Consider the following 257,331-nt stretch of genomic DNA (forward strand, 5'->3'; position numbering starts at 1 on the left):
CCTCAGGTAGAGCACATACAATGCATACGATGATTTCCGTGTGTTTTTTTGCAGGGAGGAGAGAGAACCCCTTCTGCTCTCCGCCCCTTTCCCTTACACGTTCTGCATGCGCTCTGCATTGCATCGCCGCGGTAGAAATCGAGACAGCAGGCCTGCGAATCTTCCATACAGGGAAGGCCAACTATTGTCCCCCATGAAAGCAAAGTGGTGCACAGTATTCGAAACCTACTCAGCTGCTTAAGCAGAGGATTTGCAGTCCTGTTTAGTTAAGATGGAATCGAGCTGAAGGCCAGCATGTACTCGGAGTAAAGAAAAGTAGTACTAGAACTCTGTAAAAAACAAAGGAGACGATCTCTTTGGTTCTTTACTTACTTGACACCACTTTCTTCACAGCAAGTCTCACATTATCCTCTCCCGATGTGCAGTGCAGTCTTCTTCCGACTTGTCACCAGTCCCTCATGCTTTATTCTGAAACATATAGTGTCAAAAATCTGTGCTTCTGAGTGCAACAACTGATTTCGAATATCTCAGGATGACTGACTCAAAACCTTTTGACTAACTATTGCCAGTTAGGTTAGAGTGGTCCCCAGCAGGGCCAGACTCGATCTAATGCAGCTTTCGATTGTGTTCCTGTATGTCCGAATATCGTTTGAAAGATATTGACATAAGCTGACCTATTACATGTGCTTATTCTTTTCTGGTGGTGATATGGACTAGGGAAGACAATGTACTATTAACTCTAACATAAGGATTGTTAGGATTTGGTGATTCTTTTCTGGCAGCCAAACCTGCTTGTAGCTTTCAGAATTCATGGCATTAAACACTTAGGGCCTCTCATCACAAAATGACATACACACAATTACCTTTCCAATGGCTGGATCAGCCCATGTCAATGTTATGTTTAATATTTAAACAAAATCCACTGTTATTTATATCTGTTCACTCAGTGGCCATCTGCAGAACCAATATGAATACAAATGGAACTTGTGGGGCAAGAAAAATACACTGAGAATTATTGAGTTGGACAGACCTAGTGGGGAGAGTGTGTCTATTCAAACACCTGTCTTCCACTCTCCCACCATCTGCGCAGTCACTTCGCCCTTCAGCCTCACTACTCACCCCTACAATTACCCTGTCAAGAGGAGAATGCCGCTCGGGTGGATTTGATGAGGGTTTAATACATATGGCCCATTGTGCTTAATGCTGATTTCCTCTAAGTAACTATTTCTCTTCTTGCTATAAATCTAAGTATATGTATCTATACTTAATATTGATAATAAGTCCATCTAAGGAAAGAGCCAGTTTATGTTTTGTAAAGAGACAAGATTAAATACACGGATGATAGGCCGTCCAAAGTTGTAAGTGAAAACAGTAGAATAATGCATAATTCACAGGTTATAGTGAAATTAAAAGAGAAAGTTAATATTTTAATGCATTAAGAATTATTTCCTTCAAATTCTTGATATGAATATAAAAATTGTCTGTGTATAGCTAGCGATAAAGGAAAGGGAAGAAACTAAAATGTAATCCAAAGTTACCATGTGTTGTTGGCCGTGATGCTGAAGACAATATTCGTTGTCTCATCTAATAAAATGAGGCGAGTATTTTAAGACAAGGAACCTGGGTTTAGAGAGTTTAAGTATCTTGGGATACAAAGTCTAAAACTATCTGTTTCAAAGTATGTATTTTTCCCTCTAAGTGGTTTTATCATTTACCTGGTGATAGTACATCAGTCTGGACAAGTCAAACACCTAAGACTCTCATCTCATCAAGTGTGATATATTTTGCTATATTCCCTGTAGGAGACAAAAACACATGATCAGAAAAAATTGGAAATCATAAGAAATTGTACACTCAATTATCCAGATATGACATCATTAGAGCACAAAGGAATTGGATAACCGTACTTCCTCGGTTTCTATCCATCCATTCTTTCATCCCAAACACATTCTTTTGATTGCCGACTATGTGCCAGGCACTGGGATAGACGTTTGAATACGATGATAAGCTACATGAAAATGCTCTCTGTGGTCACGGAGCACACAATTATAGGGAGCAAGGGAGAAGGAGAGTGCCAAGATGGCACCTCCAGCCTAGGCTCTGTGAGAGCTGCTTTGGAGGCCCCTAGATATGTGCTAAATAGGAATCTGGCCCCTCAGACCAAGCTCCAGGACCAGCCAAGCGGCCTCCTTCGCAGAGAGGCTGGGGGGAGGGGCAGCCTCAGTCTGCTCTCTGTGCAGTACCCCGAGGTGGCAGCTGGCCAAGCACCATCTCTCCGATTGTTACAGTTCCATGGGACCAAGGAACGCAGCTCCCGTAGGTCACCATAGCCAGGTGATCAAGGGGCTTCCCCTGGGAGGCAGCCGCAGAACTGGGCCACTAGATGTGAAAACCAGGGCACCAGCCATGTGTAAAGCTCCCCTGCAGGAGGCGCTGGAATTCTGAGGCATGGCAGACGGAGTGCGTGAGGAGAGCGCCCACCCGCCAAGGTCTCCGGAAAGGATTACATTCAGCCCCTAGAGGCATGTTTAATAAGAAACCTGCCCACTCAGGCCACAGCCGTGATGATTACTTAGCAGGCCTCCTTCACAAAATGACCAAGCTCCTGGGTCTGTTGCCTCTTGCTGTGCCCTGGGGGTGGCAGCTGTTTAAGATGTCTTTCTTTGTTGTTTACCGTCCTGTGAGACCTACTAGTGTAAGCTCCATTGGCCGCCAGAGCCATGCAATGTAGACATGTCCCCTGGCAGCAGCTGCAAAAGTCATGTTGCCAGACATAGGTGTGAGCTCTTTTCTGGGTGACACCAATTATCACAGGCCCATGAGACCAGGAGTGCACGCTCCCCTGGAAGTCAAAGGCATCCGCTGGGTGGCAGTCACAAAGATTAGGGCACAAGAGAAGGCATTTGACAAAGTTCGACATCCACTTATGATAAAAATTCTCAACAAAGTAGGTATAGAGGGGCTGCAGCTTATCATAATAAAGGCCATATACAACAAGCCCCCAGCTAACTCATTGATGAAAAGCTGAAAGCCTTTCTTATAAGATCAAGAACAAGGCTAAGACATCCACTCTTCCCACTTCTATTCAACACAGCACTGGAAGTCAAGACAAAGAAATAAAAGACATACACATTAGAAAGGAAGAAGTAAAACTGTCACTATACAGATAACATAATATTATACATAGAAAACCCTAAAGATGACATCAAAATGGAATATTATTCAGCCATGAAAAAAAAATGAAATCTTGCCATTTGTGACAGCATAGATGGACTTTGAGAGCATGATAGTAAGTAAAATAAGAGAAAGGGAAATCCCTTATGATCGCTCTTATACACGAAATCTGAAAAGAGAAAAAATAAACAAGCTCATAGATGCCAAGAGCAGATTGGTGATTGCCAGCAGTGGGGGTGGAAGAAATGGGCAAAGGGGGTCAATGGGTAAAAATGAAAAAGATATATTTCGACTATGAGATTTCATAAATAATGAGACAAGTTGTTAAGGGAAAAGTTTGTAGTTGATTTTCTGAATTTGTCAACACATTTACATCATTACTCAGTATTTTATTTTTTGCAGGTATATTGAGGAAAGGTACATTTGGCCTTCAATTAAAAAGGACAGCACCTCAGCCCCGAACCATGAAATTCCCATTTAAAGAACAAAGCACTCAGAATCATTCAGCAGCATGCACAAGTCATAAGTCCTTCCCAGTGGAAAATTTCGCCCCCTTCCTTGGTTCCTGAGCCAAGAGTAGAGAGTGGCCTTCACTCACTCCTCATCTTTAGACTTAGTAAAGTCAACAAAAAAATTCACACAAGATACATTACATGTGTCACATCAGTTTCTTTGCTGTTTAGATGAAATGAGCTTTCTATTGCTCTCAAATTAGACATTCATCATGCATAATTAGCCCCTTACATAGAACAGCTGCTGGCTTTTACAATGATTTCAACCCAGTGCTAAGTGTACCCACTATGGGTGTTTACGGTGAGCATTACTGAATCAAATCTATGAAGTATACATCATTCGATTTGATGATAAATACAAAAAAGAATTACCTAGATAAAAACACGGTATACTCATCTTCAGCTAGAAAAGTTACTTGGAAGTAGTTCAATTAAAAGGCATTATATTGAAAAACTATTTTAATTTTTTTTAATATTAAAAATTATTTTAATTTAATACTAAGTATTATTTTGTAGCTTTATGAAAAAGAAGAAACAGCACATTTTTTCATCAGTATATTCAAAAGACTTAAGAGGCAATTGAATTATTGGGACGGGTTCTATGGATAAAACAAGAGTTAGGAAATCTAAAGTTTAACTCTAACTTTACAACTGTGCTGAATCCCTACTTTCGCCATCTCTAAAAATGCAAAATAATTATCAACAAGCATTTATGTGAATTGCAAAATAAGTATCAACAAACACTTTAAGATGGAAATTGTTACCTCAGATATACAAAATATAATTCTCAGAGTATAGTTGTAAATTTGAATAATAATTTGTATCTGTCTCAAATCAGAGATCTTATAATTGATTCTGTTAGTGATGATTTAAGTATTTGAGAAGTAGAGAAAGCTTGGGGGAAATCTAATATAATCATTACAAGCAGTAGTCTACCACCTTTTATTTTTTAAGTGTGTGTATTTATCATCTCTAATTGGACTCTGTTTTACAAATAAGATAACTGGGAAAAAAGGAAACCTACAAAAGTCACAGTGAGCTAGATAGAGAGATATTGCTATAGTCCCCCAGTTTATAAATTTTACTCTTAATCTCACCCAGCTAAAAAAAGCAGAAATTTAATATGTCATATTTTAGATGATAAAGGGCAATAAAAGCTCTGTCATGATCATGATTATCCCTTTTCAAATTAAAAAGGTAAAAGCTGGCTAAAGGGTATATTCAAATTTTGACCACCAATGTATAATATTTCTGTGAAACCAGTTTTTGTGGGCTTTTCCAAATGCCATTTGTAATATTGGAGCAAATTTGTTTAGGAGTAATGTACTTTGAAGAATCTTTTTGAAAGTGAGATTACCTACCTGTTCATATATAAATATTTGTATGTATGCGTGGGTGTATGTACTCACACATACACACAAATACATTAACAGAGTTTATTAAACAGAGTTCAACAAATGTTTATTGTTGACATACATTATGCTTTTCTTAATGGGTCTACTTTTTGAAATCTGTGTATACAGGACTGGTATTCGACTGGTATTCGACACAACCAGACTGGCTATAGCAATTGTTTATGGCTGGCAGCCCTCCCGTTTTATCTAACAGGCATTCACTTCTATTGATTAATGCTTGTATCATCCTGGTTATTAAATATTTTTATATTTATAAATACTTTTTATATTTTAATGTATTCTATAGGATACTTTATAATGCCTATATTTTAATGTATTCTATAGGATACTTTATAAACCATTGACACTATTACTAACAATCAGTTAATAATAGCAAAAAGAGATGATATTCGTTTACTGCATGCACAGTGCTGAGAGATAAAGCTAGCTAACAGGAGGAGATAACTGGAAATGTCTCTATGTTCAAGTTACATAAGGAGCCATGTAGTGATCACAACAACGGTCAGGAAACACACAAACCGAACGATTCCACCCTATATCAAAAGAATTCTTCACTTAAATTGTTTTGAGAAATCCTCATATGATGAGAATACTTTTTAACATCTTTGGACTGAATAGATAAAATTTCTCTTTCTCTTGTTTTATCTCACCCTCCCCTGCCCCCTCCTTCTCTCCACATAGATCATGAAGGAAAAAGAAGTGACCGGCTCCTCAACACAATTAATCAAAAACAGACAGTATTCACAAATGCTTTAAAAAAATTTATGTGTGTGTGTGTATACGAATATATATATACACACACTATATATATACACATATATGTATACGTACACACATTCATATATATATATGTATTTAAAAATATATATATTTATTTTAAAAGGTAAGTATTTTAAATTTTCATCTTTCATGACTTTGGTGGGCAAGTTTTTCTATATCACTTTTATGTACACTGTCTTCTATTCTATTTCAGTGAAGTTCACACAGGCTGAGCTGGGAATATAAGGAGTAATTTGGCCACCATTTATTTAGGGAGAAAATAATTAGAAAATAATTCTTCTATAAATTGTATTTGATTGAAACCAACTTCTTGTTCCCATCATAACTCAACCAGTTCTTTTCAAGTTAATTTGATTAAGTAGATTTGCTTTATATTCAAATATTTTTATTTATTCTGTTTCATAAGGCCAAACCCTATAAAATTAAATAAGAAAAATAATCACAAAGAATTCCCTATATCTATTCCATACCATTCATCACGAAAAAGAAAAAAACTAAATAATTTTTTAAAGGACAGTTAGTGAAACCATCCTACATCTACAACCACGGGTCTGAGTCTTCTTATCTGCAGCAACTTTACAGATAACCGCCTGTGACTTATTCCATTTGTAGAACTGTAGGAGCCTCTAATATAAAACTATATAAAGAAAATTTCCCATCAAGAATACTTGGATACCGAATCTAAGTGACATAGGCAATTTTAGCTTATATGGCTTTTCTTAATACACTTTAATTATGGGTAAAACAAAGTCTCCATTAAAGTATATGGACTTTTAAAAAAAAGACTTTGAGCAAATATTTAAAAAAATATATTTACAAAATCTACTTAAAAGATCTCAAACGTCATTTTCCATACTTTCAAATTACATATTAAGACTCAAAAAGAAGAAATGAAAGAAGGAAGGAAGGAGAGAGAGAGGGAGGGAAAAAGATAAAGAAATTATCTATGCTTCTACCATGAAAATAATAGAAAGAGGTCATGCTGACTACTTAGGGCAAAGGCTGATCCGGAGTGACACTTCATACCAACATAATGGTATCAAATGTGTTTCTATCATTTCTTAGAACTATTTTGACATTTAAGATTGTCATCTTTTGATGATTTTCCTAAAATTGCAATTTTCATAGGATAGGTGCCTAGCTTTTACTATTTAGGCTAAGTTTTCTTTTTTTAAAAAACTAAACACCATATAGTTCTTTAGAACAGTGGTCCCCAACCTTTTTGGCACCAGAGACTGGTTCTCCATGAGAATCTAATGCTTGATGCATGACCTGAGGTGGAGCTGAGGCGGTGATGCTAACACTGGGGAGCGGCTGAAAATGCAGATGAAGCTTCACTGCTCACCTCCTGCTGTGCGGCCTGGTTCCTAACAGGCCACGGATTGGTACTGGTCCACGACCCGGGGGTTGGGGACCATTGCTTTAGGAAATGTTTTGTTCTCTAGTCTAAAAAAAGGAAAGTCAATTTTGAGATGAGTCAATTGCAGTGTGCAGAGACTGGGAAGATGTAGTATTTCTATGGCTTTCTGTTGACAACAATGTATGTGTATATATGTATATATGTGCTGCCACAGCGAGGTCTGTTAAAAAGGCTAAGAGTTGGATGACTGCAAAAGAATGGGAAGCACTATTTGAAGTCACTAAAGAATCTGAAGAATTCATTGAAGAGCTGCCCTTGAAGAAATTAAGAAAAAAAGGAAATCAGACATAATATAAATGAAGCATATATAATCTGTGTCTACATGACGGTGCATTTTTCCACTCTCTCTTCCATTTTGTCATGACATACTTCAAGGATGTGTCACAGAGAACCATGCAAATGCATATATTCCAAGAATTTTCAGCATCTGCACTAATTAATCAAACTTAGGAGCTTTTATCTGTAATTACAGAGGGCCAATCAGGAAGTTAAAAGGAGAGACTGGAAGCAGTTAGCCTATGGGTCTTCTTCACGAGTTCTAATAAAAATTCATACGGAGAGTTATTTTTTTACATCGGGAGAGCCACTCGTCTGATTTTCAAATAAGAACTGAAAGTTGGTTCATTCATTTATTAAAAAAACATTCTTGAACACCTACTGTATGCCAGACATCATTTTATCTATGTGCCAGATACCACTGTAGATGCTAGAAGGGAAAAAACAATAACCGACTTATGTTTTATCAAACTGATATCCGGTGAAGGTAAATGAAGTAGAGAACTGCAAATAATGCGAGCGTTATGGCCTGAATGTTAGTGTCCTCCCCCAAATTCAGGTTAAAGCCGTCATCCTCAGTGTGACGATAATGGAGGGGGAGCCCTGGGGGTATTAGGCTTAGATGAGTCCTCGTGATCGGATCAGTGCCCTTATAAGCAGAGACCAGAGAGTTTGCTCACTGTCCACCAGGTGAGGACACAGCAAGAAGGCAACAGGCTCCTGAGAATCTGACCATGGTGGCACTCTGGTCTTGAGACTTTCCAGCTTCCGGAACTGTGAGAAATAAGTGTCTATTGCTTAAGCCATCCAGTCTACGGTAATTTAATATAGCAGCCCTGAGCAGACTAAGATAGCAAGAGAGTATACTTTCAGGAGACAAAGGAAGGAGAAGGGATTTGGGCAGTAAGATATAGTACCTAGAGTTGATCATCAAGCCTTTTATGGTTGGACAGTTTATCTTTACCTAGACTCACACCAGTAATTGATTTACACAAAAACAGTTCAATAAGTTAGGCAGGTTTAAACCAGTAGGAGCCATGTGCCTCTTAATAGGGAAAGGTATGCTGGAGAGAGTCAGGCCTTGGCTCTACTTCTGGGGTGGCCACTGAGCAGCTTCGTCATATGGATTGAGTTTTCCAACCTTTCTGGGACCTAGAAACCTCAACCGCATAAGAGACCAAAACCCTTCCAGATTCTCCCTGCTGTTATTCTGAATCCTGGGCAGGCACCACAAAGGTGTGCTCGCATTCTGGGATGAGGGTGTTCGGCTGAGCCCTACAAATGGCTCAGCAACATCCTATTCCCATCCTAGAGATGGTAACTCACATCATGTTCTAATGAGGGTGAATTAGTAGCATCATCTTTCAGTATGAAACAGAAAATCCTTAATTTTTCCTGTACATGTGAACGAAGGAGAACCAAAACCAAAATATTTGCTAGGTTGTGCTTTATAATACTTTCTAAGTTATTTGCTTAAAAAAAAAATCTTGTTTTAGATTATGTAATTTATCTATAAGTATGAGCGGATATACTAAAAAATAGTGTTCTTATATACATTTATTTTCTTCCAGAATAGATGTTTAATCTCAAGCCCAAATGAAAAAAGAAAATTATTCCTCTACCCCTAGTTGAATATGGAGCAGGTTTTCCATGATCCAAGTCTTCAAATATTTGCCTGATTCAGGAAGACCTTTCTTAATTAACTTCATTCCTGCTCAGAATCAGATAGTCATACAAGGTTGGACTTTTTCTGAGTCAAGGCAAGCTTTTAAACTTGTCAACCATTTTTTTTTTTTTTTTTTTTTGGAATTAGGATAGTGGTGTGGGAAGAATTAAATGACACTCTTAAGATAAATAGTAAATATCATAATATTTACCACAATTTAATTATACAATGATAAATTTTGAGGTATATGACTAGAGGCACTGGAGTCTGAGCAAGAAGACTGAGATGCGTTTCCCCTAAACTTAAGCATGTTTATCAGCCCTTCCTTTTAGACAATCCCTCAGGTTCGTCCTTCTGAAGCATTCACCTTTTCTGGCTGCCTGTTCTCTCCCTGAGATAACACCCCTTGAGTCTGCAGTCACTGTTCATGTTTCCAAATGCTATGTCACGAAGGGTTTGAATTTTAGTTATCTCAGGGAGGAATAAACATAGAACCGGAAGAACTTGTCTGAAACGTTATTTAGGGATGATAAAAACCACTTAATGTACGTTACTAGCATTGGGTTTCAAAGCAGAATGCTTCTTAAGTGCTTGCTTTCAAGTTTCTCCCTCATCGTGGTTGTAGCACTAAGTTAGGGCTTGGCTTATTTCCTAAATATAATTGTTTGTGTGTCCAGAAATATATAATAGAATCTTGTGAACACTTAGAGAAATTTTAAGATCTCTCAGTTAACAGAAGTATCCTTTCTTACCTCTCATGAACTTAGCAACCTTGAGACTTTAGACTAGGGCTCATTAGCACCTAAACTTAATATTAACCTATTGGAACTTCATCTCTCAGTGAATTAGAGGGTTGTTTTTTTTTTTTTAAGATCATTATTTTTGTGTTTTCTTTCCTTTCTAGTTTTAAAATGTGGCTCTCTGCTCCATACCCCACCATACAAATTATGTTTTCTATTACCTTTTTCCTTGATTCCTACTGTTCTTTTGTCCTTGCATGCAACAAGTTTCTTGCCAGTACCATTCCCTTTATTTCCAACCATTTTTCATTGATCATTGGGCTCGTTAAATCCTGGCCTTCACAGGCTCCTTCCAACTAGCACTTCCCCTCAGCTTTCCTTCTCTGTTCACCTGCTGGAGTCACCTGGCTCTGTCTCCACCTTGCGCCGGGCTGCCCCACGTTCCGCCCATGGCTGCAGAAAGGGACTTGCCCCTCTCACGGCACTTTCAAAAGCTCCTGGGTGTCAGCTCTCTGTCTCTCCTCCGTGAGTGGTGGTCAAAGCCGGTTCACACCTTTTGGAGCTGACCCTTCCGTTTTGCCTGCTGAAAGATTACCACTTGCTTGCTTGTGGTGGAGACATTGTACTCTGGAGAGCCTAAAGTGGGGCTGTCACTCTCTGCCAGGTTTAGAGGTGTTGTTGTTTTTTTTTTTTATTGTCCCTGTCAGTTAGCAGCCCAAGGTTAGCGCCAGCTCTCTGTCAGGGCTTTGATTTTTGTCAGCTATGGCCAGGTCCTTTTAGTTATCTGCTATCTTTTCAGCTTTGTTCAGGCTGAGCTCTACTTGTCTACTAATTAGCTCTTTGGAGATTTCCCTTTTAAAACTCACTATCACAGAGGACAGAAACCGTTCAAAAGTTTTGTGCTTCACAGAAATTCCATATTCATCCATATCTCATACAGCCGTATTTTTAAAATTAAAAGTGGCAGGTCAGGCCAATTTAAGGTATGGAAGTCGCATCGTCTTGTAAAGGGAGACCTTCAGGTTCTTGATCAGGAATGTAGATGAGTGACAGGGAAAGAAAAGGGTTTACATCAAAAAAACACAGAGGGGTACAAATTAAAAAGAAACTATCACTCTGTATAACATATTCACATGTTCTTTATCTTCTGGTGTGCAAATATTGTGCTAGCTGAATATAAAAGTAGCACAACTTTAGGGTACAAAAAAAAACACACTGTAATAACATCAAGAGTGGGCTCACATCAAGGAGGGCCCTGAGGATGTCTTTGTTGTCAACTTCAGAAGAAAAGAGAGGAACAGAGGAGGAAGCTGGCAGAAGGAATAGATGCCAAAGAGAACTCAAAGGATTAGGTCCGGGTGAGGCGATCGGTATTCGGAAACAGTCTGCCTCCTGGCTCTGATCTAAGGGAACAGGCTGGCAGCCAAGCCAGAGGGCATAGCAGCACAAACACACCTCTAGCGCACTGCTCGAGGCTTGCCTCGGCGCCGCAGAAACTGTGTTAGCAATTAGAAGTAAAGCTGTGGAAGAGGAATAGGCAAAAATACGCTACAGATAAAACTCTGCTTTTTACATAATTCCCAACCTGACTGGCCCCTCCACACAAACAGACCTTTTCTTCCATTTTCTGCAGCCCCCCACCCCTTCCCACTGCCATTTCTTTGCCAAGGCTCCTAAGTACATTTTTCTTCTGCTAACTTAGTGCTGTGGTAAGTTGCGCTTACATTGCATTTACACACTGTTTAATGCCTGCAAGATGAAAGTAAAAACCTTTGAATATATTAATGCTATAACACAGATGTCTTACTTTTTACTCTCTCTCTCTTTTTTTAGCAAGTTGATGTGGCTAATAATGATGCAGATTGTGCTGGATGGATGTGCAGATGAAACAGGGGAATACAGATTAAATAAAAATTTCTTCAAAGCTTACGTTTGCTTCATAATTTAACTTCTGGGCTTGTCTCGGTGGCAGTAGGTGTGACCAGGCAGCACAACATTGTTCTAAAACATCTTGGCATCAGAGAGGAACAACTGCCAAACGGCACTGCTGTACTTCGAAGCCCGAGATAAATAATAACAGAAAAAATAAAGCCTGCCGGAGGCTCTGCACAGAGAGGTCTGACCCAACTGCTAGTAACGGGGGAATTGTGAGAAATCAGAGGCAAAGTTTCCGTGCCTAAGAGCTAATCTGCTCGTATACTGATTATATAATATACCGAACTTTGCTTTTTGCAGCTACTTTCAAAGCACGGGTAGCTTCTTCTTCCAAACTCCGAATGCGGTGTGTGCCAGAGGTGGTCACATACTCGCTCTGGAAACATCCACGGGGTGACTCTGTCACTGAGCTCTTTTAAACCATGAATACGAGGGGCAGTGACGACGTGAGGCCTTGGAGCAGGCCCAGTTGATTTCTCTGCCATGTAGCCATTCGGGAAAATTTATTAGCATGCCACTCCTGGCCAGGTATTTTGCTAGGTCCCTAGGATATGAGAATGGATAAGACACAGCCCCTTCCCTCAAGAAACTCATAGAAGACATGGATAAGCAGAAAACCTGTGATATCATCTTTCAAAGCCTTTAAACAATGCTGCGGGATTTCCTAGGAGGGAACAGTACTGTTGTCAGGCCCAACGTGTCAAGACTGCATCTGGAGTCTGCGTATTCAGTGTGTGAAGAGAAGTCCACCAGCAGGGCAGAGAGGCGCATGTCGCCACGTGGAGTCACGGATGAGCAGCAGCACAGGAGAGTGGCGAGAACTCAGGCGGCCAGAGTTTGTTCTGCGCATGTGTGTGTGGGGCGGAGGCAGGTATGGGGGAGGGTGTTACTCAGAATGACAGGTGAGACTATGGAAGTAGGGTTAAGCAGACTCTACAAGTCCTCATATGCTAACCTAAAACATTTAGAATTTACCTGACAGACAGAAAGCCAACCAGAATCTTCCGACAAAGAGAACAGGTAACATGACCTGAAATATCCTTTGTGTTACCGGTAACTCTCATAGCTGTGAGGACGGGCCATGTTCTTCATCCAAGAACATTCGGACACATACAGTTCTCCAGACTGGGATGACAACAGTCGGATGAAGAAAAGAGGCTGGAGTCAAGACACACTTTTGAGGGACTTAGATTGAGCAGGACTGAGCTTCGGCTAAAAATTTCAGCCAGTGGCCATCTCAGACTCTACCCCTCCACTATCTTAACTGACGTGGGAAGTTCTGAGGTTACTTGCTGAGAATCCCAGGCTTCATTCTGGGTAAAAGGATCTCATTTCACGAGGATATAATAGGACGTGAAAGATCATTCTTCTCGCTTACACAGTGAGCTCTGTGGACACGTAGAGCAGCCATGCTCTTTGTTGCTGCGCTACCTCTTGCCACAACTAAATAGAGTATTGAAGACAACGCGTGCTTTGTAATGTTGTCTTGAGTGAATCAGCCGAAATGAATGGCAAAGCTGGAGTACAAAAAACCCCGACGGATTATAAAAAAGCTTTGTATTAGTTTAAAAATAGTTGCTAAATTATAAAGATCGCTTTTATTTATTTATTTTTTTGAGAGAGAGGAAGTGACCAGTTTATTGTAAATAATAAAAAAGCTACTCTCTTATGCTATTTGGAAGTGAGTGCCTAGCTCTCTGTAGAAATAAGTCCAAGTATGTTTTTAAGGTTATGGCCTATAATGCTGATATCTTGGCTTCCCAAGTGACACATGCAGCATGTCTATGTGATTATATGGCAGATTTGCTCCATGGAGTGACTGTCCAGGTCTTATGCTTTTTGGAGGTGATGAATTCCTGATGCTACAAGAGAAGAGATCCATTGCCTTCTGCCAACGTTACTAAAGAAGCAATAGGTAAACATGGCTAACAGGGACAGGTGAGCAGGCCGTGTCTGCACAAGGACTCCCTGCTGAGGGACAGGTAGGGACTGAAATCTAGAACTCATGTCTGACTTTAGGGGGGCTGTTCCTTAATCACACCTGAGTGCTGGATGGGAGAACGGGAGGCCGGATTTAAGGTAAAGGAACTTGAATGAATGGAAATAGATATTGCTGAGACCAGTTTCAAGGACAAGCTCCCAACATACCCAGCCCCGAGTCTGCATCGTGCCCTTTTAAACTATACCTTCTTATTACTTCTCTCAGTAGTTTTTGAGCTTCACATCAGTCCTGCTATCTGGCTTTTCTCTTTCACAGTAAACTCGGCTGGTGCAGCTTTAAAGGGGCCTAAAAGGGAAGAGGCACACACACAGTGTCTTTCAACATGACTGACATAGCCATCTGCCAGAGCGTCTGGGAGAGATAGCTCTCCGTGCTCATCTGGCCAACTGGTGGACTGCGGGACCCTAATAATCATATTATCTGAGTGGGAGCATCGCCCGCTAGATGAAACTTCAAACATTACTTATGGATGAAATGAGGTCAGAAGAGGTCAGAAAAGACAGGAGACGAACCGGCCATGACAGCTGTCCAAGCCGCCCCGGAGATGCGGCTCCACGGTTCGGGACGCGGGGCTGCACGTTCTCGTGGAGAAGGGGTGCTGTGCACCAGAATCACTGCCGCTGCCACATTCGACCCCAAGGGAAATCTCCCCAGCAGAGCGACCTTCCTGGAGGAGGACGCAGGAGGAGTAAGCAAACACTACTTTTGAAATAATGAAACCATTAACTTCATGTTTATGCTCTTCTTGTGAGCTGTATTGCCAGGCCGGGAGCTCCACGAGAGCCGCGGTGAGCACCGTGGTCGGTTCTTAAGCACCTCTGCACGGAAGCGCGGGGGATCGGCCAGCGTGATGACCGCGAAGCACATCCAGCCTGCGGCAGCGAGCTGGACGCAGAGCTTTTTGAGAGCAGGTCTCAAGGAAGGAAAGACACTTAGGTGTATTTCTTGGGCTGTATAGTCAAATAAAAAGGTCTGCTCTTGTAAGAGATAGTTCACCATCGTCCGCCTAATTTTCTCATGTGGAAATGTGAAGTTAGAGGTTCACCTGGAGCATTATAACAAGATTTACTCTATTTTAACAAATATAAAACCACAAATAAAACCTTAAGACAAAGTCATTTCAGCCTTCTATAAATTGTCCCATCACCTAAGGCCAGAAATGTTAATAAAGGGAATAGATTTAGATCCCTCAATTTATCATTCATAAAATTTCTATTTTGTTGCACAAGAAAATAGCATATTGAATTGAGAACTGGTCACTCCATTAAGCGTTGCAAAGCCCCATTTTAATTTCACCTTGAACACTGTCGCAAATATAGTTACCACTTAGAATAAAATAAAAATACAATACACACCTACTTTGTGAAAAAAATAATAGTAACCTCAAGAAGCTAAAGGTTAAAAAGGGCAGAGCTCCCATTTCTAAGTATAATAAATCAGTCCAGTTTGGAGTCAAAACTATACAAGCATGTCCAGAGACTTTTACTGTAAACACAATAAGACCAGGAATTTTTCCTTCTGGAAAAGCAAAAATTGCATTTCTAAACTGCAAGCACTTCTAGCATATTGCTCAATGCTGAACATGGCTTCCTTCTGTTGCGCTTTATTTTGATGCTATTCCTTTCACAGATGAAAGTTTCATTAGAAACAATTTAAAAAGATAGAGGGATAGGAGGGGTGGCAATAGTTTATGCAGCCTGGGAATTCTCTTCTATGTCACCATCCTCCGCCTTCTGTGAGTATAGCAAAATAATTGGCCAACATAATTAAATATGAATACACATAACTTCAGACTCTGAACGTGTAATCAGTCCTTTGATAGGCTAAAAGGGGTGCTTCACCCAGCCCTGTATTCTGAAAGCAAAGTGGAAAAACCTAGACTTTCTTTGATTTGTAAAAAGATGCCTCTCCTGTAAACAAAAAGCAATATACCTGACATTTCCTTAGAAAGACATCTGAAACCTTAAAATGTATTTATTCCAAATGTGCTGGGAACATTATAATACATTACAGTCCTTTGGTTCTAGTTTTCTGACCAGCATTTATATGTTCTTAAAAGGAAGATGTTTTCAGCTTATATGAGAGATAACAGTTCTATAAAAGTAAAACAAAACAAACAAGCATAAAATCGTAATGTCATAGTGTTTGGCAGTTAGACATTTATGGAAGGCCTGTGGTGGGCAGAGCCCTTTAGCAGGTACTATGGGAAAGTGTAAATGAAATGGCGAATAGATTTCCTTCCCTCAAAGGGCTGACAGTCAAATGGAAGAAACACGTATAAACAAATGCATGTGAATATGTAAACAGCATGTAAATCATAAAACAGCTGAGCATGCAAAACCCTTGATAGTCAAGGCAAGTTATAAGAGGTAATTTAACAGGTTCCCCTCCTTTAGTTTAGGAATCACTAACAGAGACTATCAAATTAATTTTACTATCATCTTAATATGTAGTACTTTAGAATGATAGAAAAACAAGAAACTGTCCGATTCTAAGATAATTTCTCATAGAAAATTCTAATATTTGTAAGCAAACCCCATGAACATTCAAAAGGAATAAGCAGAAAGACTACCTGAGTACAGAAACACTAGCCGCTATTTTTGATAAAGATTTAATCCATATGACAGTGATTCTACAATCATAAACAAAGCAGGATTACAGGCAAGAACATAGTACAGTGAGAAGGTGCTGATCACAAAATTTGATTTAAGAAATTAGGGAGAAAAGTTAATTTTTAACCAGATTCACTCTGTCTAAACAGCTACACTTACGCTGTAGGAGGGAATGATCAAACAAGCGAATCACAATGCTGACACCTATGAGTTACCACCTATTTTGAGAAGAGATATGGTTTAAGTGATAAAAGTGTTATTTCAAATCCATTTATGCCATAAATGACCTGGTTCTTTTAAGTCTTCTTTAGCATTTTGATATGCCAACTATGGGGATATTTTAAGAAACAGCACACACCCAGAAGAGTCAAAAAATGCAAAGAATAACAGGATCTATAGAGCCCAGGTAAAACTGTCACATATAAATTGTCTATTTATTTAAATTCTATTAACCAGAAATTCCAAATCATTGTGATATTTCTCTAATGGCTTAATAAAAATAATTGGATTTTAAAATTATAAACCTGGAACTCTTGAAGTACTTTCTTGTTTACATGTACAAAATTCACATCAAACTGCTATTTTTTAAAAAAGGGTGGGGAGTTTGAGAAGGTATATCATAAAAGAAACACACGTATTTAAAAAAATCTTTAAAGATAAGCTACTTAGTGCAGTAGAGATATAATCTAATTTAAAAAATTCTTTTTTGGAACTGTGAGAATTGTAGAGGAACACGACAAATGCCATCAGAACAAGTTGGAGCAAAAAGGTTCCAGGCCATGGATGGAGTCAGGGACTCCAGTGCAGGCCCAGAAATGGCATTCCGTGTGTCTCAGTTTCCCTGTCCGTATAAGGCGGGAGCTCTCTGCAACTACCAGTGCTGACCTTTCAGTATTCTACTTATGAGGGGCAGAAAGAATTCTTTCTCTGGCACACCCCACACATCTTGCATTAGAGCAAAGGCTGAAAATCATAAAACCAAGCTCAACAAACATACACGATTAATTCACAGAGTCACTGCTCAGTGAGGGGTCTTAAATAAGCCAAACAGAAGAAACTCGGTGGTTGGAGTACTAATAGTCAGTCCCCAAAACCATGTCATCATCATTTCATCTGCATGAAAAATAGCATTCACTGTAAAACAATGCATAAAATATGCATTTGTTTAAATTAACTTTAAATATGTTAATGTGCTAATTTCTACAAGACAAAATTTACTTGCACACACATTTACAAATTCTGACATATGACACATTTTTGATGTTTGACTAAGGCATATCTGTTATAAAACAAATAACTTTTTAATTTTTTTAGAAGCCGCTTTATCTTCCAAAGATGTTACAAGGAGGTGGGGACAGAAGAAAAAGGGAATCTTACTTATTTTTCTAAAACCGGTGAATCAGAACGGTTTGCACACTCCCTCCTGTTTGACAGATGTTTGTGTCAGGCCCAGTAAGAACTATGCCAAGCCGAGTAAACACCAGGGAACCGTGGTACGGCAGCTGAAATGCTGGGGAAAGCTGGGTCCCAATTGAGAAAGTTGTACCTTTAATTTCTCATGGTTGAATTGGAATGGGGTGAAAAACTGTAATTAGAAATTATACAGGATACCAAAAAAAAGCAACTACTGTGTCATAAAAGCAACGTGGGTTCTACCTGGTCCCTTTTGGGCTAAGTAAGTTGTTTGATCAGCTTCTCTCAGTCTCTGTGGATGTCCTTATATGAGTCTAATTGAAGGACTCCTGTTCTCTTTTTATTTTTACTCTATGAAAAATGTATCGGAGATGTCTTATAATGAACTTTGATATGGTGAAATGATAATAATGTCCTAATTATATATAAAAATGTAATTACACTTGCTTCTATTATAGAAAAACTCCCTTTATAATGAAGTGTTATGTTGGAAAAAGATTTTCATTATAGGTGGACTCCTTTACTTGTTAATTTGAGCTCTGATTCATCACTTTAATATTAAAAAAGTTCTTTGTAAGTTACTTTTGATGTGTCTCATTTATGGTTCATTTCACTTTCTGGGCACCACCAGGAGCCCAAATCCAAACTTCTCTGAAAGACACTTAAAAATAGATCTTTCAAAAGAAATTCTTCTTTCTATGTGGTAGAACAGCAATATTCAAGAAAAATATTTCAGACCTCATTTACTTGCATTGTAAAACTCCTTTTGTTTTGAAATTTGGACACAAAAAATATATATATCGCTTCTCAGATATTTAAAAAGTCTACCACTGGATAAGGTAGTAATATATAGACTACTTAAAAACTATAAGTTTTAGTAATAATCAATTATATAGGTGAATTCATGGACTCAAACCATATAGCTTTTTTCTACTCCTTTTGGGATTTCTCAGGTCATCATTTCACCAAATCAAGGCAAACAGAGAAATGCAACAAATTTGTCTTTGCTCTTTATAACAAATCTCGTCAAAGTCTTGGTAGGAAAAATAATTAGAAGGTTAAAATTAGTTTTGAGGTATTCAGTTATTCAGCTGAATCTGTCCACCACCAACACAGGGGATGAATATTTCATTGTTAACACACAAAAAGAAAAAAAAAAAGGAGAGAGAGATTAAGTTATAAATGGTCAGAATCGACAAGAAAATTTAACTGAAATAAAAAAAAAACATTCCAAAGTGTTGCAAAAAAAAAAAAAATCCAAAAATTAACCTACAACTACCATAGGATATTATATTTATTTTAGGGCATCCACTTTCATATTTTAAGTAAGGTTAGTTTATTTAAAAAGGAATTAATCTTTAGAGTGGTGAGTCCTTAGAAGTGAGACTATGATTTAAATAGGTCTGACTTTTATAACATCAGAATCACTATCTATGCTGATTGTTCTAGATTTTGTAAGTAGAATAGAAATCTTGAAAATGCTGTTGAATTCTTACTTCTTTTATAACCTCTTCCTGAATTTGGTGACTAGGAATTTCACTATGACTTCAGTTATGGGACTTCAAGAGAGTCGTGCTGTAGTCCTCTCTCTCTACTGCCCCAACCCAACATCCAGTCTTTTAGTTATTCCTTTTGACTCTACCTTCTAAATATTTCACAAATCCACTGCCTCCCTTCCCCCACCTGTCTGAATCACCACCATATCTCACTCAGATTCTTGCAATGACCTCCTAGTCTCTTTGCTTCCTCGGCAATCTATTCTCCATAACTCAGTTAATGATCTTGTAAATTGTAAACCAAACCATGCCACTTTCCTGCATAAATCCTTCCTGTGGTTTCCCTGTGCACTAAATAAAATCGAAGTTCCTTACATGGCACAAATGACTGGAGACATCCGAGGCTCACATATCTCTCCAACTCTACCTCCTGCCACTCCTCCGTCACATTCTCAGCTCCTCCCGGACACGCTTTCAGTCCCTTAAACTGACCAAGCTCTGCTCCCTCTGCCTGAAATGCTCTTTCCCAAAAGAGACATGGCTGGCTCCTTTCGTGTCTCAGTTTCACTGTGGCCTGAAATGCCTGGCAGCCTGTCAGAGCAGGGCCCAGTTGTGGCCGTCTCCTCCAATAGCACCTACTTCCTCTTTCATTCTGCCCTCCCTAAATGCCACTCAGTTAGGCATTTATTTGTTTCATTTCTGTGCCCTTCATAAGAGAGGCTTTGAAGAATATGAGCGATGCTAAGTCCCACACCACACGCACTCCCACACTTCCTGCCTCCGAGAATCTAACCTTCCTTGTTCTCCCAAATTTACTAGGCACATCGACACCATCCGATGTCTGCCCGTGCTCTCCCCTCTTCCTGGAATGGCTTCCTCACAATCTGCAGACTTTCAAACTGTTTCTTGTTTTTCAGGACCCCGCTCAAATGACAACCCATCTCAGAGGGCTTCTTTGATACCCATATTCAGAAATGATTTATCCTCAAGTTTCGGCTCACTATATTTATAGTATTTAACCCTCCTTGGTTTGTACCAAGGTTAGCTGTATACAGGTTTGTCACCTTCACAACCATATTTGTTTGGGGTATTATTTTTTTAGCATCAGTTTTTCAATTCTTAAACAACACTTAATTGATACTCCCCCTTTACCTCCTTTCAGGAAATAAATTGTATAAATAGACAAAAGATATGCCTACTTATTAAACAAAATGGGTAAATAAGTCAATCATTGTCATTCTATATCAGAATTTTCATAAAAATCTCTCAGATCATTGCTATTTTTTGGACTAACAATAAGTGACTTTTTTGTATATACGAATATTGCTAAGAGTAAATATTAAGTTTTCATTGCATACAATTTTTTTTTTTAACTACGTATGGTAATGGATGCTAAGCAAACAGCACACCGTAACACAAACCATGCCACTTCTCTGCACAGACTGTGGTGATCGTGTCATAGCACATACAAATATTGAATCATTATGTTATAAACCTGAAACTCATGCAACGTTACATGTCAACTATACCTCAATTAAAAAACAAGAAGCAAGTTAATTGTAAAATAATTTAAATGCCTATTTTGCAAATAATGGCAACATAAGGACAACAATTATATTTTCTCCTTTATACTTTTACTTTTAACCAAGTGAAAACTGAGAACCAACCTTTACTAACAATCATTACTAATGCAAATGATATCATAATAATGTAAATATGAAGATGTCTCAGCTACAACATGGATTCACGAGTCCCACAAGGTAACATGGTGCTTAATATTAACAGAAGGAAGACAGAGCCAGGAAAACCCATTGATTTTCCAAAATAATTTTATATAACTAATTTATAGAATGATTTTGGTAAAAGGTAAGAAATCCAAAACACTAATTTAAAAAGATATATGCATCTCTATATTCATTGCAGCATTATTTACAATAGCCAAGATATGGAAACAACCTAAATAACCATCAATAGGCAACTGGATAAAGAAGATATGGTACATATATACAATGGACTATTACTTGGCCATAAAAAGAATGAAATCTTACCCTTTGTGACAACATATATGAACCTAGAGGGTATTATGTTAAGTGAAGTAAGTCAGACAGAGACAGCCGAATGTGACATGATTTCACTTATGTGTGGAATCTAAAGAATAAAATAAATGAACAAACAAAACAGAAACAAATTCATAGATACAGATAACAAACTGATGGTTGCCCGATGGGACCGGGGGTGAGGGGCTATGTGAAGAGGGTGGAGAAATTAAAGGGTACAACTGATTTACAGTTACAAAATAGTCACAAGGATGTACAGTACAGCATAGGAAATATAGTCGATAATATTATAATAACTATGCATGGTGCCAGGTGGGTACTAAACGTATTGAGGGGATCGCTTCATAAATGATATAAATATCTAACCACTATGCTGCGCAACTGAAAGTAATATAAACTAATGCTGAATGTCAACTGTAATTTAAAAACATTTTTAGAAAAGGTAAATATGATTAGATGACCTACTTTAATTCCTGCTCAAAGGGATAGGTATAACACATTAAATTCAAAAGAGTGGGAGTTTAGAATTGAAAAAGTCCCTGACAGCTTTTTGGACAGTCTGAGGTTTTCATTTCTCTATGTATAAGATCTTTTAAGCTGTCTCATTTTAAATGTTGAAAAGCATGAAAAAATGTGTGTGTGTGTGTGTGTGTGTGTGTGTGTGTGTGTGTGTATATCATCTCTGAAAATATTTTTCCAAGGAAATTATTAGTACTGGGAAAATCCTTCTCAAAATACCTCATCTTTTTAGTCTTAGCAATGTCTCCTTTCCTAGTAAACTATATCATTCTTATTCACTTTCAATAACTAATATTTGCATTCGAGGCTTGAATCTAAAATAACACCAGGTGTGGCATTTCTGAAAGAATTATGTTCATTTGCATATGACAGAAAACTCAAAGTGAACTGGCTGGAATAAGACAGAAATTCGTTTTCCTCTCATATGAAGAAAGTTGGGGTTAAGCACTCAGAGGCTAACATGGAGGCGGCTCTAGGAAACAAGGACTCTGCTTCTTCCAGCTTTGTGCTCCACATTCTTAGCCGTGGTTTTATTCTCAAGAATGACACATGGCTCAACACGCCTCCTGGAGCTCCAGCCCAACAACTACACTCCAGGCAAGAAAAAAGAGAAGAGGAGAAAAGACAAAAAAGGTCATGTCTCCTAGTTGAGTCAACATCTCAGAAATCCTTCCCAGTGTCTTAATGTCTTCTGCTTGTATCTAATTATCTGTAAGACAGGAAATGTAGTCTTTTATCTAGGCACATCACTGTTCAGACTAAAATGACTTCGTTAGTAAGGAACAAAGGAAGAATGGATATTGAGAAAGCCACACACTGTAATGCTGAAATGACTTACGTACCTGAAGAAAAACATTTCCGACCTTATCACATACCCTCTCCTGCTCATTCACTACACGTCAATCATAACAGCTTCCTGGTAGGGCCTAGGACTTTGGAGAACCCCTACAATTGCTTTCTTCCTCCATGGAAGGCTTGTGATCTGGCTTTGTCCATGATTGGCTCTTTCTCACATATTAGGTCTCAGCTAAAATGCTACCTCCTCAGCAAGACCCTCTTTGGAATTCGAGTCTACAAGAGCCTCCTCCCCCAACTTGTCTGTTATTCTCTCCATGACACCTTGTTATACCCTTCAAAGCACTTATATTTGTTTGTTGGTGTATTATTTGTATATCCCCCCAAAGACTGTGAATCCCATGAGAATAGTGGTCAGCCTTGATCACTGTTGTATTCCTAGACCGCAATCTCATGCCCGACACATTGTGGGGTTCTATAAATCCTTGCAAAAAAAATGGAAAAAACTTCAAGGAAACTGTTTTTCAACTAGAAAATAAAAATATCATTTTGCCAGCAAACGAAAATGAGTCAAGAGAATCACACTTTATATGTGACAATCCAAGGGCAGTGCAGTTGGCTGGAACTATTCCACTTCTGAACCTAAGAATTTATTTCCTCCTGCATGACATGACAGGAAACTTGGAATATCTGCAAGCTTGGCTACGAAGTCTCCAAGGGAAACGCCCCACTGGGCACATAGTTTTCCTTAAATGTTTCCCATAGGAACATAATCGGACCACCCATTTATCTTTGTTGTTGTTGTTCTTTTAGTATATCAGAAGTTTACAGAGAAAGGTGATTCTAATGCTTTTTTCTTACAGCATTTAACCTGGTATTCTTATAAATGAAAGGGTGGAAAAAATAAAAATGATGGAAGAAAGGAAGAAAGAGAGGGCAAGATACGAAAATGGCTCGCTCGGCCGCAGAGGAGTACACTCTTCACTGCGGCAGTTTGAGTCCTAGTCTTTTGAGACTTGCTTGAAGACATGTGAGCATCTAATTCTTCAAGTAACTCATTAGGGTGATGAAAAGCCCATGATGAAGGGGCAGTGCCATGTTTGAAGAGCCAGGGGTTCCTGTTGTCCTGAATTATTAAGTAGTCAATAGTGGGCCACTGCCTGCCCGCCTGTCTTCAGCAGGTGGTGGCCCTCTGCCTTTCTCTGGAAAGCAGATGCTTACTCCCAGCTCCCCAGAGCCCACAACAGCCATTTGTTTCGATTTAAGACAGACGCTGTCATTATTTTGAGCAGAACTTCACAGAAATACTTCCTCCTAAATGCTTGAACCGTCTGAGCAGCACCAGGCAGGCTGCGGGCTTCATTAATAATGCATCCGTGCTTACCAATAGGTTTAGACAACTGGTATTTAGAAGCTTCTGCAGAAGTGGGGTGGATCTTTTTTCACACCAGTTAGCTTTATTCTGTCAGTTCCTTGATGTTGACATTACATCCAACTGTGTTCTGAAAACCAGAGGTGCTAAAACTGTGTCTGAGCTGTTCCCTCACTTTGGAGTGCTTCTTGATGGAGCTCAGTCGTGGTGGTTGGCCTCCCTTCCGTTTCAAGTGTACTCGAAGGGAAAAAATATTTCCAATCACTTCACTTGAAACCTTTTTACAGGGTGGCGTCTCACACTCAATTAATTCGGGCCAGTTCTTGTTGGCACTCTGCTCTGTTCTCGGTATGTTTCAGGAGAACACAGTAGGACTAAACCCTGACACGTATCCTGTGTATGGGAAGTCACACAACTATTTTTAGATAATTTACAGTCACGAAAGAAGCGATGTGTTTTCTAGATCTTTGGGTTTGAATAAATATCCATTAGAAAGGCAATTACAAAATTCAATCTACTGGTTTGTCTGCAACCTGTTTGTACCTTGCCGAAGAGCAATGCTAAAAGTAATGAGGGTACTCTGAAATCTTGTAGGGCATCAGTGACAGGAAGAAAAGCCATGAAAGTACAACCAGAACATTATTTTTTTTTTAATGCTGGAGAGTGGAATATATCAATTTCTTTTCAAAATAATGATTTCTCGAGATTCCTTTCTAAAGCTCATGGATCATTGCTGCTTATCAAAACACATAGCTATCCAAGTGAAACTGACAGAGCTGGCGTCAGAGCTCCACTTTTAAGGGAGCGATTATACAGAAGGAAGCGTAATGATTTTTTTCTAGAGCATACATATAGCAGTCCAATGTACACAAGATCAGACACACACACACACATGCACACATACACACTTATCTGCACTTAGATAACGTAAATGTAGAATTCTAATTGTATGTACCAATTCATTAAAAAACTCTTTGCTATGTTGTAGTTTTCCTTATACAAAATGAAATATGTGGAAGGCACAATAACATCAATCAAAGATGTCCATTTCCTATCTCTAGAACCTGTGAATAAGTAATGTTACGTGGTCAGGGGAGATTAAGGTTGCAGATGGAACTAAGGTTGTCGATCAGCTGACTTTGAAAAGAAGACACTGTTCTGAGTTTTCCAGGTGGGCCAACGTGATCACAAGGATCTGTAAATGGGGAACTGGGAGGCAAAAGAATCAGATCCAGAGAAATGGTGATATGAAAAAGACTTGGCGAACCTTTGCTGGCTTTGAAGATGCAATGGGCCATTAACCAAGAGAGCAGGCAGCCTCCGGAAGGTAGAACAGGGAAGAAAACTGATTCTACTGAAAACGCTGCTGAAACCTGACTGTAGCCCAGTGAGACCTATTTCAGACTTCTGGCCTCCAGAAATATAAGATGATAAATTTGTGTGTGTGTGTTTTTTAAAGCTACTAAGTTTATGGTAATTTGTTACAGCAGCACAAAACTAATCTAAAGCACTTTCTAGAAAAAAGCCTGAACATTACAAATAATGAAATAAATGAGTTTAAGGTGAACAATGACAATCAAAATGACCACATAAGAAATGGTCACTCTCCTACATCATTGGCAGCACAGCATTTCTTGAGAACAATTTAGAACTATTTATTGAAAACAATAACAAATGTTTCCATATTTCTCGATGAAGAAATTATACTTGGAGTTTTCTTACAATAAAATAGGTGCAATTTCATATGCACATACAACCACATGTACATTTTGAAGCATGATTTAAGATACTAAACAATTACAAACCACCAAAATATGCAACAGTTTGGGATTGGTTTAAATAAATTATGGTAATTGTGCATATTATGCAGCCACTGAAAATAATACTCCAGGAGAATATCTAATGACATAGAAATATCTCACGATGAAGGTTCACAAATAATATGATTCCATTTGTATAAAATATACACATTTTTACACATTTAAATGTATTTGTTAGAATAAAGTGAAAAATTAGAAAACATTAAGAAGTATGATTTCTGGGTATCATGATTACTTTTTCCTTTTCAAAATTTTCCAAAATGAAATGTATTATTTTAATATTCAGAAAAAATCTGCAACAAACTCTATTTTAAAAACTGCCTTGGAGAAATGCCTTTTCTCGGTTCAAGATAGGGGAGATTGAGATGATTTCCCTTCCTAGGCATTCATGTCCTTTGCTTGAAAATAAACAACTATTAAATTATCCAAAGTAGTGAGAATTCTGAGCTGAAAGTATTGCATATGTGCAGAGAAGTGAATTGAGATGGGTCACATGCCATCAACAACTGACAGCTGGAATGTAAACCCAAAAAGGAAAGATGCCTCAGGGTTGTTTGTTCATGAGGCAAAGCAGGATATTTGGAAGCCAATGAGTAGGTCAGAGAGGAATTGCTCATTTGGCACAATCTGATGTTCTCTTTTCAGGTTTTATGGAGCATCAGTGTGAACCAGCCACAGAAGACTCATCACACAGAGGAAAGGGCTTTTCTAGCTTAATTGAATGCTTTCTCTTACTTCGGAAACCTCTGACTTCTTTGTTAATTGATTTGTGATTTCATAGTAGCCAATATATCTCTGGCTCACAGATGGGCAAGGGAATAAGGGTTTTGTTTAATTACCTAATATATCAAAATATTGTTTTGGGTAAGACATACTCTAAATACACACACACACACACACACACACACACATACTCTAAATATATTTTAAATATATATCTCTATATATACATATGTCTCTCTATATATAATTTTTCAAAAGTTTTGATTGATTCATATTTAGAATTTAAATTCTCAAAGGAATTGAAATACATTTACATTTTACTGAGCACAACTCTTTAAAAAGTGTTATTTCAATGTTGCCATGGTGGAATTGACTAGTAAATTAGGCTCACTCCTTAGAGTTTTAGACAAGTTTAAAAATTTTTTTAATAATATATTATTCCTTTTTTCAATGGATAAGTAAATTTAAGAATTTATCAGTTAAAAAACTGAAATTTTAATTCTGTCTATAAGATTTTTTATAAACCGACATTAATAGATTCTGCCAATTTTACTTCTTTTATCCTGACAGGAATACAAGTCCTCTTCTTACAGAGGAATCTCCCTGGAAAACATACTCTTTGTTACTATATGTGTAGTAGAATGAAGACAAATTATCAGATAACATAGGAGTTCCCTTGTTTGCTTAGGAAAATTCCATGATTGATAATGGCTTTGAGTTAGGAAATTAGGTTTTAACTTAATGCAAGAGGATGGCCTGGAGGAAAGAGCTGTAAACCAAGGAATGACTGGACGGTTCCATTTGCAAAATTAATGAGGATTGGGGGTGGAGGTAAAATGGAGAGAAAGGAGAACAAACCAGAATAGGAGGGTGGAGGGAGGAAGAGAGGGAAGGAGAGGAAGAGAGGGAAAGAGAGAGCATAGGCTAAGCAGGATGCTGAGAAGCAGGATCTGTCAGAAAAAAATGAGCGAAGAGAGATTAAGAGGGGCTAGGTGCTCAAAAAGACTATTCAGAGCAGGATTCCCAAATACTCAATTGAAAGGAATTTGCTTGCTTTAATATAAATCCTCTCTATTGTTCTTACTCATCAGTAAAAGTCTGCTCTACACCAAGGCTGGTTTCAGTACTTTGGTCAGTAAAGGAGTCTGGGTGTTGCTCACCACGGGACACAAGGGCACAACTGGGATAATGAGACGATCCAGGAACTTGGGACCACAGTAGACCTGGATAATCCAAACCTTCCTCGCTCACCCCAAACTCATCCCATGATGACAACACTCAAAAGTTCTCAAGGAGGCCGAGTCTTCCATTGCAGGTGAGATGGAGGTTCGAGCTAATTTTTCTTGAATCACAAAAGTCAGGATGACCTGTGCTAATATGTGACTTGCATATGGTTTCATAGGGTCATAGAGTTCTCTGACAATTTCTGCAATCGGGATTTCTATTCGGTGCATATTATATGCCTAAGATATTAGAGTTATTTACTCATTGGGAACTTGCGATCGAATGGGAGGTGATATGCCGTGCATACACAAAACCATAAGTAAATCACAACTCACCGCATATGTGTAAATACATACAACAGAAATTGTAAACTAATATAGCAAAGTCAAAAATTGTGCCATGCAATTAAAATAGGCAAGAAGTCGACAGAAAAAGTATAGTAAACTCTATTCCTGTTGCCACTGCTCATTATCTCTCATTAGACTAAGGTAAAAGCCTCTTGGCTCCCTGTCGTCAGTGTTCTCATCACTAAAAGTTATTCTTTACTTTGCTACTAAATTAATCATAATGAGGTAGAGTCCTGTCTGGCACAATGCCTGGCACAGGGTAGAGTCTCAAGGAACACTTGTTAAATGAACAAATCAATCAGGGATTCTTTCCCGCCCTACACCAAAATTTCAGTGTCTCATTATTTCCTATTTATCTTTCTAACACTATATCTCATTATATCTCATTATTGCTTATTATGCTTCTGTGTTCCAGCCTTGCTCCCATTCTTATCTCTTACTCTATGCTCTTCCGTCACTTGGTGGCCCCTTCCCCACTCCAGGAGTTTGCTCTATCCACCTTTCAAAGCCTTTCTCAAATATTAGCAGCTCTTTCTCTCTGAACACCCAAATAAGAAATAATAACTTCCTCCGATCTTTCAGACAAATTTTTCATCACCCTTCTATAACACTAATTTTATTCACCTGATATTAAAGTAAGTTGTGCCAACAATATCGGTCGATTGTATACTGTAAAGGTCAGGGTACTTTGATACAGACAACAAAATCCACTCCAGCTAACTTGACAGAATGGGATATATTACAGGTTATTATAGAGTTTATAGAATTCCTAGGATGATGTTTCACATCCAGAAACAATGCAGCCAAAAACTCTGTTTGGCTACCTAAGGGAATGGTTTGCACAGAAATTCCCTTTCTACTGCCTCTTCTCAGTTCATGGCACGCACATCACCAGGGGCAGAACATAGAGCGCAAAATCTCAGATGCCTTGGGAAAGTCAAATGCTTCCACTGCAGCATTCAGTCTCCCCAGACATGACTCCAAACTCGTGTTTGCGCAATTCCATTTTCAAAGTCATATGTGGGTGCATCTGTTTAGTGAAACCTAGTTTCCATGTAGAATTCAAGCTACGAGGGATTCTGAGAAATGTTTTTTCTAGGTGTCCTCCTTCTATGACATGGAAAGTCATGACAGAAGTGGGTCAGAGAGGATTGATCCAATTTTCAATACCTACCATATTTAGTAGCATACTTAGAGTATAATCCGTGCCTGTTCATCTTTGTATTTCCCTTTTGCCTGTAGGCAGTGCTCAATGACTATGTGTCAAATGAATGAATGAATGAATGTGCGAGTATATGTATCTTACATGTACAGTATGCAAAATAAGGGCAATGGAAAGTTAGAGAAGGAGAACTGGAGTTAGTAAAAGTCTTGATGTTTCTTTTTAAGAATTCTTTCATTTAAAGCACCAAACTACCACCCTTTAAAATAAGTTGCTTAGTTTACCAAAAACCATGACAGGAAAGAGGGTCCTCACCACCTACTGCCTCCTCTTCCTTTCACCACTCACGAAAACTTGCTTGGATGTCCTTACACTACAAGGAAAATAGCAATTTGTTCATTTTGCTTCCAAAAAAAAAAAAAAAAGTAAGCATTTTTTCAGAAAGTTTATAGAGCAAGAATTAAACCTTAAACAACTGATGGCATGTATATCTCATAGATTCATAAATCACTGAAATAACTTTTCTTATTTCTTCTGTTCAAAATCTACCTAACAGAACCTTGTCAAGTGCCAATTTAACTTCATTTACAGATTAGGAACTTAGATTTTATAACATTCTTAACATGTTACCATTCCAAGAAATATCCAAGGAAGTAAAATAATGGGTATTTTGTATTAATGATCACTTAGACATAAACTATTGATAATTAAAAAGTGAATTAAAAACAACAGTGTCAAACAATATTTAGATAACCTCTTTCACCAATAAAACCATGAAGGCCATCAGTGACCAAGGCAAAGTATTTTACATATTCATAATATTGGGTATTGAATACTGCCATCCCTAACTACATGGCTACTAACAAACTTTAGTCCCTTCTGCCTTCCCTAATGAGTTAGTGACAGGACATCACTTAAATACCAGGATTATTAAGAGATTCAAAGTAGAGCTAATGAAAATAATGGTGGATAAAAAGTTCTCAATCTAATGAACACAAAATGTGTCAAGAAACCATAAAAATAAATGTTTGCTTAGTGAAATATTTCTTTGTTAGAGGAAGGTAGCTGTTTTCCCAAGCTCTATGGTAATTTACTGTACTAAGAAAGAGGTTCTGGAAGAAAAGAAGCTGGCTTTGTATCTACTTGCACAAATATGCCATTACCCAAAACCACATAAAACTCTATATCGTTTTCGTAATTTTCCTTTTAATTTTCCCATAAGTCTGATTGAATAGACTAACAATAGAAACCAATAATCAAGGAGGCCATGAGATGCAGCTATGATTCTAAATAAAACAGAAAGCAGTAATATAACATTACATAATACATTTCATCTGAGGTGCTCTGTGTCACTTGAAATTAACAACATACCCATTATAAAGGACCTGCTTTCCACTTAGGTGCCACGGGTTTCTGTATGGCCTCTTTTTGTTGTTCATTTGGTTTATTTTGGTTTTGTGGGGGGGGGGGGGAACGTGAATGTCTGAGATACTGTACACAAGTACGCACACGCTGTGAACATTTAAGATTGTTTTAAAATGCCCATTTGGAGTTATGGAGTTGGACAATCATTGACTTCTGTTAACTAGCACAGGACCAGAGTCAGTAGGGCAAGCTGCTTCCCAATTTTCCGATGTGGATAAAAGAGCCAATGTGGCTGCCTTGTAGAGGAAGAGAGTAAAGGCCCAAGATGGAGAGCTTCTCTGGAGTGGACCAAAGTGGGAAGTAATAAAATGCAGGAATTCAGAGCTTATCTGCCTCCTTCCTGCCCAGCCAAGGGAAAGATCTCCCCACCACCTCTAAACTCCTCAATTAAATGCTTGCACTTTTGCAGTAGAGAATGTAATTCTCCACTAAATGTAATGTCCAACAACTTTACACTTTTCCTTTTCATGCATCATTTTCAGTGGTGGCCGTGTACAGTTAAGAAAAAAGAATCCAATAACATAAAACTATTTTAATAATTTTTAAAGGAAGCTTGAATGATACACACTTGATCAGGGTCGATGAAAATAGCACTAGTGTCGAAGGGCAACAGGTTGCTAATAAATACAATAGTTTAGGAAAGTGCTGTTTCTGTCATGAGAAAACTATATTCCGGGGAAAATAATACTACTGTAATTCATTTTTGAAAGCTATTGAGACTTCTTGGATGAAGAATGTAGTTATTAAAGGCAAAAGTACACAATATGTTGTAATGAAATGTTTGTGCTTCACACTTCATTAAATGTTTTGTGGGCCCCTGGGGAAATTCTATCTCTCACACACAGAAATAATGTTTATACATGGTGGTATCACTAGAGGGAGTGCATGGAGCAACATTCAGAGGAAGAACTTGCTACAACTTCACTATGTTCAATTTAAAACACCAAAACGAGACGTGTGAAAAAATGTGGAATGCTGATGAAAGCGCACACACTTTTGCTCTGACTTTGATTATCCTTATATTTAATCAAAAGGTCGCTTTTTCCTCACTTAATTTTAAAATAAATTGTGGATTTGCTTGAAGTGTAGGGTGAGGAAGAAAACTGAATGTTTTGCATTAGTAGGATTAACTGAAAAAGCACCTCATTCCAAATTCTGCTGCCAAATACAGCCGATAAAATATTTAGGACTCTGAGACACAGAAGGCTGGCAGTTTGGGCTCTGTTAACTATGTTAAATTATGGTATTTTGAAAGTGGAAATTTTAAATAGTGGTGAAATTATAAAGAAATTCACAAAAAATAAAATTCGTGGCAAGTAGAAAAGTTCACTTGTAGGAAATAGTAAAAAATACGAGTGACTTTATAAAGTCTCATTAGCAAAAGATCTTTAAACAAGAAAACTAAAATCATGTGGAGAAAAGGATGGAAGTTCTTGCCTGTAAACACCTTGTTTTGTACATTATATGGGCTTCTTCCTCTCAGCAGAGCTTCCTTATGAGGGGCATATCTGTCTGGTCTAAATGAGGATACTGATGCCACATTTCTAAAGAAAATAAGGCAAGAACGTGCATTCGAAACAAAATTAGGAGAGAAATATTGGTGACAATGGGCTTCTGTTCTATAGACCACTAGGTAAAAAGTACTAACACCAAGATTTATTTTAAAATGCTATACGAGATTTTCAAGGAAATATTTCTTTGCCTCAAGAACATTTTTCCCCACGAGAAGTGTGTTAACCTTGATATCTTTCCCTAGAGCTAGAATTTCAATTAGCTGCTTTACTACAAGACTCCAGTTACATAAAAAAGTGGTGAGAACGAGATACTTATTCTAAGCCATACTCTGAGAGCACATCTAAGTTGAATTTAAGTTGGAATTTCTTTAATGTCCAGGCTCCTGTATAATAGTATGATGCTACTTATAAGAAATGTACAACTCGAACTTGGAAGAACTTAGCACTTGGGTTTCCTTCTTGTTAATAAAAATAATGTTATGTAAATTGATTCATTTATTGAATAATGTTATTAAAAATAAAAGCCCTATGGCAGGATGAAGAGAGGACAGTGCCAAACTGTAACAAAACTCTCAGTCTCTATAATCATTTTTATCTGCTATATTTAACAATTTAATGCATTACACTATATTAAACATTATGATAATATAATATTTTTATTATATTATACTACATTAGGCATTGTGATGTTTTGAAAAAATATATATAAGCCCTTTGAAGAGTTTATATACTGAGGATTACCAACTGTGCAATATTAAATAGTGTGTTCCTGAGATGTCCAAAATAATTGACTAATAGTAATATTTATATGAGCCTTTTCACGGTTCTCTTGAAATGCATATAAGCATCATCATCTCTGGGGATATTCAGAGTAAATAAAACAGAAATGACATATAAATATCTCATTAAAACTTCAGAGATCTATAAAAAAAGTAAAGAAAATGACAAAAGTTTAAAAAGAGTGTATTCTCTTGGCTGCAACTTATATTTCAATTATTTAGGTAATTTCAAAATTTTTATTATTTCAAAGGTATATAAGGTCTGATTTCAGATTGCCTAAAATATCCAAATAAAGGTCAAAAGTTATTTAAGAGGATTCTTTAAAAAAATAATCCTCATCACAAGAAAATAATTTGTAACTAAAGATGGATGGCAACTAAACTTGTGATAATCATTCCATAACTCCATAGCATCTCATAATATATACAAATAATTATGTTGTATACCTAAAACTAATGTTATAATACAATGTTATATGTCAATTATATCTCATTAAAACTAGAAAAAATAATTCTATTATAAACATGTCCCTCAACTTATGAGCTGTTCAAGCTGTACTACGGTGGCCATGTTGGCCCACTTTACAACATCCCATATGATGTCTACAAAACGCCCATCTGTGTCTCCTGCTTTTGGTGAGAAGAGGAAGAAGGCAATTACTCGTGAAGTGAAACTCAAGATAATTCCCCAACTGTAGACTAATGTAAGGGTTCTGAGCAGTGAAGGGTCAGCTAGGCTAAGCTGTGATGTTTGGCAGGTTAAGTACACTAAATACATTTTCGACATAATATTTTCAACTAATGAAGGGTTTATCGAGACATCAACCATTGTAAGTCGAGGAGCATCTGTACATACAGTAGAATGTTGTGTCTTCTCCTGACTGTCTGCAAAAATGTTTTCCTTCCCAAATGTTTGCATCCGGCTTGAATTTCCTCTTCTTCTGCCAGTGGTTCATACTTTCTGTTAGCATTGCTAGGATTCCTGTGTCTGCTTTTAGGCCTGTGTGTGTCCTGGTGAATTCTTCATTCTTTTCATCTCTTTCCTTTTAAAGCTCTTTTAAGGTTCATTGCTTCTCGACCTATTTGGCCTTGCTGTTCCTGTAGCCCCGTCTAATTCCCCACTTGGGGTTTCAAGACTCTATTACTGCTGTGCTGTCAACAACCTTGTTTTTTTCTTTCACCAACTTTTTGCTGCTCCCTGATCACATTCAGGGTGCAAAAATGCTAAAAGTGAACAGGGAACCAATCTGCAACCCCCATCGGCAGCACATATGACAGAACCTATTTGGAATCCTTTTCCATGATGTACTATCTGATGTGGCTAAACTCCATAGCACCAATTCGCCTCCGGAAGAAACCCAAACAGCAACACATAAAGAGGGTCAGGGATTCACTGATGCTCACAGAATGTTCACGGTAATAGCCCAGACAAAACAGTGCATCCTAAATGATGAAGGTGTGCATGCATTACAACCTTATGGGAAGGTATGTTTTCCTGGGAAGGAAACCCCACTTTCCATTTGTAATGAAGCTTAATAGTTCACATTTTGTCTGCTGGATACATTGACTGTGGTAAGAACTGCATACCACAGAAGAGTTTTTAATGGCAGCTTGAACCACAGAGATGATGTTTATTCTATATCTAAGTCAATAAGCTCAGCACAGTGTTTCGTGGCTCTTCATCTTCTTCCATATTATATTAGGCTGATCCTTCCAACAGGAGTTCTAATGCATTGTAAAGCTCTTTGGTGGCAAGCTTTAAAAGCATTTAATAAAAGGAATGTGAAGGAAACGTCATCGGTGCACAAGATTTGCCTTAATGATTCCTTAACCTGTTTATTATTATCTCCTGCTTCCTAGAGATGATGATGGTTCAGCAGTTCTACAAATCAAGTTGAAAAAAACTGGAGACATTGTGGAGCCAAAGGTCCTCCATCCTTCAGGATGATGCAGCCTGCTCACCTTCTGTAATGGGCAGGATGGATTTATTCTGTTTCCTCCAAGGGACCCGCTGGAAAGAATTTTATGGCCATAGGCTTTGTGTGAGCATCAAAAAAACTGTGGCATGTGTGGGAAGAGAAAGCACTTGTCCCAAAAGCTATGACATCGATTTTCCTTCCCACTTGCTGACCAGAACTCGGCAGCCTCCATTAGATCCAATACCTCTTTAGAGAACGCATTTTTAAAAGTTGTCTCTAGACTATACCGCACACATTCATTGAACGGGCAACTCAGGCATTCTTGGGGGGAAAAGCCTGAACTCTCCTTTTCACTGAGTTGCTGAGGTGGCGAGATCTAACTTGAATGGCAGCATTTAGGATAATACTGTCCACTCCCTAGATAGCGGCTGGCCCTCCTGGGAGGATATCTAGGGAGCTAATACTGGTCATTTTCCTTGTTTTCACTTGGCTTCATCTTTCTCTTTGTCAAATACACATTTCTACAGACAGAGACATTCTGTTGACTTCTACTGGAAAGATCTACAAGCAAAGGTGAAGCAGAAATACATGGAGCAAATGAAAATAGAACCCATGGGATAAACTGCCACTTTATGGAAGTAAATATGACAAACTTAGACCCACAGGAAACCATTTTATGGCATAGATTTTGTTCTTTTAAAGAAAGGACTAGGCATTTTATTTTTCAAAATGAAACCTTAGATTAGTGAAACTATTGCTAGATGCCTGGTGGAAATGACTTTGTCTATAGGGACTTCATGGTGCTCTCACCTAAAAAGAAAAATTAACCTTCAATAAATAAAAAAACTTTAAATTCCATGTTGGTAAAATTATTCTTACATTGTAGTTCTCATCAAGGACTAATATATATATAACACTTGAAGTTTTTCCATTAAACTTTTTCTGAGTTATGAGTGACAAAAAAAAAATAAGTTTGAACAAATTGAGGGGGAAAAAATGAAAAGACAGAGCTTTCATGTCCCTTAGCTAGAAAAAATGTTATTTACATCTCTGGCACTTCTCCACACACACACTACCCACCTCCAGGAAGCTATGGACAATGCCATTATTTATAAGTTTTTGGTAGAAAATCTTTTCAATCTAGCCTTTTTTTTTTTTTTTTTAAATCCAAGAAATATGTGTACCTACTAAGGGCAAAATTGTGTTCTAAGTGCACAAAACATGTGATTGTGATAGAGCATTTGGATTTTTCCTTTAATAAGAGCAAGCTTCCTGTAATGAGGAATACTGACCATTCAAATTTTGGAAATGTCAAATCTGAAATATCTGCAAGAAAAATGAGGAGGAGTGTTCATCAGACAGTTGGAAATTTGGTCAATAGAAAAGTGAAATTGGGCATATTGGGGTGGTGGTCTGGTCTTGTGTGTCATGTGTTAATATACAAAATATGTTTTCAATGAAAAATTAAATGATCACTGAGGAACTATTATCTTAATCTCATTTAAAATCTCTTCAAAGTGGTGAATATACTTTCCCTTGAAATATTTCAAATGAATATTTCAATTTTCTTCCCTGCCAGCCAACTAAGTGAAGAGGTCAAGGAACATATTAACTCTTTGAGGCCCTCCAAGACCACGAGGAGTGACGTAGGGCCAGGAACACGGGAGTGCTTGAGAAAGATCAGAATGGGGAGTGGGCAGTAGAGCTGTAGAATTGGTGAGAAAGAATTTTCTAAAGATTTCTTAAGTTTCACATCTGACAAGGGGTTAAATACCCAAAATATATAAAGAACTCGTATAACTCAGCAGCAGCAACAACAACAACAAATCCAATTAAAAAATGGGCAGAACACCTGAATAGAGACTTCTCCAAAGAGGAAATACAGATGGTTGCTAGAGATATGAAAAGATGCTCTTGGTCACTTATCATCAGAGAAATGCAAAACCACAATGAGATATCATCTCACACCCGTCAGACTGGCCATCATCAGTAAATCAAAGAACAAGTATTGGTGAGGACTTGGAAAAAAGAGAACCCTCATACTGCCGGTGGGATTGTAAATTGGTACAGCTACCGTGGAGAACAGTGTGGAGGATACTCAGAAAATTTAAAATGGATATACCTTTTGAGTCAGCAATTGCACTTCTGGAGTCAATCTATCTTACACTTGGTCTTCCTCTTTTCCTACCGCCTTCTATTTTTTCCAAAATTATTGTCTTTTCCAAAGAACCCTCCCTTCTCACAATGTGACCAAAATAGGAGAGCTTCAATTTTGCCATTTTCGCCTCCAGTGATGTTTCAAGCTTAATTTACTGTATTACCCATTTGTTCGTCTTTCTGGTGGTTCAGGAGAGTCGTAGAGCTCTCTCCTCCACCGCATTTCAAATGAATCACCTTTCTGTAATATCAGCCCTCTTCACTGTCCAACTTCCGCATCTGTACCTAAGAACTGGGAATACAAAGGTGCGGATGCCCTTAGCCTTGGTCTTTAATGATACATCTTTGCTCTTGATCTTTCCTAATTCTTCCACTGCCACCCTTCTGAGTCTCAGCCTTCTCTTGAGTACTATTTAGAGCGACCTACCACAGTATTATTTTGAATGAGAAGGAAGGAAAGAAGAAGGAGATGCGTGTGACAACACCTGATTTCCTGGGTGTGAGTTCACACCCTGCCCCTCTTGGATGCCGCAAGACACCTGGGCACCGACTACCTCCCAAGCTCACACACATCCACACTCCCTGTTCTGTCTGGAGGCAGGTGAATTCTCTCCGTGCCATCCTCTTTACCTCGCTCTCACCCTGAGACAGTTAAGACTCATTTTTCTCACTTTAAAGGTAGTGACAACCGAAGCACACGGGGTGAAGTGATTTGTTCTAGTGTTCCACTAATCAGTGATGGTGTCGGTAACAAACTTTAGATCTCCAGATTCCTGGGTCTGTAGCTATTTCGGGGATCATGCCAATCGGATCTCTTACCTTGGTCTGATTTAATGAACTGCCTAATTACTAACCATTTGGAAAAGAGTTTTTAAAAAGTTAAGAGCATATCATTAGGGTGGGGGAGGAGGAGAAATTGGCCATCTCTTAAAACGTTTATTTGTTAAGAATTTAATGTCAAAAACAAGGAAAATAAAATGCATATTTTCCCCATAAAATGAGATTGGACCAAAAGAATCACGGTAGAAGACAACATTCTTCAGGGTGAAGACTGATGTCAGTGACCAGCAAGGTTAGCCAAGGTGCTCTCTTCTGCTTCAGCTAGTGCTGCCGCCGCCGCCAGTACCACTTTCTCTGACTGGGCCTCTGATCTGACCAAGGACATGGCTAAGCTGTGAAAATTCGATTGAATCCTCGTGAAGCTGAAGCACTGGTGTGGAAGCTGACCCAACACAAGCAATTGCTCAATGATGCCAGTCTTTAAAATGATTTCTGCATGCCTGCACACACATGCGAGAAAGTTTGATCAGAAATTATAAGAATAACATATCCGAATGAAATTTCAGGCTAAGGGTAAATAATAAACTAATTCTAAAATACAGAGATGTTTTAGGGTGATGGGGCCATGAGATGATTTTATTTTTAAAAGTTCTTTATAATTTCCAAACATTATATAATAATGTATCAGATTGCTTTTGCTGCACAGCAAACTCCCCTAAAACTTACTGGCACCAACAAAAATATTTCGTTCACAGTTCTGTGGATAGCATGTTGGGTTGCTTCAATCAATTGGACCAGGGCTCCCTCTTGTGTCTACAGTCAGAGGTCAGATCCGCAGAGGCATGCTGACCTTGACTCGGTGGTAGCTGTGAAGGCCACTAGACTTTTGGGTCCAGAGCCCTGCTCTGCTCCTTCCTTCTGCTTTCCCTCTGGTGTTAATGTGGGGAGAGGGAGGAGGGAGGCCCATCTCCTGACATGCCAATGCATGACAAACATCCCTCTTCTTCGTTGGCTCAACTATTTTCCTTTATACGAGCAATCACACATTAGTAGTGCAAAACTTGCTATTACTTTTCTGTGGACAGCTCCACTAATTGAGCTGTGATCTATGAAGGAGAAGTGGGGGAGAAGAGGTCCCAAAACCCTGCAGGCATTGGATTCAACTCCAAGTTATTTTCTTGAGAAATCTGAATGCATCTTCAAAAGTTGAGCTTCACCTGGCCACCATATCACATTCCAGCCTGCAGTAACCCCCGGTCAGCTTACAGCCACCCCTCCCCATCTCATCTATACTCTGCATCCTTTCCCAGCCCTTTCTTGGAAATCATGAAACTCTCAAGAGTCTCATGACTCAGCCTCCTCCATCTAGCTTTATTATCCCACCATCTTTCCTCAGGACTCCTGCCTGTTCAAGACCAGAGCAAGGCTGCAAGCCCTGCTACTCTGGACACATCAAGTGGGGAAGAATGTCCATGTCTTGCTGACCCTGTGAACTTTATGAGGAAATCTTTTTTTATCTCCTACTCCTTTTGGTTTCAGAGAAGAAACTAATAAGTGCCTGTTTCTCTTTCCTTTAGGGAAATAAGGGCCATTTGGTTAGGATCTTTAAAAGCCATCTCCTGCCCCTTTTCCAGTCTTCTTTGTACAAAGAGAGGATGAGTGGACAGTGAAACTAGAGCTATTTATCTCTTATTTTGCCCAAATAACACTTTTCAGTAAGCCCCGTGGTGAGGTGACAGGCACCCCAGAGTGAAGTTCTCTCCGAATTTAGAATGCGGAATACATAGTGGCCTTTGCTCTCAGCTGTGAGTTCTAGGAGCCAATTCTGAGATTTAAAATAAATTGCACAAGGCATTTTACAGCGTCATGCTATAGAGGTAAACCTTTAATATAGGTCAACATTAAAAAAGAGTCCCCACTGTAACTTCACTATCCCTGTGAATGGAAATCTTTTACTTGGACCTCCATTTCTCTTTATCCTTTTTGTAGATAACTCTTCTTTTTTTTTTTTTTTTTTAAATCAAAACAAATATTGTAAGAGTTTAAGAGTATCTTTATAAGCATCGATTAGTTTAAATATCACAGTTCATTCTCTTTCCTTCAGCACCAAGAAAATTGATGTGATGGCCTGTCTTAAGTTGGTTTTGTCTATTGGTCTTTTACCTGAAAAGACACCTTTGGCAAAGTAATGACAAAGGCTCATCAATATGCTACTTCTTATCTGCTTGACACTGAAATCAATGGACTGCAGAAGAAGTCCCTCTATCAGCATTGCCAGAAGTGATCACTGTGCTGGACAGCACATGCTACCTGACTTCTCTGTGCACTCATTCATTCCTGAAAGCTTTCTTTCGGCTGTTATAACAATGACCCTACTTGGAGGTCATAGATAAAGATGCTGCATGATCAAAGGGTGCTCAGTAAGTCTGGAAAGGGGAGACTTTCTCAGAGCATGAGATGATATAATGGGGTGCATGTCTTCCCTGGAGAGAAATCATAATTCTCCATCTCTGGGATATGCGACCTGCAGGATCTGCATTTGTGGGTCTGGAAGTCCTAGTCTGTCATAAGTGACAGCTGGGATTAGAGGGTTATGCTCAACATCAAGGAAAGGACTTACCAAGCAAAAGGCATTGGATTGGCATAATCTGTTTTATGAAAAAAAGTTTAATGTATTCATCAAAAATTTTTAAATAATAAAATAATAAAATTAATTATACAAATATTTATATTTGTATAATTAATCAATAATAATTGTTCAATAGAAGAAAACAATTTTCTCAATATCTTTTAACATATTTAGATAGTTTTCACTCATCAGTAATAATAAGAATTATCACATAGAACACTGATTTCACTAGCAATGGTAAACTCCATAGAATTGTGTTTTCCTGACTTGGAAGCTGCTGGGTTTATGCTCACTGTAAAAATAACACATCTTGGGAACCTACAGCCTTCACCTGTGAACTCCAACCCAAGGTAGAAGAAAAACTGGACTGTTAATCTCAGAAAGTGACATTCAAATTATTCTGACTAGTGACTATCTAAATCACCAGAACAGTTCAATGTTCTCTGCTTGAAAATACAAAAACATCATGCCCTAAAAGGCATGAGATTCTTTCCCCAAAATTCTAAATTTTCTCTACTCTAAGTGCACTTTCTCCCCGCCCCCCATTTTGGTCAGTAGTTATACACTCTTTCCCCCAAAAAACAATTGCTTATTCTAAAGTAGCAATACCGACTATTCTGAGATTTTGTTCCCCTCCTCTCCTTGTTCCCATCAATGGTGACATCCCATAAACAGTGACAGTATAGTTAAAATCCTGGGAAGCTGTAATAAATTCAATGATGACCGTCAAGGATTTCTCCAAGGAGGTGAGTAACATGTACTTCAATGGCATCTCACTCGTGAGGTGGCCATTGAAAAAAGAAAGTGTGGGTGCTATAAGATGAACCCCACAGGGACACTGATAATAGTCAGGGCTCACTGTACACTCTTAGAGGCAAATATCCTGTAAGACCCCGAAAAGCATAGTCGAATTATGACTAAAAGATCCCAGAGGTGGAGGGAAAGAGAAACTGCACATTATCAGGTCGAAGGAGAGAGGCGGGACGGATGAGTCCAGTGTTAAGGAGTCAAAGGGATTAGAATGAAGGCAGGAAATGGAGAAGAAGAATGCACTATGAGATTATGAATGAGGGATTCACCTCGGTGCAACAAGCAAAAGAGAGGAAAAATCATAAGGAATTGCTTCCTATAATAAGTAGGCATTAATTTCCTCTTCCAGCTAGTAGGACATTAACCAAGAACTCAATGACCTGAAAACCTTGACGATACCTCCAAAATTGTATAAATTACTCCCAGAAAATAAAATATGTGGGGGATTCTGGGAAACTGGTTGTTCTCCTGATATAGAACTGGATCTGCTCTATGTCAGGATCCTTAAATTCCAATGTTCCACTCTCTAGCCATAATCTCCCATCCTTCATTGTTCTCATGGTCTCTTTCCTGCTAAACTTGTCTCTCTTCTTATGGCTGCATGGGGATCTTTAAGCTCTCAATACCGCCACATTCTCCCAAGTGATGAGACCCTTCCAGGCTGGGCTTTCCCACCCAGACCAGACTTCTTCATTGATCATCAATCTTCTGTTCATAAAGGAAGAGTACAAGAGTACAGATGATCCTGGGGCTATATCATCAAAGATTGTGTGTGTGCATGCATGCACGTGTGAGCAAGTGACCAAGAGAGAGAGAATTGGTAGAATGCTAATGGCTAGGTTAACTGGGCCACTTTTGATTTTCAATTTACTTCAGAATGTAATAGCTACTTATTACCTGAAATTTTGGTTATATCATTCATTTGCTTGTAGTTCTCCAATCGTTCCCCATCAGTTACAGAACTGAGTTCAAGCTTCGTTACAGGCTTCCAGAGCTGGTGAAAATTTGATATTGTCTACCCCTCTGAATCATTTCCCAGCACTTCCTTCCTCTTACATCTTGCAATCTGAAGTCTTTCTGGTTTGAGATATGCTTCTACCTATCTATCTTCTCTTCCTTACGTAGCCAAACCCTTAAGGAGGTTCCGCTCACCCCTGTCTTTTGGTGAACTCACAAGTCTTCAGAACTCACCGAAGACCTGACATCACTTTTGTACACTTCCTGTAGGTAGAATTTACAAGTCCTGTCTTTAAGATACTTCTTTACGTATACACACTTCTACAATTGTACATTTTTTGTTTGTTTGTTTGTTTTCCCATGTACCTTCCAAATGGTGCAGTTTCTCAAGCTCAGCACGACTGGTATTTTGGGTCAGCTAATTCTTTGTTGTGGATGGTTATCCTACATGTCATAGGAGCTTGGCCTCTACACACCAGATTGTAGTAGTATCTCTTCAAATTGTGACAACCAAAAATATCTCCAGACATTGCCAAATGTCCTCTGGAGGAGAAAATCACCCCCAGTTATAGTGGTAAGCCCCTCTGGGGTTTTACCTTGTCTTTTTTATCTTATTAAACTCAGAAACTGGTAGGGCTTATAACATACACTCAGCCAATGTTTAATGAATTGATCTGAACCACAGAATATATTACGCTGCTCCAGAAAATGCCACAGACAGCCCAGGTAGTGTCAATAGTATTCTTCCAGTTATTTCTAAATAAAGATATTTTCTAGTTTAAAATGATGTTTCACTACTAAGAAGGACAAAGGAATTCTGGATTTTCTTTCTAAAACCAAAGGGCATATTTGAAAAATTTCTCTGAGCGCTGTGGCCCTAGGCTGTTTTTGGCTGGGTAGCTCTTGAAGCCTCAAGGGCTTGCTTCTAGACCGTCGGCTTCTTCACCCTGGTGAAGTCCTCTGTGCCTGTCCCTACTCCCTCAGCGGTTTCATTCAGCAGCTCTCGGGCACACACAGCGTTGGGGCAGAGCCTTTCAGCAGGTGCTTGCAGCTGCTCAGAAGCAAACCCTAAGCAAAGGCGAGTGGCCCCAGGGGCTGACCGCCAAGTCCACTGTCTGTCTGTTTCCTGTGCCAGAGCATTTGGCTCCTGTTTACTGGGATTTATCTGCATTATCTTTTTGACCAAATGAATTTGAATTACATCTTTATCTTTTACTACTGAGGCAGCCTAAATCTCCTTTCTATCTTAATATGACTTCCTCGTACAGCCCATTTTCTTCCCTAAGAGAAGGTTATAAATAATACGAGATGGGAAATGGACCACTTCTAGGAAAGCCAAGTGAGCCCAGCCTGGTGCATGTGGGAAGGGTTCCTTTCGACTTCCCAGATCATAGGGAGGACTCGAACAAAGAGGATATTTCATACTTAAAATAAAATTTATTTTAGGGCTTTTCTCACACCTGCCAAATAGCAGGCTTTGCCTTCTTCTGTTTATATAGTAAATTATGGAAAATCAAAGAGACACTTGGAGAACTCACATGGTAAAACTAAATGGATTGTTTTTTTCTCCTTCAAACAGCTGTACAAATTAGAAAAGAGAAATCGTTTGCTAGCACCTGACAGGCCACTGCGACAGAGCAGTGCTACTTCCACCCGACCGTGTTCGCTGTTGCTTTCTCTGCCTTGGGGTTCGTGAAAATGAAAAGCATTAATTTAGGGTGCTTATGTTTAAAACTAGTATCTCCCTGGTTCTGCCTCTGACTTTGGAGCTGGCAAAAGCAAAAGACTCACTTTCCCAACTCTTTCTGAAGCTTGCTTGGGTGTGCTGCCTGTTAGTCCTACTAGGACATACACAGAATTTTGTTGGGGGATTCTGGGAAACTGGTTGTTCTCCTGATATAAAAAATGAATGTTTCTTTGCTGTTCCTTCCCCTTCCTCCTGCTGTGAATATGGACATGTTCCTGGAGCTGTGAAGCATCTCAGAAATCAGTGGGCAGCTCCACCGTTCTGCCGTGTGAGAAAAAGAAATCTATTTCTCTAAATATAGTAGACGGCTGTTTTGTTGTTTGCTGCCAGTATTTAGAATGAAAATAGCTGTGTTTATACTTTTATCAAGTTGCTATGAAAATAAATTCATTTGTTATAACCATTCTCTTTTCTCTGTGCTCTCAGTAGGATATAGTGCGGTTAGTCCAAAATCTACCTGGCATTAAGTATTAATCTAAGCCAACAATGATGTTATTGCTCAAGTTGCTTCCAGAAGCGGGTTAAAAATCTAGGTCAGAGTTCTTGGATGTCTGGCTTTCATATGGCTAACATTTATTGAGTGCTTATAATGTACTAAGCACTCTTTAAGAGCTACTTTAAATAAATTAACTCAATGTTCATAAGAAGCTCATGAAGTAGAAACCAAGATCATACTTATTTAAAGATGAGGCAATGAAGATACAGAATGACTAACTTGTCCAAGGTTACCCAGGTAATAAGTAGCAGATGACTATCATCCACATGGCTCAGACTTTCTGAACCTATAGAGTACATACATGAAGAATATGTGCCTTGAAGAAATAAAAGCATTGCCATTCTAGGTATGTTGGGAAACAGATGAATTTGTATTTGCATCTTTGAGAGAATATCAGAGTTACGATCCTGTTAAGTCAAAACCAGCTATAAAGGGAAGGGTGATTCTCCCCACGTCATTCAGAAAAAAAGTTCATTAACAAAGATATTAAATACTAATATGAATAAAAATTACAACAACCACTAAGTTGTATTGCGGGTTTATCATGTGTCGGGCACTTTGCTAAGTATTTTTATGAATCTTTTCACATAATCCTCAGAATAATACAAAGGAAGAGAGGCTGCTATTCTGTTGGCAGAAGCCGATTCCTTCCCCAACCCCAGTAAGCAATCATGATTGGTCTCTGTCAGTAATGGCTTTTGCCTGCCATCGATTCAAGTAGGTGTATTCTACCTTGAGAAACTGTAAACCAGGAGAAATGGGAGGTAGGCTGGGGATTTCCGGGGAAGATTTCCCTCACTAGTCAAAATAAGCGCCAGGAGGAAAGGGTCACGGCACCACAGTAACTGCCGCAGTCAATCATCTTGGGACCATTAGTTGAGAAGCCTACGTACCAAACCAATTTGCTAAGCATGACAGAGACAAAAGATAGAAACTGGGTCCCCAGTGACGGTATTAACTGCTGAGTTAGACTTACAACTGCCCTCCCCCCGGATTTCTCGAGCTATGAAATAACAGATCCTTCGGTTTTTTAAAGTATGCTTAATAGGTTCTATTATTATTCCCATTTTAGAGCTGAGGAAACTGAGGCATGCCGTGTGGAAACCAGGATTCAAACTTAGGTAGTCTGTTTGCTGAGCATGAGGTATTTGCTTTAAAAACAAAACAAAACAAACATCGTCACCAGCAGTACCCCCCCCCAAACCTCCCAGCTCCCTCTTGATAACCACGAAGCCCACTTTTTTTTTTTTTTAATACCCCAGAAAGGAATTTTCAGAAGTGTTTTGAGCAATCGTCTTGCTATCTACCAAGTTATATTAAAATTGGCAGATCACAATATGGCTTCAGAAAAAACTCTGTTTTCTCCAAATTAGAATGAGACCCTCAAGTACTGACACCATGCTTATTAGGTAAGACAACGACGTTCCTGAGAAGTGACAAGGAGGAAGGTCCAAAGAAAAATTGGGCAGCTTAGCTACACTAATTTCCACTACATCCTCCTCTCAAGATCCTCAGATCCTTCTAAACAAAGCTCATTGCCTTTCCCCAACTTTGCATCTCGGTCCCTTGCTCAATTGGTTTTTTCTGGTACCAGACTCTGCCCACAGCTTACCAGTCTAGTCCTATCGCTTTGTGGGGCTCAGTTTTAAACTCCCCTCGCCTCCCGAATCCTCCTATCCAAAGGCGTTTCCCTTTCTATCGCATTCCCACAGCATTTTATCTGCATCACATAAACATTTATCTTGCTACTCTGCTTGATATTATATTTATTTATACATATAAGTATATGCCTGGCATCCTTGCTCGGACTCTAAATGGAATGAAGGCAAAATCTGCATTTCATTCATTATTATAAGCCCCAGTGTCCACCAAGGGCCATCTATTAGGCACCTCGGAGGGGGATTTGCACTTTTTAAAAAATCAACTTCATGAATCCTATAGCATTAACATATCTTTATGAATACCCAGCATGTTTCTTCTCAATTGAAGGCATTCATTCTTTTGTAATAAGATTTTTTAATTGTTGTTTTATTTTAGAGATACCTAAAAAAGTTAATTTTAAAAAAGATTACCCCAAGTAAAATTAGAAATTTCAAAGGATGTTTCCGGGATTTGTACTATCTTTTCTTCCTCTTTCCTGCCCCCTTGTTTCTTCATTCAGTGATACAGAGAAAGGATACAGGTACTGAGTAGTGAATAGGAAAAAAAAAAGAAGTCCTTAAAGGGCTATCCTAGGGCAGGTGGTAGAAATCAACCTATTCATGACAGCAACTCCCCAACAGCACGAAGAGGCTGGGAGAAGTACTCAACCGTCAAGGAAAATAATTTAAGAATCTTGGGCCCCGATTTCAAACCTGGGCAGATAGAGCTTTACAGCCTAATAAAGTAGACTGTCTAAGAGGAAGACCCTGACTGTTGCTGTTAATACGAGTCACACAGCAAAGGAAGAAGAGCATAGCAACTGATGATGACCAGCGCCAATCTGACCAAATAAAAAAAAAAGCAACTTTTCTGAAAACAGTGACCATCAGTCTGGTCACTTTCTGAGACATACTAAATTTGCTTATGTTTTCACAGACCACAGCATTTCTCTATTTGTGACCTGATGCTTTCTTATTCTTCTGTACTGTGGTTCATTCCCGTTTGCATCGTTGGAGAACTAGCTTAATTAGAAAACTAGAAAGCAATAGGGAGGAAACTAACACTCATAAACCTAACTACCCTCTGTGTGTCAGGGGTGCGCTATGCACTCCTTGTGTAGCCCCCAGCACAATCCCGTGACGTGTCATAGGCTCCGTTTTACAGATGAGATCGTTGGCCCTGTGAGTTCATGTGCTTCCACCATGAATCGTGGCCTCTGGGTAGAAGAGCCGAAGACCTGGTTACAAATGGATGTGTGATGAGTATTCATTTGCTGAGCAGAGTGATGCTATATTTAAATGACCGAGAACTTTACAAAACTTCATTTGCTATTTGAAAAAAAAAAAGGACAAAGAAAGTACTTCTTTCCAAATATTTACTCCTTATGTCAAAATCAATAAGTAGCCAATGTTAAAAAAAAAAAATTAACCAAAGTCAACAAATAAATGTAATTGGGATGGATATCGATGGCCTTAGGATTTTTAGCCGACTCAAAGATGCAAATGGAGAGCCTTTAGGCAATATTCACCCTTATTAATAATGATACCGAAAGGATGATACTGATCAGTTATAAGGGTGACCACCTAGAACAGAAGACATTTGAAGGACACCTTCAAGACCTACCTCCAAACTGGACAAGCTTGGGAAACCCAAAATAAACCCATCACTTAAGAATACCAGTGAGAAAGGTTATCATTTCTGTAAGGGGGTGAGGTGGGGATATTATAATTTTTTTTATTTACTAGAGATCTCTGAGGTGGGAAATAGGAAATACGGATAAAAGTAAACAGTATATGTGATCCACCTAAAATCCTTCAACAATATTGAGAGCAAATGAATCATGATGGAATTGGAGGAGGGCTGTTGGGGATTAGGGAGGCTAAAACTGAGTTTGTTCAGTTAAATCACCAAGTGAATGGATGAGGAAACCAGAAACTCAGAATTTTAAAGTATGAAGGGACCTTAAAAATTATTAATTCAACCCTAATTTTATAAACTTGGAAACTACAGTACAGGGATGGCTTTAGAACATTATATTCTTGACAGTGAGGCCAGCCTTCTTCTACTACTTTATGATGTTTTATAATATATGTTATAATAAATAATAAATATATATAATCTAACATAATTAATATAATATGCTGTATGACTACTCTCTAACAGTGGTTATAGATTAGAACAAAAGTTACCTCAAGCTTCTCTAGGGCCAGATCGAAGCAAATCTGGTATTACATGCAATATATACTACAAATACCATCACAAAATGTGCATAAAATATGCCAGAAGATAGAATCCTAATCTTTAAATTAAATATTGGTCCCTCTGTAATAGAAATATAATGTACAATTTTATTTACTCTTGTTTACAAAAAAAAATAAAATAAACCTAGAGAATTTTTCAGATCATGTATAAAGTAAACACAAGCCGTTATTATCATAATTCTCAGTTCCTCACTAGATGAGGATGCCTTCAAATCGAGAGAGTTAAGGACAAATAAAAGGGAGTATTACTTTACTCAGAAAATAATAAATGTATGGAGCTCATTACCACAAAAGAGGTACAGGCAAGGAATATAAATGGATTCATGAAGGTTTTGACCAAATTTATGAATGTCAGAGCTATAAATGGCTACTGAGAGTACACCTAACCTTTAAGGTTAATGTCAGGGAGGAAAACTATGTCCTTTCCTGGCAAATCCCTCGAGGCCTCTGATGTCAACACAATATTGGGTTGGATGGAACACGAAGCTTGCCTGGGAGAGTACTTCTCAAGTTCCTTTTAGCTAATGGATACCTGGGCACAATAAACATTCGTCTCTTCAATAGCAGTACCGATGAAAAATGTTTCATTTTAAACAGGAAGCTTAATGAAATGCTGCTGTCGGATTTACTATTTAGGTAATCAAAATTAAAGAAGAGGAAAGATTTCATTTTGGGGAATCAGAAGGAAGCGAAGGTTCTAATCCAGGCTGCATCACTGAGCAGGCCCTGGTACAAGTTACCTACCTCTTGGTGCCCAGCTTTCTCACACGTAGAATGGGGAGAATCGCATTTGTGCTACAGATATTCTGCTACAGACTTCCATAAGAAAACTGTGTACACTGAAAAACAAACAAAAATTATATTATTACTGAAGCTCTAGCCAGTTGTAAGCAAATCTCAGTTATTTGGGGAGATGGTTTGGGAGCTACTTGAAGACAGAGTAAGCCTTGCTTTATTTTTTCTGGAGAGAATTGTTAAGATTATTCAAAGGGTACTCAAGACACAAGTCAAATGTCAATTCCCTAAGGCAGTTTTCTTTCTCCCCTATTTCCAGGAAACTATAGTTGCGTTTCAATTAGCATTCATGTTATTGTTTATCTGCTTACTCTTGACTTCATTTAACAATGAGCTCCTATAAGAGACAGGCCCTGTCTTATTCATCTCTGCATGTTTATCATAGTTCTTGATATATAGTTGGCAATCAACAGATGTTGAATAAATTACTTAATGTGTGACTGATCTTGCATCTCCACTTTATAGCAGAGGGAAAAAGAATTCATCCAACTATAAAATGCAATAAACTGATATTGGTTAATGTACAAAATAAAGACCAATCTTTTTCCTAATTTCCAGACTCCAGTCCCGAACTCCTTTAATCTAGAAATTACAGCATATTGGTTCTATTTGTAAGACTAATAAAAAGACGTTAATTATATAGCAGTGAAATCTTTACTAAGTGTGTATACTCGAAATCCTAAAATCGCATTCCTAAAAATACAGTTTGTTCTTTTAAAACAAGATGAATATAATATAGTTTTTGGTCATGACATCAAATTTTAGGTAAGTACAAGACTGCAGACTCTGATCGCCACCATAATTTTCTTCAAAGAGAAATCCTCCACTCATTCCCTGCAGAAAGACTCAATATTGTCAAGATGTCAGTTCTTCCCAACTTGATCTATAGATTCAATACAAACATAATCAAAATCCCAGCAAGTTATTTATTTTATGGATATCAACGAACTAATTCTAAAGTTTACATGTAGAGGTAAGGGACCCAGAATGGCCAACACAGTATTGAAGAAGATGAGGGACTAACACTACTCAACTTCAAGGCTTGCTATCGAGCCATAGTAACCAAGACAGCATGGCACTAGTGGAAGAACGAATGGATCAATGGAACGGAACAGAGAGTCCAGAAATAGATCCCCGTACATATAGTAAACCGACAGAGGAGCAAAGGTAAAACAATGGGGAAAACTAGTCTTTTCAATTAACTGTGCTGGAACGACTGGACATCCACATGCAAAAAGATGAAGCAGACCTTACTCCCTTCATAAACATTAATTCAAAATGCATAATAACCCTAAATGTGAAATGCAAACTATAAAACTCCTAGAAGATAACACAGGAAAAAAACCTAGATGGCCTTGGATATGGCAATGATTTTTTAGATATAACACCAAAGGTACATTCTATTAAAAAAAAAAAAAGCTGGACTTCATTTAAATTAAAAATTTCTGCTCTGTGAATGAAAATGTCATGAGAATGAGAAGCTAAACCACAGACTAGGAGAAAATATTTGCAAACGACATATCTAATAGACTGTTATTCAAACTATATAAAGAACTCTTAAAACAATAAGAAAACAGCAACCTGATTTTAAAAATGGGATGAAGATCTTAACAGACCCCCTACCAAAGGAACAGAAAACTTTCTTTAATGGACCATAGCACATGAAAAGATGCTCCACATCACATGTCATCAGGAAAACACAAACTAAAACGACCATGAGATGCCACTACATACCTATTAGAAGAGCCCAAACCCCGAACACCGACAACACCTAACACTGGTGAGGATGCCTGGCAACGGGAACTCCCATTCGTCGCTGGTGAAAATGAAAAACGGTACAACTATTTTTGAAGACAGTTGGATTGTGTCTTATAAAACTAAGTATACTTTTACCATGTCATCCAGCCATTGAATTCCTTGGTATTTACCCAAAAGAGCTGAAAACTTACATCCACACAGAAACCTGCACTCGGACGTCTATAGCAGGTTTATTCATAATGGCCAAAATTGGATGCAATGAAGAAGTCCTTAAGTGGATGAATGGATAAACAAGCCGGTTCATCCAGACAATGGGGTCATCACTCAGTGCTCAAAAGGAATTAACTGCCAAGCCATGAAAAGTCATGGAGGAGCCTCAAATGCATATTTCTAAGTGAAAGAAGCCAATATAAAAACGCTGCACACTGCAGGGTTTCAACGTTCCGGAACAGGCAAAACTAGGGAGAGAGTAACAGGATCGGTGGTTGCCAGGTCACAAGGGCGGGGACTGGGGAGGGAGGAACGGGCAGAGCACTGAGGATTTTAGGGCACTGAAAACGCTCCGTATGATACTGCAATGGCGAATGTCACTGCATATGTCTAAACCTATAGAACGTATAATACCAAGAGGAACTGTAATATGAACTCTGGGCTTTAGGTGACTGTGATGTGTTACAAAGGTTCGTGGATTGTAATGTACCAGCCTGGTGGGGAAAGCTGATAATGAGGGTGACTACGCACGAGTGGGAGTAGGGGCTAAATGGGAAATCTCTATGCTTTCTTCTGTTTTGCTGTGAATCTAAAAAAGTGCTCTAAAAAATCAAAATCCTAAATAAACGTTTTAGATTGTGTGTGTGTGTGTGTGTGCGCGCGCGTGTGTGTGTAATCCTTTTCTCACTTCACAGCAGTTGAGAGAATGAGAGTGAAATGGGTCAACAGGCCACTGGACACCAGCATTTTCCTCAGTGTCCAGGGTTAGTCCGGCCGTCCACCCGCGGCCTTTGTGAGGGCGCGCTCAGGCCGGTTTCACTCAGCACATTCCACTCAGCAGATGCCACTCCAGTTGCAAAGCTGACATTTTGCTTCTCTGAAATCAGAAATGCTGGCCACTAGTATGTTATGTGTGTGTGGGGTTTTTTTTTTCCCCCAAAGGGCCTGTAATAAATGTTTACTTCAGATCTCCCTTTCCTTAGCTTACATGCAGCCAGACTGACTTTACTGCCCTCAGACTTCACCCTTTTCATTCCCCGAGCCCAAAGGTACATTGGTAGTTAATAATATCATGGTTTATTCTGACCAGGTATGCATATATATCTCTTCCTTCTCTTTGCATCGTAAATGCATCCTACACTAACATATTGTCATTATTTCCTGCTGTCAGTCTCAAATTGGAATAGGCGACATTGCTATACTTTGTCATGGTGAAAAGTTTATCCTGCAAATTTTCAGCTTCTTAGGTCTCCCATGAGTGGCTATACTTTTCTCATGCGTGCTTCTAGGCATCTCCAGGGCTCTGCATTTAACTTCGTACTTCTAAAAGCACCTGTACAGAGATAATATTAATGTTATTGCAACAGACAGGCAGAGCCTCGTTTCTTTCTGCTTTGACTGAAAAACGGCTGTTCATAGTGGAAATGTGCAGACATCGGCATTTCTGTGTGAGGTCTGAATGTGTGTGGGTCCAGCCATTGGCAGCAGTAAGAAATAAGACACAACTGCCAGATGGTTTGGTTTTAAAAAAAAAAGAAAAATCAAAACTGACTGGTGATCCACAACCTTTAAAGTTATTTTCCCAAATGATCTTCTATTCCAAACCTGGAAAAAACTCCTGAATTCACTCTCAGTTGAGATGAGGTTGCTTGGAAGAGTGGGCGATTTAAAGAGCACTTATCTCCCCAGATAGCTACCTATCTAGACATAGTTTAAATGGGCATTTTAAACTTGGAATAAAGTGCTGATCATATTTACATTTTCTGAAGACTTCATTTAGAATTTAAAGGAGAAAGGTGAAAAGTAGTAGAAATATAATTATTTAGAGTTAAGTTCCAGTCTCTACAATGAATTGGTTATTCTTAATGCATTCCTAAGCCTCGGTTTAGTCCTCTGTTTAATGGGGATAATAAAATCTGTTCAGACTGCATTGTAGACACAGGTTTGTACAAAGATGTAAAGATAAAAATGCACGGGACTGAGCTTTGTCAACCCTCCAGTGCTTTGGAATCTAAGTTGTCACTATAATACTAAAAGAGAAGTTCCTGAAAAAAAATAACAACTTAAAGGGAAATTATTATTGACCCGGGGGGAATTGGCAGCCAGAGTTTCCTCAGACCAGCCACGTTAAAACTTTCATTTTGTTGGTTTGTTAGCTTACTTCTGCTTATGTGTTCTCATTTTGACTCCGAACAACTGATGAAAAACAATGGCAACTACTATCAATTTTCACCAAGCAAGCACACTGACAGCAAGGATTTCAGTAGAAAATAGTCAGCTTGTGGTTATCACATTCGTTTAAGTAACAGTGACGGCTGTGCTGAGACGACGCTGATTCTTCACTTTCCACTTCCGCTCAGTGTGTCCATGGGAGTCTAAGCGATCCTGGGCCTGCCTGACGCAGACGTCACCTTCCCACCTGCCTCCTACTTCCTGCTGGATCTGCGGACTAGACTGCAAGCTCTCTGAGGTCTCTCTAGCTCACGTCTGTGTGCTCGGGGCCGGCCGGCTCCGTTTCCCAAGCACAGCAGGGAGGGGCAGAAGCTTGCTGTGCGAGTGAGTGAAGCTGGCGCTAAAGGCCCACACATGAAGGCACTGCCGATACGGGGAGGCGACAAAGGGGGTCAAATCAACAACTGATCGTGAGTAAACTCAACATCTTCAGGTTCTCATGTATGAGTTTTTCCTAAGATAGAATCGAAGAGCGAAGAGAGCACCATCTGCCCTGAACGACGCTGTTGCTCTAACGTCAGACTCCATCACAGACGGCGGCTCGGAGGCGTTCCGAAGCATGGCAAAAGCAGAGATCTGAGGATCGGCACGCACAGCACTGAAATATTTTTAAATCTTTATTTCTAGGCTCCTATTCTATCTCAAACAGAAGGTTGTCACATTTCAACAGAAGGTTGCCATAGCTAAGTGTAAGCTGTAGCTGTGTTGTAATGACTATGCACATATAACTATTGATTGCAACTTTTAAAGTAACCATGATATTGAGTAGCTATCAACACAAAACTATCAGGTTATAATATAAAAGAAATTAGGCTCTGAGGATGTAAGAATTTCAGTTAAAAACATATGGTGAGAGACACTGTTTCAGAAATATACTTTTTTAGTTGATCTTTCACCCTTCATAGTAAGCAGCCTACTTCAGTGCTACAACACCTGGAATAATTTAAGAAAAATGTGTAATATTGAAATCACAAGAATCAAAGTCAAAATACATTGTTTCCATTCCAATTTCCACAATTTGCTTGTCACATATGATATGGCACGGGTCACTTTACTCTCTTAGATTCAGCCTTTTGGTCTACACGTTGAACCTCTTGAATCGTCATGGGGTTGAAAATGTTTATGACAGAGCATGTGAATTTTTTTAAACTCTGAGATCCCATTCTGTTTTTAAAACATTGCTTTCTAGAAATGGAATTGGTTTGTTATTTTGTCTTTTTGACAGCCAAGCTCTTCATCAGTACTTTTATTTTAATGACTATTATTGCAACAGGCATTCATGAACCCAAACCTAGAGATCTCTGTAATAAAATTCCCCACAGTAGGCATTCTCTTCAGGTGTATGTTATTTTATCACACTAAACATTCTTAGGCACTTTTAACTTCAGGCGTGCTTTAGTTTTGATTACAGGCTGTGACACTAGCAATAAAAAAGAAAAATTTTTAAATATTGACACGGAGTAATGGGTTGGCGCTTGCTCATGTATCCAGACATTGAAAGCCCAGAGAAGTTGAGCAATGGTGAGGAGCTTTCCAATTGCTAAGCCACACGGTAGCTGGAGGAGTAACCAGCAACCTGATGTGAAATTCTTTTCATCTTCTCTTCACACTCCTGTGAAAACCAGAATTTCTGAGAGGCACACAGATTCTCAATCACTGCAGTGAGGCAGATTCCTTGGAGTCTGAGCTCATGAGAGGAAGGGCAATTTCATGTCAAACATACACATAAGATGACAGTGAAGGAGATGAGCTGATAGCCTGAAATACATATGCACAACCTCCTTTGGAAGTCCGCTTTTCACTGCCTTGTACAAAGTTAATGGAAACCAAGGAACTCCCATTCCAGAATCATCGCCCCCTTTAATCCTTAATAACCAAATAAAAATGGGCAGCCTGTATTCGGGAGCGGCTCTAGCAAGCAGATCTCCAGGAAACAAGGCTCCCTACAGACCTTCCCTTGATCTTAAAGCTTAACTTGAAACATTTATATGCACAGAGCACCTGGCCAGGAGATGTGAGAAGGCCTTTTTTCACCTTGGCTCTATTTCTTTCTTTAATAATAAATTCTCATTTTTCTTTTTTCCATTCCTGGAAACTGATTCCATTCTGAGTAATGTTTTTGTTCTTTCTTCATAGTTTAAGGAAAGCAAGACAAACTTGAAAACCCCCCATTAGTAGCCATCAGGTTTTCCCGCCTGCAGACTGGCATTACCTTCGCTTTAGGAAAGATGAAACAGAAGTCGAGGCAGGTGAATCCCAATCAGGTCAAGGACTTTTTTTTGTTTGAATTCAAAGGGCTCACGTTAACCTGTTATGCAACTTAGCGGCTACACAAGTCTTCCTTTTTCAACACCTTGCTGGGCGAAGAAGCGATGAGTTGGATAACCTGTTCTGACGGCAGCAGCTTAAATACCCAGGTGCCTGAATAATGGTCAGATGTTTAAAAGAGGAGGAAATCTGAAGTTTGTCCTAAAGTGGGAAGGCCACCTGGGTCACACCCTTAACAAGGATACAGTGCACTTAATGGTAAACACACGCACAGAGTCTGCTGCGTAGCCACTCTCTCAAATCACGTCGAACCCGGGACAGGAACCTCACAGCTATGTATTTCAAAATAAATGTATTGAAAGGAAGGAATACTAGATCGTAAGAATCCTCTCTCCTCTTTTCCTACTTCATTGCACAAAATATATTTAAGGAGACATACCAAAAGACACAATACCAAAGGATTCAATACATAGTTGAAATTGGAGACGGGGGAAAATAGGTGAAATCACGAATGCCAAAGAAAATATTTCAAAATATGTACATGGAAGCCCTTCGCCCTGCATGGCGGCTGGAAGGCGGAAGGCGGAAGGCGGCTGTGTGGATGCTGCGGCCCTCGCCCGGCGCCCGTCAGCACTCACCCAGTTGATCCCCACGCCTCCTGCCCGCCCTCCGCTCATCTCATTTTCCACGCCTGAGTGACACCTCTAGAAAGCAAATCAGATCCGGTGTTATTCCTGCTCACAGCACCTTGATGGCTCCCTGCTGTATTTGGGACAAAGCCAGAATTCCCCCCCGTGGCTTAGGTGGCCTTCGGGACCTGGCCCCTCACTGCTCTCTGGCCACCCTGTCACCACCAGCACCCCGCAGCCCTCCCCTCCAGCCACCCAGAACTTCACGCCCCTCCCCACGTCTCTGCCGGAGAAGCGTTTCTGCCTCGCCACTGGGTGAACGGACACTCCGTCCAGCCCGGGATGCATCCCCAGGTCCGAGGCTCCTTGGAGCAGGCTCCCGCCCTGGGCTCCCTCGTCATGGCGTCGGCCACGCTTGTCCAATAACGCACTTGGGGGTGGGAACTGGGCCTCGGCTGCTCTGCGTTTTATTCTCAGCATCTAGCAGAGTGCCTGAACGCATTATTGCTGCACCACACGTGAAGGTTTGTTACATGCATTTAAATAATAATAATAATAATAACAGCTGACATTCGTTAAGCATTTACCCTGGGCCAAAGATAATGTCCAACACTTTACCTTATTTTTGTGGGGAAAAAAACAAAACAAAACTATTTTTCACACTAAACCCATGAGGTAGGTTATTATCATCTCCATTTTACAAATGAGGAAACTGAGGTTTTCCGTGGCGAAGTGTGGGTGCTGATCTACCAACCTGGGTCTTTCTGATCCTCAGGGTTGAGCTCTAACCACTACCCTATACTGCCTTTCTAATGACAAACGGTGCTTCCTGAAGTCTGAGTGAAAAAGAAAAACGTTCAGTTACAAGATTCAGTCTGAAAAAGACACGCACCAACGGTTGGAGAAGTGTGGCTTTTCCTGGATTCTGAAACTTAAAAAAATGTCTTCTGCCGGGCGATGTCAAAGCATTCATTCCCCAGTGGCCTGACTTTGTGGACGGCGGCCTGGGAATCCCTGCAGGGAACAGAACAGCAGAATATTTTAGAGCCCCTGCCTGGAATGTCCCTCAGCAGAAGCCAGTGACACCACACACAAGCATAATTCACCAAAGTCCTTTCTCCACTGGGGAAAGCACACAGTTCTCTGGTGATCTAGGTTAAACCAAGGGCTATTTAATTTACCAAAATCAAATCCAGCAGCTGTTCATGTTATCACTTCAAGATCATTTTCTTCTTGAGAAGAGTGAGGAAGAGGAGAGTTGGTGGGTAAGAAAGACAAGGTCCCGTCTGGCCTAGAGGGGCAATGGCCGGTGAGCCAGGAACTGCCTTCGCTGCATGGCCTCGCCCTGGGACCTCTGAAAAGACACTGTTGTCCGGGCTTGGCTTCCTCCTCTGAAACCCACAGGTTCCTGTGTCTCAAGGACGATCCCTTCTGCTCTAATATCCCTGAGGTTGTCAGCGGCTGCTCTCCTCAGGAGGGCGCCACTACCTGTGGTTTTGTTTGGAAGTTAAAATCCTGCTCCCATCTAAATATTTGGATCTGAGAAAGAGTTAGCTAAGGAGTTCTAGCTAGACCCTCCTTATTCTGTGCTGCTGCAGAGGTGAAAAGCCCTTGACTGCAGAAAATCACACACACACACACACACACACACGCACACACACACGTCTTCTTTTGTGTTTTGTGCTGGATGCAGCTGCTCACTTTGGGACCCAGTGCTGTCTGCACGTCTGCTTTCTGAGTCCACTTGCAGAGTTCTCTGTGACACAACTACGCCTTTGCCAACCCATCACAGCTCTCAGCCTGTGCTTCCCTGTCCTGGAAACATTTCTCCTTGAAACCCAACTATGGTTGTTTTACTGCATCTTGTCTATAGTGGAGTGAATAGAAACCTTAGCCCTTGTGAATACAGAAGTCTGTCTAAAGGAGAGAAAAATTTGTCTTTAATCACAATATTGTAACATCTCCACAAAATCAGTTACATATATTGGTCTTTTTTTTAAAGTCACGTGCTTATGTTTGAAAATACACACTTCTCGTCTTGCAGAAGTTTGCAGTTACTTCCCAACCTACAAATTACCTGTGTGAAATGACTCTGAGTTAGGTAAACAATATAAAGTCTTTGAAGGAAAGCATTTTCCCTTGAAGACTTGAAGAAAAAATATATACGCATAAAAATCTGAGAATTTTAGCATAAAAGAAGAAAGGCCGGAATCTTTAACCTATTTACAACTCACTTGTTTGCTTTGAAGGGATTTTGTAAGTTAAATGAGTCTGATTCCATCAAAGCTGCCTACTTACAGAATATGTAATTTTATTCTTTCTACTAGTGAGTTATGAAATTTAGAATTCAACAATAATAGTTTTATACTACATTTCTATGTATAGCTTTAGATATTGTATCCTGGGTTTCTTTTAATCCAACATTTACTAGTTATTTAATACCACCTTATTTTTAGTTAATTGCTCCATAAATAAGGAAAATGGGGAAAACCTCAAAATGATTCAGAAGAGGAAAATGAACAAGTTGAGAAAAAAGTCCAAATTTCAGAAGCAAAATGACAAACATAAAACAAAAGGAAGTTGGTAAATTTGTCTTAACAAAGAAAAGGGATATTCTATGGTTTTCCAGTAAGAAAAAAAAGTAATCGCCTTAAATTTGCAAAGGAAATTTTTGGTTAGGTTTCTAAAGGAAGCGGTTGTCCCTTTTGTGAGCGGCAGAACATGTACAGTCTATGGAGGAGTTCAAGACCAGCGGAGATCATCGTCTGGGAGGTGGGAGCAGGCGGCCCACGGAAACGGAGCTGCACCTGGAACCACCATGGAGTGCAGTTAAGGATTTCTGGGCCTCAGTCTCTTCCAGCCCTAAGGATTGGCAATCTGCCTCCCATTCACTAAATAGCCTTTACTTAACGGAGGGTGGCCTCGTGCTTGAAAAGAATAAGCATATCTCTCATGGTTTCCACTCATCAGAATAGACAGGCTTGGAGAAGCTTTGGTGCAGGGTTAGTGCTCAGCGCCCTCGCTTCAGTGGCACAGCCATCTTCCGTTAGAGGCAGGAAAGGAGAGGTTCCGTTTCTTTTCAGCAACCACGTTAAGAAAAAAAAAAAAAATTGCCCATGCTCATCCCAAACTTTTCGATAGCTTGTCAAAATAAGGGACAGTGGAGGCATACAACATAACAAAATGCAAACACCGATCACAGTCCTTTCAAGAAAAGTCTTCAGCATTGCCTACGTGGTTCAATCAAGATGCTCATTAAACAAGTCATTTTAATACTCACTGTCAGCCCAATCTTCCAGGTGCCAGGATTCCCTTTTGAAGACTGAAGGTACTCTGTGGGCCGGCTTTCCAGAAAGGTAAATATTTGGAGGCCAAGACAGGTTTTCTGGTGTTTACAATCTGGCATCTTCTAAATTTAGAGGCCCTCCCCCATTCTCTTCTTTCTTTGGGTTAAGATATTTTAAAATTTATATTTTAATTTTTTAGTTGGCACAGGCATAAGGTTCTCTGAAACATACCTCGAGTGTCTTTTAAAAATTAAAGCAGGGTTGATTTGTCGTGTCAGTGATTCCTGCTAATCAAAATCACTGACAATTTTTCAGGAGGGAAGAGATACGGCTTCGCTTTCTCACTAGAGAGCATCGCTTCATTTTTCTGTTTTGATCTAAATCTGAATGTTTTCCTGCAGGTAATTCGTGTGCATTTTTTAAAGGAGAGAAACATGGAATAAAATTCTCAGAAAATAAATATTTATTTGGACACACAGATCCATTCCCGAGCCCGGCCCTGGACGGATGAGTGGTGCTCCGGGTCCCTCTGGTGGCCCCGCTCTGCGGGAGCTCTCTCCCGCCTCCGCGGGTGCAGAGACTTCTGCCTGCAAATTAAAACTTCCAAAACAGAACGTTCTGTTTCCTCCATTGCTCCTGCCAAGGCTCAACATTGGAATGCAGGGAGTGGTATGTATGGACACCAATTATGACAAGAAAAACAAGCCGCCACCCAAAATGCGGATTCTTCTAAGTGGTGTATCTGACTATGAAGCAAATGCACATTTCAATTCATGTTCATTTTCTGAAATTGTCTTTAAAAAATTAGAAGTGACTTTTATGAGCTAGAAAACTTACAGAAATCTTGCGTTTAAATTTAAGGAATTCTTAAAGAACCAGAGAAACAAAGGAAGACATGGGAATTTAAGAAAGCAGTAAGTTTCCCAGAACCTTACCTTCTAACAACAAAAGTATATAAGTATAGTTTTATGAGCAGCAGATTTGATTCTTTCAAACTGGGGAATTGTGTTATGGCATCCTGGTGCTATTTTTCTATGAAAACCAAATTGTTCTATAATGTTTAAGAAATATTTATAGCTTAATTTTTAAACACACTCAAGAAAGCACTCTTTTCTTTACATTATCATTATCAGCACCTTAATATAAATCCATGAACTAACACCAGAAAAGGATGGTGTTTTTTTTTTTAATGCTTATTGCCATGATATTTTTAACTACAAAAAAAAGAAAAGATAGTATTAGATAAGGAAAAAAGCTCAGTTGATTCAAAGATGTCAAGGCAAATTATATATGAACAGTGATTAGTTGGTCTAAACCTATCACCAGAGAGCACTGCTTCATTTTTCTGTTTTAATCTAAATCTGAATGTTTTACTTTAAACCAAAAAGTAAATAAGGACATAAAGCAAATAATGATAGAGATAGAAACAGAGAGAGAGAGAGAGAAAGAGAAGAGATGATGAGAAATAACAAAGAAAACTAGTACTTCACATAGCTGATGGGGACCTCAAAGTTCTCAAAAGTGATAACTAATGATTTCTAAAGATATAAATCCTAATATTTAATAGAATAACAGTAGAGGGACATCATTCCAGCATATCCGGAATAATTTCTGTAGAAATCCAGCACTCCCCAGTTTGAGGATCTTCCGTTGTGAAAAACACACAGGAGTGAGGACACTATTGGCAAGCTCTCTTTCTCATCATGTGCAAGTATAATAACCTTTGTTTAAGATATATAAGGCAAATAAATATTTCAATTATTAGAACTCTAGTATTTTTACAGTGATTTCAGCTTCTTTATAATTGACATACCTGAGTGTTTTAGACTTTTTATATAAAAAAAAAACACATGTGTTTGGCAATTTTATATTAAGTTGAGTTAAAATTAATTTTGTTTTGTGAATTCTGTTGCTGGAGAAATTAAGGACACTAGGTCTGCTTCTAAAATTGTTGATAATCAGAAGCATGTGGAAATGCTTTTAAAAATCCAAAACCCATACCCCACCTCAGATCTACTGAATCAGAATCCTCTAGGAGAGATCCCTGGAATCTTTTGTTTGTGCGTTTAATATTATGCCTCTAGGTTTACAAACCACTGCTCCAGGATGTTGCAAAATCAAGAGAAATGTTAAGTGATTTGATTAAAATATCATTCAACACCCACACAGTTCTCTGCAGCCACAAAGATGAGAGGAACTGAGGCCACACTGTAGTCTACAAGCTCCAGGTGCAAAGCCTGTTCTCTGATGACCCACACAGACAGAAGGTTGTTTAGTACGCTTTCTACATAAGTCGATCTCAAACCTGTAATTTAATATGCTCTACCTTATCCTATTACACAGAGTGACACATTTAAATTACTAGTCTTTGCTTTTTTATTTTTTAAATTTGGTTGTTGGAAAAATAATTCCATCATTATGGTTATTGTAATCTGGCCTGTAACATAAAAGAACAATATTGCCATCTAGTGGTCAATTGGAGACATTAACGAATAAGAATGTCTTGTGAAATGCCAGGTTAAAGGAAATGGACCTTTAAGAGAGAAGGTAAAAAAAACCTTTCGGTGAATAAGACTTCTATAATTGAAAGAATTTCTTTAAACTACAGATTACTACAACCAGACCCTCTGAACCTTCATGCCAGCTTTTAATTCTAGAATCACAAGTAGTGGTTAATTGATAGCAGAGATGTGTTTTGTTTAGCTTTTAAAAAATTAACATTGTAAATTCACCTGTGTTTCATATTTTTGTAGGTTCAAAGGTAAATTTTACTACTGGAGTCTCAGATCTCAGGTCACATTGCTTCTCAAGGTACTTCCTTGAAAACCCTTTTCAGACTGAGCCCTCCCATGTCCAAAGCATCCATTCACTTGAAGGAACTAGGCCCCCCAACCATTTGGAGGAGGAAGACTTTCATGTCTGCACATGGGTATGCACACACGTCCATTGAAGTCAGCACACACACAATCAGAAAGGATGGCCTCAATCAAAGAAAAGGTATATAATTAGGCATTTTTGGTTATTTCAATATTGAATATCTAGTGATCTCAATTAGGTCATGGTATTTCTTAAGTTTAATGTTACTGTAACTTAATTTTGTTTTATTTCTGATAGTTAGGAGACTGGCTATGGGGCAGCCATTGTATAGGTCTTTAAAAGGTGAAGGGTATAACACTGTGTTTCAAAGAGCTGTGAGACAGCGTGTTTCACCCCCATCCCTAGGGAAGGAGAGATGAGTTAGTGGACTACCGCCTGCTAATGAGCTCCTTAGACGGAGATCAGGGTCACTACTGAGAGCTCTCTGTTCTTTCCATTTAATGGGACAGATGCCTATCTCTACCTGAATAAAAGGCATTCTCCCTCAAGGTGTTTTCCTTTTTGATTGTTATAGGTGTCGGTACTCATTATGCAGAACCTTGAAAATGAAAAGGTGCCTGACCAGTAGTAAGACAGTCTCCCCCTTTTCCAGGAAGTGCTCACAGAGGGAGACCAGCCCGGAGAGAACAGATGAAGACGCCCAGGAAAAAGTGCTGGAGGACAGCAGGTTAATCACAGTCTTCTGGATTATACCACAAACTGCTGGCTGGTGAAGCCTTAGCTGTTGAGTTTATTGAGTAATTGCATGGAAGAGAAAGAGAGGGGCTTACTGTGTGTCAAACACTAGCTTTTGCTCTTTAGATAAATATTTAAATCTCAAAACAACCTAGGAGGTAGGTACTTTTATTATCTCCATTTTACAGATGAGGAAATTAAGGCACAGCAGGCTGAAATGCCTTGTCCAAGGCTCCAGGGCTCCCCGTTGCAGCTTTGTAATTTGACACCAGGCAGCCTGTCTCCAGAATTCATGTTTCTAACTGCTGTACAAAACTACTTTACTCTATGGAACTTTGGCCCTTTCTATGGAGTTAGAACTCAATACAACACAAGTAAAATCCTAGGGAACACCGTAAATTTTCTTGCATTAATTGGAGGCTTTGAGAGACCTGGGGTCTCCGTGCTCCTCACTCAGCAGCTCACGGACAGATCGGAGAAGGGAGCAGGCTGTGTCTGCACCAGGACGCGCCGCCCGCAGACTCAGCAGATAATCAAAAATCATCCTACTCCAAATAGTGGAAGCTGCATTTTAAAAGTCCTTTCTTCTACCGATTCACTGTATTTCCTTTTTGTCACTCTCAAAATTATGAGATTAAACCAGAAAAAAAAACAACATAGGCTTCTTTGGGGTTTTGGTAGTTTGGCCATCCAATATATACACATATATTTATTCTATAACTGCTTATTGAACACCCGCTATGTGCAAGACATTAGCTGGATGCTGTTTGGAATGAAAAGATGAATGACAAGTCACTGCTCACAGAGGACAGAGGAAGTTTAAAAGGATGCAGAAACCACCGCGGCAGGACAACGATGCAAGTGGCTCTTTCTGAACGAGATCTCAGCGCCATGGGGCTTGGGGATCCTGTAGCTCCCTGTGAACCAGAACTGGTCCAACAGCATTTCTGGGACACATAATTCGCTGACTCTCAAAGCACACTAGACCACAGTTTAAAATTCACCAAGCGAGCACAGAATGGAAGGGAGGCGCGGAGGATGCGACCAGAGAATGGAACCGTGTGGAGCGGGCGGGACAGGGGTGAAGTGCCAAGAAGGAAGCTAGAAGGCGCCCGTCAGCTCTACTATTAAGCCACGGCTCCGACGTAATTTCACTGAAAGGAGGAGTCCATTCCACATTCAGGAGATAGCTGAAATTTCTCCAACTTCATTCTGATCTACGGTATCTTATAAACATTGTCACTCGCGAAGACATCACGCCACATCTCCCCTCTCTAGAGCTGTTATTGAAGACTGCCGGCTACCCCAGCCCCTCTCCCCACCCTCAACGGTGCCTCCGCCTGATCCCTGTCCCAGGCCCTTCCCACCATTGAGGGTCTCCTGTCACTTTGTAACTGCTACTTGCTTCTGTGCCAGTTAGGATCCCATAAAGATGACTCAGCTTCAGTTAGGTCAAGAGACTTAGGGGACATTACCGAGCACATTCTCAAAAGGCTTAAAATACAGGCGAAAGCTATGATGCTCCGAAGAAAGAGCACCCGCCAGCACCGGGAGTCCAAGAGGATTCCAGGCGAAAGGCTCCAGGCTCCTTCTGATTTGCCTAGGAGCTGCTCGGGCTCCAGATTAAACCACAGAAATGCGTGCCATCAATCTAGATTTCCCAAGACCTCCGGGCAGAAGTTCCCAGCGCTCTGCAATGCCCCTGTCACGTTAACTGAGCCAGGCTAACTGGTGACATCTGGTAAAAGCTATCTACAAGCAATCTGGCCCAGAGTTTCACCAGGGGAGTCCGACTATAAACAGTGCATCATAAATCATAAGTTAGTTGGTTATTTGGCCCAATGAACTTGAACTGGCCAAGACTCAAAACCGGACGTCCAGGGGTCTATGGGAATAAGCACAGACCTGCCCCAGCTCAGCTGTGAAATGACCCTACGACACAGGTGCTTTGATTGCACACAAAAGAAAAGTGATTCTGATTGACTTAAGCAGAGGAGGATTTAGCAGGAGGGGTGTCACAAGGACGGCGAGAGAACCCGCAGTCGACAAGGCAGTTCCCAGACCAAAAGGCAGGCAGCTCGTGGAGGAGTTCCGGCCAAGTTCTCGGTCCTTCTGTCCCTCTAGTCAGAATTCGGTTTCTGGGGAAGGGGCTAAACTCGAATCGTACACTTTCCCCAAGTTCAGGAAAGTGTGCGACTCTGACCCAGACCGGCTAAGAGATAATTTCTGAAAAGAAAGCTATTAGAAAGGCAAGATGCACTCTGTGTTGTCAAAATCCAGCTATGTTCATTACAGCTTATAACCCACCTGCGTAAATGAGAAGTTCGGGGTAATTCAGGTAAAATACTGTATGACTAAGACAATGGCGTAAATCCATTCCTTATGAACAAACTGCTCTTTTCTACTTCCCGCTCCCCGTATCACCCCCTGCCTCTGCCAGCAGCGGCACACGACTACTGTCACTTTAGGAAAATGTACACACTAGCTGATACGAAAAAGGAAACAAAAATAGCTACTGGTTTAAAATAGTTTTTTTCTTATAATCAAACTTACATATGAACACTATAGAAAATCTTGAAAGTGAAGAAAATTATAAGGAAAACAATTAAAATCACTTGTGATCTCCCCACACAGAGGTAGATTCCCATAAACATTCCGTTATATTTACTACCATGTTTTATGTTGTTAATATATTTTTATCTATGCATTTGTATAGTAATAAAAACATTAATTTATGCCTATATTGGTACATAATTAGGATGATGTAGTCTATTCAGTATTTGGAAGATTTTTGCCTTCTATTTTTTAACCTTGTTCTACAATAAACATTTTCTTCAAATTATTTATTATGCAAATTTTATTCAAATTTGTTTATTATTTTTCCCCATGCATGCATATAATTTAAGAAATGTATATTTTGGATGGTTTTTAAAGAAAACCACGTAGAATAACAGTAGCTAAACAACTATGAAGAGAAAAATCAGCTCCGTGACCTCACGCACCCAGGGAGAGGGTGCCCGGAGGGGAAGTGACCGGAAATCAGCCCTGGAACTTGCTGGGAAGAGAGAAGCGGGCATGAAATCAAATGATTTAGCAAGATGAGGGGAAAACCCCCTAGAGTCAGAGTCAAAGAGCCACCCAGCCCTTCCCTTCTGAGAAGGGAAACACTATTAGTAACAGAACTCTAGATTCCGGCATCCGTGTACCTCGCCTCTGGCCTCGGTCTCCCCCGCCTCATACAGAACTGCTCTATTTTCTGGTGTCTCCATACCCTTCCCAGACCCATCAAGAATCTGTTTATAACTGTGGGAGCTTAGCTGGAGCCGCTGTGACTGCAGACTCTGAGAGGTGTCACACTCCTGAGGAGTGTGGTTTTTAGAAATTTCTCAGTCTTGCTTCCCACAGCCTGGCTTTCAAACCCCGTGGGTTACCAAAGAAGTTAAGAAAATCAGCTTTAAGGTTCAAGCCTCTCTAGGCAAACAGTTTTAGTAAAGGGAGCACCACCCCCAGGGCGAATTTTGGAAAGTTGTGGGGTTATTTTTGGCTGCCATGAAAACTGGGGAGCTGGAGGTTACTGACAGTGAGTAGGTGGGGGCCAAACATGACCAATATCCTCCAATGAACGAGGCAGCCCCACACTGAAAACCAAAATCTGCGTAGGTGAAAAATTTGTTTTTGTAATTTTCTGAGCTTAAAAACCTAACTCTAAGAGTGTTTCTACATGGCTTAAATATAAATCATATATTTAGGTTATATAGAACAACATACAATTTCAGGTAATGTAACTAACACATAAGAGAGGAAGATAACTCTTTGCCTTGTTGGAAACATTACTAAGACGTTTTAATTATTTCAAAAGGTCACCAAGAGCAGTGTTACTTGTTGCACCTAAGCCATGCTGCTGAGGCTACGGGGTTACCTGCCTTACCTACAGCGGTGACAGAGGCACAAGCATCCATGGTGTAGTTTTACCCCAGTATTATATTGAAATGCACATTATTTCACCGTAAGTCAACTTCCTCCATCTCCCCTTTATATCTCAACTACGGCACGACTGTACACTGCTATTTAAAGAATGCAGTAGGTACCTTATATTCGCTCTAAAGTTTTATTTGACGATAGTAAAGGGAGGATAAAAAACACCTGTGACATAAAGAGGGTTGGCGTCAGCTAAGGTTAAGAACCTCTGCTCTGAGCAGTCCCCATTCCTTCCCTTTCCAGATGGTGTTCTTACAATGTGCCAGGTGCCAAATGCTTTCCCGACTTACTCTTCTTTAGTCTTCTCAATCTGTCTGTGAGGTGGGCATTATCATCTCTATTCTATAGATGATGGAAGTGAAGCTTAGAAAATCTAAGCCAACTGGTCAGGGAAAAAGCCAATATTCAAATCAAGTCCACCTGGCACAAGGCCTGCCATCTTAACCACTCCACGTATTTAAAGAACGCAAAAAGAAAAAGAAAAAAAGAAAGAATAAAGGTCCCCTTTTGTAAATTTTACGTACTACCATATTTCTATTTATGTAGTTTAATAATCTATTCACTGAAAATATTTATTAGGCAATTAAAAGGAGCAGCAACCAAGAACTAGCGTCTTCCGTCTTAACAAACCTGCTGCTGACTCCTCCATGAATTGAGTTACCCAATTGCCTTACTTACCATCTCTCTCTGCTGTTAACTTCCTCAATGTTTTATGGGAAAACCATCAATCCTTCCAATATATGTTATTAGCTAACAATTTTATAATGCAATATTTTTCTAGAGTCTTTCATCCAAGAAACCCAAAGTACTTTAGCAACATTAGTCCTACATGAAAAACAGTCCTACCCCCTAATTATAAAAAGTGACAGTGAGTACATTTCCATCCATACCGTCACCTGAGAGAGGACTCAAATCATAGAGCTCTTAAAAAGTACTTATCCAGTTTCAGAAAAGGGTTTTTCTCAGAAGTTGTCTTGCACCTAGGGTGACAGAGAACTTCAGCTGATAAAAACAAGGACGAGGGTGACTGCTTTTTACAGCATGCCTAAGACAGGCTACCAACCCACCACTGCGGGTCCATGATTTCATTAGAACCTCATGGAAACCTACGAGTTGGGTATCGTTAGCGCATCATACAGATGAAGGCATAAGCGCTTCCAGGGGCCGTAAGTGTCCAGGAGTGTCCAGCAACAGAGGGTGCGAGCTGGGATTTGAACGCAGCCATGTTCCATCACACTGGCTTCTACTCAGCTTCACGAGTGTATGGATCTAGGGCCCCTGCAGGAATTCGGGCTTTAACCCCGCCATTACTATTATGTCATAAAGGAGCGTTGGAGGACTTCGGATTGAACCTCCCGTTAATTTTGACTTAACACCAGGAAGTTTAATTTCTAGGGAACCTTCCCATCGGCCTCTAAATAGATCAGAATTCAGCAAAATTTGGGCAGCTGAAGTGCCACTTCAGTGACGGGAACGTTTCTTGGGAAATCCAGCAGTGACAGGAAAGGTTGTGCATACTCTTTAACGAAAAGCAACATGACAGCACAGGAAGTTCCCGGAGTCATTTTCCCCACCGTCCGGCACCCTCCCTGTGTTTGCTATTGGTATTAGATTGGTCCCCTTTTCCTAGCAGAGTCATGTTGCTGCTGAGAAAAACTTCCGAAGCATCCACGACGTCTATACGCTCACCACCTCCGTAATCTGTTCTGGAGTGGCACCTCGCAAAGTTACACTGAGAACTAAGAAGGTAACTGTGAAAGCAGCAGCCACTGGGGGTCACTGATTTACCACGTGAACAGCCCTCATCCCCTGTTTCTACAGCAGGAGAAACCCTCGCCTTTTTAGTGGACTGTTTCAAAACCCCTCCTGCTCTTGAGTACTAGAGATAAATACAGAAGAGTTTCAAATGTTGAAAATGTGAATCTTGTGACACGAAGAAGCACGGTGATAATTATTCTCCTGTACTGTTATAAATTATTCATAACTGTCATCACGGCCCCATTTTACAGACGGACACACTAAATCAAGCAAACTAAGACCAAGGAGAGCAGAGAACACACTGCTGAACTTTTTACAGTCAGGACTTTAATTTTTTTATTTTTATTTTAAGATAATTATCTAAAGCCAGGGACACAGTACTCACTACTTTTTCTTTGCCTTTACCTCCTAAATCTATATCAAGAAGAGAAAAAAATCATTTCAGAACATTCGAGAACTTCAGGATTCAGATTATGTCCCAAGCCCCTATTAAAACATGATATTAGGAGCTATCACCTATCAGCTGTCTATTCTGAGCCCAAGACATCCAAAGCTGTATCTCATTTAATTTTCACCACAAAACAGTATGTAGGTTATCATTATCCCCAGGCGAAATAAACTGAAGATCAGGGAGGGTAAGTAACTTGTATAAGATCACAAAGGAAATAAAGTGAAGATGAAGATTTAAACACATATTTTTGGCCCCCAAAGATATGCCCCATTCTGTTATCCCAGACTGTATCGCTATAGAAATGCTATCTTTTGGATACATCCCTTTCGAAACCATTTCATGTTGCATAAAACCTTTGGTTAACTAAAGGGTAGGCGATGAAACTATTAAATCCATGACAATTGTGTCTTTTGTGTTTTAGGATCATTCCCCAGGTAATTCCACTTACCAAGGGAATCGATTACAGTCTCTCATCACACAAAGATTAGGAATTTCCTCCTAACTCCTCAAGATGACATTCTAGTTTGGGATTTGGTTTCTCCAGATCTTCCACTGTCTAAGCAGACCGACTCTTATTCTTTCCATAGTGGATTTGTTTCTGCTCTCATCTTTTGGCTTAAAAAAACACTCATCCTTCTGGAGAAATATAATCCTTATTTAAGATGAAGAGTGATAGAGAGCTTTGGGATTATTTATCTTCCAAATAGGTGAGCAATAGCTCAGAAAAGCTATAAACTATAGATAACTTCCTTGCCAACCCAGTTAAGCTCAGAGATGGAGGCTTTCTCTAGGGGAGACAAAACGGTGCCCACATTAGCTCCTGCCAAGTTCCTGCCTCACAAAGAGGTCAGCGTTCTAGTTGGAGACCTTCTGGCTTCTCACCTCCCTGAACCACATCTCGGCTGTGTATTTTTCCTTCCTTTAATCCAAAGTCAAAACACTGTGATTCCTTTGCTTTCCATTTTTTCATTCCAGACTCTTGGGTTTCTGGCAAATAAACTCATTATTTCATGTTTTCAAGAAGAATTCAATTCTAAAGTACAACTCTGTTTCTCTTTCTATTTTTCATTTTAAGAAAAATATTTTTCTTGTCATGCTCAGCAAATCTCAGAGATCTGAGATGAAAGGAATCTCTTCTTTGTCTCTTCTCCCCCTAATTATTGGTTCTCTCCTGCTCCTTCAACATAATTTTCTGGAAAATAACATCAAAATATGCTTGGAAAACTCACAGAAAACTCAAGCTTCCTCTCTTGATGTCCATTTCCAAAAGAGAGATGAAATTTTTAAAATGTACAATACATGCAATCTAGTCGAACATTGATTCCCTTTATTAAAAATAATATTCCAAAATTGTATCTTAACAACTAGATTTCCTACAGTAAAAAAAAAAAAAAAAGTCCCACAAATAACATGAATTTTTGAATTCGGCCTTCTCCGCGGCCCACCGAACACTGCAGCTGGCGGGAACACAGGGGCGGACGGCCAGGAAGTGTGGGAAAGGGCTGTGACACCGTTGTGCAATCTCACACACCGCGTCATCCGTATAAATGCAGAGACGCCGTTGGTCTATTTTTGCCCAAACGCTTTAATAGGAGCATCTCCCACCCTGGTGTGTCTTCAAGTTACCTGGCCTGGCCTAAGCGCCTGCCGCTCCCACCCCGTCGACCATCTCTGCTTCATTAACCTTTGCCAAGCACTGTCCTTACTCCAGACTGAGATGCTCTACACTCTTTGTCATTTTGTTCATCTGGCACACATGTACTAAGTGACCACGCTACTGCAGGTGCTGATTTCGTATTTTTACTACTGGGGAATGCAACACCTACTTCAGTTGATGCTTTTGATGGCGCAACTAGTTAAGGAACTGGTCCAAAGTGGCATAACCAAGAATGGACCAAGAAAGAATTCAGAGGAAAATTGAAGTTTTGAACCAACACAGGATAACAGCTCTGAGGTTAAGAGGGTTTTCCCTCTCCCATTGCTGTTCTTTCATTTCTTCATCCACCAAGTTTCCTAAAGGACAGCTACATAGAAAATAAACTAGAAAAAAGTACCCTAAGCTAGTTGATATTCTAAAAGATAAGGCATTAATACAGATGAAATGGCTGTTGTGTATTCTTAAAATTAATGAACACTGCATAAAATCTGACATGGTACCACTGCATTTATAGCTACCTGGTTTTTCCTTCCTTTGACAATATATTTTAGCTGTGGGTCATTACAAAGATCAGAGCAATTATTTTATCCAGGGAAACTCATTTTAGAAAAAATGTGTTAATTTGGAGAACACGCCTCCTGAAAATAGGCAGCAGGCCTCTTCAGCCTTCCAGGGTGAGGCCAGGATTAGGACAGTAAGAGAAATAACTAAATACTAGTTTTGGTGACTGCTACCATCAAAATTCTCTCACTTTCACAATCCACATTAACAATTTAGAAGGTGAAAGTTTCCCAAAGCTTCAGACACCATAGACAATGTCTGTAGAGGAGAAATTCTAAACTCTGTCTACGTAAAGAGAATTAATGAAAAGCAGAACATATAATTTAAAGAACATATTAGAAAAACTTGGTAGAGGTGAAAAGCATCCTCTGTCCCTATTACAACGTTATTGCCATCATCTCACGTTCCGATAATCTGTAGGAAAACATTTCCTGCTGACAGTACACGCTGCTCGCAGAGAGCAGCTTGTGTCCTCATGACACTGTAAACATGATGATGGAATCCAGGTCTTCAGTCCATGGGTGGTTCACATCGGAACATAACCCTGCTCAGCTCCTCCAGCACAGTGCGTCACTGTCTCATACAGGTGTAGAACATGAGGCCAGAACGAGACTACCGCCAGCTAACTCCCACCATCCGGGTAACTTCTCCTTGCATCCTTACCACTGCTCAAGGGTTTAAGCAGTTCAAGCAATCCATCCCCATCCCACCAGACCTCCCTCTCCCAGCACCGCTTTTGCTCAGGGAGGAGAGAAATTACAGACGTTACTGGTTCTTGCTGAGCACTGCTGTTCCTTAAAATACCATGATCTCGTAAGAGCAGAGCCACGGTAGCGTCTGCAGCTGGTGTGCATCCCTTCTTCCTGCCTTAGCTTGCACAGCCCGCCGGAGAAGCCCCGACCCCTGCTGATGGAACAAGGCCTTTTTCTCTCAGTAAAGCACGAACTCAAAGAAATCGATTATAACTTCATTAATTAGAGGAATAATATAGAGGTACCGTCAACTAGTAAATCTCAGACTTATTGAATTGATCACTTTGTAAGTAATGTAAATGTCTAATCACTATGCTATACATCTGAAACTAATATGATATTGTATGTCAACTATAACTGAACATTTTTAAAATTAAATAAAATAACTACTCCGCAGCTGTAGTCAATCCCAGATGCACGTAATAAACTCAGTATTTGACTGCGCTTTAGAAATTACAATCTCACAAAGGTGACTTAGCCACTCATGAGACTGATTTCATAAAATGGCCAAACTACTGTTGTCCAGATGTATTTTGTCTTCTTCCATTCTCTACTGTGAATTATTTAAAACAGCATACTCCACGGAATATGGTCCACATTTAAATTAAGTTCACCAGAATAACATGCTCAATGTACCAATTTCCATTGAATAGCAACATTTTTATAACTATGAAGCTATGCACAAGAATATTTCTAAAAACTCATTTTATCCCAGGAGAAATTAATCTGTGCACAAAAATGCCATGCAAATATTTATTTGCAAAGAATTCTAAGCATGTCTCTAGAAAACCACATTCAGAAACAAACTAGTTGGGCTGTTTAAAAAGACTATACCAGATTGGTGGTTCTTTCATGTTGTTTTTATTACTTTTGTAGAACTGTATTGTATATGAAAGATCAACATGATTTTTGACTGAATAGGAAAGTTTCATTTTTAAAGAGTAAAGATGTGTTACAATATTATTATAATTTATTGAGATCAATTCTTCCAATAGCTAAACTACCTCCTACAGGGACGAATTTTCTAGAAAAATAAATGGAGCAAATAGAGAAAGCAGGAAATTCAGATAATAGTATCTAAAACCTAAATGTTCACCTCTGCCCTCTGTGAATTACTGGTCAAAACAGTCATTTATGTGCCCTCCTAGAGGTCTTTGATTTCACGATACTGGCTTATAAGTTTCCGAGTCTTCTCTGGGGAAATTCTAAGCAAGATTTAGAAGTATGCCCTAGGTATTTGAGACTACCCATGTTACTTTGCTTGGCTCCACCCTAATCTCTATTTGTTCAATGACCTTGTAAATATTATAAAAGCCACCTATCCAAACAACACATCCACCCATACCCAACCCATTTACATATAAATTTGTACTTTTGTACATGTTAGACTTTGCTCTGTTTTGATAGTGCTGTATTGTGATATCATATAGATTGATGTCTCCACCAAAGAGAGTGAATATTTCTGTGATAATTATCTAGGGAAGAGGAAAGTTCTTAGACAGAAAACTGGACCTTGGAAGACAAACTTTAAGTTCATTCATTCTTTCCTCCAATGAATATTTATTGAGTGCTTCCTATACGCCTGGCAGCGCTCTCTGGCTTGAACCACTGCCCAAAACAGAGGCTGTAGGGAAGGCAAACTTTCACCTTTACCCTCATAGGGTTCTTCTGGCTGGGTCTGAGTAGTCAATTAACAAGATAGATCAATAGCAGAAAGCATACGAATTTCTTTAATACAAGTTTTATGTGACACGGGAGCCTTGGTAAGGAATGAAGACCCAAAGAAATGGCAAAACCGATTACTTTTTAATTGTAGGTTGAACAAAGACGCAGTTGTGGAAGAGAGACTAAATTACGTGGGGAGGCTAAAGGAAGATAAGAATTATTTTAACAAGGTCTGTTTTTATTGAATTCTCTCGGCCTCGACTTTCTGTCCTGATGACAACAATAATACCTTCCTTCTGGCATAGACAAGGCATCTTTCATACAGGAATTTCATGTTCCAGTTTTAAAAAAAAGAATGAAGGTCGGAGTGGTTTTTGTGTATTTGTTGCTTTTCAAATGTCTTTAACTCAAAATATTCAATACGCCAGAGTGGCGTATTTGGGAGTGGCACGTTCCAAAGTCCTTCGAGATTATGTATCCAGCACCCACTCAGTGTTTCCATTTGGCCACGTAAAAGGCATCTCCAGTTCAACGTGTTCATAACTAAACGCCTCACCTTCTGATGCCCCAACACACCCCACTAACTGCTCCCCCATGTCAGCTGATGCACCTCTGTTTCTAGTTGCTCAAACCAAAAGACCTGATTCATCTCTTTTTCTCACACTCTGTATTTTATCCACCAGGAGAGCCTGTTGGCTCTGCCTTCACTCTATATCCAGAGTCTGGCCCTTTCCCACCACTTCCCCTGCTCATCGCCCTGGCAGAATCCACGAGTGTTACAACTGCAAATTTGCAACACCCTCCACACTAGTTCCTCAGATTTCATCTTGCCTCCCTATAGTCAGTTCTCAGAACAGCAATCCAAAAGGTTCTGATAAAATTTAAGTTCAAGTCATGCCACATCTCTGCTCAAAAGCCTCCGGGGACTTGCATTTTACTCAGGAAAAGCCAACGTTCTTACTATGGCTCCTGACGCTCCCATGACCATGACCACTTGCTTCTCATTGCCGTTCCGAAACCATCCTCTCCTCCTAGCTCACTCTTCTCCAGTCACACCGGCTTCCGCACCCGTCCTCTGATCAGCTGGGCATGTACCAACTTAAGCTCTAGGTGCTGGTTCTTCCCTCTGCCTGGAAAACTGCCCCCCACCCCATATATTCATAAGGTTAATTCCTACCTTGTTCAAATCTTGTCTCAGATTTCACCTTATCTCCAAGGCCTCCCCACGATACTTTGTACTGCAAGGACAGCTCACCCCAAACACAAACTCCCTGCTGGCATTTCCAATCTCGCTTAACCTGTTCTATTTTTTTTTTTTCATGGCACTTACTTCAACCTAACCAAACTTATTTATTATGTTCTATCACTGTCTGTTTGTTGCTTGATGGCAGTGTTTCGTTTTATTTTTGTCCCTTTGGTTTCTGATGTGTTCCAAGCATCTGGCATAGGGTGGGTGCTCAGTGAATAATTGTTCAAGGAAGGAATGTGAGCAAAACAGATGTGATCTCTGCTGTCAAGGTTACAGTCAACAGGAGCAACAACTCGTATCTCTCTAGTCCAGGAACTGGGCAGCACAGCAGGAGGCGCTCCGGTGGTCCAGAGAGTGAAGTTTCATCTGTATTCGCAGCCGCTCCCAGCGCTAGCATCACCGCCTCAGCTCCACCTCAGGTCATCGGACATTACATTCTTATAGGAGCACTGGTCCCTAGTACCAAAAAGGTTGGGGACCACTGCTCTAGGCTTCCTTTTGTGGTCAGGACCCTGATGAGTCTATATGGGTCTGAAGGTGCCATAAATATTTTACTTGAAGGATGTGTCCTAATTCCAAATTTCATGAAAAGATAGCACATATATCTCATATTTAGGCATTTGTGCACACTATGAAGTACCCACTCTTTATCAGACATCCGATAAACTATTATTGAACTGTTAAGTTTGTCTTCTTGGCCTAGGAACCCTGGAAACTCCTTGAATTTAAACTGTTAAAATTACATTGACTTCAACCCAACTTATAAAATTATGTTTTAAAATTATGTCTCGTACCCCAACTTAGCTTCTGACACCTTCCAGCTCCAATTCTATTCAAGCGCAAAATTTCTCGTTATGAACAGTGGCTATTTTCAATTGGCTTTCAACACGGGGCAATGACACTTTCAGAGCTCAATCGCCGAAATCTCACCCTTAGAAAATTGTAAAAAGTATGACAAATATCAGCCCAAAGGCAAAATCATTCGGCAATTTAAAAGTGAAAGCAGAAATCTGCTAGAGAAAGTAATCTATCTTAAGCCCCTGTTTTCCTTCTGAAGAGAGGAGTATATGTGGCTAGTTTTTCTGAAAGGACTTTTCTATTTTGTTTTACAAATAAAATATGAGCTAATTAAGCCTAGAAGTCAAGGATTTCACCGAAAGGGATATGATGAGGCCATTCCCCATTAGGAATTTATTTCATTGCTATCACCGCTTTAAGATGTGAGAAACAGAAAAGCCCCAGGTGAATACAAACCTTCCGAGGCCATTCACAGTATCGCTGGGCACAGGGATAAAGCCAAACACCCCTTTACCCCAGATACGTGCATTCACAAGAGGGACCTCCGCAGAGCAAAAATGAGAGGTTTCTAATTAAACCAAAGCCAGATTCTCACTTTCTGGGAAGTCAGCTGAACCAAGTTTTTGTTGGTTGAAATTACTTTAAATTATTTTAGAAAACATCAAAAATAAACTACATTTTCCTCCTTGCATGTATTTTTCTAGTTCCTTTTAAAAACAAAATGTTCATTTGGGTCCATGACAGCTAAAATAGAAATGTCTTTGGCATAAACTCAGCTTTCTAGCCTGCAGGCAAAATATAAAATTATTAAATTGGAGTGGACCAAAAAATGGATGATAAAACTTGTCCATGGAACTTCGACTAATAACAAACATTTGTCCCATGACACGTACTGTAAATAATAACACATGACAGGCGATGGATGTGTCGCTGTCCTGAACAGCAGGTTTTGGTGCCTCCAAGGCAGTCGGCCAAGTTCACCTAGCCCTTCGGTTGTGGCCTCGAATGGACCTGATAAGGTTGGAAACAACCTTTTTAAACTAGGCATTGCTTGGGAAGTCAGTCATCTGGTGTTTTAGTCTCAGTTGGTCTTCCTTTAAAATTTTAAGTTGTGATATTTAACATAACCAAACACAAATTTCAGATATTTTCTTCTTCGTTACCACTTATTATTTCCTAAAAGTTACGCCATTTATGTATTTTTGCCTCTCTTTCTCTTTCACTCAATAGTCATAGAGAGAAGCAATTGTCAAAGAGGCAAATAGCTAGAAGCTGAAGGGACCTTTTCTATGGCTAGAACAGGTCACAGCTCCTTCCTTTTTTTCTGGCTTCATTTTACAATAATCTATTGAAGCTAAGACACCATTGATTGTGAGATGCACCATTTTACATACCAATATGGAAAAAAAACCCCAAACTTCCAATAAATCTGTAATACGACCCCTTAATGATAGTCCTTCTGGAAGCCTGGGTGGGCCACATAGACTTCATTGCCCAAAAATTTCTTTTATCTATTCCAAATTATCTGGCATTTTCTCTTGCATTCTATTGCATGGCTTGGCCTATAATAGGAATTCTTTTGCACTTATCTCAGTAACAAAATGTAACAAAGCCTCACAGACCTGTAGGATTTTCCGTTTTAGGTCCTCTAAAGCACTCGGTTACTCCTTCCAAGAAAAAGAGGAATTACAGTCATTTTCCCAACAAAGAACATTTGCTTCACTAGCATTAAATTCATGACCAGCTGCTGTCTTTCTGCATTACGGTCACCTCTCCTGTCAAGGCTGCCTGAGACAGCGATTACACTCAACGTCCACCTTTCCCACATGGCACGTAAACTCAACCAACAGGACCACAACATGAATAGTTCTAACCAAGTTTGTATGACACTGGGCACCTCACCACGACTACTGCCTGGCTGATGGCAACTCTGTATTGTCTCTCAATCTCAGAAATGCTAAAATATGAGGGAAAAATGTGCATCTTAGAATCAGCAGAATGTAACATTATCTTTTCACAAACTGTTCAGGATGGCAAACTCAAATGCCTGCGGGGCCTATTAAATCATGCACATTAAGTCCAGCTGTATTTAAGAAACGTGTGCCCTCTATGTCAAATTTTTCCTGTCTCACTTTTAATAGAGATGTTGATACGGAAAAATATTGTACACCATGGAAAAAGAACCAGGCTACATGACTGGGAATGGGAGCAAACTAAGGAACACCTGTCTTATCTAAAAGGGGCAGGTCCCACCCAGCTCAGGTCAAATGTTACCTTGTCAGAAATCCATATGATTTTGGAAACAGTATTGCCCAATCGTCTGGGGTTTTTTTTTTGTTTTTTTTTGTTTTTTGTTTTTTTTTTTAAGAGAAGCTGGGAATCTGTATTTTTATGTGTAATTTCTTAAATTTTAAGTTTTGGCAATAATTTAAATTTTGACAAAAATTTCGAAACATCAGGCATGCCATACAAAGTGTGGCACATTTGGTTTATAGCTCACCAATTTGTGGACTATGTAAGATACACTCAATGTAAGTCAGCCATGTTATTAACATGGCCATCTGTCTTACAGGCATATTTCACTCAAAAAGAAAAGAAAATGGTCAGCATGACCAGAAAGGTAATCCTATCATTTTAACGTCTTTGCCCATGAAACATCAGGGCATATTAGGCACCAGAAGAAAAACTGAACCAGAAAGTTTTTTCAGTCAGTTCATTTTGAATATTTTTCTTATAATTGTATGTGTAATAGAAATAACTCACTAGAAGGATATGAAGGCTTGGAACTGGGAACAAGGAGTTTTTCAGAAAGTAAAAATGATGTTCTTTTGGCCTCAAGGATTTCTTTAAGGACAAGAATTACTGTTCTGGGTCCCAGCCTTGCTTGGTGCTCCTTGACCCACAGTGTTTCACTGAACTAGCAGACGTGCTGTTCTGAGCCTCCCAGTTCCCCGCCCCCCGCCCCCCCGAGAAGGGTGATGGGAGAATAAAGAGTAGAAACTCTAAGCATGGCTCAGCCCATTTCATTCATCTCTGGTTTAAGGTTTGGAGTCAGCCAAGATGCTGAATCCTAAGTGTACCTACTCTCATAAAGGAATTCAAGGCAATTCAAGGTCCTTCATGGGTACCTGATTTTCTGAGCCTCAATTCTCTCTCTCATCTGTAAAATGAGCAGGCAGATTAAACAAGTATTTTCAAACTGTGTCCTAAGAAACTTTAGGAACTAAGATATTGTGCTTAAGGAGAGGGGTCTGGATTTATACAATTTGTATTTGATCTTAGAGGTAAGGCTTCCATTTAGGTGATATAAATGATCTTCAATGAGACCTTTTTGGCTTCACACTTTGATTATAAAACTTCCACAACATGCATGTATTTTTCAATAATGTTCTTATGAAATAAAATGCAAAGATACATTCAGATTAAATAATAACACCAACTTTTACCCAAAATATGAGTTGATATGAAAATTCTGATAAGATCGAGTATGCAAAGGTGCAACTATCTATGATTTTTCTCTTTTAAATAAAGCTTTCTTTTTTTTCCTCCACATTTTATGAGAAATGCCAGAAAAGAGCACGAGTTTGGGACAAGCATCTCACATCTCACACTAGGACAAAGGAGGCCTTGCGTCTGTTCGCTGTCAAACATGAGCTCCCTGATCAGGTTTGTGCCCAAGGTAGCCCCCCTTATCTCTGGGAGTCAAACATGGGCTCCCTGATTGGGTTTGCATACACGGTATCCCCCCTTTTTCTTGGGGGATATATTCCAAGACTCCCAATGGACACCCGAAACCTCAAAGAGTACTGAACCCTACATATATCGGTTTTACCTCTCCATGCACAGCTATGATAAAGTTTAATTTATAAATTAGGCACAGTAGGAGATTAACAATAATAATAAAATGGAACAATTTTAACAACATACTGTGCTGAAAGTTATAGGAGTGTGATCTCTCTTTCAAAATATCTTATTGTACAGTACTCACCTTTTCATTAAAGGAAGTACTTTATGGCTTCTCTTCGACTTATCTGATTTGCCAGCATCACTATTCTTGCACTTTGGGGTCATTATTCAGTAAAATAAGGGTTACTTGAACACAAGCGCTGTGATGCTGCAATAGCGAATCTGATAACCAAGATAGCTACTGGTGACCACCTATCGGGGAGCATCTACACCGGGAGGATTCACGTCGGTGGCGGGATACAGCACACGCCCCAAGATTTCATCACAGTACTCAGAATTATGCATAACTTAAAATGCATGATTGTTGAGTTCTGGAATTTTCCATTCAATATTTTCAAACCACGGTTGACTATGGGTAACTAAAACCTCAGATAAGTGAGGATTACGGGACACATGAAGAGAGCTAAGGACATTTTTAGCACATAAAGGCTCTGGACCACTTTCTTTAGGAAATGCAGGAAATAGGTTAAAGTAAACACTACGCAGACCAGGCGTAAATCTAACTATTCCTTAAACACACTCAGTGATTGCCCACCTCCTCCGGCCTGTGTCTGGAATGCCCTCTGGCCGTTCGTCTGCACCTCTAAGTCCAGGTCATACACAGGCTGGACAGTGATTCCATTTCCAGTCTCTGTTCTCGCAGCTCTTCCCCGCTCCTCCCCTCCCCGCCTCCCCCCCCACCTGTTATCTTTTATAATTACCACAAATGGCTAGTTTGTGAACTCCATTAAGACATATACATGTATAACTTATCCCACAGTCCTGAAGTTAAGGACCCATTGCTCTTTCGTATCCCCTGGTTTCTTGCACAATATGTACGTAGATAATCAATATATCCATTGAAAGATTAGGCATATTAACTGAATAACTTTTGTTATTCAGTTACAGGCAAGAATACTACTACTATATGAGGAATGTAATATGGAGTCAAAAGCACTTTTGAGAAAAAAATAGGAACAGCCTAATTGATCATACAGTAGTATGAGAGTAGGTTGGATCAAGAAAACAGTACAGCAGTGAGGGAAGAAAAGAAGGTGCTGTATGATACTCGAGTTCAATGTTATAGAAAAATATAAAAAGAGAAGGAAAGATTTCGCAATAATATTTAGGATTATTCGATTCATAGTAATATTTTTCTCTACTTCAAAATGTTCATAATGAGGCTTATGTTACTTTAATAATGAAAAACAATGAGACACATGCTCTGAGTTTCTATGCTCAAAGGAATTTTGTTATAACATGAATTTGAGGTCTACATAATTACCATTTTTTAGAAGAAACCATTTTTGAGCAAACATTCCTTTTCAGTGGGAACAGACTACAAGTGGAGAGCCTCTCCTGGGGGCTCCATCGCGGGCCTTCCTTTTAACAGATTCCGTTCCCCGGGGACCGCTGTGGCAGCGACACGCCTGTGTCTTGCTACCAAAGAAAATTTCATAAGTGAATTGAACCAATTTGTTTCCTAGCATATACTTATCCTATTAAGAGCCCAGAAAGTGAAAAAACATGGTAATTATCCTGGAGGTCTCTGAATATTTTCATGTTTTAAGCCATGGGCTGAATTAGGTCCTGAAAGATCCAATCTTGTAAAAGCAACAAAGTCAACTACTAACCTGATGAAAATCCAGAACATTTTGTCCTCCAGCAAGTGACCTGGAGCTGGATGATAAGACGCTAGACAGTATTTCCAGGGATGGAGGAGCAGGTCTACTCCCAGTTCAGCTTTAAAACTCTGTATGCGTGCGTGCGTGCGTGCGTGCGTGCATGTGTGCGTGCGTGCGTGCGTGTGTGTGTGTGTTAAGAGCGAATACTATTCCAAAGACAGAAAAAAAAAAAAAAGAGGTGGAATATTTTATGTTTTTGTTTCCATAAGGACCTGGATACTTCAAAAGATTTGCCTAGAGGAATGTGTATAAAATAACATATTCCACCTCCATATGTTTGAAATATTCCCAAATCATTCCAAACTCCTTTCTTACCTCAATTCCATTACTCCCTAAGTAACCAAAAAAATAGAAAATAAGAAAAAAAAGCCTAATTAATCAATATGAAATTCCAACTGAATGTCTCCCACCGCTCTTTGATGTGTGAGATAGTCTCATACAATTAGATATCCTTACAACAGTGCTCTGGTATTCCTGCCAACAATTTCATCCTCCTGATTAAAAGAACAGTCTTTTCCAAATCCTTCCCCTTTTTCCTACTTTTTCCTGGCTATGATGCTGATGTGAGAGGCAGAGCCACAGCAGCCATATTGTAAATATGAGGGAATAGCCAAGAGAGATGCAGAAACCTTTGAACTAACATTGTTAAGGTGCTGAAATATAACCCCAAACCACCCACCTTCAGATTCTTATTATTTAAGTCAATGTGGTTGGATCTTTCTGTAGGTAACAACAATTTTATCTCTTATAACCTGTTTATAGCCAACCTCTGCATGGTTTATTCCTTCATTTGTTTTTCTCTTTGTCCAATTCTCTCTCCATTATTATTATATCCGTACGTAAAAATATGTTTATTTTGCAGATATATCTATGGTACATATTCTATCAAACCATTGTTTGCTAGTACATGTGTCTCAGAGCACACGTATGATGATATACTCCGCCAAAAAGGAAAAAAAAAAAAAAAAGAGGATGGGGCAAAGAATAGGGAGATTCTGTGACCAAATATATTTGGAAAATATTGAATACTCTGTTCCTTTCTAGAACTTCACAATACACATGAACCTATTACAGATTTTGAAAGGAGCAAATTATGATAGATAAATTGGCGTAACATTCAGACGCTTGCCAATCTTACTGACCACTGAACTGATTTCTCAAACAGTCTTTTTGTTTACTGTCCACCTCTCAGAATTAGGCTTCTGAGGGCCATATGTGAGAAACACTATACTATATTTATCCGCAATTATTTTAAGAATTTTTTTTTATATTTTCTTATTTGTAAGTGACCATATGTTCTGATATATTTTAGAGAAACTCTAGGGATTTCAAATCAAGAGATATATTGACACATACCAAACAAATATGGGGAGTAAGAAAAGTTATGATTACTTCTGGCTAGTTATAAACCCCCCATCTTCTTTGGCTAGTAGACACAGCCCCTGATACCAGCAGCAATGGTAACTTGTATGTGTATTTCTGGATAGAAAAATCCTTTCCAGATAAAATGCTTGCAATATGATACCTTGATTCTTTTTTCTGCTACTGTCTGTAAGAACAATTGCTGTGATTCTATGAAACAAACAATTCTTGCTAATCTATGATATATCTGGATTGTCACATCTTCTTAAGATCCTTCTTTACCTTTAATGTAAAACTTGCTTTCCCTCTGGGGTTTGTTCTCTCAGCAGAGGCATTTGATGTACCTCCAAGAAATTGTAGGTTGTAATCACCAGCCCCGGCATCCTTTTCCAAATTACTTATTCTGTGCCATGAACTCAGCTGTAGCTATCAGGGTGTGTGCATTTTTTCCCTTTGCTCTCTTCATATTGTCTCAACTTTCGAGCCAGAGTAATTTAAGCTCTGGGGTCTTGTCGGGTTTTGCAACCACGAGCAGCCTCACAAAGTCTAGGCGTTTTGCCAGAAATCTAAACTTTGCTGAACTATGTTAAAAGGTTAAGCGTTTCACAGAGTTTGGGTTCCCCCGCCCCCATGGCACTCCCAGATTCTGCCTTGTTCTTAAATGTCGGTTTTATCAAGAAATGGAATAACTAATAATGTGCTGGATAGAACATTTTCAACCATCACCCTGTAACCATAGTAGAGCTGAAAAACCCCAAACAAATGTTAATCACACTTCTCTCAATCAAAAGAGCTGAGGACATAGAGTCAATTTAAACTGTTTTAAGATGAAATGCTAGAAGCCTTCCATAAAATACAACTTTTAAAATAAAGCTCTTATCCATTGCTTGTAATAATAAAATATCTATTTTAACAACAACAACAACAAAAAAAAAAATGCTCTCCTAAACTGAACATCAGTGAATAAAAACAAATCACAACCTCCCCAGTCTGGAGGGGAATATAAAATACTAACTTCTAGGTCCTTAGTTTTGAAAGCTTCTTCGTGGTTACTTCCTGAGACACAGGATGCCTGTTTACTCTTGGCCAGGATGCTTTCGGCCAAGCCCATCGTCAACAGGAACATTCAAGGGAAAGGAATTAAAAATTTAGGAATCACCCTTGTTTCGCCCCCAGTTCCCCATCTGAGAGTAAGTGCTGTCAGCATCCCTGTTAAAAATGTCTCCCAAGTTTGCTATTTTCTCCATCTCCACTCCCACCACCCAGTCCCAGTGACCGCCCCCTTTCCTGGTCTCTCACGGTGGTCTCCTACTTGGCCCCCTTTCTTCTTCTCTGCCTCCATTCTCCCCAGCAGTCAGGCCTTAGAAAAAAAAAAAACGCAGCTTCTTATCCTGCTTTAGCAGGCCCTTCTTTAACCTCTTCTCGTCTTAAACTACCTCTTCCTTTCCCACCACATTCCTGCCGCTTGGGGCCTTCTTTCTTTCCTGCAAACACACCAAGTTTATACCTGGGCCCATGTGGGCCTGCCCTCCCCCATCTGTGTAATGCTGGATACGACTTGTCATCAGTTTTAAGCTTAAGTGTCTTCTGCCTAGGACAGACTTCCACAGCCACATAGACAAAATACCCTCCTCCCCAAACTGTTAGGTATTCTCTATCAGGTACACAACATGGTGATTTCCCTACCTGGTATTTATTTTCTCTATGAATTATCTATCTGTGTTCTGATTTCCTCTACTGGAAATCTACCACTTTACTGCTGTATATCCAGCACCTATAATAGTGCTTGGAACATAGGAAGAACCAACTAAGCATATACTGAATGAGAACTGAAAACCGGTGTTTACCTCAGCTCCTGTGCCCCAGCCATGGAAAGGTGTAACAAGATGAGTTAGCAGGTACTTTTGGGTAAGAGTGTGTCAGGGGTTGAACATCCTGATAGACAAATTGGGTTGTGCCATGAGCCTTTAAGAACTAACCCAGAGAAAATATAGTTACTGACATAAATAGAAAATGCTGTTTGACTTCACTTGTGGGGACATGAACTTCTCCAGGTGGCTGTTAGTGTCTTTGACATGTTCAGTATAGTTGAAGCTACTACTTGTCAAGGCACTCTTCTGATAAGAAATTTCCCTAAGCAAAGAATGAATAATTTTTACTTGATATATTAAGGTAAATCACTGAGGATTTTCTGCTAGATAGTTACAACTTTATAAGGAGTTTACGAAAACTGTTAAGGAACAATGTCTTCACTTCTCAGCAAACAGCTTACTTAGATGATTCATCCACAGGTTGAAAGTTATATCTGTGACCAAAGATCAGAGCCAAAGTTGGTCGCTGGAGAAGTGCTTAACCCATCTGGTTTCTGAGCTGGCTTGTATGTGGAGCCAGGATTAACGAGGGAAAGCGAGACCAGAATGGAGTGTGAGGTTGGAGCACTGTGGAGAGGCTGTCCCTGGGGCTCTGACCTGCAGTTGGTCAGCAGCCCTGGGGGCTGGGCTTGTTTCGGTCTTCAGCAGCTTCGATGCCATGACCATTCAATGGGATAGAAAGAAAATGGTAGAGGAAGCTGGGTGAGTACGCACACCAAAACGCGCCATGAAGATGAAATATAAGGATCGCGATGAGGTCGCTTCTGCAAGACCGCAGACAATGGCAAATTTATTGATAGGGGAAAAAAGCAAGGAAGTCAACTGGCCTTAATTTCATAAATAATAGAGCTTACAGAATGCCAAATCTGGGTATTTATCCAAAGGAAATGGAAACAGGATATTGAAGAGATGTCTGCACACCCATGTTCACTGCAGCGTTATTCGCAATAGCCAAGATACAGAAATAACCTAAGTGCTCATCAAAAGATGAACGAATAAAAAAAAATGTGGTACATACATATACAATGAAATATCATTTAGCCATGAGGAAGAAGGAAACCCTGTCGTTAGTGACAGCATGGATGGACCTTGAAGGCCTTATGCTCAGTGAGATAGATAAGTCAGACAGAGAAAGACAAACACTAGGTACTATATGATCTTACTGGTATGTGGAGTGTAAAAAAAAGTCAAACTCGTAAAAACAAAGAGTAAAATGGTCACCAGGAGCTGGGGAGTGGGGGAGTAGGAGAAATGCTGTTTAAAGGCACGAATTTGCAGTAGATAAATAAGCCCTGGAGATCTAATGCACAGAATGGTGACTATAAACAATATTGTGTTATAATCATCAAACTTGCTAAGAGATTACATCTTAATTATACAAGCAGACAGTGATCGAAGCAGTGGTATCAAGTAAAGACAAGGAAAGAAACTTCTAGAGAGAACTTTAAAATAGTACCTAAGCAATGTCTTCTCCCAATTTCCCCATCCTCATTGTCTCTATAACATTCCCTCCAAAATAAGATTGTTTCCCTTAATTACCACAATTACTGTATTAAATAAGACATCCTGCCCACCAACTTTGAAGCATTTTCGCTGCATCTGAATCACTCGGTGTCTTAAATATGTGCTAATTATTTTTACCTTTAAAAGTTCTTTGCCAGCATTATATAATCATTTTTTTTTTTTGACAGAGTTCCATTCAGTCACTCATTCATTCAACCCATGTTTACTGAGCACATCCCCTTTGTGCAGCGACTGAACCAGGCAATAGGAAGAACGGCAAAGACAAGTGGCCCTGCCCTGAGGAGCTGATGTCCTAGTGAGCACAAGTAAACAGGAAATCCCCGGGGCGTTCTAAGGGCTAACGGAGGACGCGTCCTAGGAACTGCGAAGGTTCATTATCGGACAGGATCTTGGGGTGTCGGGAAAACTTCTCAAGGCAATCGATGATGAGAATTTATCCAAGGAAAGAACAGAGGGAAGAATGCTGTGATCGTAACTAGGCATATTTTCAAAATCTCCAAGACGAGCGATACGTTCCAGAAATCACAAGTATGCGACTGTGTATATTGGTGAAGGGGTCAGGGGGGAGAATCGGACTGGAGGGGCGATGAGGGCAGAGGACGTGGCTGGTGCTCAGGTTCTCAAGGAGGAAAACAAAAGAGAAGTTGTAAAGGATCTCGTGAGGCACATTAAATATGTTGAATTTTATCCTGAGGGTGATGGGAACCTTTGCAAGTTTTTAAGCGGGGGAGCCGTGAAGACCTCTGTTTTAAAACACTAACACTGACTACAGACTAAAAAACCAGATTTCAGGGAAACATGGCTTATCGTAGCCCATAAATAAGGTGAAGGTGGTTAGAGCAGTGGTGTCGTAAGCCGAGCATGCTAAATACTGATGTTAACAAATCTGTATAGAAGATGTGAGATACAGAGAGAGGAGACAGTCAGTAAAGAAGTCCTCGAGGACATAAGACAAAATGTGATCCAGAGCGCGGACTGAGGAAGCGGCCTTTGAGGAGAGACTCACCTTCCGCTGGAGCTGAGGAAAGAGGACACAGCAGTGCAGATGCAGATCGAGTTTTAAATTCAGTGGCAGGAACTGAGGAAATTCTCTTTTTGCTACGATTTTCTCTAAGATCTGCTGGCAAGATGTGATGCTAAGAGTGACAGAGGAAGAGGTAGAGTAAGGAGTTGGAAAAGAATGGGGGACCTGAAATACCCGCGTCAGAAAATGACAGAGAGGCGACTCAGGGCACACAGAAGTACCTCTCGGTGCTGATGAGTGTTCGCCTGCTGTCAGGGCCATGCATCTCCAGTGGCATTAACCTGGCCAGTTGTGTGAACTAGATTCAGAACATGCATTTTTACAAGAATTTTTCAGAAGTGACAACATGTTCTTCTCACTTAATTCTATCAGATGGCAAGTGATGTCTATTAACGTTTATTTCTAAAAATGTTTATTTTGAGCTCTTGAGTGAAGTGGTCTGCAAGCCTTCACCACAGTAAAGTCCCTCCTTTCCTCTCCGACGTCAATTATTTTGTAGGGAGAGACTTTGCAACTATATAAATATCTTGATCATCTTAAAATTTCAACTTATTCATACATTTATTTATATCTAAGTGGATTTCCAATTTTATCTGATGGGTTTTAATTTATTACTATCATTATTTTTATGCTCAAAGTGTCCCAGATTTGGCTAGAAGGAGCCCATTCAAGCTTGTTTCTGTTTCCTTTTGACACGTCCCCAACATCCTTCTAGCATTTCCTTGTTTTCTGACACAAGATGTCTTGTCTTGTCTTTTCCATGCCCTATCCCTAGAATCACCCACTTCTGCAAGGACCCCTGGTGCCTCTTCATGGAAGACAGTATTTTAAAGAAAAGAATTGAGTGCCAAATGTTATTGGGGCATCACTGCTGCAAGCCCCTCTCAGTGCAAAGATCCAGGACATGTATGTATGAAGATACATATCCAAATCTTTTCCACATACATACATTTGTATCTTTAATTACTTCTGTATCTACCTACTTACCTACCTACCTGTCTGTCTAAGACCATGAGTTCACATAGAGTCTTCCAAGTCCAATCCAACACAACAAGGTTTACTTTAGTCTGCTCCTTTTTTTTTTTTTAAGGAATAAAGCTGTCTTCAATATATTTACTTAGCTGACCAATTCCCCTGGATGGAACCTGCCATCAGCATTCCCCTGAATGGCTGCCTCCTCTTCTGCCACAGCTCTGATCCCACACCCCAAGCTGTGCCTCCATGTGGACGGTTCACCCTAGTTGGGCTTGGACACCTCATACCACCCTTCTGCAGGGGAGCCCTCCTCATCCCTCTTGAGCTCTGATACCTGTGAGACCTGTCACCAAGTCCCTCTTCTCCACCCTACTTGGTCTCCCACACCCCGCCCCACACCAGGCCACCCCCCAGCATGGACACTGTCCTCTCCCTGCTTGCTCTCTGCCACCCTGAGCCAGGCGAGCACTCCTTGGAGATGGTCTTCCTCTCCCACTCGAGCTCCAACTCCCCGACCAGGCTGCCGCTCTTGGTGGAATCGCCCCTTTCTCACTTGATTCTCGAGGCTCCATACCTGCTTCCCACGCCCTCTGTTTAGACACCCTCCTCACCCGGCGAGGGCTCTGACACCCGATGCCTTACTGTGAACCGAATCCACCCTGGGTTCTCGGTCACTGCCGCCCTCCCTGACACACACATACCTGCTTTGCTCCACCACATCCAATGAATTTAGGACTGAATTTTTCAGGGAAGGAAGAGAAGGGCTCTGAAATGCTTTTTTAACATAGACAGTGAAGGGCTTCAAGGTGTCTATGGTTGTGATTAATCATTTTTTAATCTTAATGTTTATAACTGTCTAGTTTTTATCATTTACGAATTACTAATTTACATGAGGTGAATAAAATTCTGTGAGTTCATTGGTATCACATAAAATATAAAGCTTTTCAATCTCAAAAATTTCAAAAATAGACTTTCAGTTCTGAGGGAAGATTTATTTTATCTCATATCTACCTCCCATGAGCAGATGGAGTGGGCCCCCCACAGTGTCTTTGCCACTCTCAAGAAGACTGTGATCTGAAAAGATTTTGAGAATTGCGGGTTCATGGCAACTGCTTCGCAATTAATAACAAACAGTGAGAAGTCCCAGTCCCCCACTGTGCAGCCACCATGATTTCAAGGAAAGTCAGGCTTCAGTCACGACAGAGCCAGCTCTTTGGACTATAGTTACTGCCTGGAGAATGAAATCAGAAAATCAGAAAATTGATTTACAAAGGTTAACTTTAAATAAGAACTCATTTTTCTCATTGTGTTCACTGTCAGATTTTGTTTAAAAATTTGGTGTGTGTGTGTGTTTCTATCATGATTTTGCAATCAAGTTTTCTCTACATAGTTTTCTTTTAGTACATTTTATGATAAACCTCTTATTAATGTTTCATATTTATGAAAATGTATTTATTCTTGTCATCTAAAAACATTCACTATTTAGAAACAAACGCACTACCAAGTTCTACACTTTACTTTTTATCGACAATATCATAAACATGTTTAAATAATAATCGGTTAAAAAAATGAAACTGATTATTTACTTTCGTGTAGCACAAAATATAATGTCAGCTATTACCGAATTTCACACTTTTGCATTGGAGGTTTCTTCTTTTTGTTATACACACAAACACACACACACACACACACACACACACACACACACACACAGTCATTTCTTAAAACTAGCACATTCTAGTCCTATTTCTGCATAAAGCTTGATTTTAAATATGCTATTTTGAAATTCAACAATGGCCAGACTAGGATGTCACTTTCCTCTGGAATAGGAACAAGATAATTTCTCTTTCCAAATATGAATAGGAAAAAAAAATTCATTACTTTTTTCTATAATAACCTATGCAAATTTTATAGGCTTTTCCTTTTTCCAAGAAAGCTGAAACTGCTGTATTTTAACAGCATACTTTGCTTGGATCTATTTTTTCAGAAGTCCATTATTTTAAAAAATATATGACAATACGCCAAAGATTTTGCTTTATAATGTACAATACAGATTTCAATAAAGAGTATAATACTGTAGGTGTTATATAATTTATTAGTTTTACTAATGAGTTCACCTTTAAACAATGTAGTTGATTGTGTGAAAGATGCTATATCTGTCAATCAATTTCCAATCTTGTTAGAAAGTCTCTTGATCCCTTTTTTTCTAGTCTATCTTTTTTCCTTCTTATCTTGAAACAATACACATTTTATTAATAAATATGTGGGATTTGGGAGTGATTTTTTACTTTCTGCTTGCAGTACAAAATAAAAATGAATGTGCGCTCCTCCAATTGTGGCTTATGACTTAATAATGTGACAGCTCCTGGTCTTGTCAGTTTTCTTACCTCGGCAAGCATAACTTAAGGCCACCAGTCTCAGGCACACCTCATAGCATGTGGGCATCATGGATAAACAGCAAATCTCGTAGGTGATCCCGCTTTAAGCACCACGTTAGGTGCAAGGAGAAATGAAAAATATTTGCCATATAGTTTTTCATTCCACTGAAGCTTTCCCTTTAGCTAACTCATACAAATTTATATTTTTGCTAAGGATGTTTTAATACTTTTACCAATCTAATCACTGAATATGTACTTGTTTTTAATGAATTGACCTGAAATTTTGCTTTTTCTTTTGCAGTACAAAATCTCTAAACATCGCTGCATCCTAAAATAGGATTAAATTATGTGTGTAGTTTTTATAATAAAAGGCTTATGCAGCCTGTAATAGTCTATGAAAAGATATAATTTAAAACAAATGCTATCCTATTTATAAGTCTAGAAAATGTTTTGTAATATTTGGTATAAAGCAGATGAAATATAGTATTGCTACCAAAATAATATCTATTATATACTCTCCTACATTTTCTGAAACTTTATTCCCTACACTCAAATGAATAAATTTCTCATGGGAAAAAAATTCCCCTCATCTACAATTAAATTCTTGATTGATCAACACTTGGAGTTAGCTGGAATGAATTAGACATCCCTACTCCCCAATGTTACTATAAGTTGCTTAAAGTTTTCAGAAGACATATGCTATTTAGGAGCTGAAATTAATTTTTAAAATTTGAGAATACATATGTCCAGTTGGAACTGCTGACTTAATTCCATCTTTCAAAGACAGAATAAGGCTCTGCTCAAAGGCAGGAAGGCCAGGCTATGCTAATGAGAACCATTTAGTCAGCCCCTGACACTTATTGGACATGATGATGAAATTACAGTATAGGCGGTAAACTCTACTGTATGGTGTGGCTTTTAAATTCACAAGGTATGCAAGAATTTTACTCAGACAATTGCATTCAGCTCTGCAATATGTGAAACCAAAGATGTGTGATTGAGGCAGCCTGGGGAGGACCGAGGGAAAGGGACAGGTGGGTTCCTCAGCAGCAACCCAGCGTGTGGGACAAAAGAAGTGTACGTAAGAAAGCAGGCAACCTATAAAGAGTTGGTCATAGCAGGCGAGAAGAAAGAAAGAAAGAGTTGGTGGGGAGATAAGTTATGAAAAGGCAGGAAAGGATTAAGTTTCAACAGTGAAAATAGATATCAGAGGAGAAAGAGGTATTTACCAGTTGTCAAAAAGCAACATACAAACATGGGCAGGTGGGAAATAGGGTCTGGGGGATTTTTCATTCACACTAAGAATAATGCAGTATTGCACCACTAAATTAGAAAACTGACTTCATTGGTCTTTGGTTATTATTTTATAGTCTAAATAAAATTTGAAAAACAACAAATAAGTAAACTCATAGGTCTGGTCAAAACGTCATATTGATTTAATAAATCCCTAAGGAATCCTATTAGTCATGGCCCCACAGCTAGAGGATCTGAAAACTCACAGCCTTGTCATAAGGCAATAAACCATGCCTATAGAGAATGAAGTTACCAAATTAGGCCAATTATATATATAAAATTATATATTTTTATATATAAATATCTCTTATGGACTTCAAGTGCTATTTATACATATTATATTAAGTAATCATCAAAAATAATAAGATCTAAATAGTAAATGCTGCCATGTAGTCTCTCCCAGTATGATTAAATAGCAGCATAAAAGAGAAGTTGGATATTCTTATAAAACAGCATTAACTGAGAACTATAGAAAGGTTGTCATTTGGACTAAGGAAAATATGTAGACATTAGCAGGGGCCACTCAGTAAAGAGATAAACTTACTGAATGTTTTGTGAGGTTAGGAGGCTTTATATAATTTAGCAAATATTTTCTGTTTCTTAATTATTTTTGCCAGCTTTTTGCAAAGGGTGTTTGAAGAAATAATGGTTCCAACAATGTTCTAGTTAAAAAAATGTTTCATGTTTACATGAGTGTGAGAATGTAGCATGTTAAATCTTCTTCTTGGAGATCCACAATATATGTGAGCAAAATAAAGTTTATGTAATATTATACAGCTTTTACAAACTTGTTTAAAACAGTTTCATTTTTTGACCCTAATAACGTCCTGTAACAATGCTACTATTCTGAAATACACAATTTTTTAAAACTGATATATTTTTCCATTCCTCTGTTTACTCATTTTGGTAATGTAAAATCTTCCCAGCCATTACTTTTCTTCTTCAAAATATTTTAGCTCTTTCTCACTTGTTTGGTTTTATAAATTAATGTTAGATTTTTTTTCCAAATTGAAACAGCACTTTGTTTTTAATTAGAATTCATTAATATTTTAAATTAACAGGGAAGAATTGATTTATTTGAATAAATCTACTCTTTAAGAACTCAGATCATGTGTTCACTTGTTCAAGTCACTATTTATGTAAGGAAAAATTACTCAGTAAATATTTAAGGTTTTCTTCATAAAGGATTTATTTTATTTTGCTGTTGTTAATATTTAGTCGTAGCTATAGAGTAAGTTAGGCATTTAGAGAAAATTTTATTGATTTTTTTCCTCCCACATTTATTTTATACCAGTCAATTATCTGAACTATTGGAATTTTTTTGAATGATTTTCTTTGATTTTTCTAGATTAACTTATATTATATTAAAAAATAAATAATTTGTGTCTTTATTATTGATAGGCCTCCTGTTTCTGCTTTGTATCTTGTATTGATTTAAAATGTAAATGTTAGTGGCAATGACAGCCTATTCACCATTAAGTAAAATGTTGGCAATTGATTTGATGTCGAGACTAATTATTTTGTTAAAAAGTTATAACATAGTTTTATATAGAAACAGGCATTTTATTTTATAATAACTTCTCAAAATCTTTCTCAATGGTCATATGGTTTATCATTATTAGCCTTTTGAAATAATTATTTTAATACATATCCTAATAAATAAACTACTCTTACATTCCTGGCGATGAGTAGTTATTTATGTTGATTGTTCTTAAATATACCAAGGAATCTGATGAACTATTATTAATTAAGATTTTATTCATATAGATTTCTAAAACAATTGTTCAGATGTTTTCTTCACCTAGAGAGAGGGGGAGGGCGGAGAGATCTTTTCTAGGTATTTGTAGTGAGGATACTGTCCATTATCGTTTATGCTCCAAAGTGGTTTATTATTTTAACATATAGTATAAGAAATATGAGCTCTTTAAAGATTTGGCAAATTAACCACTAAAACATCTAACCTAGGAATCTTTAATAAATTTTTGATAAGTTAAAATTTTGATTCCATAATTATTCACCTGTTAAGGCTTCATTTAAAAAGTTATGGTTAAAATTTCTTTTTGTTTGTCAATTTTGGTAAAATTTAGCTCCCAACCAAAACAAATTTGTCTGTTTCTTGCCATTTTTCAAAAAGAAGAATGCAAAGCAGATATTATTATTGAAAAAGGAAGGGTTGAAAAAGTAAGTTTGGAAAACATTGGACTGAATAAAGTTTAATAGGTTTGCTTACTACAGAATTTCTCAGAATTCTTCATCTAAGCCAGTCCTTTGAATCTCTCAATGAGAGAGACATATAGTTAAGGAAGCAGTGATTATCAAACTTATTTACTAGGGGACTCTTTGCTCAGAGCATCCTGCAGACGGAATATACTTTGAGGAATGTAGATTTACATCACACCCATCATAGGGAAGCTAACGGATACCTAGGTAGGTAGATAAAGACGTAAAGGTAATCTAATCACAGAGCAATTTTTGAAATTTGCCTTTGTTTTCAGCAATCTTTTAAAAATTAATCATAATTTGTCTGGATTTAAACTTTTCTTAAGTTAAAAAAGCACTGTGCTTTCTTGACTGAATTTCCTTGTCCTCATGGTTGTGAGTTATATAATGGTCACCTCTGGTCAGATCTTCTTGAGAGTTAAACATAAGCAGAATTATTTCCCCTTTCACCTTGTACCCTGGTCAATATTTTCCCTTAGGCATTACTTGAATATTTTCTTTTTAAAAAGGGTTAGATGTACTATTGATTGTCATCTAGGAAAGAAATTCTGAATGAAGACTAACTAAAAATAGCCACAACATTACCAGGGTCAAGGATTCTTAAAAAATATGACCTAAGTGAGAGAAAACATAGACACATTTCTTATACAAAACTACACTGCCCACATATATGTTAAAATGCTTAATGAATGATATTCTGAAGGTAAAAGCTGAATTATTGTCATTTTTGCAAAACGAGGACTAAACCTATTGGCAGACTCATACACAGATTCACAAATATATTCACACGGATATGCACAGTGCACACTCTTAAAGCTTACTGGGCCAAGCAAGTGAAAGACACACAAAAGGGAAAAAGATAAATTTACCTCTTTCTTAATTTTGTCCAGACCCAATCTATATAAATCTGTTTTTTTAAAATATCACCCTCTCTTATCCCTGTAGTTCAGTGAGATTCGCCTTAATGCTGAATCGTGACTGCATCTTATTTAATCTGCTCACGTACCACAGTGTGTCATCAGCTAGGAAAGGTCATGGGCTCAGCGTGTTTGCGTGGCTTTCCAGCAGCACAGGCTCCTTAGACCCCATTAGGCCTAATCAGCTGGGTCACGCAGGGTCCAGAATGAGGAGCCTTCTGCTACTCAGAAGAGAGAATAACAACCAAAATTTAAATAGCCTCACTTACTTTTGTTACTTGTCAAGAAAAATGGGCCTGAACGTTCTATCATTCTCAGTGTGCTCATAGAGCCAACATTTCTGAAATACCAATTACAGATTAAAGCATTAAGACCAAAATGGGCAAGAAGTTCAGTAGCCTGAGAGTTTTCTGTGGTCCGTATATTGAAGGCAGGAACCGCATTGGGCATCTGATAAAAGACCCACTCATGCCACAGGTCTAGCTCTTGGATGTAATTTTTGCAGCCCTAGATTCTCCAGACATTTGAGAACTGGGCCCTTCAAGCAGGAAGGACAGAGGCTCCAACAGCAACTCAGAGGCTGGGCGGGAAGAGGCCCAGCATGCCAGGAGCTCTGCCCTTTTGCTTCAGCAGACATGGCCCTTGTTATCTCTGACCCCAGTGTTAAACTTCCAGGAATAGCCTCTTGGTCTGGAGGAGTCCAGTCCCTATATAGTTCCCTTGGTGATAACAAAACAGAGCAAAAAAATCTATCCAAATTCTCATTTTCATGGTTTCAGCCAAGGCAATTTCCTATGACCTCTCCATACCATGAAATAAGATTGATGAATTATCCAGAGACCCCGACGTGCACGGTTGTGCTGGCAGTAGTGAGTCCAGTCTGCCCAGCTGGTTTGCTCTTGAAAGAGCAAGATGTACGGGAAGCGGTCGCCATCCCCTCGTGTCAGGAAAAGGCCAGGGGCTGTGGCCAGACAGAGGTATCATTAGGTACGACGACCTACCTTGGAACTAGCTCTGCAACAAAAACACTTGCAAGTGTGACACATTTTAAGGGACAGAGTGGTCTCCGTTTAAATGGACAAGTAGCAAAGCGAAGCAGTTTGTATGGAAATCAGAGCTGCCCAGCCCGAATCATTCGCACACCTCCGCCAAGAGATTCTGGAATCCTGTTCCTGTGACGGAACCCAGCACAGCCATGAGACTACCACAAGAGGCCCTTCCTCACCCATCGGTGTCCTCCGCCACTGTCTACAATTGCTGCACTCACCTCTATTCACCCCAACTACACTCTGGGCATTGTAAATACAAGTCCTTCTCACTGCACCTGAGACCTCTCTGGCTTTTTGGAGCTGGCTACCAGCAGCCAGAGCACCCGTCACGCTCTGAAGACAGCTCCAAGCAGCTGAGAAGGGAGGCTTACCTAAAACACTCGAGTGAGAAGCACTGGAAGGCTGAGGGAGCGGCTACATGCAGGGAAGGTCCACTTCAGCACTGCTGTAAACCTGGGGAGAATGAAGTGACCTGGTTCACCAGGTTGATCACTTGACCTCTGGTCGATACCCTCTTATCTCTTGTGGCTCCTCTCTGCTGCTCTGGCGTTTTTCACTGCTTTGATTTATTTCAATGAACATGACCAACTGTACCTATAGTATGAACGAGGCCTCAGGCTGGCTGTGTATGGCACACGAGGAACAAGATGGAAAAGACCTAGTCTGGATATCCTGGTACCTGGACACTATTATGCCCATTGCAGCTAGAATGGTTCTTGATCAGTATTATATCCCCAGCATCCAAAACAGTATGTGTATACAGTAAGGATCAAATAAGTATTCACCAAATCATTGAAATAACCATGATGACTGCCTTACCTCACGCTCACATGGAGCAACTTTATGTCGTGCCTGAGACTAGGAGTTGCAGATTTTAGCTAGCAAACGGAAACAGGGCTCTGCTCTGCTCTGTTGTCATCAAAGGAGAAATTTGTGCCATCAGAGATGAGAAGCTGCATAACTAGTATTACATTTGCCCCGTCCCTCACCATGGAACTCTACAAACTGAACCCTATAAGCCACAATCCCTCTCCTTCCTTGTCCCCACATCCCTTTGCTACTTTGGGGCTCTTGGAGCTGCGGGCGGGAGGCTGGCTGTCTGGAAGCCACTGCGGGACACTCCAGAGACAGGCGAGCAGCAGGATCAGGGGGGAGTCGGGGCTTCCTGGGCCTGTCACTCAAGAAAACTGATCCGGGCTCAGTGACAGCCTCTTGACCCTAGGGGATATATGCGCCTGTGTCTCTCTGTCTCACACCAGATCAGAGGGAGTGAGGTCTGCTCCTTATGCTTCTCCTGGCATCTCTAATCTTCCCCCCTGCCCTAGAATGCCCAGCCTTCTTGCTGTGGCTCTTGCTTCCTCTTGCTTATTCACACAGGACTGGTTGGATGGGGATGAGAGTCTGGGTGTGGATTCAGCTAGGAATAAGGCAAGCAGAAAGTAAAAGACAAAGAAACTACTTTTGAGAAGTCAGTGAATTAGAATGATTGGAACTAGAATAAGATTTAAGTAAAAAAGAAATTCCTTCTTTAAATCAATTCCTGGTTGCTCAAAATACTCAGGACAGATTACAGCACGAAAGAAATGATGTCGACCATATGCTATCAAAATATGTTTTAAATAAATGATATGCTAGTAAAATTCGTTAATAGTATAAAATAACTTCCAATTATCTCAACCGATTTAAACTAAGCTGTTCTATATGTCTAGGTGGTGAGTATATTAAGGCATGGCAAAGGCAGATTACTAGTCCATATGTAGCTCTTATGACTTTAAATTTGTATTTTGTGTAAAGGGCCGGCTCTGGACTCAAAGTCTCACTCAGCCACTTAACCGTGTCATCATAGGGAGCCTTCCTGCAGGTTTTTTCATCTGTAAAATGGGAGATGATAACAGTACCTACCTCACGGGATTGTTGTGAGCTTGACATGAGGTGATGCATGCAAAGATTAAACACAGTGTCTGGCACAGAAGCACATGCAGTAAATATCAGCTATTTGTTTTTGCTCCTTCATTCTGCTCAAATGATAAGAAAACCAAGGACCATTTCAAATCGACTACAATGTCAAAATACTTCTACAACGGGACATTTTTATTCTCTTTACATATTTAGGTATTTTCTAAACTTTTTTTGTAATGAGCATACAAATATAAAAATGACTATAACTATAAATTATAATTAAAATAAATGCATTCAAGAAATCATCAGTAAGTTTTTAGAAAATGAATCGGGCTTTAAAAATTTTGTATTGAAGAGACTGAGAGACACATTTAAATTTAGAGCCTATTTAGCAGGAAGGCACTAAACTCGTTCATTTGAAGTCAAGGTCAATCATACAAATGCTGGGGAGGGCAGATGAACCAATTTGCTAAGAACATGTTATTACTAATAGTCCCTTTCCTGATTGCAGACAATAACATAGACTCTAGCACCTACGTTAAAGCTGGGGCCTAAGGAGAATGTGTCTAGAAGTTGTAGAAGAATCCATCATTTTCAGTGTTGACTTCCTCGAATTCTATATTTTTATGTGAACCAAATGAGTAGCTAGGATCCTTCATTTTAAAAGTGTTTTTTGCAGGAATACATACCAATTATTAACTATTAGTTATGCCTTGTCGATTCATTCAATTACCTTAAAAACTGAGATTTTTATAAAAGCAAAATAACTAAAATTTAACATAAACATTTATCCTCAAGCATAAGTTTTAAACAACAATTAAAAACATAAAAATATCCCATGTGTATTCTCATAAACTCTTTGTGACTTCCTAGGTCTAATTTTATTTTCTCCATGCACATCATATTCTTTTAATTATATGACAAATAATAATATCTGAAAATCATTTTTGAGACTTTTAGTTTACTTTCTTATAAAACTAAATCCTAGAAGGTAAAAAAATTAAAAACATTTGATTAAGAGATAAGATGTATCCTCATTTAAAGATGTTCTCAAGACCAAAAAAAAAAAAAAAATAGAATTTTATCCCTCTGATGTTCCCTTTTGCTAAGATTTAGCAATTCATTTTCTCCCCTGAAATTTTTACATAGATATCATCAGGTGGTGGTAGTGGTGATGTTGATGGTTGGTGGTTTAAGAAAATAATTTTTGTAGATGCCAATCCTTGGAACACTTATTTAAAGCCCTGTATTCTGAGGAAATGAGTTATAAGATAAGTCCTGTGTAAGGAAGAGAACAAGGTGTCTCATTGACATAAGAAGCAACCTTCACAATGAATACAAACGAGCTTTAAAGGCCAATCAGCCCTGCACCAGCTTAGCTACCGCTGGGGGATACCTTTTCCTGAGATCCCATTTCAGACTTGGCATATCGGATCTACAGCTGTGGCTCGCAGCCACCAGATGTCAGACTTTTACATCTGTCCCATTATAATAGATGGCTAAATGAGTCTGAGACAATGGGGCACTTTTCAGCACTCCATTTTCTTCTTCAATTTAGCTTTATCACCAACAAATGTAATATTATGTATAAATATAAGAAATACATATTTTACTTTCACAGATAAAAATAGCTTCATGAAGGAAGACAAGAAAAAGGTGAAAATTCAAAAGATAGCATTTTAAAGACAGAGCTGTGGTACCAAGGAGGAAGGGCCAAAATCACATAGACTACAAATCGTTTTGAGGATAATGGAGAACGCACGGCCCCTGGTTCCACTGGGGAGCGAACTACAAATCATTTTGAAAACACAAGGAGAAAGCAAAAACCCTACGTGAGTAATCTTATGATCAAAATTATGTTCAAATATCTTATTTCATTCAGGAAAATAAAGCCGAACTTCACCAAAATAATAATAGTAGTCGTCATAATAGTGGTGGTGATAATGGTGATGGTGATGGTGATGGAGATGGCGGAGGTGGCAGTGGGAGCCAACATCTACTGAATGGACTATTCTAAACACGGTAACTATTATTATCACCTCATCTTAGGAATAAGGAAACCAGGCACAGCAGATTTTCTAATAGTTATAGGGAGCCTATAAAGTGCTCCTATCTTTGGCAACTATAATCTCACATTTGAAAGTTTGAACGAAGAAAAACATTCAAATAGGGAAGAAGTCAGCAGCTTCCCATTGTTGACATGAAGGTATCATATTAATTTCATGGTTATTTTTAACAGCAGAATTTGGAAACAACTCAACTAATAATAATAGAATAACTAAATAAAATGGTAAATATTATCTAGTCATTACAATTTTAATTATGAAGATTAGGAAGGAGCAGCAAAAAAAAAAAAAGACCAGTGAAAAGAAAAAGCAATTAAGGAAATTGTGTCTGTACCATGAATAAAAATATGTAAGATATGTGCATATGTGGAAAAGGATAAAGAAATTTAACAGAAAAATAATGTATTTGATAAGACACAGTTTTATAGGCATTATACACGCATTTTAAGAGTAAAAGTCCTGGAAAACATTTTTTAAAACATTGCCAAAGGATATAATGTGAATAATTTTCCTCATGGGACTTCAGAGCCTAAGCAAACTCAATTTACTCCACACAGCTGGCACTCACCCAAGGCTCATCCAACAGCCACATCCCGACCTTTCTCCTGCAACGTCCAGGTTGCCCAACTACGCCCCTCAAAGTAGCCACAAGATTCAGCAATAATAGTTAACGTTTTTTGTTAGTAGTAATAATATACCAAATGTGTACAGAACGTAACAGTTTTAAAAACTATTTTTGCTTAGCTTATTTCAAATCTAACTCCTGATGAACAAACATTGCCAGTTAGAATCCCATGGTGCTCCCAAAAGAATGACACCCCAGAAGTGAGTAACAAGAGAAATTGAGATGGTTTTGGATGCACTTTGGATAGCAGAGAAGCAACTTGTACAGTAAACAGGGCACAACCTCACTTATCCTTCCAACAAACCCCACTGCACCCCTAAGTCACAAAGATACGACACACTGAAAATATGAACCACCTCATACGAACATTCTTACAAAGGAGCAGACTTTCACAAGATTCAATGAGTATCCCCTTCACTCTTCAAAATGCTGTTTGTGGTTTCTAAACCTCCCTGTCATCATAATCATCCAGACCAACTGAATGAGTACAGCGTCTGAAAAGCTGTATTTTCTAAAAAGCTCCCTAGCTTCTAAAAGTCAAGGCAATATCTTTTTTAGACAGCAAAATCAAAGATGAAGGGGTAGAAAACTGTACTCAACTTTTAAAGTTTTACCCTGTTCCCCATGCTCAGATAGGCCCTCCCCTGGATACAAGCATTCCTTTTAAGGTATCACCTACTATTTAGGAAATAAGACGCCTACTTAGTCCACACGACCTCCAGCTGTTAATCAAAACCCACAGCTGCTCTGTTTCATACCTCCCCACACACTGTCCACATTTAACACATGCAAGTCAAAGACAGTCTAAAACGCCTCTTTCTTTAGAGCACTACGGCTGAGAATAATAAATCAAGAAATACAGCTACAACACTACGATCAGAGACAGGCAGAAAAGGCAGCCATAGACATTCCCATGCGGTCACTAAAGCACGCAGCTGGTTTTGTTCAGAGCAGATTAATGGAAGCAGATAACTCTAGCAAAACGTTGATAAAGACTGAGCTTAAAAAGAAGTATAGGCAAACATCCCTGATGAATATAGGTGCGAAAATCCTCAACAATATACTGGCAAACTGAATTCGATAGCACATTGAAAGGAGCATAAGACATGATAAATGGGATTTATCTCTGAAATGCTAGGATGGTTCAACATATGCAAATCAATAAATGTGATATACCACACTAATAGAATGAAAGACTACAATCATATGATCATCTCGATAGATACAGAAAAAGCATTTGACAAAATTTAACATCCTTTATGATAAAAACTCTCAACAAAGTGGATATAGAAGGGACATACCTCAGCTAATAAAGGCCATATGTGACAAACCCTCAGCTAACACCATACTCAATGGTGAAGGTTGATATCTTTTTCCCTGGATGGATCAAAAACAAGACAAGGGTGCCTACTTTTGCCAACACAGAACTGAGAGTCTCAGCCAGAGCCATTTAGGCAAGAAAAAGAAATAAAAGAAATCCAAATCGGAATTGAAGAAGTAAAATTGTCTCTTTGCAGATGACGTGATCTTATATACAGAAAATCCTACAGAATCCATCAAAAAACTGCTAGAACTAATTAATTCAGTAAAGTTGTAGGATACAAAATCATTATATAAATTCAGTTGTGTTTCTACAAACTTAAAATGAATTATTTGAAAAAGAAATAAAGAAAACAATCACATTTACAAGAATAACAAAAAAATCAAATGCTTAGGAATCTATTTAACCAAGGTGGTGAAGATCTGTACATTGAAAACTACAAGACTTTGATGAAAGAAAAAGAAGACACAAAGAAATGGAAAGATAGCCTGTGTCCATGAATCCCAAGAATTCATAGTGTGAAAATGTCCATACTGAAAGCAATCTATAGATTCAGTATAATCCCTGTGAAAATTCCAATGGCATTTTTTTTCCCAGAAATTGAAAAATAATCATAAAATTTGTACAAAACCACAATAGAGCCAGAATACGCAAAGCAATTATAAGAAAGAAGAACAAAGCTGAAGGCTTCACAGCTCCTGATTTCAATCTATATTACAAGCTAGAATAATCAAAGCACTAAAATAGACACATAGACCAATAGAAAAGGATCAAGGGCTCAGAAATAAATATACATATATATGGCCAACTAATATTTGACAATGGCGTGAAGAAAATCAAAGATGAAGGGGTGGAAAACTGTACTCAGCTCTTAAAGTTTTACCCTGTGTCCCATGCCCAGATAGGCCCTCCCCTGGATACAAGCATTCCTTTTAAGGTATCACCTACTATTTAGGAAATAAGACACCTACTTAGAAAGGATAGTCTTCAATAAATGGTGCTGGGAAAATTGAATAACTACATGGAAATGTGAATTTCTTCTTCCTTTTTCTGGATACACCATATTGTTGATTCATTAACACTGAGCTCACAGCCAACAGCACTATAACTTAGGCTTAAATGAAGCTTATTTAACGTGTATTTCCTCTACAAGTCACATCAATACTGGGCTTTGGGGACATTTTAAACAGCAAAATCACCAACAAAAGGCACAAACATGCAAAAATAATGTGACACTAAATAGATAAAGCACACCTGTTTACAGTAGGAGAGCTGAAATGAGAAGGCAGAGAGCATCGCCTTGTTCACCCTAGCCGGGTATGTGTGCATTGTGTGTACTTAACATTTTCGCCATTGTCCTCACATTCGCATATGGCTGTGAAAGCTCGCTGAGCATTGATTGGGGTTTACAAATAAATTTTAGTGAGCAGGTTAATTTGCAAATATGCAATCTGTGAGTACTGAGGATTAATTGTACTCTGGAGTGAAGATGTTCTTTCATATTTCAAAAGGAAGAGTTCTATGAACATTTAATGCTGAGCACACCTTTAGGTTTCATTTAAGGTGAGAATGATATGATGGGAATTAAAGGGGTCAATTGACATTTCATCACCATATGCCCTGGTACCCGTGATGTTGACATGAGAACAAAAGACACAGAAGCAAATTAAATCAAAATCCTGATTCCGAAGCATGCCCTCTGCCTTCTAGAACCAAAGGAAATCATTCTTAAAAATTCAAATCATTTGGTTAGCGTTAACAAGACTTATTTCATTTGAAGAAAAATATATGAACATTTTAGTCCCTATTAACATATTCTGAATTTTCTTCTTTCTCCTCCCCTTTACATGTCTCTTTGAATGCTTAAAACAAGAAACAAAGTGCCATCTCTCAGAACCAGATTCAGAACAGCGACCACAGCTCCTATCAAAAATGCTCATGAAACTTGGAGAGAAAATTTTTGTTTTGCACTTTAAAAGTATGTTGCTCTGCCCTATGTGCTTAAAATATGATTATTTTCTGAGAAAAAGGTTTTCTGAGAAAAAGGTTTTCTGAGAAAAAGGTTTTCTGAGAAAAAGTTTTCTGAGAAAAAGGTTTTGTCTCTTTTTAGTTCTTTTCAGTGCTTTCAATGTTAAGGTATGTGGTATCAGAAATAGAGAAGTTTCTATGACAAGGACCTCGTGAGCAACACGGTCAAGAGCGTGGTCCTCAGCCTTCCAGACTTAGAAACTTGGGAGTTAACACCGTCCCAGCATAGACTCAATACACAGAGACTGAGAAGCTAGAATCCCAATTTAGTCACCAATAGTGAACGAAATTTTTGTCAATCAAGTAGAAATGCTTGAATCAACAACTAGTCCTCTCTCTCCCTCTTTAGGGAAGACTCTGGGACATCAGATTTATAATAAGGAAGTTAGTATGTGATGAACCTAAGAGCATGAATTGAAGATTAGTCAGCAGTGTGTGTGTGTGTGTATCAACCACTGAGACTTGAGTATTCAAAGGCTGGGAAAGCCTCCTCCCCATTTCCATGTCCTGACTGTGAACCTCTGGCTCTCCAGGTTAACAGTCTATGTTCTAAGTCAACATATCCTTCCAGCTCACCCAGTCTATCTCAAAATAATACAAAAGATCAGACTTTTTCTTATAAAATTATAATCGTGTTTTAGATTCCCTATAATTATTCTCAGAACACCCAAATTAGAATTCAGGGAAACACGGTCAAAATGAGTAAAAATAAATTTGTGTTAGTTGAAGCTGTGTTTATTTATTCATTCTAGAAATATTTATCAACAGGCATTTAATGAACACTTACTCGTTACTTGGCACCATACACCAGCATTGAGCTTGACGTTGGAGGAGTTACCGCAAAATAGAAGCTATAATGAAATAAAGATCAAGGAAATTCTTAACTGTACACTAACAAGCAGAGTTCATAGAAAGGAGAGAACGCTGTGGGCAATCCATGGCTGGAAAGCTTTCCTGTAAGGGGCAGGATATGAGCAAGACCTAGGATGATGCATAGTATTTCAAAAGAGAAGGAAATAAGCAGCATGAGAAAGTCTATATAGAACAAAATGAACACATTCAAATTAGCTTTAGTCAAGAAATGATTTAATCCTATGAGGAGAAGGAAAATTCTACTTGCACAGAAAAAGATATAACCATTTCCATCAACTATCTGTAGGCCATCCTTCATTATCTATTGTACTTTATTTGTGAGCCAATTTATAACTTAAGACAAATACACGTTTTAACTTTCACACGAGTAATGAAAGGAAATTGATCCTACTGAGTATGTAAAGGAGCACAAAACGCCTCACCCAATGGCTAGATAGCGGTGACTTGAGGTGCAGAGATGTATTATTGTGGCATTTTTTGCAATCTGGTACTTTGTTACTGCAACTTAGATCTAGTAGGGTGCTCTGAAAAAAATGTGGCCTTTTTCACAACCCACATTCTACTAATTAGAAAACTATTGATTACTTGATAAGAGCAGATGCTTTCCTGTGCACTGCAAATTTAACTCTCCAAAAAATGCTGTTGAGTCTTTGTAAAATGATGGCTTTACATTTTATAAGTGCTTGAACCTCCTGAAATCTAAGAGAACACACAAACATTTCAGTAGGGAAAAAGGAATAATTATCTTCCTATAGTCACAAGGAAGCTCATGAGGCTAAGGACACGTGGGAATGTGATCAGTTAATCTCACTGTAATGACATAGATCTTCACAGGCTTTCCAGACCTCAGAGCGACTAGTCACTGAGGCCAGAAGCAAACCATTACATTTTACACTACTTAAAGCACTCGTAAAAGCTAAAGTAAATGAATGGGACTACATCAAACTAAAAAGCGTCTGCTCAACAAAAGAAACCGTCAACGAGGTAAAGAGACAACCATCAAATGGAAAAATATATTTGCAAGCAATGCCTCCGATAAGGGCCTAATATCCAAAATATACAAAGAACTCATACAACTCAATAAGAACAACAAAAAAACCCAAATGATCCAATCATAAAATGGGCAGGGTATGTGAACAAACATTTCTCCCTAGAAGACATACAAATGGCCAAAAAATTTTTGAAAAGATGCTCAACATTGGTAGCTATTAGGAAAATATATATCAAAACCACAATGAGATACCATCTCACACCTGTTAGAATAGCTATAATCAACAGGACAAGTAATAACAAGCATTGGAGAGGCTGCGGAGAAAAAGGAACCCTCATACACTAGTGATGGGACTGCAAATTGGTACAGCCGCTATGGAAAACAGTATGGAGGCTCCTTGAAAAATTAAGAATTTCTATCACATGATCCGGCAATCTCTCTACTGGGTATTTACCCCCGAAACTTGAAAAACCATATCCAAAAAGATATTTGCGCACCAATATTCATAGCAGCATTATTCATGGTGGCCAGGACATGGAAGCAACTGAAGTGTCCTACAATAGATGATTGGCTAAAGAAGCAAAGGAATATTACCAAGCCTTAAGAAGAGATGAAATGCTGCCATTTGCAACAACGTGGTTGGACCTCGAGATAATCATGCTAAGCGAAATAAGCCCGACAGGAAAAGTTAAATATCAGATGATATCACTTATATTTTGGATATAAACATAAAAGCAACAAATTAACAGGACAAACAAACAGAGACTCATGGACCTAGGGAGTGGGGGGAGGGAGGAGGTAGATGGGGTAGAGGGGGTCAAATATGTGGTGACAGAAAGAAATCTAACTATGAGAGGTGAACATACTGTGTAAAGAATACATATGCCTTACTTTTAAAGTGTACAGTTGAAACTTATTGGCTTTCATTAACCAATGTTGCCATTAAAATAATTAATTAATTAATTAATTAATTAAAAGGAAAAAAACACTCAGGTAGAGCCTTTTATGTAAACATGTCCACACTTTCTTCCTCACCTAAGCTCAAAGAGAATAATCCTTTGGGGAATATTACCAGTTATAGGTAGTTTGAATATGAGTAAGTAAAAGCGGTCTTAAAACTTTCTGAGCTCATTCAGTAGAAGGCCAAGTGAAGCTGTTCCCCAGATGGCCATCTATCCTTCAAATACACACAGAGAAATGACGTCACCCTCACAGAGCATCTGAGAGGACTTTTTAGTTGATTCCTAGGGTAGTCCCAGTAGATACTGACAATACGTGTTAACTCCGTTTTGATGATGGGAGAGACAAAACATACAAAATTCTATTATACTGTCCCCTTCCTATAGCCAGTGAGTGATGAGAAGAGAAGGCATATTTTCTGGTTCTCCATCACATCCCATTTTCAGCCACCAGATCCCATTCAATTATGGGGATACTCAACACTCATAACTTGATGACTGACTTCATCCCAACCCTGAAGTAATCACCTATAGTAATAACACGGGACTGCAGAACCACACCTCCAGAACAAAGCATATCGCAAAAACTAATTGCAATCCTGTCGAGCAGGTAAGCCTTAAAAATAATTCTCAAACATTAGTATATCTATTAAAATAAAGTTTGGAACAGCCCTACCCATTTTAACAAGGGGTTCCATGCCTCTCTCATCTATATGAGTCCTCATCAGTGTTTTTCTTTGGAAGTTATCAAAAAACTAAATAGCTTGCAAAAACAGATGAAGTGCCAATCTGATCAAAAAGATGAGAATGGTTCAGAGGCACCCCTTGCTTCTCCCTTCACTGGACCTCCCACTGCCATTGCCAGGCTCTGTAGCTCCCTGGGGTCTGCAACCTGATGACCATTAATTTTAGACAAATCCTTTGAGTTTACACAGAAAAGAACCGAGGCCCACAGAGTGACCCACAGACACAAATTAATTACAAAGCAGAAAGGGAAGGCAAATAATTTGATTACTAATCCAGTGTTTTATAACATTACCCCACCTTGCCTTTACTAGGTTAAGAGATTATTGTTATTCAATTATAATATAGTCTCGACTTTTCCTTCTCCTGTCTTCTGTATCATAACACAGAGCAAAATAAATAAACAAAAAAAAAAAAATAAGAGTTGAATTTCAGAAATCTTAATACTGACTTTTTGTATGTCCTGGAAACAACAGTAAAAGATATTTCCGTGGCTATCATAGAGCATAGCATGACTCCAAAAACATACGCACAGCTCAAAATCCCATACTGGTGAGTTCAGCTTTCTGTTTATTTGTTACTTTTAGTCAAAGGCAAACGAACAGTAAGTTTAGTCACTGGCAATAGCGGTGCTACAGTGTGAATTGACTGAAAACAGAAACTAAAAAACACCTGTTGAGTACTTAACAGGTGTTGAGTATGTGAAAAGACCAAATTTCCATAATTATCTTTAAATTTTTCAGCTAAAAATATAAAATAACTACTTTTTATGTAGTTTCAGATTTTGAAAATTGTTATTAGTTTCATGTTCACTTTAACTTGGCCTTTTGAAATGATAAATGAGAATTAAGTTCTACTAAAACTATAATCAACTAACACTTTACCTGTCCAATATAGTCCAAATTTTAGCATTAAATATTCTCCACAGAACTCTAAATATCTTATTCAACAGAATTTGGAACTTGTAGAGTCAGACCTGAAATATTTACTTAAAACCTTTTTCTCTCTTTGTTAAAAACAATATTTTTCTATTATAATAAGAGTATGTAATTGTAGAATATTCAGAAAATATAAGAAAGCAGAAAAAGAAACATTTTAAATTTACTATAATACTAGCATCTAAAACACTTTAGTAACACATTTTAATAACTTTCTTGTGTCTTATTGCCTCTCCCCCTTCGGTATGAATGTTTTACCATGTTGTTAGACATTCTTAGAAAATGTGATGTTGAATGGTTGCCTCCTAATCTATTTAATTACAAGCCATTTAATTTCATCAATTCCTAATGTTGGGTGCTTAAGGGACCTGCTTTTTCAGAGAGCGCTAATGACTACTAGTAGAAATAAGGCCACTGCCACATTTGACACGACCAACACACCTGGGTCAATCAGCGACAAGAGTCGCACCCCTGAATCCTCTCTCATTCCCAGCAGGTTTAGGAACACGGTGAGGTCGGTTACCCCAAGTTAGATTTTGATGGAGGCAACCCCTCTAGTTCAGTAGTCTGATATTCCATCTAGAATGCCATAGTTTACATGTTTTGTTGTTTGTTTGTTTGTTTGTTTTGCATATTAAAGCAGACACTTTACTGTAGGGCTGCCATTCCCTCAACAGTTGGTTCCTTTGAAACTCCAAACCCAATGGTTTATCTAGGCTTTAGGTATGCACAACTGTCTTGGCCACTATTCATTATTAATTTCTCTTGAGCAATATGTCTCGATGAAAGCAATTGGCATCTGAGCAATCAAACAACCACTGGATATAATGACTGCCCTACTTCGGTGTGGCAGACACCTTTTATTTCTGTTCCCAAGACCATATATGCACTGATTAAAAGCAGGAATGCCTATTTAAGTCGTGTGAAGGGAGGCGATGAATGGTATGTCTGAACAGCCTGGTCTCTGGCTTGGTGTCACTGAAATGCCACACTCCTCACTGAAGTCCGTTGATAAACCTGACAGTGCTGAGCAACTTTTATCAGCAGACTTTATACTGAGGGACCCAAGCTGAAAGTTAGCACATGGGCTGTCCTGTCAGCACAGAAGGCTTATACCCTTAGCAGATCTAAATAGAGTTTAGATTGTGGAGCCAAACAAAAATCTAGGTCATTAAGTACATAAAAGAAAAGGTTACAATGACCCCAGTCTAAATAAGATGCTGTTTTGAGAGAACCAAAGAAATTACTCTTGCAGTCCATTGGTAATAAACAGTGGTTCATGTATTGTTTTACATATGTTAATTTGGGGCAGCTTATTCTTCAGGCCATGTGAACTACGGCATGTTAGGAGGGACGCGGGGTATCACCATAAGCCAGCTAGGATTTTTTAATATATGTATATAAAACTGCTCTAATTTCTCCAGAGAGTTCATCCCTGGAGAATAACTAAACATTATGATGCCATATGACCATCAAAATGTAAAACTGTGAAAGAAAATGAGATGCCCATGGGGATACTAATTCATGAGACAAAATTCAAAGTTGTTCATGTATACTCTTGACATTTATAATAGACAATGTAAAGTAGAATAAAACATAGTTTTCACACAATAAAATGGCTGCAAAATGAACTGGAGAAAATTCAATAGTTTTCTTTAGGGACTATCAAAAGCCACGATATCTTCCAAATATTCACCAGAGTTCAAGGCTAATGGAAAGCATGTGTGAAAAGCATTTGATAAATGGATTTTAGTGCTCAATAAAGGAGAAATGTAACAAATTAGCCTTGAGTATGCTTGATTATGAGCAGGGAAGCTTTGGACCTATTCCCCAATCTATTTTTTTTTTTCAATGAGAATCAAAGCTGACTAAATTTAGTCCCTTAACTTGTTATTGTCCATCATGTGCTGGAAATGCCCATGAGAAAGGAAGTCTTGGAAAATTAAGCTTCAGGAAATATTCCTGAAACAAGAGAAAGCCATGAAGCAAGAGAAATAGAGACGATATCACTTGAAAAAGTACAAATGTAGTCACCAAGATGTAAATGTAATCATGGGAAAATCTCCCTAAGAAAGTCGCATTAGAAGCATTTTCTGCACTTCCAGGAAAAAAATGGTGACATGATATCATGTAAGCAACTCTCCCACTGAACATAAAACAGAGGGGGAAAATGGCATCTGTGATAGAATGTACAAAAGAATATCAAGACCATGCCAGAAATATTAAGGAAGTGTTACTAGATGTCATGCAAATATAACACGGTGAAGAAGATATGGAGGCTAAGGGAGAATGAGTAATGCACCCCACCCCAACCCACCCCAAGGTCTCCATGTCCTAATTCCTAGAATCCGTGACTATGCTAGTCACATGAAAAGGGAAATTGAATTTGCAGGTAGAATTATGGTGATAATCAGTTGATATTTAAATAATGAAATTATCCAGATGGGCCCAGCATAAAACGGGTCCTTCAAAGTAGCAGAGGGAGACAAAAGAGATGTGAGTAATGGCTTGACTTGCCCTACTGGCTTTGAAGATGAAGGAAAGGGGTCCACAAGCCAAGGAATGCAGGAGGTCTGTAGTAGTTGGAAAAGGCAAGGAGATGTCCCCTACGCAGAGCCTACAGAAAGGAACGCAGCCCTGCTGACACCTAATTTTAGCACCGTGAGGTATATGTTAGACTTCCAACCTCCAGAGCTGTAAGGTAATACATTTGTATTGTTTAAACCACTAAGTTTGTGGTAATTTGTTTCTGGCAGTCATAGAAAATTAAAGCAAAGTCCTCTTAAAAAAGCAGTACAGAAATGGATAGAGACCAAAAACAAGAGGGGAGATCCTTTTAAAAGCCCCAACTTTAGAGGACAAAAGTGTGATGACAAGAAAGCATCTTGGAAAAGAAGCACATCACTAGGAAAGTGACTTTGCCTCTGGAATCAGCATGAGATGATGGCTACAAAACTTTCCTGACTCATCTCCCGTTACTCTGTCCTTTTCCTACACGCCCCAGACTTGACCAAGCAGGGCATTTCCTGCTAGTACTGTGCGGTCTCCTATTCCCATCTCTAGAGTCACGTAGCTGCTCTGAATGCTATACTCTCCCCTGCACCCCCTCACCTGACAGCTGAACTACTTTTCTATCAAGATTAATCACACGCAACACTGTCTCTGTGCGGAGATCTCTCTTCTGTCCCCCACCGCACTGTTGCAGAGACAGCTAGCGGTTTTCACAGACAGGATGCTCCATTTCCTCGTGGTGATTTTCCAGCTGCCTCGCATCAAGGTGGTGCCATGTAACTGCTTCTAGCAAATAGATTGTGGACATACATGGCGTGTCATTTCCAGGTAAAAAAAAAAAAAATCTGAGTATCAGGGGTAGTATCCTCCATGAATTCTTCCCTCCGTCTACGAGCTGGATGACCTTGAAAGTATAAGATGGTGGAGACACAAGGTCGAAACAGTCCAGTTTCTGAGTCACTGCTTAGAGAAAACAGCCAGGAGAGCTGCTCATTCAGGACCACCAGCACTGGCTTTTGCCTAAGCAAGAAATAAATGTTCTTTGTATTAAGCCACTGAGATATGGAGTTATTTGACAGTAGTTACTCTACACTAAAATATAAGCCTTGCCCTTTTCTCCATTTGATACCTTTTTTTACAGAATGTTTATTTCTATATGTTTGCCTCCTTATTTATGGATTACTTGTATTCTAAGTTGCAAGTCTAGCATAGACTTGGCACTTTTAATTAAAGTTTGTTGAATGAAAATCAATAAAAATTACTAACAGATGTTGGTAGAGCCAGAGCTACAATATGACTCCAAAAGGCTTTGGGTCTATGGTGCCTGGGTTGCCTTCCTTTATTTGATACAACTGTCCTAACTCTACGCTCAGGACACCCTGACCTGAAACACTCCTCCCTACCGAAGAATCAAGTTGTTTCTTTCCCACTTCTATCCTGTGTGTCACACCTGTAGTTATCTAAGTTTGTGTGGATACCATACTAGATCAATAAATTCAAGTAGTTAAATGTTACTCATTCTGTACTGAATTCCCAGCAAAATGAGTCCCCAGTGTCCACTAACATGGCATGAGCAAAGTATTTTATTAATATTATAAGTAGAGAACTTTCAGCTCCTTATGTATTTATTTTCCCTATTAGATTCTGTGCCTATTAAGGGGAAGAGCCCTCTGTGTCTTTGTATCCTTAGCAGCTACTCCATGCTTTGCTCAGGACAGGTTTAATAAATGTGTTTTGTAATAGAACAGAATGGAGCAAGTTAAGAAGTAGAATTTAAATATATGATTTTCTAATTGCTCTCTAATAAAGAGGCTCTTCTATGGCAAATACTTATAACCCTCTCTAACCAGGTTGAATAGCCATTAAAACATAATTATTTACTTCTATACATAATTGCATCCTTCCAGAAAAGTGCTAGAGATCATTTTTGATCAGTAAAGGACCTTTGATTTCCTGGGCTATAAAGTGTGTGTGTGTGTGTGTGTGTGTGTGTGTGTGTGTGTGTGTGTGTATGTGTCTAGGTATTTAAGAAAAGGTGCTGTTTGTAGCTTTCTTTATCATTAAAGAGACCTGAGCTACCTACTATGGCTTTCCCAAGGCCTCAGTCTCAATTGACTTAGCAGCTCATTCCCAAAGCAATGCTCATCTTCTTTGAAAATTACCCACTGAATGAGAAAGAAAGAACAGAAAAGTAGAAAAAATGTTCTGAGAAACATTAATGGCTTAATACACTTTATTCCTATTATGTGCTTGGTAAACTTGTAGATGTAGGTGTTGGAAGCTATTAACAATAGAGTAGGTTTTAACAGAATTGCTTATCTTATTTTTCAACCTACGTGAAAACCATATGACAATTTTAGAACCAACAGGTTGTTTTCAAAACTGTACCTCTTCCATATTTACTCTTACTGGAAATACTTAGCTTAGGAATATTTACTCTATTGCTCCAAAATTCTTTGCATACTAGAAAGGCTGGGAGGTCCCAGAAACTGTTTCCCTGTTTCCATCACACGATACAAGGTAATTGCCCACTCAATGTAATCGTGTCGCCTTTTCATTATTAAAAATTAAATTATTAAAGAAGTGACTCTTTCATCCTCATCTGTATCAATGCATTCCTCCCTAGTTTTCAAACCTCATAGCCATCGCTCATTTTTATAGTCAGATTCACAGCATGTGTGTCAGACCTCGCTGTCAGAAACTGGGCCTGTTCTTAACTTCAATCTATACAACTCCTTGGATTTTTTTAAAGCCATTCATTAAAACTATACTTAGCTTTCTTTATTCCTTGATATCAAATAGAGAACCTGTGTGTTCAGTGCCCACATTTAGGCTTATTAAGAGAAAAAGATAAGTACCGCATGTATTTGCCAAGTTGTCCTGACTTTGGTTCAGTTGGATCACCAACCCCCCACCAGCAAATCAAGCTTATGAAGAGTCCGGGCCATATGGCCGGGGGAGATCTGGTTTGAGTTTAGTCTGTCAAAATGATTGGGAGATTTCCAGCAGTTATAAAGAAAATTTTGTTGAAAGATAGTGTTCCTGTAATTTATGGTCTCCCAAAGTCAGAGTTATGGGAAAACTTCCTTATTAGGAACAAAATCGAAATCCCAAAATTCACAGAGAAGCATCCCACAAAGAGGCACACTGCCTCTGCAGATATTTAAGAAAACGTGTAGGAAACAAAAGATATTATTTGAGTGTGACACAGAATTCCACACATAATCAAAAGAGGGGCGGAATCAAAACTAGATTTCGGATCTTGCCCTGGCTTTGGCCCTCGGGGTCTGACGGACAAGCGTGAGGGCTGCCAGGCCTTGCCTCAGTTCCCGCCTCTGCGGCAGGCGCCCCCGGACCCTCAAGAGCATCAATTCTCAAATGGATAAACCTCAGCAGAATATATGATGGGCTGGGGGCATGTAAACAGTGCATATTCTTGGAACCAACTGCATATCTCCTGGACCAGAATCTTTAGGAATGGTGCCTGAGTTTTATAAATACTCCAGGTGATTCCTATTTGCCATAAAGAATGAGAACTATCACTTTGGTGCCAAATCTAATGTTAGGCAAGAATTAAGATTCAAAGAACAAATCCTAAGATTCTGCGACTCGGCATCATCACCCTTTTCAATATTCTTACCCTGACTTAGTGCTTCAAGCCCGATCAGTGGACATTGCCTTATCATTAATATATAGTCTCTATCTTGTGTCCCAGTTCAAATAATTGGAATTTTTGTCTTATTTCTTCATGACTTTCCACCTGCAACCTGAATAAAATTCTGGTCCCCTTAGGAAGGTAGGTTTTATGGCCGCTGTGTGAAAGTCTGTCCCTGAATTGTTCTGGGGCTGCAGTCTGGCCCCATAACACCTGGCCTGCCTGCCTTGCCTGAAACTGAGACTCACTGCCCTGCATTTCCTTCTCCATCTGCCACTCACCTTTCAGAATCACTGATGCCTGTGTTTCTGTCCCTCCCCCCAACCCCCGCCCCACCTAATCAAGACTACTGCCTGTTGACTATCACAGAGACTTCAGATACCATAATCTGGATGACCATTTTTGGGGGGTTTGATTTTATGCATCCAGGACCTGCATAACTCTAATGCATGAGTAAGTTTTTTTTCTCCTCATTCAATGGCAGTTACCTGGGCCATGTCTAGCCATGTCTCAAAATATGGTAAGAGAGAACTTTCAGTTACAAAGTTCCATAATACTCCTACTTAATGTCCTCAAAAAGACTTGGAGATGTATAGCGGGAAAGAGATGTTTGGTTTTCCAAGTTTTCCCCCATTCCTCCATGATGGCAGAGACAAGGCTACTGGAAATGTAACGATGAACAAAGAGAAGGATGAGCCACACAAGCTGGAACTTCAGGAAGTTGGCCTAGAGAGTTAAAAGAAGGATGAACTGTTCCAGTGTTCCCAGGACTGAGGGGTTCCTGGGTCATGGGGCTTTCAGAGATCAAACTGGACATCCCTGACTAAATGGCCACCCTAGCATTTGAAACTGTTTGGTCTTTGGCTGGATCTAAGATTCGGGATGTGAAAAAGTTGTAGCAAAAAGAAAGGAAATTTGATTTATTTAATGTAAATGTAAATATTAAGATTCCTTTGAATTACTCTGGTATGTTAAACTATACTTCTTTGAATGTAACTTTATTCAGAGACTAGCTCACATGGTCCCCGACTTTTGTGTTACTTAACAATTAATGAAAAAAATGTAATCATTATTAATAATACTGTTAGACACTTTTTGAGGACTTAATATGACAGCCACAACTATTATCTTGAATTACAGTCACAATGACCTTAGTAGGTGAGTACTTCTTGAGCCCAATTTCATCAATAAAAAAGAGGTTTAGGCAATTTTTCTGAGAAATCTTGACCCTGACTTGCCATATGACAGACAGTTAAAGGAGCCTCAACTCTATGCCAAAAACATACAACTTGTCAGAGTACAGAGGATTAGCTAGATGTATACACACAGATGCACGTCCCTGGGTATACATATTCTGACATACCTTGGAGTCAAAGCCATTAAGGTCAATACAGAAGAATTATTTAAAATATCGAGGCATGTGCATGTTTTTTTTTTTTTTTTTTTTTTTTCAGCTAAATATTCCAGGTCAGTGGAAATGCTAAGGAATTTGGGGTTGTAGGAATTACTGCAGACATTCCAGGGGCTCATGCGTAGGTTGACACTAAGGGTTGACAGAGAGGGGAGGGTCGCCTTGTCAGTAAGAGATGATGCTGTGAAACTTTTGCTCTCAATTTAACCCCGTTACACCGTTAACGTTTAGTGAGCACTTCTTCTGTGTCTGGCACTGTATGTATATTATCTCTTTCAGTCTTCACAACAATCTTCTGAAGCAGTTATTGCAGGCTTTATTCTACAGAATCACAGGAAGATTAAGTACCTAGGCAACATCACAAGACTAACAAGTTGTAAAGCCAAGATATAAACCCAGGCGATCTGGTTTTATCCATTTAATTACTTCAATTTTCTACTGTAATGCACTGCAAGACTGTTAAAGTTACAGGAAACCATACTGATTATTTACTTAGCCTAACTTCCTCATTTTATAATAGTAAACCAAAGACCCAGAGATTATTAGAGATTTAGGAAGATAAGTGTGTAAATTACAAAGAACACAGGGTTTAGAGATAATCTGAGTTTGATCCTTACCTCTGTCACCTATCAAGTGTGCCATGTGACAATTAATCTCTTTAAACCTCAATTCCCTCATATAAAATGAGAATAATGATATCTTATTAGTAAGATTTCAGGATTAAATAAAACAATACATGTAAAGTATTTAGTAGAGTTCCTTGCATATAGTAAGGGATCCGTAGATGAAAGGTCTATTAAGATTATTATTGTTGTTATTTTTGTTATATTATAAGGACCTAGAAGGTACTACTAATACCACCTACTACTACCCTACTACTAAGGCTACTGTTATTACATCATCATCATCATGCCACATCATAGAGTAGTCAATTGCAGAAGCAGGTTTCAAATCTGGTTGTCTGACTTACCACGATAACATACTTCTTATTACAGGAACAACATCAACACTCCACATGAATAAAGACCTTTGGAATCTGATAGGTTATTTGTAATGTGGCCACAAAGTTGCCAATAAGAATATATAAAAATTTAAATGGCACAGAGCATGAAGAAGCAAATTCAATGCCATGGAATCTTGGACACTAATGTTTTTTAGAATATCTTCCAAGTTAAATATAGATGCAGTATATATATTGGGTTTTGGTTTATTTTTTATTTCTTTTGGCTTCTGTATGCACTGTGAACAAATGGAAGACAGTCAATCTTGGATCTGTAGCACAGATTTAAGAGTATGATAACAGGGTCCACAAGCTAATCCAACAGAGATTTAAGCTAATGGAACTGTATTTCTGTAAAAGTTGACAAAATAACAGACTGAATGCAAATTTAGCTGTGATTACTGACATCCATTCCAAAAAGCCATAATTCCTCTGTCTTCTCCTCCATTTGATATATGAAATATTATTAACGTATATTCACATACATAAACTTTTCTAAATAGGAGTATAATGAAAACTAGTTTGCAACACTCTCTGTCTCATATACAAGCCATTTCACATAGTTATTTTTTATTACACAAATGAGATACTCTATTAGTGAGAAAAAATTAAAAAATAAATAAGCTAAAATTAAAAATTTAAAATCACCAATATCCCACAACATGAGATAACTGGTGTTAATACTTTGTTGTTTATATTTTCTGACTTTTTGTAAGTGAATAAAAATTCATACATAGGTAAATATGGACAAACTTTTGAAATATATTAAACTATAGTCCTCTTTCCTATGGCAAAGTAGAATAACTGCTTTCCCATATATAATATAAATTAATTACATTCCATATGATGCTTTTAAATAGTTGCCTGACATTCCATTATGTCAATTCACCATGAGTTACTAGTCAATCGCTGTTATGAATGGTTGGATTATTTACAATTTTCTTGCTGTTGTGAACAACGTGTTTTTATAAACATCCTTGTTTGTACACCTTGGCACATGTGTCTAAGTATTTCCTTGGACATCAAAAATTCTAGAAATGGAATTTCCTAATAAAAAACAGCATATTTTTAAGGCTTAATACATACTTTGTAATAAGTACCATGTATGTGTTTGTAATATGTATACATATCTATTGTCATATTTATCTACAGAACCAATGCATGTATTTGCACTTCCAGCAGCAAGTATAGGGAGCCTCCCCCACTGCCTTTCACAGCTGAGTGAGCCAGTGCCTTTCCTGGGTGGTCATGGCTTCCAACAGAAAAAAACCTATGGAAACCCCCTCATCAGTGCTACCTTTGTGACACAAAGAAAGAACAAGAGATAACACTCAGCTGCCATGAGGACTTCCTGCCCTACCAGCTGGCTAATAGCTGCTGACCATGCCCAGTGTACTGTGATGTCATAAGTTATCAAAGAAAAACATCATTCGAAAATAACAAGGCAGCTGAGAATTGCTAGACGCTATTGGAGAAAGAAGTTCTGAATGTAAAATGTGCATCTGTTTTGCTTTATCAAATGGAACAGGAAAAAAAGGGCTGGCCACATTTGGCAAAGAACGATAGTTTTCCCTCTGAAAAATTTGGAGAGAGAGAGGGAGGGAGGGAGGAAGAGTGTTATTTCCTTCTTTCAGTTCCCAGAACTGCCAACTGTCTCTTCTGAATTTTCACCTGGGCATCATTAAGATTTCACTTCTTTCTTGTAAGTTGTAAACAGCATTTATTTGTAAAAAAAAAAAAATCGTAACTATGATGCTCCAATGAGATGATGGATATGAAAGTGATATATTAATACACTGAAGATATCATTAATATTTCCCAAGAAGACAGTACAAGCTGAGTAACTTGAAACATTGACTTAACTAAACTTATGATTGCAAATGCACAATAAGTAATTAGAGAAAACATTACACATCGGCAATCGATGCCGGGTGAACACTTTCCCACAAACCACGCCTGGGCAGTTACATACGAGACAATATAGAGCTGGTTAGACAAATTCCCAATACTGACTTCAAGCAACTCTCTCTTAAAAATGCAAGCAGCCCCCTCCCTTCCCAGTTTGTTCTCCATCCTTACTAGTCATCTTCTGACCATCTTACTTTCTATACCTTACACAGTTTCCATTTTTATCTCACCTCGTTCTTCCTTCTCACCTAGGAATCTGGACTCTCTCTCTCGCCAGTGCTACAACGAAATGAATGCTTGTAAGTTCACAAAGACCTCTCTGTTGGAAAATACAATGGCCATGTCACCTTCCTCATTCTCCTGGCCTACCCAACTGCATTGACTTTGCCAGGTTAGCCTAGGGAAGAGTTTCAAGCACAAAGACCCTTCCTCAAAGGCAGATAATATTAATCAACTTGTCTAATAGTCTGTTCTTTTTTAAGTTATTAAAGATATATTTTAACTACCTGCTTTACTAACATGTGCAACCTCGTACAATGAAAGTATGGCTAGTGTTTAAAGAATTCTTCCAAATCATATGGCTAATATATGAAAGAAAGCTCGATAGAGGTGTTCCCAAATTTGACAGCAATCCCAACAATTTACATGATATTACCAGGAAGAAGGTATGAAGCTGAAACAAATTTTTCTATGTTATTAATAATAAAAAATAAATAAATTTCAATCAACTAGATAAAAGACTGAAATACCTTTGCATTCTCTCTATGAAAGATATTACAACATTATTGTTTTATACAGAGGTGGTAAAAAAGTAGATGGTCAAAAAACCAAGAGAAAACACCAATATGAAAGTGTGCATGGCAGTGTATTCAGAAAAACATCATGCTATTTTTCTGGATTTATGTTATGTGTGTAATTTCTCAGATTTTTTTAAATTTATAACTTCTTGTGATTTCTTATGTGTAATATTTACTTTTTAATGTAATTTTTTATTTGTAGTTTTGTGTTATATTTTTAAGGAGGGTGTCCCAAAATTATATAAGCTTCAGGTCCACCCAAACCAATCCTACTAATTACATATTAGCTCGTCTATCATAGGAATATAAACCATTAACTCAAGAGCTTTTCTGGATAATAAAAACGAGGTATCATTATTAATACCTCATTACACGACAGCAATCCCTCTCATTTATCCCATCTTCCTGGGCCCCTTGCCGTCGTGCTTGTACTCACAACTGTACTACACACTGAGAATGTAAGATAAATGGATAACACCCCGGCTTCGAGTAGATTCAAGCCTAATGAGAGGGAGAAGACAAATACTAATAATTATGCAGTAACGATAACTGCTCTAAAGGAGTTAAGACCAAAAGGTTCTCAGAGCACAGAGTGGGGAGAGACTGAATCCACCTTGGGGATTCAGGAAAAGCATCACAATACAGGTAATAATAGCTGAACTGGGCATGAAAGATGAGAGGAAGGAAGCCTGACAGGGAAGGGAGACAGCATCCTCATGGAGAAAATTGCAGGTTAATTTATGTGAGCAGAGCATCAAAATCAGTCTAAAGAACGTAGATATGCTGTGCTGGCGCACAGGGATCAAAGAAACAAAAACAAGCCAAAAAGAGAAGCATCACTAGCTTTTCAGAAGAATTAATAAATGATATGCATATATGTGACATACTCCAATATGCCAAAGGTTTATAAATCTTAAAAATTTGTAGTTTTAAGCTCTAGTATCACAGAGCTACATGCTGAGAATGTACTCAGGCCTGGGCACTGAATCCTCCAATGTTTATTATTTGTGTCACCTGGGACACCTGCGTAATTTCTCAAAGTCTCAGTTTTCTCACCTGCAAAGTGATCAGGTACTTACATCAGAAATTTGTCATATAGTACGTGGCATATGTGCTCAGTAGTGCTGAGCAAATATCATGCGTTATCAGTGAGGCTAACGTATATAGAATTTTCTAACTTTAAAGATAGATGTGAATTGCACATCTCTTTGTTACACTGATAATTAACTTGGTGAAAGACAGCAACTGTCAGCCAAACCAATCAAGCTGGAAACAGGAAAGTTCTTGCAAATAGCCAGAGCATTACGAAGAATTCCAGAAATGTTCTCACATTGTCTATCACAATCCTTTAAGCACGTACTAATTTAAACAAACACCAAAGCACCCCACATCAGAAATGTACATACAGGAAACAAAGGCCAAAAAACAAATCCCAATGAAAAATAACCCTCTGGTGAGGAAATAAGCCCTTAACTCTACATAAGTCGTGGTTTAGAGTATATTCCTGCAAAAAATAAAGGACATCACTTTTAGGCTTGGGAGGAGTGTCTCCAGGCTGACCTACTTTGCACTCCTTAGAGAGAGGCTTTCATTTTTTTTTATTTTTTATTTATTTTTTTTTTTTTTGAGACAATTGCACCTGAATCAATAGCTTGATCCTTTCCAGCCTTGACAGATTTGACTGCTCATTTAATGGTAAACTCTGTGCATTTTTAAGGAGGGGCGTCAAAGATTAAATCTTGGATTTAATCAAAGAAAATTACGGAGTAGTGAACTGTGTCCTATTTAAGCCCAGTAGGCCATGAAATCTGCCCCTTTAGAGTTGGAAGGTCGGCGTGCAGGCCTGGAGACCCTGGAGAGCGGTGGCCGACAGGTCTGTCGTCTCACAGTAACCCAGCCTCTTGGTGTTTGTCGCTGGGGATTCTGAAACTGTCGAATTGATCCTCCGAAGAAACGTGGCTCAGGCTGGTTTTGTTTACCTTTTTTTTCTTTCTTTTTTTGGTAGTATTATGGCACTACAATAAGTTCATAATCTAGAAACTAAAACATATAAAAATTTCTAGACATTCGACAATTTCCCATGAATACAAAAATACAGGAATACGTGTTATTAATCAGACCTGACTCACTGCTAGTCATCATATGAGAATGTATAAATGTGGGAAGCCTCTGAACGTCCTCATTTTTTGTTTTTCTTCCGAGCATTATTTTCACTGAACGTGTTGTGCCAGAAGATCATAACCTTGACCAATAAGTTCTTAAAACACAAAGAATGGGTCATAAAAGGAGAGGAACAAATCGCTTCCTACAGGGGGATTTGCATAAAGTGACGGCTGCATCATTTAACTGGAATAAGCAACTTTACAGATCTCGTTATACGAGACTTTATTTTTTTTCACATTTTAATGTTGTATTTTATTCTTCAATGCCCCATCAATGATGTGAGACTTTAATAACAACCAACAGTCACGTGGTCACAGGGTTGGGCATTGGGCAGCTCTGCAGCCATAGTTACATACACCGTACTGCTTCTGAAGACAGTACCCGCTGATGGACTTGATGGCTTATTATCAAACTGAATGATTTAACCTGGCCATGTAAAGTGATCACAGAACATCTTTGGGAAAAATATTACAAAAATGGTAATTTTTTGTGGTCCATCAAGGGATCGTTATACGGTGGCATTCGATTAAAACATTACTTAAGGTAGCAAGAGTATTAGATTGAAAATTATACTTGAAAGAATTACCGTTAAGAGGAAAATCAGAGAAAAGGTAGTAGATAATAGTTGCCATTAGGTTCCAACCAGCCACACGCCTTTATCTTTATGTTTCCTCCCCACCTCAATGTTAAGAAAGAAGTCCCAGATAAACGTTTTATTAATGGAATTTTGAAGGGTGATGTTATTTCCACGTCCACCTTGCTCAGGGCTACCCTTAACCAGTCACGCTTGAATGAAGCGCAGGATTTGCCTTAATTTACAGTTGGCGAAGCACCCAGCAGCCTGCTTCATCCTCCTAGGCTGTCCCAGTGTCTCCGTGATGTTTGGGATAGGCCAACGAGTCTGTTGAATTTCATATTTATCTTACTAGAGAAAGTTAGGTCTGATGGTATTAATATTTAAGGCGGTGTGTCCTAACTTTTCCCAAGTCATGGCACTTAGAGGAACTGATAGAATTATACTACACTGCAATAAACTGAGAAAGTAGTGTGTGTCCAGAAGTAACCACCTTGGGGAGGGGAAGAAAGTGGGGATGAGGAGAGCCAGCAGCCTGGGTCACGCCCCACAGACCTGACTGCATGATCGGTGTCATGGCACACCGGGAGCCCAGCACGGCACTGCCAGGGAGAGGCTCCTCTGGGAACATAAGTAAGATTTTGAGGTCTTCGTGATAGGAAACTATGAGTCAATATTATTTGTTACAAGGTAATACTCTTATATTGCTAATTATATTTTATCTATTATTTAAACAATTTTGGATGCTATGAAAACATCTTATAAACAAACTATTTACATAAAGCCTGCTTTTCATTTCTTAATTCTCTAAGGTCTTGGCATGAATGTAGTGGAAAGCACATAGGCTATAGAGTGACACGAACCTCCTAGCAAATATTGGTTGTGCACCATATGGCTTCAGAAACCACACACTTTCTGAGACTTAGTTCTCCCACATTAAATGGGAATAATACTTACTTCAAAAGACAGTTGTGATTTTTAAAAAGCTGGTAGCACAGAGAAATAGATGCTCATTAAACATTATCTCAATTCCTTTCCACAGGTGAGAATTATTACTATAGGACGTTAAATTCCCCATACTGTTACAATACTTTATTTCTTTCTCCCTGCTTTCTGCTCTCCTCTATCATAATCGCTTTGTCACCAACCTCTCCTTCCTTGCCTTGTTCTCAATATCTAGAATCCCTCTTTATGTTCTTACTTTCTTCTCTCTTAAAACTGAGGAAAGGAGGGGAAAAAAAGAGTTTGGATAGGAATCAATGGGTTATATGGTCATTTAATTCAATTCAGCATCCAGATCTTGTAAGATATTGCCCAAATCATTTCAAGTAATAATACAAAAGAAGAGAAATTGTTTTTTTTTCAGGCAATTAACTGTTTAATCTCTCAGTCTCCACGATAGCCACCCTTTGGGTCAGTGGCTCTCAACCTTCATACCTCATTGCCACGCCAGAAAAAGCCAACCCAGACACATTAAGAGAAACAGTTCATAAAAGTAGCAAGTCTCATTAAGAGGACCAGATGCTGGGTGCTCAAGTGATACTTGCTCATTGCATTAAGTGTTTTAAATACCCACTAATACAAGTATCTGAGGAGGCAAAACTGAGCTATGCTGTGGATTCACAAATCGGATACAAATCTATTGCTCCAGAACTTAAAAAAAAAAAAAAAAAAAAAATCAAGGCAAATCTAAAAGGAACTTAAAAGATTGACATTAGATATTTTTATCTATCTTGCTTTTATATTTTTGTTTAATTTTGCTTCATTAGCATCTGTGACACAGGGAAAAATCAGAATGCCTTTAGAGAAGGCAAATACTCTCTGAGTTCTTCTTTGCTAAAAACCAGAAAAAGTAAAAAATTGACTATGACACTGTGGTGGAGACAGTAAGAATTAGCATAACAATAAAACTTCCAAGATTGGATAATTTCTACAAAGAATGTGCAGGCTGGGACCCATCTCCTGCCGCTTTCCGGAACGCTTCCTCTGTGAGTCCAGATACTGTGTCCTTGGTGGAAAAGGGCAGGCAGCATACCATCTTAGCAAGCTTGTAAACAGAAATGTTAAAGTGGTTTGGAGAGGCAGTAACGCTTACCATCGGAAACTGCCGCTGACATTATGCGAGCATAGAAGTTAGAGAACATGTGAGTCATTTTCATAGGCATCTCAATAATGACTTTGTCCAAAGGCACTACTTACTGTTGTTATTCTCTGTGATGCATCACTCACAGGATTCGAGACATGGTGATCCATGTAGAGAAAAGGATTTCCGAAAGGATTGGGGGGCAGTCTCCAATCATATTGATGATTTCCAGTAATGGGGGGCGGTCTCCAAACATATTGATGATTTCCAGTAAATTTGCCTATGCAACAATATAGTAGTAACAAGTCAAGATGCATAACATTGTCAAAAACTCCAATTTTATTTTCCTGCAGAAAAAAATGACATCAAGTGGATTTATCATCATTTTAGAAGCAAAAAGTAATCATATGCATGCACTTCACAAAATTATATGAATATCTCTATGTTAGTATCTATATTAATAACTCTCCAGTATCTCTATTTTAGAAATTTCTAATTCATTTATATTTTTATGGTAATAAGATTAAACATGATTCTACAAAGTACTGTTTTAATAAGACTAAGTTTGGATGGGGCAGGATGGCTTAGCTGCACAGTGACAGGGGCTACCTATCATTTGTACAGAATTCAATGTAAAAACTGATCCCCTAGTGTATGGCAGCAAAATGGCCCTGGATGGAAAGAAGAGGCAGAAAGAAAAGGGGAGGAAGAAAGGTAGTATAAGTTAGTGAAGAATGATCCTTCTCGGAAAATTTTCACTTATAAAATATTTGATCATTAGGGGGTGTTAGAAAACAAAGAAAATATGTTTACAATGAAAACTATTGACCTTTCAATTTTAAAAAAGCAAAAGTCCACAGAGAGAGAAAGAGAGAGAGAGAGAAAGGGAGGGAGTGGGGGACTAGAAGTAGAAACAGACATTAGAGCTGCCTAGTATCATTCTAGGTTCCTCAATCAATTAGAATGGTAAAAGCTCCTATTATCCCTAATACTCTAGACCAGAGTCAGTGAAAGACAAAGTCCTTATTAAATAACACCAAAACTATCAACAACAAAATGGCCAGGAACTGAAGGGAGAAGAAACAGAAGTATTGGCCAGAGGAGGAAAAAGAGATCAGGACAAAAATATATTCACTAGAGTTTTATGGTGAAAAAAGCAGAAAAGATTAAGAGACTTGGAAAAAGGATGAAGGAAGACAAAAGTAGACAAGTTTTTTGAGGGAAGCAGAGGAAGGGAGCCCATTCTACACACAGCACATCACATGCCTCTGCAGCCAAAGGGAAGCACGTGCTTGAGCTGCCTGACTTGGTGCTGCCATCAGGAGTCATCATTATCGGCAGCAGCAGCAGCAGGACACTTACGCCCTCTGTGCTACTGTACTAAACACTGCATATGGATCATTTTGCTTCATCACGCAAGAGCCCTTATGAAGGACATCCTATTACTACCCTCATTTTTACAGAGGAAAAAGCCAAGTCTCAGAAAGCTGGGGTAATATTTACAACTTTTTATTGTTTACAGTTGATAAGACTCTGCACCCAAACACTTGAACTTTTAAAGATTAAAACCAGTCTATCTTGCCTGATTCGAGTTTATGGAATTCTGCACTCTCTACCTGCATCGTTATAGTAACTAACATACAGCATTCACGAGATGATGCATTTTCTTATCTGTTTCATTATCCATCATTTGATAATTATTATACTGCAACATCTCCCCTTGTCATTGATCCTACTAACCCAAAATTTTAATTTTAATAAAAGTCCCCAAAACAATAAAATGTCTAGGTGGATAATAGGACTTTAGTAGGACACCATTTGAATACATCCATTGAATGCTGTAGCCAAATTATTTATGTATGATTGATTTAAAGAAATTTCCTCATTTTATATAGAAGTTGACTAGAAAAGCTAGTGTGTGGTTGGGATAGAGAAACATTATAACTTGGTAGTAGTCACACTGATGTATTCAGGTACACTATACAAGTTGACTGTTGCTTGCTGGAACACAGATTTTGAGCAAGTTCACACACACATTAAAATACTTTTGTCTTCCTGTTTGGATGTGCCTGGTACAAACACATGATATTTGAGATTAATTCCTCTGAACACACAATTTTTCCTTGGGTCATCTTATGTGCTTGGTCAAATCATAAAGTTGAATTATAGAGCTCAGAAGGTCAGAGGTATTTGTTTTTTTAAAAAAGGAAAGAGCTGTCAACAGTTTCAAGTGATGGTGTATTCATGTCCATATTATGGCAAGATTGGGTAGATATTCACCAATTTTATTTCTCTCAGAGAGGGAAAGATAAAGCTCTCAGTGTTTCCTATAGTTAGGCTAGGTACAGATGACTGGGCTTTGGCCAATGACATGTAGAAAAACAATATACCACTTTCATGCCAATTTCATAAAAATACAATGCATAATCACCCACGAGGCAACCAGGGAGACCATGCGTTGAAGACGGTAGCATCACAAGATGAAGGAAAGCAACCTCGGCTGCATTGGACAGTGATTTGAGAAACAAACTTCTACTTACTAAGCCACTGAGATTCCAGAACTTGTTAACGGTTGCACCATAGCTTAGCCCAATCTGACCAATAGGGAAAGTGGCACTAGTGGTGGGGTCTGCGGTCATAAAACTTTTAGGATGTGGCAGTGCATCAGGCAGCAGAGAAGCTGGAAATAAGGTGATCTAAGTTGTGCCATGGGAAAACAGTTGTAAAATTGTTATCAATGATAACTTGATAGACAGACTACAGCCTACTAAGTCAGAAACTCTAGAGGAAGGCAGAAAACAATCATACCGTCAGTGCACACAGGGCTGGCTTATGGATTGCATTTGGCAAGGCATTACATGAAATAGATAAGCTCAGGAAAGAATTCGCTGGTTTGGAATGCTCTGAAATACCATTTATCTCAGGAGTCATAGTTCATTGAAATAACAGTACTTCCAAGTTTCCACAGGGCCAATATATCTTTAACATTAAGGATTAACACTGTCTACCATAAATCCAATAGCCGAAGGTCGTCAGTTGCTCTGTTTTTAAGCCAGGCCTATTCATGTTGAATGGTGGAGGGGTGAGGCGGGGGTGGGGGGCATCGAAGAGAAAGAAAAGAACTAATGTAGCTGTTTTTAAAATACCATTATGACCTCTCCTAAATTTCAAAGAAATACTTTTAAAATGCTAGTGAATTTTCTTATCTAGAAGGAATTTAAGAAAGGCTCTTATCTTACAACTTTCTTCTTAAGGCAAAAAGAATACAAATTCAATATTCAAATTCTCTCGAAAGACTAAGATCCTGGGTGGAGGACCTGGGAGAGAATAATCTGGTATTCATTTCAGCGACCTAAACTTAATTTTCTCCTTTGGGATGCAATGCATGAGAATCATTGTTTAACATCATTCCACTTAGGCCTCAAAAATCTCCATAAAAGAAACCTTATGAGGAATTTATATGCCTCGCATTACACCAAAGTTCTGAAAAGAGCGAGCTCGGACTTGGTGGCCAGAAGTTTTCCTCCTTGTTCAAGGAGGAATCACCTTTGTCAGCATCTGGACCACAAAAAGCAATGGGAATCTAGTCAGGAGCAGAGCCAAACAAACTGTGCAGGGGTCAGTCATCTGGCAACGCTAGAAGCCGGGGAAGGTGTGGAAACGCCATGGGCCAGTCCTCAGGAGACCACCGAGCCAGAGAAAAACAAAATGAGTTAACAAGGTAGGAGGCCCTCCGAAACAAGAATCGGGAGACATAGCCTCTAAAAGGGATCCTTCCACTGACCAGACATGTGACTGGGACAGGTCACGCCTCCATTTTGGAGTTCAGTCTCCTTTAAAATGAAGGAGTTGGGCTTAATTATGAATTGTTAATTCAAAATACCCACGAGGATCCAGCAGGCTGTCTAATGGGGAGATCCGTGCAGAGTGGGGACCTGGCTAAGTGACGAAAACATGCCCCTCCAAGGAGGCAGCTCCTGTTCGACTCCAGCTGAATAATGGCATCCAAGATTACAGGCCTAATGCTGCCAAATTTCCTTTTTTTTTTTTCAAGAGAATCTAAAAATCATGGATTTTTTATGGAAAATCTTTCCATTTATAAATATCCATACCTAATTCAATTTTTTAAATCACACTGTTGCCCACACAAAAACTATCTATCAGTGCAGTGAGACCCGGGCACCACATTTGTCCCCCAGGCAGTCGTCATGTAACTATCTCTGAACTAAATAATGTCTAAGTCCCCTTCCATTTTTGAGGATTACTTTAAACTAATTCCCTTCCATCTTTGAGGATAACTTAAAACTAACCGGCTGACAAATGACATTTTATTTCCCCTATCTATGATGCAATTTCTTTCTTTTCTTTCTTTTTTCAAAATGTTTGGGAGTAAACACCAAACACTCAGCTGGGGCGGGGGAGATTTCCCCCACTTCACTGAAACTGTGTTCCTATTGTCCGTGATCTCCTGGCCACAAATCCCAAAGGCAATTGCTATGCCTTCATTCTTTACAATCTGTAGCAACTCAAAGTGTTACCATCTCTTCTTGAAAGCTGGCCTCTTCTGGTTTTCCACATGTTTCTAATAACTTTGTCCTAGATTTTTTTGCTGCCTCCTTTTTTCCTTCCACTTCCTAAATGTGGGTGTTCCCAGAGACTCAGTCCCCGGCCCTCTATTATTCTCATTAAATTCTTATCCTAAGATCTCATCTATAACTTTGGCTTCAAACATCACCAGACTCATTCGCATACACAAACACCTCTCTGAGAAACTTCAATTCTCCATTTCCAGTGGCCGCTTGACCATTTCTACGTGGATTATACTGCTCATTACATACATTTCACATGTTCCAAGTTTATTATTTTCTCCAAAACTTCTCCCTTATGTTCCTCTTATGTACTAAAGATCTTATGTACTAACGATCTCCCACCGTTTCCCCAGTTACTGAGTTAAAATCTTAGTTGTCTTAGACGCGCCTCGCTCACCTCCACATTCACTCACCCATTCACAATATTGGGAACATTCATCTCTACCTTTCTGAGGAACTCCATGGAGAGACAACGCTCGCATCCTTCCCACTGCCTCCCTCCCATCTGTATTAGGCACTGACCTGTGTTATCACTTGCTTCACTTTATCTCCTCACTTCCATTGCCCCATGTAAAAACCAACTGCCTGTGTCTGGCATTTGAAGTCCATTGTTTGGTCTTTAGCCGTCCTCTCCATAATCTCAATACTGAAAACCTTCTATTCTAGCCAAACCAGTCTAATCATAGTTCCCCACAGACTACATGTTGTTTATGCTTAGAATGTCCTCACCTATAATATCGACCTGTTTAAATCCTACTCATTCTTCGAGGCCCAGATCAACTTGCATCTTCGAAAACTTTCTAACTTACCCTGAGTTAAAGTGACCACTTCCTTAAAGTATTTTGCTTATCCTAGGCCCTTCCATATAAATTTCATATAGATTGGAGTGTCAGCCTTTCAAGTAGCTATCTCCTTCCTTTCCAAAAAAAAAAAATATATATATTCAGTTAGGATTTTGATTGTTACTTATTTGAATTTTAGATCAATTTACCTTAGCCACTGTTCTGCATTTTTCACTTTTGTTTTTGTCTGACCAGGCTTCATTCTACATGCCTTAGGTTTAATTTGCTTTTTTTTTCCTAGTTTCAAAGATGAAAATTTGAATATTGATTAAAAACTTCTTGTTTTTAATATAAGAGTTTAATGCTATAAATTTCCTTTTATTATTTTATGCTCTCGCATGCATTCCCGATTTTTAACGTTATATTTTCTCATTCATCCTCTTCCAGATATTTTCTAATTTCCCTCGCGACTTTCCCTTTGATTCATGAGCCACTTAGAAGTGCCAGCATACCTTGTTTTATTGTGCTTCACTTTATGGCGCTTCAAAGACACTGCATTCTTTACAAATTGCAGGTCTGTGGCGACGCTGTGTTGAACGAGTCTATCAGCATCACGCTTCTAAGAGCATGTGCTCACTTCATGTAGATATGTCACATTTTGGTAATTCTCACAATATGTCAAACCTTTTCACTATTATTACGTTTGCTATGGTGACCTATGATCAATGATCTTTGATGTTACTATTGTAATTGTTGTCTTAATTTAAGAAATTGCCACAGCCACCCCAACCTTCAGCAGCCACCACCCTGATCTGTCAGTGGACATCGACATCAAGGGAAAACTTTCCACCACACAAAAAAAATTATGACTCACTGGAGGCTGAAATGATGGTTAACACTTTTTAGTAATAAAGTATTTTTTAAATTAAGGCACGTATAATTTTTTAGATACAATGTTTTGCACCTAATAGACTACAGCATTGTGTAAATCTAACTTTTATATGCACTGGGAAACCAAAAAAATCATGACTTGCTTTATTGAGATACTTTATTGTGGTGGTCTGGAACTGAACCCACGATATCTCTGAGGTATGCCTGTGTGTTGTTTAATCACATATTTAGTAATTTTCCAATTTCTTTGTTATTGATTTCTAGCTTAATTCTTGAGTGACCAGAGAATGTACTTTCTCTCAGATTTAAATTTTTGAAAACGTGTTGAGATTTGTTTTGCGGCCCAGAATATGGTCTATTTTGATGACTGTTAAATGTGAACTAGAGCATATTGGCTACTAGTGTTTACATCTTCTACATTCTCAGCTATTTTCTCTCTACTTGTATCACTGAGAGAAGAATGCTGACATCTCCAACTATAACAGCGGAGTTTTTTATTTCTATCGGTTTTGCTTTATATTTTGTAGTCCTGCAATGCTTAAAATTGTTATGTCTGCTTCATGAACTGACATCGATATGTAACACCTCTCCTAATTCTTGAGAATATTTCTTGAGTAAAGTCTATTTTGTCTGATTTTAAAGTGGTCCCTTCATTTTATTTTGATTTATTTTTGCACAGTATATCTTTTTCCATCCTCTTACTTTTAACAGATCTATGTCTTTACATGAAAGTAGTTTCTTGTAGAGAGTATATAGCTGGGTCTTATTATCTAACTTAACAATCTCTGCCTTTTAATCAACATATTTAATTTTTAAGGTAATTATTGATATGGTGGGTTTAAATCTACCAACTTGTTAGTTGTTTTCTATTTTCCAGATGTTCTTTTTTCTCTTTCTTAAAGTCACTTAAATTGTGTATTTTTTATTATTTAGTTTTTTTCTCCAAAACCGACTGATTAGTTATACTCCCATCTTAAAAAATTTAATGGTTGTTCTAAAGTTGACACTATACATTTTTAACATCATAGTCTGCTTTAAAATAATATTGTTACTTCATTTACTGTAGAGGAGCCTTCTAACAATATATTTCCAGTTCCTATCTCCTATAATTTGTACTTCTGTTTTCTTATATTTTATATATATGTATATACTGTATTATAATTTACCCTTTAACACATTTTCACTATTTTTGCTTTAAACTGTCAATTGTCTTTTAGAGTGATTAAAAATAAGTTAAAAATGTTATATTTACTTTATTTTTAACATTATTGGCAGTTTTCATTTTTTGTTAAATCTAAATTTCCAGCTGGTATTATACTCTTTCTACTGAAGAAATTGTTTTAATATTTCTTACATGGAAGCCCTACTGGCAATAAACTCTCTCATTTTTGTTTGAAACTTCTGTTTGAAACATTTTTATTTTCACTGGGCAACAAATTCTGATTTGATGTATTTTTTCCTTAAATACTTCAAAAATATCACTCTATTGTCTTTTGGCTGTCATTATTTCTAACAAGAAGCCTACTACAATGTGTTTTTGTTTGTATGAATATCTTTTTCTCTGTTATCATGATTGTCTCTTTATCTTTGACTACAATGACGTTTCAAATTTTCTGTTTATTTGGTCGTTTTTGTTTTAGGTATTTATCCTGCTTGAAGTTACATGAGCTTCTTAGATTTGTGGTTTTATAGCCTTTATTGCTTTTGGAGAGTTCTCAACTTTATCTCTTCAAATAGTTTTTGGATTCATTCTCTCTTTATTCTCTTCTAGGACTCTAATTATATATACATTAGAACATTTAATATTGTCTCACAACTCTTGGATGTTATCTTTTGGTTTTCATTTATTTTAAACTTTTTTTTTTCACTTTATGTTTTAGTTTAAATAATTTCTATTATTCAGTTTGCAAAATTTCTATAATTTTTCTTGACTTATCTTCAAGTTCATTCATTCTTTCCTCAGCTGTATCAAGTCTACTTCTGAATCTGTCAAAGGAATTTTTCAATTCTAATATCCGCTTAAATTTTTTTTCATAAATGACTTATTCTTATAATTTCATCTTTCTTCTTAAATTTCCCATTTGTACTTGCATGTTGTCCAACTTTCTCAGATCCTTTAAAATAATTGTTATAATTATTTACAGTCCTTGTCTGATTGTCCTAATATCTCGGTCATCTCTGTACCTGGATCTTTTGATTCTCTTATCTCTTGACAATGGGTTGTATTTTTTTTTGCTGTTTTGATTGCCTTACACTTTTTCAAAATAAATGTCAGCCATTAAATGTGGAACAACAGAGGCTGAGATAACTAATATTTATGCCCCTCTTCTGTCAGGCAATTTGAATGAGAGAATGAGTTAATCTAGTCAAACAATGAGCTGTGCTTGGTTTCACTTCAGCGTACCAGAGTTCGAATTCCTCTAGTGATGGGCTGCAATTATTTTGTGCTTCATTTGGGACTAACGAGTCAGGAAGTTTTTCTCAGTGTTTATTCCACCCTCAGCTTTCAGCCATTGCTACATGCCCACTCCACAGAACAAGGCTCTCTCCATGCTCTTGCCATACTGCCCTAGTTATAGAGAGCTGTTGCTTGATATGCAGCACTAGGCTTCATGAAGAGAGTTCCCTCTTTTCCTGGGTTAGCCTCAGGCTTAGGCAGGCCCTGTGTTCCTGGAATGTGAGGTGGAGCTTCTTCAGCACCTCGGCCTCCCTTCCGTGGCAGCCAAACTCTGCATTGCATCTGCAGTTTATTTTGGAAGCAGGAGTGTTCTGCTCTCCACTAGTGGTAGTGAATCAGGGCTTAGGATCCAGGCTGCTTTCTTATTCTTCTACAGGAATAGGAGTGTTTTCTTCTACTCTTTTCCCAGCCACAATGGTTCTTTTTGCACCGTGTGTGACAATGTCTCCTTCCTGTCCTCAGGGGCTTAAGGCTTTTTATTCATACAAGAGAAGAGACTAGGAAAGGAGAGGCTTTGAATTTTTCCTCAGAAGTCCCAGATCTTCTTCTGCATGCTTGTGCCCCAAGTCCTGCCCCATGAGCACCCAGTGAAGGTGAATAGAAAAAGTTCTGCTAGTGAGCGAGATCCCATTTACCTTGGTCTGGCATGCTAACCCACATTTGGCTTGAACGATTGGTTAAAATTTTAGCTGATTTATTCTCACCTACTTGTTATGACACTTGTCTCTTTCTCTAGAAGTTGAGATAGTTCATATTTTATGGACTTGTCCTTTTTTGAATTTAGGTTACCTTGTGACCTCAGCTCTCTAATGGGATCAAAAGTTATAAATTTAGAGTGTATCTGACTTTTTTTCCTTGTTAGAGAGGGTGAGAATGGCATTCTTTTCAGCTTTCTATAACCTAGGTAAAGTAGAAACTGCTGACTTACTTCACTTTTTAATACTTGGATTAGGCCCTGAGAAAACATGGGTAACTTTGTAAATACATTTTAAAAGTATTTTTGATGTCCTACATCACAGAAAAATTAATTCTTGTCACAACATTTAAGTCTATATCTTCATAAGCCAGAAATTAACTTTCCTAATGAGGCTTTAATAATAATAATAATAACAACAATGACAACAACAACAATAATAATGTTTCTTAACAATCAGGATGTTTATCAAGAAAAAATATAAAATGTATTTTCACTGAATGGAACTCTACAGGGACCTTGTTATAATACTAGCTAATATGCAAGGGATACAATATTTCGTAAGATGTGGCTTAGCTTTGAACTTAATCGGAGTATACTTAATATAATTTAATATAATAGCACGGGTTTAAATTAGTCTCATTGATAATCCCATAATATGGAAACTGAGGGTTCACAATAGCATGATTTAAAACCAGATTTTTTAGGCATATCCTTCTTGAAAGCAAGACAAGACTGGTCTGCTTCCAATGTTCCACCAAAAGTATAAGTTTTATACTTGAATATCTCTCGTATTTAAAAATATAATCATATATATATAATATTCTTCTTCATACTTTTATGTAGATTCTATGGCTTAAATAACAAATGCCATCATGCCACATTATTATTTTATTTGTTTATTCAACAAAAATATATATTGAGTGCCCACTGTAAGCCATGTGCTAGAGATACAAATTTGAAAAGGCATGCTCCATATCTTCAAGAAATTTACAATCTCTGTTTCTGAGACATATACCAAGATAACACAGAGTGATCATTGCTAATATGGAGGCAGAGCCAACAGAGCAGCGGAAACATGGAGTAAAAAGAGAATGGGAAGAAAAAGGAGTAAGTGTCAAAACTAGCAATCCTAATGACTCTGGTCAGAGCACACTAAAATTAGTGATTAGCGTGAATAAACTAAGGAGAAGGAAACAGATGCCAAGGCATAGAACGTGATATAAATGTATCAAATTAATAGTGTTATTCCATTGAGCCACAAATGAAAACTTGACTTTAAAATAGGCACAGTAATTGGTAAATGTGTAACAGTAGAACTAACCATAAAGGATTTTAAAAAGTCAAATGAAATAAATCCAGGATTTATTTAGAACACAAAATAAATCCCCAAATCCTTAAACTTTAAAGGCAGTGCAGATCTCAAGAGTGACTAGAATTTGGAAACCTTTGAAAAATCTGGAATTAAAAAATATCATCTAACTAAACTATATTCTGCTGAAATGCACCACAAAGGAAATAGAAGATTTGTACTTTTAAGAGCAAGCCAAATTAGCTTTGCTCTCCTCTCAAGATTCAACAATTTCTGAGAGGCTACAAGAAAGTATACTCTATATGAACCAGAACAGTGTTTTCATCTTTAATTGCAAAACAAATCTATCCTGAAATGACTTTTTGTTTCTCTTCATTTGCCATAATTAAAAAGATTAAAGAACCCAGATTTGCCTTGGAATAGATCTCAGATATATTAAATCCTTTAATATTTTGTCATTACATCTAAGTTTTAATAATCTATTATAAAAATGATAAATTTATAAAAACGAATTAATATATGAGCTCTCTTTTGTTTACAATTTCTACCCTAAGATAATATCCACACTGCAAAGTTCTCAGAAGCAAAGAGCTTTATAAAATGTAACCTACAGAAGCCCAATGTAAGGCTTTACTAGAATTCCTATCGGGTATAGAATTTTCATGCTCTCTCTGCACAAAAAGCAACCTCTGGGGAACTCTCCTGACCATGAGTTTCAGTCAAATAAACAGGTACCTCTGTCATCGTGACTTCTCTGACCGCGTAGAAGGGAGTCAACAGCATATTCCTGGAGTAGGTTTGATCACACTGCAGTATTTGCAAACCTAATGGTATCAAGTCGAGGTCCAAAACTGGGTGGTAGGCCAACAGCCTGACTGAAATGGTCCAATACTCTTTCATTTAACACCTTATTGAGCATCTACTCTCTGCCAGGCCCTCTACTAGATATTTGGGCTAGCTCAGCGAACAAAACCAAGAACCTTACCTACATTTGATGTCACTTACATTGTATGGTAAGGAAAGTGCCCACAAGAACCATGATAAACCGCAAAATGAAAGAAGTTCAATAATAATAAATAACATGCATAAAGTACTATTATGCACCGAAAATTTTTCTTTTTAAGCTTTATATATATCAGTGATTGGGTAAATTAAATTACTATCCTTGAGGTACTTTGCAGAATGTTTAAACATAGAGTTTAGCCCTGTAATAATATCAGGTTAGGCCTACAATCCATTCACAATAATCAGCAATTGAGCACCAAAGAACCAAAGAGGTTAGAGCTTTAAAAAATAAAATAAAATATCCAAGTTTTGCCTTTGGCTCGCTCAACATGTGGATTTTCCTCAGATTCCATTGGAATAGGGAAAATATCTCAATTATAGTAACTAGAAATGCAAATCAAGAAATCCTTAGGACATCTGAACCATCTTATGCCATCAAGAGAGAAAAACATTGTACATGCAAAAGAGAACTTCAGCTCATGAACTTAAGGCGTGTTATTCTGCAATAACAAGATCATATGATATTATAACTATGAGAAAACAAAATTACACAAGAGAAACTTCCCGGGTAAACATTTTGCATGACAACCAAAATCCAACAAATAAGAATGTCATTTCAATTCAGAAGGTTTCTGTGGGGCTCTTGAGTCTTCATCAAGAGTTTCCTGCCTATGACTTTGCAAGCATCAGAAGTGTCTGGCTGAGTACCTGACACATACAGTACAAAAGAACAGTTTCTTGACAGATCTGTTGAACTTATCTGAACCTTAAAATTAAGAAATACTCTGTGGGTCTCATATGTCCAGAGAGGGCAATAGACTAAGTGAGAAAACTTCTACTGTCTCATTCCTGATTCTAGGAAGATAAGTTCAGACAACTTTGAGGAAACTTCATATTATTTATTTGTGAGTTTCATATTTTGTAACATCATCAACTAGGTAAAGGAGAAAGTGTGTCTTACATAAAGTCCATTCTAAGCCAGGGACCTTAGAGATTTAAATTGCCTGCTCTCAAATTTTTACACACTACAAAAATGTAAACTAATTTTGACTAATGAGATCTGTCTCAAAACTCTAACTAAAGACTTCCTTTCCCTTGAATAGGCCTGAATTGAAAGAAAGTTTTAAATTCTATGAAATTTCTTTGAAAATAGGACACTAATCTTTTCATCCAATAGAATACATACCCCTAAATCAATGACTGTATAGTCTCTGTTTACTACAAAATTTAGGGCATTAGCCTGTTGAAACTCTGCCCTTAATAATAGCCATTCCATTTCCTGAAACCTACTTAAGTTTCAGTTCAGAGTAAACTAATTGTTTTTTTCTTTCTTTCAGCCAAATGACACATGCTTTGAAGACAGTTCAAGAATAGGTTTGGTTGTTTCCACTGAAATACAATCTATACTTTTGTACTAGTTTACCTCACAAGTGGCTTTCAAAAATTATTAGATATACATAAATGTTAATTAATATAATTAATACTATCCCATTTCACATCATCATTGCCACTGCCTCTGCCTATTACTTCACATAAAATGAAGAAAATGCAAGTCTTAGCTAGCAGTAGACATAATCCAAACAATCGCCCCTAGAACACAGATGCCAAAAAAGAAAATAAATATTGATACTAAAATATGAGAAAGGGTGTATTACATTTTTTCATAAGACCCACTGTATGATTTGTTTTTGGATAGATACTGCTTAATTTCATAGTTGAAACTAATACTGACATATTTTTCATTTTAAAATAAAAAAGTTTGACCTGAGTTATGTCAGATGACTGCCTTGAAGTAGTTGAATTATTGAAAATAGCCTTAAGATAGTCTTAGTATGCATGCTTTTATAAATTTGAATACATTTATAAGCTAACACTGTAAAAGTTTGTGTGCACAAAACGCACCTATCTCTAAATATTTATGAGTGTACTTCCCCATTAAGTCAGGAGACAGTCAAAACTGGAAAACTGTAAGAAACATTCTCAATACAGTAGACATGTTCAAGTATCAAAAAAGGAGGAATGAACCCAATATCCTAATTCTTGTGTCTTTTTTTTTTTAGCCATTGTTTGAGGTATAGTTGACTTATGAAAAGCTGTACATATTTAATTTATACAACTTGATTAGTTTGGAGATAAGTATACACCCATGAAACATCACAACAAGCTATGCCATAAATATTCCATCATTCTCCCAAATTGTTCTCCTACCTTCTTTGTTTACTTGATATTATTTTATGTGATAAGATGACAACATAAGATCCACCCTCTCCGCAAATTTTTAGGTATACAATACATTATTGCTGACTGTATGCCACACAGTAGATTTCTAATTCTTGATGAAACTTCAAGAGTCTTTTGGTTTCAGATCATTACTTGCAATTAAAGGAAACTTCTAACACTAAGTACCTTATGAACTATACCATAGTTTACAGCCTGTTGCAAAATCAGCCAATATACAGAGAAAAGTAGAGTGAAAGAAGTGGAAGGATCTTATGATCCTTTGCAAGGCTTGATTTAGGCAAATTCTCAGGTCTTAGGACTAGTCATTAAGGCTTCTTGCAACTGTATCTTCAACAGGATTAGAGAAAAAGTTTCCTGGTTCACTATCTTTACAAAAAGAAAAAAAAAATGCTCTCACACTTATTTGATTGGAAAGGTATCAGAGAAGGAGCAGTTTGAAAAAAGGATTTTTCTGTGTATATTTTCTAAGTAAAAAGTGAATATGATAAATCTAGTCTGATACTGTGTTAATGTTTGATGTTTCCTTCCACATCTGTGGTTATTGGTGGCATCAGGTATCATCCTCCGGATTTACTGTTTAATTATGTTACCTTTTGTCTTAGAAAATACACTTTCCTTAAGAGCTGGTGGATATTCCTAAGAAACACAACCTTCTGGCATTTTTATCCCTCTGTTTTCTGTTTTAACAAATTAGGGGAATAGATCAACACAGTGAAGCAATGCCAAGGTAGATTATATTTTTGGAAACACAGAATAGGGCAAACATGCAAATTTCCCAAAGAAACATTACATGAAGCATACCGTGTATTTCCAATATCTACAATTTATGTTTATACTGTGACAAAAATACAACTGGTTGGTGTTATGGTGAGAACTTTGACTTTCATATGTCTTGAAACCTTTTCTCTACTTTTAATATTAAACTCATAGGAATATATCTAGTTTCCCATTTAATTATAATTCACTTGCAAATAAATCCCATACTTGAAAACTTGAGCTCAAGAGTTATCATGTTCATAGTAAAATATTGAATTCTCTTTTTCATTTCTCAAAAGACACAATAATATTTAAAAGTTTATCTTAAAAAATTCCACAAAAATAAATTTTTTGTTTTATTTTTAAATTAACATAAAAATAATATACCATAAGCATACCACCCAATACAAATATTAATTTTGTATATTCCCTTGTTTTAAGCATGTTTTTCATATTGTTATAATTATCATATACAAAAATATTGTAACATTTTTCCTCACATACATCACATAATATTGGTGAGTATATTTCACCTGTATAGTTTTTATTAGAAGCATATATTCTACTAATAAATTGAAGCATTTTCTCATTTGGAGTATGTATATTACTTCAAAATGTTAAAATTTGAACTTCTTTATGTATTTTTGGATACTTTCCAGATCTAGTAGTGGACTGCTGCAGTAAAAGTGTGTAAACACTTTCTGGATCTATTGTTCTGATACCTTTACCTATGTAAATTTTTTTAATAACACCTGTCACTCGTTATTCCTTTTCAGACTTGCCATTACCTGTTCATTATCGCATTGTTCAAGTGAAATTCAATAGTATAAATAATGAATTAAACTCTAGTTAATTAAACTCAACTATTTTTTTTTTGCAAACCTCAAATCAGAATAGTATTTTTTCTTCTTCTTCTTCTTCTTTTTTTTTGCAAACCACAAATCTAAATAGTGCTTGTTCTTTTCAAAAGCCAGTGAATTAAGTTATCCTTGATACTATTCCAGGACTATGATGTATTTCCCCCCTCAATTAAGAAGTGATTAATCTATCTGCTTAGTTAATTTTAAATTTTTATAAAATCCATAAGTTAAAAGTTTTAAACCAAATTCCAACCTTTTCAACTCACAAAACATTATTTGGGTAAAATGTGATTCCTTGGGATCAAAATAGAGAGAGAATTGTATGCTAAAGACTTTTTCATATATGATCTCATTTTTCTCAGGATATCAAGTAACTCACAAATAATACTTCAATGATATCAGCTAAAATAAATTAATCACTCATTTGCCACATAGTATAAACAGCTCTATTACTACACCCTCCTAGGAACATCTAGTTACATAACATTGGTTTGTTTAGCTTTAAAGAGTAGGAGGCCACGGTGGCTGCAGTTTTAATTAGCAAAGAATTGGAACAGGCAAAGATTAAATCATTTAATTAATTTAACTAGATTCATAATAGTTATATTAAGATGAAAGGTCTTTTCTCACATCATATCTTTGAAATATTACATTGCTTTTGAAATTTTACTGTTTTTTTTTAAAATCTTAGTTAACTGTCAAGATTTTTCTCAAAGATCATTAGCTTCTTGCCTGTGCTTATTTTTGCTTTTCCGATCCTTTCAATGTTCCCTGTTTTACATTCCAAAAGAAAATAATCTCTCCTCTGAACTCCCAAAGCTCATCGATATAACTTTTTAAATAATCATTTATCACATTCCACTTAACATTAGAGTCATTTATATACATATCTCACCTGCTGTGCTACACGGCAACTGTCTTGAGTCTATTCCCATAACTACTGGGAGTCCACATAATTAAAATGTATGGTTAAAATAAGGTAGGTTACTAATTTGAAAATTCAAGATTTTTTTCAAAATTATAGTTTTTACTCAATTGCAGAGGCTGGAGCCAAATATATCCTAATGCTTTCCAGACTTACATTTCCATTTGACTTTTTTCCCTATACATAAATTTTAAACTGTTATGATTAAATCAACTCTTTTCCCCTTGCTGGTTAAAAACTTTGCATCGAAAGCAATAATAGGAGCAGAGAAATGAACACCAATTCTACTCCTTTTATACATTCGATTTGCTATAATAAGACTAAAATTAGATTTTCCAGGGGAGAGACTGAGGGAGAGAGGAGCGGGGAGAGTGATTCTCGCTGCCTAAAGTTATTTCCCTGAGAAACAGGCTCCTTGCCATTAGGATCAAATGGCAGAAGAAGAGCACAAGGGACTCTGTACACCAGAGGTTTAATTGAAACAGCAAGGCATGGCCTAGGGCGAAAGAGCAATGAAAGCCCCAACGTGCAGTCCCACCGCCGCCCGGCAGTGAGCCGCTGCTGAGCTCAGTCCCCTCGGTGGAAGCCCGACTTTTGATGCCATCGTCTAGGGAGGTATTGTTACTGTCCCACAGGAGACAACTCCCTAAATTTGCCTTAGTTCTGTTTAATTGACTAAAATTCAAGAACTTTCTATACTCTGAAAAAGTACAGTGGCATCGTTTGAAATCTCATTCTTTAAAATGTCTTTCGGAAAAAAAAAATAAAATAAAACTACTGCTATCATTTTTTTTGTATCAAAAAACTTTCAGGAAAAAAATCATTACCTTCTTTAATAACTAAAACACTATCAACAAAAAGGGCTTTTTAAAAAATTCAAAACTTTGTAACGTGGACTAAATATACCCAGGGCTAATTCTGTTAGAATATTCTATGTAAAGTTTATTTCTACTTCCAATGCCAAAAATATACATTTTCATTTTGTTCTCTCATTCTTTATAGCTTTTTCAAGCGTCAGATTGTATAGAAAGAATTCAAAGAAAGCAAGCCATTTTACTAGACGTTTTTACCCTTCCTTCTAGCGAGATTAGACTGCACACATATAATAAATCATTCATTTGTGAGCATTTAGCAATAAAGTAATTTTGTTTGACTACCTTCCTGTCCAGAGAAAAATAGGTGGAAGTCACTTAATAGCATATGGTTTAAACCTTATCAATCTTAATTCAACACAAAGAAACATCTCTATCTGTTTTTTATCATCAGGTATTTTTTCCTCTTAAGTAAATTAAAATTTAATCAATTGTTACTTCAATGAATATACTTATTCTTAAATTAAAACAGGTGACAAAGAATAGATTCGTGACTACCTAGATTTACGAGAAAGAGGAGGACGACAAAAGAAGGGGAAGACTGGAAGAAAGGAAGGAAATAAAAGGAAGAAAAAAATTTACGAAATTTTTAGCATTATGCTAGAAATTGGCACCTAGACTCTTCAAGTCTCTATTGATATGAATTCTGTGAAGGAGAATTATGACTCTCTCCATTTCGCAAATAAGAATGAAGAACAGAAACTAAGCACTTGTCGAGAGCCACACAACCAGTAACAGAAGGAGCTGGGTGTGGAATCACGTCTGTGCAGCCAAGTGCACCCCCTTTCCTGTATGTGGTGCTGGCTTGAACATCACCCCATGAGGCAGCATCTGTGAGGCGTTTTTAAGTCTAACTGGATGTATTGTTAAATAGAATAACTAATAATGATTGAGTGACATTTGCCCCTGGTCTCTGTGTTTTTCTAGTGAATGACAAAAGTAAATGTTGTCTGGACTGCTATAAAACACATGATTCAAAATATTCCTGTGATTCAGAATAAAGTTTAGTCAATACTGAATGGATACCAAGAGAAAGCTTAAATCACATTTTGTCACTTAAGAAAACAGTAGATAGAAGTTGAAAAAGATGACATTGTGTTCTTTGCTCTTTAAAAATACCTAAATATGCTGAAAATCATTTCAAATTCCACTTTCTATTGTGTAAAATAGGAACAAAATGGCAATATTAGTAAATGTGTTAGGCAAAAAAAAAAAAAAAAAAAAAAATCAAGGTGCCCATCTTAAATACCTTGGAGAAATACAAAGATTCACCACTATAAATTATTTAAAGAATGAAATAAAAGCATGAGTAAAGCCAACTTTCTGAATCCTTGGACAGATAAATTTTAAATAAGTTCTAGAAATGTCCTGACATCTGCCTGACTGAATGGTTTAACGAAAAAGTCGAAGTCATTTAACTACTAGTTGTTGTTTTTGTTTTTGTCCCCCCCCCCAAGTTTGTTGACAAATTATCTACTTGGCTAAAATTTTTCAATTGTCAAAAAACACATTCAATCTAAAACCTTTTGTTAATTTGGTATTTTGTTGTGTCTTTTCAGTGTGTCTGGGGCTCTTCTAATAACAGAATATTACTTTCTTTCAGAAACCCCATTTCTGGTGACTTAGGTGGGGTCAAATTGCCTGTGGCCATATGGTCATCCTATAACTCATACCTGGCCAATCAGATTACTCTATCTCTATCCACAAGGATTGAATGAGTACATGGCCTAATGAAAGCCAGAGTATTTAATTAGATTTGATATAATCTTGTTATAAGAGCATCTTTCTTTTCATCAAAATTCAAAAGAATATATTCTTGGGACTCCCTTTCATACTAAGAACCTGCCTGTCTAAGAAATAAACCAATAGGAAAATAGGGCAAAGGGATAGAAAAACAAACCCTTATGGACATGACTTCAAATCCTGAATCTACCTGTACCTGAAGCTAATTCATCCTTCGGTGGATGACCAGAATCCAAAAAATCTCCCTATTTTGCTCAAGGTAATTTGAGTTGGAGTTCTATCACTTGCAGCCAATAGATTCCTAACTAACAAAAGTATGATGTTATTTTTTAAGTTATTATAAACTATTGTGAAGTATCTCTTCTTACTTTTAGACAACTATCAGATAATAGGAAGCAAGACCAAATAAAGTGATCAGAATCATTAAGGATATCTCAGTTTTTTTAAAAGAATGATTCTGAGAGCTTTGAAAAGGAAATCGATGTTCAATTTAATTCAATCATACTACAAAGGTAACTATGGTTTTCTACAGAGATACTCATGCAAATTCTTCGTATGTCACGACATTTTAGAATTAAAAGGGACTTTAGAGTGCCTCTTCCCCTGTCCTCATTTTAGAGATGAGCAATCTGAAGCCTGACTAAATCGTGAATTGTCCAAAATCATAAAGCTAGTTAGTGACAATATCAGAATGAAACCAAAGTCTGTATCCATAATTTATCAGAAATTATAAAATAATACCTATTACAGTATTCACATTATTCTGAGATAAAGCAACTAGAGATTTAACTATAATATTATCATTAAAAAAATTGATAATTAGCTTATTAGTAAAGCACACAAATGGTTCTATTTATTTATCCATTGGTGTATCCATTAATTTTTCTGAAATGAGGATGTATTAAGTGAGCCAAAATTCCATTAAATACACACAATGATAAATGACCTGAAATGGTCTCTTTGTAAGGCTTTTGTGTTTTCTTTATAAATAACTACCAGATAGAAAAGAGTAAAAATAATGATATTCTAATGGGAACTCATAAATTTTGTTAGATATGAAAGCTGAATTATAATCTGAGTGAAAAAAATGCAGATTTAAAAAAATGGTTTTCTTTTGGATAAGAATGGCTCATCATTCTTCCTCTGAGTTGATAGGCCAGATCTAATAATAACTAAGTTCCAGAAACCAGAAAATACACTTAAAGAATTTTAACAATCAAACAGCCTTTTGATCAAATTATTAGATGTCCACTGGTTAAATCGGCATATTTTTTATCCATATCCTTATTTTGTACTTTTTAAAAGTAGAGGACTCCTGTTACTGCTCCAATAGGCATAATTACTATAAAATGTTCGGTATGAATTTGTGAATTTTTAAACCAACTCTCTAATCTTCAGCCAGAAAATCCAATTAAACCCAAAGTGAACTAAGTATTTTCTTTTGAAATTGTTCCATAATTATACAGTAAATTTGTAGCCCTAGAGAGTGAAATGACAAAGAAACTATGTCTACCCAAACTGCCCACAAGAAAAGAAAGTCAATGGTATATGGAGAATTTTAAAAGCTAAATTAATATTTTTTTAAAAGCCTCTCTTCCAGCAGTTTTTAATTTTTAAACTATTTTAACTATTTTATAAAAAATAGTTAATATTATTAATACTTTGTCATAATTTATTTCTGGTAGGGCAAACTGACTCAAAATGAGATACTGTTTTTGCTTCATATTTACAAAAAAAAGTAAGTGCAATTTCACAATAAAATATTATAATAAATTTTTAACACATCTCCATTAGCCAAACTTTGAAAGAATAAAAAAATGAACATATTGTCCATAGAACTAAAATGACTAACGGTCTAAATAATGGCTTTTTCAACCACAATCACATCACTTTTCTATATTAGCAAGATGCTTACAGGTAAGATCGATAATCGGCATTTGTAAATGGCTAGAACAGGCTCTTTCCAACAACTACTGGCTTAAAATCAGGCTAGAACACTCCTTAGCACACAGGCAGACGTGAACGCTCGCCCCAGAAATCTCTGCCTGTTTTTCTCTTTCCCTGCTTTGCCCACTCCCTCTCTATTGTCACACTAATGAATCATCTCCTCACTTTAGTTCTATCTGGTCTTCTTTGCCTCAAGTTCTCAGGAAGTTTACAAATACACACATAGCCTTTCTACACTTTTAAACCATCAACTTTCTCCTTGCAGAATGACGAAACCATTTAATCCACTGACTGTTCTACTCACCAGGTTGGTCGAGGAAAGTTGGTAAGTTTCTATTTCAATCTGCTCTGTGCACAGGTTCTTCTTACTAGTTATTACCATTTATCCTCATAGACAAAACATGCAGTATATAACCCTGCTGCTTGTCACAAACGGCCTCCCAAGTCCCTGCATCTAGGAAAACGGTCCTGCCTCACCCCCACTAAGAATGTGCTGCTGTGGCCTTCCATGGTTCGGTAGATGTTGAGTGTTTAGGGTCAACCAGGCCTTAGGAAAACTGCTTATTGTCACACAAGGCCCTAAACTGCAAGAAACAAAGGGGGGAGATTTTTATAAAAAGTTTTAGAGAGACCACATGCTTTTCTCTCATTGGCAAAAATGCTGCTACAAATTAGAGGACTAAAAGGTGAAGGCTTGCTGGGCCCAGTGGTTCCATTTTAATGTCGACATACTCACGCTATTGTTTTTCAGTTGCCCTTCTCTCTCATTTTTTTTTTTCAGGAGTTATCCCACACACTGTAGTTTTAGCGTGCAAACAAATACAAGACCCGGTTGCTATCTGGATTCCGTGTTTCCACTTGGAACCAGTTCCTTACAGATTATGACACACAGCACACAGAAAATGGGATTAGAAAAGGAGCTGTGGCCATAGGGTTGTCCTCGGGCTGTAGAAGGCAGGGAAAACCCTTCATTATTCTTCCCCTCAGAGCGAGGAAGCTCACGATAGCTATGTGTCACCTCTAATGTCATCGTTTCCCTCTCAGGCTTTGTCTCCCTGTCTCCTTCTTCCCTTCACTGTCTTTCCCCCAACCCCTCCTCCTCTCTCTCCTTGGCTCCCAGGACTGAAGAAAACAGAAGAGCCTACGAGAGGATCCACCATTCCCTAATGAATTAATAACTATGCCCAGCCCCAACACAAGCCAGAAAGAACTTTCCAATTCCAAAGAGAGTGTTCAGAATGTTTAAAAGATGTACATTAAAAGTTAAAGAATTTGGTTTCTATTATTCTTATTCCTGTGAAAGTTGTTAAAATATTTAGATTTTAAAGAGAGAGATTCAATAATTGTTACATAAATCAGTGTTAACGTCAGCTAATATTTTAAAATATACTAAGAAAAGTTACAATGGAAATAGAGAAAGAAATCACTGTTTCTATCCAATATGTAAAGTTAGAGTGGAGGCTGTTAATATAAGGGTGGTATAGCAGAATGCCTATGAGTTCTTTCTTTCCTTTTTTTCTATTTAAAAAATGACTTTTTTTGAAAATTATAACCAAATCTCCTAAATAATGAAATGGCCATTTAGGTTTTATCCAAATAGCCATATAATAGCTTTTTCAGACCAAGCTAATATATTTTCTTTTTATGATCATGTTTATTGCAGTCCTTGATATATAAAACACAGATATACTAGGAAAGATGGGAAAATGAAACATGAAATACAACAGCACTTAAAATCATTTCATAAATTTATACAATTCCCCATAAGAAACTGATCTGAAATTCTCAGTGCAGCTTTCAAGTCACTGCTTGTAGTACACAAACAGATCCCTCTACCTGGGTAAAAATGTAACTTGGTACAAGGTCTAGATTTCCAGTAAACAAAGATGCTCTGCAACACAGCCTAGGACTCACTGAAACAGGGGCTCCTCAGGCCACAAGATTTGACAAAAGTATCCAGAAAATAATATTATTCATCAACTATCACTTTCACTCCTTTTCTGAAGCTGTTATTTTGGACTGTTTATTGAATTTGGATGACAGAACATATGTGTAAAGTAAGGAATAAATTTGGACCAAGACAAGCTAATCAGAAAACGAAGAGCTCAGGCAGGTACTCACACACACACAGACACACACAGACACACACACACACACACACACACACACACGCATGCACAGCACAGCTGTGCACACTGGACACTCTTGCTCACTGTTTCTATACAAGTGGGCAATATAGTAAAGAAATGTATTCAAACAGTCAATATATAATTAAAATTATTTACTAGTCATCAAAGTAATATAGAATCATCGAAAAATAAACTTTGTGCTTGTATAGTAACTTAATTTGATTATAATGCTAGGATGAATATCTTATAATTTATCATGAAGCACCATAGATTTTATTCCTAAGTTTTAAAAAAGTGACAATAATTGAAGCATATTGTACTGCTAGATGATTAGCTAATGTAAAAGGGGGAAATAGAAGCAATTTTTCTTTCTAAGACATTTGTTTACCTGATTTTGAAGCCCAAGCAAGTTGGGGGAAATATTCTAGGTGATTCGAAATGTAAGCTAGTATTCATTCATTCATTCATTCTTTTATTTATCAGTCAAAATCTAGTTGAAAAATGTTTTGTTTAAAAGAAATGAACATGTGCCCTTTCTTCCGAATATACATCCTCACAGGTCTACAAAGGAATATGTATAGGAATGTTTAAAGAAACACTGTTTGTAGATACAAATAGAGGAGGAAACCCAATATTCATCTCTAGAAAATGGTAAAATATCAAATGTGCATACAACGAAGTCCAAAATCAGAAGTTGACCTCATGAGGCAGACTTGTATTTAGCAACACAGAAACAGCTCAAAACATAATACTTAATTTTTTTTAAAAAACTGAATTTCTTTTAAATTGAGATTTATAACATAAGACCATTTATATGAAGTTTAAAACATACTCAAAACAATATTATATATTTGCAAGAGTATACTTAAATGTCTCTGTATATAATTATATATTATATGTAATTTTATGTATGAACCTATAAAAACACATACATAAAATAAGAATAGCAAGCAAATACATTAAGTACATTAGAGCAGATGCCTGTGGGTGGGGAGATTGGGACACATTGGGAAAACTAAATGAAACGAAAGAGAGGCCTCTGCCAGACAGTCTCTGACATAGTGGGCCATGGATGAAAACCGTGAGTGACTCAATTCTGCATACTTGACCAGAATAAAACGAAATTAAAAAAAACATGAAAGACTTTGGATGCACACTTATTGACATTAGGATAAATCAACATATCTAAACAATCAGTCCTATCTCAAAATAAAATTAATCTAGAGGGAAAGAAAATATCGCAGAAGAAATGGATTGGTGATATCCTTCGGCTATAATATTTATAGTCAAGTCCAATTTGGAAATCTTATACAAAAACTTTTTATTTGTAAAATTTATTCATGGGTCTCATTATATTTAAGCATGTGAAGAGAAATCACAGTAAGGAAAGACCATTCGAACAATTCGCTGCAGAACCAGTGCTCACAGGCACATCTGCACCTAGCTTAAGGAATCAGGGTTATCACTGAGATGGCCACCATCACCTAGGACAAGGAGTTACATCAGGCAACAGTTTCACTGCTTTTCTACATGTAGTGTGAGTTCAACATCTGAGCAGAAAAGCAAATAGGCTATATATATAAAATTCGGTCTCAATGAGCTAGCTGTTTCAGATAAAATAGTGGAGTGTGACCCGCATGAAGACCATGTCATGTCCCCAATTCGCTTCATGTGGATCAGGCATAGTTACACTGCATATTATCTGATAATAGTTTGCAAAATTCTGTGAAAGGTATACTATCTTGTTAAAGACAACTAGTAAAAGCCATTCTGAAATGATCCATAACAGTTATCTAACTAGATACTATTATGGACACAAGAGAGAAAGTCTGTATGACTTTTATCACTGCAGGATCTTTGAAAATATTTTATTATTTCAATTTCCAATGAAAATATGTACTTACTGACTACATAATTATAGTTACAAAACTGATACACTATATTACTTAGGTAATAGAAGTAATATTTAAGTTGCATTGAACTACGTCTTCATTGTTAAGAAAGTTGAATTAAATAATGTATCAAAATGGTGGTACTAATTTGTTTTTTCAGCAAATATATCTTGGGAACATTATTCTGTTTTTAATATATTATTTCTACTCATCTTACTATTACTTATAATACTGGTATTATAAAAATGTCTTAGGAAGTTAACTAAAACCATAAAATGTCAATAAAATAAATTCTTATTACATAAAAATAATAAATGGAGGAATAACTCAAGTCCACCAACTATATTATCATCTTAACATTATAGAAAATTTACTGAATTGTGAATTTTACCCCCCAAAATTATACATAAGTTATAGAAATCGACCACTATGAGAGATGATCAACAAATTATACCATTAAAATTCTCACTCTAGGCTAGTTATGGGAAGCTACACAATAAAAAGAATATTCAGCAAAATGCACCAACTAAAAAGTCTCAAAGACACATAAATTTCAAAATGTATATTTTTTTTAGGCAATGAAAGCTAGGCTTAGGTAGCCATTCACTGACCATCCAAACACACATGAGTGGTGACAGTCCAAGGTATTCATCCCATCATCTAAAACAGTTTGACAAGACTTAGAAATCAAATCACCATATTCATGAGTGGCTATAAAGCCACATTTTACATCTTGGTACTGTGTAGATGAATCCACAGTAAGGTGAATTAAGAAATTTGCTTCCTATTGTCTAATATCTCCCTGTTAGGAGATTGTCAATAAATGGTGAAGAAAAAAAATCCAGACAATGTATTACATATTATTTTTTAGGGCTATAAAATTGTGCACAGACCAAGCAAGTCCTCAGAGGGTTAAATGGCCACACCAGAGAGCTTATCTGAAATTTCTACAATAAGTGGTCACTTTAAAAGTTTTTTAAAATACTGTGAACTACTGAAATTTTTTTTTGTTTTTTTTTTTCTCTTTCCCTTCCCCTTTTGCAACAGAATGAGGGAATGAAGCGTTTTCTTGGACACTGAGTATAATTATAACTAATCATCTCCTTCTCCTTGGAGCAACATTCGTTGACGTTCCTTCATTTTAGGGTGGCTGGCTGACACAATTCAAATATAATTACTCTTCTTGCATGATAAACTCCAGCACTGTGAGCAAATACAGTATGTCTCATTGTCAAGTATGGCTAGACAGCAGCAGTGTAATATAGACCTTTCAAGCCCTGGTGTAGCCCCCTGCCTTTGAAATCTGTGCAAGATGACAAAACTGACTTTCATTTCCCTTGGACTTTCTCAAGGTATCCTTATTAAGAAAAAAAAAAAAGCCTAAAACCCATAAATTTAATCTACTGCCTGCCAATCACAATGGTTTCTGCTGTCAGACACTCAAGATACATAACCACAAAATTTAAGTGTTATTGCTTCATACAAGAGAGAATGTTGCTCATGACTACCCCCAACAGTCATGTGGCAATTCAGTGCGCATCTTTTGTTTGCCTCTTCCACAACCAAACAATAACAAGAGCAGAAACCTATAACCAATGAACCAAGTATGGAAGGAGCTACATGGTAATAAACGCTAAAGTAGATCAGTTTTCCTAGCTATCTTGTAAGAGACAATTACATGACAAGAGAAAATTGTTTCCTAATGTGTTTCATTCATATTAATAGTGATGTTTTCTTATTTCATTCTCAAATGACTCTAATTTAAAAAAAAATTAAACTCGTAATTGGATGATCACTGGAATACAACTTTCCCTAACTTTGGGAGAAAATAGTAAAAAAAGAAATAGTAATATCACATAGTCATGAATGTTGAGTTTTAGGAAGAAACAACAGCTTGAAACTTAAAATGGAAATTTTTCACCTGGCCTACTGGCCCCAAAAAGCTGTTTTTGTTAACATGGTAAACTACATGAATTTCTCTCACGTGTTCTAATTAGTAGTTTTAAGAAAAACATATTTCGTGGATGACCACAAATATCAACTTGACATTTTGTCCCTTCTTGAATTATAGTGAAAAACCAAATGTAATTTTACCTACTATTTCCTAGGACAGTGTTTCACAATGAGCCTTCCAATTCTAGATGTGTTTTTTTCTGAGTGTACGAAAACTCTTCTTTCTCTGAGTGTGTAGCACTATAAATGGAATTATGTCGTATCGCTGTGTTTATCTTGGGCTGCTGTAAAGACAGTTACAGGCACTTGGCTCTTTATTTCTTGACTTTCTAAAAACCATATTAAAGTAACCACCAAGTGTGTTCGTTAGCAGTAGAGAGACTCAGCAGATAAAGAACCAGATTTTGACAATAGGACTCTTATGTTTTTTGGGGGTGGAAACAACTTGGTCCGATATATCCCGTGGCCTCTTTCCTCCATGTTGGGGAACAGTGAAATCTAAATAAAGTTATATCAAGTTAGAAACAATATCTCTGTTTGCTCTACATATATGAACAAACCCTCATAGTTTTTGTTTTCAAAATAGGCAGAATTCTACTAAATGCAGTTGGAGAAAGAATCCACTCAGAAATGATCAAAGATATGTGGCTAGCAGCAATTGAAGGAAACTTATATATGAAATAAAATGGAACCTTTGCCCACTCCATTTTCAATATCCGAAGGTTTGTTTTAAGAGAATGACAGCTGTAATAAATGAATATATGTTCAAAACAAACAGAAAAGGCACACTATAGGTACTTGGACTTAATGTGTTTACCAATAACCTGAAAACTCAAATTAAACTCTGCTACAGATCAGGTCCTTCAAGGTACACAAAGAGAGATCATCCACTTCCTTATAAAACAAGGACATTTATTAGGGAGAGTCTGACGGTCTGCAAAGGGGCTTTTTTGTTTTCTATGGGACAATATTCTAGCAATAAACAATGTAGTCACACTAAACTACCTCGAAGGCTTTTGTTATGGACAATGCTTACACTTAGTTCATTAGTAGCCCCATTTTCAACTTTTCCTTTCCCTAGGAAACAAAATTCTCCCACTATGAAAGCTATAGGATCCTCTTTTCTAATTCAGGACATTCACTTGATCCATACACTTATCTCTTGGATATGTTTGCACCTAGACTACTTTGGGTATGCTGCCCAAATGCAGAAGCCATTTGGAAATCAAAACCCAATAAAAATATAAATTCACCATGGGTATTACAAAATACACTTGCGTTAACATCTTCTTTAAAGTTTAGTGAAAAGAACAGAAAAGAGACATGAATCTGTGATCAAACTCCTTTATCTGTTCCTCATTATCACAGGGCACCCAGTCATCCCTCTGCTGCCCACGTAGCTTAGTCCGAAACCATAAAATAAAATAAACACTTCACTCAACTTACCTACTAGCCATAAAAAGTCTAAAATTCAGTGATTTGAATTAAAGCAAACTGATTATATAAGTGCAGCCCAAGCCCGAAAATAAAATAAAACAAACCACAAAAACAGGTGACTGAGAGATTTGCATTTGGTTTGCCATGTTGCTTTTACTCAAAGGCTGAAAATTCTTCGCCTTGCGTATTTAAATATGCATCAGCTCAGAAGAAGTTACACAGTGTTTCCATCAGCAGAAGATGTGGCACTTAGAGAAAGCATCAGGAAAATAAAAACTACAGACGAAATAGGATGTATTTGCATATTTCACTTGAAATTAGGCTATGTTGCAGCATATTGGGAACTCATATGCATTGGATGTCAGCTGAGTTACTTTTCTTTCCCCCCAAGGTGACATTGGTGCTTGTCTTACCAAATATGATGCAACTGACAAGTGTTTTCATGTAAGGAAGATATATGCCTCCCATCACCTTGTCAAGCTGAGTGAAGGCAAACTCCAGCATATCCTTTCACAAGTGATTAGGTGGTCGGAGTCATTAAAAGTCATAAAGTTAGACTGCAGCAGTGTGCTATGCATATATATGAACTCATCCAAAGCTGTCCTCCTTGAAGCAGGTGATAGCTCTCAACTTTGCCTCTGACCGAGTCATAAATTCTTGGCTAAGCTTTCTTTCTTTTAGCATACCTTTGAAATTATACTAAACAGTAATGCTGCATTGGCCAGTCTCATTGTCTCCTGCTTCCCAGCCAAACCTCTAACAATTGGAGGTCTAAATATTTGATTTTGGTTCACTAACACAAAGTAAACAACCAGCTTGTCATTATTTATTCTTTTGCAGAATCTTTTAAATTTTTGAGTACTTTAAAAACTCTTGTCAATCAGCCTACTTTAAAATTTTCTAAAAAGGCAACAAGAAAAGGGTGGTATTATTCAACTATTACACAAAACAAGGACATTAAAGTCCGAAGAATTGAAGTCACATTGCCAAGAGTCTGAACAATTATGGCTAATCAGGAGATCAGAGCAAAGTCTAAATTCTTATGTTATAAGCCTCTGCACTTTTCCTACTTTCATTCCTATAATTTCCCAGTAAATAACTAATTTTTGACAAATCTGATTTTTTAAAGTACCTTAGACAATATGAATTTAAAACTTTTTAAATGTACCATTTGACTCAGGAATTCCACTTCTAAGAATCTGTCCTAAAGTATTAGTTATGTGTATGGGCACAAATGTATGCGCAAGATGTTCAATACATCATTATTTATAATAATGAACAACTGCAAACAACATAAATTTCCAAAAACAGAAGATTCTTGAGATTCTTTGGTTAAATATTATAAATCCAAGATATATTTCTGAATAATTTATTTATGCTAAAAGAATGAATTGTATGTTTGTGAAAAAAGTAAAATATAATACTTACGGATCTCAACTATGCAACATGTAAATATGCAAAGGAAAAACAAGTAGCAAAAATACAATAAAATGCTAACAATATTTGCCTCTTTGGTTAGGAATTGCAGGCATTGTCATTTTCTTTTCTAAAACCTGTATGGATTTTACAATTTTTCTACAATGAGCATTACTTATTTTGGTAGTTAGAAAAAAAGAAAATAAAACATTAAAGTTCCTGAGTGGATGTATAAGAAAGTACCAACATTCCATAGGTCTCTTGCAAATCATCTCAACATAGATTACTCAGTATTAAGCAATCTAAATACTTTCTAAAATGTATCACAGCAATGTAGTCACAATGTCTGTCCTGAACGTAGAAACTCTGTCGATTTATAGATCTGACATAGTGGGTGATACATTTTTAAGACATGGTACCTTAATGGTTCTTGATGGACCAGAGGGCTTTTCCTAGAATAATTTCATTTTCCTGTAAATGCCTAAAAGTTTGTTTATCTAGTATAGAGTGAATGTAATCATAAATAGAGTAATGATTTCAATCTCTCCAAATTTAATAAAACAATTATAGGCTTTGAGATTGCGGCAATTTAAGAACAACTTCTTGGGCTAATCAACTAGACACAAATTAAATCACTTCAGTGTTCATAAAGGTCATTAAAAGAAAGGTTTTCAATCATCAGATATTTAAAAAGATAAAAAGGCAAGACCAAAATGCATGTGTCTTTGTGTAATCTCTTATATGGTATTTTCAATTGTCCTGGCCTAACAACAAACATAAAAAGGCCCACGCTATCGACTATGTTAATAAAAACAGAAATGTCTATGTGCCTACCAAGTAGAATATACAAGTATAAAAGCATGATTCTTTTTACTAAACATATGGATTTAATTTTCAAACCCATCATCATAATTATTATATGGAACAGACAGCTGAAGTAATTTCTTGCTCAGTACTCTACAGTTGAATGTTTTAAATATTCAAGAATATCAAGTATGTGGCTGAGAAACTTGCAGAAGAAGAAAAGGTCAGAGAAGAAGGAAAAAAATACAATCTGAGCCTTTAGCGTCAGGTCAACATCTCTTCTGAGAGCTGTCCCACGAAAGAAATCTGGTAGCTATGCTTACCCAAGAAGCAGTTTTCATATTCTGCCCACACACCTTCTGCTCCTATTTTCTTTGAGAAGTGACAAAGAATCAGAGTCATTCAGAAATTTTGCTGTGGGTTCTCATGTAATCTCAACTCATGCAATCTCTACAAAAGATTATTAAAAAATAATTCTTTATTAACATAAAGCATTTATTAATAAGATCTACATTCAAATCCAGCCCATAAGAAAGTCTTACAAGTCTGCTTTCTTTTCTCCCTATTTATTCATTTTGAATCACAGGGCTAATTAGTAGCGAAATCAACAGAAACTGAGCTTCAGGAATGAAAACAAGGAAAAGAAATAAAATTCTTAGATAATCAAAAAAGATGATCAATCCCTGAAAAATTCAACTTAATATAGTTGATGGTTCTGGGTAAGAATAATAAGAACAAAGATGTTTTCTCATTTTAACTTTATACTATTTTCTCATTTAAAACTCAATAAATATCCAGGCAGAAAAAAATGTAAAATAAAGAAAAATACAATGAAGAAAATAAAATTTTTCCACATATTACCATGAAAAAACTATTATTAGGAGATGGTTGTTCCATTTACGCTTTTATATATAAATAAGACTTTAAATGCATAAATGTATTTCATCATATATACATGCCACAATTTATTTAAACATTTTCAATTGCTGGACACATAGAGGGTATCTGATGTTTCACTATTATTTACTCTTTCTTTCTATATATCTATGATATTTTTTATCTTTAGAGTAAATTTGAAACAGTGAAATTACTGGGTTCAAAGAGTCTAAGCTTTTTAAGGGTTTTTAAATACACTGCTAAATGGTCGTACATAAATTTTGCACAATTTACACTCTCGAGAGAAATATTTCTGAAAATGGCTTTCAAAATAGTCCTGCTAGTCTTCTCTATGTCCTAAAACAATAAGTTAGTTATGGAAAAAGGTACATAATAAAAGCTAAAACTGCATTCTATCTCTCTAGAAATTATTTATGCCTTCTTATACTCAAAGAGAGTGCATATGTTTATTTTGAGGACTATATCCACCCCAACTGTGTGTATAACACAAGGTTGATGAATATCACTGGTCACATATATCCGCTTATTTCTACCTAAATGAAGCACAGGGAAATGTACCTTGGATTTACTGCATCGCTGGCCTTCAGAGTTTTAAAACCCTAAGAACTACACTATCCTGAATGACTTAAGAGATCTAACAAGGTAGAGGCATTAACAAATTCTGTGTTTGTTGCGTCACACATGTATAATATTCTTAACCAACCTAGAAAAAGTAAGACGTGAAAAAGGGTGAAAGAATAGGCTCCTTGGTCAGGGTGATATCAGACAGTAATGTCCCTCAGAGCGAGGCTCCTATGTGTCAAAAAGCATCAGAGAATTAGTAAGTTCCAGGATGGAAGGATTTTATTTCGCAGAACAGAAAATCTGGAGATAGTAACAAAGGAGAGAGCAGTGAAAAGAAGGGAAGTGCAGAGAGTCAGGGTCACATCATGTGCAACTTCCCAACTTTGACGAGTCTAGAAGAATAGACAAGATTTCCACAGGTCAGGTTCTCCATCTAAAGTAGCCCCCAAGTCATTCTCTTGTTCCCAGGAAATGGTTAAGGTAGAGTTGAGCTCTGTGGTGACTGAGAGAGGGTGACGGCTGCTGCTGTTGTCCCTACTCAGTCTCCCCAGAAGGTTAAACATAGACTTTATACACAGAGCATCTATTTCTCTCACTATCTAGGCGGTGAGTGCTGTCCCCTAGATGACATCTCAGGCATTCTGTAAGTTACAAAGCTAGATGGATGCCTCACAGATGTGTGACTGCAATGAACAAGAACCCAACACAAGAACTTTTCTAAAACTTCTAGGAGTTGATTAAAACCTTTTAGTTGGATATTTCTGAGACAGTACAAAGAATGACTACACATGTCTTTAATTTATAAAGACCATCTCAGTCTAAAACAGAAAACAATAGGCTAATTGTGAGATTTAGGCGGTGAATAATGAGAAGCAGAAAGTGCCTCTCTGTACAGTATCTGTCTGTCTGAATCTCTCTTTTTCCCTCCCTCCTTCTAGTCTGCCTGATCCTTTAACTTGAGGCTAATGTTCTCATTGCAGTTGGAAATCCACCCATGTTCCTCACCCACGTGAGGAAGCCACCCAATTCAATCCGAAAACCCAAATCTTACACGAGACTGAGACTGGGCTTAAAATTGGAGCAAATGTTGGAAGTAGTCTCTGGTGGGTGTAGGATTGGTCTTTACCTGTAGTCTCTTCAAAGAACCTACAGAGATTTTCCTAACACGGAATTCAGCTACCCTCCAAGCATATTCTTGGAGGGGTCTATCATTTAAACATATTTCATAGGGAACAGTCACTCTTTAGTCCAGCAGTGGATTTTTTATTTTTAGTTTACAAATCCTATCACTGTCTTTAAAACATCATCTATATGTCACTTTTAAAGTGACTCCTGCATCAGAATATTTTATAAAAGCAAATCTTCTTCCAGTTCTTTTTTGATTAAATGCTAAGGGAGCGATCTTGGCAAACTAGAGTTTGTTCTAAACAATAGCAAATCTCGATTAAAATTAGATATTTAAATCTCACAGAATAAACAATAACTCACACCACAACAATTGTTAATCCTTGATCCATCAATCAAATACTTCTGCTGCCTTAAGAATTTCATTCCATTTTAAGAGTACATTGTATTGACTCTGATATTTACACTTAATCATTGTCATTTTGGCCCAGATTCATTTAGACAGACCATGCTATTTCCATTCTAAAAGCCACCTTTCACCAATTTAAGGGGAAATATATTCAGTTTCCTGCAGCTTTCATGCTAAAGATTCTAAATTTTCTAGTGAAAGATGTCTTTAAATAAACCAAGCGTATTTCTACACTCATAAAAATGGTATTAACTTACTATTCCATGAAATAAAACTAGAAAAAGTCAAACTTTACTATGGTTTATATTGACAATAAAGTCCTCTTTACCTAAACATATATTTAACACCTTCACATAAATCATTTAGCTACAGCAAATAAATCATACAGAAGCTATTTTCATAAGACAAAATTGATTTTTACTGAGTTCTTCAACTATGCCTGAAAACGAAGTGCACTATTTAAATAGAGTTTGTGAAATTAAAGAATGTTTTATATTGGTAAACATTTCAGAACTATATCTGTAAAGAGGCAATTAATTTGTTGAGTAAACAAAAGATAGATTCCCCAATAATTGTTTCACTGTCCAAGCTAGCTCTGGGGTGATCGTTTCTGAATTTAGAAAAGCACTAATGGTTTTGTCCCAAAGGTACAGATGAATACTCAGGCTAACCTAGTGGATATACTCCTGAAACTTCCATGATTATCCACTTAAAGATCAAAGTCTGATAAGCTGTGTGCTTTTTAGTTGTTAGTGCTATGAAAGCAAAAATACTTTCTACGTTGCTTTCCTATTTGACTGGGTACCAATGAATGTATGTTTATGCTAGAAGTAGACCGAAAGGTACCTTTTGCTTATAACATGTTAAATGTTTGTGCAGATTTGCTTAAAATCCTGTAAATGATTTTGCGCTACTTTTAGTCTGAAGGTTTGACTTTTTTCCCCAATGTATTTTATAAGTATTTTAAAAAATTAGAAGGAATATGCATTTATTCTGAGGAAGACTGACATGAAAGGAAGTTCATTTTATTGGAACGTAATGGAATGTTTAAAGCCATCGTATTTTACAACCCAGGTGAAGTGAATTATATTAAGTGGGAAAAGAAAAAGATATAAATGTCTTTCCACCTTTTTACACATCTCCCAGCCGTCCACTTCACGTCCTCACCACTACCACCTACCGCTGCATCTCTCCTGGAATGCTGCCTTAGACCTCCAAGTGGGAAGCAACACATACAGTGTAGTCTGCTTTGTTTACTTTTTAATGTGTAATTTCAACCACATCCATGTTGAGCATAATATAATTTAATGAAGTACATGTACCCTATAATATTTTCATCCTTTCTCATATTAATTTATTTCAGAACTCTAAGTTGAAGGTTCTAATTGTTTTTGAACATCAAAGTAGAACTATAAGAATTTATCCAGTCTTTTCTTTTAAAAATGCATGCATGTATCCTTCCATGCATACATATAAGACATAATGATAGAAAACACAGGAAATCGACTGGCCAAAGTTAAATAAAAAGCTAAAATTCATTTTGGACCACTAAAATCAATTTAAATCTTTTAGAGTCAGATATAGAAAATCACAATTTCTCATGATTCATGATGAAAGTCTAATTTTGTCAGGGGCCTTAGAATCATTGCTAAAGTATTAAACTTAGTATTTGCTATTTCCTTTCAATTAGTAATAAAGCAATTTCTAATTTTTATTGACTCTATAGACTACAAGAATTATGATTCTTATCTGCTAATAGAAAAATATGTCTTTAAACAGATATTTGCTCATACTCTTGGTCAAGTCAGGGTATCTATGAATGGAACAATGCATCAAAGTATAACCTCTAAATCTGTTATAGCATTAGGGACAAGGGTTTACACTGGACCAAATCTTGCTAAATCTAAATTTTGTCATATTATACATTCAAGTAAGGGTCATTTGCTACATTTTAATTTATTTCTACCTCTCAGTCCAGTTTTCTTAAAAATTAAGAGCAAAGGGCAGCAACATTTAAATACTATTTTTCACTTCCATTTGTTTTAGCCTCTATGAGAAAAAAAATTCTATAAAGTCACTAATCAAAGGTAAATTTTCTGCAAGCTATCTTTTAAAACTTAAAAACTCTAATTTTATATTTTATGCATATCTCTACTCCCGTTATGATTTCTGAACATATAGAAACAGAACTTAAAAAATAAAACTTCATGAAATATTCTAGACATTCATTCATTTTTGAAAACTGAATAAAAATGTTCAATTTTTTTTTCAATAGCTTTCTACATCTTATTAGTCATTATAGATATAACATACACTTTCCAAACTAAATTTTTCTGATCCCTTAACTTTAATAATCAGCTGGAAAGAAGATATAATCTCAGGGAATGTAATATATATCTACATATGTTTTCAAAAGAACACTGTTATCGAGGTTATATGATAAGATCTTTGGAGAGATGATGTCAACAAAACATGGCAGAGTTTTGTTGCCCAATAAAAAAAATGTTAAAAATAGCAACAACAACAACAACAACAAAAAAACAGTATCAACTTTTTCAGAACTCTGGAAATTAATGAAAGGTTTGCAGCAATTCAGGGAGCATTTATTTAAAAAAAAAAAAAGAGGCTGAATTTTGGTAAGAAGAACAACTTTGTGGTATTTTTTTACTTGTCCTGTTATAATCCTCCACTCTATAGTTCTGAGATAGCTTTGAAAACCAAAGCCTGTGATCATGGCGAAAACCAACAATTTGCAATCAGGATGTAAAGCAACAGCCTGAAAGCCATCACAGGGCTAAGAATTAGAATGGAACTCCTTCAAAGCCTTGTTCCCAGAGCACTGTCATTATTTCACCTGTCTTATGGTTCCATGGCAAAACCCACACTCGACGCTTTGTTTTATACCTAACTCAGAGCTCACTCAGTGCAAAAGCTATTTCCTCAGAAGTATATGTTAAAAACACTTGGAGGCAATTGATTAACTTATTGGCTGGCTGTATAAGGCAGCGGAAAGCAGTTAAAGTAAACAATAAGCTAACCAAAATGCTTTAAAAGGAAGGCTGAGGAATAAGATGCTGACAGGGACATCAAAAAGCTCTCATATATTTCCGAGAATCTAGAAGTCCACATAATGTATAGAACTATGTAAATATCCAGGGCTGTGCACATGCTCAAGAAAGATCTGAGAAGGCCCTAAGTTCTCATTATAGGCTGATTTTGAGGCTCTGCATGAGTAAGAAAGCAGAGTCATTAACTGCCCAAGGGTTGAAGGTGTCCTCCAACACACCCACAGGGCTCTTCAGCAAGACCGGGAGACATTGATTCCAGACATTTAAGAAAATTTCTGTTCACACATTGGCTGACTACTAAGATAACCAAATAAAAACTTTGGTGACTACATATGACGACGAATTTAGACTTTATAAAATTAGTTCAGAAAAGATAGCAATAAAGGAACCCTGGGGAAGGAAGAGAACTTGATTTTTAGAGTTGCAATGTTGTATTATTTAAAATGTTCAGGTTTCAGTAAAACTTACTAAACATAAAATGAAATAGGAAAGTATGTCCTATACATAGAAAAAGAAGCTATCAATACAAATTGTCCTCAAGGAAGACCAGACATTGGACTTACTAGACAAAAACTTTAAAGAAGCTATTTTAAATATGTTTAAACAATTAAAGGAAACCATGACTTAAGAACAAAAGGAAAGTCTAAGAATAATAACTTACCAAATACAGACCATCAATTAAGAGAAATTATTTTAAACACACACACACACACACACACACACACACACACACACACAGCACTAAGCAAAAAATTTGACCAGAAGAAGAAGCAGCAAACTTAAAGATAAGTTACTGAGATTGTTTAATGTGAGGGACAGGTAGAAAAAAGAACTAGGAAAACTGAACAGAGATGCAGGATCTATGAACCAACTGAACCAACATATATATATTAAGAGTCCAAGCATAAGGGGTGAAAACAAGGGGGCAGAAAGATTATGTGTAAAACTGTTGACAAAAATCTCCTAAATTTGATCTAAAAATTAATCACACATATGAGAAGCTCAATGAAATCCAAGTAGAATAAATTCAAAGAGGTACATACCTAGATGGATCATATTCATACTATTGGGGAAAAGAAAGAGAGAAAATCTTGCAAACAGAAAGAAAGAAGTGACTCATTACATACATGTGATCCCAGAAAGAGTAAGCAAATTTCTCATCAGAAACCATAGAGATCAGAATGCAGCAGGAATAACGTATTAAAAGTCTTCAAAGAAAGGCTCAATCAAGAATTCTATACCCAGCAAAACTATCCTTCATAATTGAAGAGGAAATTAAGACATTTCCAGATAAACAAAAGCTAAAAGAGTGTTTCACTTGCAAACCTGTCCTACAAGAAACGCTAAAGAGAGTCCTTCAGGTTGAAATGAAAAGCCACTAGAGAGTAACTCAAATCCACATGAAGAAAGAACAAGCACTGGCAAAGGTAATTACCTAGATAAATATAAAGGGTAGTATAAATGTATGCTCTGTTTGTAACTCTTTTTGCTACTACATGATTTAAAGGAACATAAAGCGATAATCATAAATCTGTGTTGAAGGACACACAGTATATAAAGATATAATTTGTGTGAAAATTACAGCACAAATTAGGGGAATCAGAACTATATAGGAATCAGACCTGTATAGGAATGAAGTTGTACTTTTATAATTTAGTTGGTATTAATCCAAACTAGACTGTTATAAGTGATGATGTTAATTGTAATTCCCAGGGCAATGACTAAGGAATAACTCAAAAAATAGTAAAATAAGTGACAAGGGGATTAAAATAGTATGCCAGAAAATATCTATTTAACACAAAAGAGAGTAATGGAGAAATAGAGGGACAAAAGACATGCATAAAAGGTATACAAAACACATAACAAAATAGCAGATGTAAATCCTGCCTTATTAGTCCACAATAATAATTATTATTTAACTATAAAAAGAAACGAAGAACTCATTCGGACTACAGCATGAATGAACCTTGAAAACATTATGCTAATTAAAAAAGTGGACTCAAAAGGTCACATATTTTTGTTTCATTTATATGAAATGTCCATAATAGTCAAATCCATAAAGAAAGTAGAAGTGGTGCTATGGTCTGAATGTCTGTGTCCCTCTCCCCTACCCCCCACCAAATGCATATGTTGAAATTCTAACCCCCAAGTGATGATATTGAAGTAGGACTTTTGGAATGTACCATGGTCATAAGGGCAGAATCAATCTGATGGGATTAGTGCTCCCATAAAAGAGACCCCTGCAGAGCTTCCTTCTCCCTTTTGTCATGTGAGGATACAAGAAGTCTGGAGAGTCTGCGAAGCCAAAGGGGGCCCTCACTTGACTATGCCAGCAGCCTGATCTAGGATTTTAAACCTCCAAAACTGCAAGAAGTGTTGTTTATAAGCCACCCAGTATAAAATATTTTGCTATTTGTACCCAAGGGGGAAGACTAGTGCCATAAAAGACACCTGGACTCTGGAAATACATATTTCTGAGGGCCATGGCTTCAAAGCAGAGGCAACAACGGGCTTTATGACCAACAATTGCAGACGGTGTCAAAGCCCAATGACAGCAATAGGCTCATGAGAAAGAGGCCAATGCCAATGACAAGTAGGATAGTATCTCTCAACAATAGAGCAAAGTAAGTTAGAGGACCACCCAAGAAATACTGCAAACATACACAAACCTTTTCTCTCTAGCCAACCTAATGTCTTATCTATTCAGACACACCTGGAGGCCATATCCAGGAGAAGAAGGTGGAAAGGCAATAACTGTGATAGGTTGAAGATTTGCCCAAGACTGTTTTAAAACAGAAGAGTCTCTTTTTAAAAAGAGGAAAATAAGTTACATTTAACTGACCAATGTAAATAAGACACGCACACACGCTACATTGAGCCAAGCTAGATGGGGCTCAGGAACAATATGAAAGTAGTTAAGAGACAATGAAGAGGCTCTATTTTCTTTTTATACTTCAGAAATGGCATTAATTATCAATTCTTCCATATAATTTTTAAAATTTTGGATCATATAATGTTTTACATTATATAATGTTTACATATAATGTTTTAGACATGTGTCAGAAATAATTTATGGGCTGTTACACTGCTAATATTTGTTTATTCTGAAAAAAATGCCATCTGTCTCTGTCTTTTATTTCTTGACAGCAAACAAAGACTATTAGGAAGAGGAATACCTCAAACATGGATAATTTAAGTTCTTTCTTACTGAAACTTTAGGAGTATTTTTGAAAGATTATATGAACTATGTTTCCTGGTTTATCTTTATTCTTATGCTTATTTGGTCTCTTCAAAGAATTCTAATAGAAATTACCCTGCAGGAAAGTCTTAGTTTTTTGTTTGTAATGTAATTTTTTTCATGTATATTATGTTGATCAAACCTCTTGGGAGACTTTGATGTGGGGAGATCCTCTTAAATGCTTTTGAATTCATTATAACCATCTATAACCTTTTCAAAGCTAAAACTCAAAGTAGCACAGTCATCTGATAATGAAAGCAATAAAACTGTACACAGAAATACTGGTGGTCAACAACATCTAAGCGAACCCTAACCCAAGAAAATTCATAAACCCAGTTAGTCTCTTTCTACTCCCATTAAGTCAAATTTGTCAAGCAAATGCAATCAGATTTGAGTGGCACTAATAGAAAACTGCTGTAAATTGGACCAGATTCCCAAAAGATTTGAAGGTTACTCACCACATAGACAAGAACTGAAAACACTAGATATGATCAATCTGGGGAAAAAGGAAAGACCTAAGAAGTTATAACCAATGACTTGAGCCATCTGGCCAGGCTGTCTCTTCTTTTAAGTCACAGTTTGGTACCATTATTAGAATTAAACTTTGAGTTATCATTTTAAATGATGTGGAACATAGCGTTTCTGTCGTAAACAAGACAAAATAAAGGATAGCTGGAGATATAGATTCCATTCTTGTTACATACTGTTGCACGTTGAAATTAAGACATGATGGGGCATTTATACACTTGACTTAAAGGTGACTTGCTACATACACTTTATAACCAATTCTGTTTTCAGACCTGCCAGTTGAAGATGAGTTCCTCTCTCCAGAAAAAAGATATGTTACTTTCTGAAAATTTATGCAAATTATTATTATCTTTTCTCTACAGAATTCCAGCAGTGCGAAGTAGTGATATAAACGTTTTCTCTCTCAGTATCTCTAGAGTCTTAGTACTCAAAAGTTTGGTTCCTTTATCAGCAGCAATGGGATCACCTGGAAGGTTGTTAGAAATGCAGAATCCCAGACTTGCCCCACACCTACTAAATAAGAATATGCCTTTTAACAACATCCTCCAGAGATTGATATGCATATTAAATTTTTGCATGTATCAGAATCACCTAGAGTATTTATTAAAACATGATTTCTGGGTCTCACTCTGAATTTTTTATTTACTAGACCTGGAGTGAGAAAAAGAATTTGTATTTCTAAAAGTTTTTAATGGTATTCATGCTAAAGTTCTGGAGACCACATTTTGAGAATCACCGCTTTGGGCTAGAGGATACTGTGTGTTTTCCCTGTTTTGGTAACAGATTATTCATATTTCAAGCAAGAAAATGAACATTAAGAATCTAAGTTTAGGCTCATTCTGTTGAATAACTATTAACATGATTGATTAAAATTATACTTGACCTTATGTCCACACAAAAACCTACACATGGATGTTTATAACAGCTTTATTCATAAATGCCAAAGCCTGGAAGCAACCAAGATGTCCTTCCATAAATAAATGGATAAATGAGCTATGGTACATTCAGACAATAAAATATTATTCAGTGCTAAAAAGAAGTGAGTTATCAAGCTGTGAAAGCATATAGAGGAATCTTAAGTACACATAACTAAGTGAAAGAAGCCAATCTGAAAAGGCCACATAAGGATTCCAATTACATGTCATTTGCAAATGTAAAATTACATACACGATAAAAAGATTGGTGTTTGCCAGAGACCTAGGAGGAGTGGAGATAAACAGGCAAAGCACAGAGGATATGCAGGGTAGTAAAAATGCTCTGCATCATATTATAGTGATTCGTACATGCCATTATACATTTGCCCAACACCCTAAAATGTACGACACCAAGAAAGAACCCTAGGGCAAACTATGGCTTTGGGTAATGATGATGTGTCCGTGCAGGTTCATCCTTGCTTTATATATATATATATATATAATTCTGGTAAGTGATGTTGACAATGGGGGAGGCAATGTATATGTGGGGTAGAAAGCATATGGGAATCTCTCTACCTTTCTCTCAATTTTGCCATAAACCTATAACTGCTCTAAAAAAATAAAGTCTAAGATGATTGACTGATGACGGATAAAGTATTTTCTAACGATAAAATATATATTTGACCAATATAAGTATATACGCATGGAAGAGACAGCTGCCCGGCTCACCAGAATTCTCCTAATCATAGCAACGGTGCTCCCCGTCCTATCTCCTGGCAGCATAGATGGCTGGAACCAAGATAGAAATAACATTCTCTATCTGGCCCAGTCAAATCCCCTCATCCAGGAATTTGAAAATCTCCATAAGGACAAAGCTTCTATTTCCTCTCTTTCCCCAGACTCAGTTATTTAGTTCTACCAATCCTATAAACTGCCAATATTCTTTTAATAATTTGGTCATTACCTAAGTTTGCAGAATTATCAGAAATGCCTTTGTTCATAAGCTTTTTTAAAGCACTGTTTCCTCCATGAATCCTTTTTTTGTTTTGTTCTACCAAGGTCTGAATAAAAGATCCCTGAGTGAGTGCCAAACAGTATCAATAATGAAAACAGGCACTTCTTATGCAACCCCAATGGCTGTCCTCCTGTTTCCTATTGTTTATTGTCTGTTGAGTGAAGAGTGCATACCCTCTGGGAAGAGCCCAGACAAGGATTCTGTTCCTGTTGGTACAATGCCTAAAAGTGATAGTCACTCTGGAGCCCTGCTCTCACACACCATTCCTTTTGTGGGTAGAGAAGAGTCACAAATGTTCTGAAACATTACAGGAGAGTGGGGGTGGGGAGCAGTATGGAAATCAGCAGGAATGGGGTAAGATGGGATGTGCCGGGAGCAGGAAAAATAATGCCTTGCTGGAGCAGTTCAAATGAAGCACTCTCAGCTCTGCGGCATATGCCAACACTTCATGTCTGACCTAAGTTTTGTTGCTTGGAAAAAACTTTTTGCCCTGAGTGGGAACTAAGTGAATAAAATCAATAATGGAACTAAAAAAGTGGTAACTATGTGAGGTGATGGATCTGTCAATTAGCCTGATTATAATGACGACTTCACAGTGTATATGTATATAAAAATATCAAGTTGTACACCTTAAATAAGTAAAGTTTTTGTCAATTATACCTCAGTAAAGTAAAAAAAATAAGAATAATCAAACTATTCTATAGGAGTTCACTAGATTGTATGCAGATTCATACAGCCAAAAATGGTCCAGTTCACTAGTACTACTACCCTCACCACCATAAAAGTTTTCAATGTTTAATCTCTTCAACATTTCACAACAGTGTCATCAAGGTAAACAAGATGCTCTCAAACAATGCTCTCTACACTTTCAATTAGCACCACACTGAGGTCTACCATTAGCCTCAAATGAAATCCTTTAACTGGCTGTTTCTTGGCTTAAAAACATTCTGAGTTAGTCAGTGCTGAACCTGACAAATAAATTCCTAAAACAATGTAGTCACATGGAGACTGCATGGGTAACCAAGGAAGGGAGGGCAAGAAGCAGGACTGTCTGCCTCAAATCCCCAAATAGTTGTTTCTTCCTTTCCTTCCTTCACACACTCAAGAGTCTTATGGATGAGGCAGATATGAAGATGAGTTATAGCAGGGAGGATGTAAACTCCAAGATCTCTGAATTTCCTCAGAACGGACAGTGACGGGAGGTCATAGGCATGACAGTCATGAGGCTCCATGACTTGCTCTCCTAGCTTAGACGGGACTGTGAGAGTCCTATCTTCCTGGTCTTCCCTCAAACACTGGGCTGATGGATGGGGTACCGCCTTCCTTCACAGAAGCTGGAGAACATCCAGCCTCCATCTGGGGACCAGGATAAAAATAACCTGTAGCAGCAGCTCTTACCTCCCTATAAAACCCAATGAATCCATGAGGAGAAGACAAACAGGAACCTCTTGGGACTGTGATTTGAAGAAGTTATTACACTCTGCTTACCTGAAGGAAACACTTTAGGATAAACACAAAGTAGATGAAAACCATAAGAGAAAATAACCTAGATGTTAGATGAGGCCTCTCTGGCCCCTAGAAAACTAGGTATGATTCAAGGTCAGCCCCATTTTTACATCCTGTGCAAGCCCAGTGCTTCTCCAAGATAACTATTGGAGAAGCGAGGGGAGGGAGATGGGGTAGGGGACTAACATGCTCTGAATCACCTCTGGCTACTGCTTCTTTAGTCTGTCGATCACCTTGCCATCTCAAATGTGCAGAATCTCTGCTGAACTACATCTGTTTTAATTTCTTCACAAAGGCACATGCAAATCCTCTCTCTCTCTCTCTCTCTCTCTCTCTCACACACACACACACACACACACACACAGACCTTTCTAGGAAATTAGTGTATTTGATATATTTTAAGATTTTTCCAGATACGGAGGAGGAAATTTTAAAGCCCTCTAGTGACCTTTCTACCAGATACATTCCTACGGCTGCCTTGATCTTTACCCGACCCCTCAGCCTCAGGCTCTCTTGCTCACGCCACCTTTCTTTCTCCTTCTCTCTCCTCCACATTTCCTCTTTCTCAAGAGCAAGATTATATTCCTTCTATTGCCTCATCAGAATAATTTGGCAATGTCCCTTACCGCCTCGGCTCTTTACATCACTATATCCTCAGGGCCTTAACTAACACTCCAAATTTTTTTTTTTACAAAACTCAACAGTCTATACTAAGTAAGAAAAAAATTAACAGTACTTGTTGCACAAATCTACACATAGAATAAAATAGCACAGAACTACACACATTATGTTGCAAAATGTCAACTTCATGGCTTATGTTTAAGTAAAATATACATGTGACCATTCTGTACTATCTTTTCAACTTGTAAAATCTGTAACTATTATATATGATATTCTCGAAATGACAAAATTTTAGAAATAAGGAACTGACTAGTGGTTGCCAGGGATTAAAGGCAGAAGTGGGGGTGGAAGAAAGATGTGGGTGGTTAGGAAAAGTCAACGTGAGGGATCCTTGTGGTGATCTGTTTTTCATCTTGACCGTTGTGTAGCAGCGGATACACAACCTACGCATCTAATAACGCATAGAACTAAGTATGCACACACATATACAAATAAGTATAAATAAAACTAAAGAAATATGAATAAATTGGTACATTTTATCAATGCTAATATCTCGCTTGTGATATCGTACTACTGCAATATGCAATCATTGGGGGAGTTTAGGTAAAGCGTTAGGTAATAGGATCTCCCTGTCGTATTTATATTATTAACTCCATGTGAACCTATAATTACCTTAAAATAGAAAATTTTAATTTAAAAAATATCTTCACACATTTGTCTTCATAACAAAATCTTAAGTCTGCAAAGATGTTACCGAACACAACCAACATCACCACCCCTGCAGCCTGTTCTGCTCTCTGAATCACGTTAGCTGGAAGGTTTCAACGAAGGTGCAAAGGTAGAATATTAAACTCCCTTTTAGTGGAAAGTGCGATTACAAATGCCTGAAGGGACCACATGATTACTGAAGATTTAGAATTTCCCAATTAATAAAAAGTATTGTTCTAGCCTGGCTCCCCACCAGGAAATGCAAGATAAGCAAGAGACTGCATACTAGTAGAAAGTCAAATACATTATGTTTTATGGAACTAACAACTACAATAAAATTAGAACAGCTTGCTTAAAACCAGCCTTTGCATTCAAGTGCACGTCAGATCTGAACCACTTTAATATATTTTCGAGGCAGTCACTTTAAGCTAGTTTTGTCTTTTCAATCTGCACAGGAATGCATATGTGTATCCTGTCTGCTATTAAGTCTGTCTGTTTGCCCTATGGTATAGCCGTGTTCCTATTTCTAGCTCTATATCAACCAGCTTGACTGCATTATTTTCAGTTCACCTTTTATTCATGTGGAGTCCAACGCTAACTCAAGTTTTCTTTGAGAACTTTATAATAATGTATTTTCTTTCTCTAAATGCCAGATGTTCTGATCTCCTACTTGGTATTGCCAATATCTAAGGAAGTGTTAGATATAAGCTTTTATTTTAAGTATTAGCCTGATTATAATTATTTGCCCTTCTGACTTAGTATTTATAATAAAAATAAAACAAATTAAGTTTATTTTTGTTAAAGTTTAGATAAAAAAACTATCATGTAAAGTTATTGATATTCTTATCGAGAGGATTATGATAACATTCAAGAAATGCTTATTTTTAATGATCTGCGTGTAAAAAAGATTAATAAGAAACAAGTTAAATATTAAAAGTGATTATTTCAGATGATATGATTCACAATAATTTTGATTTTCTTTTATATCAAAATATCTTTTTCCAAATTTGCTATACCAAACATGTATTACTTTTTAAATCGGAAAATATATTCTCGAAAATACTGATATATTTAATTTTGTGATAATAATCATAAAAATAATATGCTTAGCAAATCGATGACAGGAAATACATCCAAATACCATCAGTCATTCTTTTCAGTTGAGCTGTTGGTGATATCTTCTATTTTACCAATTCTTCACATTTTGCATAATAAGCATTTATTAAATATGTAATGAGGAGGTAATATAAAACATATTTATACCACCCTCAATGCTTTATTCTTCTTAAATACCAGATTAGCTGTAGTTGTACTTTATGAAATCCTGGCTCTTGCTGTCAACAGAAAAGTCTACCAGTAGACAGAAATTTACACCAATATTAGTCACTGACGAAGAAAAAGAAGCAAATAACCAAACCCACAAAGAACTTTAGCAACCACAAAAGAAATCAAATCAAGCATGTACTAGTTTACAAGTGACAGAATATGATTTTCCACAGAGATTATACATAACATAGATATTTCCTCTTACCTTTTTCTAATACCAGTGCAAGCAGCTCAGAGAAAGGAGAAGGAGATTGGCACAGAGGTAGTTAAAGAGAAAGGTGGCTTTTAAAAGAATAGAGGTTACCGCAGATACAGGATCAGACAGCGCAGATGCAGGATCAGACAGTGAGTGTACGCCTTTCAGACAGCGCCATTCATGTAGAAAACTACACGGGCTCCGACATCGCAGACAGTTTTGAAAGCCTCAGCACCTGCTCCTTGATGCCAGGCACTCAAACTCAAAATGCAAAACATTATACATAAGAAGGAAATATAATCATCAGAGGAAAACAGTTGTCGATTCAATACAAATGGAGGGGGAAAAAAGAAAAAAAAAAAACATTTGTAACATTGGTTCGGTTTTCTAAAGCATAACACTGGCTATTGGGTCTCAAAATGGCCCCTGGACATGGAGGGCAAGAAGAGACCAAAAAAAAAAAAAAAAAAAAAAGAGGCAGATCACTCCAGATTGGTAGAACTTACACACGAAGCTTGTCTTGGTCAGCTGCAAGATGAGTATATCTCCGTATCTTCCCATCAGAATTTTAAAAGTTTACATAGAGGCCTTAACTGGGGTTAGCCACATAATTCCAGATGGTCTCAACCTCACCTTACTCCCTCAAGGGTATGTCCTTGAAACAGCTCGTAGTGTGGGGATGGTAGGCAGGTTTATTTATCGATTTTTGTTGTTGTTGGGGCGGGGGGATTTCTATATCTCCCAACCATTTTACATAATTCTTTATTTCAGCAATTTCATATCAAACTTGCAGAATTTCAATCTTTTTCTAATTTCTCCTTTTTCATAGCATTCTCTTCTTGTTTTATGAGTACAATAATTTTTGTCTATCTTTGAGTATGCAACATAGAATCCTCTTTCTACTTTCTGAATTATCTTTGTTTCTTCTTGGTTCATTTGCTCTATTTACTTTTGTCTCTCTGTTTCTGGGGAGAAGCTTTCTTCAAGTGGTCGGTGATTGTCCATTCATATTTAACAATGAGACACTATGGCACCAAGGAGATGGTTAGAAATTCTGTGATTACAAATGAGGATCATTGATTAGAAGCTTCAGTTTAGGGGGCTCTGGGCTAGAACTTCTTTATAGGACACTTGAAAAGCCCCTGGTGTCAGCGTGTAGGTATTCCAATTATCCGATGCTGTATAACAAGCCACCCCAAAATGCTGTAGCATTTAACAAAAAGCAACATTTATATTGCTTATGAATTTGGAATTGGAGGAGGGCTCATCAGGGATGTCTGGCCTCTGCTCCGCCTGGTATCATCTGGAGCAGCTGAAGGCTGGGGGCTGCAACACCTAGGGCTCCTCAGACATCTTGTCTCTATCTTGATGCGATCTCTCCACGTGATCTCTCCAGCCCGGCAGCTTCGGAAAAGGCAAACTTTTTACATATTGGCTCAGGGCTCCCGAAGCATGTGATCTAGTAAAAGCTTTATCTTTTTTACTATCTAGACCCAGAAGTCACAGAGCATCACTTTAGCCACACTGGCTGAAGCAGTCACAAGTCTCTTCCCAGATTCAAGAGGAGGGTGCAGAGACCACACATCTTGGTATTTCCATATATCCCACCTCACGTGTGTGTGTGTGTGTGTGTGTGTGTGTGTGTACACACATACATATATATGCACATACGTTTATATTAAAAAAAAAAAAAAACTTGCTTCAGTTTGCCATTTTTTTTCCAAGGCCATTTACTGTCTCCAAAGAAGTGATTTCTGACTCAGGGGTAAACTCCTCCTGTAGGTGTTCCAAAAAAAGGGAACAGCAGGAGAAAGCTGGTATCTCTGAATCTTCAACTCTCCACAAAAGAACACTTTGGTCTTCAGTCTGAATGCTAGCTCCCCGGTTGTCTGCATTTCGGATTCTGAATACTGACTTTCAACCAGTCCTATTTTCAGCATTGCCCTCTTCCGGAATCTCAGTCTGCAAAGGCTCTGTTGGGAACATCAACCCTTTTCTCATTAGCATTCCCCTTTGCATGATATGGCTTCCTGTCTGCTTGGGTCTATATAATTTTTACTTCTTTACCACTCTGCTGGGTCTCAGGAGGAAGAGACCCAGCAGAGTGGTAAAGAAGTAAAGAAGTAACTAATAAATATACATTTATTAGTTAATCAGTCACATTTAACCAATGCTAGTGATAAGACCCCAATGAGAAGGTACGTAATACAGATCTACGGGTCTTTGGGTTTTGAAGATCAAAGCTTCAAACTCTAAAAGAAAGGTAGAAGTAGAGGTAGGGAAGAAGTTAGCTTTGTTGATACAATTGATACTCAAGTTTCCTGCACTGTGATTTGCAAGCAGCACAACACAGCAATCAGCATACTGTCTCTTGGAAGCGGAATGACCTGTGCCCAACTTTCCACTCTATTCTACTAGTTTTGTCAGCAAATGGCTTAGCATTTCTGTACCTGTAGAAGGCAGCCAATACTACCTACATCACAAAGCTTTTTTACAGTGCATCTAATATGTTTAGAACAATTCCTGGCACATAGTAAATGTGCAATAGATTTTAGCTATCATTATCTAGCAATGATCCTGACTAATTCATACTTCTCTTTGTTTTTTCATACAATATATACTCTTGGAAATTTTCTATTTTCACCAAAAATTCTTGTCCTTAGGTCCTTCATCTTCAGTCTATTAACCAATTAGCTCACATGAATACTTAATTATCTTTAGTCTACTGCAGCATTTATATTTGAAATGATTTATTTTCTAAATTAAGATTTCCATCCCCGCCCTGTCCCCTTTAGCAATGAAATTATTTCTTTTTGTAGCTTGCACTATTTATAGCTGCACATCATTTACAGCACAAGATTTAGAGAGAGTAGATCTTGATAAGAATTTCATATCTAAACTTATTTACTCATTTAAAACAAATTCTTGCCTTTTATTGCCTGAAAACATGATAAAATATACTTTTATTTTATTCACCATAAAATGTAATTTAGTGTACATACCAAATAACAAAGAAATAAAAAATCTAGTGATTAATTACCCAGCTTTCACTCATTTCCAGTCTCTATGCACATGTGGAAATTTAAGAGCACTTTTGTGAATTTCTCTTTCCATGCATAATGAATATTAAACTAGGACGACATGTTGAATTTTCTTTATAGTTAGTTAATATTTGTTATATATTAAAGAGAAAACTGTTGTGGAAAGTTTTAGGATAAACCAATTGTAAAGCTTGGTCTCTGAGGATGATAGAATCAGAAAGAAAGAGGCAACCAGACCTAAAGCAGAAGAGTCAATTTGTAATCTCTCTCTACTGATGGAAATATTTGCAGCTGCAGGAAAACATCTACATACATTGCTTAGATATCCGTGGTTTGACCCTAATTCATCCATTGATTCACCAGTCTGATTTTTCATATTCACATATGCTGAGTGCTTTTTTAAATCTGCTAAATGGATTTTTCTTTTATCACTCAAGGAAGGTGATTACTAGCTTTTTCTAGAGTAAATATTTCCATTCTTTGGAAAAGATGTCTCTAAGTGTGCATTAAAAATTTCAGTATATGCATTTAGTGCACCATTTAGTATGCTATGCTTTGTTTCATACAGCTCTGTTGCTGCGATTACATTTTGATAGGGTAGATAGGAAAAACACACAAAAAGAAATAGAGAAATAGTATTCCTCCAGAGCATAAAATGGTTCTCCATCATGTTCACTATTCCACCAAGATTGTTTATAGAATATGCGAAACACATAGAATTAGATTTAATCATTAAATAGAATGAACACTTCACGATTCTTTGTTTTTCAAAATCATTTAAAATCGTCTATCACTTAACAGACTTTTGGCTAAGATCAACTGTAAAATTGCTTGTCCACCTGTTTTCCAGATGATTCATAGATGTGGATTGCCAAATAGGCCAAAAGCACAGGAGAAGGCTCTGAAAAAATTAAACTCATGATGAAATTGAAATAAGATTTTTCATCTTTTATTTCTTCCAGAAAGGAAAGTCAAAGCTCATCTTCTCTGAAAGGAGAATACACACTTTCAAGTCTTTTCAAGTTGTAGATTTTAAGCTGTAATAAATAACTGAAATAAAAAGAAGTATGTTCTCAGGTATGTCTCTACATCGTCTGCATGAGCTAAGACAAAACTAAAGGCACTCCTGATGGATCCCAACTCTTCAAGTTGTGGAAACTTGCCTTTCAACCATCCACAACTGAGAATCAACCAGGCAGCTAAGGCGATTTCTCAATCACCTTTCAAAAACACAACGGGGCCATCTATAGCTGGCCTTTTCTCTACTCTATGTAAGAAGAAATAGCTGCTATGAACAGCCCACCCTTCTTGAAGCTTTAGACAATGAAGGGCCCACAGTGAGATGATTTGCAGATGGCAGCTTTCGGGATCATGAAGCTATAAAAACACTTCCAAAGATATTCGCTGCTGGCTAAAAAATAATTTTTTACTATTAGCATGAAGATTCATATTATATACAAATAAATCTCTCTCTAAATGTTCATCATGACAATCTACTCTGAAACTCTGAGGTCTAAATTCTGATGATCACATGTAGTGGCTGGAATGAGTCATGGATGGAAAATATGTTTCCTTTTAAAAAATAAACTACTGAAAATATCAAATTCATGAATATGAGATAGCAACGTTTAGGTGAGCAAATAGAAGAGTTAAGACCTGATGCAGTTCCTTAAAAGTTCGGAATTCCATTTTATAGGTCCCCTCGGTTCTTCCCATGAACTAAAATATTTAGCTATTAATATTTGTCAGCAACTCCCATTGTGAGGTTTGGGTTCTCCAAGGATCACACTGTGTTACCACAGAGGAACTTCCTGCATGACAGTGCCTTTTGTCAACAACTGCCCTGATCGCGATATTATCTTTATAGAAGAGATGGAAGGACAAAGATGGCAAGTATAGGAGTAAACTGGAAGGCGGAGCATGTAAGTGGGAAAGAAGAGGTGGGAGGTAGAAGCCAAGTAGGAAGAGGAGAGAAAACATTTTAGGTACATGCGACAAAGTAGTGAAATGGAAAGAACACGTAGTTTTTGGTCACATGGACATAAGTTCATATTGCAATCTTATCTCTGGTGCTATGAGTGATTCTATTTGGTGAAAGATATATATTTTCTAAACCCTTTTCTCATCTGTAAATGGGGATAATGATATTTTTCTCACAGGGCTATTGCATGTGTTCAATGTGGGAAATACATTGAAGCACTCAGCTAAGAAGCAATAAAATAATACAAACATTTCTTGAACATAAGTGCATAAATTTTAGAGTATAGAAGGAAAAACTTGGGTCATATCCTAAATTTTCTTTATTATTTTTCCCATAAATAGCATGATCTTCTCAACCAAGAAGAGGCAGGTCAGCATGTCCCGACCAGATTTTCATTAACATATAGTTCTCAAGTACAGTAAGCAGCATGTCTTTTTCTGGCTTTCATTTCCATTCGCACATGTACATGATTATAGAATCATTTCATCTATTATAAGAGGCAGCAGCTTTTCATGTCACATGAGTGATGATGAACTACATTTAAAATAGTTTCATTTTTTTAAAGATGCCAGGGGATAGATTAAACAGTTACATTTTTATTTTGAAGATTGGAGTCAAAGGAAGTCCCATATTGCTTTTGATGTAAATATTTTTCTTTCATCTAGGCAAAACTTGTATGTTTTGGTTTAGTACAGGTTTTTCTCTCCTGGACTTAAATGATCAAAATGAATTATGTTTTTCTATTTTCCTACTTCTAGCTGTGATAATTTAACCTTCATGTAATACTACTTGATTCTTAAATGTATTATATTATGCCACATTTTGAATAATACTTTGAAATAATAGGGATATTAAAGTTATCTTTTATTTAAATTATCTTAATAGCCAATAGCCATTGACCGAACATCTCCTATGTGTCAGACATTAGGAATGTGCCTTATATTCTTTCATTTTTTTTGAAACAGATTTGGGGACAACTTCTTGAGGAACAAAATGAACGAAAATTATCTTTCCACGGTCATCAAGGTTAAAAGCGGTCAAACTAAAAGTCAACCTCTTTACCAAAGTTGACTTGCATTAATTCTTTCTCATGACAGATCATATTAACAGACCATAAATCACATTAATTAAACCTACAGTTGTTATCAGCAACTGAGTCTACACCCTAAGGTAACTATTGGTAAACACGGGCGAACAGGATCTCAGTGGCCCCTGTCACTCCACCCCGCGTCTACTCATGACTGCCACACCAGTCATGAGGCACAGAGGCAACTTTATAAGAAAGTGATGACAACAATGTTCTATCTACAACCTTCCCTTCAGGAATGCATGGAAGTAGAAGGGCACAGCCTTTCACCTTTTAAATCTCTACTGGCTTCTTGCCTTTATCCTACAAATATGCTCCTCTCTGTTTTCCTAAAAGAAATCCCTTTATGCCATTTCCTTCTCTTTTTTCTTCCTTCGCTGACTACTTTCACTGTTTCTGCCTAAACATTTATAAGGATACTCCTAAAATTTATTGTCCTCTAAGTGTGAATGAGGTGTTTGCCATATTTTTAACTCTCACAAAAAACTTGGATTGATGATGAGAAAATTGAGGTTTAGAAAATTTCATTACTACGGTTCAAACTCCACAATTGCCTGCGCACTGTTTCTCACACCACTGCCGCACCTCCTGGAGATGTCCACACCAGCCCTCCATCAGATCCACACCAGGACGCAGGCCAAGTTTCTGGCCAAATCAACATTCATAATTTTCACTATAAAGTTGGGTTCTCAAGCGCAACTATCTCTTGCATATGGTTCCTGTGTGGCTAGAAATGTCTTCATAAAAGGTTATAAGGTATCAGAGTCACCTTTTGGAATGTCCCCTTGGGGGTCAAAGCCATGGCCATTTAATCCTAAATCTTTAGTCTCCTTGCTGGAAAATCTGTGAGAAGAAAAAAACTTTAAACAAAGGATAGCTCCACAAACAAGTCAGGGAGAGAGGGAGAAAGAGAAGCAGAGGAAAATGAAGAGAAATGGAAAGTTAGGAGGTGCCTCCATTTCTAAGCCTAAAAAATAAGCATTTTAATTAGTAGTGAATTAGGTCCAATTGGTCACCTCCAACCAGTGGTAGATGTCACCCAACCATAAATCTCCTGGTCCTTTGCCTGTGACTGACTAGGCACTCTGTACCTCAGGACCTTTGCACATGCTCTTCTCTCTGACTGCATTGCTGGTTCCAAATGCCCACATAACTCTGTGTCCTTTCAAAAGGCTTTACTCAGTTGTCACTTTCTTAGTGAGACCATCCTTGATTTCTAGTAATAAAATTGCAAAGACAACCCTTCCCCGCCACCCTCCCTCTTCTCCCTTAATACTTTACTACTTTTCTCCACTGCACATACCATTCTCTCACATACTATTCAGTTGGCTTTCTTATTTTACTTTCTGCCACCTCCTCCTACTAGAATGTAATCTCTCGGAGGACAGGAATTTGTGCCAACTGTTGTATCCCCAATGTCCAAACAGTGCCCGGCATACAGTGACCTAAGAGGCTTGTTGAATGAATAGATGAACGGACGCGTGGGAAGGGAAGTTCTCCTCCACCTAAATCCACTTACTCTACAGCTATTCGGTAACATAATCTATTCTGGGCAAAGCTGGGATTTCCTCGCAGTGGCTAATCCCGCCTCAGTGCAGTGGGGCACATTTTCCTTGCTTCCTGGCCCATGGGTTAACAGGACGATTTTTATTCCAGACTTACATATTACCCCTGGCCTTGGAAGCTGGTTCTTATCAGGACAGCTCTGCTCTAGGCACTGAGAGTAACGTTCAAGACAAGAGTAATGTTCATAATTCTCGCACGATAAACAGTAGAGATGAGCACAACTACTGAAGTTCCCAGTGCTTTAAAGGCAATTCTTCTCAGAATCAAGGATAAAGAGCTGAAATAGCTATTCTCAATCTGCCTTATCATTAACAGATTTCAAAATCCAAGTCCCACAGGTCATAAATTATAAGACTGGCTGCTTCAGAAGGGCCCATGATATCACCACATTGTCATGTTAATTAGAGAACACCCTAACTCTTTTAAAAAGCCAAATTACATTACTATATATTTGGCGCTGTTTAGTGAACATTATACTTATTTTGCCATAAGAAACCTAAGGTCTCCAACAATGTTTGTTTTCTTTTTTATTTTTGGGTGGTTTTTTTTTTTTTTTTTTTTTTTTGATTCTTAATAGTCTTGGCTTTAAATTCAATAAAGAAACATTTTTAAAAGTCATACTCCAGTGGCCTTTCCCAAGAACAATTTATACTGTAGTCAGCTGCAGGGGTTAAACAGTATGCTTACAGATCAGATTTCACAAGAAGGGAAATGCATGCTGTGTCTCCAAGGAATGTCAAGCCCAAGAAGCCCAAGGGGTACTTGAGAAAAATTAAACATGTGCAAATTTTAGTTGTATTTTATTACAAAGCAAACAGGAAGTCCAACATTAAATGCAGCAGTATTACATGAGGCTCATCAGAAAGGATTTCATTTAATGAAACCATAGTAAAGTGATAGAAATCTCAGCAGATGGTTGAAAACCTAAAAGATAATTATTGTGAGAGTTTATTTTTGAAGTTTAATAAAATTAGCTAAAATAATGGGCTGAACCCTGGGGGCAAATCTAGCAATGTGAGCAGATACTGTCTCTAGAAATCTTCCTGGATGCATCTCCACAAGGCAGCAGTGGCTCCTTGCCTCTTGCCTGGTGAATTAAGGCAGCTTCACAATGGTTCACAAAAAGCCAACCCAAAAACTATGGGGTGATAATTTAAAATTTTACCACACACCTGAAAGCAAATTGAATTTCCTTACATAGTGCCTTAGAAGAGATGGAATAATGTGTGTTGCTGATGAGGCCTCTACCCTGGTTTAGAACCTTATGAATTTAAAATGGGATCATGGAATATACTACTAGTCAACACCAATATTTCCGAAAGTGCGGTCCCAAGACCACTCAGCCAGAATCACCAAGGTGAGGGAGATTTTAGAGGGTTCTTGTTAAAACCGTAATTCCCCAGGCCTTAACCTAGACCTACTGAATACAGAAACTCTGAGAGTGGGACCCTAAAATCTCCAGGTTCCCCAACATCCTGATACTCGCTGAAGTGTAGGGCCAACACTATAATGGGTCCCAACTTAACTGCATATGGAAACACGTGGGAAACAAAAAGTAAAGCCTGGTCCCATGCTCAGAAATTCTATTGAATTGTATGGGATGCAGCCTGGAAATTGGAGTCTTTAAGAATCATCCCTGAATGAGTCTAATGTGCTGGCAAAGTTAAGAATTACTGTAGTAGAGTCTTTGCTCAACAACAGCCTCTCCCCTTCTCCTAATCAGGTAAAAATAAGATAGGAATTATAAAATATTTATGATCTAATTGGCAAATTTCTGCAATGTATTTCCAACTTCTAAGAAGTTGAAGTCATTCTCTGATTATATGGGGAAACCTCAGGACTTGGGATATAAAGTAGCTCAAATAACTGTCTGGCGTGTGATTTAATTATTTTAGACAAGAAGAGAGATCTGAGAAGTAAAGCCGTATAGTTTACAACCACTGAAGATAAATCAGAGAAATAGGGATTTCACGGATCTGCTAGAATCCTTCTTGTTTCTTCAACGTTGACAGAGGGATTGAGGAAAACAATGAAATTTGTGGCACCATCAAGCATTATTCAGTAGGTGTTGAAATTTTAATAATTTCATTTATAAGTCAAGAGTACCAGTGGTTAATAAAAACTTCCAATATTGATGAACTTCTTACTGTGTGACAAACACTGTGTTGCAGCACTTCAAATGCATTCTCATCTGTTGCTATGTGTTAAGTACAATTATTAGCCCATTTTACAGATGAGAATACTGAGACCTAGGTTAAATGTTCAAGGTTACATAAAGTTTTAAGAATTTTAAAGTCTATGTTCTTAATCTCTTTGATAATACCATAGATTTAAATAAAGACCTAGTAGTCGCCCTGTAGTAGCAACACACATAGAAAAAAGAGGAATATATTTATTTCTATTCAAAAAATTATTCTTCTCTTATATCAGATTACTCAAATTCTGATAAATGAGTCCTTATTCCCTGAAGTCACAAGCTTTTGTAAGTACAGGAAACCTAAAATTGTTTCAATGAATCCCACCTCCCTCGGGATTTGGCTAGAGACTAATTTATCATAGAAGGTACAATCTTCTATTTTTAAACTATTTGTAAGCTCTCAGAAAAATCTCATAATTTGAAGGAAAGAAAACTTTGCTTGGAACTTGGAGAGGAAAACTCAAAAATCTATAGGGAGAATAAGCCACAAAAAGCCATGGGTTAGACAGAGGTCATTTGCCTACACGATGGGCATCCTCAGGTCCAGGTGCTCACCTGTCTGCGTGTTCAGTGATCTTCATGCTGTTGTCCTATTAAAAAGTTAGAGAATAGATTCCTTTTTAATGCTCTTTTATAAACGGCTTTTCACGTAGAATGAACTGCCAGATCATTTTTTAAAGTTTTTAGTGTTATAGGAGGACTAAGCTCATAACACTTTTTCAAAATGGTGGTAACCAGTGGACCAACAACCCTGTTCAATCATCTTGAGGGAAAAAGAAACTCCCCACAGCTCTTCTGTCAAATGAAAGTACTGCAGGTAAGACGGAGATAAGTGGGAAAAATAAAAGTATTCGCTGATTTCTGGAGTTACTACCTGACATCTATTCATCAGCTAAGATATTTTTAGCCCAAGAAAGAAAACCAGGAATCCTTATTTCTTGTCCCTTTTCTACCTCTGACTCCACAGGGCCTGAGCAAGTTGTTGCCTGCCTGGGCTAGTCCCTTCCCCTCAGAAAGAGAGAGAATGATATGGTGGTGTTCCAGCCACTTAATTCCAGTGATGGTGCTAGGATTAATGAGACGGTTTTGGAAAGAAATGGAAAAAAAGTCTTTGATCAAAGGTGTGGAGTGAGCACAATATTTTATTATAAATAATAATAATGGGCCTTATGTTCCCAATTCCTGGGGAGCAAACCATTCTCCTTTTGGCCTGCATTAATACTTGGACCTAAGGGTGTTAATTAGTGCAAAAATATGTGAACTAAATGGTACCCTAAAGGCCTAAAGGAATTACTCCATCTCCAAAAGGTGACTAATTTACCCTCCCTCCACCCCCACCCTCTGTTACTGCACTGGGTTTCTGTCTATTGTTACTGCAGAATAACTTCACCCTTCTTACAGGTCTATTGATAGATAGATGTGCTTCCTCCAATTTACTAAATAGAATATAAGGGATCTTAAAATGCTAATGAAATAATTACCTTCTATGCGAATGTTTGCTCTTTACTCATTGGTGAAAGCAGTCCCAAACTAATTACTTGTGATAGTTTATAATTGGTGATATTTCCTATCTCATTGCCAAGATAATTTTTTCATAATATATAGAATGTTTGTTCTCTTTAGACTTTTAAAAATCTTCCCATTTCTCTCCAAACTCTTTCCGATACCTTTTGTGTTTTGTTTGACATAGTGTGCTTCTTGCTCCCTTCCCTGAGCCAACCTTCTCAGTTTAGCATAGAAGCCACCAAGATCTCAGCCTCAACCTACCATTTTTTTTTAACTAGGACAATTCCACAATCAAATAGGGATTTACTACATCATGATGATCATCATAAAAATTATTATAATTTTCACATGGCATCACTTAACTTGGAACAATCATATCATTGATAGTCATCCTGTTCCCTCTCTTTAATCATAAATGCTAATATCGATTTACATTGAAGGTAGAAAAATCAAGAAACTCTAGCACAGTTAGTAAACCATCTGACCTTTGCCAAACACTTATGTCTCAGAGATCATCTTTATTTATGTTGCAACTGATTATGTTGCAACATGGGATTAAGGGCAAGATCAGCATATATGTCCTGTTAAAAAACCTAGTAATTAATACAATGTGCTACTTGCAATGCATCTAATGGCTATTTATGAAGCCTAGACAGCTGGAATCACCTTGGCGATCATCTAATCCAAATTTTTATCTTATAGATGGAATAACTAAAGCTCAGAAAGGTTAAGTGGCTTCCACAAAGATCTCATCTACCAGGGAAAGGCGAGGTGTGAGAAAGGAAAGGTGCTAGGAAAGGCGAGGTGTGAGAAAGGAAAATATGTGATTTTAAGACAACTCCAGTTAATTAGAAAGATTTATAGAGGTTTGATAGAAAAATCACCTTAGAGCGACACCTGTTTTATCCAAATCAAGTTCAAATATTTTTTCAAACTACAGTATCAGCCTGACTCTAACACTGAGTTGTGTTATTTTTCTTTAGCACAAATCCATCTCATAGAGAAATGATAAATCATTTAATAAGATAGAAGGTAGAAAGGCTAGAGAGAATGGATTTAAGATGTGCATCCACGCATATGTTTATGTTAGTTTGACTTACTCCACAGCAACCCTGAATTCCTGATACCAGTAGAAAAAGAAAAACTCTCAGAAACCAATTTGATAGTAAGGAATTTCCAATTTCTCCCTAAAGTATTAATCTTGAGTTCCTGAGAAGCACAGCTTGTCAGAGGCTTGCAGGGGATCTTAATGACCTGGCAGGAAAGGAGCTGTTACAGGATGATAACTAGACAGAGAAATGCCTCCAGGTCATTGATAGCCGGAAGTGCAATGGAGACCAGTCTCCACCTGATACATAACAAGGGTAAGCAGAGATTCATCCAACACTTGATCTCTGTGTTCTCTCCATCAGCCCCTCCCTACCTGAAATAAATGTAAAAAGAAAGAAGTATGAATAGTTCTTTAAAGAAATACTCTCCAGGAAAGTTTCTAGGAATAATTTTACCTCCATGAAAAAAGCAAGGAATTAGGTATATTTTTGATTGAAGCATAAGGTAGGCTTCAGGGAATACTTATGAAAGTTGATAAAGAATTCTTTTTAATATGCATGACTAAACAATTAAATAAACTTTTTAGCTGTTTTTTAATTTTTTTTTTTTGTTTCTCCTATTTCTTTAAACTATCTTTAACCTCCAAAGAGGCTATTTATAGTTTGTCAGTGAAGTTTTTTGGAGGGAATAATCTTTCAGAAAGTCTGAAATAAGCATTGAATTATTGGCATCAATTGTGACTAACTGCAACTTTAACAAAGAATTTAAATGTAGCAGTGAACACATACGTGTAATGACTAATATTTAAGGGAATTTAAAATGTACTCTTTTAGAATGTTTTTCTTCATTATAGCCACAGAATTTCTATGGTGCTTCTATACCATTCAATATTAAGTCCACATTACTTTTCTACAAAATCATAAATATTACCACCTTATACCTAAGTGTATTACAGTAAATTAAGGTCAATAAAGTATGTCTTCAGTGGAAAAAAAAAAAAGAAAAAGAAGAAGAAAAAATCGTGAATTCAAGATGATCAAGATTAAGCACCAAACTGGGGTACATACTTTAAATCAATAGATTAAAGTCTGCAGCCCAGATACTAACACGGTGTTTAAATTTGTGTGTGTGCGCTTTATTTTATTTTATTTTTATTTTTATGTATAAAAGTGAATATTTATTTAGAATGAGAAAAGAAATCACAACAAATTATAAGGAAACTTAGAGATTTGGTGCCTTTCTCTGAAATCTCTCTAGGCTCTTCACAGGAGATTCTTACATAGAAATGCTTCCTGATTGTTAAACTTTATCCCATGGAATAATAGGATGTTAGGCTGTAGTTGGTTACCTGACACATGCTTCACAAATATTATTGATCAAGCGACAAAATATTTCACTGTGAAGCTCTAAGAGATTTTACTAATGTTTTTACATAGAAATTCTAAGATAACTAATTATGGTGGTCAAATCTTTGCTTTTTAAAATTAATTTATTATAAGATCATACTTAAAATTACTTGTATTTCTTTACACTAACAATGAACTTCCTAAAAAAGAATTAAAGAAAACAATCCCATTTATAATAGCATCAAAAAAAAAATAATAAAAACCTTAGAAGTAACTTTAGGAAGTGAAAAATCTATATACTAAAAACTATAAGATATTGATGAGAGTAATTAAAGACGACACAAATAAATGGGAAGATATCCTGCATTCATGGATCAGTAGAGTTAATATTGTTAAACTATACTACCCAAACCCATCTATAAATTCAATGAAATATCTATAAAACTTCCAATGACATTTTTCAAAGAAACAGAAAAATAATCTTAAAATTCATATGGAACCATAGAAGACCGACCCCTAATTGCTTGAGAGAGAACAAAGCTGGAAACGCCATGCTTCCTGATTTCAAACTATATTACAAATCTGTAATAATCAAAAGAGTATGGTACCGGTATAAAAAATGACACACAGACCAAAAGAAGAGAATAGAGAGCTCAGAAATAAACCTACGTATATATAGTCAACTAATATTTAACATAAGAATACTCAGTAGAGAAAGAATAGTCTCTTTGATAAATGGTTCTAGGAAAACCAGATATCCTCATGTAAAAGAACGAAAGTAGACTTCTATCTTATACTAACTACAAAAATTAACTCAAAATGGATTAAGAATTAAAATGTAAAATTCATAGAAGAAAACATCGGAGAAAATCTTGAAATTGATTTTGGCAATGATTTTTTGGATATCAAATCAAAAGCCCAAGCAATAGAAGCAAAAATCAATAGGTGGCACGACATCAAAATAAAAATTTTATGTTAAGCAAAAGAAAACATCAACAAAATGAAAGAGAACCTACATAATAAGAGAAAATATTTGCAAATCATATACCTGATAAGAGTTAAAATGCAAAATATATAAGGAACACATAAAACTCAATTGCAAAAGTAAGAATAGGCATTTTTCCAAAGACAACATACAAATGACCAAGTACATGAAAAGGTGCTCAATGTCACTAATCATCAGGAACATGCAAATCAAAAGCACATGGAGATATCACCTCAGAATGCTGTTATCAAAGGGGGTGGGAGAAAGGCTGAGGACGATGTAGAGATAAGGGGACTGTAGGATCACTGCTGGTGGGAATGTGAAGTACTACAGCCACTATAGAGAACAGTATGGAGGTTCCTCAAAAATTAAAAATGGAACTATCATATGATCCAGCAATCCTACTTCCGGGTAGATATCTATAGGAAATGAAATCAAGATCCCAAAGAGAGATCTTCACCTCCATGTTCACTATAGCATTATTCACAATTGCCAAGACATGTAAATAACCTAAATGTCCATCTACATATGAATAAAGATGTGAGATATATATGTGCATGCGTGCGTGCGTGCACGTGTGTGTGTGTGTGTGTGTGTGTGTGTGTATTGTGATGGACTATTGCTTAGCCATGAGATAAAGGGAAATTTGTAAAATTTGCTATTTGCAGCATCATAGATGAACTTGAAGGCATTATGCTAAGTAAAATAAATCATACAGAGAAATACAAACATCATATAATCTCACTTTTTTTGTGGAATGTGAAAGCATAGAGCTCATAGGAACAGACAATAGGATGGTGGTTGCCAGGCATTTAAGGGTGGAGGAAACGAGGAGGTGTTGGTCAAAGAATACAAACCTCCTATTATAAAAACAGTAACTCCTAGGGATCTAATAAACTGCATGGTGACTTTGGTTAAGAGTACTGTATTGTACACTTGAAAGTTGTGAGAGTACAGCTTTAATGTTCTCACCATAACATTATCATGGTAATTATGTGAGGTGAACTTTAATTAGGCGATGTGTTAACTTTCCTTATTATGGTAAACATTTCACAATATTTTTGTGTATCAAATCATTGCATTGTATATCTTAAACTTACACAATGTTAGATGTCAATTATATCTCAATAAAGCTGGAAAAGTAAACTTTAAAATTCACAAGCTTATCTTGATCAAAATCACAAGATCACTATAGAACTACATTTACATGGAACTCTAAAAATAATGGAAATAGTAATAGTCACATAACTTTTACCCGGTTCTCATATTAGCCATGAAACAGTCATGTAATCAAAAACCTAAAATAAACTGGATATCACCTTCGAAAGTCAAACTATATATGTTACTCTTTATAATGAATTGTGTGTACTGTATTTGTAGATATGTGCTTTTAAAGTAACCTTTATTTGGGGCATAATTTTTTTTGGCTCAGTAATCTATTTCTCTAAGACATAAATAAAAACAAAAAAACTAGAAAGGAGGAGTAGAGTTAGGAAGAGTCATTGAAAGCAATGACTGGCATAGCTTAACAGGAAGGAGTCAATTTTTTAAAATAGAACTATGGAAAACATCTTAGAATCCAAAACAAAGCATAGGGTAATTCAGGGAAAGGGCAGATTTTCTCAGCAGTCTCAGAGAACATTCACATATTAGGCCATAATAACAGTTATATAAATACTAATGATCCTGTATCATCAAGAAATGTTTCATTTATTATTATAAATTCTATTTCCTAAGGTGTAGAAGTACATAATAAATACTATATAAGCATATGTCCTTATCGAAAGAAATAAACATTTTAAAGTTTTAGAACTTGTGATAATTCCTTGAAAATACTAAACATTGTTGTCAAGTGGATCACTTGTCAAAAAAAAAAAAAACTAAATGACTATGCCACCTAGTTTATACTAAACTGAAGTGTTGTCTAAAATCTGAGAACTGCCAAAGTGTTTGGGGTGAAGACACTAAGATTTGGAAAGCATTCCAGTCAAGGAGACCAAATGCAATGACTCCAGGACAGAAGCCAGCCAAGCCAGCCTCGGGGCTGCTGTAATGTAACCAAAAGGAGAGTAGCAGTAGAAAGATCATAGAGTTAGGGCACACATCACACACAGAGTTTGGATTTTGTTCTAATTGCAAAGGGAAAATATTGTGAAGTTTTAAGACAAGCAAAAATGGAATCTGATGTGTATTTTGTTTGTTTTTTTTTTAAAGTTCTATGGCTGCTTTATGAAGAATGGATTGCAGGAGAGTAAGAAAAGTGATAAATGAATTAAGAGGTTCTTGGATTTTTCCAAGTAGAAGATAATGGTGCCCAATGAAGACAGTAAGCTATCCTTATATAAACAAAGCATTAGTTTAATATCAATATTAAAACAATTGCATACTCTTCACATAGTATCACCGGGGATAAAAAGTACATATTTCATTTCCCTTAAAACTTGTTTATTGCTTTAAACATTTTTAAACACTAAGGCTGCCTTTCATGAAATCAGCCTACAGAGGTGTTTGACATACTACTCAAGGCAGAAACTGATCAAACTGGGTACAGAGGGTATTTTTCCAAAGGAGATACCTACTTAACTTTTATCTTTCATTCCATTTACTCTTTCCAGAATTTGGTTTTAGAAATGTGATTAATCAAAAAGTTAATACTGACAAAGACAGCTTTATTATTTAGAAATCCTTGGGCCACTACTCTTTTAATCTTCTAGCCAAGACCTGAGACCAGATTATTGAATAATAAAATATGAGCTTTGAAACATCTTCAAATTCTTTACATTTAGGTGTAAGACCAACAATAAAAAATTTCTAGCTCAATATTATGTGAGTTAAATCACTGTCCCGAGTTTCAATCCCCACTTGAATTCCCTTTCTAGATAAGTGAATGTCTTGAGAAAGAAAATACTCAATTTTTTTTTCATGAAAGAGAAAGAATCTTTCTACTCCTTACTCTTTGTAGATCCCCCTAGGAAGGAATTTAGAGAAAGCTAAACTGGAAAGAGTGTGATCCATTTGCCAAAAGAATATAACTAGCTTGCCATCTTGATATAGATGAAGATGTTATGTTCAAATTGTCATAAGTATGATTTTCATTTGGAGAGTCCTCCTGAGTGTACCCAAGATCTTCAAGAAGGTTATGGAAGATTTTGCAAGCATCAAAGTGTTCACCCACAAATGAGCACTAAGGGTGGCCAAATAGGAGATAAGACTATTTATACAAATGTAATATGGTAGGGCATAGGAGAAATGGGATGTTTGCCACCATCTTGCTTCCAACACATAAGTAAGATCTGGGGGAATCAATAAGAAAATAACTGCATGTTGCTAGTGCATGAATAGTTATAGCTACTAATTTAAATTCAGAACTATGTTCACATGTCTATGAAAATAGAACTAAACAAAAAGTGGGGGGGAAATCATTGCAAATCTGCATCAAAATGATTATCCCTAGATATTCCATAAAATTTTTGTAACAATGAAATACTGTTTTCTTTTGATTAAAAATTTCTGAAGTATCTACCAAGATATAGAACCTCTGGCCTCCAGTCCCAATGCCCATCCTCCTCATATAGACTCTTGAAACTAAACTTCAAAATTTCTCATAAATAGCTAATCTTTTCAGCTCTGGTCAATATTACTTGGTTCAAATCCTGGCTCTATCTCTACTCGCTGTATATTTTTTTAGCAAGTGCCTCAGTTTACTCATCTGTAAAAGGGAATAATAATAGTACCTGGCCCAAAGGGTTGGTAGGAGGATTATATGAGTTCATATATGTAATGCATATAAAGAGTCTCTGGCATATAATAAGTCTAATAAATGTTAGTTAATATTATCTCTGCTTTCATTAGTCAACAGCAAAAGTGTATTTCTTCCCCTTTCTCCTAAATAAAACAAATGTATTCTCTAATCCTTTGAGAAAGTAAGTCTGGGACCAATAACATTGGCATCGCCTAAAAGTTTGTTAGAAATGCAGAATCTCAATGCTCACCTTGGATTTACTAAATAACAGTTTGAACAAGGCCATTTGGATACATGTTATAACTTGAGATGCCCTGCCCTAACACACCATCTGCTCATAATAGCTACACGACCTTTTCCCAGAACTGCCTTCCCACAAACTTTCATGCAAAAATCTCACACATTTTTCTCATTTCGCCAAAGATATTCTATTGTGAATAGACTCAGAAGCCTCTAGTACCTATTTATAAGACACTCCTCAAATTTTCCCTCACCCTCTGCCCCTCCACCTCCCTACCCACGCCAGTTCTCAGATCCCTTTTCTCACTTGAGTTTGTGGGTTGAGTTTTGTTTCAGGTTCTGGGACCCATCAGTACTTAAAAGTCATACTTTAGTTCATTTTTACTGTCATTTCCTAAAACAGTCCTCATTTTGCACAACCTCACCGATGTCTGCTCCTTTCTACCTGGGGATCAGTAAATGATACAGAATTCGGATCTTCTAGAACTAGAAACCTATCTTGCCTTAGCCAGTCCTGCCCTCAGGTGTGTGTTCAGTTCCAGTCTGGTCTTTCCTATTCCTCTGCAGTTAACCGTCCTCCTAGAAATCAACAAGTCACAGGAAGCAACACCCCCAGGCTACTCACCTATTTTCATTAGGCAAGAATTAAACTGCTGCCAGAGTACATGCCGATCTCTTAGACAAAACAAAATTTCCTCCTACTTCTTTTTTTTCAATGGCCCCAAAATGTGTCCTATTGTCTACACATTTTTTACTCATTACTTCACTCAATGTAGCTGCTTAGTGGTTAAGATAATGGCAGAGAAGATTTTGAATCTGCTAGCCTTTGTGAGGAGGAATAAAGACTAAGGGAGAATTGGCTCAGTCTCTTCATGCAGCTGGAACCTTGATACATAAACACATGAGCAATGGCGAAGCCATAAACTGCCTGCCACATTCACAGCAGTGCAGAGAGAGCGAGTCTCCAAATGCAAACAAGGAGCAACGACAAGGTACGAAGTTCCAGACCACAGACCAAATCCTGGTTCCCTTCTCTTCTCGTGCTTGCGTTCCTCCCGCTTTGTGTTATTAGCAAGCCCTGGATCCATAATAAATTTCTTTGCATTGTTTTCTGTTCTAACGTGCCATAACCAATACGTGTGACCTGTGGTAGACCTAAGGAGGGGGGGGGCGTGCAGCGGCCAGCTGATCATGCACGTCTGGAGCTCTGGAGAGAGAGACAGTCGGGAGCACAGGGCCTATCATCATTTTTTAAAAGAATAAGTGACTATTGAATACGATGACCTCTGCATAGGATGCTCTTCTATTTCCTCCACCACCACCCTAATTAACTCAAACGTTACTCCCTGTGTTAAAAGTCACCAGGTAGAGACAGCCTCTCTCTACTATCGATTCCGCTGTCCTCTCTTCGAAAAGGTACAGTATATATTTTAAATATTTTTAATTTTGAGGTGTACATTATAATTTGACATCTGTATGTTCTATCGTGTGTTTACTACCTAAAGTCCAGTTTCCTTCAGCTACCATATATTTGACCCCCTTTACCCACTTCACCCTCCCCCATCTTCCTATATTTGACCCCCTTTACCCTGTCTATCACCCCCCTCCTCCCACACCCCCTACCCTCCAGTAACCACTAGTCTATAGTCCATGTTCATGAGTCTCTGTTTGTTGGCAAGTATATTTTTAATTTCGTTTTTTCTAAGACAACATGAGATAGAGGTGGCTAATTTAAGTGTATTTATTTGTGACAGTTTTTCTCACTCATAGAGGATTAGTGAGCAATTCTCCACAGGTGGCTTCATTCCTGATAGGCCTACTGTTCATATAACTGCTACCCAGATAACTTCCCCATTCAGAAATCCCAGGATTTTTCTCTCCTTTGTAGATCATCATGGATCCTTACCTGAAGTCTGGGAGCCTTTCTGAGATGCCTGTATTAGGAAGTGAATGGCTTCAGAAAAGCAGATGATTTCACTAGGTGAATGGTGGGCACCTAAAAAAAAAAATAAAAATCATCTTAAAAATCCTAAAAGTGGAGCACCCACATTTCCCACAACATAAAATGGGATTATCTTATGTGGAAAGCACTTGGCTTCCATCTGCTTTTCATAAATGGTGATGACTGAGAAATGGGAACAAGGGAAAAGCAGTGAGGTGGAAAACTGAATGATATTCTACCCCACTTACCCCTCTGGAGGAATGTACTATTATTTCATTCTCTTTCCCATAGCAAAGAAAATACTTCTCAATCCCTATTACACTGAGAACCAATAAATTACAGCGGACCGCAAACAACACAAGTTTGAACTTCACAGGTCCATTTATACTAGGATTTTTTTTTCAACAAATGTAATTGGCTCTTCCTATTTTCTGTTTCACATCCACAGATTCAACCAACTGGGACAGAAAACACTATTTTTGCAGTGTCCACCATGGATTCCTAATGGCAGAGTCCCAATGATGATAGAAAATACTGTTTCAGATCTGTGGTTGGTTGAATCCTCTTATGCAAAAGGCCAACCCATAGAGTCAAAATTTATATGCAGATTTTTGACTGTGTGAAGGTTGGTGCCCCTTCACATCTGCTTTGTTCAAGGGTCAACTGTACAGAGCTCCCACAATAGAAATGGAAAGTTTTGCCATCTTTACCCTAACATAAAAATAATGAGTATCATGTGAAAATAATAATTTTTTAATTCTGCATTTCTGAGTTCTACAAGTCAAAAGAAACTGTCACATGATGTGGCCTGGATGTCTGGATGAAGCTGGATTAAAGTTTTCTATTTTATGAACCTCTGTTTATTTTATTAAGATATAATAAGCATGTTTCTCTTTTTTGAATCTGAGTAAACAAGAAAAATATGTCTATTTTGGTAAGAAAAGTCCTGAAAGTACCCTTTATAAAGCCAGTGATGAGATACAGAATAACATGAGTTATTACTGGTTAAATTTCTTATTAATCATTTAATGTGAATAGTCATGCAACAAGAAATTACAGAGGACTTCTACCACATGGTATGTCTGAACCGATATACTGAATTGTTAGAATTTAATGTTCTTTTTGTTATTGACCAAAGAAAATACGGTACTAGATGTCTCCAATATAAATAATATACTTTACTAAGAAGATAAAAGTTTAGATAATGAAGAATTACAAGGTCTTTAAAATAACTTTTGAAAACACTTCAAAGTAAACCTAATGATTCTTAATAATAGCCAAATGGACGGTTGCTGTTTTGAGCATCGAGCCTTAGAGTCCACACCATCAGTAAGAGAAATATTATAAAACTCAAGGAACCTCATTCCCAGATCTGACAGACATTAAGCTAACATGCTGCCAAGAAAAACATTTCTCATTCACTGCCCTGAATAAGACTCCTTTCTATATACATGGGAGGAAGTCATTTGCCAGATGTTGCTGTTTATTTTACAAGTCTCCCTTTGACTTGTGCTTATTTTCTCTTGACCTCCCCAACTTCTCCATGTGGAGAGAACTCAGGACGCTGTAAACCTTGCTACAGAAGTACCTAGCTGTTCCCGTCAATACCTCAGTCTCGACATGTGTTCTTGTTTATGAATCCAGCCTTACTGCTGATGGAGACTGGATGGTCAGGCCTCCCCCCTTCGGGGCTGTCTGGACTTCCATCAGCAAGACAGTATTTTACAACTTGGCATCATGAATGACATCTATGATGGAAACTTTCTCTTTTATGATAACAACAAACTTATTAATGATAAATCAAGATAAGGAAAATAAAAGGAAGTCGAAACGAAAAGAAAAGATTGTACTATTTTCTAAAGGCATTCTGTCTTTGGAACTCCCTAAAGATCCTGCAATGGAATGTCAGAGGTCACACCTCACCAAACAGGATTCTAGCAGGAATTTCACTGTAGTCTTTCTTGCTTTCCCCCTCCAGACGGAGAAGCAAACTGGCTAATTCAGGATTAAGGTCTTGTTTATTTGATTTCTATGCTACACATGTGTTGCTAACTTTATGCTACAGTGACATCAGTGTTCATGTAAGTCACTGTGTCCTCAGGGCTCTCATACCTATCCCATATACTCGCCTACCTGCCAAAGCCAACTACTTCTGTGACAGAGGATGCCTCTACAGCTCTGTCCCAGCTTTAGCTTTTGCACGCTTTTGTGACCCCATTGTCCTATCCTATTTGCTATCTTCTGGATCCATTCCAAATGTCGGAACTGAGAAAACTGAGGTGACAGATAATGGGGCTAGGAAAATAGATAGAGCAGGATTCAAGTGCAATCAGTAATTAGCAGTGAGCCTGAGTTCTTCAAGGTTACTCAAAGAACTCAAAGGGCTAGGATTTAAATAATCTCTAAGGATGTTTTTATGTATACAGATAACCCATTATATTATTCCTGAAGCGAATCCTAATACACAGAGAATGGCCCGGAGCACTTACTAAGTGCTTAATAGTCACTGAATGAATGAATGAATGAATGGGTGGATGAATGGTTATACAAGAATTCCTTGTGTGAGATACTTAAGAATGATATCCTCACAATATCTTTGTGAAGGTATTTGACTATTAGGTTAGTTAACAGGGCTTACACTCTCAAATTTTTGGCAAAATTTCTCACTTGCAATTAAGCAGACATTGCCTCTCTGTGACTGCAAATCTACAGAATCCTTTGGATCCTATTCACCTAGTTGAGTAAGTGCTGAAAAATATCTAATGCTATAATTAACGTATTTTAATCTGGTATTTTATACTCGATGTGTTTTAACAATACTTTTTTTTTTATTATTCAATCATAAACTTGACTTGATTGTGGTTTAGCAAAGGTGTTCTTAAACTATCCGTGGAGGACGACCAATTCGATTTTTAAAAATTTTCAATGTAAAATAGGCAGATATTTTTGTAACATAAAATAGAGGTGAATTACCAGAAAGAGAAAATAAAACACCCATGTTAACTACCCACCATAACCAAGACACAGAAACAACCTAATAAGTGTCCACACTGATGAGTGAATGAATAAAGAAGATATGGTATGTACATAAAATGGAATATTATTCAGCCCTGAGAAGGAAGGAAATCCTGCCATTCGCAACACCACTGATGAACCTAGAGGATATTATGCTGTGAAAGAAGCCAGAGACAGGAAAGACAAATTCTGTATGATGTCACTTATGTATAGACTATTAAAAAAAAAAAAAAAACAGTCCAACTCATAGAAACAGAGAGTGGAATGGTAGTTACCAGGAGCTAGGAAGTGGGGAGATGAGGAGATGCTAGCCAAAGTGCCCATGTCTTCAGTTATAAGTAAGTTCTGGGGGAATCTAGTGTACAGTTAATAACACTACACTATACACTTGAAATTTGGTAAGAGAGAAGATCTTAAGCATTTTCACTACAAGAAAAAATTATATGAGATGTTGAATGTGTTAATTAACTCGATTATGGTAATCTTTCATAGTATATATGCATGACAAATCATCATGTTGTATACTTTATACATAATTTTATTTGTCAATTATACCTCAATAAAACTGGAAAAAAAAAGAAAATAAAAACAAAAGACAGAGAAAATACAACTGTTATTATTTATATCATTAGATTTAACAGACAAAAATTACACTGTCCAATTTCTTTCAGTTATGCAAAAAGTTTCTAAACACTCTCAATTTTTGTATCTATCTGGTCACAGACTGTTTATAATCAGTCTTGTTAGCAGTATCAGTCTATAGATCACAGTAAAGGTCTCACTGGTTTAGGTCCAGTCTTCTTCATTTTATCCCAAATTGACTGATATGGAACAATAACTCAAAGTGTGTTCACGTTTCATATTGCCTCTGTTCTATAACACTTAACACTAGGATCTTTGCTTAGGGAAAAGAGCATTCTATGTTTCTAAAATAGTTTCCAATATTTTCAAGCATAAAAGTCATTTTAAATCATTGTATCAAGTTTTTTAAATACTAAAGATGAATATATTTGTTAAAAGCCAGAAAATAAAGGTCACTAAGAAAATGTCTCTTTTTCAGAAGGAGTGACTATTCTCACTTATAAACACCTCTGTTCTCCCACTGAAATGCTACCGAGCCATATTTTATAAACATTAGGGAATAATGAAGATGTATGTCCAGGCAACATTGAGCTCATACGGAAGACCACGTGACTCCCAATGTGTTGCCCTTTGAAAGAACCGGGAGAGGAAAGACCACGTCTTATATGTGCTCGTTCTCTCTCTCTCTCTCTCTCTCTCTCCTTCTCTCCCTCCCTCTCTCTCTCTCTTTCTCTCTTTCTCTCTCTCTCCCTCCCTCCTTCTCTCCCTCCCTCTCTCTCTCCCTCTCTCTTTCTCACACATGTTTACACACACACAGACGCACACATACACACACACACACACAAGCATGCAAATCATATATTGTAATGGCTTAGCAGTTAACTGCACAGCTTTGTAACCAGATTTTATTCAAGTCCTGACCATGTGACTCATTAACCATGAGATACGGGGCAAGTCATTCACTCTTCTGTGTTCAGGTTTCACAGTAGGCCGTCTATAAATACTTTTTAATGAGCAAAGGCATTTAAAATATGGTGTTGAAGAGTAGTATAGTAGAAGGTGGACAACCAGCATTAAATTTTTCCATTTGTGACAGTTTTATAGAGTTAGGGCAAAAAAAATATATCATAATAAAACAGCCTGCAATTACTGACTTACGTCACAGTCTAAAGTACATTATCAAGAACAGAAACCATGGAATGTCCTATGAAAACTACTAATGAACGAGCAGAGACCTTTCTTTCAGTGCTAATGTTCTCCTTTCTGATGGCCAAAAATTACCTAATCAGGCAAATAGAAAACCTGAGTTAAAAATACCACTATATTGTATTATTAAGTCTGTGCTCACACATGCACTTAAAAAAAAAATCAGAACAAAGAGATATTTCTAAACCATTATTCGAATTCAACCACCATTTTATAATTATTTCCAGGATTTAAATGTAGCAAAATGAACTAAATTTCTCAAAAAATACTATCACAGGAGAAATTTCTGAAGTGATCATGGAGTCTCCAGATTATGGAGACTCCCACAAGCGACAAAGGACAAGTCCAGAAGAGCCAAAGTGTGAAAGCTCTGGTAAATTTAAATCCTATAAATGGAATGGGGTCCCTAGAGGAGAGGGGCCATAAATCATAGGGGACAGCGCGGAGGGTGGGGAGGGGGAGGAAGACATGGAATTTGAGATCATAGGCCATGGAAAGACCATGCTGTGAGGACAATTTTAATTTGCAATTTAGTTTTCCTTCATATTTAAAATAATGTAACCAAATACAAATAACGTAACCAAATAATGTAAACACACGATACAACATACCTAAAAGGCATGTTAGTAAGTTTGTGAGTTTTCAAATGTTTTTGAAGGAGAGATAGAAAAAAATACTCCACTTTATTTTAATTTTCAAAGCTTCCGTGAGGACAGAAATCCAGAGAGCATTATTTAAGATGGTAACATAGAAATATACACCTCCACGACCACTGATACAGTCTTGACATCGATTGCACAAGTCCCTGAGCAGAACAGTCTGTCAAGAAGCTGCCAGACACAGAGCAATATGAAACATGTCACATTCTTTTCAATAAATACTCTTCTAATTCTCCATTTTCCAAAGAAATAGAAAATGTAAGCTCCTTTACAACTAGCCAAAATGATTGTTCTGTGGTAAGGAATTATTATATTTTTTGAAGAAATAATAAACAGCAGCCTCAAAGCAGTGTTGCAATAAAACCAAAATGGAAGCATAAATACATGTCCATGCCCTCCTTAGCTCTTAGGGGGAGAAGCATAAAGGCTAGATGGAGAGCTATCTCCCTCAAAGTCTCTTTATTAGCTGTGTGTGGATATTTTCATTTTTGGACATACCGTTTCCCAAGTTCGCTTCCCATTCCCTGGTGCAAACAGCGTGCGGTCATTGTCTGCAAGCACGCTGCTCAAGTGATTCATGTTGGAAAGAGGGCCTTGCCCCAGTACTGAAGATTTCTTAATTGCGTTGGTGGTTCGATTGCCAATGCCTGTTAGTTTTGGCAGAGCGAATGTAAGGAAAACTTCTTCTCATATTCTTTGGCTCTTACACTTTACGTGTCAGATGAAACAGCAATGCAGACTGAAACCCTTCCAGATAAAAGAAGACTTTGAATTTAATTTGGCTTTTAGAAAACACAAAGAAGTAGTGGGAAGGGTACCCCAAGGACAGTCTGGAGTTGGACGTCAGAGAGACAGCGTTGTCACTCACTGTGGCAAATCGCTCTGCTCTCTGAGTCTCAATTTCTACATCTCTGACCTGAAGAATTTATCCTAAATTAAGATTTAATGTTCACATGTTAAATAGAGCATATCAGATTGAAGTCTTCAACAACCTTTCTGCAGGGGCTATATTTAAAACTATTTATTTAAAACTTTATTTAAAACTAACTCTTCTGTTGTCAGAGCCAGGATTGGAAAGTGAAATTATTTAAAGTAAGAAGTGTCAACTAGATTTCTACAGCCAGGCAAAAATGCTCATCAGGAAAAATCTAATTTTCTACAACAGTAGAAAATGGTTTCCAAAGTAGCATGAGGTGAAAGGCCAAGTGGCAGGTGACAAATTCTGCTGTGAAAACTGTTGAAATGCAGTAAGGTGAGTGAGGCAACCCCGGTAGCATGGGAGCTATAAGGAAAAGGAAACACAGTTGGTTTTCAATCCCAGTATATAAATAAGGGCATTTTTTTATAATTGCTCCTCAGGGTCTGCCATATTGATTCATGTTATTTATAAAAGCTGCATAAACAAATTTCTTTTTAAAAACTATTTCCTTCCTTTATGCAGAGCTGAAGTTGGGGAGATACACAAATGATTCACTCTTCCTTTATAGGGCCATCTTAGCTGAATTTTATGGTTAAACTTTTCATAACTACTCTGAAAGATATATGGAAGGCATAAAATAATTTACCTAGAAAATTTTTCCTACTAGCCATTTAAAATATATCAATAACAATAGAAAATATATCTGTTGATGACTTAGAGAAATACCACAGCTACATTAACATACAACTTGAAATTTTAAGACACTCTGCTAGTGATTTCACAGAGTTCTGGAATGAAAAATAACTTCACCAAATTTTTTTAAAGTAGGCAACAAAACTATATAAATCCAATATATAAAATGACTGATCTGTAAGTCCTTAGAAAACATAAATTGCAATCAGAGAAGATAAAATATTTCAAAGAAAACAATTTTCATAATGAAGTTTATTAGATACTGGACTGACTTTCAGAGATTTTTTTAATTCTCTGTCCTCCAAACTGTTTAAGAATATGGCAGAGACTTTTCTCTCTAAAAAATTTTGGGAGGAGTCCTGTGAAAGAGAAAGATGGCCTAAAGTCTAGACGGTCTCTTAAGAGCTTTTTGTGCACTAGTCCTGAATTTTACTCATTACTCATCTTCTCTGTGGTAATCTAAACAGATTAAGCCATAAAATGCTTTTTTCCTTTCCTCCTTTTTTTTTTTTTTTTTTTTTTGGCTTTAGGAACTATTTTTAAATTAATACTTCCTGCTCCCTCCCAAGAAATCTGGAACTTTTGCAAACAGTTGTTAAATAGCTATAATTTCTTCCCATATTCATTCAACATTCACTACCACTCCCAAGATAAGCAGTACCCACTCTAAGGTATCATAATGTCGAACACTACAAAAAAGTAAAATAGTGATTTATAGCAGACAATAAACAGAAGCTTCTAATTCAAGAAAACACTGCAAAGGAGAGAGACGATTTTTGCTTTAGACAAGGATTATGAGAGTTTCTAATTCTTATTAGTACGTCAAAGCCTCATTCTATTATACCATATACAACTCAACTTATAACTTATTTTTCATTTTTTCCTTGGAGCTGAGCTATACTTATAACATAACTAGACCTACCAAATATTATTTTTTTATTTGTATGTTTGTTTTGTTGTGTGATCCCAATTTCTTGGCGTCGACTGTAGCAATTATGTATGATAAACACTAGTAAATTTCCACTGCTTTTTGTAAAGAAAAACCCAAACTCAAAGAATATTAGCGAAAGAATGATATGCTGCAAAACATATAACTTATACATTAAGTTCAGAATTTTGGGAGGAAGGATCAAAGGACAAATTGTTCCCACCATCTTTCAGAAAGAAACCTTTGCAAATGTGGCTAATCAAGAACTTATTTAATCTATTATTTTTAAAGGGTTTTGTTTTTTTTTAGTTAAAAAAAAATACATTAAATTGAGTAATGCTCAAAGAAAACAAAACCCACAAGACTCTCTCTGGATTTAAGTTATCCAAACCACTGGCTTTACCCTACAGTAGTAGCAGCCTCATTAACTCAGTTCATCTCCTCACTGTTAATTAATTTACTGGATTCCATATACTGTGGTATACATTTTAAATGAAAACTCTTTTAAGGTTTAAAGATCCTTAGTTGCATAGTTGATGGTGCGAGGGTCCAAACTGAGACCTTAATTATAGTGTTTGGACAACAGCAAATAAAAATATTTTACAGTGTTTCTCAGTTAATCAAAGGAACACTTAAGATTTGACCCGTAGCACCCATAGTCATATAGAACCTCCTTAGTTAACATAACCTCCTAACCAGCAAGAACTTACGATGTTATAATTTTGTAATAATTTTTGTTTTTATTTGTTATGCACATTTTTGTTATTTAACCCCGTGACTCCGGAAATCTTCAAGAAAGTATGGTGGGGAGTATATCACCAAATGGATTTTAACCTCTGGATAAGTGGTTCTCAAACATTGGGACATATTGGAATTGCTGCAATTAAACTGAAACATCTCTAATTTTAGTCTCATGGGTAAGTGAGATGCCCACCTAGGATTCAGAACCACGGATATAAATTGCACATGCAAGATCTCTTCCATTTTGCCCTACAAATTAATTTTTAATGTATCTTGCCTTATCAAATCTGGATTAAAATGTACTTTGTCCTTAATTTCTAGGACTGACAAATAGTCTTTGACCTCTTTGTAGATGATTATGCTCTGGTCTTCAGCAGCAATTCACCGCGTCTGGTTGAGTCTCCTTTGAACCTACAGAGATGTAAGAGGGGTCAGCTCTACCGGAAGGAACTCCTGTGACTGAGACATGAATTCAATTAGCGTAGTTTAGTGCTATCTCAATTTCCTTAGAGAAAAAGAACATTACTAGTTTTCAAATAAAATGCTATTACAGCTGGATCTAGAGAAAATACATAACACTGTTCCTCTTTGCAAGATCCTAGTTCTTCAAAACACACCGTGGGAAATCTGGTGGCAATTTCCTGTAGCCAGACCAACACTAATTCACAATGATGTCAGCCATTTCCTCTCCAGGAGGTTTTGCAATTGTCATGGCAAAATGCGTTCTTGGAAAGAACATGCTAAGATATATTTTGTTCTTGCTGTCTCTTATTTGCCAAGAGAAGTACCTGGAACATAGTAGACATTCAATAAATACCTGTTGAATAAATTAATGGTTTCTTGCCACATAAAGTATGTGATCTTTATCATTGTGAAGTACATAATAAATTTAGTATGCAGCCCTTCGTAAAATATCTAGGCAACTATCTTTGTACATTGATCTACCAGAGAGTTGACTTCCATTTCGCATATATATTCATCAATGAAACTTGTTTCAAATACAACAGAGGATTCTTACCTCTAACATAATACAGTTCTGATAAAATCCCAATTTTCAGTATTAGTTTACAAATTTAGATCATCTGATGCCAAGCTAATATAAATGCCCCTAGACTTTACCCTGATATATTTTGAAGAATGATCTTATTCATAAAAGACTGTCTTTCCTTAAATATACAACAGAATCCTGATGTAACCCTCTGTCATCTGAATAGTGTTGCCGTGTCTAACATGGCTATGAGATTTCCTAAGATGGGCACCTCCTGTTCCCTAGTGACTCATCAACAGAGTGTTCCTTCTACACACACTGAAGGCAAAAAGTCCTTTCTATGTAAGCAGAACTTAGATTACATGACTTGAAACCACACGTTTTACTTAATCTGGGGTAGACTCTAATAGAGATGATCACTAAAAGTTGTCAATCAAATTTTGTAAACTGACATAATCTAAATTACTAAGGGAGATCGTCAGTTAAGGTGAGTCTATGATATTGCCTTTTTAAAGTGGTGAAAAGTAAATGTAATTGTAAAAGTAAATCCTTTTACTACAAACACATTTGTCATTTGTGCTATTAAACTAGTGTCTTGTTTCAGGAGCTTAAAGAGGCCTTTTTGATGATTTGGGTTTTAGAGGGATAGATTAAGGCATTTAAAAACACAATAACACAGAAAATTGTTAGCCAAGTGGATTTTGCTAAGGTAATTCTTTCATTCAACAGGCATTTACTGAAGTGTTTTTTAAGCCAAACATTTATCAGGAGAGAAGTCACAGTGCCTTTCTTCCTTACACCCACAAAGGAAATGTGAACACCAAGAAAATACAACAGATGCTAAGAAAACAGACATTAGGACTGATGTAGGGACACTTAAAGTAGCACCTTCAAGGCCTTTTGGGGGATGTTATATTTAGGCTGAGACCTGAACAATGAGTGACAATTGACCAAGCAAAATAAGAAGAAACAACATGCTCTTAGTTCGGAAGCAACAGAGAGACTGTCATGAAAGGGAATTAAGCAAAGCCCAGGAAGGTCAAAGTAGAGAAGAGATGAGCTAGCAAACTGGGAGAAGATGCTAAAAGTGTAGGCAGGACTCAGTTTGTGGAGGCCACTGACACCATGTGAGATGTTTGAGACTGTCCTCAGAGCAACGGAAAACTATTGAAGGGGGTAAAGCAGGTACCATGAGCACACATCAAGGATACTCGGCGAACTCTTATTAGAGCCGTGTTCTCAGCCTAAGGTTACCTGCAAAGAGCAAAACCAGAGACCCACAGAGCTGGTAAGATGACAGTTTATTTTAGGCAGTGAGCCCAAAGAGCAGGAATGGGGGACTTGGAGGAGTGAGATGCAGCAGAGAAAGCCAACACAAAGGTGCCCTACTGAGCAGATCTGCACTGTAGGCAACAGGTCTCCACCCAAAAAGGACAACTCCAAGGGGGCACGTAGAGGGGCCTTAGGATCATCCAGTCAAGCAATGGAAAGAGAAGGCATTGATGCATCACCTCCCATTCCCGATGGGTCCAGGTCTGCGCATGCATCTAAAAGGTGGAATGAGGACCACGAGGCAGCCCCAGGATTCAGCAAGAGGCATCTGTGTCGCTGAGGCAGGGGTCATCAGGGTGACACTACCCTGCACCGGGCTGCAACAGCAAGGCTGAAATTTGCAAGTGGGATAAGAACTCATGAGGCAGAACACAGGAAGTATCAGACAGACCACTCCATTTGCCATTTACTCAGGAGCCTGACATAAATCTGCAGTTATTCATCTACTAAACACAGAGCTCATGTAAAGCATTTGGAGCACAGGTGCTGGAGAGAATTGTCCTCTAGTATCAATTTCTACCCGTAACTAATGCTTTTATCTTTCAGAATAACACTTACTATGTGCCAGACTCTGCACAGCCCTTCTATTGTCACTTTTAATCCTCCCGACAATCCTATGAGGCAGTACTATCAATATAATTATATCAGTTACCTATTGTTGCTCAAATCTAGAAGCTCAAAACAATAAACATTTCCATGTCCTCAACTCCTACAGGTCAGGAATTTGGGAGGAGCTTGACTGGGTGTTTCCAGCTCAGGATCTCTTATGAGGTTATAATCAAGACATCGGCTAGGAATGCAGACATTCGAAGGCTTCACTGGGGCTGGTGAAAGGGCTTACGAGATGGCTCATTCATATGGTGCTGGCTGTTGGCAGGAAACCTTACTTCCTGCCATGTGGGCCATCCTCAGGCTGCTTGACTATCCTTACAACATGGCTTCTGGCTTCCCCCAGACTGAGAAACCCAAGAGAAAGGGCAAGGGCAAGGCAGAAGCCAAGATGTTTTTGATTACTCAGACTCAGAAGTCATACACCATCACTTTCTCAATATCCTATTGGTTACACAAGTCAACCCTATTTAACATGAGGAGTTACGAAGGCGTGGACACCAGGAGGTAGAGGTCACTGGGGCCATCTTGGAAACTGGGTACCACAATCGCTGTTGTACAACTGAAGCTACTACGGGGGCCAGAGAGGTAAAGTGACTTTCCTAAAGTCATACAGCAAATCGTGGACCTAATATCTGAGCCTGGTTCTCTTTGACTATAAGTCCCATGTTTTTATTACTGCCTCTTTAAATAATCTGACACTTAAAACCAAAGATATTTATCCACACAGGGAAATGTTTAATCTAAAATTATATCGAGAAGGAGAAAAAAAATCTGGAGCCTACCAACAGACTTAATTTGGCACAAATTTCTGACTCCAGTTTCCTTCTTCTACAGACTAAATTGTTATATTTATAAACACAGGTGTACCTGTGCCAGAATTAATCAAATGTTACACGGCATTGTGTAAAGAAGGGCACAGTCTGAGAAAGTTTAATTTAGTAAAATAAACTGACTTCAAAGTAGCCCAGATGGTTTCAATACTACCTTAAAAAAAAAAAAAAAAGATTAAGGGCATGATAATGAGACATGAATAACCATTCTATCCTCTCTGTGGGATGGAGAGGCAGAGACTGTTTTCTTCTACTTTGTATTTACAAGACATGAAAACCAAAGGTCTGATGACTAAATGTTGCTATAAATCATCCAGGATGCCCAGCTCGAGTCCTTTAGGGGGAGGCTGGGGTTACACTTCTCAGCAGAGCTATTTTACACAATTAAAGCAAAATATGAAAACTGAAGAACAAAGAATAGACATACTGAAGGATCTTTTCCACCAACAAACACTTTTACATTCATTTAATAAACCATCATATTAGAGTAGAAAGATAAAAGAATGAGCAGCATTTACCATCCTTTAGCCCAGTAAAAAACAAAACAAAACAAAACAAAACAAAACAAAACAAAACACATTATTCTTTAAATCACATAAAGAAATTCTAGGGAAATTATTCTTGGTGTAGAGTGAAACTGTATTCTCATGACCTGCTTATCCATCACGCCAAGACCTGGCTTTGGTTGTCCCATCTCCAGGGCCTCCTGTCAATGGAGGAAGCCATTTGATCGGGCAGTATCTATCCAAGTTCTCACTAATGAGTATGTCAGTCTAACTCTCCATACTCCTCACAATTCAATCCTCTTCATCTCCACCGGAACAATATCCCATTTTTTAATGTAAATAACAATCTTAGAGCTTCAAGCACTGATTCTTTTCAACTACAGCCATTCTGAAAGCTTTTTCTCTTTTTCTTTTTCTTTTATAAAAGTTAACAAAAAGCAGGCATGGGCTGAGATCCACTTAGTAAATTAAAGCCATTCCACATTCAATGGTTTCCAGCAGTTTTTCATATCTGCAGACCAGGCCTATAAGCTCAATCATTTTCATTCATTTCAACTTTTGTTACAAAGCCTTTGGAATGGAATAAATTATCCAGCTGATCTTTCCCTCTATTTCATAAAGCACAGAGTACTATTTCTTTAGAGAGAGGTTTCATGGAAGAGACACCATTTCTTAGCGTAAAACAGCTTGATAAATAGAGTAAGAAATATGTAACAGTGTTCAGTACGATTTCAAAGGAAATAGGACAGTGAAGCAAAAAGAAGCAAGGGCTTCAACATAAAGAGGACCTTCGACTTTTCATGGTCTTTAATCTCAAAAGATGAAGCTTTGGAATATCACTGCAATAGGCTCCTGGAATATTTCCAGTATTTTTCTTCAGAGAAAATGAATCTAAAATGTGATTATTAACATGCATGAATCTCACTACCTTTTTTTCCATTCTATCCCCTGGTCCCATATAATTTCACGTATACTCATGCTAATCCTTAGAGGTATATTGTTACAGAGAATGTATACACTTATACGAAAGAATGAAATAGTTCAACAAAAAAACTCCAAATCCATTATAAGATAATCACAAAAACAAGAGTTTTACTCTGGGCCATTTGAGTCAGGGAGAATTGGATAATGGGATACAAGAAAAGAAAAAAAGAAGAAAAAAAAAAGGATAGGGCTTCTGCAGAATGGTAGAGAGAGCAATTCTCAAACTTGAAAATCAACTTTGGTTCTGACTGAAAGCCAGGAATATCTATAAATCTCCTCCCACAGTACCGGGGGTGAGCAGATATATCTTGACACAGTGAGGCTTAAGCTCCAGAGCCCCTCATTTGCGTGGGGCCCTTCCAAGGACAACTTTGTTCCTAATTTTGTATTTGTGATTTTGAGTTCTTTTTCTTAAAGAGGACTTCTCAAATTCTTTAAGACTTAAAGCCGTTAATATTTGGATTCACTATTGTACCATACATTTGCGGAAATACCCCTCCATCATTTCTAAAAAACATAAGCAAGACAAAGAGAAGTGAATATAACTAGAGCACTTAAAAACACTTAGAGCTCAAAGGTTTCCCATGATACTTTGAATAAAATTCAAATTCCTTGCCGTCGCTTGCAAAGCCCTGCATGACTGGCTCCTTCTTCTTCAATTCCGAGTAATTCCGTTCTCCCTCAGATGACCTCCAGTCGTCCTATCCTTGCACCTCCTCTGCGTTGCCAAACTCTTTCCTATCTCAAATCCTTTGCCTACTGCCTCTCATCCTCTCCATTTTCACACTGCCGGCTCCATCCTGTTTCGGGCTTCTCCTGTTCTCCCTGATGACTCTAAATGCTGTCATGCACTGCATAACGAGTTTTGGTCAAGAACAGACAACATACACTACAGTGGTCTTATAAGATTAGAATGGAGCTGAAAAACTCTTATCACCTAGTGGTGGTGATAAGGTGGTGCTATGTCCTAAGGCCATAGTACCACACATTATCCATGAGTCTGTGGTGACGCTGGTGTAAACAAACCTGCGGCGCTGCCGGCCATGTAAAAGCACAGCACATACGATCATGTACGATCCATAATGCTTGATAATGATAACAAATGACCGTTACTGGCTTATGTATTTACTATGATAGACTTTTTATCATTATTTTAGAGTGTACTCTTTCTACTTATAAAAAAAGTTTTCTAGAAAACAGTGTGCCACGTTACTCCGGCGGCTGCCTCGCACATATCGTGTTTACCACGTCTCTTGATTGCATCATGTTCTCACGTGCTTGATTTAACCTCATGTTTTATGTGCATTGCGCAGGCTCATAGCCTAGGAGCAATAGGCTGTACCTTACAGCCTAGGTGTGTCATAGGCTATACCATGCGGGTATGTGTAGGTGCCTCTATGATGTTCACACAACAATGAAGGCTCAAAAGTACCCGCTTTGTTAAGTGACACATTCCACCCTTAGCGGTTTCTATCACACGCTATTTCCTATTCTCTTGCAGCCTTCACACAAGTTGAATTATGTACTTCTTTTTCTTGCCTGCTTTATAACTGTCTCCAGTGCCATCCCTCAGTCTACCAGGACAGCAGCAGTCTACCGCTGTGGGTTCTGCTCTTAGTTTAGTGCTGAGCTTGGATAGATGTACCATAAAAATGTGAGCAAAGGATGCTGAATAAGTCATGCAATGCAGTTAATCTCATAAATTGAACTTGGCCCTTTAAAGTCAGAAACGTAATAATAATAAGAGTAATAAGAATTCTGGTGTAAATCTTTCCACATCTTTTAAAACTGACTATCTGAATATAACATTTTTCTGGCAACTCAGGGCTATAATAATAACCAGTAAATATTATGCCTTAAAAAAATGAAAGGCTGTTGTCAGAGATTATTGATATTTATTGATTATTTGTGATTATGCTCAATACCTGAGATTGCTATGCTTTTGAATTTTTATGCCTGCTTCCTTGGTTTTTCTGCTTCTATAATTATCAGGCTGTCAAGCTAACTTCTTAAACTCAATGCACCTTCCTTAAACAGCTCACAACCTCATTTTATTCTGCTACTTTAATCTGATTATGGGCTTGGAAGTTAGATAAAAAACATGGGGAGATGTGTGCAAAGTAATAGCATACAGGCTCCTCAAATGACTATTGGATGATCCAATGAGTAGAATGGCATCTATTTTAACCATTCAAGACAATCTTTGCTTACTTACAAGTTAGTAACTGTGTTCTGGATGGCTGAGTCTTCAGATAAGCCATCCCCGAGTAAGTAAAGTGTGCCTGAGTTATTAAATGGCTAAAATGGTCTAGCTCCCTGAAAAACTCTTCTCTCAACCACTCTACTCTCAATATTTCTGGTCACCAAATACGTGGGGGTTTCCCTCACCAAGCAATTCTGTAATTCTCTAGGGATACCAACTGAGTGACCTATAATTCAATTCAATTCTGACATCACCTACCTAGAAATAGCATCAAATCTCACAGGTTAAGAGCTCTGTCCCTTAAGACTGACCTCCCCTGTAGATGCCAATTGCAAGTCCGGGTCATTACTTGTGCTTCTGAGCAACCAGCTATAAATCAGAGGTTCCCATTCCCCTCTCCTTGTGTTCAATAATTTTCTAGAGACCCGTAGAACTTAAGAAAACAGTTTACCTACTAGATTGCTGCTTTATTATAAAAGGATGTAACTTAGAAATGGCCAGATGGAAGAGACACACAGGGCAAGGTTTGTGGGCAGAGGGCAGAACTTCTACGTTCTCTCTACTCTCCTTAATCTCTCCATATTCACCAACCTGGAAGTTCTCCAAACTCAGTATTTTAGAGATTTTTATAGAAGTCTTACTACTTAGATTATCTGACTTTGCCATTTTACTCATTAAGAGGTGGAGCATATTTCCTCTTCCCTTGAATCTGGGTTGGTCCTGTGAACAGCTTGACTAATAAAAGTGATGCCATGAGACATCCTCGCCTGGGATCCATGAGCCTGAAGCTTCTGCTCTCACACTCTAGTAATAAGACTGCCAGCATATGCTGAAGCACAGGCTGGCCTTCTTGAGGATGAGAAACCAGCCTGAGGCAGAGGCCCAGCTGATGGTCAGTATCAACTGCCAGACATGTGAGGGAGGCCAATTTAGACCATTTTACTCTAGTCAAGATGGCAGATGACTGCAGTTGCTTGCATGATCCCAGAAAAGGCCAGAAGAGTTGGCTGGCTGTGAACCTCCAGAATTGTGTACTTAAGAACTGGTGGTTTTAAGCCACTAAGCTTTGGGATGGTTTGTTATATAGCAAAGGTTGATATAGAATTCAAGGTACATAATTTTCTCGTTTAATACCAGAACAAAATGGAGACATCAAGGAAACTATCGTTGTTCACACCGAATTTCCCTAAGTCCTTTCAGGAGTTCTAGGGAAAGGGAAATGGAGCCTTACCTTAGAACAGTTCCATTCTTACCTCTTAGGTAGAATAAGGCTTATTTCTCTAAAATAAGTGACTTTTAAAAGAAGAAAGACTATAGTTCAAGGAGACAATTCCTGAAAACATCCTAGTGTACATATGCTTGCTTCTCATGACTGCAGGAAACTTACTGGCCTAGACTGCCCAGGACAGTCCTGAGTTCAAATTTTCTCATCAAACTGTGCATGACTAGGGCAAGTCTTCTGATTTGGAGATGGAAAAATATGGATGCTATATCTATATATTTTGGATAACATAATTGGCAAGTTAGACATTTTGTTAAGAAGTTTCCAAAGCATGACCTGCATTCTTAACAGGTAGACAAACCCCTATCTACACAAAAGGCATATTATTCTTTTAATGCACACAGATCTAAAGAACACAAGCATGAAAGTGCTTGACTATCACTGCTATAGAATATGAGGCATATATGGAGTGTGATAAGAAATGGAGAGATTGAAAACTGGGTCAGAGATGATGGTGGCTTGGACTAGAATGTTGGCGATAGAGTTAGGGGAAAGGATGAATTCGAGATTTATTTTGGACATAGATAAGGCAGGGCTCACTCACATAATTGTTAAGGAAGAGAGAGGAAATGAGTATCACCATATTTCTGCTTTGAGCATTAAGGGGTGGGAAAGGGATACATTGAGAGAGAGAGAGAGAGAGAGAGAGAGAGAGAGAGTGTTTGTGTGTGTACAGGTTAAGTTTGAGATGTTTATGAGATATCCAAATATACACGTTGAGCATATAGTTGTATAAATGAGTCTAGAAAATAAATGAGTCTGGAATAAAAATGAAAAGAGCAAAGACACCATACACAAATCCCACTTTAAAGACACCATACACAAAGGGGGATAGAGAAATGGGGTAATAACCAGAAGAGACTGAGGTATCAAGAGGGTAGTAGGGTTGTTTGTTTGTTTTCTACTTAAGGTTGAGATATACCAGAGCTTATTCATAAGCTCCTGGGAATGATACAGTAGCAACAGTAACACTGATAATGCAGGAGAGAGAAAAAAATAAATGAAGGAGAAAAATCCTTGAGAGAGGATAAAGTCCAGAGCTCTTGGGCAAGTTTAGCCACTGAGAGGATACTGATACCTAATCTGTTTCATTAGAAGGGGGCAGGGAGGATATGGGTACACATGCAGATGGTTTCACAGGCTTGCTAGTGAGAAGAGTAGGATTTTCCTGGCTAATTGTTTTTCTTTCCTCAAACATATGTAAATCTTGATCATCAGCTGAAAGTGTCATTTGGAGCTAAAAGTAGTATCACAGGTCGACACAAGAGGAAGAAGGGGCCTGAAACAGTCTTGTCTAAACACCACAACATGCATATAATAGACAAAGTACAGGGATTATTTTGTAGTTTCGCTGATCTAAGACCATAAATTGAACAGAGAATGGATAAGTCCAGTTAGTAATTCGTTAGCAGCAGACACATTACCAAAAAAAAAAAAAAAAAAAAAAAAAAAAAAAAAAACTAAAATTGAATGTAAATGATTCTGGTCTGGCAGCTTTGCTCCAAAGAGTAACTCAAGGATCCAGACTCCTATCTTATGATGCTGCTATCATCGACATATGACCTTTAAGGTTACTGCAGAAGATGAAGAGAGAGTGGCATCCCAGACAGTTTACGATCTCTCTCTAGAAACAACGTACATCACTTATGCTCACATTCCATTGGCCAGAACTAGTCAAATTATCTCACCTAAAATAGAAATAAGGGGCTGGGAGATATGATCCCGGGCTGGGCAGCGGCTTCCAGAAACAGCACTACACTACGGAAGAGAAGCGTGACTCTTCGGCGGTTCTCCATCTGTCTCCAACACAGTAGTGAACAAAGAGATACAAAATGTCAGGTGGATTTGAAGTAAATCATTATTAAAAAAAATAGTGGTAGAGACTACTTTTTAAATAAGCTAATCAGTGAGGACCTCTGTGCAGGTAAGATGTAAACAGAGGCATAAAGTGAGAAGAGGGAGTTGAGTTAGCCGGGCAATTGTGTATGAATAGAGGGAACAGCAACTGTTGCGGCCCTGAGCCGGGCGTGTGCAGTGTGTGCGAGGTGGAGTTTGTGACTGTTTTGTGTAAGACTCATATAGTCAGTATTTAGCTTTAAGGACCATTGTATCTCTGTTACCACTGAAGCATAAAAATAAAAGCAGCCATAAACAATATATAAATGAATGTGTGTGGCTATTATTCGATAAACCTTTATTCATAAAAACAGGTGACAGGCTGGATTTCACCATGGATTTTCACTTATCATCCTCTGGTTTAATGAAAAGCAAGTAGGGAAAACTTCTTCTCAGAAATTTGAATAGTGGGCATAGGGGTTGGCGGAGGACAATGAAATTAAAGAAACCACATGTTAGATCAGATAGAGCTTTACAGGCTATATTGAAGGATTTGGGATTAATTTCAATGGCTTGGGAAAACTGTGGGAATATTTAAAAATACAAATGTAAAATAATCTGATTGTAAAAGGATGACTTTGGCTATCCTAAAAACTCTAGAGAAGTGAGAGTAGAGGTAGGGGACCAGTTGGCACAAACTAGCGATGATGGTGGCTATAACCATGTGTTAGCAGTGAAGACAGTTGAGGAGTTGCCGGGTTGGGGACTTGGCTTGAAAGAACCACCAACAGGATTTGCTAACAGACAGCTGTTCCGTAGAGGGGGTTCTTGAGCAAATGAGCTAGGAAATAAAAATCATGTAAATTCGAGATTTCAGAGGTGATATAATTTCTAAGGTTGACAAGGTCCAGCGACTATTCACACAAGTGGCTGGCTGTAGGGGCAGCGGCAAAAATTTTTTTTAAAAAAAGTGAAAATGAGGAGGGAGGCTGAGAAACCGTGCTCAAAGAGAAATGGAAAATAATGCGTACTGGCAATACTGTGACCTCTGGGTTGGCAGTGACCTTTGCACTAGCACCTCCCAGTTTTCCATCTTGCAGTTGAAAGGCTGGATGTCATTCTTAGTTCAGATTCTTGCACATAATTCATTTCCGTTGGGGTTTTTTCCCCCCTCTGGAAGCTTTTAGGATGTCTTCTTTAGATCCATATTTCTGAAATTTGATGACCATATGCCTTTGAGCAGATCTTTTTTCCAATCATCATATTAGTTAAATAGTAGTGGCCTTTTGCATCTAAAAACCCTTCGATTCTGAAATTTTTTTATATAAATCTTTGATAATATTTCTCCTCTATTTCCATGTTCTCTCTTTCTGGAATGCCTGTGATTTAAATGTTAGATTTCTATTACATTCTAATTTCCTTATTTTTCTCTTTTCATTCCTGATTTTTGTTCTAGAAGTCCTTCTAGAAGTCCTCAAACATTTCCTCTAAATCTTCTCTTGAATCGTTTTCATCTGCTATATTTTTATTTTTCATGACCCTTAGTCCATAATAATTGTTTTAAAAAGATTCTTGTTTTGTTCTACATATGCAAATTGTCTCACATTTCTGAGAATACTGATTCTCGTTCTCTCTCTCTCTCTCCCCATTCCCCACTATTTTTGTGATTCCTGCAGTTATTTTCTTTTCCTCTTATTTTTTCCATTTTATTCATTTTGGTTCCTGTCTTCAAATTACAATCCTCCTCTTGGCTGGCCAGTGGCAAGACCCTTACCAGAAAGCTCCAGGGCATGGTTTGCCAAATGAGGGGCTCTACTGCAGGATGCCTGGGGGGTGCCTAGGCCACTCGGTGCCGACAGCTCTTTCCTCCTGTCCTGCCAGGACCGGGGAGCAGAGCAGGGAATGCAGTCAGAGGAGTGTCTCAAATTTTACACTTTCATTTAACCTGCTTCCATATGCCCTCAACCCCATCTTTGTCTGTCACAGTTTGTGTACCGTTTTTCCTCAGAAAAACTCGGTCACCATCGATGTGAATCCTGTGGCATTAGAGCAGGCATGGAAGCCGTACTGTGGGATGAAAGGAAAACCGTGCCATCCTGAGTTCATTACAACCTCATTTGGGGGAAGCGCGAAGGGTGCCGGAACATACGGACAGGAGGAGATGAGGGTGGCATTCAGGTGAGAAGGCGCCAGTTTGCAACTCGTAGGGTCATCCCCACCCATTCCCTTCCAATAGCCAAGACAGTGGGATTTCGGTTTTCTCCACTCGCTGTTATCTTGCTCTGTGTCTAGGGGCGGGGAAGTGGCAGAAAAGGTAAGCCTAACCTGAGGCGTTTATACCGCAGGAATATGCCTGTCTGGTGGCCTGCCACGAACAGAAACGTTTGCGCGATGCACGACCACATACATGCCCAAGTTTCGCAGATGTTCGGCTTGTGATCTTCATGTTTCATTTACCCAGATAAGGGCATCAAAAAAAAAAATCATAATAACTCTCATTATTGTGTAAATGGACTGTAATTTTAAAAGGCATAATAAACCTTCTGTATTCCAACCATAAAAAAGAATTTTCCCACCCGTCCTTTTATTTCTCTTGGAACATCAGCAAATTGAATTGCAAGAGAAGTATAATAAAAAGATTTTAAGTTATCCTGCAGACATGAAGACATGGGAAATTGGCTATAAAATTACAGTTGGGTATTTTTGCTTATTCCCTGTTCAAACTCTGTCCAAAATTTCTTTATGAAATAGGAAACTTTCTTCCCCTTTCTTGCCTCTGCGTTGTGCAAGTCTATAGCTAGCTGGCTTTTTATTAACTCTCCTCTTCACTCCTCACCACATCCCTAAAATGGTTAGAGGCTCATTCTTCATTGTCTGAACTGTTAATAATAATAAAAAAAAAGTATTGGGTCCATAACAAAGAGCCCCCACCACTGCCAAAATACACTGTGATCAATCACAAAAAGCAGCACAGATTCTAAAAGAATAAGTATCAGCAGTTTTAAAGAAAACTGAGATGTAAAATCAAATCTGCAAAGTGTATGCCCAGGTGTATAGAATCAGAAATGTTATTTGGAAGGCAGAGGGTATCTTAGAAGTTATTGATAAACTCCAAACTAGAGTTCATACAGCATTTTAATAGGACATGTCATAAGCTGTTTTCCCTTCCTTTTCCCTTTCTTTCACTTTTTTTCTCCCTTTCTATTCTTTTCTGGTGATAACTGGTGTGAAAAGTAATAATTATGTAGAATATAATCAAAATCACATTCACAGTGAAAGTTGAGGTATAGTCTTAACCTAGAATATCTTGAATTTCCCCCCTTAGACTTTGAACATGGAAAGTATGGTATTTATGTCAATATTTTTGTTCTGTATCTTGAGCATAATTCATGACCCTGCAATCTGAAGAGTATGCTACATGCTCAGTACTAAAACACTCAAAGCAAGTCTTATTTAAAAGATATGTGTTGGGGTCAAGCTCAAATTATCCAAAGGGACTTTAGTACATGAACTTAATTTATAAATGTTTAAGGGAGCCTAGCTTTGAGCTTTCTCATAGGACAAGGGGAAGGGAAAGACAAATCAAATAAATTCCAGCTAGATAAGTATTCTGGGTGAAGGACAGAAGTTGTGGGAGAGGGAGGAGGTAGAGGAAAAGAGACCATAAAGCTAGGAAAGAGAAAGGTTCATTAAACTCGAGTTTGAAAGGAAATTGTGCAAACAGTTAATAGAGATCAAAACACAAAGGGTATGTTCCCAGGACCCTGGGAGAGTCCGCATCTGGCAGCTGACTTGTGTATATAGTAATGCGAACAAAGCAGATATAGGAAACAGTGGATTGAGCATTCAAGAGGGTCCAGGGCAGGCACCTTTTTTTTTTTTTTTTTTCCAGCATCGCTGAAATTGTGAGATATTTTCTGACACATAGCTATATCTTGAATTAAAAAACAAAAGATTCCATCCTGGACAATGTTGGTTGGGTTATACGCAGTGTTCATAAAAGAACTAAAACTCTTTCAGGGTATTTTGCTAATAAGATTAAAGAGCAATATATTCCAGAATGCATTGTTTTTGACCTATTCTGAACTTGTTCTTATTTCTTCTCTATGTTAAGTAGCTCACTCTTGGCATTTATCAGTAAGATATGATCACATGTAAAAGTTCATGGCCAGAATCTGCAGAAAAACCCAACATGCCACATTAAAAAATTCTCCTTGAAATTCTTTGCAAAATTTGTGAACAGGCAACATTTTAGCAAACGTATGCGGCAAAGAAGATTCACCACATGAGCCACTCCTCTCTCTGAAGGAAATGATAGTTTAATATCCACAATGTTTCCTGCAGCCTGTCCTCTTAGCACAGAAGTCCAGCTGCTCTTGCTAACAAAGGCATGATTTATCTCTCAAGGATATAAGGAAACGAAAGGCATAAAAGTGGGAAAGTTATGGTTTATACAGATGAGATTGATCCCATGGGACGATAACTTTCCCACCATCTATATCTTCTCCTTTACTCATTCTGGTACCAAGCCATATCTCAGGATCATTCTGGTGTTAAATGCTATCCTGGTATTTTACTTTTTCAGTTGTATCTTCCTGTAGCTAGAAATGCATAAATTGCTTTAATTTATGAAGTAAACATTTTTTTTTTTTTGCTAGAGCAAGATTCATTTTGTTTGATCGTATATTTGTTTTTTGGACCTATATTAATTTGTACATATTAAGCCATATTTCTAAACACACTAAATAATTTTTTTGAAGCACAATTCCCAGTCTTGCTTTCTCATTCCTATACATTTCAAAAGAAAAAAAAAGATTCAACTTGAGATATAATTTCTGCTTGAGGCAGAAAGAAGCAGAAAATGGGGAACAGGTTTCACCCAGCTAAAAATCCACACCCAAGGATCCAGTTGATAGAAAGACTAATATTCTTTATCTCTTCTTTTACAAATCATTGTCAGATGCCTTTCTCCTAACTTACTATGATGCTTTCCAGAATCTAAAAAACAAAAACCCCAGATAACTGGAATTTTTTTTTTTTTTTACATTTTACATCTATTAAAAGGAGACAAAATAAATGGATATTAGAGAGTTGATTGTGCTTTTGTCTTTCTACTTTTTAGAGTAAGTCATAGAATCAGTATACCTTAGACTAATCACTTACATCTTATACACCTATGATACTCAATAATGGTGCATGTTCAATCATAATTATATTAAGGCTCATCATGGCATAAACCATTAGAGGCAGACCAAATTCATGTTAATGCTATGTACTATATTTTATTTGAATTTTTAATTAGGATCAATGTACCTGTCAATTAATAACAACATTTTCTTAATCAGGTCACTTCCATGGTTTATACATATTTTATAAGTGGTAAAAATAGTCTAAATTCAGTAATAAACACACAAAAAATAATTTTAACAGAAAAGTACATTCTGTAGAGAAAAAAGAACCTCTCAGTGAAAGAAGCCATTCGGAAAAGACCACCTATCATTCGTTTCCATTTATGTGCAATGTCCAGAATAGGCAAATCTACCGAGGCAAAAAGTAGATGAATTAGTGGTTTCTTAGGGCTGCAGGGATGGGGGTTAGAAAGGGTAGAGGCAAGGGACTACTTGTGTGCAGTATGGAGTATGGGGTTTCTTTTACAAGTGATGGAAATATTTTAAACTTAGATTGTGGTGTTAGTTGCACAACTCTGTGAATATAATTTTGAAAATCATTAAACTGTACAATTTAAGTGGGTGAAATGTATGGTGTGTGAACTATATCACCATAAAACTTTTAAAAAATCCCCTCTCAGAGGTAGTTTCCCTGACCTGCTCCAAAAATGGGTGGGTCAATGAAATCTAACTGAAAGAGCAGCAAACTTTTGGGTGAATCTCCTTTGCCTCATCCTCTCCTCCTCTTCCTTTGTCAGTGGTATTTGACTAATCTCTCCTTTCATTTCTACTTTTCATCCCATTGACTCGGAGTTGTACTTACCCATCTGTTCACTAACTTGGCTTTGAATTTCTGGCCCTCCTTAAAATAACATCAGGTGCTCCTTTTAGAATGTCCACTGGCCAAAAACCTTGCCTCCTGGATCTCATGTGAAGTCTGACACCAGAGCACATTCTGCCATTCTGGACCAGCGCACTCCTGACCTCTGCCAAGTTTCCATTGTTTCCTAATCTAAACCTCAGTCTTCTCCCAGAGATGTTAAGTTAGAACCAAGGCGGGCCAGGCTCCGGAAGAAGACTTCGCTTGCTTTATCTTGCGGCAGTCACATGTACCTATACGAGATGTCATTAAGTATATTGTGACTCACTCTAGGGAGCACCCAACCTTTTCTTTAGCCAATAAACTGACCTAGATACTAGTGGGTTTTCCATTTGGACTGGACCACCCCATCCGCCATTAGGATGCAGGTTACAGAACAGTATGTCAGGCAGTTCCCAGCATCAAGGACACCCACATCTACCTATCATGTTCAAGTAGGCCCTGGAATCACCTCTCCAAATAATGATCATTTACTTAATGTCCATGTTTGGAATGGCTTAGAAAAAGGAAAAGTCCTAAGAGCTTATCTGACCTCATGGAAAGATAGAAGTCAGACACGTGGTTTCCTTGGGTGGTTCAGCTTTTCCCAATTTTCTCCACCCCACATTCAGAGCTCCTTTTGCCTTCATCTACAAATTCTTTTCAGGAAGTAGTGCCAAAATGCACAGTCGAATCACTGAGTTGTCCTGTGGTCTGAATCCCTGAAGCTTTAGATTTTCATTTGAAGAAATTACTTGAAAGCACTGATATATTTTTTCTAATCACTGGCAAATGGCAAAGTTTTCACATCTTAAAAGCAAGGCTTTTAAGTGAGAATCATAAGAATCAATTTTTCATCAAACCATTACTCTGTCCAAACAATATTTCAGGGACATGCCAGAATACCTCGGTTAACTGACTAAAAGGTTTAAAAAAAAAAAAAATTCAGTTTTGAAGTCAATGAAAAATTATTTTAGACACCTGGAAATATTCACAACTTGAAAGAATAGCTTATTCAGACTGAAAATTAAATTTCTCTATAACGATTTTAGTTTCATGTAACTTTAAATCTTAGAAATTAGTATAATTCCCTCACCATACAGATAACAAAAGTAAGATCCAGTAAAGAGAAGTGACTTGCCCAAGTTCCTAAAGCTAAATATATAACAAGACTAGGACTGGAAAAGTCCAAGTCCTCAGACTCCTGAAACAAGACCTTCTCTTATTCTACAATGTGGCAATATATTATGATGCTTTGAGCCTTACAACATTTATACTCCACTCAAAACCTGGGGGGAGGGAAAAGAGGGGATTAGGAAGCGATATCGAAGAATGAAAGGATCAAATAGCATTTTTTTCAGACTCTCCGCAATGACTGATATAAAGAATATTGTGAAGGCTATTACCTATCTCTCTGAACCAAATATAGCAAAGCCTTCCTGGAAGCAAAAGAAACTGGGAAACAGGTCACCCTACTAACCCACACTCAGTTCCTGGACACTGAATGTCCATAGCTTACTGGGTCAGGACACAGAGAAGGGCATAATAAATTCTGAGTCATGCCAGCCTTAAACAGCTATAATAATTGATTATATTCGTTTTAATATTATTCTCTTACACCAAAAAAAAATAACAGCAATTATGTGCACTTATATTTTATAAATAAGTACAAATTCACCCTCAGAGGATCATCTAATATATATGAATAAAGAATTAAAGGGAAAAATAAAACACCCTACATTTCATTTAGGCCTGTCTCCTGATTTTCTTTAAATTTAACCTACTTTCTCCTTGTTGGACTATTAGAAAATCACTTTCGTCCATCAGTAGAAATTGCCTATAAGTATTTTTTTGTAATGAGCTATTTTTAGCATTACAGACCCATAATTCTACAAAGCACTATCATGGGAGGAGAGGGCAACTGTGTGAGTCACAGATATTCTTCAGAGGAAGGCAGAGCTCTTTGTCCGAGCGAGAAGATAGCTGTTCACTGGGTTCAAGGTATATAAGGTATTGGTCTCCTTGGAGGTATTTCTCTGAGGTGAATAAGAACCTTTTAGGGAGGTTCAATCCAAAGCAAGTATGTTTGGAGAACAGTGCCTTGTGGTGATAAGTAAGAGCAGGATTACTAGCCTGGATGATACTGGGTAATTTATTGAATTTCTCTATGAAATGAGACTGGCTGTACTGATGTCATTAGGTTGTTATGAACAGTCAATGAAGTAAATACATGATCGTATCTACCTTAGTGCCTGCACAGATTATGTCCTCTGTAACAAACAGATCTCTCTCTTTCCCTTTGCTAAGGAAATCAAGGGTCTGGCTATATTGTTGTAAAGAAAATTTGTACCACAACTCAAGTCCACTGGGGCCATAAGGACGTTGGGAAGACTGGGCTCAAACAGTAGCTCGGAAAATTGATGGAGCCCAAGTCTATCCAACATCAGAACCATGATTCTTAACAGTCTAGACCAGTGCCATTTAAAGTTTGCTCCTTGTCCCAACAGCATCAGTATCATCCCAGACCTTCTAAATCTGGACCTCGGGGGTGGGGCCCAGGAATCTATGGGCCCTACCAGATCACCATGTGATTCTTTCACATGCTCAAATTCGAGAAGCACTGCTCTAGAGAAAGCAAATCTGAAAGGATAGGAAAACCCAAAGCAGAGAAACCATCTGATTTTCAGGGGCTTAAGCCAAAGAGATTTTAAGGAAAGGTGAAAGAGACAGCTAGGAGGCCTCTTAGGAAACTCTTCAGAAATCTCGTACAATTGCGAATGTCACAAATGCTTTCATTCACTTAGCAAACATGAATCTACATGCTGCTTATTAATCTTGCAACTAGAAATAAGCCACTGAGTTTATTACAGATGGTCTCGATAAGCTGATCCACGAGACGAGAAGAGATCAGTAGTAAAATCCTTCGGTAAAAAGAACCTGAGTATTTATTTGTGGCAACAACAAACAGGAGATGGGGAGATAGCATCTTGCTCAGCAGCAAGTCCTGGGAGCAAAAGAACCAAGGAATAGAAGCAATCTAAATCCCTAGGGCTTAGGAGGAAAAAAAAAAAAAAAAGAGTGAGACACGGGACTGAAATCTGTGAGATGTCACCCATCAGCCATAACTGGCGGGAGGCCCGGCAGCGAAGCTCCTTCTCAGCAACCAAACATCTGCCCGCTTTCACATCCCTACAACATGCTAAACTGTTAGCAAGAAGCTGCAGTGTTCCACAAAGATCAAGGACATACGACACTTAGAAAATTCAGCTGCACATGTAAATGTTTACCTAACTACTTCCTTGGAGTCTACAGACCTGTTTTACTTTATTGGCAGCCGAGCTCCATCATTTTAGTGGGCCAGGATAGTTTACAAGAAATATGCGGGAGAAAAACATAACTTGCAGCAACTGGGAAAATGTATCACAGATATTTAGTAGTAATCCCACCAATGATTCTGAAACTGGTGGGTGGCAGGGGAGCAATCTGAAGAGGCTTGTCCATGTCAGAGAAGTTAGAATGCTTAAGATCCACCACCAGGCTCCCAGCTCCTGCAAATTCCTCTACTCAAAGTTAAGGCCAGCTGACTCCATTTCTTGGTTCAACCCTTCCCCAATATTTGGATCCAATATAATCATTAATCAGAGGAAACTGAAGATGCTCCACTTGAGTATCTCAAGTAGACATGCCTTGTGAATAATCTTATTCCTAGACCCGGTCTGGCCTGTAATTTCAGTTGTATTTACTTTGCCTTGGCCTTGCTCTTTTGGGCAGTTCTCTTGTGTTTTATTGAGTACCTATTATATGCCCACCTTAGGGCTAGACACTGAAATTCAGCAATTCCTTCAGGAGGTCAACAATCCACTTCTTCTAGAAAGATAATGTAAACTTCTTTCCTAGGTAAGTGAGAGAACATGTGTTCTAGCCTAAGTGGAAAGATCAGAAGATAAAGTTGAGGAAATCTAGAAGATAGAGCAAAATCAAAAAGAAAAAGAAAAAGAAAGATGGACAATACAAGGAGAAAAGATCAGAAAATGAGGGCACTGGTTCTGAAAATCTAATATCTGAATACCAAGTATCTTGGAAAAGAAGACAAAAAAAGTGGAGGAAATCACCAATTAAAATATTCAAGAGAATTCCCTAGAACCGAAGAACATGGGCCTCCACGTCCAGCATGATGTGTGAAAACAGTGCCACGCCCAGGCACACCACTGAGAAATTTCAGAACTCTGGCTATAAAGGGAAGAGCAAACGGTTCTAGAGAGAGAGGGGGGAAAGTCAGATACACCGGAATAAAAAAGTAGAATAGCCTCAAATAAAACGAAAGCTACTGAAAACTAAAAAATGATGAAGAAATGCCTTAAAAATTCTGAAGGAAAATTACCTCCAACCTAAATTTCTATTGCAGCCAAGCCATCATTCAAGTGTCAGGGCAGAATACAGATATTTTCAGATATTTAAAAAATCAAAAAATTTAGAAAAGTGGTAAAGGCCTTAAAGAATAAATGGTCATAAGTACAATTATAAATAAGAAAATTTAAAAGAAGATAACTCTAGGGAATACAGAAAGTTATGCAAAGAATAGGAAAAAAGCACATGTACATAGTTCCTTTATGAGCAAAGAACAGAAGTAACAGCAACATAAATTTTTCTGTTGATTTAACCAAAAGGATAAAATAACTATATTGGGAGGTCAGAGAAATAAGAAGAAAGTACGTGAGTGTGAAGGAAAGAGGGGTAAAATATCTGTCCTCCAACACAGACAGTCCATTGATAGTGGCTAACGCTGTTGGCAAAAAAGATAAAGGTATAGAAACAATAGCATACTATTCGGATATATGGAGGAATATACCAAAGCCAAAAATAACCAGAGGTTATAAGTGTTTTCTTTTGGGTATGGAGAAGGAGGGTAAGGGAACATGGAAATACTATTTTTCGTTATAAATTTTGTAGGGCTTTTTGACTCTTTAAACTATGAATGATAATAATGTTGATTAAAATAAACATGGAAGAGGCTGAGCCCCAATCCAACTAAGGAAAATAATAGGATAGTATCCGAAGTTAGATCACCTTGATTTGCATCCTAGTTCTGCCCCTGACTAACCTTGTGGCACTGGGCATTTTAGTCCCTGTAAACTTCAGTCCCCTCAACTTAAAGTTGGGATTATAAAAATATTTACATCAGAGCGTCATTGTAAAATTTAGGTGATATAGGAGTAGGAAGTTTTTAGCAGTGCCTGGCATATTATAGCATCCTTCTTTTCATTTAACGTGTCTTTAGATTGTATGCTATATGTCAAGCACAGTGGTAGACATTGAGATATATCAGTGAATATAAAAGATCTCTGCCCTCGAGGAGCTTACTAGAATTAGCAGGGAGAGACAGACAAGAAACAATAAAATAATACTTAAGTAAATCAGACAGTACATTAAAAAGTGACAAGGGGCACGTGCTATGAAATAAAATAAGGGAAAGGACATCCAGACAGCTGAGAAGGGCAAGTAGTTTAGCACCTGCAATTTTAAATAACTTGGTCAAGAAAGGTTTCATGAAAAGGTGACTTTTGAGCAAAGACTTGAAAGAGAAGGGAGGTTAAGAAGAACAGCCAGCTCCAAGTCTCTAAGGTGGGCATATGCGTGATGTAGACGGAGTAGTGAGGGGAGAGGAGAAGATGAGGTCAAGGGGAAAATGGACAAGAGAGGTTATGAAAAGCCTTGAAAGCACGAGCAGGACTTAGGCTTTACTTAGAGTGAAAGGAGGAGCCATTGCAGGGACTTGAGAGGGTGACGTGATCTTTTTCGTCCCATACAAAGATCACTCTAGTTACTGTGTTAAGAATAAAGCGTAGGTGGGCAATGGTGGAAGCTTAGGCGGCGCTCGAAGTGTTTGTTCCATTATGAGAGGATGGTGGTAAAAAAGGGGGGTGGGGAGGATGGTGGTGGCTCAGACCGGCAGAGCTGGAAAGGAGTGACTAGACGTTCTATGTGGAATAGAGTTAGCTCTTATCATTTACCCAAGATGATGCAACAAATTAATGGCAGAAATGCGGAACATACTACAACTTCTCAGTCTCTTTTTGAATAAAGAAAAACTATAAATGGAAAATCTAAATTGAAATACAGTATTACTTTATTCTTATGCACATTAATAAAATCTATAAGGGATGTACTTTCCCTCTGTCACAAAATCTCTGTCATTCTGTATCTCTTAACATTTGTACACAATGAACAGATCTGGGATTTAAAGGGGCAAACAAATTTGAACACGACACCATGTTCATTTCTTATAATTTGCACACTACCTTATACAGTAAGTATAATTTAGATATTGCTTTAGGTAAAGATTTACTTTACCTAATACAGAATATTGATCAATAAGGCATGGGCCCTATCCTCAGACTGCCACTTAACAGTGTGAGAGAGCAGATGAACATGAAGAATTTAGACACGCATAAGAGAGGTTGATGCTAGTTGGGGTCAATTGTGCTAGGAAGTTTCAAGGACAGCAGCTATTCCCTGCAGCTGCGGAAGAGTCAGGAGGTGGCGTGTGAAAGACCCCATGGAGGAGGTGACATCTGTGGGACCGTATTTGAATGTTGCCAGGTGGATGGGGCAGAAGGACTGAATATTCCTGATGGTGGTGGTAGGGGGACTTTTAAGGCACCTAGGTAGAACACGTCAGTGTATACAAGAGGAACAATAATTTTTGAAGAGTCACTAGAGCATAGGGCGCGGGAAGAGAATAATGGAAATATGAGAAATAAGGAAAGAAAATCATATTAAGGAGAATCTTAACATTGCCAGATAAAGGACTTCAGATAAGGATGATCGCAAAAAGAAATAAAATACACGTCAATGTGAATCCATTTGTCAGAGAAGTGTTCTAACACATTCAGCCAAGGCGTTGACTGCTGAGCCAGCTGTGAATTCCCCAACTGTCAAATTCACTGTCCAAGATTAGAATGTGGGCAGAAACTCTGAGGTAAAATTAAAACTTCCAGCCAAAATATTGATTTCCTATTTTAATTTTTTAAATTCAAGATTATTTATCTCTGGACACATTTCTCTATGTTGCTTTGCTTTCCTTCCAAAGTCAAGGAAGAAATGGTAGCAATTCTCTTTGCCTCATCCCAGCTTTAGGAAAACATCCCCATCAGCCATCAGTGGATCTAAGGACCAGCCTTGGGCTTTGTGTTCATTTTTATTGCAAATCACTGTGGTCAGAACCAAGATCAAACCAAGACTATCATAAACCGCACCAAAGAAAATTTTCCAGTGCTATAAGCTGTAAAATAAGCCCGTAGCCGTCCTTTGCATCTCAGTGAACATGACTTCTGCGATTTGGTTAAACAGTTGTGCTGTGTTCCACAAATCTCTAACATGACCTAATAAGTAGAAATGCAGTTCCCACTCAGCAGGCTCTGTAACTCATAGTATCTGGAGAGCTCTCAATTTTAGAACAGATTTTTCCAGTCTTTAGAGAAGTCCCGCGATCCCCATTTCTGCCAATAATAACAACTACTGGCATTTGTTGAGAGCATACTCTGTGCCTGACACGTGTGATCACACTGAATCCTCACAATCATTTTGTCCATTTACAAATGAGGAATCCAGGGCATAGAGAATAAATTTGCTATGGATCACAGAGTTAGAAAGCAAAGGAGTGAATGAACACCATTTCTCTTTCTTGTCCACCATGAGTCCATGGTCTCTGTCAGCATCTCCTACCTGATTCTTCCCTTCTCCCTCCATCAGAGTGCTCTCCTGAACCTGGGAATGAAGTCCTCAGATTAAACCTCAGTTTCTTTCTATTTGTTTCCTAACCTGGGTACTTGCCCTCTGAAGCTTTTAGACTCTTTCATCGAAAAAAAAAAAAAAAAAGGGCTTACTTAACCTTACACTTTATTCTGTTATCTTTTCAAAATTTTCACTATTTTATCTTGAGGCTTTTTTTTTTCCATTACATTTCATCATTTTCAAATGTTAGATTAGTTTGTCACCATGAGTATCCTTCTAGAGACCGTAAAATCATGGCTCATCAAGACCATGCTGAAACCCAGCAACCCAAATACAAACTGAGGATTAAAATGTCACTACCAGAATGGTGGGAGGAAGAGACTGTTCTCCAGCTGCATATACATCTGTGTATTTCTTTGCTGTTGACTTTGAAATGCTAAAACACTCCCACACAGAAAAAATCCATCATTTTGTTGTTTATGCATCTGAATACACAAACATATGCCTGCAAATATCTGGAGAACCTGGTATACAATGCCAAGCTAATTCAACCAACATGCCCAGCGGTCTTTGATTAATTTTATAGAAATTACCAAAACAAGTGCATTGACCTTGTATATAAATAAATTATAGTTCTAATTGAATCAGTCATCCAATAAAGTTTGGTCCAAACTACCCCATATTGTCCTATATATATAACAAGTATTTTTAAAAACCTTTATTTAATCTTTTTATGAAAAAATAAAGAACATTAAGCTCTATTTACAGTTCTCTAAATGATCTTACAATTATTGTCACTGTACATACATAGTACATTTTTATGTCATTGTATCATGCGTTGTTTTGTAGTCTGCTTTTTCTTTATTTAATATTCCTTTGTACCCAAGTAAACCCCATACTTGTGTTTTTTGTGACATAGAATACTTATGTGTTGCAACTTTGTGATGTTATTGTGGTTTGCCTTTTTGGAGAGCCCTGGGGCTTTTGGAGTCATGTCCTATTTTCTCTTATTTTAAATTGAGTTATTTTTAATATCTTTATATAATTTATACTTTTAACTTTAAGGATACTTTGTTAAGCACCAATTTCAACTAAATTTTAGCTTCTTCTAATTTGTTTACTCAAATTTTAATTGAGAGTCTTATTTAAAATACAAACTATATACTATTTAAATAAGTACGAAATGATACCTAAATACTGTTTTAGAACTCATACCCTCAATTCTGTCATGAAAAATTGATTTTTCTCAATTTTCTTGTGAGTATATGTACTGTCTCCTCATCTCCATATTGAATTGGCTTTTAGCATTGGTATGATACATTTATATAAATTTAAGTAGCATGTGTATAACTTTTATTTTATATATTTTTTCTTATACATAGCACACAGGTTTGTAACAAATTTTATCTATTATATTTTGTCGTTCTGTTGTTTTCTTTGAAATTTTGTCCTATTATTGTTATACAGTATTTTTTAGCTTTACGTATTTAAATCCCCTTGTCTGAGGTCTAGATCTAGATATGCAGGCAGGGGCTGGGCAAGCTCATCACAGCCAAAGGAGTTGTCCACGGAGTTCTCAGGCAGGCTTCTTGGGCAAGGCGAAAGGGAGTAGGCAAACAGCCTCACACAAGGCCCAGGATCAGAGTCTGAGAGAAGCTTTGCTCCACGTGAGAGAGACTGAGCCGTTAAACCTGGCCAATCAGAATGAACTATGGAAGGGCTGGGTGGACAGAAGTCAGAGAACTTACAGAGAGTTCAGAGGCGGATCAAACTGAGAGCAGTCTTGGCCAGTCTGAGATGAAGTTTGCTGCCACTAGTTCTCACCTCCGTGTGGGCCATGTGTGGTTTGTCAGGAGAAATTAAACTTAGACTAGGTCAGTAAAAAAGAAAGACCATATCAGAACCTTCCATTTCTCTACGATATCCTTGATTTCTTCAAGAGTTAAGATTTTATTTTCCAATCATAAATTTCCTATCTTGTTCCAAAAAAGAGTAGAAAAAGTTTACAGAGAAATATACACAATAGAATATTGTCAAAATAGAAATAGAATTAGGGAGTTAGGCCAAGGGAAAATAGAAATGGAGGTTGAATGTCAAGATCAAGTAAAAGAAGAACACGTAAAGAGAGCTGGTGTCCTTCGTGCTTTTCAGTGCTTCGCTTTGCTTTGTGATAAATCTGGAGCTCCTACTGTGGTATGCGGTGCGTCTGTCACTAATTCAGTTCTTCCCTATACCAAATGCCGGTTGTCCCTGCTACATTTAGTGACTAGTGATATCCTTCTCTATTATTCTTGTGTTTCTGATCTATCATCTTTCATTCCCTTAAAATAGTTCGTAAATTATTCTGAAATTTCAGTGTAATTTTGCTTTCTCTTTTTAATCCAATGACAGCTTTTTATAGCAAGCTTTATTTTTTAGGACAGTTTTAGATATACAGGAAATTATGAAGATAGTACAGTTTCCATATACCCTACCCAGTCTCCCCTATTATTAATATATTACAGTAGTAGGGTACATTTGTTATAATTAATGAACCAATATTAATCCATTATTGTTAACTAACATCTATAATTTATTTACCTAAATTATGTCTAATATCTTTTCTCTGTTCTGGAATCCCATTCAGGATACCGGATTACATTTCATTATCATGTCTTCTTAGGCTCCTCTTTGATTATAACAGTTTTTTCAGACTTATCTTGATTTTGATATTCCTGATACTTTCTAGGAGAATCGGTCAGGTATTTTGTAGAGGTAGAGAGTCCCTTGCTATGCACAAAATTCATATGTTGAAGCCCTAAATCTCAACCTGACTATATTTGGAGAAAAGGCTTATGAGGAGGTGATGAAGGTTAAATGAAGTCATCAGGGTGGGAGCGGGGTGGTTCCAATCTGATAGGGCTGGCACCCTTGGAAGAAGCTGAAGAGACATCGAGTTCTCTCTCCACTGTGTGAGGATACAGCAAGAAGGCGCCATCAGCAACCCAGGAAGACAGCCCACCAGAATTCGACCAGGCCAGCACCCAGATCTCAGACTTCCAGCCTCCGGAATTGTGAGAAAATATTTCTGTTGTTTAAGCCACCCTGTAGTCTTTTGTTATGGCAGCCCAAGCTAACTAGTACATCCCTCAACTGGGATTTACCTGATTTTTTTTTTTTCATGATTACACTGGCAATTTTGGTTGGCGGGAGGAAGACTACAGAGGTAAAGTGCCATTTTCACGGCATCATATCAAGAGTATCAACATGACTTAAGCTATGAACACGGACTGACCACCTGAATAAAGCAATATTTGTTAGGTTTCTCCGCAGCAATCTTTTCCCCCGCTTTCTGTACTATACTTTTGTGGTGGAAGGCACCACTATGCACAGCCCATGTCTAAGGCATGGGAAGTTATATTCCACATCTTTGAGGGCAGAGTATCTAGATAAACTATTTGGAATTCTTCTGCATGGTAAATTTGTCTCTTTGCTCTCATGCATGTATTTATTTACTCTATTTTCTTATCAATTAGATCAAGTTTTTAAAACAAATCCTGTTAATAGTTCACTTAATTTACTCATTATTTTGAAGAGCCAACTTTGATCTTGAATGTTGTTTTATTCCTTTTAAATTTCATTATTTCTGCCCTTAGTTTTATTTTAGCATCTTCTTTTGCAATCACGTGGAGTTTGTATAGAAGATCATATTTTAAAGATAGCTTACGCCATTTCTATAGGAAGAAAGTCAAACCACATCTAATTTGCTTAATACAGCTGGGTCTTTTTCCTTTATTCCTGTAAGGGTCAATAAGTTCATAATATTATATGAAAGTAAATTTACCCATGGTGGAGCTAAGGCATCCACGAATCAATAAACAATTGTCAGACTGAATGTTTTATCAATGATCTATTTATTTTTTAATTTCTGAAGCAGAAAAAAATAGCTTTCAAATATACAGGGAAATCCCAAGGATATATAAGAGATATAAAAGGAATGGCTGCATTGGGTCTCTGCCTTTAAATAGTCATGTTTTGAAAAGGTTTATAGTAAGAACTAATAACTAGATTAACGTTCAGTACTGACTCCTATCAGTCTACACAACACCACCAGGGCAAGAACTCTCTTCAGATCCTTGCTTCCAAGTGTGACTCACTTCACTAAAGCTTAGCCAACCTTTCTTACTTTAAAAGAACTTCTTTTCCTCAAAGGGCTTTCAAATTCTAATGAGATCTCCAGATGTCTCTTGCAAAATACCTGTGGCCCTTTACACACTTTCATCATTGACTCACAAACAACTTCTTTTATCTTCAAACAGCCTCCATGGGTTTCAAAGTTTACTCGAAAAGAGATGTTTTGTTTGATTACATACAATTCTAGAGGATTTTGTGTGTTTTGTCTAAAAGGCAATGAAGATTGGCTTTGAGGAATTTTTTTTTGTACCTGAAGACATCTGTAGTTTACGTGTTTGCTGATCATATAGCTGATGGGTTCTGTCAAAAATAAAAAGTCATCAAGCTGACTAATCTTTGTCCTTAAAAGATGAGGCTAATCCCAGGAGGATCTGTGAAGCCTCTCCACTTTACACTTACACTGTTAAAGATCAGAAGTAGAATAAACAATCAAAAACTCATACAAGGTAGCATTTACACATAAGAGCATACTGACTAAGTGGCTTCCATTTTTTTCATTCTCTTTTGCTCCATTGCTTCCAGGTAGGTTTTTGTTTTAAAATAAAATACTGGGCAATAACCCATCACCACACAATAGAAAAAAACAGTAACAGAGAGTATTTATTTAAAATAAATGTTAGAACTGCAAAACATCCAGCACTAGACGAGGCCAGAAGCACTGGAAAGGCAGGAGCCAAGACTTGCTCATCTTTGTAATCTCTCTCCTTTAAGACTGTCATGGATATGGTTCTCTGCCCTCACCAACAAGGAATGGCTTACACTAGTCAACATGGGACCTTCATACAAATCAGAAAAAGACACCTCCTCCTCATGTGAAAGTTTGTAAGTCACTATTGGATACCCATAGATAAGCAATACACAGATTGATTTCATACTGCTAGAATATGGCACATACTATGAAACAGGTACAGAGAAAGTGCTATGGGAAAATAAAAGACTAAGTAATCACTTGGATTAGAAAGGATGGTGAGAATTTCATTAATTGATGGACCAAATATTGACTGAGGACCTATGTACAATGTGCAGGAACTATTCTTAGTGCTAAAGCAAACAAAACAGCAAAAACGATCACTCATAAAGCTTACATTCTACTGAAGGAAGCAGACCATAAGCAAATAAAATTTCAAACATCTCCCAAATAGTGCAAAGTGCTATGAAGAACAGCAGTGGCAGAGGATAGGCATTGTGTTGGAGAAGTGCAATTTTAGATAGGGTATTTGGGAAGGCCTCCTAAGGAAAGCAATGTTTCAGCAAATCCCATAACAGAATAAGTTATGTGAATTTTGTGAATAGCATGCTGATTGAGGGAACTGCCTGTGCAAAAGTATGAATCAAAAATTGGAGAAATTATGTATTCCAGGAACAGCAGGAAGGCCGGCGTAGCTGGGATACAGGGGAAATTGAGTTGAGAGAGACATAGAGAAAGATAAAACAAGGGGCTAGATCATGTCGGGCCTCATACAGCACCGTGGGGGCTTTATTTCTCAGTGAAAAAGAAAACGACTAAAGTTTTTGAGAAGAGGAGTGACATCGTATGAGAACAGGAGAAGCAAATATGAAAACAAGAAGATCGGTCAGGCAACTACCTTAAAACTCTGGATTGGAGACAATAGTGGCTCAGACCAAGGTAATTGCAATGGAGATAGTCTGACGTGGTCACATTTGAATACATAAATCTCTTAAACATCTCTGCATGCCTACCCGATGCCAGGGACTATACCTAGCCCAAGAGTTAGGCCTGACTTTAGAATTCCTTAGGTGGACACTGGACTCCCTTGATCAATGACCCCAAACTCTATTAAAACTAAAACTGCCCCTCCAAAAAAGATCCCTCATTGCTGCTGTCAGGCCATAATGACCTCCCAGGTTCTGATCCTGGCTCAGCCCAAACTATTTGTTGCTACAACTCATGATGTGGTGACTGGAATTCTCTCCTCCCACCAGCGGCAACCTGCTTCCCAGTCAGGATCACTGTGCATAAAAGGCAGAGACGAAAGCTTTCACAGCACATTTAGAGGATGGCACTCATCTTGCCTAGACCCTTGAGATCAGAGCCTCTAAGAAGAGCAGCGCTGAGAGGTGAGGCTGGAGAGGCAGGCTCGGCCCAGGCATGCCCCCATTGTCCTCTAGGCCAAGGCCAGTGGACACACATCTACTATTGCAGGCTTTTTATTGGTGAAGTACATTGGACTATTGTTCAGCATATGTTCTCTCTTCTCTTTCCAGGCAAGACTATATGATCTTACCCTCACTAGCATGAGGGCTGGGCACGTGCCTTGCTTTGACCAACAGAATGTTGGCAGAAGAAACAGAGCGCTCGTTCCACTTGAGGATTTAGGAGGTGGGTGAAATTCTGCTAGTTCCAGAATCAGGAGAGACATCAAGTGAACTAAATCCAAACCAGAGCCTGGAGCTGAGCCCAGACAACTCAACCAACCAGAGTTGACCGACAGCCAATTCCAGACAACCTAGCGAGAAGTAAATGTTTATTATTTTAAGCCACTGAGATGGTAGAATTATTAGTTTCAGACCATTATTGCAGCAAAAAAGCTATTTAATACAATCAGAAAAGCTCAATACATTTGAGCATATACTCCTAATACATTTATTTATTGAGATACTTATGTACTACTATGCAAATATAAATATATGCAAATTATAAACTAAAAATTTGAAAAGTATGTTCTGGAAACTAATTAGAAATAAAGTCCTGTTTTCTTTCCAAATCCCAACGGGTAGTCTTATCTGGGATGGTGGGTACAAATTTGGAGACTAGTGTGTTCCTGGCTATCAGCTTTTGTTGCTTAAACAAACAAAAACTAAACATTATTGAGCTCTTACTGTATTCCAGGAACTAGAGATAGATACAAAAATAGGATAAGACAAGTTCACTGGTCTTGAAGATTTAAAGCAAAAAAGAGCATAAAAAGTTTAAGAGAGATTACTTTGGAAGTAGAAAATAGAAAAGATCAGAGAGAAGAGGGGAGAGATTTTAATGAGTAGAGTTATAAAGTAGTTGAAATAGGCTAGGAAAGATGCATTGAGAAATGACAACGAGAATGGAGGGAGAAGGAAGAGAAAAGATGAACAATCGGAAATTGTTTAAAGTGATTCTCTACTTTATAAAAATTTACCTAATAAATAAACTACTCATTCTCCATATATACACATGAAATAATAATTTACATGTTTAAATTGTGATTTGGAAAGTATTCTCACTGACTTTACTTCATTTAATTTTCTTCATTTTAATCCTCACAGTAATCCTATGAGGTGTGCACTAATGTCTTCATTTGATAAATTAAGAACACTGAGGTTTAAATACTCCTTCTCTCACATCTAAAAGGATGCAGAAGAATTTGGAAACATTTTTCTCTCCAGTTCCAAAGCTAATTTTTGCCATCAGATATGTGAGAATCTTTTTCCTTCATTTTGAAAGATTACAGAGGATTTACATGTTAAACTTATCTGATAAGCAGCTAGCTAAACTGTGGTCTTAGGAAAAATGACTTAGAGTAAGATACACCATATGGTTTGGTGAGTTATACAGACAATATTGTAGGTACTTTGCCATGTCTCACACAAAGCCTTCATTGGCACAAGGAAGCACTCTGGTGTGTGTGTCTAGTGGGAAAGAACTCTTAATAAGGATGGGTGGTATATACCTATAACTGCTTTATGAGATATGGGAACCTTCTCTATATTTACAGTGCATAATAAAAATACTCGCACTTAAAAATAATAGTAAAATACCAAAGTGAATTGAAAGGCAAGAAATGTAACTTGATGCCTTTGATAAGCACTAGATTTAGAGAAGTATTATGTTCTAGATTATGCTCCACCAAATTACGAGTGGGAACTTGAGTTGTTCACTTATATCTTTTACCTCAAAAAATGGTTGAGAGGCTCAAAAAAGATAATCAATAGGAAAATGCTTTGAACATAGATTTATTCATCCAAGAAATATTTATTGTATCAGATATAAACAAGTAAACAATATAAACATTGACTCTGCCCTCATGGAGCTTATAGTCTTAAAACAAATATTTTTGAGTGAATTTTATATGTCAGGCACTGAGAAAGGGTCTGAGGATAAATAATGAGAAAATTCAGCCTCTGCTCCTGTTCTCTAGGTACTTAAGAGTGTAGGGTAGAAACGGCAAACACAAAATACACAAGCCACACAAATAAGTACAAAACTGCAGTGGAGAAAATTGCTGGGAAGGCAGGAGGTGTCCTCTACTATTACAAGGCCCTTGAATACTTTCTATACACACAAACCCCCTCAGGTAAATGTCCAGTGTCAAAATAGAGGCTCCTTAGCAATTGTGAGGACCTTGTGTGATCTCTCACAGATAGGTAGGCCTATGTACCTGCCACCATTTCATGCCACCTTCCCATATGGAATCCACCAAAACATCTCATGTGAAACATGGCCATCAGGGTGCTATGCTGGACTCGGAGAGCTTTTTGCCTTACATGTTATAAAGTGATGCTTCGCAGAAAAGGTAATGTTGGAAGGGAATTTTGCCATGGAGCTTCTCACTTAAAATATTTCTTGATCAAGTGATTAGAAAATTAAATGGAACAAGTAAAGGGGCATTAGGAAAAGACTACTTCTGACTGTTTCAAAGTTCGAAATATATCTTTTTTACTAAACCCCACAGATTCCCTACATTTTTCAAGAAGAGTCAACAGGAAAGAAAAAAGATGAGTACACATCTACTTTGAGGAAACTGAAGATGCAACTTCACATCACACTTGAACAAGTCACAGGTTGCTTTCTGAGCTTTGGGAACAAAAAGATTCTTTTTGAAAATGGGGTACTTATTTATTATCCCTGAAAGCCTCGTACCCTGACCAGCCCTTGGCTTATGCTGTTAACTAAATGCACAGTGTGTCATGGGCTGCTCAGCTACTCCTCTGAACTATACAACTAGCAAGAACCTGCTTTCTTAGAACATGCCCTGACTCGCACTTTCTTGGGCTCTCGTCCATGATTCACTAGCTTCAAAGTTTAAAGGAAATTCTGTCATGAGATTGTGAATCACACACATTAAAGTTATAGATTCTTCAATGTTCTTGAGCAAGGCGCCCTAAGCCTATGTTACATTTGGCCTATGTACACTTGGGTAAAAGGCGCATACAAAGTTCAGTGGAGCTAACAAAGAGCTGCCTTCTAGCTTTATAGTCTCCTCATGATACATTGTTTTAAAATACTTGTATTCTTTACTTTTTTCTTATGCTCTTCAGCATAAGACTAACACAAAGTCTTTGCTAAACTGAAGCATAAATTACTGTTTTTAATCAATTCTACAACAAAAAAATAAAACTGGTCATTTTTCATTGAATAGAAAAAACTACCAAAGGAGCAGATTTTTCACCCTACAACTGTGTCGATGCTATATTGACAGAGCACAAAGTCAACAGTGTGTATCCTAAAAAAATAAAGCATAGCCTCCAAGAGACCCTGTGTGATAAGACCACGCCCTCCTTTTGACCTTACCTCCTAACACTCCTCTATCTGATTGATGGTCTCCAACCACACCAACCTTCCTTCTTTCTGCTCCTCAAACTGAGCTCATTCCTGTTGAGGCTCCTACACTTTGCTCCTCCCTCTGCCTAGAACACTCTGCCCCCAGGTTAGATGTGATTTGTTTTTATTTGTCATCCATGGCTCAGCTTACATTCACCTCAGAGAAGCTTCCCCTGGTTACTCTTCTAAGTAGCACTGTCCTTCCACAACTAATCAATCCCTATCTCTTTGCAGCTGTATTTTTTTTCCTTTTTTCATTATCTGAACTATCTTGTTCACTGGTTTGTTCAGTTGTCTGCCGTCTGTCTCCCCCATCTAATATAAGTGCCCAAGAGCAGGGACCTTGTCTGTCTTGTTCGCCGACATTATCTCCAGAGAATCAAACATTTGCCTAACACAGAGTATTCGATAAGTATTTACTGTATAAATGAATTAACAAATAAATGTACATCTATGAATGAGTAAATGAAAAGTTTCTACATAAGTTGTAGCAAAGCCATTCATACTAAATGTATCCAGGAGTTACAACAAATCAGTAGTCCCCTTTAGCAGAGGTGAATAAACAAGTTTCCATCCTTATATTTAGCTAAACTCCAAACAAAAATATTTCCTTTTTACTTAATACTATATATAGACATTTGATAATCCAAAACATATGCCTTACTACTTAAAGCTGATTATCATTTTTGTTGAAAATCCGTATCATTCAAATTATTGTATTTCTTTATAATACATTTTACTACTTTACACAGAGAAAAATTTAAATATTAACCACTTATCTAAATGCCTAACACGTACTTTAAAAATAAATTAAAGGTAATCATCTAAAAGTTAAATTTTCCCTTTATTTAGAATTTAAAATATTCTGGATTTAATGACCAATATTTACCAAACAGTAATAACAGTGATAAAATGAATAAAAGAGAAATAATTTCTTCTAATGTAAATGTCTTTACATATGAAAAATTTGACAAACTGTCTCATAGGAAAAAAAAAATGTTTAGCCAGTACATGGGTTAAAAAAACATATTATGGGCAAGGAGTCAACATTTTCATTACCTGGAATTTTCCTTTACAGAACAGATTTCTCCAGCTTCAACATGCCTCATGCCCCACTTATAAACTAATGCCATAACCTGCCCCTAAGCTAATATTAAGATAAATGAGGCAATTTGGTGACCAAATTGATCTTCCAGTACCCTTGACCTTTGGCAGGCAAAACCTTAGAGCGTTGACTGACCTGCTCAACCCAATCTCAGGTGAACAAGACTTAGTTGTTGCTGCCTCAAAAACCGTCTTGCAAAAAGGACACAGCGACCCTTCACCTCACCACCAAGACCTTCCATGCCTATTTTCCCTCAAAGGTGCAACCAGCACACAGACATAGTTGAAGCCTGGGCCAGCCATTGTCGTCTCGGTCTATCAACATACGAAATGGGAACTAGTCCTGGCGATGGTGATGTCCCTCCCCCATGCAAGCCCATCATGTGTCTCTAAAAGTGTAAAGGCTAGAAGAGGATCCGGTTGCTAGATGCTAGTCTGGAAACAGAAAGAAAGAAATTAAAAAGAAAAACCAAAGAGTCAAAACCCTTGAAACTGCTTATTGTCTCTAGTCTAGGGAGAATTTCTAAGATATTAACTTCTATTGTTAACTAACCCCTAAAGAGCGAAGAAATTTTTTTCTGAAAACAGAATCAACTTTCTTGGGTAATTTCAATTTCACTAAGGTTAACAAAAATTTGGAAGTTCCTGGTTATCTCTTTAATAGAAATACATTAACAGAACATATTTCAAGTGTGCGATTTTTTGCCAAGTAAACTTTCTATTAATGTCAAAACTCAGAATTTACTATGGGTTTACCTTTCTGAAGAGGGAAAAGATATGTAGTAAAAAAGAGTTGCAGAGCTATTCTGAAATAAAATGTCTTGGTGAAAAGTTTTTATATTATTATAGTTTTTAAATTTTTTTTTAAGGGAGAGCTCAGAGTCTAAAGTTAAAACATAAATAACTTACATGGTTAACATGCAAAATCCTTTCAATACTTCATAAAAGTTTGTTTATTGGGATTGAATCCAAGTTCACTTAACTTAGTGCTAAGAAAAGAGTAACTGACAGCTGTTCTTCCTCACTAACAGGCCAACTTTGTGACCAGTCATCACAAAAGTGCCCATTAATTTAGATTACCACTCATTGGATAATGGTTTTAGATGACACTTTGGTCTGGAAGGGGTGGACATGAATGTGTGTGTGCACGCATATCATAATTGGTCTACCTATTCATCGACTGATGAACATTTGGATTGTTTCCATCTTTTAGCTATTACGAATAGTGCTGCCATGAACATTCACACACCAGTATTTGTTTGAGTAACTCTTTTTAGTTCTTTTGGATATAAAACTAAGAGTAGACTTCCTGGGTTATATGGTACTCTTATGTTTAACTTTTCAAGAAACTGCCAAACTATTTTCCACAACTGAACCAATTTACATTCCCACTAGCAAATATAAGAGGGTTCCAATTTCTTTACATCCTTGCCAACACTTGTTATTTTCCATTTTGTTTTTAATTAGAGCTATTTTAGTGGGTATGGAGTAGCATCTCACTGTGGACTTTCCGTTTTTACATAAAGCTTGAAAACAGAGAAACTCTACAACTAATTTACTTATAAATAGTTTTTGTTGATGTCTTGGTAAGGAGTCCCCTCAAGCATACTCTATTTTGTAACAATTAGCAACTACAATAAAAATTGCAATAGATAACACTTACGTAGCTTTACATGTATTGTTATTCTTATTAAGACTCATTTAACCCTCATGGCAACTCTATGAGGTAGGTATTATAGTTATCTTCACTTTACAGACAAGGGAACTGGGAGACTAAGATCTCAAGTGACTTGTCCAAGGTCTCCTAACAGTAAATACTGGAGGCATGATTCACATCCAGCCAGTCCGACTGCAAGGTTCATGTTTTCCTTTGGTTGCTAAAGTGTACCCCAAAGTGTTTGAAGCCTTTAGGCCTTATAGATATAAAGCTGGTTAGTTTAACTTAATTACAATCCAGAAGTTCAAATTTTGGCACCCATGTTGTACTTTAAATATAAATGTGTGATTAGGCATTAGGTTCTTTGTTTTAAAAGGACTGTTGTTACATGTACCCCTAAATGTACTTGCATTCTCAGGAAGCGTCAAGTCTTCATCCCAGCTGGGTCAGTAAGGAAAGAGCCCAGGGATCAGGTACCAGGATCCCTGAGGTAGCTTCCTGCTACCTTTTAAACCGCTCTCTCAGAGACCTGTAGGAAGTGGCATTCTGGCCCAGCGTCCAGCAAGGATTTGGCTCTTACACATATTTGACAGTTGCAGATAAAAATAACATTCCTTTCAAACCTCTCCCTATACCCCCAAACCACAGCAATCAGTGTTCAACTGGTACAGAAAAAAAAACAGTTTAAAAAAATTCTTAAAGAATTAGTTAATAACAAAAATCATGAACCACTGCTAAGGATGTAATAAATGTACAAAATGACACAGAATGACTCAGAAGGTTTATAATGTTCTCGAATCCCCAAGAGGGTCCAGAAAGCCCCGCAACCTTTGCCCTCCTCATGTTTGTCATTCTAGACCAGAATGACCAGTGTCCAGGTGGCGTTCTTGGAGTGTGGCCATCCTAAAACAGATAACGGCTGCTGTCCCGACTTACCACTACCCAGGAAAGAGGAAAACAAACATCTGGGGAGCCCCTACTGTGTGCCAGGCACTCTACAGACAAAGAAGTATCAACGGGCAGAGAAGGGCCCTGGACTCAGGAAGACCAAGGTGTGGTGCTCGACTTCTCCTCTCACCAGCCCAGTAACTTCAGGTTAGTTATTTAACCACTCGGCACCTGGTATTGCTCATCTAAAAAATCTAATAGTTCCTATCTCCTAAAGATTGTGGTAAGGACTGCATTACATAACACTTGTCGAGTGCTTTGCACATAGCCTAGAACAGAGTAACTGTTCAGTGAGTATTCGCTATTAATAGCAACACTATTATTATCATTCCATTATTTCACATTCTCTTCTTAGGCAAAACCCAAAAAAGATCAGAATGGGAAGAACTCCCCAAGCTCTCTCAGATCTGAGTCAGCTCTTCCCAGATTAGTCCCAAGCGGCACTTCAGAGTGGAGGCCTTTCCTTTCACCTGCGAGTGTCCCAGCCTGCAGGAAGCATCTGAAAGGCCACGGGATTCAGGGCATTGCTCTTAACCTTGGTAATGTCTTCTTCATAGTTGCCGAAACACAAGTTGCTGTAAGTTCCTGTATTTCTTTCTGAATGGGCCTGGGATAATAGGATTCAATGCCACATGCAAACTTGGGCTACTCACTAAAATAAAAAGTTCCATTTCAATGGGTGCCCCACGTCAGGGTGATACTAAAAATGAAACACCACCAATTCATTACTTGACCAACTGATTATCTCCTGCTAAGTGTTTACATGGCTACTGAATGGCTGAAAATTCATCTTTAAAATGCCTCATCGATGATGGGTCAGTTGAAAATTTTTGCCCATTTTTAGAACGAAATTGGAATTGGCCTTTTATGGCTCTTCAAAAGCAGACAGATAGTATCTGCAATTATTTGCTTCTTTGCATTTATGGAATTGCTGCTCCCCCAAAGCAGGTGGCCTGAAGCAAACTGTGCCAGCTGTTTCCAGAATAATCCATGTTTGTACATTCACTCCCCACACACACTCTCAACAACAACAACAAAAATCCAGCAGGAACTAAACAGAAACAGGCACATGCAAAAAAATCAGATCTCTGACGCATGTACCTCAGCCCACGGTGATCCAGATTTTTGTCCTCCCTTTGTGCTCAGTTAAACGGACAATATTTAGCTCTTATCCTACTTGACTTTCCGAAGCATTTATACTATTTTTTTTGAAAACTGCCTTACCTAGTCACAGCGACAACCTGCTCCCCAGGATCTCTTGGCATCTTTCTGGCTTCTCTGTCCCCTTCGTGGGTTCCCCTTTCCTTGCCCTCCCCAGTTACACCGCGGCGGTTCCCCAGGATGCCGCCTCCATGCCCCGCCCTCTCCCTCGTCTATCGTCTACTACTGGAATCTGAATAACTCGCTTCAGTTAGAGAGCATTCTAAAAAGTCTTACTTTTTAAACAAGGTATAATCTCATATAATTACAAAGGCATCTGTATGCCTAAAATAAAACAACTGAAGGTAATGCCTCTAGATAACGCCCTGTTCACAAGAAGGGAGAGACAGGCGTGTTGGACCATACGGGAAAAGTACACTGATACAACCTTCCTAAAAGTAATTTAGCAATAATTGTCAAAAAGTCTTTACAATGTCTTTACACTTTGATGCAACAATTCTGTCTCCATATAATAATTAGAAATGTGCTAATGTTTATCTTAATGCTGAGGAGGTTATATAATGTTCTGTTATATAACACTCAATTAAAAATGCATTTGAAATAGCCCCAAATTGAAAGCTATATAAATATTTCAATAACATTTAAAAATCTCCAAAGTATATTCTTACATGAACAAGTTAAAAAAAAAAAAGCAAATAGATTATCACTCCAATATATATAGAGAAATATATATACACAGAAAAACAAGAGGAGAAAAAATGGAAAGAGATCACACTCAGTGTTGAAAATGATTATTTCTTAGTACAAGAAATATGGGTGACTACAATTTTTTTCTTTGTGCTTGTCTATATTTTCAAAAGTCACTAGCATAGATTACTTTTATAATCAGGAAAAATAAACTTTTGGAGAAAAGTCTAGAAGAAGAAATCTTATTAATAACGATGCTACAGTAACTGTTCTCCTAAAATACCGACTTACAACTCCTATGCAGAAGGTCCACACACTGAGACTATTTGAAATAAAATACGTGTTTCAGAAGGAGATGCGTTTGATTAAACAGACTTTAAACCCTGTTTGGGGCCAGTCTAGGGACAACATCCACATAGAGATGCCTCACTTATCACAACTCACTGTAGGTAAGAGAACAGGACTTGGCTGGCTCCCAAACTTGTCTGAGACAGCTGGAAGCAATGCCCTTGGAATTAGAGGAGTAGCATTTACCTTTTATCCCCCGCTACTAACTAGCTGGCTGGTGAGCCTTAGGGAAGTGACTCGGCGTCCTTAAACCTCAGGGCTTTTTTGAAATAAAAATAACTTACTTTGTACAGTGTGAATGAACATTACAGTTGATCCTTATTGTTCATGAATTCCATATCTGTGAATTTTCCTATGTGCTAAAATTCATTTTTAACATCAAATTCAATACTCATGGGTCTTTTGGTGGTTATTCACTAATATGCTCAGAGCAGGGACAGTTTTGAGGCACTACCCACACATTCTCAGCTAAGCATGAACATGTGACACTCTGCCTTGTTTTAGCTCTCATACTGTAAACAAGTGCCTTTTTCACAGACTATTGAATGTCATGGTTTCCACATTTTTGTACTTTTTGTTGGCCCCCTGGTGAGAACTGAAGTGCTGTCTATTGTTCCAAAGAGCAAGAAGGCTGTGACGTGCCTTACGGAGGAAATATACGTATCAGGTAAGTTTTGTTCAGGCATCAGTTATAGTGCTGTTGGCTGTGACATCAATGTTAATAAATCAAATATCTATATAGTACCTTTAAAGAGAAACACACATAAAACAAAATTATATATTGACTGGTTGACAAAAAAGCTATGACCAGAAGCTCAAAGGAACCTAACCCTATATTTTGCCTAGGAGCAGTGGTTTAGTATTTGCCAGTTCACTGTCTGTGGCAACTTTATAGACCATAACTTCCATGGATAATGAGAACTGACTGCATGTATAATTCATTTGTGCTTTCCACAAATATTAAATGCCATCATGAGCTAGATGTAACAGTGCCTAAAAAGGAGCCAATTGGATAATGTCTATTGAATACTTAATGTTGCCTTAAGTAGAAATAACAAGCATCATAATATACCTGTTTTCAATCAAACATTTACATTTTCTGATAAGCCATAAGCATGATGGCTTTACAAACTTCCTTTGCCTGAGCTACATTTGTTTGTGATCAGTTAACCTCTTTCTCACAGGGTGACTGCCCTTCAATAGGCAAACATCCTCACAAAGGAGAACATCCAAACATCTTCAAAACTGTGTTTCGACCTAAAAGTAACTACTGGTTATTTTTAAGAAGAGTTTTCCAACCATCGAAAAAAAGGGGGGGTGGGGAATTTTTCTTCTTTGCAACCTAATCCATCCATTCTCCTCCTGGGATACACTTACCTCTCATTCATCAGTAGATATATATTGATTCTTCAATATTCAATATCAGTATTACCAAAAGAGCAAGCTGGAAAAGAAATTATTAAAAAATAAGAGAGAGAAAGAGAGAAATATTTACAACCTCAATCTAACCATAAAGAAACACCAGACAAATTCCAGCTGAGGAGCATTCTATGAAATGCCAGTACCCTTGAAAAGTTTCAAGGTCACAGAAGACAAGGAAAAGCAGAGAAACTATCACAGATTTGAGGAGACTGAGGAGAAATGACAACCAAATGTATTTTTGTGGTTCTGAGTTGGATCCTTAAAAAAAAAAGTTGGTAGAAAACAGAAGTAATTCAAATAAAGTCTGTAGTTTAGTTAAGAATATTGTACCAATGTAATTTCTTAGTTTTGCAAATTGCACCTTAGTCATGTCCCCTGTTAACATTATGAGAAGCTGGGTGAAGAATATGGGAATTCCGTACCTTCTTTGCAACTCTTCTCTAAATCTAAAATTATTTTCTTTAATATTTTGAAAAATAGAATGAGAGAAGGAGAGAATAAGAGAGGAAAGAGATGGCTCATCCCGCAGTCACAGTATAAATACTGACGTGAAGCCAGGCTGTGAGGAGAAGCAGACAAATAGCTAGTTTGGGTAGTTGGGCAAACTCCTTGCAGCCCATAGGGGCCTTCTTTCTTTATAAAGTAAAAGGAAGATGTTCTTTAACAGTACTACATGGGAGGGCAACTCTGAATTTCTGTCTCCCAGAGTAAGAGTGTCTTCCAGGCACCCTGAGTACTGAGCACACTTTCCAGGGTGAAATGGTCCTTACAGAAGAGGGACCTAGAGGGCTGGAGTTCTGCAAACACAGAGTCCATTTGGGAAACTATGTCACCTGAAAACTTAGCATAGGGGAGCTCTATTCATGGTCTGGCAGTGTTTTCTCCGGGCATGAAGTCTCTGTCTAAGGGATAAGTATCTATCTTCAAATGTCCTTCTGGGAAAACTACAGACTTTATTTGAATTACTTCAGTTTCCTACCTTTTTTTTTTTTTTTTTACCTCAGAATGTCATTGAGACATACTTTCTAATCCCAGAAAAACTCAGAGGCCCAAAATCTTGAGTTCTGCTTAGAAGAAATGCTTTAATCCTGAGACAGACAAAAGCGTAGATGACCCAAATGTGGTGGTAATGATGATGACATAGTGCAGTAACATAGTAGCAGTAATAATAGTAACGATAATAAGAAACAATTACATTCGTTGAGCATTTATTATGTCCCAGACACGTATTAAGCACTTGATGTGTATTGTCTTTTGTAATCCTCTCAACAACTTTCCGAGGTACATACAATTATTGTCCACCGTTTAAATGATAAAAGAACCAGGGCTTTGTGAGTTAAGTAACTTGCCAAAGCAAACAGGGCTAGTAAATGTAGGAAATGAACAAAATTGCCTTGACTCTGGAGCGTACAACACAACACTGTGTACCAGATACTGTATAACATGACAAACTCTACGGTTCCTTGTCACCCCAATTTTTGTACCGACAGGGCATCTATGAAATGCTTTCTGGCTGAGAGAAGTGCTCACAAAGCACTCTGGTCCTCTTCCATTCCCCCCTCCTCCTTAAATATACAGTTTGCTCAGATCCGTCATACCAAACACACAAAACCCAGAAGACAACCATATGAACACACAGCAAAAAGACTGCCATCTGCTAGCCAAAGAGAGAGGCCTCAGGAGAAGCCAAATCTGCCGACACCTTGATCTCAGATTTCCAGCTTCCGTAACTGTGAGAAATAAATTCTTGTAGTTTGAACCACCCAGTGTCTAGTGTTTTGTGATGGCGGTTCTAACAAACTAATGCACCTCCCTTTCTAGAGGTGGCGTTCAACCCCACCTTAAGTGTGAGCCGAACTTCATGACTTGTTTTCAAAGAATAGAGTATGGAAAGTGAGAAATAATAACTTTACAGGGAGGAAACCTGGCAAACAGCCCAGAACTGAGTGGTCAAGGCTAATGTCGCCAGCGCTGAGTCACGCCGACGGCATGCGCCACCTGACGGGATTGAAGGGGAAGGCGGTTCACCTCTGTGATGTTCTCCCCAGACAGCCATCACCTCAGTGGAATCACGTGAAACCGTCAGACAAACCAAAAGTGAGAGAAGTACTTAACCAGTACTCCTCAAACCTGTCCAGGTCATTAAAAGGAAAAAAAAAAAAAAGGACTGGAAAATGGTCATATACCCCAAGAGACTATGAAAACATGAAGATAAAAACAATGCTGTACGTACAGTACCGTGGACTGGATCCTCAGACAGAAAAGGACATTAGTGGAAAAAGTAGTGAAGTCTAAGTAAAGTCTAAGTTTAGTTCACAGTAATGTACTAATGTGGGTTTCTTAGTTATGACAAACATCCCACAGTAATGCAAAATGTTATATGGGATGTACAAGAACTTTCTATACTATCTTTGCAACTCTTCTGTAAATCTAAAATTATTCCAAAATAAACATTTATTTTCTTTTAAATGGATAACAAGAATGAATGAGCAAATTACAAAAGAAATAAATATAGTCAAAAATCTATGGAAATTAGGTACATAGAAACACAAGTAATCCAAAAAAAGTAAATAACAATGTTATTTTTCACCCATTAGAGTGACGATGATTTTTGAAAGTGATAATACTCAATGTCTTTAAAAAGGGATGGGGAAATATATAATTTGCCAATGGTATCGAATGTCTTTATCAAGTATACACTATGATTCCTTCCTAAGGAAATAAGCAATATAATAGCACTTATTGAATACTATGATGTTCTAGGCACTGTGAAAAATAGTACATGTGCATTGGATTATTGGATTTTGATAATAATTCTATGAGATAGATCCTATTATCATCATCTACATTTTAAGGATGAAAAAACTAAATTGCAATCCTTATAACAACTGGCATATTTATTGCGCTAACGGTCTTCTTCAGCGAATCATGCCTCCTTGGATCTATGCCGTTGCATAGTCCTCTCCCACAGTTTTGGCCATGGCTTGTTTTGGCCAATGAGAAATGATCGAAAATCACAAATAGAGGATTTCTCTCTTTTCTGCTTTTAAAATCCTGCCACATGTTAAGAAACCACAGCCTGTGGAAGATTCAGGGTCAGTCAACTGTCAGTTTTAAGTATTAGATAACAGAGAGACAGGACAGCTTTGCTCTAAGTTGCTTGTCACTATGATGCATGTAATGCATCATAGTGTCAGAAAAGCTTAGTAGCTCAAAAATGTTCTTAGCATCTAATGAATATATGACCATGGATTATGGACTAAAAGATCTTGATGGATACATAACAGCAGTTATCTGACTTTTCTATCATACTGGTTGTGGTCACCAATGCCTACAAGAGATAAAGATTAAGTTAAAATAAAGTAAATGTTAAATTTATCACCACCAGTCTCTATTATATGATGCGATTTTCACTCACCTAAATAATGATAGAACAGTGCTGTCTATGTAGTAGTCACAAATGTACATATATAGCATTCAACATGTATTATGTTTAATGCTGTTAATAAGATGTAATTTATTTGATCGATAACAAACAGAAAACCAATGCAGATATTGATTTATATTTTGGAGAGTTATTTTATCAATGAAATAAATGGCATAAGGTATCACACAGCACAACTATATATTTAGTCAGGAGCAATGATTTTTCACTTTAAGAAAGCCCTACTCTAAGAAAGCAAGAAAAAAATCAGAAGTTCATGAGCAGGTATAACATCTTGAAAAATCAAAAACACTCATAGAGAGATTCTAATACTTCCCCTAAAAACGCTATGTCAGAACAAGGTTGGAGGCATATGGGGAGGACATTCGGAAGTCACATGCTTTTCCCCGCCTCCATCTGCGAACTAAGACTGTATTACATCAGTAATTCTTAAAATTTATTTAGCAATACACTGAGAATTTTTTTAAAACACAGATTCTAATTCACTAGGTGTAGGATGGGGCCTAATATTCTAGGCATATAAGAAGCTCATAGATGATGCTGATGCTGCTGGTCCAAAGACTTCAATTATAAGTAGTAAGGATGTTTATTATATTTTTTATCATTAAGTTGATGTATGAATGGATATTTGCTTCTACTTGTTAAGATGGTTAATTTTGTGTCAGTTTGACTGGACTGAGGAATATCCAGAGATAGCTAGTAAAACCTTATCTCTACATGTGTCTGTGGGAATTTTTCTAGAAGGTATTATCATTTGAGTCAATAGACTGAGTAAAGATCATTCTCACCACTACAGGTGGGCAGCATCCAATTCGTCGAAGGGCTGCCAATTCGTCGATGAGCTGAATGGTGAGAAAAGGTTAAAAAAAAAAAAAAAGCAAATATGTGCTCTCTGCTTCCTCTGGGACATCTACCTTCTCCTGCTCTTGGACATCAGATCTCCTGGTTCTCAGGCTTCTAGACTCAGGCAAGGTCCACGCCACTGGTCTCTAATTCTCAGGCCTTTGGAGCTGGAACGAAGTAACCCACCAGCTTTCTGATCTCTCTTGCAGACACCAGATCATGATACTTCTCAGCCTCCATAACCCCATTAGCCAATTCCTCTAATAATCTCCTTTTGTATATATTTACATAAATCCTATTGGTTCTATTTCTCTGGAGAACCTCAACACACTTGAGCAAAAAAATTAAAATTGATGATTGGAGACTCGATTGGATTTGTGCTGTATAATTTAGTAACTTTGAGCCTCGTGTGGCTATGTAAATTAAAAAGACTTTAAATTAAATAAATTAGAATTGATTCCTCAGCTACATTAGCCATACTTTAAGTACTCAGGAGCCACATATAGCATATTGGACAGCATGGTAGAACATTTTCATTATCATAGAAAACTATTGACTAATGCTGAACTGGAGATGGTTCAGTTACTAAAAAAAAAAAAAAAAAAAAAAAAATGAAAGAAAATAAGATTTACTTGACTTTAAAACAAATCAAAAAGTAAAATCTCATACTGCCATCTATAAAACTCCAGCCATCTTTGCTTAGGGAAAAAAATGAGGATAGGTCAAAACAGCATTATGATACCCATTAATAAAGGAAACTTACATTCCTTCTACTCAGCACGGCACAGTACAGCCCAACCTTAAATGGAATGCGACCTTAATGGGCTAAAAGGGAAAGACGGGTAACACTGAACAGCTGGAGCTAAATAGAACAGGTTCCATGATCTTCATGTTTCACTCCAAAGCCATGTTCATTACTCTTTATTTTTATCAGTCAATCTCTTGACCTGATGGGGAAACTAATACCAGTGAGAAAAAAGTATAGGTGATGTAGAGTACAATTTTATTTTCAGCTCTATGTGGAATACTCAACTCCGACTATTCAATGCAATGAACCACAACCAAAACACACACACACACACACACACACACACACACACACACACACACGGATACATTAGAGAGTGAGTGTTCTCCAGAGAAAGAGTCAATAGGGTGGGTGGGTAGGTAGGTAGATATAGATTAGATTAGGTAGGTAGGTAAGTAGATGGATGGATAGATAGATTTTAAGGAATTAGCTCCTGTAACTGTGAGGGCTGGCATGTCTGAACATGCAAGGCAGGACACCAGGCTAGAAATTCAGTGAAGAACTAATATTGTAGTTGTGAGTTTGTAGGCAAAATTCCTTCTTCCTTGGAAGACCTGGGGCTTTTCCTTTAAGACCTTCAACTAATTAGATGAGGCCCATTCACATTATGGAGAGTAATCTGCTTTACTCTTTAAATGTTATATCTAAAAAAATACCTTCACAGCCATATCTAGACTGGTGTTTAACCAAAGAAGTGGGTAACAAAGTCTAGCCAAGGTAACAGAAAATTAACTATCACATGGGATAGAGGTTATGAAATCTTTAGCCCTAGATCCCTAGTATTTGGGGCCTCCCTACAAACTCCCTTTCTTGCTGCTTTCCTCAAGTCCAACAGCAACACCAATGGAGATAGTGATGTAACGATAGTGATGCTGTAATGAAGGCAGACTTAGTTGCGTTGGTCACCTATTGCCTGTCCGACTTCAGTTTGTTGACAATCACAGAGTCTCTATGAGATTTCAGAACGGGACACCTCACACAAATACTGACATTGCTGCAGGACAAGGGGGCAGTGAAGAGCATTGGCCTTTCTCTCTTCCCCAAACCGCCCTGACAAAGTGCACTCAACACTGAAAACTGGAATTATATTTTGCTGATTATATAGCTACTTGCGAAATCTGGAAAATAAATAAAATGTTTGTCAACTACTCTGGGCATCTCGAAAAACAAGCAGTGCTGGAGGAGGGAAAGGATTTCATTAAAAGAGCCTTCCCAGGCTTCCAAATCCAACTTAAATTTTCCCATGGGTTTGGTATACAGAAAAGAAGAGAATATGTTTACCTCCTAGAAAGAAAAAAATTCTTTCAGATCATGACTTTCATGGTCTATGAGAGATACGTTAATACTTCCACTAGAAAATTGTCCTTCTGTCTTTAACTAGTCCTAATTTTACATTTATAACTGTTGAATCCATAGTGTGGTGTTATCTGAGTAAGAAGATATCGTTATAATCTATAGAAATCCTTTCTCCCCACAATGATATTAAATATTCACCTAGCAAGTTTCTGGACTGATTTCCTTTACCACTTATTTCAAAAACTAACCATGAACTTTGTGAATTACAGGCACTAATATCCAATTTGCAATCCACCTGCAGCTTTTTGTCTTTGCCTTGGTACAGGACTTGGGGTCCTTTTTCTAAGCATTTGGTTAGAGACCAGGTTTCACTTGGATTATTACAAGCTACATTCTCTACATCTGTTTATTCCACAAGACACCACTAAACTCTGTGATTACCAGTTACTCTCTCAGTTGTTGACTAGAAAATAATAATTAAAAGTTCTGTTATTTAAATCCATAAAAGTATTGGTTTATTTCCACTCTTGATGCAGACTTTGAAAGATTCCATGGACCAAATTTTATCATAATCTGGTTTCATAAGAAATAGAAGACTTGCATCTGATTAATGTGAGTTAGTTTCCAATAGTCAATGTAATTTCAGTAAATGAAACCAGTAAATTCATTCATATGAGATGACAAAAAAAAATAGACTGAAAATATGCCCCTTACAACTTGGCCCCCTATCCACCATTCCGCATTCTAGACTTATCTCCTGCTACCCTCACCTATCTAGTCTTCCATTCTCCTCAAATTCATCTCTCCTTTTGAAATAATTCAATACATTCTCATTTACAAAACCATCAAAGCCCTACCTGTGAGATACTTACCATTCAAATCCCACATCTTCCATAATAATTCTCAGAGCTAATCACTTAGAATAAATCTCTCCTCCTCTGTCCTTTCAGAATACACTGCCTTCCAGAATTAGAGCCTTTGTCACATTTCAGGTTGGGGTTACTTGTGTATCTTTCTCATAATTTGTGAGCTCTCTCTCAAAAATTCACTGTATATTATTTTTCTTTCTCTCCCAGCACCTAAGACACCATATGTCTCAATGTTTAAAATGGAATGGGGTGAAAAGGAATGAAGGTGGCTCAAAGGAGGACCGTTTTGCAGGCTCAGTTCAAGCTGCTCATACAGATTTTCTGAAGACCCGATGATTCTATAAGGTAGCACAATGTCTTTAGCACATAGGACTCCAAAGACAGAGCAGAAAATATCCTTAGAGAAATGATATAAAGAGGTAGAAAAGGATAGGGGGTCCAGTTAAGGGGACACTTTAGCAAAAACCAGGGTATACTCACTCTCTCAGAATTGCTTCAAATTTCCTATTCTTGTAAGAAGAAACTAATAACTCTGCCGCTGAATCTTCCCTAGCCAAGTGCAAAATGAGTGGTAAATTCTGACTATCCTTGACCACATATTATAATAAAAACATAAATTGTGTTTAAAGCTTTTCCATATACATTATCACATTCCATTCTTATGCACCCCATTAGGTAGGCAGGCTAGTTTTTTTCTCACTTTATAGATGAAGAAAAAGAACCTCAGATGTTAAATAACTTTCCTAACATCACATAAGTGGTTTATGGCAGAGCTGGAACTGTAACTCGCATTGTTTTGATTCCTGTTTCAGAACTGGAGGTGAAGGCTATACTCCCACTTTTGTAGGAGTGAGATTTCCAACCCTCGACTGCCATTTACTATTGCCACTGAACACATTTTGCGGTTGAGATGTGGAGGGCAGCCATTAGCTCCAGAAGTAGGAAAAGAGACAGCTCAGACAAGGCAAGGATGGAGGAGGTGGGGAGAGAGTGAGCCCTGAGTGCTGAATTTATGATTTCGGGGAAATTCAGATTACTATAGAATCTTTTCCTCTAGAAACAGAACTTTGTTCTTTTAAGACAAATCCTTCAAAGATCATCAGTAATTGTAATTATCCAAGTCAAGTGAAAATAAAGGACCTTGTGCTGGCATGCAGGAATGAGAGAGCTCCTGGAGCCCGTTCAGGAGTCATTGCTCCAGTGAGGGTAGAGAGGAGACAGTCCATTTCTCAGGAAGAAAGAAAAGGTTGGGGTTCTTTGAGATCTCAAAATATGCACACTTGAGACATTTGATTTTGAGAGAAAGTGCAAGTATCTCCTTGACTAAAGTCTGAGATTTTCAGCCACAGGCAGCAGCCACTTCTCAAGGACAAAATTTGCTGACAAGCATGCCTAATTCAATGTTGTGACATTTTATGGAAATTATCCAAATATTCTGGTTATATCTTAATGATAGGCTGGGTAGGAAAGATGTTCCAAAATGCAAAGCAAGGTTGTTCATAAAGACTTTTTGACTCTGGCATTTGGTACGACAGGGGAAGGGGAGCACGTATATCAAGCTGATATGTAACAGATGTAAATGATACATCTGATAATAAGAGAAAATACATGTTATTTCTATGTAAGATTTTTATAATGCTGACTCAGTTCTTAAGGTGAGTAGAAGAAAGGAAAGTAAAAGATTGGAGGTAAACTGGAAAAAGAATCCAAGAGATCTCTAAGGCTGAGGGGAAAAGAGAAAAGCAAACAAAAATAATGGAAAGAAATGACTAAACACTGAGAGAGAAAAAAAGCAGGGCTCTGCAAATACATATGTCTGCTTACCATAAAAGATTTTTACGCATTAACCTAGGTTGTAAGAGTACCATTTTCACAAAGTTACTTCAAATATTATTTCATTTTATTTTAGTAGGTTTAAAATGTAGAAAAAGAATTTGGCTTTTAAAATAAGAAATAGTAAAATATACAATGTATTGAGATGGTAGCACTGCAAACAATTTTTAAGTTTAGATCATTCTAATATTGTTCAGAATATGTGAATATATATGATATATATGTGTGAATATATGTGCATGTGTGTAATACACATACTATATGTTTTTATATATAATAAAGAAAATAAAACTGTGCGTGTGTGTGTGTGTGTGTGTGTGTGTGTGTGTGTGTGCTTTTCTTTGAGATTACTGGCAAAGATCTAGAGATCTCAAGTAGGTTGTGAACTTTGGGTTCACTAAGCTAAACAGAATAATAATTTAAGTAAAGAACCAAATTGTTGAGAAGAATAAATGACTAGGTTGCTATGAGAATTTTCTCCTGGCTGGTCCAAAAAGACACATTCAGGGAAATATTGTATGTAGGGTATTGTCCTCATTCACTCCCGCACCCACATCCCCCAATGTCAGTCACTGAACAGTGAAGCAGGAAAGAGATGAGCCTTTCAATTAAGAAGAAGCATCCTTGGAAAGCTGTAGATAACAGCTAATTAAAAGAGCCAAACAGAAGAAGTCAAACCATCTCCTTTCTGATAAAGCCAAACTACCTCTTTTCAAGACTACTGTAAAGAGTTCATGTCCACCTGTATGTTTTAATGTAAAGTTAAATTAAATTCTAAATTAGTGTCAGACGAGAAGAACCTAGAAGCAAATTTTTGACTCTAAAAAATAAGTCCATTATTATTTATTTATTATTGCTTCTTCCCTATTTAAAAGGGAGAGGGCTATGGGGTAAAGGTGGGCATGAATTCTGTTGAAACAAAAATTAAAACCAGAAAAGGAGAAAGAAACAAATATCTTAACCACAAAGGATAATACAGTTACTGTGACTGAGCTGTATACTTGGCTCTGAGTCTCTTGGCAGCCAAGACCAAAAGGAAAACATGGTGAGTTATATAATACCAATGAAAGAAAGCATACAAATGCTTCAAGGGAGCAAACCTTTGTTTCTGCTAATAAATTTTCCAGAACTCATTCATCATTAAACAAAAATTGATAACAGTTGAGGTCTCTTAGAAGAAGGTTGCATTTATATTTCTTAAAAAGTGCTATTTTTTTTATCTTGGCATAAATTTATTATTCAGCTCTTACTTATGTATGCTAGTGATACTAACATTGTATTTTTGCAGAAAATATATAAGACCATGAACACTTAGTTCAAGTCTTACTTTCTCTCAGTTCTTCGTAAGCAAACTTAAGCATCTTAATCAAAGCCAGATGCCTATCTACAATGGCATCTAATAGAATTGGTTTTCATCTGCAGATCTACTAAGGGATATATGAGTTACCTCCATCTTCATAAATAAGTGAGCAGTCTCTAAAGAATTCTCGTACCAATGGGATTTTAAGATAGATTGGATATTTATATAAAAGGATACTTTACTATAGACCAAAGCTTTTTGGAGTTCAGTAGATTCATTTCCATTTTAATGTGAGAAGTAGGGAACTGGGTTTATTCTTCTTAAAATGATGGAGAGAAGTATCTCCATAAAAGGATAACACCAGCACATGGAAAAGGTTATAGAAAAGATTAAGATGTTGAAGAAAAAGGCTTATACCAAGACACAGAGCAAGGAAATGCAGATATCAAAGGAAAGGGTGTTCACACACTTAAGAAGAACATGAGAAAGAGATACAAGTAGATTTTCAAGGAAAAAGAGAATGTTAGAAAGAAATGATTTTTGAAAATTCCTAAAACTACTTTTAAAACAGAACTCAAAAGCAACCAGGAGAAACAACTTACGGAGACTACAGATATTCTGGAGACCTAAGGGGTTACATAAGTCTAGGGTGCACAATTCTAAAATACACATCAAATTTATATTATGTAAGAACAGGAGTAATTATATCCACATGAGGATTTCAAGCCTGTGAATATCGCTGCCATAGTCAAACAGAGTGGAAAGAAAAGGGATAGATACTGCAGGTGATTCAGTAGATAAATAGGGAAAGAAAAGAGAGGTATGATGAAAAGCAGCAGTATATCGACAGAAAACTCACGGATTTGGAGTTGAACTCACTTGGATGTGAACCCTTTTTTTACCCCTCACTGACTCTGTGATATGGGACCAGTTACAAAACTCTGAGCTTCAGTTTCCTTACATGTGAAAAATAAAGATAACGACATAATTATGAGAAGTGCCTCCCACAAAAATTATTGATGCATTTATAGGGACTGGGGAAAGGGTGGTAGACAGTAAAAAGGGAAAAAGGAAGAATAGAATGGAGGGAGAGGTGGGGAAAGAGAGAGAAGGAAGGAAGGGAGAGAGAAAGGGAGGAAGAAAGAAAAGAGAAAGAGGAAGGGAGGAGGGAGGAAAGAAAAAATGAACTCCACTTAGGGAGCCTGCAAAGAAATATAGACAGCCAAAGAGAAGAGAGGAGAAGGCCCTTGCGGTTATACAGTATTGGCTGTCTTAGAGTAGAAATGGCTCTTAGAGGTCATTGAATTCAAATTCAATTTTATAGACAAATTGAGGTCCAAAGTAGTACTAACTGAAGGTCACACTGCTAAGTTTGCAATAGATCTCTTCTCTGAAAAAAACAGATTATGGTTATTTTAAAAAAGAAAATGTCAGGCAAGGTTGGATGATTTATTTAGGGCCATAAATAGGTGATGAACATGAGCCCTGGCTAGCCTAAATTACAAATTTTACCTGAAACTTTTACTTGCTTTTGGCCTACTCACTTGAAGATATTCTTCTAAATTCAATCAATAGTTTCATATTCTATTTAAATAGAAACCTAAAGAATCTGTTGCATATTTTATTCACTATAAGAATGCCAAGACTGAGCATGTACCTTTTTGGAGTAATAATTATTACCTCTTTGTTGCCTTAACCACTGTCTCTGAAGACACGTTAGCCCAGACATGTCAATTAATACCAGAATCATTAGTTCTTGGCAGCCAGTGCTTCATGATACCTTTTCCCTCATTCTAGCCAATTCCTAGCAGTTATAATCACAGAGATCTTTTTTTGATGTTCTACAACCTGGTTTTTATTTTTAAATTATAGCCAAAAAGGTTATTTCTCAAAGGAACAAAAAAGGTTTGTTTTCCTCAAAGAAAATGATATGTTTCAGCTATTGAGGCTGACTGTTGAATATTTGTAGAGAGTACAAGAATATGTTTCAGTTCTTTCTTTCATCGTTTCAATGTCCAAATCACTAAAAGCACCTAGAATGGGATTTTGGTTTATGTTAACTTTTTGCATCAGCACATGCCACAGGATCTACCCAAGTTAAGTTAACTTCGTCTTAGGAAAATGGCATAGAAATTTGGTTCTCCATTTTAACCAGATTCCTTGACTTCTGGCTGCAGAGCATAAACTCAAAGGTGGCCCACAGGAAATCACATTTGATCTAGGTCTTAAAGGATGGGTAGGATTTCACGAAGTGCAGAGGACTGTAGGAAAAGGTATGAGCAAAAGCAAAAAGTAAAAAGCTAAGAAATCACATTTCGCCTGGAGTGGAGAAATATGAGTGAAAACGTTGGCTATTGGTAACAACAACAGACTCAGACTTTTAAGCAAGAAATAGACAAATCAAAATGACATTTTTAGAAGATGTATCCGACAATGTGCAGGTTGGATTCAAATAGCTAGAGGACTAGTTAGCAGATCATTATGTTAAGTCAGATTTGCAGATATAAAGACTTGAACAATTAGTCATGGGAAGGAAGAGATAAATGAGAAACATTAAAAAAAAAAAGTGTCAGATCTCAGCCACTGGGTGAGGTGGAGGGGAAAGAAAAAATGAAGAATCAAAGATGGTTCTGAACAAAATCTGAACATATATATCATGATTGCCAGAAATTGGAGAATTGATTTTACAAAGACAACAGTGAATTAAACTGATGATTTCCCTGAAGTCATTGGTTCTCCCACACAAACAATTCTTCACTGCATTACTTCTCTCTGACAATCCATGTTTGTCCTTCCCAAGGCTTAGTACTTGATCCTCGTTTCTTGTTTCTCATCCATTCCAATCTCATAGCTTCAAGGTTAATTTGCATGTTCATAACTTCTTAATTCCTATCTATATCCAGCCTTAGCCTATTTCCTGAGGTCTTGATCTACTCTAGCATGCTAAGGCTTTCACTTGGAGACACCTCCGGCCTCTCATATTAACAGGTTCTCAATGAATTCTCTTAGAAGTATGGTTTTTAGTGTTTAGTTGTATTTTCTACAGACTTTTTGTTATTGATTTCTAACTTTGTTGCATTGCTGTCCAAGAATACTGTCTGCATAGCAGGCAACAAAGGTAAAAAGGTAAGCCTTTGCTGACAGCGCCTATGGTCAATAGCTCCTGATCCTTGCTATACATCAAAATCAAACTGAAAACTGAATGCTGACAAATATACTACATATAAACTTGCACAATACCAACAAAGTGATATTTAAAAGGGTAATTATAATCTTAAATATATGCATTAGAAAATCTCAGAATTAAAAAAATAAGATTCTAAACAAAGATGAAATATATCATTTTCTAAATTCATCAAAAATAAATGAGAAAATCTGAAGCTGAATAGACTTGCAATCGTAATATCAAGGGTTCTCAAACTGAAAACCCCAGATGAGAAATAACATCTCTTGAGAACTTGTTAGTAATGCAAATTCTCAGGTCCCACTTATACCTACTGAATCAGAAACTCTGCGGGTGGGACACACCGATCTCTGTTTTAACGAATCCTCAAGGTGAATCTGTTGCAGATAAAACGATAAAGCCCACACTATGTAAGCTTTTAAAATCATTTGTTATTTTTATCTCTGATTAACACCAGAGATCTTTCCTAACAATCATTATGAAGGTTTAAATGGGTTTTCATAGTTAATATAGTGATTGGCATGTTAATGTGAATTGCCTAAAATATTTCCTGCCTCCTTTTCATTAAGATGGTATAAAAGTCTAGTGTGCCCTGTAGCCTGTATACTTCAGGATGACACCCTAGCTAAGTTCTCTAATTGGTCTTATGTCCAGCTTTGAATCCAGTGGATTCTAGTTGTCTGAACAGTGCATCTAGAATATTGTCATTTGTCTTAATGATATTTTCAAACAAGCTGCAGTCATAACACCTAAAAAGACAAAGATTTGAGTTTTTGTTGTACATGTGTCAGAATTTTCTCTGAGACTTGCTTTCATTTTAATCAGGTAGTGAGGTGGTGGAATGGTACCCTTACTTGCCTCTCTTGGTGGTTACCATTATCAACCAAAAAAAAATCTAATTGTCATATGTGACCAATTAGTCTGGGCTAGTTCACATTAAGTGGATTTAAAAGAGAATAGGAAAAGAGAAATTAGAGACAATGAGTATAGACAATTCTTGTCAGGAAATCTTGTAAATAGGAACAGAGATTTAGGGCCATGACCGGAGGGTGGGGAGGAAGTGAAGTCAAGGTGGTTCATTGAGTTCTTTCTGAGAAGTCAATAAAGTTAACCCTCCTTATCTTTTTTCTTCTAATATTACCCAATACACTGAGTATCACAAAGAACAAAAT

General features: G+C 37.6%; 1 long non-coding RNA gene across 2 annotated transcripts; it reads right to left on the reverse strand.

Moving 5' to 3' along the window:
• Nucleotides 1-368: 368 nt before the first annotated feature.
• LOC118612423 lies at nucleotides 369-192,524 on the reverse strand. Of its 2 annotated transcripts, none has more exons than XR_004954865.1 (5): nucleotides 192,433-192,524; nucleotides 125,081-125,244; nucleotides 49,320-49,414; nucleotides 1,716-1,796; nucleotides 369-468 (listed from the first exon to the last, which is right to left on the reverse strand). It is a non-coding gene; the product is annotated as an uncharacterized LOC118612423 (long non-coding RNA). The 2 variants fall into 2 exon arrangements; XR_004954864.1 differs by lacking the exons at nucleotides 125,081-125,244; nucleotides 192,433-192,524 and adding exons at nucleotides 57,360-57,481; nucleotides 87,569-87,880.
• Between the last annotated feature and the right edge of the window lie 64,807 nt (nucleotides 192,525-257,331).

Source organism: Rousettus aegyptiacus, unplaced genomic scaffold (genome assembly GCF_014176215.1).
Source record: "Rousettus aegyptiacus isolate mRouAeg1 unplaced genomic scaffold, mRouAeg1.p scaffold_m13_p_16, whole genome shotgun sequence".
NCBI classification, from domain to species: domain Eukaryota; kingdom Metazoa; phylum Chordata; class Mammalia; order Chiroptera; family Pteropodidae; genus Rousettus; species Rousettus aegyptiacus.